Here is a 288,358-nt window from a genome sequence, read left to right as displayed (position 1 = left end):
ACTGCCTAGGCTCCCCCAAAGCCAGTACGTGCAGTAGGATCAAAAACCCACTGCGATTGTTCTTGAGTTCTCAGTATTCCTCATTGTCCTCTATGTTCAGCTAGTCCGGATTTATCCCATGCTTTTTCAGACCCAGGCCAGCTGGCCTTGGTGAGTTCCCGATACGACATCCCCATTGTCTCATTGTGTGGGTGCACCCCTCGTTGTCCTGAGTTCCTTGCTCGTGCTCCGTCTCCTTCTGCTCCTGATTTGGACCTTGAGATTTCTGTCCCGTGCTCCTCTGTCTCTGTCTCCTTTCATCACCTGATGAAGGTTAATATTCATGAGGAAGCCTATGTGTTTGTCTTTGGGTTCACCTTCTTATTTAGCTTCTCTAGGAACATGCATTATAAGCTCAATGTTTTATTTATTTATTTTATTTATTTATTATTTTATTTTATTTATTTATTAAATTATTTTATTTATTTATTTATTTTATTTATTATTTTATTTTATTTATTTATTAAATTATTTTATTTATTTATGGCTAGAAACCAAATATGAGTGAGTACATCCCGTGTTCCTCTTTTTGGGTCTGGCTTACCTCGCTCAGGATAGTGCTTTCTATTTCCATCCATTTGTATGCAAAATTCAAGAAGTCCTTGTTTTTTACTGCTGAGTAATACTCTAATATGTATATATTCCATACTTTCTTCACCCATTCTTCCGTTGAAGGGCATCTAGGTTGTTTCCAGGTTCTGGCTATTACAAACAATGCTGCCATGAACATAGTTGAGTATATACTTTTGTTGTATGATAGGGCCTCTCTTGGGTATATTCCCAAAAGTGGTATTGCTGGATCCAGGGGTAATGGCCAAAAGACACTTAAGGTCATGCTCAACTTCCCTAGTGATCAGGGAAATGCAAATCAAGACAACTTTAAGATACCATCTTATACCTTTCAGAATGGCTAAAATAAAAAACACCAATGATAGCCTTTGCTGGAGAGGATGTGGAGAAAGGGGTACACTCATCCATTGCTGGTGGGAATGCAAACTTGTGCAACCACTCTGGAAAGCAGTGTTTCGGTTTCTCAGGAAATTCGGAATCAACCTACCCCTGGATCCAGCGATACTTAGGTCTTTAAAGGTCAGATCAGCACCAGTGGATGAATGTATCTTGCATACAATGAATATTGAGACAGTTGACTATAGTACTGAAGCTTGGGTAGGAGAAGCAATTTCCAATGGTATGAGGAGACATCAAATACCAAATCTTTAATTGTGGTAGAAAAGGACATCTGAGAAGGGATTATAGACAAGGAATTCCTAAAAATAATGTGTCCTCTAGGAATGGCAAGAATAGGAGAACTCAGCCTTTAGGTATATGTAGGAAGTATGGCAAACACTAACATACAGGGCAACCTGATACCATTGGGAAACTCCTTGGGGTCCTCTTGCAGGTCCCCATGATCCAATCATTCTCAGTTACTGTGGAGAATGTGTCTCACCAGGAAAATTTAAAAATCCAGTGCCTACTGTAAAAAACCATATTGTCTAGATGATGGAATAGATGTGGAGGATGAATCAAAAACTACAGTAAGACGTAGGAAATTTATATTCTGGCAGACTTCTATAAATGATCAAAGACCAAAGCTAAGAGCATTATCGAAGGCTTACTTAAGACATGGGTGTGGATGAAAGTATGATTACTACAGAATCTTGGCATCCAAATTAGCCTCTTCCGGAGGTAGATGTTCAGTTCCTAGGAATTGGAACCCTATCTCAAGTGAAACAAAGCACTAATGGATTGAATGCATAGGGCCAGAAGTACAGAGAGGAAGGCTTTTTGTAGCTAATATTGCAGTGAAATTGTGGGGTCATGACCTATTGCAGCAATGGAATACCCAGATTAATATGCCTACAGCCCCAAAAACTTATGTTTCTGGGAAAGATATTATAGACAATGGTCACCAGCCATTAAGGCTCTACAAGAACACAAAGCAATTACAAACCTTGAGATGCACTAATGGCCCAGCCTTTAAAATGGTTAATTGAGAAACCAATATGGGTTAAACAGTGGCCTCTAACAGAAGAAAAGCTGCAGGCTTTAGAACAGCTGGTACAAGAAATAGATGCTCACCATTTAGAAGAATCAACCAATCCTTTCAATTCTCCTATATTTGTTCTTAAAAAGAAATCTGTACCCCTCGTGGTCCTGACTTCCTTGCTCATGTTCTCCCTCCTTCTGCTCCTCATTGGGACCTTAGGAGCTCAGTCTGGTGCTCCAGTGTGGGTCTCTGTCTCTATCTCCATCCATCACCAGATGAAGGTTCTATGGTGATATGCAAGATATTCATCAGTATTTGTAACAGCGTAAACGAATGCAGACAGATTGTAAAAATATATATATAGCTTTAATGGAGAAATAGACTTACAGAACCACCGTTCCTGCGGAGACCAGGAAAGCAGAAGCAGCTGCTGGGAGCACACTTGCCAAATTTATAGGCAAACATTAGCGAACACGCCCCCTTAGGGGCGGGACTTATCCCTACAAGTATTGCTATAGGATAGGGTCATTTCAGGTTCCCTATCCTCAGCTGCCCAAGGAACTAACTGGGGACGTAGCCTTGGGCTCCTGGGAGCCACTCTAGGTTCAAGTCTCATGCCAACCCTAAGGTGGCTCCCTTAACTAAGATTTGTGCTTCCCTGCTCCCCTATCCAACCTTCCTTTATCCCAATCATCCTGTTTCCCCAAGTTCCCCCCATCTTCCCCTTCTCATTTTTCTCTCCCCATCTCCCCTTACCCCCATCTCCATCCCCACACCCACTGAGATAGTGGGGCTGATCTCTTGGGAGCTCACCAAGGCCAGCTGGACTGTGACTGAAAAAGCATGGGATAAAACCGGTCTCTCTGAACGTGGTGAACAATGAGGGATGATGAGAAGCCAAGGACAATGGCATGGGGGTTTTGATCCTATTTCATGTGCTGGCTTTGTGGGAGCCTAGCCAGTTTGGATGTCCACCTTCCTAGACATGGATGGAGGGGGGAGGACCTTGTATTTTCCACAGGGCAGGGAACCCTGACTGTTCTTTGGTCTGGAGAGGGAGGGGGAGAGGAGTGGGGGGAAGGGGAGAAGGGTGGGAGGAGGGGGGGAAATGGGAGTCTGGGAAGAGGCAGAAACTTTTTTTCCTTTTCTCAATAAAAAATTTAAAAAAAATAAAAAAATAAAAAGAAATCTGTAAAATGGAGAATGGTGACAGTTCTTAGAGCCATCAACAAGGTTATTCAACCTATGGGACCTCTACAATCTGCAATTCCTCTGCCTTCTAAGTGAACAAAGTGTTGGCCTCCATAGTTATTGATTTAAAGGCTTTTTCTTCATTATACCTTTACAAGAAAATGATAGAGAAAAATTTGCCTTCACTGTGCCTACTAGGAGATATCAATGGACCATCTTTCCACAGGGAATGCTCACTAGCCATACTATGTGCCAACACTTTGTCAGTCAACCATTGGAAATAATACGTAAGCAATTTCCTAAGTTTATTATCTATCATTACATGGATGATATTTTGTTATCTGATTCAAATGCAGATACTTTAGAAAGAATGTTTGAAGAAGTAAAGAAAGTTTTGCCTAAATGCGGATTACAAATTGTTACTGAAAAGATTCAAAGAGGAGATTGTGTTAATTATCTACGTTACAGAATAGGTTTACAGAAAATTAGAACACAAAGGGCACACATTAGGAGAGACTGGTGCAGACTCGTAATGACTTTCAAAATGTTAGGAGACATTTCCAGTTATGACCAGCTGTTGGGATAACACCTGGTCTAATAATTCATTTTAACAAAACCTTAGATGGTGACAAAGACTTATATGGTCCCAGAGAATTAATAGTTGAAGCAGAAAAGGAATTGACAATTGTTGAGGAGAAATTACAGGAGGCACATGTGGATAGGATGAATACAAATCTTAATTGTATTCTAGTCATATTGCCTTCTAGAATTTCTTCTATAGGAATATTAATGCAGAAAGATGACATTATTTTAGAATGGATCTTTTTTACCACATAAACCAAGTAAAAAATTAAAAACTTATGTGGAAAAGTCTCTGAATTAAATATAAAATTTAAATCAAGACTCTGTCAACTAGCAGGTATAAACCCAGCAGAGATTATAGCGCCTTTTACTACTGATGAAATTTTAATAAAAAAAAGTTATGGGAAGACAATAAACCATGGCAAAGAGCTTGTGCTAATTTTTTGGGAGAAATTAATAGCAATTGTCCCAAAAGCAATAGACTTAACCTTATAAAGAAAACTTGAATTCTTCCCTGAATTGTGTGTGATGCTCCAATAACTGAAGCCCGTATCTTTTATACTGATGCAAATAAATCAGGGAAGGCAGGTTACAAGTCAGAAGAAGTAAGTAAGGTGGAACAAAGCCCTTATAATTCTGTCCAGAAGGTAGAATTATATGCTATTCTTATGGTACTAAGGGATTTTAAAGAACCTCTCAATATAGTTACTGATTCACAGTATGCAGAAAGAGTTGTCTTACATATTGAAACCACTGAATTTATATCAGATGATACAAATTTGACTTTATTATTCATTCAGGTGCAATACATAATCAGTAATAGGCTTTGTCCTATATACATAAAACACATCAGATTCCAAATGGGTCTGCCAGGTCCTCTGGCACAAGGTAATGCAGAAATTGATTAATTATTGATTGGAAGTATGTTGCAGGCCTCAGAAATTCATGGAAAACATCATGTCAATGACAAAGGTTTAAAAAAAGAGTTTCCTATTACATGGCAACAAGCTAAGGAGATTATAAAGAGATCTCCTACTTGCTCTTTCTATAACCAAACACCATTTCCTGCAAGGAGTAACCCAAAGGGTACTCAAAGGAATGAGATATGGCAGATTGATGTGTTCCACTTTACAAAATTTTGAAAATTAAAATATGTGCACCACACCATGGACATTTATTCAGGTTTTCCATGGGCAACTGCCTTGAGCTTGGAAAAAGCTGACTCAGTAATCATGCATTTATTAGAAGTTATGGCCATCATGAGTATTTCTGCACGAATAAAATCAGACAATTGTCCAGCATATATATCTAAGAAAATGAAACAGTTTTTTTCTTATTATAATATAAAGCATATTACAGGTATACCAAATAATCCTACAGGTCAGGAAGTTATAGAAAGGTCAAATAGAATTATAAACAAACAGAAAGGGTTGGAAAATACCCCCAGAAATAGATTGCATAATGCTTTTTTAACCTTGAATTTTCTTAACACTAATGAGAAAGGAATGATGGCAGCAGAAAGACATTGGAAAATGAAAAAAAAAATCTCTGAATTTAATCAACCAGTGTATTTCAAGGATGTGTTGACCTCACAATGGAAAACAGGAGATATGCTATGCTGGAAAAGGCGTTTTGCTCTTGTTTCCACAGAATAAGAAAAACTATGAATACCATCAAAATTAATAAAGATTCACTTTGAAAAGGAGAAACCTCTTGAAAAAGAGAAATGACAGCTTATCTACAATGGTGGCAACCATACAGGTGGTAAGGAAAGCATATAGGGTTGGGGCATTGTTCTGTTCTTGTCTTTGCAGGAAAATACTTATCTTCAAAAATTCAAGAGACCCTGCATGGTTGGATGTTGAAAGAAGGAAAAATAACTATCCAATAAGGATCATCACAAAAAAGGATATGACTTATGAGGACAGGTGATCAAAACATATACATTTATATATATGAATATTTAGAGTTGGCTTTGGAGTTGGACAATGGCTCTGTCCTTCTCTAAATCCAAGTTTGTTGTTAAAAGGAACATTCAGAGTTTCTGTTTCAGGCCAGGAGCCATCTGGTATGGCAGAAGGAAGACTTTCGGAAAAATTTTACTTTCTCCATGCCTATTTTGTCTATATCTTATTCTTCATTGAATGTCTGTCTACATGAATAATGTTTAAGTTTTCTATGATGAACAATAGAGTTTCCTACAGATCCTTTTCCTGCAGTAATCTTTTCAGTATCGAGGAAGAAGACGGGCCCCACAGCAACAATTCCACCTGGTTGAGATGACATCATGATGCTGATAGCGTTACTACAAGATTGGTTTTGGGTACCAGCTGCTGAAATGGTGCGCCTTTTCATGACATTCTGGCCAGAACTCCAAATAAGAACTTTGGAAAAAGCCTTGTCTATTGCTTGGAAATCGTTTGCAAATATACTTGACAGTAATGTTGAAACTTAACCATCATTTTACTTTCACAGGATCCCATAAAAAGAACATTGCCCTCATGACAGCTGGAAGTAATTCTAGAAGACAAGGGCCCCTTTCTCAACAAAGTTTGTCCTTAGGGTTGGGGACACCTTTAGGGGTTGTTGATTATTACTTGTATAAGGTAGAGGGTTGGGGTGGAAACTATGTGGGCTCAAAAAAAAGAAAAAAGAGAAAAATCAAATGAGATAATAGATAATTTAGTTTGAGCTTATTCACACTAATAATAATAGTGGGCAATAGAGTAAATACTTGTGAGCTATTATTTATGGATAATTTATATTGGTATAGTTTTTGTATATTGATATATTATATTTGTTATTTCTGTTTACAATATTTGTACACCTATGTAAAGTTATTCTGTCAGATTGTATACATGCATGTTTCTACCTCTGTTTAGAACATTTTGTATATTGACACAACTTTTAGGATATATTTTCATATTACATTATATGTTATTCTTACCTCTGTTCAAGATACTTACATATTGTTTACATTTTGAGATCATTGTCCTCATTTACGGCACATTTACAGATTATTTAATATTCTGACATGAAGTCTTTAAGTTATACAGGTATTAAATATTATAGGTCAATAGTTGTTCATGTTTGTTATAGATAAATTCAGATCAATTAGGTTCTTTAGATATGTAGAGATTGCCTAGATAGGTAGTCTTCAACCACTTCAAGGATCTGTGGAACATGGCATTTAAATAACTTAGGGTTTTGTTGACATGAGACATGATTGCTCCTGACAGCACCAATCTATTCCTGAGAGAATGTTGAGAACCAAGACACTCCACTCAGAGTTTGTTTTATTCTTGGCACAACCGATATTTGGGCAAGGAATTGCCCATGCCTCAACCACGGACAAAGTACATGGTATCCAGAAATGGATAAGCAGGACTATGAAATCTTGCCAAGAAGGGGTAAGACCATTCTGAAAAATTCCCTCTCTTTGAAAATGGTCTGTCAGTTATGCTAGCTCTTAGCCAAAGTTGGTTGCTTCAACATTGCACATGATACTTTGGGTGATTGCTCAGGTAGCCAATTGTCTCTATCATATATTGCTTGCTTTGGAAGCTGCTTGATTGCACTTGCTGCCTGTTCAATTATCTCCCTTCTCAGGCTTTTGATGTGGTTGAAGATTAGATACTCATAGTTATCATCCTCTTATGGTTTAGCCAAGACTATTCCTGATGCAAGACTTAGACTCTTTGGAATAGAATGTCTATTAAAACATTTATCATGTGTTCCTTGCTTAATATTGCTTATGTTGGTTGTAATTTTATACTTGATATCTGTTCCTATTGTATGTAGTTTTGTATTGGGTTTGGATTGCTCTTATTTAGACAAAAGAGGGAGGCCATGGGGAATCTTTGCCAACCAATTATCTTTAAGAGGTGGGACCAAGTCAGGGTGTGACTTTCTGGGACCAAGAGAAAAGGGGCTAGTGGCTCCGGTTTCATGAGTGTTCCCCTTATAATAAATAAAAATATAATTGTTTTATCTTTTAGCTAGCCTGTTTATTTCCAGAATCGAGCTAACTTCTACAACCTCACACTGTCCAGCTGTAGGTCTCAGTATCAGTTCCAGTCTATAGCAGGAGGAAGCTTCTCTGATGATGGCTGAGTGAGACTCTGATGTGCGGGTGTAGCAGAACTTTGTTAGGAGTCGTTTTATTGAAATCGCAGTGTCAAGTATTGGAACGGTTTTGCTCATTTCTTTTCGTTTTGTTTCTGAGACAGGATTTCTAGCTGTCCTTGTACTCACTGTGTAGAGCGGGCTGGCCTTAAACTCACAGAAATCCATTTGCCACTGCCTCCCAAGCTCTGGGATTAAAGGTGTGTGCCATTATGCTGGGGGCGGAGGGGGGCAGGGTCACCAAGTTTTCAACAACAAACATCTTTTTCGTGGTTGGATGGATGCATTGTGGTTGATGGATTTTCACTTTTCTTAAGAGAATTTTAAAGAGGCACAGGACACAGGTGACAGTGGGAAATCAACACTGTTACACGGAGAGGCGTCTGCACATGACCTGGTGACAATCCTGAAATTAAAATGGGAACAGATTTTCATTTCAGTGACGTTTGGTCATTTTCAGAGAGAATCTTCTCTAGAAGTAACAGATCTTTGTAGTCAGTTGAGAAAATGAAAGAAAACTAAAAGTAGCAAGATTTAAAAAGCATCTTCTTTGAAAGATGTTCTGTTTTCAAAATGAAGGTTCGAGTGAGGGAAAGTCAATTCTACCTCTTTGCTCCAATGCAGTTGTGATTGGGGACCAGGCGCCATCGTGTGGCGCTGACGAGAAATGACTCTGTTAAACCAATCGTCTCATTTGTGTTCTTGCTGTCGGGACTCTTGAGGTAACTCAGCGCGGATTCTCTTGTTCAACCCCATTTCAATACAAGACACAGATGCAATAGTTTTCTTTTGCAACACCTGAAACTTTCTGGAACGATCTAGGATGACTCTAAACTAGTGAGAATTTAGGTTCGTTTTACCTGAACTGTGAGCGCAGTGCCCTCTGGTGGTAGTTCTGTTACTTTGCTAAGAGAATGACAAATTTCTGGAATCCTGATTTTAGTTGGGAAAACCTAGATCAAAGTGTCCTAGACTATTATTTATGGCTAGAAACCAATTGTGAGTGAGTACATCCCATGTTCATCTTTTTGGGTCTGGGTTACCGCACTCAGGATAGTGTTTTCTATTTGCATCCATTTGCATGCAAAATTTGAGAAGTCATTGTTTTTTTTTTTTTATCACAGCATAGTACACTAATGTGTATATATTCCACACTTTCTTCATCCATTCTTCCATTGAAGGACATCTAGGTTGTTTCCAGGTTCTGGCTATTACAAATAATGCTGCTATGAACATAGTTGAACAAATGCTTTTGTGATATGATAGGGCATCTCTTGGGTATATTCCCAAGAGTGGTATTGCTGGGTCCAGGGGTAGGTTGATCTCGAATTTCCTGAGAAACCGCCACACTGATTTCCAAAGTGGTTGCATGTCGTGGCCCGTGAGGGTCCAACATAAATTCCCTAATTCCTTCAACAGGCTGGAACGGAGTCACGAGGAAAAGAACCGACACAGCTTACACCGTCATCATGGAAATGGCCCCATCGCCGTTTATTCTCCTAACATTTTATATACCCACACCAAATTGAGCGGGGAAGGGGGAAAACACATTACGCCATTCCTTAGGCAGCCAAGTGCCTGGACTCAAATCACATCAGCATCTAGCAGTCAGGTAGGCCCTGAATTAGCATCTCTATAAGACATCCTTCCAAATTACAAAAGGAAAGAAGCACCAAATATCTGAACTCTTAAATCACCAGCTTCAGTCAAACATCTCTTCTCAGGTAATCCACATCTTAACAAAAGAAGCTAGGAGCAGGCATCCTGGCCTTTGTTAGGGGCAGAGACAGCTTGTCTGCAAAGCTATGTGGTCAGCTCAGACCGGGCTAATGGCTTTTGTGCCATATCGAAATATGGGCCCACAGTTGCACAAGTTTGCATTCCCACCAGCAATGGATGAGGGAACCCCTTCCTCCACAACCTCTCCAGCAAAGGCTATCATTGGTGTTTTTGATTTTAGCCATTCTGACAGGTGTAAGATGATATCTCAAAGTTGTTTTGATTTGCATTTCCCTGATTGCCAAGGAGGTTGAGCATGATCTTAAGTGTCTTTTGGCCATTTGAACTTCTTCTGTTGAGAATTCTCTGTTCAGTTCAGTGCCCCATTTTTTAATTGGGTTAATTAGCATTTTAAAGTCTAGTTTCTTGAGTTCTTTATATATATTGGAGATCAGACCTTTGTCTGTTGCGGGGTTGGTGAAGATCTTCTCCCAGTCAGTAGGTTGCCTTTTTGTCTTAGTGACAGTGTCCTTTGCTTTACAGAAGCTTCTCAGTTTCAGTAGGTCCCATTTATTCAATATTGCCCTTAATGTCTGTGCTGCTGCGGTTATACATAGGAAGCGATCTCCTGTGCCCATCTGTTGTAGGGTATTTCCCACTTTCTCTTCTATCAGGTTCAGTGTGTTCGGACTGATATTGAGGTCTTTGATCCATTTGGACTTGAGTTTTGTGCATGGTGATAGATATGGGTCTATTTTCATTCTTCTACAGGTTGACATCCAGTTGTACCAGCACCATTTGTTGAAGATGCTTTCTTTCTTCCATTGTATACTATTAGCTCCTTTATCGAAAATGAGGTGTTCATAGGTTTGTCGGTTAAAATCAGGGTCTTCTATTTGATTCCATTGGTCGACTTCTCTGTTTTTATGCCAGTACCACACTATTTTCATTACTCTAGCTCTGTAATAGAGTTTGAAGTCAGGGATGATAATGCCTCCAGAAGATCCTTTATTGTATAAGATTGTTTTGGCTATTTTGGGTCTTGTGTTTTTCCATATAAAGTTGATTATTGTCCTCTCAATATCTCAATATTTGATGGGACCTTGATGGGGATTTCATTGAATCTATAAATTGCCTTTGGTAGAATTGCCATTTTTAGTATGTTGATCCTCCCAATCCAAGAGCAAGGGAGGTCCTTCCATTTTCTGGTATCCTCTTTAATTTCTTTCTTCAATGCCTTAAAGTTCTTGTCAAATAGATCTTTCACTTCCTTGGTTAGAGTTACCCCAAGATATTTTATGCTGTTTGTGGCTATCGTGAAAGGTGAAGCTTCTCTGATTTCCCTCTCTGCTTCCAGAGTCTATAATTGGTGATCCTAAAGAAGCTAAATAAGAAGGTGAACCTAAAGAAAAACATATAGTTATCCCCCTGCTATGGGAAGTAGACAAAATTGCCAGAGAAAAAAAATGGGATCTTGGGGGTAGGATGGGATGGGGGTAAGGGGAGATGGGGAGAGAAAAGTGAGAAGGGGAGGATGGGGGGAACTTGGGGAAACAGGATGATTGGGATAAAGGAAGGTTGGATAGGGGAGCAGGGAAGCACAAATCTTAGTTAAGGGAGCCATCTTAGGGTTGGCATGAGACTTGAACCTAGAGTGGCTCCCAGGAGCCCAAGGTGATGTCCCCAGTTAGTTCCTTGGGCAGCTGAGGATAGGGAACCTGAAATGGCCCTATCCTATAGCAATACTGACGAATATCTTGCATATCACCATAGAACCTTCATCTGGTGATGGATGGAGATAGAGACAGAGACCCACACTGGAGCACCGGACTGAGCTCCCAAGGTCCCAATGAGGAGCAGAAGGAGGGAGAAGATGAGCAAGGAAGTCAGGACCACGAGGGGTGCTCCCACCCACTGAGACAATGGAGCTGATCTATTGGGAGCTCACCAAGGCCAGCTGGACTGTGACTGAAAAAGCATGGGATAAAACCGGACTCTCTGAACATTGCGAACAATGAGGGCTGATGAGAAGCCAAGGACAATGGCACGGGGTTTTGATCCTATTTCATGTTCTGGCTTTGTGGGAGCCTAGCCAGTTTGGATGTTCACCTTTCTAGATATGGTCGTAGGGGGGAGGACCTTGGATTTTCCACAGGACAGGGAACCCTGACTGCTCTTTGGTCTGGAGAGGGAGGGGGAGAAGAGTGGGAGGAGGGGAACAAAGGTGGGAGGAGGGGGAGGGAAATGGGAGTCTGGGAGGAGGCGGAAACTTTTTTTTTCTTTTTCTCAATAAAATTTTTTTTTTTAAAAAAAGTGTCCTAGACTATAGTGAAAGAAGGAACAAGGATTTCTGTGTGAGATTGCAAAATAGGGAAAATTAAGATACACTGCACATCTTTAAAAAATAGGAAAGGATTCGGGACGTTCCATTATAAATTCTAAAATAATCTTTGCGAGTGATACACCTTACCTGAGTTAATACAGGTGTGACATAAATCAAAAGTCACATGATACCACATTACTTTTACTTTTTATATTTTATGTATCACCTAAAATATATGTAGCATATAAAAAGGCATAAGCACTGATTTATGGTTGGGTGAGTATTTGAGGACCTGTGGACTCTCAAATGACATACACGAGGGTTAATACTGTCTGCTTGACAAGATCTCAGATCACTGAAGAGACAAGCATCCAAGTGTGTTTGGGAGGGTTAACTAGATTAAGTGAACTGAACTGGTAAGAATCACCCTCAGTGTGTGTGGCACCCTCTTACTAGGCTAGTAAGGGGTTCACATGGAGGGGGGAAGTCAACTGAGCACTCTCTCTCTCTCTCTCTCTCTCTCTCTCTCTCTCTCTCTCTCTCTGTCTCTCTCCTTCCTGACCTGGAATGCAATACGAGCAACTTCCTCAATCTCTTGCCTGTCATGATGGCCTGTATCTTCAAACTGTGAGACAAAGCAATCCTTTCTCTCTGTAGGTTACTTTTATAAGATATTTTGTCCCAGAAATATGCAAAGCAGTCAATATACCATACTAATCTAGTTTAATTTTAATATCTATCCATCTATTATTTATTTATTTCATTAGTCAAACTGGCATTGTAGCCAGGTCTGAACTTGATCCCTTTTGGTCCAACCTTCCAGTCCTATGATCACAGGAGTACACCACCGTCCATAGTTCACTGAAATTTATATTTCTTGTCTTAGTTAGGGTATCTATTGTCGTAAAGAGATACCATGACCATGAGAACTTTTATAAAAGAAAACATCTAATTGGGGTTGGCTTACAGTTTCAGAGGTTTAATCCATTATCATCATGGTGGGAAGTATGGTGGTATGTAGGCAGATATGGTGCTGGAGGAGTTGAGAGTTGTACATTCTAATCTGCAAGCTTGAGGATGGAAGACTGAGAACCACAGTGGGCACAACTTGAGCTTCTGAGACCTCAAAGGCTGCCCCCACAGTGACACACTTCCTCAAATAAGGCCACACCTACTCTAACAAGGCCACACCTCTTGATAGTGCCACTCCCTATGGGCCTATGGGGGCCATTGTATTCAACCATCACATTTTCTGATATTATTTCATGAGAAAAAAAAAGAAATTTCATCTTACTTACTATAGGCTTTTAAAGGAAATTTTGTGTAAACCTTTATTGGCTACTTTTATGACAACTTGACAAGCTAAAGTCGTCAGAGAGGAGGGAACCTCAATTAAGAAAATGCCTTCATAAGATAAGGCTGCAGGCAAGACTGTAGGGCATTTCCTTAATTAGTGATCAATGGGTGAGGGTTCAGCCCATTGTGGATAGTGCCACCCTGAACAGGTCATTCTAGGTTTTTTAAGAAAGCAGGCTGGGTAGGCCACGGAATAAGCCAGTAAGCAGCACCCCTCCATGGCCTCTGCATCAGCTCCTGCCTCCAGGTTTCTGCCGTGTCTGAGTTCCTGTCCTTACTTCAGTGATGAACAATGCTATGGAAGTGTCAGCCAAATAAACTCTTCCCTCACCAACTTGCTTTTTGGTCATGGTGTTTCAGCACAGCAGTAGAAACTCCAATAAGACAAAGACATTGACTTTGAAACTAAGTATGTTTCTTTCAAGTGTTTCTGGGACATTAGTGGAATCACTTCAAAATAATGACATGGTAGGTGACTCTAATCAGAGAAGCAAGCATCACTGAAACCTCCCAAATGTGTTATCAGTTACCGTTTTCAAAACATACTGTTAAATATGATACTTCCATCTTAATCAGTCAGACCTTAGCAGACATCCAAGCAAAAAACAATCGCATCATCATTTGTTAATTAATAAGTAGGAGATCCACATTATGTTATCTTTCTGCTGCAGTTCAGATATGGCTATTTTCATGACATAGGCAGGTGAGTGAGTAAAAACCCTGTGAATTGTGTTTTTAGTGTTTTAAGTGAATTTGGAGAGTGTGTAATTAAGATAAAGCCCTCATTTACTATGGGTGGTTTGAGTGATAAGGTAACCAAGTTCAGTTTGATTTTCAGAAAGTAGATTGATCAATAACCATATTTTAATTTCATTTTCCTCAGAAGAAATACAGTTTTATGGTCAGTTTTCTTGTGTGCTTTTTAAACTTTCTAAAATAAAGAGAGATTTGACAAAAGTTTAATTTGGCACAAAGTTCCTACATAGTATGGCCTTTTAAGGCCTGTTCCTGCCTTCAGAATAGTGACAGGAAGTAGAGCTGTGGGACCACAGGCATCCAGATACATAAGGCTTCTTCTTCATGTCATGATCTTCCATGACATGATGGTAGTGAATGTCTTAACATGAAATAGGTGTCGTTCATTGCCAACATCTCTAGAGGCTAGTCATCCTACAGCTTTCTGGGACTGCTTAGGACTGGGACATTAGCACTAAGGACTGGATTCTATTCCTTTAGGACTTTGCTACCTCATCTCAGAATGTGCAGAATGTACTTAGAATTATATTTATTCATTTTTTTAAAGGTGCCTCTTCCATAATACAAGTCCAAATAGAGCATTTCTTCACAGACTTTCCTCTTTGGGACGTGAAGGGTTTCACACGTCAATTGTCCCCTACCTTCATCTGCTTTTCAGCATTGCTTTCCAAGATTCTTTCCACACTGAGTGCCCATCACTCTTTTCTGTGATCAGCATAGTTTTGGGAGATTAAAAAAACATCAGGGTGAGGGGAAGAAACCTATAGTCTGCTTTCCCAAATTTAGAATGATCAAAAAAAATCTTCAAGAGAAACTATATGTAATAGCAGATAATGACAAGCAACCTGTAACAACCTGGGACACTTGAGGATACAAATGAGGGCAGCCTCAGAGTTAGACCTCTTCCCTAAGCCACAAAGGTATGCACAAAATGCCAAATGTTAAAGGTATATAGTGTCAAAGTCTAGGTGAATGACTGAAGATAATAGTAAAGATTGTAACAACATAACATAATCATAACAAGATGGTGGAACTGCTCAAGGTGCCCCCGCTACACTAGGTAGCAGTACTGCAAAGAGGTGACTCCCTGTTGTTCTGTAGAGCAGAATCTGATGTTTAAGATTAAATACTTCTGTGTGTCATTTACAGTTACTGTTTGTCACTTAGCAATGATAACATCCTTAGGAAAATGAGTCACTAGGCTATTTTATACTTGTGTGAATGTCAAAGTGTGGATTTATATAAACCTAGATTCGTGGCCTCTTGAGGCACCTCAGACATAGTAAACAAAATAGATAACACTGCTGGCAGCTGACAGTTTTTGATAAAATAGCTATAAAATACAGTAAATATGTACACTGGCACATGTTCATTGATATGAGACAGTATTATGTCCTATACTTCTTTGTATATATTACACTTACCATATAATGTAATATATTATATATAATGTAATATATTATATATAATGTAATATATTATCATTAATATAGCTCTGATGTTGCTTGATGATGACAGGTTTTCAAGCCCATTATAGTTTTAGGAGAGTACCATTATGCACCTGGGCCTTGATAGAAACATTGGGGAACATGACAGTGTTTTCTCTTTATCTCCTGCTAATGTATAAAAGCTTCACAGTGAGGGGTTAAATTCAGTTCAGCGGGGTTTTATATCCCTCCTCTGGTCTCTCTGCTAGAATGTATGTGCATCTGGACTCTAAGGACTGTAATTTTGCCGTTACTGTGCCCTTTCCAAGATGCCTTTTCCGAGATCATGAGTGATTATGCCAAGGAGATTTCAACCTGAGAAGTGCTTGGCCCTGAAGCACAGAAATGATTTTTGCTTGTTTTAATTACAGATATTCAAAGTACAAATAATTGGAGTAACGGAAATTGTAACCATTTTAATGCAAACTAAATGTTTATAATATGCTAGGAAATTTACTAAATGTTTAACACATTGCACACAATTTAGAATTCACAAAAAATAACTGGAGGGGTGAGCTATTATTGGCCGAATGTTTTGGGTGACAAAATGGAAGCTCGGCGGTTAGTAACTTTTCCGGGAGAAACTGCCTGCGGGCCATCAATCTCCACTTAGCTAAGGTAGATTTAGTTCATGCCAATACCTGCGTGATTTTGTACTTTGAGCCCGTTGGGTAGGAAACAGCATGAGATGAGTTTGCGGGGAGTGGACATTGATAAGTGCTGGCTTAGTTTCTCTTCTGTTGCTATGATAAGATATTCTGACAAAAGCAACTTCATAGAGAAAAGGTCACAGGTCAAGGCTCTCGTCCATCCATGTGCACGATACTTGGAATACCTTGTCACATTGCATTCCCAGTCAGACAGCAGAGAGTGATGACAGTCTTCATGTTCAGCTCACTTTCTCTATTCTATACAGTCCAGGAATCTCTCCCAGGTAGTGGCTGGCTCTGACCGGAGCTAAGTTGGCTCTTCTCACAATCAAGGTAACTCCTTCTGAAATACTCAGAGGTCCCTCTGTCAGGTGATTCTCAGTTTGCCGAGAGGAAAATTAACAAAAACTATCCCAAGAGTGCTTATAATAAGAAAACATTGTGTTATTGTCAGAGTGTCAAATTAGAATTTTTAATTTCTTCTCGGGAAGTAGTCTGATTTTCGACAGGTCATAAGACAAAACCTCTACAGGCGCATGGCCTTGGCAGGTGGGAAGACTATCACAGGCCTGCCCAGGAAGACAGTCACAGGTTCACCCAGCGCCCCAGAGCCCAGTAGGCAGGCACCGCTAAGATGAACAGGTATACAGTAGAGAAATGGGAGAGGAGAAGTAGAGTGGGCTGCACACTGTGGAGAGAAGTAGAACCAAATGAAGCAATGGTGGTGAGGAGCAAGCGGATATGGGTGGTGTGTGCTGCCACCTGAGGCCATGCTGACATCCAGGCCTGAGTGACAGCTGAGGGCCGTGTCTGAGTGGGTGGCCCTACCACCTACAGTCAGAATCTGTGATAATGTCTATGTTCAGTTATCACTGAAAGCCATAGGATGCCCATGGTCTGGGCCACCACCTGAGGCCATACAGATCTGATTGGTTTATGCTGGTGTTGATGTCTATGATCCGTGTTGGCTGTGGTGGCCTGGGCACCAGAGAACTGACCCAGCCATTCATTTGCTTCAGCAGAAGAGCTGTCCCCTACCCCGGAGAACTGTCCCCAGTGGCGTGGGCGTGGAAAGATGGCTTAGGGAGAACTATCCCCCTACACCCACCACAACGAGAGAGCTGGCCTGCACGTAGGAGAACTGGCTCTCTCATGGGAGAGTTAGCCCTGACTCTTGCCTAAGAAGGGTGTTCCTAGTGGAAGCCCAGACTAACCAACCCAGCTACGACCCAGGACCTCATCCAGGGCTTTGAGTTGGTCTACACTATCATCTACTCCACCTATGACCTGCTAGAACATGTGAAGGGACTGGTCAGGCAGAACCATAGCCTCAGGATTTCCATGACTCAGGGCAGCAGCAGGACATCTGAAAGGAGTTTCAGGGAGGGTCCAGGATGGATGGTGAACCAGAAGCCAGAGGCCTTGAACCTGACCAACAACTCCTTGCAATGAACATTTATAAGTACTTGGGAAAAGGGGTATACTGTGTAACACACTGTAGCTCCCAAAGCCACTACAACAAAAAGAATATATGATGGAGATGCAGACAATGGACTGCTGAAATGTTTTCCTTTTCTATTATCTTTCGGGGGAGGGAGGGAGGCTACAAGAGTGGAGGGCAGACATGGAAGGATTTGAAAATGAGTGGGGTTAGGGTGCATGATGTGAAATTCCCTAAAGATTATGTTTAAAAACATACTTGAAAAAAAAGGCCTCATGTTGTAAATAAGATGATAGAGCAAATAAGGATAGCCAATCCCACTCCTCTTCTTTGCACAACACTGGCCACCAAGCACGGCTCCCTTGTGCTCCGGCCCAGTGTCCTGCTTCTGAGGATGTAGAATCTTGTTGTGAAGGATCCAGAGACAGTAAAACCTGGACAGAGGAACACGAGGGTGGCTCTGAGGATGACAGGCCATACATTTTTTTCTGGTTTGCCTCTCTGTCAAGAACAGGAATAGAAAATAATTCATGCCACAACATTAGCTGTTCCAGTATTGAGGCTATTTCTAGTATACTAAGAGAATAATACAATAAAATTATAGGATAAAAGATTGTTTTCTTATTTTACAAAAGTTTAGGAAAAAAAACCAAATAGCTGGTCATATTGCTATAGTTCAGATCTGGAGTCTTTCCAAGAACCATTGTTCAAGGCTTGGCTCTTAAAGTGGCACTGTTGGAAGGTAGCAGCGGCCTTAATGAGGTGGGGACCCTGCGAGAAGTATTGCCATAGAGCAGGGAGGTAGGACTTCCTTTGAAGGAAGTAGGAACAAACCACCTCTTATTTTTGTGTTCTGGCTATAGAGTGAGCTATTTTGCCCTGTTATACACTTCTATGGTATACTACCTTGCCATAAACCAAAAGCAATGGTCTACCCAGTCAGGTACCAGGATCTCTAAACTTCTGAGACAAAATTGACCCCCATTCCTCATTAAGATTACCAACCCAAGTATTTTGATATCACAGTGGAAAACTGATTATTATGGGAAATCGGTGCCTGTCAGTGAGACCATTGACTATATGTCTGACAGGATAGAGATTTCCTTTGAAACAAAGACAAGGTGGAAAATAGTTAGAAAACGTCCAGAATGCTATTGTTGAATGGGCATGTCTGATGGAGGATTGGAATGCTGGAATACTGGTAGAAATCTGGGTAGTAAAGGTTCTGCTGATTAAGCTTCAGATGGGAACAAAGGCTTATGAACATGATGGGAAAGAATATTACTGTGTTTTGTGTGAAACTTTATTGGAGGTTTCAGAGGGCAACAATTTGTTTGCATGGAAGAGGAAAGTTAGGCAGGACAGTTCTCAGGTTGCAGCATGGTTATTACCAGCAGCCTTCTGCCAACATTACAGTGAGTACAGGAAGCCCACATAAGGGGCCACTCAAGGAGCCTGTTGCTGCTGACTCTGGTAAAGGTTCTGAGCAATTGGCAAAACATACAGTTAAGAAAGAACAAATCTTAAGGTTCTCCCAATATATCCCCATCTGATATAATGACCAAGTACTGCCAATAAACATATCTTTAGGAAACAATACTGTATGGATTCTGTTTGAAAGCATTTGGATAAGTACAATTTGTACTTAGGTATAAATGAGTAGTTCATGTTTTAATAGTCTGCTAATGTATTCAAATAGACGAAAACTTTTTGGTCAGTAGCCCTCCCTGTAGAATTAGTCACCACTAAACACTATGTAAACATCAGGTAGATGGTGACAGTGTCCTGCATGGTTAGAACACTGTCCAGGAGGTGACAGAACTCCCTTCCTATCTTTGTTTTTCCAGCTGTAGTGACATGTCACTTTTAGGAGGAGATCCACATATCCAGTGTTCTCAGACCCTGTGATTTTGGAAAGCCAACACACCAGGGATTTTTTTGTTTAACTTTAAAAATTGCATGCTAATCTTGGTCCCAAACTTGACATCCCCGCCAGCCCCTCTGATGTTCAAGGAGCATCCTGGAAGATGAGGTGGAAGGACTATGGGGACCGACAAGGGGAGGAAAGCATTGTGACACTGCCCTGGAGACAGCATGGACTTGGGAATCATGAGCACACGCAGCTGCCACTGCTGCCTGGGGCCTGAGAAAAGAACTGGGAGGCCATGAAAGTAGGGGGGGGGAGAAGAAGAAAGGAGTGGGCTAGAGTGGGAAGGGGGGACAGAGGGTAGTGGGGAGTGAAGGCAATCCAAGTACATTGTGTACAAGTGTGAGATTACAAAAGAGTAACAATACCCTTAATTACACACAAAGAAACTGTGTTCCGTAGAGAAACTACCAGCCTCTCCTGACCTCCTTTCTCTTTTCCAAACAATCTACATCTCTGCAGGAAAGAGAGTGATTGTGCACATGTGTGTGGGGGTGTGTGGATATGCACATGTGCATGTTTTCACGCAAATGAAAGCTATTTCCACTAATACTCAGAAGAAAAACCTTGACATTTCACCTGTAGGAGCCTTCAGAAATACCAGCGTGGTGTAATATCTTAGAATCACAGTTTCTGCCAAGCTCTACAAGTCCACAGAGGTTCTCTATTGGCGACCCCTACCCTATTCCACGTGATCGTCAATGAACCACTGAGCATGGGCAGCTAGACCCTAGTCTTGGAAGGGTTAAAAACGAAAAAGGGCTGAGTAAGGACAGCAGACAGTCAGCTGTGTTTACCCACCCTGAGCCAATAAGCAAGGGGTAGGAACAAGTTCCCACTGGGGTGCAGAGCCAGCTGCACCGGGGATAAAGGACCAACTCACTGACACAGGAAGAAGACAGGCCAGTGTTTGCTCTTGATATCTGGCTGCTAACACAATTTACGCAAATCACACAGGGCCGAGTAAAGGAGGCCAACGGCCAGAGGTGTAGCCTGTGAGGGAGACGTCTCAAGCGAAGGAGGGAGAGTTTTCACATCCTGTTCAGCTTAAGGCTCGAGTTATTTTCTGCAGTAAGTCTATGGAAAATACTGGAAGGTTTGGGCAGGCAGTTCGAAAACAAAACAAAAAAAAAATTGTGCTGCTTGTAGCTGGACATCCGCCTCCTTGCCAGAGTCTGTGGAAGGGAGGCAGGCCAGGGTCACTCCCCGTGTTTTAATGCCCGTTTGGAATGACTGATTCTTAAAGGTCACCCAGCTGCCCGCCAGAACATTTTTAGGGGCAGAATCCAGCTTTCTGTTTTGACGCGAGTCAGATGCGTATGTGGCACCTGAGGAAGAAGGAGGAGACCTGGACGAATCTCAGTCTCATTTGGCTCCACCATCCTCAACATGGAAACACACGTCTGGGAGCCTTATTTGACCTAGATACTTTCAATCCTAGCAAAATATCCCAAGACATTTTAATAATATTTCCTTTACCACAGTCTCAAATTTTAATATTGATTTCCCCCCTCCTATTCTCTCCCTCCCCTCTCCTTCTAGTTCTAATCCCTTTCTCAAGCCCTTTCTAGACTCTCACTCTCGATGTCAGGCATTTTGCCGCTGTTGGGCATCAGAAAAGGTAGAGCAAACAGCGTCGGGGCGGCTGTGCTTAGACTCATAGAAAATAATGACAAACAACACAACCATGCAAAGGCCAAGGAAGGGCTCATGTACAGAGTGCCGTGTATCCTGGGCAATGACCTACCAGGCTTGAAAGATACACTGTAAATGCTACAATAATAAAATTGCTCTTCATATCAGTCGATCTACCTGCTTATCAGGTTTTACTTTATTGTTATTTTATTCCTAAAATCTTTATTTGTTCTTACAAAGCTCATTTGACTTATCCAGTTCAACTAGTTTGTCTTGAATGCTGATCACACATTAGGTGAACACTAGGATGTGGGGGTTGCAAAATTGAATTAGAAAGTCACCGGAGTAAAAAGCACATGGCATTGTAGATTAGAGAATTGAATTGCTTTTATATTTATTTGTTCATTTATGGGAGCACATTCATGTGCTTGCATGAAGTGGTCAGAGGATAATTTGTGGGGGATCAATTCTCTTCTTCCGCCATGTAATTCTAGGGGTGAAATTCAGGCTGTGGGTCTTGATGTCAAGAGTCCTTGTCATCTTACCAGTCTCGTGAGACAGAGCTCTGAATCAACATTATCATTCAAGTGGTAAGTTCCAGAAGTTTGGAGGATGTAGCACAGAAACAGCGAACATGAAAAACTTTTATTCCACTGGTGGATTTTCTGGGAGACGGATGATCAGTGAGATCACCAAGTGGAGGAGAGAGGTTTGTGTTAATGTTGAAAACAGTTAAGTAAGACTTCACAAGTAACAATGTTTATTCCAGATTATATTGGGTTAGGTACAATAAGATAGGACCTTATAAATATAAGTTGTATCTACTTAGCATTTCCCATTGGTGCTCTAAGGTTTTGGCTTGCCCTGACGATTTTGGCCACACTACTCAATCCTCTCTCTCTTTAGCCTTCTCTTACTTTACCCTGTGTCTCCATTTTCCTGACCCATGACCTTAGGTTTCCTTAAACTCCATTGACTTCTCAGCCACTTTTTATGTCCATAGACTCTATGAATTTGTACCATCCAACAAAAATCTGTTACTGAGATCTTTGAAAATTTAGTCAGTTTTTTTATGCAACCAAATATACATTGTTCTATTATTAATTTTGAATATCTTAATTATTTAAAACCTGTGGAAGTCACCAGTCAATTTCAGCTTTAATAATGTTTACTATTGAAAGTCCCCATGAATCACTCATGACTGTTGACTGCATATTATTCTAGGTATTCACTTCTTGCTATTTTTTTAACTTGTCCCCATAACATACCTCCAATGTTACACCAACCACTCCTACTAGAGAGACTGTATGTTAGCATTTCACTGCTGAATGTCCAATGTTTCAAATCAGAGTGACCCTCAAAAGATTAGCTGAGTCTTTGTGGCTCTCAACACTAGTTTGAACTATGAGAAATATAATAGCCAGTCATGGTATAGCATCTGTGGAATTCTAGCACTTGAAGGCCAACTTAGGAGAATCATGGATTATAAATTCCAGGCCAGCCTGGGTTATATTGCAAGTCTCTGAGAGGAGAGAAGAGAGAGAGAGATGACTGACCAAGTATGGGTTAAACACCAAACAAGATGGTGAATAGCAGAGATGTAATGGTTGGTGACCTATGGTCTATGTTTGACAGTTTATAACACTTAAATTATGGAGTTATAGCTATGAATTCCTCTGGGGCTTTTGTTGTTTAGTCTGCTGCAAATACACTGGACTAAAGAAAGTTGCATACAAATTCTGAGAAGCAAATTAAATACATTTTTTAGGGACTCTGCGTTTTCTGACCTTTTCCTTAAATTGTCTCTTTGATGGTAAGGGCATATTGGCTTCTGAGAAAAGGTATGTTCTTGGAACAACTGTATAAAACTAAAAATAGTGGTAACTGAACCTAAGAATGCCTAAGGCAGGAAAGTCAAACTGTAGATTCTGGTTACTATATTTAACAAAAACCACTTTCACAGGGCAGAGAACAAAATCCTAATCCAATTGGTCTAATTCAAAAAGCAGCTGTCTTTTATGATGCAGAGGTTGTTTCCCTTAAAGTACCATTTCATTTCATTAATTTTTTTTTTTTTTAGTTCTCAGAAATTCAGTTCAATTGGCTTTAAGTATTGGGCATTATTGCTGAATACCTAAATTTAGTTTTATAATCATGAAGTAAAAGTCATAACATACCATTGCAAACTGTGGTATAATCATCTGCACAGTTTTTTAAGAATCCAAGTTTCTTCTCTGTCTAAATGTCATTCTCGTCATAGGGTACTGGAAGCTTCAGGTGAGAAAGTTATTTAACCCCTGCAAACAACTAACGATCCATCTAAATCCAGTGGTGTGCTGCCTTGGGATTCACTATTTGGATATCAAGGAGACATAACTTATTTTATAATCCTCTTGGACAACATCTGTGCAGCCATTGTTGTAAAGATGAATGCCTGAAGGTATTTTTAAGATCTTACATCTAAACTCAGTCTTTTATTACAATAATTGACATTTGATAGGTGTCTGCTTTCAAATACCCATCTAACTCATCGGTTGACATATTTTAGCGGGGATGGCTGGCGAATTGGTGATTCTAGTTTGGTTTTTTAAGAGCTTCTGAGCCTACTCAAACAGGTTTGTGTGTGTGTGTGTGTGTGTGTGTGTGTGTGTGTGTGTGGTAACAAGTAGGTTCCAAAGGTTCATGGAAATGGAGCATGATATTTGACCTAGAATTTCAAAATTCTTGGCACATGCTTTTGGCGATGGACTTGTCATCTGTATGACTGACAGATGCACTTTTTAGTAACCCATCAGTCTTTATCCATGCTTTAATCTTCTCTCACATCTGCCCAGTGATTGGAGGTTACCTACTTTTGAAAATCATATATTATTTGTGTATTGGGTAGTGTTCTGAAGCTGATACTAAACACAATATCAATTAGCCTGAGCCACTGGTGCAGCCCGGTGAGAGACTCTGGGCTTCTGTGGGTTAATAAAGCACATTGAAGCTGAAAGCTCTGATAAAGTGTAGAGAATATTGTAAAGTAGCCAAAGTGGCAACTCATGGGGTTGTGGAAACTCTAAGTGTGCCATCATACCCAGAATGAGCTCATTAGGAAAAGTCTCCAAGTGCTGTGGCTATATTGTCAAAAAAATAATTGTTTCCTTGAGAAATTTCAGTGTTGATGGTAGAACATATTTTTAAAAAATGTTTTGTGGATTGTAGTGGGCTGTGGGCAGGCCTGTTTTTCTGTCCTGCCTGGCTCCCGCATGGCTAGCTTATGCCCCAAAATAACAACACACAAATTATATTAATTCAAACACTGCCTGGCCCATTAGTTCTAGCCTCTTCTTGGCTAATTCTCATATCTTGCTTAACTCATTTCTAATAATCTGTGTAGCACCACGAGGTGGTGGTTTACAGGGAAAGATTCAGCATGTCTGACCTGGCGCCTGGCTCCATTGCGTCTGACCTCACTTCCCTTCTTCCCAGCATTCTATTCTGTCTACTCCACCCACCTAAGGGCTGGCCTATCAAATGGCCAAGACAGTTTCTTTATTAACCAATGAAATCAACACAAAACAGAAGACCCTCCCACATCAGTGGATACTCTTTGCTCATGGAACACACCCATTAAAATATTCTTTCTCCTGTGATCTTAAATAAGTAGCAGTAATTCATCTGAGCAGACAGAATTCTTATCTGATGTTTACTTCATTCCTGAGAAAGAGGCAGATGACATACCCAGTTACCCCATATTTATTAAAATATTACCATAATTAGTTTATTGAATATCTGTTAATCGAATGCATAGAAGATATCAGAAAGATTCCCAAGGGAAATGGAGGGCCTGCTTTAAGAGGAGATGTGTGTAATGGAAGGTCATAAGCTGGTACCAGAATGCATATGGTAGAATTCACAGAAATATCTATACTGAGCCACATATTTTTGAAATATTGATATGGTTGAAGCAGAAATATTTCCCCTATATCTGCATATTTAAGGAATTTATGAAAATTTGGCATTGGGAAGAATTTAGCCTGGTGGAAGACACTGTCTTTAGTTCCCATCTCATCTACCATTTCATTCATTTTTGTCTGATGGCAATGCAGAAGACAGAAAGTGAGGCACTGCCAGAACTGACAGTTCCCTGCATGGGAGAGCTGGTAGAGACAGGAATAAGGAGAACTGAAGGATGACCCCAAACTCTTCACCCTCCGTGTTACATTTCTGACATTATGTTCCAATAAGTTGCTATATACTTTTGTATTATATCTTGTTTTGTGTTATGCAACAAAGAGAAATTATCCAGGTGATCTAATTTAACCACACAACCTTCTCTATAAAACTAGCTGTTTATGGCTAGGAGAAGGCCAATAATTCATATTTGTAGGATTGGAATTATTCACCATAACCATGTGAATACCTTGACATCACTGGTTGAAGATGGAGAGGCTAAACTGAGGAGTTTCCTGAAAGTTGGAAAAGACACCTGACCAACTTCCAGCAAGAAGACAGTGGTGACCTTGGTCCTCCAAATGCAAGAAACTGAGTACAGACTAATCTGAGTGTGATTGAAGTACGGTTCTCGCCTAAGCCCAACCTAGCCAGCATCTTGCTTCCAACATGCTGAACAGAGAAAGCTTGTCTGGAAGTCAGAGCTGAAGAACTGTATAAATAGGTGGTGTCACTTTAAGACACAAAGTAACCTCCACCAACTGTAGTAGAAAGAACTATCTAAGTAGGAAAATCACTGGTCAATTCCAGGTGACTACAAGCATGCAAGTATCTTTAAGGAGAATAGTGAAAATTTTTTTAAAAAATCAGATTTAAAAAGAAATGGGCGAATTTAGCTTATGGCTAGGCTTCTTGAGTAATTCATCCACTTACACGGGGGTCAAACAGCATTTAACAGATATATACCCCATGCTAGGCATTGGGTTTATATTGAAAACATTGATAAAACTGACCTAGATGCAGTGGCTGGTAGATAGTGAACAATCAACACATGTTGAATTCAGTTGAATTTTATTAAATATTTGTAAGAGGCCTCAGTCTTGTGTGTTAACATTTTTAAGCTATAAAGAGAATAAATACTATGTCTTCAGAGTCTCCCATCCCACGTGATCATAATCTGACTCAGTTTCTTATTCTCCTTGTGTGTTTCCTATGTACAAGCATTTACCTTATTTACTTCTGACACAAACATATCAATGATAATTGCTCCACAATTTGAATAATGTATAATGTGTGCTTAGAAGCTCGCAGACAGCATTTTCAGCACCCACCATTAAATTGATGGACTGGCATGACTGGCGCCTCCATCTGCAGGCCATTCTTCTACTTGAAATCCACAGCAGATGCTTGGCATGGACTGTGTCCACTGACTTCCACCGTGATCTACCAGCCAGGAACAGTGTTTGTCAGGAGACGGTCCTAACGTCACCCTTGACCTATTTACTTCTCATACTTTTTACCAGACCTGTCCTGGACATCTAGTTCAGTTTTGATGGATACATATATTTTTTTGTGACAGTGAGTGAATTCTAGAGATTCTAGACTACACATGCTTTCTGTTTTTGAGTCATAAATTTTCCTTTAAGCATTTTTTCCTAGCCAAATATAATAGTCATAGCCTTTTAAAATTCTTGGGGGGAAAGGGCGTGTTCATTGCTCCTAACTTGCGTGATCTGATTGCCATCCTCTTGCTGCTTTTAAATTGCTTTTGTATGAATGTTTTCATTAGATAGTTTTGAGATGAATGGGATTCCTTAAAAGGGCAAAAGGAAAATTTTCATTTCTAAATTTTTTCCTAGAATTATAGCTAGAAGAGGATATAATGGGATTTTTAAATATCAGCCACAATTTTGCTATTAAAATGCCATTATAAGTAGGTTTAAAAGTACTAATAATCAGCAATAAGTCTTAAAGTCTATGCAGACGCTTATAATTAATTGTAGTAATTAGATATAAAGATTTTAGAAATTGATAATACTATTAAATATTAATTAATTTTGAATATACATGTATATGTCTAGTTCTTATGGTAGTGGAGGTTTCATCATTCGTCATTAAGATACTTTTAAAAGAGCAACTTAAAAGGAAGGATTTCTTTTGACTCAGTTTTGGTGGTCTCTGCCAATGCTAAGTTTACTTCATTGTTTGGGGGCCCGGGTTAGGGAGAATATTACCACAGGGAATGCATGTAGTGCTTGCCTTAAAGCAGAAAGGAAGGAGAGAAGGAGACAGCTAGGCATCCGTTACATCCTTCAGGGTACACTTTCAATATTTCAATAGCCTAACTTCCTCCTGCTAACTCCTGCCCCCTAATGGTGCCACCACCTCCCAAGACTACCATAGACCAACAATCGGTTTTTAGTTCAGGGACCTCTGGGTACACTGAAGATCCAAACTATTATAAATAACCTTACACTCATTACAGAGAACTATCAAGAAAAAAAGAAAGGCTTTCTAGGAACACGTTTACAGCTTTTTCTCTTTATCTACCTCTCCAGGAAAGCTTCCCCAGTTAGTCCGAGAAAAGTGTGGATGTCTTTCTTTGTCCCTGTGTCCTAAGTCCTACCTTTCATTGGATTTCCCATTTTATGTTCCCTGTGAGTTTTCAAAAGCTGAAAAGATCACATTATGTCTGATGAAGTAGTGTTTTCTGTCTATGCTCACTAATTCCCAAGGAAATTTGTACTCATCAAAGAGGTTCTTTCTAACTCACAGCAGTATCAACAGTAACCAGTACCTAAACACCTGGCTCTAATAACTATATGCTGACAGATGAACTTGCTGATCAGATATGATGACTTTGTAATAAACAGAAAGAAAAAGTGTTAAAAACTAGGAATAAAAAGCACTAAGATATGTACTTTACTTTCTCTTTTTAAGGATGGTAAAAAAAAGGTAATTAATTTGTATTATTTATAATTAATTTAGTTTATTTATTCTTCCACTCACCCATCATTCCACCCATATAATCATCCATCAATTGACAAAGAATGCATTTAATACCAATTATGTGTAGACACTTTTTTCTTTTTACTTATGGGCAATATGACTTTATAAAGCAGAACCTTCCTGAAACATGATTTAGTTTTGTGAAGTAATAGCAGTGATCCTCCTCTATTTAATGCATAAAATCTGAATGGCATACTTCCTGTAAAGTAACTTAAAAATTGTGAGGTGTTCTATAACACTGAGATGTTGTCATTACAAACAACATAATTATCATGAGAAATGATTATATTTATGGAAGAATATTCATCCCCCAAATTCTTAAGAAATCTTAAGGGCTGAAGTCATACTTCTATGTACTATTCTCAAAGCTCTCTTTTTAAAAATAACTGCTTAGGGAATGTGATTTAACATAAACCTATGTTTTCTCAAATTAACACAAGTCAAATTATCTAAATATTTTACTATCATTAATCATTTGAACAACTCTTTGGTTATTATCTTGTTCCCACTGTCAATCCAGGTTCAATTTTCTCTAAGCTGACAAAGCCGAACTCTTGTCTCGACCTGTGAGTATTATGTTATACGAAGAGGAGTGTGTGCTGCCAACTGGATGTGCTAGAAACAACCATTCTCTTTTGAGGCTCAGTACGTCAAGTGGTGTCTGCATCCAACTCATAGAGACATATAAGAACCAGCATCTTTTATGTATAGGAACTGTCTGTGTTATTTTATTTTCACATCTCATCTTTGGAAAGGATCAGTTACCTGGAAAAAGTAACCATGGTTTCAAAAATCTGGGAAATTCTTCCAAGCCTGTCAAGCCTAAGCCCGAAGCAATCCCATCTTTGACATCAGACAGCTATGGATGTCCCAGCATGTCTACCTCAGTTGTGATCAGCAGGAGGGATTTGGACCATTCATACCACATGTTGCAGAAGCGTGCATTCCAGATGGCAGTGAGTCTTTCTCATGTCATACCGTTAAAGCTCAGACCGAACCACATAAAGATGGTAAGAATCCAAATGAGATTTTCATTTATACCAAGGAAAATATGTTAGCTCGGTATGATAAAAATCAGATGTGATCTTTTTTTTTTCCTGTCCACACAATTAGAGTTTCCATTGACATACATGACGGAGAAGATTTGACCAGATAATGGTTATGGAGAAGACTTGCATTGTTGGAGCTGCCAAGAAGATTACACACGAAGCGTCTTATTCTGAGCCTGCTCCAGGCATTTCTTGTGCACTCTAGAAGAGCTACAAGCAAGGAGTAATATACGAGTTCAATACTCACATCACCGATGTTTAGACTTTCAATTTGCTGAAGTCTGCTCCTGTGACCTACAAGAAATCCAAAAGTAACCCTCGTCAGTTTATTAACAGGGCTGCCTGCAAGAACTAGACAAAATTATCCGACTGGCCTACCAGCACTATTTCCTTTTATGTAGAACCCTGTACACTAATACAACCTAAAGCCATGTCTAAACATAGAAGAGGGTTCTTACCATTGTTGCCTTGTCTATCTTAACTGGCATAATTTCAATGAGGGTTTGGAAATTTTCTTCTAAACAAAAAAAAAAAAAACATCATTTTCTTTACAGTCGATTATTCCATTTTTTCACCACTGCCTCCATGTTTTTCACTATCTGTTCATGTCCCTTCAGTCTTGAACTCAATCTAATTTCTGTAATGAGCCTTCAAATTCTCTATAATGCCTTTATTTTGCTTCTAGGGCACCTTATATACCTTTCAGGCTACTGAATCTCTGGAAGCAAAGACGATTCTGGGAGGTACAGTGATTACAGGAGAGGGTATGATCATGTACCCCGACTACTAGTGATGTGTGAAGAAGGAAGCCATTGCACAGGAAAGCACCTTTTCCTGTGCTCCTGGTGATGTGGGAGAAAAGAGTTCAGAGAGCACATCAACAACGAGTTCTACCCCTAATGTCGTTACCCCTGAATGAGAAAGGCTGATTTAACTGGCAAAGAAGCAATTGCATGAGGGATCCTCTTGAAGAGCAGCCTTTTAAGAAGTTTCTTGTCCATCGCCACTAGGTGGCATGAAGAGCCCATTGAGCTTGGTTGTCCTGCACCAAACAGGAGCCAAGGCAGAATAATGGGTAAACTGCCCCTGGGGAGGTGGAATAGAGAAGAGAAGCAGGGGGGCTGGGTAGGAGGGGGCAGGAAGTAGAAGTGTTTACAAGTAAGGGATTATGGAAAGTGACTTTAGTAGCTTTCCTTAGAGACCAGTTCCCCTCTCTCTTCCAGGTGCGTCTCTTCACACCTTTTGCCTCTCTTTTAATCTATACCAACCCCGCTTTCTCTTTCTGAACTTGCCTCAGTGACCAGTTTTCTCTTCAGAAGTATCATCACCCCTCCTCAGTACCTACTCTCTTAGCCCATGACGTGCTTAATAAGTTCCTGACTATTCTAGAATGCAAGCTTCCCCAGTGCTGAAATAAATGCCCAGGAATCCATCCCATCTAATTACCACTGCTGAGCACAGTACATCCACATCCCTCCCTCCTTGAGTTGGAAGACTATGGAAAAGTGGACTGATATCAAAAGGGTATTCCGTTAGCTTCAGCTTCTTGAAAGAACATGCCTGTCAGTGTTTGAACATTTTCCATTTGGCCTGTCAACACAGGTTGCCCGAGCTGGGCAACGTTGGTGGAAACCAACCTGGAAAACCCCCTGCAGGGTACCGGTTTGCCTTTCCCCAAAGAAAGGTCTGGGTATGAAAGGAAAGCCTTGCTGTTCTTACTGAGAGTCACATTCTTTGGAGACATTGGTTTTTCTACTGGCTTGCAGATCTGAGACTTAACAGCCCAAAAAGACACTCCGAAAACTTTATTTTCCCAGTAAACATTATCTACTCCCAGGACAAGTTCTGCTCTATAAGACTGTCATTAATCAGCAATGTCCTTCCAGAAGAAGCTTATGAGTAACCATGTGAAGGAACTTTCTAATACATTAACATGTGCTTCTTTCAATCCAAAGCTGGTTTCTGGTTCCTCCTCAGGGGTTGTTGATGCCTGGACAGAGCCTGTAGGTCTTGCTCTCTACAGAGCCGCTGTTCTCTACCAAGATGAGTCAGTATCCCCGTGACTGAAGTTGCAGGTCCATCCACACCCAAGAAAAGAAAAGTAGACAGCATTCCCCCTGCTACTTTAAAGAGAATTTAGGTTCCTTTTGGAAAAGGTCGTGACAGGAAGCAGAAATACAAATAATCACAAGTATTTAGCACAGGTTGCAACTCTATTTCAAGGAGAGGAGCCTTGACCCCAGGGTTGCTATGGTAGCAATGATAAAAGCCAACCTTCATTGAGGCTATAGTTGTTATCCATGGTTCTTAATTTTCCCAGTGGCTTCATGAATTGTCTTGTGTTACCTCCATTTTATAGCTGAAACAACCATAGCCCAAAACTGTTAAACAAGTTGCCTAAAATGATATAGCTTCTGAGTGACTGAGCGAGGACTTACTTGCAAAAAAGGGAGACCAGGTTACAAGCCCAGAACATTCTTTCTATCATAACATTACACAAGTTCTGATTTTCTAATCTCTATATAAACTATTGTTCAGGCACAAATGAAACCAACTTATTACTTCAGCGCCTTATCTTTAGGGACCTTCCATTTGAAAACTTATAGATTTGGAAAACAATTTTGAATTGGAAAGAAAAAAATAACTTGAACAGCTAAATAGACCCTAATCAAGGCTCTAAGGCAGAGCTGGCCCTTAGTATTGATATATTTCCTATAACTACCTACGTATTATGTGTGTCTATTGTTACTGCAACAAATACCTTATCCATTGTCGTTGCAAATACAGTTTCCAAACCCAAAGAATTCAAATTTCCTGTCATTGACATCAACATTTAGAGTAGGAATGAAACAGGAAAAAGGGCCCATCTTAATAGACTCTAGAATCATCATAGCTTTGCACATAGCTCAGTGTGCCAAAGAAACAGATCCAGAGGATCATCACACTATACCCCATAAAATATGTAATTATTTGTTCCTAATTTCAAAAGGCATATCAAACTTTGTTTAACTGCTATTTGAGATGAAAACGTAAGATGATATGTAAAAGGGAAGATGGAGTTTGGTTCAAATTAGTTAATATATTTTGAAAACAAAAATTATAATATTTTTACTTTTAAAAGAAAACAAGACGCCTGAAACGAAGGTCCTGGATCACACACCCATGACTAGGTAGAAAAGATGTTTCCCGAACACAGAACTCCATCCCACAGGGTTGGAGATGGGAGCGGGAAGGATCACACAAAGTAGGTACATGTGTGAGGGAGGGCCAGCAGGGAATGGTGTTTCTGCAAAATTTCAAAATATCTCATTTTATCAGAACAGTAAACAAAAACAGTATTAAGTATGACTCATATATTAGGAGTCAGTGGCATAAAAATTGTTGTTGTTGTTGTTACTGTTATGGCTTGGTCTAGGTCTGTCTTGTAAATACCCAGGGATTTTTTAAGTTATGAGTTGGAGCCCCACAAGATGGCTCCACAGAGGAAGAACCTTGCTATCTGAGCCTGATGACATTGAATACAATCTCTGACGCTCACCTGGCAGAATGGGAGAAGTTACTCCTACAGATCATTTGCTGACTTGAATGAATGTGTGCATATGTAGTCTGCTTGCATGTACATGCGTGTAAACACACACAAATAAATAAATACACGAAAACATGAAGAGTTATAAATGGCTTTAAAGCCTATGACACGAACCCATGGTAACTTTCCCTTTGTTACATCAAAAATAATCTCCTTTCCATAGAACTGATGGTTTTAGTACTTTATCTGTTATAAGATACAAAGCAAAAAGAGAATGAGGGAGAAAAAGAGAAGCCTGGGGCTAGACAGCAAGGCAGCCGCCAGCCAGCCATACATGCAGTAGGACATAAAGAATGAAAGGTAAAAAGCCCTAAGGCAAAACACAGACTGAGAGAAATGTTAATTTAAGTTTTAAGAGCTAACGAAACAAGCATAAGATAAGGCTGAGCACTCATAACTAATAATAAGTCATGATTTCGGAACTGGTTGGTGGCCCAAAAGAAAAAGCCTGTTGCACTGCCCTATGCCAGAAGACTCACTACTGAAGGTAAGAGAAAGGTGGCAGCACATTGTGAGGATTTAAATCTTCAATGCCTTCCCTGCCACCCAGCACTCATGTGTTGAAGACATGGTCCTCAAGTAGTAGTGAGCTCTGAGAATGGACTAAATCCACTAGAATTCATATGTGAGTAGTGGTGGAAACCAAGATGGGGGGGACTAATTTGAATGAATAGATGAAAGAAGGCAAACGCCATATTCTGTCCCCAGCCTTTTCCTCTCTCTCCTGTTCTCTACTTCCTAGAGGCAAGCAATGAACAGCTTTGTCCACCATGTGCCCCCTTTAGGATGCTCTGCATCACCATCAGCCCAGATGGAGTGGAACCAAGTGACTAAAACCCTAGAAGGGTGACCAAAAGAACCCATTCCTCCTTGAGCGTGATTTCTCGAGAGTTGACAGATGCAGATCTCAAGGAACTCTGGATTTATCAAAGAGGTAGCCACAAAACCAATAAATTATATCTGGAATGCTACACAAGGATTCTGGGGCCAGGAAAGATGGGATGCTCATGTTCAGGGGAAGCAAGGGGTTCTCCAGCAGAAAAGAGGCAGGAAGGGAGAGAAGGGTCTGGTGATTTGGAAGGGACATACAGCAGCTAAACTCTCTATGTTTAGTCAGACTTGAAGAGCGACCCTATTCTGATTTCAGTGAGCTTGGGCGAGTTACTATCTTCTGTGCATCCTTCCTGCAGGAGTAAGAACAGACAGCTCTTCCCCACTTGGGTTGCTTTGAGGATTTTCATGAGATCATGCATGGAAAATAGTAGCTCGGTGCCAGCCAAGAGTTAGCTGCCTTTACTAAATGCTAGTCAAAACTAAAGAAAAAGGTGGGTTGGAGGATGCTTTTATCTGTAGATGCTTCCATCTCTTCAGAGTCCTGGGTTTGGTAGAAGCAGTGAAGTGCCAAGATATCATTTGTTGGAAACATCAAGTAATGAAAGCAGCGATAAATCAGTAACAGTTACCAAGGCACGAAAGACTTTGATGTGCTAAGTAACTGAAATGAATTATCCCTAAGTCTTACACATGCTCAATGATTTCATCTGTAGTTTCACAGTTTCAGTAACAAAGATTGAAAATCAGTCAAAAAACAGGAACAAAAACAATGCAAACCATCAGAAAAACCCAAAATCTAACTATGGGACAGTAATTAGGATGAGGCTCCTCCCATTCCAAAATGTAGGGATTTTTGCTAAAAATACACTCCCTTACTGTGACCACACATTGTCTCTCTCAGACCACCCAAAGACTTTCCTGGGTTTTCGTCCTTTCTTCTTTACACAAGCTTGTGTGTGTATGCTTGAGCCTGGGTCGGGGTATTGAGACCAAGAGTGGGAGTCTCCCTCAACCATTTCCCATCTTTATTCTTTGAGGCAGGGTCTCACAGCTGAATACAGAGTTTAAAGATAGGGTTAGTCTAGGGAACTAGTTTGCCCAGGCAGCCACTGTCTTTGTCACTTGAGGCTGGAATTCCAGGCAGCCCCGCACACTCACTGGGCATTGACAGGGCTTGTGGGAATCGCTCCTCGGGTTCTGCAGCAAGTCCTTAATCCATTGGACCACTCCTCTACCCCAAGGCCCTTTCTTCTGTCGACATCAATAAAGTACTACTTATAATCATCCTTGACCTCACTGAGAATCTGGACACACTCCCCTGTTGTCTGTCAAACGACCGTACCACCCTGTGGGAATACTCTTAGGCCTTGGATTTTCTAATGAAAGTCAATGATCAGATATAAAACTACTGACAGTTGTCTGTGCAATACTAACTAACATCATTGTATAATGCAGTAATTGTTTTAGTGACAGAAGCCTTGGGGCCCAGGCAAACCATAGCAACTGCAAAACATTAAGTCACATAAATAGATTTTATCTTTCAAATGGCCAACAGGAAGACAAATGCTAATTGGGCTATTAAAATTCAGAGCAACAAGAAGGGTATTCTTAATCTTCAAATTAATACAATGAAGTCACTACTTTCTTCACAAAGTATCCTATGATTCCATCGAAGTCTTTAAGGAAGACTTTAATGACTTTAAGGAAGAACATATGGATTACAAGGATTTAATACTTTGTATTTCTATTATGAGAAAATTTTATTCATTTAAGAATATTAGTGACAAATAAGGTCTCACTTATAGAAACTGCCATGACTAATTAACTCTTATTTTTCTCTGATTCAGGCACACAAGTATGCTTTTACCATCCATTAAATGGTGGCAGGAAGAATTAACTTGCAAGCAGGGTCTAGATCTGCTATGGTTGTTGTTTTCTTCACTTGAGTAGTAAGTTATCCAAGTAGGCAGAGACATGCAGAGGTTTCTTCATTGGCATTAAAGCCTTCTTCCCCTTCCTTGCCTTGTACTTCTTTGTTCTTTTTCAGTATATAGCATTGAACGCAGGGTCTTGGGAATGCCATCCAAGAGTGCTACCTCGGAACTGTAACCCCATTCATCTCTTTACTTTTTAAGTTGTGAGACAGCATCTAAGTTGCCCAAGTGGGCCTTGAACTCACTCTAGCGCTTGAACTTGCAATCTTTCTTCCTCAGTCACATAGGTAGTTTTGATGGCTTACCTGACAACGGGCCTTCGTTCCCCTGTTTTTCTTTGAACCCCTGTTCCTACTTACTTTCTTTACTTTCTTACTACTTACTTTGCCCCCAAAGTCCCTCCTAGTTTTCACAGTAGTCTTCAATGCCCCTGCCTAAATATTTCTAAAGTAAAAGATATGGACAAGTCTCATGGTAGGCTCACTCTTGCTTTGGCTTCCCCAGGAAGGTGATGCTCTCAGCACAAATTTAATGGGGGTGGTAGTAAATTTCTCACAAATTATCTTCACACACAATTTTTCCATCTTAGCTCCCAATAGCCCCAGATATCATACCAAACTCCAACCTTAGCAAACTCCGTGTTCATCAGATTTTCAATGCCCATCTATATTCCTGTCTTTACCTATGTTGGGACACCTACCACACACCCACATGGTCTAGGCTGGTAGAACTGATCTGTCAGTGAGGACTCAACAGAAACTCTCTCCTCTAGCAAAAATGCTCCTGACAACTCATTCCCCCATCTGACTTAATTATCGCTTCTTTCTGTTGCTCCTTAAGAATCTTTCCAAAATTTGTATTTGTAGTATTGTATTGTGTTTCTTTCTTTACCCACCTGTCATCTCTGTGAAGAAAGAAAGTCGTCTCTTCTAGCCTTGCATCATCTGTGTGTCACACGGTGCCCTAGAAATTGTAGAAGGCATTCTTTTTTTTCTCAGATGAATAACTGAGTGAGGTAGAAGTTCTTTCTGGAAAGAGACCTACATTCGAGTCTGAAATATGAGCCTCTTGGCGAGGTTACCTTCTGAATGTACAGACTGTGGATTGATTGTTCACTACCTGCTATTTATTATAACCACTGATCCATCCACATACAACACGATTATAAAATATCAATGAATTAGCCATTCAATAATTCCTGGGGCTCTGTTGACACAGCTGGTCTTGGTTGATGTTACTGATTTTGTGCCAGCCGTTTGCACACCGTCAAAACAGTGATCGCAACAACTCTGCACGAATGGCTCCAAGTTTAATTGTGAAAACAGGATCTCCCTGAGTTACACTTGAGGGCAACCCGAGACTGCATCTGGGAAACGTAGGAGAAAAACGACCCAGTTCTACTCCAGTTTCATTCCAGAGAAGTGCCCCCTGTCAGAAAGTGGGAGTACCCTGGTTCTTTCCTGGTGGTTTTACACACAAGCCTTCCCTTCCTCCCCATGGGGTACTCTGCACTCCCATGGAGGCAAATCAAAGGGGCAGAGGTCTACCTTCTCTGAGGCAGGAATGCCAAGGGAGGAAAGACAAGAACTAGAAACTGGGGAGAGTTATAGCCTTGGGTCCCAGAGGAACAATATACTCCCCACTGCCCGAGTCTCTCTCCTGTTTCTATTTTCATAGCCTCGCAGTTTCAGTTCACTGGTAGCTCTGGGAACCAGGGCCAAATGCAAAGGTATGACTTGGGAAAGGACTGAGGAAAGGGACTGCTTGAGCTCACTGGTTTCACCCAAGTGACAACTTCGCTCACCTCCCAAGTCCAGATTACTCCAGGTATCATCCCACAGGCCCACCCTACCTGGCCATCTTTAAGCCTGCGTGCCAGCAGGAACCTGGGATTAGCCAATGTCACCTCATCAAAGAGCAAAGAAAGAGGCTGGCAGCAGGCACTGAACAGAAGGAAATCCAACCAGGGTTCCTACCTGAAACCAAAGGCCTGTTTTCCAGAGCACAGTGGACATGGGGACAGAGACTTTGCTCTTTGAGGCGGCTTTGAAGCCACCCTTTGGTAAACATGTTTCTTGTCCAAGCTCTCTGCACACAAACTGCAACTGCCACCCACAATTCTCCCTCTACCACCCAGTAGAAACCCCCAGTGGGTGACTTTCCCTCCCACCAAACATGGAGAGGAGGCCCCGTGGGGATGCCCATGACCTCCCAGTATTGGGCCGCGGGGACTGCAGGGCTGTTTTCCCATCACCGCAGAGCTGTGTTGGAAGGGTCTGCACTGAGTTTGAACTGGGCATATTTGAAAAGTCTTTTTTTTTCCTTCAAATAAAATATTTATGGCAGGAAATCAGGTTAGACATTCCTGAAACTAGCAAGGGTTTAGGAACACACTGTCCTGCTTTCGCCTGACATGTAACACAGTCAACTTTTGAAGGAAGACTCTTTACATTTAACCTGAGCCCTTGGAGGAATGCAAACACCCATCTGGAGCCAGGCCTGTGGTAAAGGATTACCATATGCGAGCCACACAAGGAAATTCCTCTTGGAAGCCAGAATTTATACTGCCCAGTGAGCTATGAATAGAAAGTTTGTGCCTGGTTATGAATATGGATAAAATACATCACTCGTGGTCCGGGGAATGGCAAGCCAAATTGAAAACACATATTTTGGATCACAGACTATTTTCAAAAATATATTTCAAAGAAAATAAACAGACTGTGTGTTCATTTACTGCTTGAAGTACTTTTGCACGGCAGGGAGACATGAACAGTCTTTCTCTGCAAATCGTTTGCTCTTCCTCATACTCCTTAGGCCAGAGGCAGACCCCCTGGGAAAGAGCATGGTCTCTTAGAGTGCAGCCTAAGTGGTTTCACTGGCAAGTATCCCACCCTCTTCCTGTGAAAGACAAGGACCGGAGTCGTTGAGTAGGTTCAGAGAGGACCTTGTGGCTTGGGAAGATCTGCTCTGCTCATTCCTCTTAGGCTGTGTTTGCTTCCCCGTCAACCCAAAAACAATTCTGCTGGCTTCTGCATTTTATGCTTTTGATCTTTTTCCTTGCTAGGTAATTCACAAACATCGTAGCTACATCTACACTGTTAAACATCAAGTTGAAAACTGGAGGTCTTCCATCTTGTCTCATTCCGAGGTCTGCCTGCCACAGAGGGAGATGTGAGTTTGCACCCATTCTGTTTGATAGTCCTTCCCGCCTCATTTATGAGCTCGGATCTCCTTGGTTATTGTTGTGTCCCAAGAACTTATTCACCCACATACTTCCCAAATGTTTCCTTTCTAGGCTGGATAGTTTGTCACTCTGTCACTGTCTCTCTCTCCTTCATGTCAACTAAACTTACCTGTTGACCTCATTGCCAGGAGTCACTGAACATCAGTAAAAATGGCTCATTGATTTGACACACAACAAAGTCCATGTCATAGGGACACTCAGATTTTGTCTGCTCTCCTACTCACTCTTCATTCTGAGAGACTTTCCATGTAGCATTTAACTCAAGCAACAGAAGCAAAAACACACTGTGATAGTGGATTGGCTCCTGCACGAATGTGTGACCTAAACAAGAATCCAAAATTTAACCAGAACTCTGTGCCATCATCTCATATAAGATGCACGGATTTATGTCTGGTTTGTCCTTAGGAATTCTATAAAGGAAACCCGCTGAGTGTCCCCATCTGAACTGAGGGGTCAGAAAGTGAGAGATGTGTAGCGGTGACAAGGTGGCTTTGACTGCCCAGGTCTTAGATTTGGCTCACACACATCTTCTCTATCCATTGTTCTCTGGCTTCGATGATCTCTGCCCATGACCCATCCTGGACACCAAACATTTGGGGTTTAGTACTTTAATCCCAGGATTAAAGGAATCTGCCTTGTTGGGGCCAAACTCTAGCTCAGCCACAACAGAAGGTATCAAGGAATGACCAGAATTCTGAGAATAACTGGACAGAGTGAAATAATACATGGCAACTCTGAATAAAAGTTTGCCCATGACCCTACATGATCTATATATCAGCTTCCTGTCACTTCTATAATTATAGCACCACACATTGTATTGCCAATTGTTAATTATTATGAATTAACATGTATAACATACATTTTTACACATGCATATATGTACATGCCCAACTAGAAAGATCCTTACATTGTTTTATAAATGAATTGTTGCATATGTTAACCGTGCTATTGTATAGTAGAGTGAACTCTAATTTGCATAAGCATTAGCTGTCTTTCTGCACATCAGATGTCCCTTTGTTGACTTGTGTCGGGTCTCATGCTTTCCAGATAGCCTCCTGTACACAGACATTGCCTTCTAGTTCCTTTTGTGTCTTATGTGGCTAGCAGGTATACATAGAGACCACTTGAAAGTAGTCACACCAATGCTAAGTGTGAGGTGTCGTGAGGACTACTGGCAAGTTTGAAGTGGGAGACGTGTCCCCTGTAGTTGTGGCACAGCACTGCCCAAGGGGCTATCTGTTTATTTCCCGTCTCCCTACTAGAAAGTAAGATTGATTGGAACAGAAGTTTGTTACTGCCAAATCCCGAATTCCGGGAACAGCATCTTTCATGTAGTAGACACTTAATAAATATTTGTTGAATGAATGACCCTTAAAGATTAAAAAAGGGGAAGGAAGAGGGTAAAAAAAAAACTTTGAATAGGAAGTAATTTATTCATTTATCCTCGCATATCCGTGTTTGGTCTGCTGCAAACAGAGCGCTTTTCTTTCTGCTGGCCCCGATCTACTCTTTCTTGCCATTAGTCTGTGACTGCTACCCAGACTTTAATGAATGGTTGACCTACTTGGTACAATATTATTTTTTTGATAATGTGGTATTTTTGGAAGTCTTACATACCTGATAATATTTCTTATCCCTGACACTGATGTGGTAACTAAAAAAATACACCCCAAATATATGCTCTTGTTGCTGAGGAATTTGCCAGTGTTTGAATAGGAAGCAAAGGAGGATGTTTTGATAGATTTAGGAGAGACAGCAAAATAAACCATCCCTGCTCGTCTCTGCTCTGCCATCTTCTCATAGTTGTTATGAGAACTATGCACATGTGTACGTATGTACACATCCTATTCAGTGTGTATAAATAGGCACATAACCATGGAAAACTATGCCATGTGCCTTGGCTTATGAAGGTTAATGTTTCCACCAAACTTACAGGAAAATTAATTAAAGGGTAAGCATCTTCCAGATTGCCTCAGGGTTCCATGGAAAATAACCCCTATATGAAAAATGGCTTTACTCTGAATTCAGGTCAGTCTTCCATGAGCTTTGTCTTCACGGGAGAGGGAAACCAGGCAAGTGGTATTCTATGGATGGTTTTCATTTCTGGTTTACTGTTACTTCTACCTGAAAGAACATTTTGTGAGAAATGTTTTCAAAAAGTTTGCAAATGCTACTCACTTTGTAGCAGTTCCAGAAAAGTCATGGATACATTCAAGATCAGAATGAAAATCCAAACAGCCTTGTTAAACACCATTGTTCTCCACTGTTGCTTGAGGAAGCTCTTGAAAGTTGGAGCCCTGCTAGTCTGAGGAAGGAAAACTCAGTAGGCAGTCATTGTCATCTAAATTCACCATTTCCCTTGCTCTACAGCTGATGCATAGGTGCTCTATATCACCAGTAAATATGATTTTGATATTTTTATTGTTCAATAATTCTATATATTATATAGAATTTATGCAGATAGTCCATCTTCCATTCAGCCCTCTTCAACTTTTCTTCCACAATCATTTTCTCCCACCTTCAGATGTGCTTTTGGTTTTGATTTTTTTTTGCAATACTCAGCGAGTCCACTTTGCACTGCCTGTTTGCACATGAATGTAGGGCCACCTCCTGAATCATGGATAGCCCTTCAGATACCACATCCTTGGAGAAAGCTGGCTCCACCACTCCCAGAAGCCATCGGTTGCCAATAGTTTCTCTGCCAGAGGTGGAGATTTTCTTCACCTCCTCTCTCCCTGCTAGGATTCTGTCTGGTGTTGATCTTGTATGTATTTTGTGCTTGTTGACACAAGTACTATAAGTTCACATGTACACATGCCCTGTTGTGTCCTGAAAAACAGTGTCGTGTGGTCAATCATCACCTCTGGAAATGATCCCTAAGCCTTGAGGGTTTGGGGAGTGATTGTGATATAGATGTCCAATATAAGGCTGAGCACTCTTCAATCTCTTGTTCTCTGCATGTGGGCCAGTTGTGGGTCTCTGCACTAAGCATCATTATGCTAACCAAAGAAATAAATACTCAAAGCAGTTCCATTATAATCAAGAGCCAGCCAACTATACACACTCTCTGCATTCTTGTTTACTGCAGTGTTGAAGTTTTAGCTAGAACAGTAAGGTAAGTGAAGAAGATACGAGCGATACAAATAGAAAAAGGAGACAATAAAACATCCCTATTTGAAAATGCTTTTTTATAGCATAAATTGCCTCGGCTGTGGCAGTGAATACTAGTCACCATGTGGCTTGATCGATGTCTTTTCACATCAAAAGGTATCAATATTTTATCAGTTATGAGAAGTTTTAAATGCTATGTGGACAGTGTATTTAGAAAGAAAATAGAACTTTCTTTTAAAAAGATAGAACTTAAAATATCCAGTCCAAAATGTGTATCATGGAGGAAACACAGAGTACAGGACTCTGACATGGGAACTTGATCATTTCATGAACTATACTTTTTAGTTACAGAAGAAATGACCACTTGCCAGATAACTCAGACCATCTAAGCCCAATCATTGAACTAACCATATTGTAGCCATCCCTCTCCTGTCGGGAGCATAGATATCCCGGAAGGAGGCACTCATGCCCCTCCATTCAGCTATCATACAATCGAGATGATGGACTCCAAGGAACTGAACTTCCTCTGGGATTCTCATGCAGCTGGAGGCAAGACCAGAATTCTGGTGCCAAGAGGGACCTTGCCTCTGGGGGAGAGATTCCACACAGTTCTGATCATTTTCATCACGTTCTTGGTGAGCAGTTTGGAGAGGAAATAATGATGGGTCATTGAGGAATGGAACCATATCTTAACCAAGACTGCCTAGGTATCAGTGTCTTTTGACCTCTATTTAACTCCAACCCCATCAGAATCCCAAACATGGACTTGGGATCGCTGGGCCTCTTTGTCTGTTCCTCTTTTCAATGTTACCACACTGGATAAATCTCTTTTCTTTTTCATTCATAATACTTATCTTTCTTGGTGTATTAAAGGTGTGGAGAGAGCATAGTTTACTGTGGCCACCAGGGCCCAGGCTATGACTCTAACAACTCCAGTAACCGTATTACTTTTCTTTTATCCTCTCTTTTTCTTCCATGAAATTCTGTCCTAGGCTCATAAATATTAGGTCATCAAACTACTATGAAAATTTGAAAGGGATATTTTAAAAAGAATTTACCATTTTATAAATGCAAAATTAATAAAATGGTATTTTAGAGGTTTTCATGGAACAAAATCAAGACCTACTCTATAACCATTAGGCATAAACATCAAAGCAGCAGGAACAATGGGAATGTTGTTTGTCACGGAGTATCTAGGGCTCCACACAATGCCTGGCAGGCAGGAGTTGCATGACAAATGTATATTGATAGGTTGGAACAGAAGGAATATGTTCCAACAGAAAAGTTAGTTCAGGGAGGCACCGTAGCCATGAGGCATGCCAAACACAAGCAGTGCTAACTAGGCACAGCTCCCTCAGAGAAGAGAGGGAATGCACAAGCACAATCTGAAGATATAAACCCAGTCCAGAATTCTAGAAGTATATTAGATGTCGACACTATTTAATGATGCTTACAAATTAGAAGTCGGTACCCTGAATCAAACCAGAGCCCGGATGGCTATTTTGAGCCTTTTAAATGTACAAAACACAATTTTCCTCTTCAGGATCTAGGGCAGACCTGAAGAATCTGCTTCATCTCAGGGGCTGTTTTTATGCAATGCTCTTAGGTAACAGTAGAGGAAAGAGCATCCGCAAGCAGGACAACACACTCACACCCAAATGTAACATACTTATTACAAATGCAGCAAGCACTTACACAAATACGGCAAGCTTATTCGCAAATGCAGAAAGCCCTTTCACAAATACAGCAATCTCTTAAAACAAATGCCACAAGTTCATGTGCAAATTAAAGAACAGAAACTTATACTGGTACAAAAGGGAACAATTTTGGAGTTTTCTTAGTTAGGATGATTGTTGCTGGGATGAAACATGAGACCAAAAGCAACTTGGGGTAAAACAGGGTTATTTTGCTTTTACTTCTACATCACCGGAAGCAAGTCAGAGAGGAAACTCAAACCTGGCAGAAACTTGGAGGCAGGAACCAATGCAGAGGCCATGGAGGGGTACTGCTTACTGGCTTACCTCTCATGGTTTTTTAAGTCTTATTTCCACGGCAACCAGGACCACCAGGCCTGGGGGTGATCCTAATGCTTTTGTATACTGAAAAGATTTGTTATTTTTATTGGTTTAATAAAATGCTGATTGGCCAGGAGCCAGGCCAGAAGTATAGGCGGGATAAGCAGACTAGGAGAATTCTGGGGAAAGGAAAGACACAGTCATCAGCCAGGCACAGAGGAAGCAAGATGAGAAATACTTTACTATGAAAAAGTACCAAGTTACGTGGCTAAGCATAGACAAGAATTATGGGTTAATTTAAGTTGTAAGAGCTAGTTAATAATAAGCCTGAGCTAATAGGCCAAACAGTTTATAATTAATATAAACCTCTGTGTGATTCTTTGGGACTGAATGGCTGTGGAACCAGGTGAGACAGAAACTTCCATCTTCAAGGCTGGGCTTTCCCCCATCAATTAAGAAAATGCCCTGCAGGCCTGACTGGAGCCCAATCACATAGAGGCATTTTCTCATTTGAGGTTCCCTCTCGGCAGACTACTCTAGCTTGTGTCAAGTTGACACAAAACTAGCCAGCACAGGAATCAATGCCCTTCAATCGTAATTAGAATTGCTCTACCTTTTTAATAATTAAAAAGTCATCTTAGGACTAAAGAGATAGCTCAGCATTCAAGAGCACTGACTACTTTTCCAGGACCCACAAGGCTCTCACAGCCATCTGTAACTTCAGTCCCAGGGGACCCAACACCTTCCTCTGGACACTAAGGGCACTGCTCTCACATGGTGCCCAGCCATACAAGGAGGCAAAACACCCATGCACATAAAAGAAAAATAAATGTTTTTCTTTTTAAGTTGTTGTTTAATGCAAACCAGATGTAGGTTTCAAAGTGAGAGCAAACTGATGAACTAGGGAATACAGAATGTTCTCTTTGGACACACTGAAAAAGCTGAACTTTGATTTTCATACAATGTTGATTTTTTTTTGTTGGTTATAAGCAATCAATTGCCGCATGTCACACCGTCGTGTCTGTGCTTTGTGTGCTGGGACCCAGTTCACGACCTTCGGGCAAGGGGGCTGGAGGTTAAAATACACAGACACACACAAACAGAGAGACAGCGACACGGGTCATCCTTAAATTCTCCAAAAATGCCCCCTTTATTGTGTTCAGGGGCAGATTATATAGAGATAGCCACGCCCCAGCCAAACCCACCAGAAACCACTCTCCTGCCACCAGGAACTCCTGAAGGTCTCGTGCTCAGAGCAGCTATAGGCACTCAGATCAGGGGATTACCAGAAATTCAGGATCTGGGGTCTCATTGCTCCCAACAATCAATGGATAGGAAGAGGTGAATTTGGGGGATTTCAGAGAGAGAGAGAGAGAGAGAGAGAGAGAGAGAGAGAGAGAGAGAGAGAGAATTAACTATTACCTAAAAGGACCTATGAGAGCTCTATCAGAATACCTCTCCTCCTTCTCTTCCTGGGAGAGCTGCATTGCACCTATGTCTAATGTTGCTTGAGTCAGAGCAGGGGCTTGTGAGGACCCAAATCAATATAGTTTGCAGGGATGATGTGATACCACTTCAGAAGCTAATTCATCAGACGAGGCAAAGTCTCCACCTGGCTTATCTTCTGTGGATACTTGCACTCAGAACCCAGCCTCTCTCTAAGGCAATGTGAATAGGCCACATGTCCTTATGATAGCTGAAAACTTCTAAGCCATGGGCAGAAGCCAGTACTCTATTTTATTTAATGTGAGTGACAGTGGCACCAGATTGCTTCATATCACAGCCTTTTGTCTTTCAAGTGAAGGTCCCAGAAGCATGAAAAGGGTCCTTCCTGCCTCTGTAAATTCAGGGCCAAGAGAGACTGAGAGAGACAATAAATACTGTCATGATTTAAATCAGTGGTTCTCAGTCTGTGGGTTGTGACCTTTTTGGCAAATCTTTATCTCCAAAAATATTTTCATTGCTATTTATAACAATAGCAAAATTGAAGTTATGAAGTAGCAACAAAAATAATTTTATAGTTGGGGTGACCACAACATGAGAGCTGTTGGGTTGCAGCATTAAAAAGGTTGAGAAGTAAGTACTGCTTTAAATCATGCCCTACTGCAAGTTTTTTCATAAAACATTGGGAATTGGTGTATTAGTTTGTCATTTGTGTCTCTCACTTCATAATATATTATTTAGATTTTCATGCTTCTAAACTTTCTATGAATGAAATCATGTTTGACCTTTACATCTGAAATATATATTTTATTTATGTTTTCATTTGTGAGATCTTCACATTGTTAATAAGTTGAATTGATTTATTTTCACAGTTAAATAGCAGTTTCTAGTTGGAGAGAAAAGAAAAACTTTCCTTTCAACAATGTGAATTATTCTTTATGTGTTTTATGACATAGTACAATAACTTTTCTCTTAATAGTGTTGCTCAAACAGACCCCTGCTGACTTCAGTCCTGTTATTAGCCATGGAAAGGGATGCTCTTACATCCCTGCCCTTTGAAAAATCATCACTTTTCATCAAACTTCTGCCATTTCTTGGAAAACATTGGTGAAATTAAGTTTGAAATTAACATATCTTCTTTATTAATTGATTCGTCTATTCTTATTAAATAAATATCCTTAGATCCATATTGTCTGATATACTAATGTAGCTTCCATAGGTTTAGTATTTTCCAATATGTATTTTCTTTTCTTGTGAGTTTTTAGACATATAATATTCTCACACATACACATATATATTACAGCTGTAGTTGGTATATACACTTAGATTCACTTATATGAAAATTTTGTGTCCATATTGGAATGTTACTTAATTTTAATCTACATTATACCTTTCAATTATTTCTACTTTCTTATTTATATTTTATACCTGTTCAAAGTAAAGCACATCTTTTTTTCTCCTTTTCTAAAATCTAAAATATTTTTTATAAATGTTTTATGTAGCGAAACACTTTATAACAATTTTTAATTTATTCTTGTCTGTATGTATCTCTTTGTGTTTACATACAGGCTCATGTGCCACAGCATGTATGTCAAGGTCAGAGGATGGCCTGCAGGTTTCTGCCATCTTCTGGGCTTGAACTCAGATGGCAGATCTCTTTGCCCTCCGATACATCACACTGCCTTGAATGTACATTTCCTTTAAAACTGCAAATGTAATTTCCTTAAGCTTTTAATTATTAATTTTCTTTGGTGCTTACATTGGAATCATTTTCCTTTTGTCTAAATTACATATTATGACTTCCAAAGGTGGTGCCTCAAGTAGATTAATTTTTCAGGGCTTAAAAATTGTTTTGCAGTGTCTCTGTAGCTGGTCATGAACTCATTATACATACCAGGTTTGGGTTCTAGCTCAGCATCTTCCCTCTATATGTCTAGGGTACAAGGAGATTAAAGACCTGTGTCATCACGCCGAGCTATTGTTTCCTTACATTGCTCCCGAAGGTTTTGTGAGTTTATTCTGATACTTATTTTCTTACACACCTGTTTTATTTTGTTTCTCTCTCTTCCAGACTCCAATTTTACCTAAATTACCTCTAGAGGAGCGGGCATTTGGTTGTGTACAGGTGATTTGTAAAGAATTCAAAACGGCTGGATACATATCAAGAAAGCATAGCCATGCCCATTGCTGGATGGAAAGCTAGTGCTGCCAGCCTTTGCTCCTGGGTTTTCAGAACAGTAAGCTCATGAGAGTCATGAATACCAATGAATCAGTATTTGGAGGATTGCAAAGAGCATCATGAAGCTGCTGAAGTTTCCTGAAAAAAAAAATGTGATTGTCATGCTACCATATCAACTCCCCTGATGCTGATGACTAAGAAAGCCTCATTTGTTTGATAGACATTATCACTTGAGACTTCCAAAGTGGTGTGTGTGTGTGTGTGTTTAGCATTTTCTTTCTTAAATTTTTAAGTGAATCCTTAATGGACGAGAGGTGATTTAGGGACTGTATCACTGAGAGTAGAGGGTTGTTCATCCGCAGACCTGGGATGAGCCTGTGTGGCTTGCATTTTCAATTTCCCACAGTGTTATGGAAACACAAATTAGCCTTTGCCTAGAAAAATGGCTCTCTGTCATTCTCTGGACCTGTGCATCTTCCGGACCTGGGCAGCACAAACAGGCATCATCAGATTCCTTTCCATCTCCCATGGAAGAGTGGCCTCATTGAGGGTGGCTCTCAAAGGATGAGAAAGGCTTCATTCACCCATCACTGCCTCTGCCCTCCCCTAAGGCCTTGACTCCTTGCTTTGACCTTGCAGGGGCTGCAGACAATCAGCAAAGGAATGTGTTTATAAACATGACTTTTCAGACAGTCCTTCACTGGTGAAAAATGAGGACAGCCTGCACTCTTCCTCTGGCTCAAGAGAGTTGGGGAAGTGGCATTTAAAATGTCACCTGCTGTTTCATATGGCTTTCATAGACCTACTTATATAAAGCATACATATTCAACCTAAGGTGCACATTAGTATGAGTTCAAATATGTCTTTTAAATAAGAGAGCTTGCAATGTTAAGAGCTGAGAACGATCTCAGAGATTAATTGATACAACCTTTCTTTCCATACAAAACATGCTTTGCTTAAGTTCCTAGGTTGCCTAAAACAGAATATTTACCATGTGAAACTACTTGAATATTTTCATAAATATAAATGTTTACCATTTTCCAACTCCCCTGAAAATATTTACTTTAAAGAGCAATGAGTCAAAATGATCTATTAGTTATTATAATGAGAAATCTATGCTAAAGTATATAGAACGTGAGTGAAATCAGTAGTTAGGGAACTAAAAGTATCTTATTAAATGTATGGTGAATGTTAAAACTTGATTTATTTAGAGTATATAATATGTGAGGTAGTACAATCTCAACAAGAAAAGAGCTGCATGTTCTCCCTTATTTGTGTTTGTGTAAATAATGTGTGTGGGTATGTATGCATGTGTGTCTGTGTGTGTGCAAATAAATGTAATGTGCATGTGTGTGCAATATAATGTAGAAAACAGAACAAAAAGGCTGACTTTTAGGAGATGAGGAAGGACTGAATGCAGCTTATAGACATGAGTTCTGAACAGGGTATAAAGCTAATTGCTCTTCTAGTTCTAGCTCTGTCTTATATTTTTTCATTTTGCGTGGCTTCATCAGGACAACTATAAAATTTATATGAAGCTCCACAGCTTCTATTCCAAATCTCTGCTCGAACTGTCTAGGAGTTCACTGAGATTAATAGACTTTGGGTCTGATTAATTTTAGACCCAAATTAATTTTTTATTTGCAACTTTTAAAACTTAAAATATTACTAAAATATTAAATATATGATTAAACATATAAGGATAATTAAATATAGCATAGGTATACCATAAAACATTGTATACTAAATATACTATAAATACAATATGTATATTATATTTTGACTGTGTTATCTTTTCACATTTACAAGCTAAAAGCTGACATGTTGCATGGCCTGTAAGGTTTGGAGCTTCAAACTTGCTATCTTGAAGGACAGGAGGGAAGGGACTCATGGAAATGTGATGGTGTTGTGTGCAGTCTCAGTTAGAGGACTGGTCGCCACATAATAGATTTATTTTTATTATTAAATTGCTTTATTTTCAATTTATGTGAATATGCATACATGTACATTTGTGCACATGTGTGTCTGTGTCTCTGCATGTGCTTGTGAATTCAGAAAAGGGCGTCAGATTTTCAGGAGTTGAAGTTACAGGTGGTTGTAAGCTATCTGACATTCTGGGAAATGAACTCAGGCCCTCAACAGGAAGAGTAAACTCACAGAGCAAAAGGAGTTACTTCAGTAGCCTCCACAGCATTTAAAGGACAGTAATGACTGCCCAGTTAGGGAAAAGCAGAGCTAAAACTGAGCTACACATGTGAAATCATGTAGAAGCTAACACACTGGTCACTCAACCTAACAGGTTTTCACACTTGTTCTATGAGTGGCTTATTCTAGAAAATCGCATCCAACATTCTTTATGAGGTGAAAGTTACATAACTTACTGAAATTATGACTAATTTTATACTAACACATACTTGCATATATAAATAGCATATTTATTTATAGAACACATAAATGCATGCTTTAAAATAGCGCATAAATCTGAAACACACATACATACACAGACATCACCATCATATAAATCTATTTGTAGCATAACAGAAGTATATGACTTAAGCATCTCTTTTAAAGATATTTTTGTGATAGAATTCTTCATTAAAGCAAACACCTTTTATAAATTGACTACTGTTTCAAGGTTTAGAAGAAGTCTCTAATTTACCTCAGAAGGGAGTTATACAATGTTTAACCATCACTGTGTGGCTCCTGGAATGCACATGACTTTCACAACATGCCTGTGGACGACAATGCAGATGAACATCAATCAGGAGAACATGAATCTGCTTGTGCAGCCCTCGTAAGGGTCTTTAATTATCTATGTTAATATGAAAGAGATATGTGTTAAGGTTTTTTTTTCAAGCAATTACTTCACAACTTCAAAAGTTTATTTTGATTATTTTTAATTACGTGTGTGTGTGTGTATGTGTGTGTGTGTGTGTGTGTGAATACATGAGTGTAATGCCTGGAGAGGCCAGGGGTGGCAGACCCTCAGAGATCTGGAGTTACAGGTGGTTTTGAGCCGCCAGATAGGGGTACTGGGAACTGAACTCCTGTCCTCTGGAAAAAGCACCCCATGTTCTTAAGCACTGAGCCATCTTCCCAGCCTCTCTTTCCAAGTTTCAACACAAGTAACTGAAACACACACAGTTTACAGTTCAGAGGAGAATTTTGGTATAGAGTGTTGTTTTCCTGGGGATGGAGAATAACAATCCCATGTTTACAAGAAGTCTGCGGACTTGTTTCTCCTTAATCAATGACCTAATTGAGGAAGGAACTGTGTCTGGGAGCAGCCCCATTACTGAGTTCCAACTTAGGATCAGATCTTGCCAGATGAACATTTTCACTTCAGGGAATAGTTGAGTCACTTGGCACTAGAACTTCAAATTATTTCATCACTAACCGTTTTGAAAAGGATTTACAGAAACTGCAAGAATTATGGTTCAATAATTCTTGCTTACTGCCCCAAAATACACGTTCATAATAAGACATGATGTAAAAAAAAAGTTCTCCAATTCTAAAATTGCAAGGAATATTTCAGCATTTTGAATTATGCACTTTGAGGGTTTAAAATATTTAAAAGAGTGACATGCCAAGTGTGTGATTAATTCAAATATTTGTGGGCGTGAGCAAAGACATGACTATTACCTTTCAAGAGTTACGCATTTTAATTTTCTTTTGTTCTTTTGAAATAAAGATGGCTCAGTAGTTAAGAACACTACCTGTTCTTCCAAAGGTCCTGAGATCATTTCCCAGCAACCACAAGGAGGCTCATAGTCATCTGTAATGAGATCTGGCGCCCTCTACAGGAAGAGATCTGGTCAGTCATCCTTATCTACTTAGACCATAAAACCCAATATGGACAAGTGTGTGGTACCATGTCCAGCTTAATTTATTTTTTTGTATTTTTAAATAAATGGCCTAAGGGAACATTTAACCTCCCTCTAGACTTTTCAAAGCTTTTAAAAGATTTTATATAAAATTTGCCATTTGGAATTAGATGTAGATGGTAAGTCCTTCTAAGAGAATGGCTAGTTATTGGGCATACAGCTCAAAGGAAGAAACCAAGGCATTTCTGAAAGGTGCTTTCATGGAGAGCGCACACTAGGTGAAACAGACTTTTATTATGCTGATTTCTTTCAAGGAAAAAATATCATAGAATAGAAATGATTTTCAGTTCTATAATGTCCTTTTTTTGGACACTCCATTGAACATAAGGTAAATACTTTTTCTTTTGTTTCATCACAACTAAGAAATAAATGAGAGAGACTACAACACACATCTGCTTACATGAAATTTACATTATGTCTCCTGGTCCCAACATCCGGGCCTGCCCTTTGCCCTTATTTGTTCCCTTTATCAGCAGTCCTTACTTAAAACTGCTATTTGGGTTGGCTTAGCTCACAGTCATATTACATTCCAGAGTGATTTGTTAAATAGTTCTGTGAAATTGTCAGCTGTTCTGTTAGAAGAGGCAACTCATTACTCACTTTACAGATTGCCTCAGAATGTGTCAGTTAGCACATGAGCGTGTTGAACTTTATGAGAATGTCAAGGTATCAGGCTAAGGCTGCACCCTCAAAAAGAGTGGGCCAGACATTGTCATGTATTCTGTTCATAGGAAAGAAGGATTATTGAAGAGTTCAGCCCCCAAACCTTTCCAGAGGTCAGAGGTCAAACAAGATGGAGTGTCTACACATAAAAAAATGCAGTTGGGAATTCCCTTTACATATATGGAATAATATGATGTCATGATCACGCTGCCTGTTAAGAAATTAAAAAAGCCATGGTCTGACATAAGCCCTTGTCACTAGTAGAGATCAAAGACCTGCATTACAGTTGGATTTTTCTTCTATTGGTTCTGGAATAACCTGTCCTTGAGGTTATTCTCTCATACCATAGAATGAACTAACTTTCACATATGACCAATCTCAGACAAAAAATTCTTACATGCCTCGCTTTGATAAAATCCAATCTGTTTAATCAAGCATTGATGGAGGAAGGTCATTGGTTAAGTAATAAAGAAACTGCTTTGCCTCATAGGTTAAAGCATAGGTGGGAGGAGTAAACAGAACAGAATGCTGAGAGGAAGAGGAAGTGAGCTCAGAGACGCCATGCTCCCCGCTCCCAGGCGGACACACATGATGAAGCTCCAACCCAGGATGGATGTAGGCTAGAATCTCCCTGGTAAGCCACCTCGTGGGCTACACAGATTACTAGAAATGGGCTAAATTAATATGTGAAATTAGCCTAGAAGAGGCTGGATAGAAATGGGCCAAGCAGTGTTTAATTGAATACAGTTTGTGTGCTGTTCGGGGCATAAGGGGCATAAGCTAGCCAGGCGGCTGGGGTGCTGGGGACGCAGCCCAGCCACTCCTATTACAACAAAGCATGTTCACTAGAACCCTTGTTCTTATTGGAAGTGTGAAAATCACCGAGTAGTCTGGAACTTTCTTAGTATCGGTACATTGGATTTGCTAGTAATCTAGTGACTAAACATATGGATGAGGCAATTGGCAGAAATATCAGGCTATTTGGCTTTGCATTAGCCGATGGTTTTATATGATTAAGCCAAAGTGAGGTGAATTCCCGTAAAATCAGATACCTCGTACCCAATGCAGGGTTCATGAGAAGATGGCACTCAGACACAATCACATTATATTTTGTATTCAGTGAAATTTTAACAAGGCTGTGTACACAAAAAAACAAAATAAAATGAAACAAAAAAAATTAGAGATCCAGTTAGCCTTTAAAAAGTTATAATAAATGAGAACAAATGAACTCTTCCTGCTCTATACCCCTGTGCAGAAATCTGTTACATATAATGAATCGCTTCTTTAAAACATGCTCCAGTGGGCTTATAATTGTATCAAGCAGGGAAAGCAAGTTCCTAATGAAGTCCTTAAAACCTGTTGTGTTAAGAATCTCAGTAACTAGTGAAAACAGTTGATGAATATACAGGCCTGATTCTTCCATTTTTTCCAGCCCAAGGGAATTAAAGTCTCACATAACACAGGTTGCTCCTGGGGCTTGCCACTACAACAGTTTTCTTTGTAAGACCTCTGCAAGTAGAATGCCACAGGGGAAGGGAACTGGTTTTCCAAAGTCTGTTGTTTTTCTCCCTAGATGGTTCAAATATATTAACTTGGGTTTCAAGTCGTCTTTCCCACAGAAAAAGCAGGGGCAAGTACTTGTTTTCTTCTGGCCTGGCCTGCAATGTTTTCTTTCAGTTACAGAGACGTCCAGAGGGCATGTGTCTGGGTCAGAGACAGATCTCAGCTGTGTTTTCAGTGTGCAGGTAGGTGGTCCCAGTCTTCTGGGCAACACAGCCTTATAATAAAATGACTCCAGGGACAAAGTGCCTTTGTCAACCTGCCACCACAAGCTGTAGTGCTTCCTCCACGGATCTGTCAGACTTATCTTAAATGTTACCAACCTTCAGGAAACCCCAAACTCTGTTCAGTCATTCCAAATGAATCCCTCTTTGAAATGTAAAGTAAAAATCCTCAAGACACGCACGGACCACATTAGTTGTGCATGGACCACATTTGAATCACATAAATACCTTGTGAACAGCCTGAGAACCACATCAGTGACCCTTGGCCACCGTGGACAGCTGGTAAGAGACTCACTAGCCAACCACATAAAATACATATAAATCCCAAGAAACACGTGGGCTGTGCTGACTTATACAACTGATAGTAAGTTGTGCCAGTGAAACCATAGCAACCACGTGGTCAGTTAAAAGAAGGTAGGCCATCCTTCTTTGAAGAAATCTTTTAGTTTACATTAGCTCTATTCTTTAAGACTGTTATCTTTATCTTATTGCTCTTTCCCTATGTACTGACATAGGAAGACTGCAGATTTTGCAGTCGGTGGTCATGGATGCACTAGGGATTCCATGAATGTACCTGGGAGACTTAGAAAGTTCGGTGTGAAATAACAATTTATTAGTGTATGTGAATGATAACAGGCATTATTAATGATGACTATTCAGCTCCACCCCATTGCGCTCTTCATGAAGAGTAAAAAGAAGCAGGAAGCAAATCAGATTCTGAACACTCAATTCTTTAGAAGCTATGTGCTCACCAAAAGCATAAAGGAAATGACTGGAAATCTGAGATTCATATATAAGATGGAAATTCCAATCTTGAAAATTTAGGATGGAAGAGGTATTGAAAATGTCATAGGATGGTGCTTAGCATTTAGGTGGATGTATGTTTACTATGTATATTTCTCATGAAGACATCTGTATTCTGATTAATAAAAGCACTCACACCAACTAGAAGTTACTTGGCTAAGAAATGCTAAGAGCATAGATGATTCACTATTCAAGGTGAGCAAGCATATCACACAGCATCACTCTCATAAATATCTTTAGAGTGTGTTTTTACTTCTACAATCTGCTTTCATTTCAACCATTTTGTGACAAAGCTTGGTTCTTTCAGTCACTCAAATTAAATACACCTCAGATGTTCCTAGTGTTACTATCTACATGTACTTGCTTCTTCAATTTCAACTTGGTTTAACAGGTCATGGCATGAACAGAATGAACTTGATGCATAGGTTGCTAGTTTAATCCCGGAGCAATCTGATTAACTTTCCATCCTTCCAAGGTCAAATGAAGCAGTCAGTCTAAGCCCATTGCCCACAATAGAGTAGACAGAGAATAAAAGTACAGATTACCGATACTGAGCATGCCACTTGGGGTCTGGAGACAGCGGGTTATTTAAAGGAACATTTTCTTTACATTTCAATAACTATTTAAAGTATGATGGATCAGAGAAACTAAGGTAAAACCATATTACAGACTGAAGAAAAGCAGCTTTAGATAGCAAATGAAAAGACTGTATTATGTGGGTCTCGTAGAGTCTAAGCATTTGGAGATAAAGTGGGTTTTTGCCCCATCTCAATGCTCTATGTAATTGCTGTTTCTACTGTTCAGTGTTTGGTATGTTTTTCAAAAGTTCCTGCAGTGAGAGTCCCCTTTGCTTCTCTTGAAGGGAATTCCTTAATCTGAAAGGTCTCATCAATAGGAAGTTCATCCGTATGTGGTTCTTGTGTTTTTCACCAGACATTTTTGAGGTCTTGATGTAGTCCAACTATTTCTGTGTGGACCACATAAATTTTATGCGAGTCATTCCATTTATTTTTATTTAGGGAGGAACCTGTCAGGAATTTGTTTTACCACAGAACAGACACTTTTTGTGATTATTATTTGTTCTTTGTAGAGGACCGGTGGGGTTTTTGAAGTGTTAGATGTCCAACAGAGCTGAGAATTTAAAGGTCATACTTATGGAAGAGAAAGCAGTTTCTATCTTGGCAAATGATAAAATGAAAAATTAAAAGCATGAGTTTGGGTTTCTGCTATTTACACAGCTACTTCAATTATTTCAAGTCTATTGTTGAATTTTGTTTTAAAAAAAATTAAGCCAGTCACTGAGATTATTCATAGCAGTGACTTCATCTTGTGGAGATGAAACAATCATTTGGGTGACTTTTATTTAGCTATTTATCATTGTCTTTGACATAATAGAGATAAGGTTTAGTCTACGATGGAGAGAAAATGCCAAATCTAAAAGGAAAAATTCCTGCCTGTGTTCTGAGTGCAGGAGCACAAACGTTCACATCGTAGGGCAGGAAATGTCACTGGTGGCTTACTGTACAAGATTCTGCGTTATTCCTTTCATTTCTTCATGAGGGGAGACAAGAAAGGGGCACCGTTTCAGAATCAGTTTCTCTCATCACACTTTTGTCTGTCTTTACAGAATTTGTGCTTTTCCCAGCCCTTCTTGCAGATCTGCAAATGTCATGTTTGTTTTCCTTTCTCTCCTCCGGGTTCTTGTTTGTTTGTCTTGGTCCTCTCCCTTTTCTTTTTTTGTAAGTTACCATCTAACTATCTTTTAATGTCTCATTCTCTGTGACCCTTTCCGTGATAACCAACCCACCCTTATCTGAACCCTCATTTTTGATTTGTTTCTCTTGAGTGTCCAATTAGATTGCAAGTATTTCATGAACCAGGACCTTAGCTATTTCACCACTGACTATTTCTCAAGAGGCTTTCAAATAATGTTGCTCTAACTAATATGCAAAGGGAGACAGCAAGGACATACCAACAAGGGAACGACAGAGATGAGAAAAGTTCCGCTGGAGCGTAGATGCTAATCCTGAGAGCACACAAAACTAGAGTAGAAATGTGGCTGTCCAGAAAGCAATAAGCATGCGTGAGACATTGCAAGTAAAAGGGGACTCAGAAGGTATAATCCAAAAGAAAACCCCATAAAGTATTAAATTAAAATTTAAAAACAGAAGGCAAACACCCTCTTTAATATCGAGGTATCTTAAAATTCCAAAGAATAAAAATGAATAGTTCTCAATTGTCCTGTTTTGATTTTCTGTTTCTAACCTGTGGCCAAAAGCAACTTGAGGAGGAAAGGATTTATTCTATTTCACACTTTCAGGTCATGGTTCCTAACTGAGGGAAGTGAGAACAGGAGCATAACTGGAAACAGAGGCCGGAACTACAGAGAAAATCTGCTTACTGACTGATTTGCTCTCTTATTTGTTCATTGTCTGTTTTCTAGTACAGCCCAAGCCAATCTGCCTAAGGACTGTGCTGCCCATAATGGACTGGGCCCTTCTACATCAATCATCAATCAATCAATCAATCAATCAATCAATCAATCAATCAAGTTTCCTACAGACATCTGATAGAGGCAATTCCTCAAGTGACGTTTCCTGTTCCCAGGTGACCCCAGTTTGTGTCAAGTTGATGATAAAAATCCAACCAGTACATTCATACACACACACACTAACACTGCATACTGCATATTATATATGATGGTATAAATATAATATTTTTCCTATATATATATTATAGTATATATCATCTTGTGAAGACTAAACAAAATAAGAGCAAAGCAGGGCAGTTTCTAGATGTACAGAGTCTCCATTACATACTGATTTCTATACCTCCTTTGGTGACTGTCATTTAGGGACATTCCTAAAATTATCTTAAGAACCACACTTAGGATGTATTATTCTTTTTAAGACTTACATTGGAAAATGGGCCTAATGTCAGAAAACAGACTGTCTCTGGACCTCATGTCAACAAAATATGAATAATTATTCATAGAAAACCTAGGGTTTCATTTATGCTTTCCAAAGCTTTTGTTTCTATTTCTTTTAAAACATAAGCCTTTATACTAATTGTAAAAAGTACCTAATTTGTAAAGTTATTTGCATAGATATAATAATGTATAGATCAGTCAGCAAACCTTATAAAATCTGTATATTTCTGGCTGTACTCAGTTATGCAAAGATGTGCTAGGTTCTTTATATATGAAAGACAGATGGGTATTATGTTTAGATAAGGTTTGTAATGCTTCTGATTATTTTACAAAGTAGAAGAGAGTGGCAGAAGAAAATATAAATATTAAGTTATCTAACACAATCCTCCTGACTACCTTTTATTTAATTACTTATTAAAAATTTCCACCTCCTCCCCTCCTCCCATTTCCCTCACACTCCTCCCCTTTCCCCTTCCCCCTCCCTCTCCAGTCCTAAGAGAATTCAGGGTGCCCTATTTTGTGGCCCTCTCCCCTCCATCCAGGTCTAGGAAGGTGTGCATCAAAACAGACTAGGCTCCCAAAAAGCCAGTACATGCAGTAGAATCAAAACCCAGCGCTATTTTCATGGGCTCTCAGTCATCCCTCATTGTCAGCCACATTCAGAGAGTCCGGTCTGATCACATGCTCATTCAGTCCCAGTCCAGCTGGCCCTGGTGAGGTCCCATTATATCAGTCACATCATCTCAATGGGTGGATGCACCCCTCGCGGTCCTGGCTTCCTTGCTCATGTTCTCCCTCCTTCTTCTCTTCATCTGGACCTTGGGAGCGCAGTCCAGTACTCCAATGTGGGTCTCTGTCTCTATCTCCATCCATTGCCAGATGAAGGTTCTATGGTGATATGCAAGATATTCATCAGTGTGGCTATAGGAGAAGGCCAGTTCAGGCACCCTCTCCTCTGCTACCCAAGGACCTAGCTGGGGGGACATCCCCTTGGACACCTGGGAACCCCTCTATAGCAAGTCTCTTGCCAACCCTAAAATGGCTCCCTTAATTAAGATATCTACTTTCCTGCTCCCATATCCACCCTTCATCTTCCTCAACCATCCCATTTCCCCAAGCTCTCTCCCCCCAATCCTCCCCTTCTCCCTTCTCTCTCCCCATTGCCCCTTCCCCCACCCCACCCCCACCCCAATGCTCACAACTTTTGCCTTGCTATCTTGTCTATTTCCAATATCCAGGAGGATAAATATATGTTTTTCTTTGGGTTCACCTTCTTATTTAGCATCTCTAGGATCACGAACTATAGGCTCCCTCCTGACTACCTTTAACAGTTACCTCCAAGAGTATCAAAGCACAGGAGGCGTGATTTGGATTGTGTATGTGTGTTGGCGGATATATGCATGTTTGTGTATGTACACATGTTTGTCATTGCTTCAGTAGATATGTATGTATCATAAATGTGAAGGGCAGACGTCTATTTGGGGTATTACCTTGCTTTTTGAAACAGTGCCTCTCACTGGGACCTGGGGCTCACTGATTAGGTAGGGCTAACTGCCAGCAAGTTAACAGACTATGTCTAACTCTGAGACCCAGCAATAAGTAAACAAGGGCTAACAGCATCCCTGTTTTTTTCATGAGTGGTGGAGATCAAAGGCCAGTTCTCCTGCTTGCATGGCAGGTACTTTATCCACTGATCTGTCTCCCTGGAATTGAATTCAAGTCCTCAGGGACAAGCACTTTACCTATTGAATTTTCACCCTGCTCCACCCCCATCACAGCTCCCAATTCGGACTTTTAACATTATGTCCAAGCCTAAATAAACTAGCCCTATAACCCACTTCCATGCAGAATGTTTCTCGTCCTTCAGGGTTCTCTGAGCAAAGGAATTTTCAATCCAGTGCTCTGGGTTTGGCCCTGAGAAGAGCTGTTTAGCAACGTTCTCATTTCTCAGAATAGCACAGCTTTGTGGTCAAGAATAAGGTGAAGTGAACAATTGTATCTCAAGCCCCTTGAGTCTTCATAAGCCATCTATCAATCAACTAGAGAAATATACGAATCTCATTTATTTATATTATTATTATTATTTATTTTGTCATCCTCTTTCCCCTCTGACATGAAGGCTGAACATCACTGAACAATCTCACTTAAAGAATTAGTTCTTCCATCAGTTTCCTTGACCCGTGAGAATAACTTGCTGTGTGGCTTTGAGACAGGGAGTGGGATGTGGGTAAAGGGGAGAAAATTGCTTCGGCTCCCAAGCAAGTGAAATATTTTATTTATCACTATCTGTTTGTTTAAAAAAACAATTGTGGAATGGATCATTACTCACCTTTGGCACGAGAAACTCATTAAACTTTGGCCAAGATCAAAAACACTGATGACAGGAGGGCTGCTTGTTGGTTTCTGGCTACCTGGCTAGCCTAGACCCGAAATAATCACACAGAAACTGTATTAATTAAATCACTGCTTGGCCCATTAGTTCTAGTTTTTTATTGGCTAACTCTTATATTAATTTAACCCATTTCTATTAATCTGTCTATCACCACGTGGCTGTGGCTTACTTGGTAAAGTTCCCAGTGACTGTCTCCAGTGGTTCCATGGCCTCTCTCTAAGTCCACCTTGTTGTTCTTTTGGTCCCTGCCCTAGCCACGCCCACTCCTTTTAACTCCTGACCCCGCCCTGACATCGCTCTCTTTCTGCTTTTCCTCTCACACGGGGCTTTTGCCTCTCTCTCTCCTCTCTCTCTCTCTCCCCCCTTCTCTCTCTCTCTCTCTCTCTCTCTCTCTCTCTCTCTCTCTCTCTCCTCTCTCTCTCTTCCTCTCTCTCTCTCTCTCTTTCCCTTTATTTCTTTCTCTCCTTGTTAATAAATTCTTATATAGCTATTTTCTGTGTTTATATGTCTGACCCGCCGCCACCGCCACTGCCGCCACCGCCGGGACCCGCCGGAATTTGCTGCCGGGTGGGGGGACCCCAGAGATTTAATTAATTAACAACACACCTTCTTCCTCCGATGCTAAAAGCCAAACCAGTTTTTTTTTATTAATTAACCAATCATATTCACAGTATACAAAAGGGAATCCCACGTCGCTGGAAAGGATGTGGGGTAAAAGGAACACTCCTCCACTGATGGTGGAAGTGCAAATTGGTACAGGCATTTTGAATTTCAGTATGGTGATTTCTCAGAAAATTAGGAAGCAACTCACCTCAAGACCGAGCAATAATTCTAAGGATGCCCTGTTCCTGCTTCCTGAATGCTACTGATGCAATTATAAGCAGGAAGGCAGGCATGCCACGTAGCATTTATGTGAGTGCTGGGCATCACAACATTGATGCTTACCTTTGCACAGCAAATGAGCTACCAACTTAAGCTATCTTTTCAACTTCAGGGATATTATTCCTGGCTAAAAGTGGAGTGAACTGGAAGATAGGATGCTGGGGAAGGCATGAGATGTATCAACACATTGCAGAATCCATTTCACCTTCTCTGTCCCTGACCACCTACTTGCCCAATTTCAGCAAAGGTCTCTTATCTTTCCTTTCTCTCTTGCCCTTTTCCAGTTCAGCGGTTTCTTTTCCTGTTTCTGTTGCTATACAAAAATATCACTTCCTTGTTCTTTTTTTCACTGAAGTGAGAAAACAAACTTTCTTGTAACTTAGCACTCATCAATCATTCTATTCTTCGTTAATTTTTTTCTTGCCCTTAATGGAAACAAAGTGTTATAATTAACTGGGAGAGATATAAGTTGAGAAGAATACGGCTGTTTTTAAATGTTGTTATTTGACAACACTTCAGAGAAAAAACTGGGTTTTAGAAATGGATTAATTAATGGGGTACAGACTAATTAAATGGATTAATTAAAAATGGGGTATAGACCTAAACAGATTTCTCAAAGGAGACAACTAAAAGAAATGTTCACTACCCTTAGTTACCAGGGAAATGTAGATCAAAAATACTTCAAAATTCCATCTTATACCTGTCAGAATGACGAAGATCAGTTAATACAAGTGACAGCTCATGTGGGTGAGGGAACACTCATCCATTGCTGATGGGAATGCAAACACTTAACAGCCACTGGGGAAATCAATATGGTGGTTTCTCAGGAAAGTGCAAATTAACCTAAGATGCAGCCTATGATTCTTGGGCATATATCCAAAAAATGCCCAGTCCTGCCACAGAGATACTTGATCAACCATGTTCATTGCTGCTTTCTCCATAGCAGTCAGAAAAGGAAACAAACTAAAAGTCCATCAATAGATGAATCGATAAAAAACTTTGTGGTACATTTATACAATGGAATCATGAAATGTACAAATAAATAGATGGAATTAGAAAGAAAATCATCCCAAGTGAGATATCCCAGATCCAGAAAGACAAATACAGTGTGTATTCACTTATACCTGGTTGAATCTATAGAACCACAGAGGCTAGGTAGGGTAAGGGCATGGGAGGGCAGATAGATCATGGTAGGAAAGGGAAATAGAGTAGATATTATGGATGGGAAAAATGATTAATATTGAAATGAGGGGATCAAGAAAGGAAAGAAGGGCAGAGGAGGATAAAAGATGAAATACAGGAAGAAACAGTTAAAGATAAGGGCCATTTGAGGGGTAGTTTGAAAACTTAATATAGTAGAAGCTTCTTAAAATATATACATATATGAATGTGATATAAATAAAAATCACCAAGTAACTGAGGAGACAGAGCCCCTACTGGATATCTCTTGCCAGCAAATGAAGCTTCCAGCACCAGGAATGAGTAACATCTCTTTGAGTTGTTGGCCAAAGGAGTTCCATGGAAATCCCTAGACAACCCAGGCTTTTGCCAGGGTTTCTCTCCATAAACTGATAACAAGGTCCTATTGTTGAAGACAACACCTACACAACGCATTGAACATGGAGAAGTTGACCTGGTGCCTACCTAGTGCTCTCATCCCTACTGGTTGGTGTTCTTGGTACTAGAAGGAGTTCTGCACATGACCAAAAGAAGAAAGATAAATACACCAACCCAGATACAAACTCTTAGATATGCAATAGTGGCACAAAACTTGTGCCAACAATATCTGATTTGACTTAAGGCTCGCTGTACCAGTTGGAACTGATACTTGACATTGCTTGGGTAATCAAGAACCTGAAACTAGATAGCTCAGGGTAAAATGAAATACTGTTGTTCTACTAAAGTAAGGTAGCAATAAAATGACTCCTGATAGCATTCTGCTATACTGATTGATCAGCAATTTATTCAGCCACCATCAACAAAGCTTCCTTCTGTAGTAGATGGTAACAAACACAGATAATCACAGTCAGATAATGGGAAGAGAGTGAGAGACCTTGAAACTTTCAACCCTAAACAGGATGTCTTTATCAGAAATACAGAAAGATGAGACCACTGAGTACAGTGGATCATGTCTGTAACACCAGCATTCGGGAGGCTGAGAAACGAGGATTACTGTAAGTTCAAAGTCTGCCTGGACTGCATAGTGTGTTTCAGGACAGCCTGGGCTACCTAATGAAATGCCTAGAAAACACAAACCAAAGCAAGCACCAGGAGATGGGACAATTGTGTAAGAAAAAAAAAACTCAACAACTAAACCTTATTTTATTGAGTAGTAATTCTGTCATGCATTCTTTTCTCATGAAGTCCAATCATCTCATCCTTAAGTAAAACAGAATAATAACATATTGCTTCAGAAAGGGTTTCTTCCCTGGGTGAAGGGAGGTAACCTTTAAAGGATACAACACAAAACTGATAATCCATATCCTAAATGCATATAGACAGATAAATTATAATACAAAGATAACATGCTTTGTCATATATTGGGGAAAGCATGTAAGTAGTTATGTTGGCCCCAAACCTATTCTGTACCCTACTTTTATAGGAAATGCTTGGGCATGAGTTTGTTGTATGAAACACTGAGCTTTGAAAAGAAGCACAGTAAGTTGAGATTTCATTCCTTACAGAATACTTCAGGGAAATCACTTTGTGGAAACCATGTAAGGCTACCATCTATGAGGCTCCTCATTCACACTAAGGAAACAGAAGAGGAGGTAAATAGGTTTGCAAGTTATGAGTGACAGGTAAGAGTTGGGAAATGAAATGAAGTTCCTCTTGAAGCCTGTGCCTGAAAATCCCCTGAGCCTCTTCCTTGGTGACTCCTCTAGATGTGCTTTTTCTGGTCCCCTACTTGTTTTGTAAAAATTCTTGACTATTACATCTTTTGGGTTCCTTGGCTCAACTTGTTCTACATGACATCTGACTCCTGTAAAACTTTCCTAGTTGTATATTTTCAGTTTAAACGTGTTCTTGACAGTTTTACTGTCATGAAATGAACTTGTTTGTGGTAACATCTGCCTATTAACAGATGTCTTATTTATAGCCCATTGGAAAGCGTTATTTTTTCATTTAGAAAACAGGTCATGAGTCTTTGCAGTCTTGATATTCTCCTTATTCATAAAAGTTATGAGAATAGCACTGATCCAAGACTGCTCAACCTTTGATTAATGAAAATCAAAATAATGGAATCAATTGAACGTTTGAAAACTAAGTTCTTGCTTCCTTGTCTGTCTCCCCTTTTCCTTCTTTTATTTTCTTCCTTCCTCCCCACTTCCCTTCCATCTTTTCTCCTCTCCCTTTCTCTCCTCAACCCCTGCTAGGTATTGAGCCCAGGGCCTCAACACATGCTAAGGATACTACCACTGGGCTGTACTTCTAGACACATATTTATTTCTTAATCCTTCATGTATTCTGTACCTCTGGTGCCCAAGTGGTTTATGCAATACATGCTGCCTTATACTTTACTGAAATACATCCCATCTACCTGCTTTTATTATAAGATGACCATATATAGCTTAACAGGCAAGGAGTTCTAGGTAGAGCAATCAGAAATTAAAGTTTAGTCACATAAGAAACATACCAGTAATTCAGTGGTTTACTTATTGCCCATAGTCTCCAGGACACTTCAGAAGGCACAAGTCAGATATGATCTTTGCCATCATTAAGACAGTCACAGACAGGAATAAGAAGCCCTAATATGATAAGTGGTACTTTAGGATAAGATACTCTACAGGGAATATCTACACCAGGCTGTGACATCCAGAAAGAAATATGTGAAAACAAGAGTAGAGTGAAGCCTTCAAAATGAAGAGATGGAAAATTTGGGTTCTACTTAGCCATTCTGCTTGAGAAATGAGTCTCAAGCTTCGTGATAAAGTAACCATTGTATTGGATCCGAAAGAGGTATGGGTCAGGAATTTGGACAAGACTTGGTTGTGACAGATTTCTGCTCCATTAGACTTGTACATGATGGTATTCTAAGTTGTGCACCTTCCATTTGACACGATGTTAGCTATCATGAGTTGTGATTTCTATGACTGCCCCTACATATCTTAGGTTAATTGTCCTTTCACAGTCTCCTAACATACAATAAACTAATAAAAGTGCGAGAGTGGTATGTGGGGCTTTATAACTTAGGCTCTAATGGCAAGTGCTCTAGAAATGTATCTGATGATCTTGATATTAAAGTAAGAGAAAATAGATTCAATGTGCTTGACCACCTTGGTATTTGATGTGGGATTCCCCTCTATATTCTGTGAATACTATTGGTTAATTAATAAAAAACTGACCTGGACTGATAGGATAGAACAGAACTAATCAGGGAAAACTAAACTGAATGCTGGGAGAAAGGAGGTGGAGTCAATGAGAAGCCCTGAAGCCGCTGCTGGAGACAGACATATTGAAACTTGGCTGGTAAGCCACAACCTTGTGGTGATGCACAGATTAATAGAGATGGGTTAAAATAAAATTTAATAGTTAGCCAATAAGAAGCTAGAGCTAATGAGCTAAGCAGTGATTTAATTAATATAGTTTCTGTGTGGTTATTTTGGGTCTGAGCTGCTGGGTTGTCAGGAAACACAAAAGCAACCTCCTTACAACAAATTGGCATGCCAACATGGTCAACTAAACCCACATAAAACCCAAGGAAGCTTAAAAAGGAATCCTAGATACAAAAGAACAGAGTTAATCTTGGTTTGGTAGCGGAATTTTCTTGGGTGGGCTCTGTTTGCTAGAAGCAAGCAGAGGCATGGCTCCTTTAAGAGAGGTTTCCTGATTCAGTGGTCACAGAAAAAAAAACCATACTGTTTTGAAATGGCTGCACCTTCTTGGGCCGTGCTGCCAGTATGAACCTAACAAGGTTTGTCTACAGAGCATTTAAATGGTTTTTTTTTTTTTTAGTAGAGTGCTGCAACTTGCTTAATGACAACATAGACCAGCTGTGTGCCAAAAAATGGGTCAATGTACGTGGCTGTCAGAGATAACAAACATCTCCACCATGCTGGACTGGGCAGGGCAAGCAGGTAGTGCTGTATTTCCTCTAGCAATGCCACTGCTTAAGTTCATAAGAAAGGCTTAGCATTTTAAGAAGCATCTCTGGTTAGAAAAGGGTTACAGATATGCAATAAAGACAAATCCAGATAAGAAAGACCTCTAAATGGGTTAGAGTGTTGGATAAATGTACGTAGGCTTGAGAGAGAGAAGAAAAAGAGCATAGAAAGTTGGAAAAGAAAAATAAAGAAAAAACAAAAAACAAACAAAACAAAACAAAAAGTTGGAAATGAAGTAAATCATTTAAAAAATTAAAATAAAATCTTTAAAGAGACAGAGTACAGAAAGTCATACATTAAAAGAAGTAAAGAAAAATAAACCACGTAAAAATGGAATATATACAGAGAGTCTAGATTATTATTATATATTATATTATAGTGTTTTCTTTGAAATTTTTGACTGTGAAGGAGCTAAGTAACCAACATATATAGTTTAAAGGTATCTTTATTTCAAAATATGGGTTTAAGGATATGTTGTTTTGGAAAAGAGATTCTTCTTTTGTTTCCACAGAAGATGAGAACCTATGGATTCCTTCCAGACTAATGTGCTTTTATGGACCAAGACCCACTGAAAGGTCACCCAACAAAAAGCAAGAAGTGGTATGGAGAGAACTATGACCATATTCCCAAATATTGCTTATAAATGTTTGTTTATATTTAAAGGGGATATGATATAGATATGAATAATTTGCATTGGTACAAATTTAAAGTCAATTTTTATATGTATATTTCTACTCCTGAAGAAATATAGGTTAATAGATAATCATCTATAATAGTCAAGCTTCTAGTCATATTAGTTAGGTTTTCTAGATATATAGAGATATATTTCAAATAGATAGGTATTCTTCAAACCTTTCAAAGGCATATGGAATATGGCATTTAAATGTTTTAAGAAGTTAGCACCTTTCATGACAGTGAAACACATCTGCTGCTGCCAGCACCAATTACTTTAAGAGGAAGAAGGGCATCGAAGAGGCTCTTCATGGAGTTTGTTAGTCATTTGGGCAAGAAACTTTTTTCTTGGATTGCTTAATGGTATGCTGTATGAATTGAACATGCAGGACCCACAGAAAAATGACTGCTGAATTTGCCTAAAGGTGAGAAAATCCTTTAGGATTCCTGCTTCATGAAAAATTCTGCTAGACATTCCATTCTACAGAACACAGAAGAAAGTGACTGTCAAACTGCCAATATAGGCAGAATGCTCTTTGAAATTTTCTGCTTTATGGAAAAGTCTGCCAGACACTATTGGTCTGTAGGCTGAAGATAGATGCTCCAATGATACAGAAGAATTTTGGGTGACTGTCCAGGTAGCGAGGTGTCTCTGCATATTCTACAGTTTTGGAAGTTGCTTTCAATGCACTTCCTGTTTACTTAGGTAATATTATATTCTTCTGGAGTCTTTGATAGAGTTGAAGAATATATAGTGATAATTACAGCTTTCTTTAGTTATGATAAAAGATAGATATAAATATTGTTAACTATAATTTGTTGTAGATGGAACAGCAGGCTGTTCCTGCCACCCAGCTAGCTTATGCCTGAAATAATCACAGGGAGATCTGTATTAATTAAATTGCTGCCTGGCCCATTATCTCCAGCCCCTTACCAGCTAACTCTCACATATTGATCTAACCCATTTCTAATAATCTGTATTGCCACTTGACTGTGGCTTACCAGCATGAGTCTAACCAGTGTCCGTCTTGAAGAGGAGAGCTATGGCATCTGCCTCACTGCCTTCTTCCTCCCAGTATTCTGTTCTGTTTACTCTACCCACCTAAGGGCTAGCCTATCAAAAGGCTGAGGCAGCTTCTTTATTTAACCAATGAAAGTACACATAGACAGGAGATCCTTCTACAGCAATAATTCTTGCTTGATAGTTGTTTTGCTACATATAAATTTACTATGTTAAAGTTAAAATCATCCTTTTTATTTAAAGAGAAAAGGAAAGGTGATGTGAGATTCCCTTCTGTGTGCTGTGAATAAGATTGGTTAATTTAATAAAGAAACTGGCTTGGCCTGATAGGGTAGAACAGAGCTAGATGGGAAAACCTTAACTGAATGCTGGGAGAAAGGAGGCAGAGTCAGAGAGAAGCCATGGAGCTGCTTCTGAAAGAGATGTGCTGAAACTTTGCTGGTAGGCCACAACCTCATGGTGATGTACTGATTAATGGAAATCAGTTAAATTAATATGTAAAAGTTAGCCAATAAGAGGATAGAGCTAATGGGCCAAGCAGTGATTTAATTAATATAGTTTCTGTGTGCTTATTTTGGTCTGAGCTGCTGGGAGGTAGGAAAACACACAAGTGGCCTCCTTACAACAGATATTAGCTTAAGAGAAAAACAGATTCAATCTGACTTGGATGAAGTCACCTTTGAGCTGACCACTATATATTTCTTACTTCTAAGCAAAATCATGAAGATCTAAGAGTTCTCTTACTACTGAGGACTCTGCTTCCATCAGTATATCCCCATTACCTCAACTACCTGTCTGTTGCTATGACAAAATATCATGACCAAGGTAACTTATGAAAGAAAATCCCACAATTCCGGAAGGTTAGAGCCAATACCCTTTATGTCAGGAAGAATGGCAGCAAGCAGGCATGGAACTAGGGCAGTATCTGAGAGATTACATCTGATCCACAGGCATGAGATGAGGCAGAGTTATAACTGGAAAATGGCTTGGGCTTTTGAAACCTCAAAGCCCAACCCAAGTGACACATCTCCTTCACCTAGGCCTACTAATCCTTCCCAAATAGTTCCACTAACTGGGGACCAAGTATTCATAAATATTAGCCTATAAGGGGCCATTCTCATTAAAACCAACACATTCCATTCCCTGACCTTCATAAGCTTGTGGTCATATCACAATGAAAACTGAATTTCATTCTACTTCAATTGTCCCCATAGATCTTCATAGTCTCAATCTAGTATAAAAATTTCAAGCTCTCTTCTGTGATTCATAGCTGTAATGTCCTGGAAGATAAAAAAGAATTGTATGCTTACAAAGTACAATGGCACTGAATATGCATTGCCATCCCACAAGAGAGGAATGGGGGACATAGTGAGAAAATACTGGACCAAAGCAAGACTAAAAAACTCTGTGGGGTAGACTCTAAATCCCACAACTCCACATCTCATGTCAAAGGGTTTAGATCGCTCCATCTTTCCATTTCCATCTACAGATCTTCCTAGCATACACCCCATGATTCCTCCAATATCTTTGGATCTTCAATATAATAAAAGTTTCATTTTCACAGCTTCAAACAATGCTTTTTTGGGGCCCCCAAGCAGGGACTCATCTGGCACAAGTCTGGCCTCAGTAGCGCTCAACCTCAGAGGAAGTTTCCACAACCTTTCACTCTTGTATTCTTCAAGTCTCCAGTGGTGGTTGCTGCCAAGCTGCTCATTTGAGATGAAGCACCAATCACTTTCAATTATACTTGAATAGATTTTGACCAGCTGTTGCTTTTTATGAACAGATTTTTCTTTAGGACTTTCCTATCATAAGTTGGAGACCTAGCTGGATGTGGTCTTTTTAAATGCATCACCCCATTTATTCCATTTTATAACAGACCTCTCCTTATCTCTTTCAGAACAAACCTGGAGCCCAACATTAAATTTCTTGGTGCTCTTTCTCTCCTCAAACTGTGAATTTTGTGTTTCTTTTTGCCCCACTTATTCTTTTTCATTATAGACCTGCCTAAGAGTGAGCAGTGATGATAACATAACAATGCCAGTACAAGGCTGTGTTGACGTCTTCTCTGCCAATGAAATAATCCAAAACCTTTAAGTTTATCCTCAAGCAGATTCTTAGCACATGGGCAAAACCCAGCCATTATTTGCCAAAACTGGTTTCTAGCCCAGTTGCTAGTATTGTTCCCTTCTGAAATCTTTTGGTTAGGCCCCCATAGTATACACTACTCTCTCAGCACTACTCTCTTCCAAGATTCTACTAGAATGGCCTCTTAATCCCTACTTACAACGTTTCACCACTTTCATTGTATAAAGCCACAATGTGTTCTATATTCTACAAAACAAAAACATAAAAACAAACAAACAAGGCATGATTAAGTCTATTATAACTATACTTCTTGGGACCAAGTTCTGTCATAGTTTCTTCTCTATTGCTGTGACAAAACACCAGGACCAAGGTAACTTATGAAAGAAAACATTTAGTGTGGGGCTCATGGTTGGAGTCCAAGACCTTCATGGCAGGAGGATGGCAGCAAACAGGCAGGCATGGTCCTGAACAGAAGCTGGGAGTTCACATGTGATCCATAAGCACAATGGTTTGACAGTGCTAACTGGGAAATACCTTGGAATTTTGAATCCTCAAAATCAATTCTCCAAATAACACACCTCTTCCAACTAGGCAACAACTTCTAATATTTTCCAAATAGTCCCACCAACTGAGGACCAGGTATTCCAACATATGAAACATATGCAGGGGCATTCTCATTCAAACCACCACACCCATCAATCAAATGCTGTGCTATCCTGGATCTGTCTGCATCTTTCTTTGTTCTCGTGGTGCATTGGAACCAAATCCCATACGGTGGGACAGAGATGCTCTGTAACATTATTCTCTTCATAGAAGCCCAAGGCTTTCAAATAAGAAGCAACAGAAATCTCTTATTTTTAGGTCACAGCTTCAGAATTCTTGTATTTTTATGTGAGACATGAGGGGAAATCCAGATTCAAAGGTAGAAGCGTCAGAGACTGTAAGAAAAGGGGACAGTGTTCTTGGTGAGCCATTTATGAACACTAGCTATGCCACCAGGAAACTGAACAGGAGAAAGCATCTCTTTAGTATTAAGGTTTAGGGGAAGGGTTCCTGGTGATGGAATGCACAGGTTTCCCTCCTTTTCTACTTACCCAAAAAGACTCCTGCTCATCCTTGGGCAGTGGCTCTTGAGGCTTTTCTGTATGCACGAAGCCACCTTCCTCTTAAGAACCCTGCACATCTTAGAGTTTTCCACATAGAGGAAGAAACTATGGAAATCAATGGCCATGATCTGATGCCATCTGGCCCCTGTCCTAGTACCTCAAGATGCCTTTTATTTCTCACACTTAGTATTTCAAGCCAACTTTAGCCTATAGATTAAACACTTCATCCTATGCCACACAAAGGTTCACACAGTCACTTTGTGACTCCCTTGCCAACACAAGGAGCTAATATTAACTGGTGTTTGTTATCATTGCACACCACGTTACCTTTGTAAAGTCTTGCTTTTAGCTTTGGGCAAGCCTCCAATCTTCGCCATTCATTCTGCTGATTAATCTCCTGTTTATTTGCCCCAGCAATCAGGGCCAAGAGAAATTTGGCCAAAGATCTGAGACAGCTCAAGGGGGTGGGGAGTGGAGATATCCCAAATATTACAACTGAAATTTTTAATCAAACCTAATAAGGAATAATTTATGTGAGATCACCTACTTTGACTGCCAATGAAAGTGAGTGTTGCTTTCCTTTTTAATATTCTAAAGTAAAAGTCTGGGTAAAAAAAGAGGTCCCTTTGCAACAGATTTTAGGCCTAAAGGACAAGCAACTTCTAGGCTACAAACAAAATTATAGTCAATTGTTAGTGAACATTAATAGCTTCATAGAAAACAATGATTTTTTTTCTGCCTTTCTAGACTGGGTAGACTTCAGCTGGGAGTTGGTTATACATTAAACACACGTAAACATGCACAAACACACATAGATTTTGTATAAGGGCTTATATAAGAAACACCTTTCCTTTTGTTTGTTGATTCTTTAAAAGCTTAACTATGGATGGCGTTATTTTTAATCCCACTGTGTTCTGAGTCCTCAGAGAAGTGTTCTCGTAAAACCGTGTCTCTGAATTGAACAGAAATGTCCTCTTCTCAACCAGAATGGGAAATAGTTTATAATTCCTGTCTTAAAGGGGCACCTTATTTGGTAGAGACCTTTGGTGTGAGTGTAAGGGTCACAGAAGGACTTTGTGAGTTCTCAATGGAAGACAAGCAGAAGAGCCCAACTGCCCGAGTGGCTCTAACCTACATTTCTCTCCTTTTCTTCCGTTCCTTTCAATCCTTAGTTATATCTACTTCATTCACAAGTTTCAGGGTTGAAAAGGCCTTCTTGATGAATTTTAATGTTTGGTTATTCACTGTAATTTGTGTTCTGCCTTATATCAGAATGGGCACCATTTGGTGGTGATTAACAATAGACTGAGTTTTAGAACTGGGCTGTTCTATCAGAGCATAGCCATATTATATGATTGCAAAAATTCAGACACAAATAGTTTTGAGATTGTGCAAGTTCAGGGAATAAATGCCAAAACCAGGGGACGGATTCTGCACTTTTAAAGTCATGAATTAATGTACAGATTCATCTTTCTAAGATAATAGTGGGGAAGGGAACTTCTAGGCACCTTTTAAAGTCAAAATAAGAATGCATAACATCACAGAAAATTGGAAAATTCTGAAACCCTCCAAAGGATATTGTTCTTATGACAAAATATTGACAAGTATATGATTTATAGTCTTATCTAGAGGCTAAGAAAAAGAAATAAAGGTGGGAAAAAGGAAAAGGAAAGGAGAAAGGAAAGAAGGAAAAATGGAGGGAAGGAGAAAGAAGGAAGGAAGAAGAAAAGGAATACTCAATAAAACTAGCCCACTTTACAAAGATTGTACCAGATATTGAAACAGGTCCCCAGACCTCAGTAGGCCCCCAAACCTTAGCATCACTGATTCCATGATAAAAGTACCATTCAAGCTGTAAGACTTAGCACATAGACAGCACCACCTGCCAAAACTAAAACAAAGACTTAATCCATCAAAGTACACAGTACTAGGAAAGTCTCTAAATGTACTAACCTTGCTTTGGGCTTCTATAGTTCCTCTTCTGGCTAACTGCTCTTGTCAAATGAAGTATGTCAACCCAGGGCATGTGCTTAAACACACTGTGGGAAAGGGTTGGGGCTGCACTAGAATCCTAAACCCTCAGTGTAGTCACTGGTTGATAAAGATTTTTTTATTGGCTTAAATCAGCATCTAAGCAGTTCTCTCTGGTGAATGCCCCACAACAAAATCATTCTATGGGTTATTAATTAATTCACTTAGCAAGTGATTTGATAGTTAATCCTGTTGTTAAATGAATTTGGTAATTAATCAATGCACTTGGCAAATGATATTATAATTAGAGCAGTGATGGACATCTTTCTTAGGTGGAAATGGTTCCTGTGTCATGGTCATCTTTGTTAGGTACAAATTTGTCATAAGTCTTTAATGGCTCAATATTCTTTTACTTGTAGTTATCAAAATGAAATGCTTAGTAGATACTTTTTAATATATATTTCCTTTAAAAACCATTAACAAGATACTTTGTTAACTATTAAATTGCATATTAAGGCAACCTTGTCTTCCTTCTGTAAAAAAAGAAAGCTTCATGGAATTTTGAATTTGCATTCAAACCATATATATAGAGCAAGGCAAGACTGTCTACTTTCTATATCTATTAAATATAGTACTTAAAGTTATAGTTAGAACAATAAGACAACAAAAGGAGATCAAGTAGATACAAATTAAAAAGGAAGAAGTCAAACCTTCATTATTTGCAGATGATATAGTAGTATACATAAGCGACAAAGATATCTCGACCTAGCGTGTGATTACTTTGTGTTTGGGATATTAAGATGGTAATCACTTTGCTTGTTCCTTGAATCATGAAAACATGTCTTTTGTTTTCTTCTTCTTCTCTTTTGGACTGGGATATTTAATGATCATAAGAAATAAATATGGGTGGGTTCAATATTTACAGGATTCAATATTCACTGGATTGCCCTCCTGATTCTATTCTGTGTCTCTGTATTTTCTTTTGTATCTTTGTTCCTTCTGCCTCAAATTTTTAATTCACATGCCCCTATCCTAGAACCTGCAATCCCCGTTGAAGCTGGACATCCACAGATGTCAACCCAATATGGGGACCCAACATCAAAGACCTCAACATAAATCCAACCACACTGAACCTTGTATAAGAGAAAGTAGGAAGTAGCTTTAAACATATCAGTGTAGAGTACCACTTCCTGAATACCAATAGCACAGACACTGAGATCAACAATTAATAAATGGAACCTCCTGAAACTGAGAAACTTCTGTAAGCAAAGGACAAAGTCAACAATGTTGTAGGGTACCACAAATTAGTACCCAGCTTCTCAGCCCAAAATAATCACACAGAAACCATATTATTTGCAAGACTGTTTGGCTAATAGCTTAAGCATATTTCTGGCTAACTCATATCTTAAATTAACCCATCGCTTTTAAGCTGTGGATTGCCATGTGGCTGTGATTTACTGGGTAAAGTTCCATCTGGCAGTTGTCTCTGGTGGGGTTACGTGGCTTCTCCCTGACCCCACCCTCTTTCTCCCGTCATTCAGTTTAGTTTTCCCCACTTACCTCTATTCTGTCCTGTGCAGGCCTAAGACAGTTTCTTTATTAACCAATGGTATTCACAGTATACAGAGAGGAATCCCACATCACAATAAGACAAAACAGTAGCCTACAAAATGGGAAATAAATCTTTACCAACCCCACATCTGATCTCCAAAGTATACAAAGAACTCAAGAAACTAGACATCAAAATGCCAAATACTCCAATTTAAAAATGTGGTACAGATATAAACATAAAATTCTCAACAGAGGATCTCAAATTGCCAAAAGGCACTTAAGGAATTGCTCAACATTTTTAGCCATCAGGAAAATGCAAATCAAAACAACTCTGAAATGGTAATCTTACATCTATCAGAATGGCTAAGATAAAAAATAGTAATGAAAACTTATCCTGGAGAAGATGTGGGGTAAGAGGAACATTCCTCCAATGCTGGTGTAAGTGCAAACTTGTACAGCCACGTTGAAAATCAATATGGCAGTTTCTCAGAAAATTGAAAATCCATCTACCTCAAGATCCAGCAATACCACTCTTGGGCATATACACAAAAGATGTACACTCATACCACAAGGACATTCTGTCAGCTATGTTCATAGCATCACTATTTGTAATAGCAAGAACCTGGAAACAACCTAGATGGCCCTCAACCAAAGAATGGATAAAGAAAAGGTTGTACATTTACACAATGGAGTACTACTCAGGGGTAAGACACAATAACATCTGAAATTTGCAGGCAAATCAATGTGACTAGAAAAAAAACATCTTAAGTGAGGCAACCTAGACACAGAAAGACAAACATGGGATATACTCATTCATAATTGACTATTAGACATAAAGCAAAGGATAATCATTCTAAAGTCCATAACCCCAGAGAAGCCAGAAAACAAGGAACACTCTAAGACATACATGGATCCCCCTGGAAAGATTAAATAGACAAGATCTCCTGAGTAATTTGGAAGTGTGGGAAAGGGTGGACTGTGGAAGAGGAGCAGGGAAAGGAGAAGGGGAAGGAGAATGTGAAGGATTAGGAAGGTTGAGTTAGAGGAAGGACATAGAGGGAGAGCAAGGAAAAAGATATTTTGATTGAGGGAGCCATTATGGGGCTAGCAAGAAAACTGGCACTAGGGAAATTCCCAGGAATCCACAAGAATGACCCCAGCTAAGACCCTAAGCAACAGTGGAGAGGGTGCTTTAACTGCCCTTCCCCTGTAATCAGATTGATGACCACCTTAATTGTCATCATAGAACTTACATCTAGTAACTGATAGAAATAGATACAGAGATCCATGGCTAAGCACTGGGCTGAGCTCCTGGAGTTTAGTCATAGAGAGAGAGGAGTGATAATATGAGCAAAGGGGTCAAGGACATGATGTAAAAACCCACAGGAAAAAAAACTGTCAATTATATTTTAAATAAATGCTGATTGGCCAGTAGCCAGGCAGGAAGAATAGGCAAGACAACCAAACAAGAAGTAGAGGCAGGTCAGGGAGAACAGGAGAATTTTGGGAAGAGGACACAGTCCTGGCCCAGCCACAGAAGAAGCAAGATGTGACTTCCCTGCCAAATAAGATACTGAGCCATGTGGCTAACACAGATAAGAATAATGGGCTAATATAAGTTGCAAGAGTTAATAAGAAGCCTGAGATACTAGACCAATCAGTTTATCATTAATGTAGACCTTTGTGTGATTTCTTTGGGACTTAACAACTGTGGGAACTGGGAAGGACAGAAAAACTTCAGACAACAGGTGAAGGGTTTCTCTGTCATATGCTTGGATGTGTGTGCATATGCATTTCACACGTATGTGAGTACATACATGTCTACAGTTTCTTGTGTACAAGTATGCATATGTGTGTGGAGATGCTAGAGAACAACATTGCTTATCATTCCCCAGAGTCCATGCGCATTGTTTTTTGCAAGGTCTTTCACTGATCTTGGACTGCTAGTTAGGCTAGACAGTCTGTCCCGCAAGCCCCACATATTTCATGCCCTCTCCTCTTTTCTTCAGCTCCAGCATTATGTGCATGCCACCGTACATGAACTTTTACCTGTGTTTTGGGGATCAAACTCAGGTTTGCATGCTTGCAAGCACTTTACTTAGCAAGCCATCCCTTCAGCCCATATTATATTCCTATGAGGATATATTTGGCACTCAGATCTCAAGAAAGTCCTTTCTTTGACATAAAGATAAAACAAGTATTTATAAAACTTAACTAATTCATACTCTAGTGTAGGAGGTACTTCTTTCTATATGTTGCTTGTATTGGTTAATGAATAAAGAAACTAACTGCCTTGGCCTGATAGGGCAGAACTTAGGTAGGCGGGGAAGACGAAACTGAATTCTGGGAGGAAGAAAGCAGAGTCAGAGAGAGACGCCATGGATCTACTGGAAACAGATGCTGGGAATTTTACCCAGTAAGCCACTGCCACATGGCTATACACAGATTAATAGAAATGGGTTAAATTAAGATGCAATAATTAGCCAATAAAAAAACTAGAGCTAACAGGCCAAGCAGTGATTTAATTAATACAGTTTCTGTGTGATTATTTCGGGGCTAAGCTAACCAGGCAGCCAGAACAAACAAGCGCCTCCCTGCAACAATACTCTACATCATGAACCAAAACTGATTCTCTGGAATACAGATATTGGGCTGTGCTATGGAGATAATCATTGCCTTTCATTTTTGTCCTAGGGTTTTTACTGCCATGAAAAAACACCATGACCAGGGTAACTCTTATAAAGTAAAACATTTAATTTGGGGTTATATAGCTTCAGAGGTTCAGTGCATTATCATCATGACAGGGAGCATGGCATTGTTCAGGCAGACATGGTGCTGGAGCTGAGAGTTCTCTATCTTGTAGGCATCAGAAAGTTGACTATCTCACTGAAGAAAGCTTGAGCAAAAGAGAAATTAAAGCCCACCCCCAAAGTGACACACTTCCTCCAGCAAGGCCACACCTCCCAACTGTGCCACTCTCGTTGTGTGTCATTTTTTTTAAAGCACCACACCCTGTTCCAGTGAGATCTATTTAGAATCATACTGACTCATGGAGATTTGTAGACAATGTTGTCTTTTCATACGTTTTAAAGTAGGCATCAATATTTTCTCTTATTGTTAAATCTTTCTTCTTCCTTCTTTATTTTAAATTTTGTTTTATATGTATCGGTGTTTTACCTGAATGTATGCCTGAGCAACGCCTGTCACCTAAGGAGTATACGATCTCCTGGGACTGAATTTAAGGATGATTGTTTGCTGCCACGTGGGTGCTGAAAATCGCATCCAGGTTCCTCTGGGAGAGCACCCAGTACTCTTCAGCATGGAGCACTCTCTCCAGCTCCAGTTTTCATCATTTTCTAGGACACAGTGAAAAATGGCATGAAATAAAATCTCAGAACAGTCATCTGCGTGAATATTTTAATGAATCTAGAATTACAAGTGAGAGAACTTTACCATCACAGGTATTATACAGAGTTGAGTTTTTCAGTTCTAGTTATTTTCTTTATTTCGAACTCACATTGTTGCTGTTTTCCCCCCACACCCTTTATTTCAAATGTTTTTTTAAATATTTATTTATTTATTATGTATACAATATTCTGTCTACATGTATGCCTGCAGGCCAGAAGAGGGCGCCAGACCTCATTACAGATGGTTGTGAGCCACCATGTGGTTGTTGGGAATTGAACTCAGGACCTTTGGAAGAGCAGGCAATGCTCTTAACCTCTGAGCCATCTCTCCAGCCCATCCTTTTCACACTTGAAAGCTGTGATGATTAATCTCAGTTGTCAATTTGTTGAGATCTGAAGTGACTTGAGAGATGAGTTCTTGGTTCTGAGAAATAAAATTATCTTTCTTATAAGTCAGGCTTGTGATATTTTATTATAACAACTTGACCAGACAATGTCAAGAACATTACAGCTGATCCCCAGCTTACAGTGCTTAGAGACTCTAAGTTTAAATTTATGATGGTACAAAAGTAACAGCATTTATTGAAAGAATACTTTTCTTGGATCAACAATAGTCAGTATGGTTCCCCTTTGAGCTGGTGAGTACAAACAGCTGCTGAGCATTCAGAGACAAATATTTAATCTTCATGATGACCCTGGGAACCATTTTGATATTCATCATGGTGTCAAGGCAGTTGAAGGTACAGAGAGGTTAATACACTAACAAAAGGCCACACAGTAAGGAAATATTAAAGTTAAGACTCAACCTAGACAGCTTAAGACCTGAGGCAACATATTTAATCATTACCATATGTGTTTAAAATAAAAAAATTAAATCAAAAGCCATGTTAGAACAGCAGAGTGGGAAGCTTTCATGAACCAGAACTGTGGGAAAAGCTTGAAAGTTGGAAAGCAAATAGAAATGGAGAAGTATTAGGTAAACAGTGGGAATGGGAGATGGAGATGATGTGGGCGGGGAGGAGACAGCAGCCACAGAAACGCTTAGGGCAATTGACTGGATACAGTAGCCAGAGATGGGAAGAATGCTGACTCTTGCTACATTGCTTCTTGGCCAGTCAGGAAGTCTGCATCCTGGAGGCCCCAGTAAGGGAGAGCTTGGGTCAAAGACTAAGAGGCTTGAGTGGTTGGCAAAATCCAAACGTGGCTCGGGCTCTCATTCTGAAGACCAGCTGTGGCTGTGAGCCATCCAGAGGAGACTCATGCCTCTCCCAGGACAAGTCTGCAGACACGTCTCTGCACACACTACAGGAAATCGCCACAGGCCTTAGACCTTGTCTAGGTGACAGGTAACTAAATGGGAGTTTCAGGCTAGTACTGAGATGAAAGGGAAGCCTCGTCAGATATTTAAGACCACAGTCAAAGGGAGCTCATTTAAATAAAATTACACCGGACAAACTTAGGGACACTAGAGATGAGCCTCATCCTACTAAAAACAATTTAACAGAAGATGAAAATTAAGACTCAGTTAATTAAAGCAAAATTGGTCATGTATTAATAATTTCCGAGGATAATTTGATGATCATTTGGGATCATTACAATTTTTCCTTCTATCTTACTATATTTAGTCTTCTGTCACCTTCTCACATGTAGGTGTGATGGCGAATCTTGGTTGTCATTGGATTAGTGTTGGATTTGGCTAAGAAACATGCCTCTGGCAAAGCCCGAGAGTATTTCTTAGAAGAGAGGAAGATCTTACCGTAGTGTGGATGTACTTTCCCCGGCAGTCAATGTATGAAGAGAGATAAAGGGAGAGCTGGGCAGGTTTCGTCTGTGTGTCTTCACTCCCTGCTGATGAGCGCGTCTATCACACTGCCACTGTTGCTGCTTCCATCTTTCCCTGGTATTAGAATCCTTCCTGTCAGCTTTCCAACATTAACTGTAGACTAGGGACTCGGTAGGAATCCTTCCCTTCGTGAGCACTATAATCATTTGGGACTGCTGGGTATATCATCTAGTCTTGGGAACTGAATATCTACTGGATTCTTAGCCTCCTAAACACGCACATAGCCACTACTAGAATATCCAACTCACATCATGTAAGTCATTCTAATACATTCCCCTTAAAATATAGTTATATCTATTGGCTCTGTTCCTCTGGAGAACCCTGATATCTTAGTTACTATTGTATTGCTGTGGTAAAGTACAGTGAAAAAATCAACTCTTTCTTTTTCTTTTAAATTTATTTATTTATTTTTTCATTGAGAAAAGAAGGAAAAAAAACAAGTTTCCACCTCCTCCCAGCCTCCCATTTCCCTCCCCCTCCTCCCACCCTTCTCCCCCTCCTCCCACCCTTCTCCCCCTCCTCCCACCCTTCTCCCCCTCCTCCCACTCCTCTCCCCCTCCCTCTCTAGTCCAAAGAGCAGTCAGGGTTCTCTGCCTTGTGGTAAGTCCTAGGTCCTCCCCCTCTGTCCATATCTAGGAAGGTGAACATCCAAACTGGCTAGGCTCCCACAAAGCCAGCACATTGCGTAGGATCAAAACCCCGTGCCATTGTCCTTGGCTTCTCATCAGCCCTCATTGTTCACCATGTTCAGAGAGTCCAGTTTTAACCCATGCTTTTTCAGTCACAGTCCAGCTGGCCTTGGTGAGCTCCCAGTAGATCAGCTCCACTGTCTCAGTGGGTGGGTGCACCCCTCGTGGTCCCGACTTCTTTGCTCATGTTCTCCCTCCTTCTGCTCCTCATTGGGACCTTGGGAGCTCAGTCCGGTGCTCCAGTGCGGGTCTCTGTCTCTATCTCCATCCATCACCAGATGAACTCTTTCTTATAGAAGAAAGAATTTATTGGAGTCTCATAGTTTCAGGGGAGGAGTCCATAACCATCAAGGCAGCAGGAATGCAGACATGGCCCTGGAGCACGGCACTGGAGCAGTATCTAAGGTTGATATGCTTATCTGTCAGTAGGAGGCAGAGAGAAAGAGCTAACTGGGTGTGGGTTGAAATTGTGAAACATAAAATATGACCTCCATTGACACACCTCCTCCTGCAAGATCATACCTCCTAATCCTTCCCAAACAGCTCATCGACTAGGGATCTTTACATGAGCCTATATGGGACATTCTCATTCAAACCAGCACACTTAATATAGTAGGTTACACAACGGCTGCACAAGATTAAGAAACCTGCAGCAGAATTCAAGGAGCTCCAAAGAGGCCTGGCAGAGAGGCAGATGAGGGAAGCTGATAGGGATGCAAAGAGTCTCTGTGCAAAAGTAGGACAGGGATAAGATAATAAATCCTGCTGGAGTCTCCTTGGAGTCAACCTGCACGGCCACAGGGTTGAGTCAAGCTGCTGAAAGGAAGTGTGAAGATGCAGAAGTCGGGTATGGAACTGTGGATGCAGGACCAGTCGCTATGGGTGAATCAGCAGATGGACTGAAGGCAATTCCAGTAGGCCATGTCAACAGTGGGGACATAACTGAACTGAAGCCTACATAGCAAGTGGTCAATTGACAGGCCATGGTTGTTGTCATTCTGTGTTTACCTGCCCGACTAAGGGTGTTATAACCTTTTCGGGGTCTGATGTAGTCAGTAAATTGAAGGGCCTGTTTTCTTGGTGAGTTTCTAAAGTGCCAGTGTGCTCATGTAGTCCAAATTTACACAGATAAATTGATGGAGTGGTCTTCTTTTTGCTTTTAGGAAAAAGATATTTATCAGTTTGTGCCTTATAATTGATGGTGGGCAGACGGTGTTTATGTGCCCAGTAAGGTGCAAGTCATCCTGTCTCTGTGTTTGTGGTACAAATGGTGCTAAAAGATGCTTGGAAAATGGAGTCTCTAAGGGCACAGCCTGAAAAAACACCTGCTTCCCTTAGTATGGAGTAACTTAGAGCAGGGCACATCCTGGTCAGTGTTTCAGCAATAAACGTGTAGGGGTTATATACATCAGCACCTCTGGGCAAAGTGGTTGTAGGTATAAGAAATTTCATAGGATTCCAATTTAAGAAAATGTATGTATTCTTGTTTGTTGAGGAACTGACAAACCATATATGTATGTATGTGCGTGTGTGCATATATTTATACGTATATGCATGTTCTGTAATTGGGGAAAACATTTGTATTGCTGTTTTAAGATAGACATTTTATTTTACTTATTTATTTTGTGTGTTCGGGGTGGGCACACGTCACAATGCCTTAGTTGGTCAGAAACCAACTGTGAGAACTACTCTTTCTCTAGTTCATAGGCCTGGGGATTGAACTCAGGAGACCATGTTCAGTAACAAGTGGCTTTATCCATCTTTCTGGCCCATGTGTTGTTTCTTCTTCTTCTTCTTCTTCTTCTTCTTCTTCTTCTTCTTCTTCTTCTTCTTCTTCTTCTTCTTCTTCTTCTTCTTCTTCTTCTTCTTCTTCTTCTTCTTCTTCTTCTTCAAAGCTAATTTTGGAGAAGATTTTTAAAAGGGCTCTTCATCATCTCATTTGAGCATTTTGTTTTCTTCTTTTCTGGGCATGCTGAAGAAATTAAAGAGCCTGCTTTCTTTCCAAAGCCAAGCATCATTGCCTTAGGGACGATTGTGGGACTGGGAGTTAGTTCTGCTGTGTCACAGTGAGAGCATGCAGGGTAAACAAGCCCGCCACCTACTCCCTCCCTGAGCAGATGACTACAGCATTCCTTCACAGCTGCCATGCCTGAGGCTGACCAGCCCGGATTCCCTGATAGCCAATCTCTAACCTTGGAAACAATGAAGTCACTTCGCCCTTAACACACTGCCTACCGACTGCAGTTTCTTCCTTGTATGGTCCTTCAGAGGTTAAGACTGCAAAATCCAGAAACAGTGGGAGATTAGAATGGTCAATCAGATCATGCTTTAAACCTATGAATATGTGTTCACTTTTTACTATTGTCATGAAAATGAGGGCTGATGATGTAATTCATTGATTGAATGATTGCCTACTACATAGGAGTCTTTGGGCTTGATCTCTGCTACATACAAGGCATGTATATAGCAGGCCTAGTGGTGCAAGCTGTCATTCCAGAACTAGGATGCTGGAATCGGGACAATCAGAAATGTAAGGGCATATTCACTACAGAGAGAGTTTAAGGCCAGTGAGGGTCACAGACCCTATCTGAAAAAGTAAATAAAGAAAACAAAAGTCTCTAAACTAATACCATCTGTAAAGTCAATATTTTCTAATAGGGAAAAATACATATCAAAAAGTTTCAAATTAGTGAGTTGCTTAATTGGGCATGTTTGACTGAAGACTCATTCGCAGAATGGGAATTTTATTAACATTGCTTAATGTTAATGATGCAATGTGAAGATGATGCAGACTTTGTTTATAATGTACTAAAACAACCAAAACACAAATAAAAGTTCAACTTCAACTGTTTAAATCTCCTTTGATAGGCACCCTCTGTTTGTAAGAAAAGAATTTTTTTTTATAAATTTATTTATTTATTAAAGATTTCTGTCTCTTCCCCGCCACCGCCTCCCATTTCCCTCCCCCTCCCTCAATTAAGTCCCCCCCCCCCAGCAATCAGGGTTCCCTGTCCTGTGGGAGGTCCAAGGAACCCCCACCTCCATCCAGGTCTAGTAAATTGAGCATCCAAACTGCCTAGGCTCCCACAAAGCCAGTGCATGCAGTAGGATCAGAAACCCATTGCCATTTAATTAGCAAGTCTTGTTTGGGGAATAGAGCAAGTGAAGCTGGAATATGAAACAAGCATGGGACACATACTTCTTTCGAATGCTTCTCTCCCAAGACAAAGAAATTAGAATGTGGAAGCATCATTTTATTTGAGGTATTTCCAGTTTTGCAGGGATGAAAGGGGTTGTATGTGAATCAAGGTTCCCTTCTAAATGACTTCAAAGAATAGATGGATAGTAGTAAATAGCTTTAGAAGATCCTCATCTCCATTCTGGGACCCTGATCTCATAATCTGGACCTTTCAGGGTTAGTGTTTTGAACTCTAACATAGTTGAGCAACTATGGGACAGGTAGGCTAGTAAACTTGGGTAGTTTAACCATCATGGTTTTATGATGTCATTTTAAAAATCAACTTTGTCTTTAACTTTTGAGTGTTAAAGGTGTCTAGTCTTAGGAAAGTATGTCTAGAAATGTTCATATATAAATCTTTCACACATTTGCATATATGTATATCAAGCGTCATCTATGGTCCTTTTGACAGAAGAAAGAGAAAAAAAATCAAGTTTGAATGTGACTACGGCTCTAAAGCCTAGTCGCAATTAATAAGAAATAAAGAGAATGAAGTCCATGTGAGCTGACATTATGGGGATGCAGCCAGCGAACCTCAGACAATTAGAACTTTTATTGGGTAGAGAATTTTGTTTTTTAGACACATAAAAGTAGTAATAGAGAGACACTTTAATGAAAAAAACAGCTAACAGACACAGTGACCCAGTAGTGACCTTGGCTTTAGAAGTGCAGGGCTTGTGCTTGTGTGTCACGTGTGAAATATGAACAGTAATTGGTAAGGTGGAAAGACTGAATACTGGCATACAGAAAAACAGAGTTGTCCGCACAGTGATGGCTGTTCTCATAGGCTTATTAGTTCCTATAAATAGAACTTTCCACACACGATGACTGCTCTAATGTGCTTCTTAGTTCCCATAAACAATTTCCTTAACATTGGTGTATACTTGAAAATGTCTGTAATAAGAAGTTGCACAAACTCATCGAATGGTAAACTGGGATTTTTAGGAGGCCCGGAAGTGTGTTTATTTTCTTTATATCTCTATCTCCACATGGAATAGTAAAGGGTTTAAGGTGGGGGGGGGGGGGTCACAGAAATATTTGAAGAATTTACTTGTACATTCTCAAGTTGTTCTGTGAAAAGATGTTACCTGTGTAGGAAAGTAACTCTTAGACTCTTTGAAGCATGAGGCTCCTTGTTTCTTAACAAAGGTCTTTAAATACAAACTCAGACTCAGAGCTGTGAAGATGACTCAGAGCTGGTGAAGCTCCTGCCTCTAGGAATGAGGACCTACATCTAAAAGTCTAGCAGCCAAGAAAATAGCCAGATACCAGTTGCCCATGTCTGTCATTCTAGCAGAAGAAAAGTTTTCAGAGACGGACAGATCCTCATAACTCATAGCACTGTACCAATCTGTGGTGCCTGATGCACTGAGACAGCTTATCTCAAAAGATAAGGGACATGCCAATAGAGGAAGACCCAAGGAATCTCTCTCTTCCATATGTACAATGAACCATGTACCCATATTACATGCACACATGTAAGCATGTGCTCACACACACGTACACGTGAATGTACATACACTGCACTACACATGGAGAGAGGTAATAAACTTAGTATCCTAATGGTGTTAATTTTATTTATGTTCCAGCTATACCTTGATTTAAACGACACATTCAATCTTGGTCTATGACTTATACATCACTCTTAATGACTCTTCAACATCTCAGAGTAATCCTAAAGTTATATCAACACATTTTGGCAATTTTATTTTAAACTTATCTGGAGCTTTTATGTAGATGTTCCCAACTCTCAACAACTTAATTGAATAAGCTTTGTTTAAAAATTCATTGCGAATGACACTATGGCATCTGCTGATATTATAACAAATCTTTGATCTTCAAGAAACCAATCTCTATGAGTTAGGGGGAAAGTTCAATCAGGCCAGTGCTTGCCACAAAAGCAGAAGGACATAATACTTGATACCCCGGATCCATGTGAAAAAACAGGCATGGTGGTATATGCCTATAATTACAGCGCTGGGCAGGAAGCCACAGGTGGAACCCTGGGATATTTACTGGCCAGGCAGCCTAGCCTAATCAACAAGCCAAGATGCTGTCTCAAAACAACAAGGAAGGTTCCTGAAGAATGACAGCTCAGGTTGTCCTCTGTGCCCCACACACGTGTGCATGTAAACACGGGCAGCCCACACAAAGCAGTAAAGCACTACAGTGGACAGGAGGTCATTCCTTTTATAGTCAACCACGCTCTCATACTGGTTCTGCTTATGAATTGGTTTTCCCACCTTATGTTATTGTCTTAAACACAGAGAGATTAAAGTGCTATGGGATAATTGACCGGCCATGTCTGTGGCTTCATTAATAATACATGACCCCAAGGCAGACTATCTCATATGTATAAAGGTTTTTTTTTTGTTTTTTTTTTTTTGTTTGTTTTTTTCTGAGACAGGGTTTCTCTGAAGCTTTGGAGCCTGTCCTGAAACTAGCTCTTGTAGACCAGGCTGGTCTCGAACTCACAGAGATCCGCCTGCCTCTGCTTCCCAAGTGCTGGGATTAAAGGCGTGTGCCACCACCGCCCGGCTGTATAAAGGTTTTATACTAGACATCATTCTGACTTTGGCTTGTCCCTTCATTAAATACTCAGTTTGCTGATAGGCAGTGAGTCCTGTTATTGGCAGACCTCCAGAGTACCGGGTACTAGATGAATTCCCTGGTTGGTTTTATCTATCAGGTTGACACCAGCTCGAGCCATCAGAGAAGAAGGAGCCTCCGTTGGAGAAATGCCTCCATGCGATGCAATTTTAAGGCCTTTCCTTAATTAGTGATCAATGGGGTAAGGCCCAGTACATTGTGAGTGGTGCCATCTCTTGCCTGGTGGTCCTGGGTTCAGAAGAAAGCTGTCTAGAAGCTGCAATAGAAACCCTAAGACAGTGTACACTGTCACTTCAGTATCTTCGCCATTGGTTTTGCTCTTAATTTACATGTGACTTAATTTACATGTGTCTTAGGCAGATTCCAAACCAGGCTAGACTTCTGACTAATCATTTGGAAAATAACCTTCATTTTGTCAAAGATTTAGTCTGAGTTCTTGTTACATTATTATTACCAACATTTTTCTAGAATCCATCTTTTTAAAAAAAATTTAATTTACAACATAGCAATTACCCTTGAAATATTAAAAAGGGGAAAAATCCAAAACCCAAGAATGTGATTATGAGCTGTTCTAGCCATGAGAATTCATGATTCCCACCCACACACAAGACAAACTTTTATGAGTGTACAGTTTGTACTGTATGCTCCTGCATTTCAGTCTGTCATGCTCCAAAAATGTACTTTTTAAACTCGGAGAAGTAATTAGAAATCTCCCAATGACTAAGGCTGTGTTGTGTCGGATTTCCACTGGGTGACTGCACAGCTTCTGGAAACATGTGACCCAGACCACGTAAGGGCAGAAGCTTACCAGCTGTCGATGCTGCCACAGAACCTTGGGTGTTCGAACTCCATCTGCTGCTGGACATCGTTCTTACTTGAAGTGTCTATTCTTCATTATAGTTTACAACACTTTATTTTTACATATATTTGGGTGTTTTTTGACAGTGGTAGTTTGATAAGACTTTTAAATGACATCACTAACTTAATATATTACAAATAAATATACATAACGGTACAATGGGCATCTAGATGCTCAGAACCATGCCCAGTGAGGAGGTCCAGTTAGTACAAAATTGGGTGCTCTGCTCATTTAAGAATTTGTGACAGGGACTGGGAGATGACTGTGGGTTCAAGTGCCTGTTGCATATGCATAAGGACTTGATTTCAGACCCTCAGCTCCAGTAGAAATGCTGGGCATGGTGGTAGGTGCTTGTAATTCTAGTGCTGAGTAAGCGGAGGCAGGCAGATACCAGGGCATCATGGGCCACACAGTCTGGGTAAAATAGCCAGTCCCAGGTTCATCCAGAGGCCCAGTCTCAAATATAAATACAATGTAAGTAAATAAAGAAATGAAGAGTGATATAAAAAGCTACCTAGTGCCGACCATTGCTCTCTACACATGCACACACACACACACACACACACACACACACACAGAGAGAGAGAGAGAAAGAGAGAGAGAGAGAAAGAGAGAGAGAGAGAGAGAGAGAGAGAGAGAGAGAGAGAGAATTTGCCACCAGAGACAATTTCTTCCTCATTCCTAGACAATGCATCCAAGACAGTGAGTTTGAACACATCTGCACAGAATAGACTCTTTGGGCGCCATATCAAAACAGAATTCAATGGGAAAGCATGTCACCAAACAGCCTATTCTCTTGATTATATTTATGAGTAGGAGTTAGGCAATATTGTTGTGTTTCTATTTTCGTCTTGCTAAAAGGATTTAAGTGAAATATCTTGGTGTATGTAAAGAACTGGCAACCCATAAGCCTTGGACATACGTGGCTGAAGGTTACCAGTCTTCTCAGGGGAAGCTGTAGAATAGAAGAATCCTTGTTATGACAGATTGTCTAGATTTTACTAGAATTCATCTTATAAATTTTCTGGAGGCTTATTTTCCATGAGTTTTTTTACTATGCCAGTGTATGGACAGCAATTGCCATCTTCTGCGTCAAGTGTGAAGCATAAAACAAAATTCAGTGGCAGAAGCAATGCCAGTACCAGGCACCTATGATTAAGCAGAACTGTTTGTCAGCCGTCTAGGCCTACTGAGACCAACTTCCTTTTTCTATGCTGGAAATGAATCATGATCCCTGGATAGGTTCTGTTAACTCTCTTTCAAGGATCAGTTTTTTTCCTAGCAAATTTAAAAATATATTTTACATTTAATCTCATTTTCTAAGCATGCACTTTCATTTATGAAACAATAGAATTTTAAAAATGGATTTAGATTATAATACTCTAGCCTCCACGGCAGGTTTAACACAACATGAGAATTATAGCTCTCAAGGGAATATAACAACATGAAAAACAGAATGCTGACTTAATAATGACAAAAAATGTTTACTAAGATTCATTTTAAAATTGATTGTTATTTGATTAACTTTACATTAGTCCAAGTTCAAGCTTCAATTTAAAATAACCTGGCATAAGGCATCATAGTGAAGCCTAGCACTTTTGCAATTACTGTTAGCTGAAGTGATCCTTGATAATCTTTGACCAATCATACTGATGCCCAAGAAAAAAGGTACAGGACATTGCTTCGGCAGCTTCATGGGCTGGACTTTGTTGGTAGCCCCCAAAGGGCACTAAGAGTATTCCAGTAATCTGTAGTCACTGACAATCCAATCCCCAGGGACTCTTCATTCAGGTGTTTTGACTCTGCTCACCCTCCCCCGTGTAAACAATGCCCTGTGACAGGGAATTTTCATAGGTAAATCGTTACCAAGTTCCCCCTTCACTCTGGAAAGACTATATTGATAGACATTGCATTAGGTTCTATTCATAGAGACATTGTCATGTGGGTCAAAAGCCCAGTACACTGTGACAATAAAACACATTTACACTATAGAGACTGGAGTTCTAAAACTCCTTAGGACAATGTAGACATTCTTTGGAGTGTAAACTCAAAAGTAAGAAATATTTTATTATATTTTATACAATTATGGTAGTTTGAATGCCATTGGCCCCGTAAGCTTGTAGGGAGTGGCTTTGTTGGAATAGTTGTGGCCTTATTAAAGAAAATGTGTCATTGTAAGGGTGGACTTTAAGGTTTCCTATGCTTAAGACATGCCTGGTGTCTCAGAACACTTCCTGATGCCTGGAGGTCAAGATATAAGAACTCCCAGCTCCCTCTCCTGGACCATGTCTATCTGTATGATGATAATGAACTGAACCTCTGAACATTAAGCTGCCACCTCAATTATAAGAGTTACCATGGTCCTGGTGTCTCTTCGCAGAATTAGAAACCCTAAGACAATAATCTACTGTATTTCAATATCCTTCAGGGTTATATAGTAAGCAATTACCACATAGGATCAAAATGAGCAGCAAGTAGCATGTAACATGATTATTTATCCAAGAAACATCTGTGTGTCAATTACTGCTGTAGTTGGAGATTACAAGACAATGGTCTTGTCAAATTGGAGACTGGCAAACCCAATAGTCTTATGGTGTGGAAACCTTTTACGTTATATAAAATAGTTGTTGTCTGACTGAACTCAGTAGTCAAATGGAGATATCTGCGAATAATTGCCCAGCCAGCTACTATTGAGGATATTAGAAAGAAGCAAAATAAAAAAAAATCTCTCAAAACAGGAACATGTTGGATGTGCAGAAAGAGGAAAAGAAAAAGAAGAGTATGATGGTTTGTGAGAGACTAATAGTTAATGTTGGTGACTGAAACATTTTATTAACACATTTATTTTTCATATGCTTAAAATATTATAATGGTCAAGTTTCTAAATAAATTGTCATTTGTAAATCTTGTTTTACATGAATAGGTTGATAAATGTAGTTGATAAATCTTTGCTTTTCAAGTAAAACATTTAGGTTTTAGCATATATAATATCAGTATATTATATTCTTTCAAATACTAAATAATTGAAGATAAAGAGGGATTGGGGATGTAGCTAAGTTGGTAGACTGCTTCTCTTGCTTGTGTGAAGTTGTGGGATTGACCCTTATCCTCAAAGCAAAGTATGGTGGCACATGCCCATAATTCCGACTGGTTGAGGCGGGAAAGACCAGGAGGTATAGGTCATCACTGAGTGCAAGGGGAGTTCAAGACCAGCCTTGGCCACCAGGGTCTTTTGTCTTGAAAATAAAATTTAAAGGAACCCAACATACTTGTGTAACTTGAACAACATGGTGTTATTTTCATTTCTACCTTGTATAACTTCTACCATTATCACTTCCGCATTGAGATTTCCTTCTATAATATTCCATCTGTAGTTCTTAGAGTTAGTTGTCATGCTATGTAAGTGGACTCTTTGGTATTATAGATTAAGGGACAAAATTATAGAAAGTTTAGTAAATATGTTTGCAAAAGTTATTTTTGTACCCATTGTGGTCGTGCAAACCTTTAATCCTATCATTCAAGAGGGAGAGACAGGAAAATCTTTGTGAGCCCAAGACCAGTTTGGTCTACATAGCGTGTGCCAGGCTGGCCAGAGCTATATAGTGGGACACTATCCCAAAAATGAAAAAGATTTTTGTGACTTTGTTCATACTAAAAGAAAATTATGATACAATATAAATTTCAGACTGGTAGAAAATGGATGCGTATATTGTGATTAATAGAATATATATCTAAAAATAGTCATAAATAAAATATGAATATTTATGAAAATGTTAAAATTATAAATTTGCAATTAATATGATTTAATTGTGTTAATATAAGCACACACTGAAAAACAGATTATTAGGTTTTTATATATTTTGATTTTTTTCTTTTGATTTTCTACTTACCTGTGCTTTCTACATGTGGAGTCCAACACTTTTACAAACAGAAAAAAATATAAAAATGAGAAGTGCATTTTGAAATGCCATATTTTGGGGAATATATAGGTAGATTGTTTCTAATCTCCTAAATCTACCCTTCTGATGCCTAGAGTTAAAGGATTTACTTGGATTAAAGGACTTGCAGACTGTGTACAATGGTAAAACCCATAGCTCCTGTTCGATGTAAGACTTGTATTTAAAGTGAATCATCTTGCCATGTCTTTCCCCTGGCTCACTCCAGATGCCTCCTCATTTGGTCTGTGTGGTAAGTCAGAGGACAGTATGTACTGTACCTGAACTGGACAATTTTATTATTTGTCAGAATTTTTCCTAGTACTAGGTCATTTTGGGCAGGAATTCCTTGCCAGCTAGAGCAAGACAGAAGGAAAAGAAGAAATAATGTCCCCTACAAAGGGTGGCATTTGCATGTTACACATGACTGTGTTATTTTAAATCAGAGAGAGCAGGCTTTGGTGGTGGCAGCCACATCTAGCCTTGGAGTGTGTCGCTGGAGAGAACCAGGTATTACAGAAGCCGCAAGCAGACTGTGCAATTAGGGTTAGGCAAAGGGATTAAGTAATCCAGCAACAGTCACTCTTATATAACAGGCAGATGCTGGCCAGGGAGGGGAGCCGTAACTGAATACTATAGCGGGAACTGCAAGCGTGGCTGCAGCCAAGGGTCACTGGCTGTTCCCATTAGAAGATTAGTCTGTAGCCAGTTTACAACCCAGACAGTTTAATTCACATCAGGCTGGTATTCAAATCAGGAGCCTAGAGGCACCTTTTCTTTTTTCAGTGATAGACTAAATTGAGTTAGAAAAAGCTAGAGATGTCAAGTCTCACTTGGATTAAACTAAGATTCAGGTATACAGAGCAAGTGAGACATATAGAATACCATATAATTATATAGAAGTACCAGAACTGGATTTCCTGATCTCCAGATTTAAGGAGGAGGAGGGGAAGGAGGAGGGGGAAGGAAGGGAAGGAGGAGAGGAGAAGAATTAGAACTAGAGGAAGAAGAGGAAGAAGAGGAGGAAGAGGAGGAAAAGTAGTAGTAGTCGTAGTAGTAGTAGTAGAAGAAGAACAAGAACAAGAAGAAGATCTTAAAAACTTATTGAACTTGGTTTTAATGTATAGACAAGCAAGGAGACTACAAGAAGCATTGGCACAGAAAACCACTTCCTAAATATAACCCCAGTAGCACAGACACTGAGAGAAACAATTAATAATGGAACCTCCTGAAACTGAAAAGCTTCTGTAAAGCAAAGGACACAGTCAACAACAACAACAACAACAAAAAAAAAATGACAGCCTACAGAATGGGAAAAGATCTTTACTAACCCCACATCAGACAGAGGTCTAATCTCCAAAATATACAAAGAACTCAAGAAATTGATCATCAAAAGAACAAATAATCCAATAAAAAAAATAGAGTACAGACCTAAACAAAGAACTCTCAACAAAAAAATCTAAAATGGCTGAAAGACACTTAGGGAAATGCTCAACATCCTTAGTTATCAGAGAAATGCAAATCAAAACAACTCTGAGATTTCATCTTACACCTGTAAGAATGGCCAAGATCAAAACGCTGATGACAACATTTGCTGGAGATGTTGTGGGGTAAAGGGAACACTTCTGCATTGCTGGTGGGAATACAAGCTGGTACAACCCCTTTGGATGTCAGTGTGTCGATTTCTCAGAAAATTAGGAAACAACCTTCCTTAAGACCCAGTAATACCACTTTTGGGTATATATCCAAAGGATGCTCAATAGTGCCACAAGGACATGTGCTCAGCTGTGTTCATAGAAGCTTTGTTTGTCATAGCCAGAACCTGGAAACAACCTAAATGCCCCTCGACTGAGGAATGGATAAGGAAAATGTGGTACATTTACACAATGGAGTACTACACAGCAGAAAAAATGATGACATCTTGAATTTTGCAGGCAAATGGATGGAGCTAGAAAACATCATTTTGACTGAGGTAACCCGGACCCAGAAAGACAATTATCACATGTACTCACTCACAAGTGGTTTTTAAACATAAAGCAAAGAACACCAGCCCACAAATCACAAACCCAGAGAACCTAGACAACAATGAGGACCCTAAGAGAGACATACATAGATCCAATCTACATTGGAAGTAGAAAAAAAACAAGATCTTCTGAATAAATTGGGAACATGGGGACCTTGGGAGAGGGATGTAAGGAACAGAGAGGCAGGGAGGGCAGTAGAGAAAAGTTTAGAGTTCAATAAAAATCAATTTAAAAAAGCTCCAGTACGAAGAAGAAAGAAGAAGACAAAGAAGAAGGAGAAGGAGAAGGAGAAGGAGAAGGAGAAGGAGAAGGAGAAGGAGAAGAAGAAGAAGAAGAAGAAGAAGAAGAAGAAGAAGAAGAAGAAGAAGAAGAAGAAGAAGAAGAAGAAAAGTCTTTACTTACCACCAGAGATCCCTCTTAACACTGAAGAGACTTACCCAGGGAAGTATTTAATATTAAGTGGCACTGAAGGCACTAAGGTACCAGGTTTATTTGTGTGGCTGTTTTGGGTTTTAACTTTCCTTTCCCCTCTTGCCTATCAGCTGTTCATCCAGTGAGTTCATTCATGACCCCAATGGGGATTTATGGCTAAAACACTGACACAGGGGGCTTGAGCCTATTACTTTCTCATGGCTTTAAAGTGAATCATAAACCAAATTGGAAAAGGAAGAAGACTTTCAAAGCCAGGATCAAGCCTCTATAAAACCACAACTGGTTGAAAAGTGAGTTCAGTCAGTAAACCAACTACACTTTTATCACCTTAATATCTGAGGAAATGTATTTTGCTTACTTCTTAGTTACTTAAAACTAATGGCTATTTTGTCAATATTTAATAAAGTGAGAATTTTTAAATAGATGAAATTGATGGCATTTCTTGAACTATGTATTACACCTAGTTGGCAGCAAGCCTAAATCATATCATTTCACGTACAGATAGTTTTCCTGAAACTCAACCATAGATCGAAGTTTCAGTCCTGCCTGGTCCTGCAGCCATTCAGTCTCAAAGAAACACAAAGAGGCTTATATTAATTATAAACTGTTTGGCCTCTTATCTCAAGTTTATTATTAACTATGTTTTACAACTTAAATTAACCCATTACTATTATCTATGTTTAGCCATGTGGCTTGGTACCTTTTCTCAGTAAGACATTCTCATCTTTCTTCTTCTACTTCTGGCTGATGACTGCCTTTCCTCTTCCCAGAATTCTCCTAGTTTGGTCACCCCACCTATATTTCCTACCTGTCTACTGGCCATTTTTTAATAAAACTAATGCAAATGACAAATCTTTACAGGGCACAAGAACATTATTCTACAATATTCAACATAGAAGAATATTCTGCATTGGTTATACCATGGTTCATGTGTTTCAAAGTGGGCTGCTCTCCTGAATCTGAAAGAATAGCCCATTCTGAATGAAAAACAAAATTTGTAAACAGTTCATTACATTTTTTAAAAACACAGCATTCAAAGTTTGAGATTTAGTTCTCTGCCAGTTCTATTTCCACTTGTGAATATCTAGGTTTATTTCTTTTGAAAGGGTCTTTTGCTCAACTGAGAGGTAAACTCCTCTGAGTATCATGACACACGTTGCTTCTTGAATGCAGTCTTCTATGTAGTACTAAGAAGCAGTGTTTCTCTTATGCTTTACATATAGTAGCAGTGAATTCATTTTTAGTGTTGTTTATTAGAGCTATGCTTGTATTGAGCACAGTACTGTATTAACTGCTTTCTCCTACAGGATATATTGATGCCAAGAATCTGGGCTAATTTAAGACTGGAGAGAGAAGAATATCCAGGGGATCCTCAGACAGTGATCTTTGTTTACAGGAATCCAGAAAAGATTTGAAACAAATATATTAGAATCCCTGAGGTAGCATTTAAGGGAGATGCAAACAAGAACACTCATCTCTTGTTTCTCAAGCATTCCCAGGCCTTCTCTACTGTTTTAATCTTCCTCTTTGAACTTAAATATTAATACTACCATTGCATCTTGTTTACACTTACTGTTTATGGTCATTATTATTCTATAAGTTCATGATATGAACATACTGAAATTCCTATAAACCACAAACTCCATGTTGGAGAGGCGAGTGGCAATTGGCAAAGAAAAGCATAATAAGGAGAAAATTAGTCAAATGCTGTTGTAATAACTTGGCTTCACTTGGACATTCATTTGTTTTGCAGTTCTTGTCCAGTGTATTATAATATTATTGGAGATGACTTCATAGGTCAAGTGTCACTAAGAAACCTCATATTTTTATTTAGCATGAAGAGATCCAAACTTGCCAGAAAGTCAATATTTATCAGGGTCACCTCCTTTAATATTTTTTTCTCCATAACCTAATCCCCTTTTGGGGGAGTCTAAATGTTGGCTTATCCTGATTCTGTAAGGAACAGAATGTGACTCCAATCTAACCTCTGGTCCCTATGAATGAGACTAAGATGGAAGTGCTTTCCTCACACTCTTTATGGCTGAAGACATAAGAACCAGTCTTGGCATTTGGGGGATGTGTCTGTGGTGTTGGGGGTAATATTTTAAGAGTCTTTGGATTACCAATTAAGCATTTGCACTTCTTTGAAGCATGTGTCTTTAAGGCAAAACCATGTGCAAACACCCAAGTTTCATAACAACAAAAATCCAGAAGCATTCCAGGGAGTTTGACATGCAAAGGAAAAGTATACTACTCAGTTTCAAAACCACAGAAAAGCGACTTTGGGTTGAGATGAATCCTTGTAAATCTGAACTCACATCAACCATTGAAGACATTGGAAAATCTGAGCTAGCATGCTTCCCAAATGACCATTATCTGTCTCCTGTCTACTACATCCTACTCCCAAGGCATTGCTTCTCTGTAATCATGGAAGTCAAAACACAGGGGAAACCCTGTGTTCACCCAATTCCAGCCTGTATGGAATTCCACCTTGTGATTTCTCATAACCTTTATGATGTACAAATATGTCTTATGAAAGGGAAATTAAGCTTAATGATATTACATAGTATAACTCTTCACCCATCTAATATGAAGTTTTGAACATACATATTTATATGTATACTGTGAATGTATTTGCTTGGATTTTCTGTTCAAATGTTTAGAACCCTCAACTGTATATTGCATTCCATTGTTTTACTATTTCATGGATACACATTACATATCTAAAACTGTAGCCTGTGTGTAGAGCATAATAATACATACTTTAATATTGAAACCACTGCCACTTGCATCATCTAAAATTCACCTCTTCGCCTTTTTCCTTCTAATTCTGAGACTTGGAAGAGAGCTATGAGTATGTGTGTGGTGTGCTCACTCATGTGCACATGTGGGGGTCTGGCGTTGACATAAATCACTTTCCCATCTTAATTTTTGAGACAGAGTTTCTCACTGAGCTGGAGTTTGCTCTTTCAGAAATATTGCCTGGTCCAGGGATCTGTCATATTCAGCCCCCAGCGCTGAGGTTACAAGTGTGTGGCCAGGCCTAGCTTTTATGTGGGTTCTGGGCATGTACACTCTGGTCCTCAGGCCTGCACTGCAAGTACTTTAAGCACTGAGCCATCACTCTGGCCCCGGAAATTATCAAAGAACTTCCTTTTTCAGATCAACTACTAGATCTTCTGCCCTAGCTGCTCCCCATTTTAGCCCCTCTATGAATAAGTTCATGTTCACGATACTGCCTTTAAAGTGTTCTTAATTTTAGCCTGGAGACAGCTCAGCAGTTAAGAACATGAGGTGCTCTTACAGAGGACCCAGGTTCTAGTACCAGTACCTACACTACAGCTCACAGCTGTATGTTTCCAGGGTGTCTGTCACCTTCTTCTGGTGGCCATTGGCACTAAGCATGTACATAGTACACAGGCATACACACATGCAGACAAGCATTCATCTCCATAAAACAAAAGCAAATCTTTGAAAACATATATTTTTATATCTAGAAGTAACTTTTTAATTACAAGTAACATTTTTTGTCTTTGACTATTCTTTTCTTTGCAGTAGCATCCTTCTGTTTTATTGATTAAAAATCATCTCTGGAATCTTACAGAAGATGATTGTTTTAGATTGACTTTTGATGAGAATTGGCTTCTATGCGACCAGATGCCAATCTTCATCTTTGTGCCTTCTGGTTTTCTCCAATTCTGGGTGAAATAACCCATCAGTTATTTATGTATAAGAATAGGGGATGAGAGTGAGGAGTAATGATAAGAAAATCCTATGTGGGTTTCACCCTTGCCTAAGTTCACTCCTCCCAGCAGACTCTTCATTCATAGCAAACTGCCTGACAGAGGAAGAGGCCTGACACAGAATTAGGAGAGCAGTAAAAGTAAGTGTCAGTGTGACCTCTCAGATGGATTGACTTTGATTCTGCACCACTTCTAGAATTTATATTAAGGAAATGATCAAGGTTATGTATTAGGATTATGTTCAAGAATGTTCACCTTGACCATAACAAAACAAGAATGAGTGGAAAATTGGAATTGCTGTGAAGAATAAATAAAGCATAAAAATTCAGATAACAAAAAGTTCTGCAGTCTTTAGAAGTTATGTCTTTTTAAGTTCCTTTAAAGATATACTTATTTTATTTTATATGTATAAGGGCTTTGCCTACACATATGTATATACACTACATGCATGTCTGTTGCCCGTGGAAGACAGAAAGGAGTTTCAGATCTTCTGGAAGTGGAGTTAACAGACAGTCTTAAATTACTATGTTAGCAGTGGGGACCAAGATCATGTTCTCTGTGAGAATAGTAAGTGTTCTTAACCACCGAGCCATCTCTCAAGTCCTCAAAGTTATGTCAGAATGTAGTCTTCATTGGTGAGATGCTCGCATTATCATACCAGTAGAAAAAAGAAAATCCCTCATAAGTCAAAAGGTATGAGCCTATTTAGAAAAAGTAAAATAATGGAACTGTATAAGTGTATTTGGCATGTATATGTAATAAAAAAACAACAAAATTTAGTTTTTAATTTAAATTTAATATAAGTGTAACATAGGCAATGCATGCATGAGTTTGGAATCATCAAAAGAAAATAATTAAGCATTTCCAGATTTATTTATTTATTTATTTTCTCATTCTTTTGTTTCATTTATATGTGTGTTGTGTTGGGGCGGGACTATGTACACATGAGCGTAGTGACTGGGGAGTCCAGAAAAGGGCAGCAGATCCCTTGGAGCTGGACTTACAGGCGGTTGTGCAGAGCCAAATGCGGGTGATGGGAACTGAATTCTGGCCCTTTGCCAGAGCAGCAAGCCATCTCTCTAGCTCTGTTTCCAGACATACTAACTTTTGAGCTGCCTGTTGTTTTATGTATGTATATCGCTATTTCACCGTCTGCTGTGCAAAGGGAGCCGGTATTGTGAATAGTGGGCCTTATTGTTCCTTGTTGTTTTTCAATTTCCCAAATATATTGCTCAACAGGTACACTTGTGTTTTTCTTGTTTTGTATCAGGAAATTGACACACATCGCATGATGTTTTTTTTTGCAGAACTTCCCACCCTCTGATGTACATACAATTGAAGACGTCATCATTTTTATTGCTATATAATATCCCAGAGGGCAGCTATGCCCTTGCCCTTCTTACTGTATTTTCTGGCCACAGCCATTTCCCTTCAGATGTTTTTGTCATTGCTGTTTTTTTCATTAGACAGGCAAAGATGTTGCAAAAATTCCCGGACCTGTTTCAAGATCCAGAGAACATGTGAGGTTTCCCTAGATGCCAACCTGGAATGATACGGCAGGAACATGTGACCTGTGCAAGCTGCCTGTCACAGGCCCCACAGCGCTAAGTTGTTCTCCAACCAGCTGTCCTGCCACTAGTTCATATGACTTTCTAAACCTCACATCTTCCTCAACAAGCCGTTTTCATAGTTAAGGTTTGCCCATCTAGAGATCATAAAACAATCTGTCAGACCATTAAACTGTATCCCCCTCATTGCTAACGCCTTAAGAATATTCCCTGTATACGGTCCCCCTCTGTTATGTAAAATATGTCTAATGTATGCATTTTATCACTTTTCCCCCATCAGGTCATTGGTCTTACAGGTCTTGCATTGCTGTCATTTCTGCGTGGTAACTTGGATTTTTAAGGATATGACTTTTCGGTTTCATGGAAGGCTGATAAGTTCTAATTTTTGACTATTTGCTATTGGTATTTGTTGTGGTGTCTTCTAAGGGGCAGTAACTCTTTATTGCAATTAGTAGAAGTTGTCAGATGTGTGTTCTTAGCTTGTACTTTTTGTCTTGTTGAAGACAATTTATCTTAGCCCCAAGATTACAGAGAAACCCCATTTTTCCTAACCTATAATAACCTCCCTTTCCAAACACTGAGGACGGGATGACTGGAGTTTGTGTATGAGAGTCAGGTGAGGTAGAGACCTACTACCACAGTTTTCAAAATGAACAACCCGTCTCATGAACATTGTTGGGCTGCATCCCCACTTTTCATTGGTTTGTCTTCTACTTGCCAAGCATTTTTCCTTTTCTCTTGTCAGTATCCTGTTTGTTCATGAGCCAACACTACTGCCATCATCCAGGCTTTGTCTAGTGAGGAAAATTCCTTCACATAATCACCTCACTTGTTTTCACTGATCTTGGGTCTTTTATTTCCTTCATGTATTCTGGAGTGAGATTCTCAAGCTTCCTGTATCTAGATCCCACTGAATTCAGACTGAACTTTCAGCTAGGCAACTTGAGGATTATGACTTATTTGGGAGGTTTCCCCATTCCCTGAAGGTGTGACTTGGATGAAGTTCCTATTCTGATGTTGTTCATGTTAAATAAAGATGGTGGGATTGGAAGACGATCCTGGAGGAAGCAGGTTGGCACAATCTAATCATAACCATTGTAGCAGCAGAGACTGTGCTCTGATATGGAGACCCAGAGAGAAGGCCTATGATGACTCAATTGACCACAGTGGGCTTTGAAGATGGAAGCAGAAGAAATGACCCGAGAAAGGTGGGCAACCCTTAAAGACAAGGAGGGGAAGTTGTCTTGCTGATTTCAATCTTAGCCTGGTGAGATAAGTGTCAGACTTCGGAACTCTAGAACTGTATGTGACATAATAATTGTGCTATTAGCTTTATAAAATGCCTGTTTTTGATACAGTCTCACGTCTCCTACACTGGCCTCTCTAACTTGCTTAGAAACTGAGGCTATCCTTCATCTTCAGTTCCTTCTGCCCACACTTTCTGAGGGCTGGGATGACAAACATGTGCCTTCATGATTGGTTTATAACATACTAGAGACTAAACACAGGGTCTTCAGTGAGCTAGGCAAGCCCTGTGCCAACTGAACTACATTCTTAAATATCTGTAGCGCAGACAAAAAAAGCTTTATCTTCTTAACCTGCTGGAAAGAACATTCTCTGTCTCTGGAGTTCTAAAGCTTCAGTGGGTAGGGTTACATAATGACCGACTTATTGCTATTTTATTGATAAGCTTCTCTTACTCATTTATAGTTGTTAAATTATGCATTCTGGAAAGGTTTCATTATCACCTTTTCAAAAATCAGGTCTACTCATGAAACTTTCACATAGTAGTTTCTGTTCTTTGTTAATGGGTAAACCCAAGCTTCTGTTTGCAAACAGATATACCAGACACTTCTTTTTTTAGATCCCTTAAAAACTGCTTTGTAGGAACTAGAGAGATGGCTCAACAGTTAGGAACACTGACTACTCTTCTGGAGGACTCAAGTTCGAATCCCAGCACCCACATGGAAGCTCACAGTTGTCTGTAACTCCAGTCCCAGGAAATCTGAAGTCTATTCTGCCCCCTGAGAGCACCAGGCACACACATGGTTCATAGGCATAAATGCATGTAGGCAAAACATTTGTACACATAAAGTTTCTTTAATGGGTTTAGAAATTTTAATTTTCCTTTTCAGTTGCATTTTAATTAAAATGTTTCTTCGTTTGTATTTAGCCTGTGTGGGCTTATGTGTGCCAGGGACCAAGGGTATGGTGATCAGGGAACAACTTGAGGGGTTAGTTCTTTCCTTTCAGCCTGAGAGTCACAGAGATAGACCTTGGATTGCCAGGCTGGCAAGGGATCATTTTTACCTGCAGAAACATTTTAATGTCCCTTTTTTGCATTTTTGTTGTTGTTTATATAATTAAGATTTTGACTGACTTACTGTCATTTTGATTTAGGTTAATCTTATTATCCACTAAATTATTAATTTTAAAGTTTATAATTTCGTTACTGAAAGTTGTATTTCATTGAAGTTTGCCTGGCATTTATTAAAACATTTTATACACATGTTCAGTATCACATAATTGCGATGTCTATATCCCTTTGAATCTATGACTAACATTTATTGATTTGATTAACCTACCAAACGGAGTAGGTGTTATTAGTTTGATCTTCAATTGGATTATATGTGACTGATGAAGGACGCCAAAATCCTAAGAGTCTGACTATCCTCCAGGAAGGATTAATACAAATATAAGATATTTTCTTGTTAAGAAGAAATGAGTAGAAACAAATAAATGATACCATGTAGCAATGACCCAGAATTTTGCTAAAATATTGTGTTTTGGAGGTATGTTAAATTGTGATCATATAGTATAGGTTACATTGCTTAATATAAAGCGAATTCTATAGAAGGTTTACCAAGTGTTCATGATGTGTTTATGATGCTAGCAGTTCAAATTATTCTCAGTGAAGTTTTAAGATAATCAGTGGAATCTTGGGAAAGGTTAATTATTATAAGAATGGTGGTTAGCCACAATTTCAAAAAATGGATACAATTGCAAACATATGGATATGGTTTTATGAGATCCAATCACAAAACTCTTTTTTTAAAAGAAGAAAAAATGGTCATGTATTTAAAATCACAAGTGGGAAGACTTTGACATCTTTTAATTTTTCAGAAAACCTTTTATTCTTCTTTTTGAATAAGCTTAGACAGAAACTTAGATTTCATGATGGAATAATGCAGACCAAGTATACCTTCAATTCCAAGGAAACAAACATGCAACTCTATGCTGGCCTTAGTTTTCTCTTCAACTTCTTTCAAACAAAGACTCTGTCACTTAGAAACAGTGGCATCGGCTCCATGCCATTATATGTAAGGCATTTTATTAAACACTTAGGTGCATTCAATGCTTCTTTCAGCTAACTTGCCCGAGAACAATGACATTAACACTCTGATGCCAGCATGGTAGTTTAACTCTGGAAACTCAGCACTTGGGAGGCAGACTCAGATGAGGCCAGTTTGATCTGTGTAGGGATTTCTGCATTAGCTCTGGCTACAAAGGGAATGCCTGTCTCAAATCAAAAGAAGCAAACTTGAAAAAGTAAAACAGGAAATGAAAACATGTGTGAGAGGCCCATGATGTATTTTCTTCTATGACAGGAAGTAAGACATTTCTGGTATGACTGTTTGATATACTAATTTTAACATTTCCTAATATAACAAACTTGAAAAACTGTGTTCATAATTTTAACATTTTCTAATAGAAAAAAAAACTTGGGAAAATTTGTTCAAATTAAGCAAATCCGTTTTTCCTTCTACCAAAGGGAAATTATCCAGAGGAAGTAATAGTCATAGGAAGATCATGCCACAGGGATCATTGGTTTTTAGTAGAAGTGCTCACTCACCTCGAAGGAAGGGACAAAGTGTTTCCAAGTACCTCTAAGTATATCTGTAGTATATTCATGTATATATCCATGTATACTGTTCAAGGAAGAAGTAACCAATGGACTCCACATATTCTGACCCATCTTGGGAGCAAAGGCACTGACTATCTCATCCAGCCTCCTTCATTCAGGGATTCTAAATAGAAATAAACAAGTGGGAGATGATGTTTCCCACTAGAACAAAAATCTGGCATGCCTGCTGCCTATTGTCATAAAGGTACTGTCTCCCTTCAGGGGAAGGGACTAAAAGGAGGGATATAGTTATTTTTCAGTTTAAGATGTACATTCCCCACATGAAGAGATCTTCTAGAAGACAGACTGCCCTGTCTTTGTCATTTCCTCAAGGTTTGGGGGCAAAGGAAATGGTCAGAAGGAAGTTGAATGTCCTTCGTCCTCACCATGCTATAATAAAGTCATTTATCTTCACGTAGACATTTCATGTCATACGTTACATCAACAAAACTGTAGACTAGACGTTTAGCCTGCATGAGAGCCAGTCTTGGTTGTCGACTTGTCAAACCTGGGAAGAAGAAACTCAACTACCCATCATATTGTTCTGTGGGCATGTTTGTGTGATATTTTCTTGATTGTGCATTGATATAAGAGAGTCCACCCCATTGTGGGCAGTGATTTCCCTAGGCAGGTGGCCCTGGGTTGAATTTGAGAAAGTGGCAAGAATGCCAGAATCGGCTAGAGAATGCCCAACAAGAGACTGCCACAGTTCCTCCCAGGAATGAGGATTTGGAAGGTGAGTAGTGAGAGCTGTGACTAACGCAATCTTCCTGGATGTTGTATGGTTACTCTTCACCCTCTTTCTGTGAGGATGGATGAGTGGCTGTTACCATGGCAACAGGGGAACAAGTTTTCAGGCCCTAGCTAAAAAAAAAAAAAAAAAAAAAAGCTATGGCTAGTTAATCAAAGTCTCCAAAACTGAAATTTAATAATGGCTCCATGATCATTATGGGAGTCTTGCTATTCGACACAGTGTTTGAAGTAAGCCAAGATCATGAGACATTCTTTGTTTTGGAATGTGAACTAACACTTGTTCAAATCCTATACAAACTGAGCGCAATGTACTGCTTATCCTTGGAGGCCCGCTTACTTTTCATAGCCTCGGATTGCCATTTTCTCACTGCAATTGCTGGACTGAGAGACCTTCCTGTCCTCCAAAGAGACCACTGGTCACATGCACCAGATTCCTTATGATGAGGAAGCTGTTGGTTGTGAGTGTTGAAGCCAACATCTTATTGAGTCTGGTAGTTTCGAAAGACATTACACTTTAGTGAAATTGATTTGAACTGTATTGATAACAGGGAAGGCAATGCAAAACTGATGGGCTGACCAATTTGGACAAGTTCCAGCAAGCCTCTTGTGGCGGCTGTGTCCGAATGGATTCCCTCACCTCAGTAGTGCCAGGCTGAGAAATGCTAATGGAACCCATGCACTCAAGCTTAGATTTCAGTCCATTGATGACAGAGGCAACCTTGGGCTTATCACCTCTCTCAAGAGGCTAAGACACAAGCTTTGCAAAGGATAGATTCTGAAAGTTAGTTTATTGCCAAGCCTGCTGGCATAGATCTGTATTCCAAATGCAAGGTGGGGCAGGAGAGAAGTAGGATGTTGACAAGTTCAAAGTCGAAGAAGGCAACAGAGACCCGATGACAAGACAAGAAACAAAAAGATAGAAAGAAGGCTGTGGATAATATAGCTCAATGGTAGAGAGTACACTTGATATTGCAGTCAAAGTGCTGAAAAGGAGATTAGAAAGTTGAGAATCTCATCCGTGAAATACTCAAGACACTGTCACCTGACTCCTCTGGGACCCGATGACTAGTAGAATAAGAGGGACCCATGAGCCTCCTAAACAGCCGTCATTTATTGACCAACACCATACATCCAAATTGGAAAAGCAGTGTGCTCTCTTAAGGCTCCTTTGAGACAAACCCCTTATTCTCCTCCCTCAAGACTTCAAATTCCTACCCACAGGATTATGAGCCCTAGATTCCCCCATATGGATGCTGCAACTTATACTGCTTTCAGTATTTATGGTTATACAGAAAGCAAGCTGCTGAAAATAACATAAAATTTAGCATGCATAACCATGTGTGTGGAGTTACATAAGAGTCTGGCAATGGACTCCCTCCCTCAGCAAAGGACCTGGACGTCTGCAGTGAAAGAAGGTTTACTTTCACTGCGATATAAAGAGCCTCTCATTTAGGTGAGCAGATACTATCTCTGAGTTCTGAGAATTCACAGATTTGCTGATTTATTGTCTGTCGCTTGTCTTGTACTGTTTCTGCAGTGAACCTGTATCCAGTCCAAAGAACTGTTAAAAACTAGAAACGAACAAACGAAAAGAATTTTTTTTGAAAAGTATCATCCAGAAAAAAGTACAGAAGATAGCCTACATTTTCCCTGTAATCTAGAAAAGAATTTAAAATCCTCATACTAAATAGGAAGAAGCAATCCTGCAGGCAAACCCGGGGCTGCCTTTAGAATAAAAATGGGAGTTTAGAATAACAAGGAATTAAAACCTTGACTGAAAAAAAACAAATACATGTGGTTGAAAATTATGCATAGAAACTTTTGGATTATATAATTAAGCAAAAGCAAAGTACTGCCTAGCTTTGTTATTTATTGTTCATGCCTTCTGAAACATAACATAACCAATGGCATATGACAGAAACACTGTTGTAACAAGCCGATTTCCCTTCCATTTGTGGGGTGTCAGGAATTGATTCTCTTAGTATCCCTTCCAGAGCAGCTCCATCATCACCACACCACATAGGCAGACAGATCTCTCGGAAGGTTTGGGTTGACCCTTTGACTGTAATAGGACTTGGGAGAATCTGAGATTGTCAGCTCAGCAATCACTGTCATTGTGCATCTTCCAGACAGTGGAGAATGGGTTTGGGAGCAGCAGATTGAAGTTCATCTTCTTGGGTACTATGAAAATATCATTTGCTTTTGTAGGGTGAATCCACTACATGATGAAATGAGAAGCCCTCACATCTCTGAACTGCAGTTATTTTCTATCGGTATTCTACTCATATCAATATAAATTTTATATTAATAAGCATTAATATAAAAAACACACTCAGTTTACGTAACTCTAAAAATAGGTATATCTTTCTTATTTTCTTTCTTTTGTTCTATTTTTAAGTAGCAGCTTTAAAACCTGTTTCTCATCCTTGGGGTAGTTGCTAATGGCAACAGAAGGAATGCACTGGGGTGTCATAATAATCCCCCATTAAATCTCTAGTGTTTAAATTTTAATGCTATAATTCAAGAGCTGACAAAAGCCCATTGAGTGTGGCTATGGGGGAGGAAAATAGGCTGCCCATTTTCTCAGGAGTGATGCTATAGCAACACGAAATGAATTTAGGGTCAAGCAACAAGCAGTCTCAGAGCTTTGTTTGCATTTCCTGGCTAAAAGTAGAATTTAACGTTATAAATTTTCTGCAAATACACAGTTCTTTTGAGAATCAGGAAGATAGCACACCTTGTGCCACTGTGCTTTAGAACAAAAACAGAGAACTGGAAGAAAGACACAATGATGAGTAAACTAGGAAATGATTTTCTGAGTACCCACATAAGAAACATCTACAATTTCCCATTCCTTCCTTGACACCCAACACTTCTTGCCTGGGCAAATGGTGCTTTAGAACATGGAGAAGTATTACAATCTGCAAGATGCCTTTCTGAAAAGAGACAAAGGAGGGCTGATGGGCAGTCCCCAAGTGTGACCTCCTTATAGTCATGCAAGACATGGCAGAGTAGAGTGGTGTTGATTTTGTCTAGCTCTTTAGAATGACACTTTTGTTTCTATGGAAGGATTTTTTTTCTACCAGAATAAACAAATACACCTGAATCACAATTGCCTATTGTGTGCCAGAAAGAAAAGGGGAAAGCAAAAGAAAAGAAAACTCTATTCCAAGAAGTTGTACTGCCAACCTTTCTCTTTCCAGGCATCTGTGTTTTCACTTTGGGTTTTGGTGACAAACATTTTCATATTGAATCAGTGCTTAATAATATAAAATAGTATGTTGCATGGTTAGCCAATAAAATGTCTAGTTAAAGACCATATTTATACTAATATGCTAAATGTCTCAAGAGCAAGCCACAGATGTAAACATCTGTAAACAATGCAGCTCAGCAGCTGTCAGAGCTACTCCTTTCGGCCTCCTCTTTTTGGTCCTCACTGATTCACTTCTTCAATTAAAACTCCCCACCTTCCCAGTTGTCTCAGCTCTTGTACCACCCACTCCCACAATTCATCCTGAACACAATGGCAACCGTAGCTGTCTTCCAAAAGCATATAATATTTTCTCTCTTCAAAAATCTATAATGTCTAAAGAACCAAATTCATATTTCTATAAATTGGCTTTGATATTACTCAGAATCCACAATGTGTAACGTCTCATTTTACTATATTCTGATCCCTTCCTCAGACTTTATCTAGTCAATAGGTCCTGACTAAAAGTTTTCATTATTCTTTTCGGTGTACTTTAAATAGTACTCTTTCCATGGAAGTCTTTCACATTACTTCTTCCAGATATATTTCATTTTTATTGCTATTGTATGCATTTATTTATTAATTAATTCACTTAATTAGTTCTGTGTAAGTTTGTCATCAAAATTGCAAATGAGATCAACATACACATGTAGAAAAATACCATAAGGAAACCCACTCATTTATAAATCAATATTACTAATAAGAACAGAAAAGTAAAATTCTATTATAGAACATCATGTAAAAATAGCAAATGAGATAACATTTGTGTGTAATTGAGGTGTTAAAAAATAAGATGGTGAGGGTAGAAAAAAATATTTGAGGAAATATAACTGGAGCATTTCAGAGTTTTATCTACACATTTTTAAAAGACTCAAACCAAACAAAAGGAAGGGGCAGGGTTCATTACATTAAGCTTCTGAAAACTAAAGTTGAATAGAAAGCAAGTGAAATAAAAGAAAGTTATATTAATTATTACCAGCAATGAAAAGAAAGGTAGACCTCTTAACAGAAATATTGAAAATGAGAAAGTAGTGGAACAACATCTTTAAACCATTGAAAGAAAAATAATTGGTCACTATCAAAAAGTATTAATGATCATATATATACTACAAGAAGAACTATAGTTTTTCCCTGCTGGGGAAAATGACACCTGATGGAAATCTAGTTGTGCAATAAAGAATGAGGGCTGGCCAAAGAGCTTAGCTGGTAAAAGAGCAATCTGTGAAAACCTGATGCTGTGAGTTTGATCTCCAGACCCCAGAGTGCAAATAGACAAGCAGTTCTCAAAAGTTGTTCTCTGATTTCTACACCCCTGCCATAGAAAGTGTGCCCCACACCCACCACACCACACCATGCCACATCTCTCTCTCACATACACACCACATATACAAGACACACACACAAGACACACACACACACCACACATATTACATCTCTCTCTCACACATACACATCATACATACAAGACACACACACAAGACACATACACACACCACACATATTACATCTCTCTCTCACACATACACATCATACATACAAGACACACACACACACCACACATATTACATCTCTCTCTCACACATACACATCATACATACAAGACACACACACAAGACACACACACACCACACCACACCACACATATTACATCTCTCTCACACATACACACCACACATACAAGACACACACACACACCAGACCACACCACACATATCACATCTCTCTCTCACACACATAATCTCCATATATACAATAAAAATGATTAATAAAAATAAAGAAGAAATATTAAACACTGTAAAAAATTTTAGTGAAAATAAATTTAAAAATTATATTAAAAGGATAAACTTTAATTTGATAAAATGAACTAAGTTTACAAAATGAAAGAAGAAATTGAGGTATTATCAATTTAAAAAAATTATCATTAAAAGCCTTCTCCAAAGGAAATTTCTTGGACCAGTATTTTACTAGTAGATTATAATATGTACTAAATTAGAATTTATTCCCATTATTCTTGTTTTGGTTGTGATTTATCATTTTTCCACTAGAATTTCCATTTAAGGGTATTAAGTTTATTGTTTAGTGGGAAAAGGTTTTATCTTAGGTATGGCCAATAATTTCTTTTTATTTTTATTCTATTTTTTACTGTTTTATTGAGCTATACATTTTTCACCACTCCCTTCCTTCCCTTCACTCTCTCCGATGACTCCCATGCTCCCAGTTTACTCAGGAGATCTTTGTAGATCAATGTATGTCTTAGTGTCTTCTTTGGTGTCTAGTTTCTCTGGGCTTGTGGCCTGTAGCCTGGTTTTTCTTTGTTTTATGTTTAAAAGCCACTTATGAACAAATACATGTTATATTTGTCTTTCTGGGTCTGTGTTGCCTCACTCAGTAGAGCTTTTTCTAGATCCTTCCATTTGCCTGCAAATTTCAAGATGTCATTATATTTTACCACTATGTAGTGCTCCATTGTGTAAATGTATGACACTTTCTTTATCCATTCTTTAGTTGAGGGACAATAGTGTCAATGACGGTGTGTAACTATTGGTGAAGGTTCTCCATTTGTGGTTCAGTTAGCACTTGACATTGGCCATAAACACTTCAACTACTTTCATTCACGACATAAGCCGATATAAAAAAAAAAGAGAAATGAAAGAACATAAAATCCATACTCTAATAGCTCAAATAACTCAAAGCTGTAGTCCTCCTAAATATGGCTGACAACCACACTGGCATGCACAAAGCCAACGTGCCTGAAAGGAAGAGAAATTAAAGAAGCCATGATGTGTTTGAGCCAACTTAAATCAGAACTAATTTATGTAAACATGCTTTGAATCAAGTATGTGGTGGACTAATTCCTTTTATCCATTTTTATCATCAGGTACTTCATAAAGATAAAAGAAGAAACATGAAATGACAGTCTTGCTTGTTTTCCTCCCTATTTCTAACAGTTGCTGCTCTGGTTTAATCACAGGACCCTTGAGGCAGAGTGGAGAATAAAAAGATCGATGTGTCCATGAACAATTATCTGAAAGACAAGATACAGCTAGCACTTGGGATGACTCACCTGGTGGGATGACATCACTACTACCCGAATCCCAGGACCTCGACACCTTCTCTCTCAGACTGTGGTTACTGTTTATTAATTTATCATCAAAGTTGGGCAAGGAAGTACCAAGAGCTATCTAAATGTAAATGTGTTGTTCTCTCTCCTTGATATGCGAATAGCTATTCTTCTGGGAATCAGAGCAATTGCTTCTATTAATATGGTGTCCCCTCATTGTCCACTGAGTCTTTTGATGATTGGACTCTGAAGTTCACAGACAGAAATCATAGCTTCTATTTCCCTGAAGGATAGCTTTCATTTCTAGAAGCACACAGACATTAGAACTGATGTAGAAAGCCCTTCTGTACATGTGTTGCTTCTATTGGTTAATGAATAAAGCTGTTTTCAACCAATGGCTTCACAAGTAAAGCCAGGTGAAAATCCAAACAGGGGTGTAGAGAGAGAGTAGGCAGAGTCAGGGAGAAGCCAAGTAGCCACCGCAGGAGAGAGATGCCTCTGCTGGAGCCTGCCAAAAATTTGTTAGTAGGCTAAAACCTTGTGGTAATGCAATTATTAATGGACATGGATTAGTTTAAAATATAAGAGCTTGCTAGAAATATACTTAAGCTATTAGCCAAGTAGTGTTTTAAATAATATTGTTTCTGTGTGATTATTTCGGGTCTAGGCAGCCAGGAATGATCAAGCAGCCTCTGCCTACACAGAACTTCATAAAAATAAAAAAATTAAAAACTCCTTATGAATCATCTCCCAACTCCTGGTAATTGGTATACTTTACTAACTAATTAGCACCATGTGTTTTGATTGATAGGCACAGCACAAAACTATGGCCATTGATTTGAGTATATATAGCATTATGAAAGATTATTTCACCTAGTATTTATGTTTCTGTTGTAAAATATCCCCTTCAAGCTCACATTTGTGTCTCCTAGGTTCCTAGCCAATGGCAATGCTGTGCAAAGCTGTGAAACTTTTAAGGGGTGGAGTCTAGCTTGCAGTATAGAGTTGGAGCAGTGTGGCCATTCTAGTTCTAACCTAAACTCTTACTTTTTGATGCACTGACATGTTGTCACCACCATGGACAAGGCCCCAGATGCCTTGATACCTTGCCTTCCCTACCATCAAACTGAGCCAAAACAAGTCTTTCCTGAAGTTGTTTCTTGTCAGGTATTTAGAGACAGCAATGAGGAAAGGAAAGCAGCTAGAAGCATTCTTAAACTTGTGTTTCCCCTGTGCCTACATAGCTGTTCTATTGCTCTTTAGTGTTGACCATTTGAGGATGGTGAGGGATGTCACAGGACCAGTAGCCTACTATTGTACTGTTTTTATAAAGTGAGTCTTCTATACACCAAAAGAAATAATCAACAGAGTGGAGGTAACCTATATTGTGAAATAAAATGTTGTGGATTTTATAACTAATAAAGAGTTAATTTTCAAAGTACTCAGCAATGCAATCAGTAACAAGAAAAATAATATAATAATATGATTTTTTTTAGTAAAGGCCTAGAATGAACACTTTTGAAAAAATATGTACAAATAGCCAACAGGTGGTTGAAAAATTGTATAAACATAATCACTAATAATTATGGAACTGCAACTGGAAACCATAATGATATATCAGTTAATACCTGTTATGGCAGACATTATCCCAAAGTCAAGGGACATGTGTTGACAAGGTTTTGGAGAATAAGGAACCCTTGGGAATTTTTTTGTGGGAATGAAAATTAGTGTGGACTTGTAGAAAACAGTGAAGAGATACCTCATATCTTAGAGTTTTAAAATAGTGAGATATTGATGTTTCCGGCCGGATACTTAGTAAGAAAGTCTGACTTCGGTATTGGAAGATGCTTAGCAACAACCCTGGCCTCTAGCCACTAGATGTCAGTAGCATCCTCCTATGGTCTGGGAAATAGTCTAGGGTTCTGTGGTCCCTGATTAAGAACCTTGGCCTTATTCTAATGCAATGCTATGGGTTCTATGGTGGTGGCACGAACTCTTTTTAATCCCATAGATGATAGTACAGTCTGAGTTTCTTAGGCCAGGAAAAGTAAATCCATGTCTTGAATATTTGCCAATTCAAATTTAACTCAAATTCAGTCACTGTCCCTTGAATGGCAGATGGAGACCAACATGCTCCCAGTTTGCTACCAGGTGGCTGGTTGGTGTCTTGAAGGAATAACACTGTATTTGGAGCTCAGCGTCAGTGTCTGTTGCTGTCCTGGATGTGTGACAGTAATAGAAATTATACCAGCCTGGGTAAATGGAAGCTTGTGTGGTTGGGCCCCTGCAAAACCTCCATCCCCCACACATGGCCACTCTGTTCATTTGCCCATTCAAACATTGGAGTCTCTGATGTCAGAGGATGGCTGACCCTGACTGCTTGACTTGTCTACTCTAAATGACTTCTTGTTTAGTGACTGTCCGGGGTTGATGCTCTCCTTTGGACATTAACATGAAACACAAACAACTTCATACCTTATTCCAGCTCCCATTTTTTTCATCCACATCTCATGATTTCAGAATTTCTGGCCCCTAATCTTTCCCTCTATCTCTTACCTAGCTATTTGTCACTTCATGGATTTGAATATATTATAACCTTGGATCATTTTTTTTCTAAAAGAGAGCAGGGGAGAGACAAACAAGTTGTGTTGTCCAAAGAGAGATTCCCTCGTAGAGGTCACCATAGAGAGAGCTCATAGTTGAATCCTGTCCACTTTCAGCTTGTACTACATACTGAAGGGAAAGCTTGCAATTCATGCTTTGTTTGTTTTCCTCTTCATGCAACAGATACAGGGGTAGTTATATAGCCTTGCACAAATGTTGAAGAGATTCTGCTTAGTAAGTCACGGTGGGTGACATAACAGTCTGGGCCACCAGGGTGTGTTGTTTACTTGAGCCCTAGTAAGGCTTTTGCTCACCTGAGCATGCATGCAAATTGAATCTAAATACTTGGATTCAAATATATATATATCGGCTCTTCACTCTTATTTTTATTATTTCTAAAATGAGAATTGGATAAAATCTCTTCTATTTCTACAAAATAATTTTATAATTTGAGCAATGCATTGAGCAGTCATTGACTGCTGCTCCTTGCTGTATCCTTGCTTTACAAATCAATAGATTCGTCCAATAGCTTTTGTTGTAATGAGGCCGCTTGTTGGTTCCTGGCTGCTCAGCCCAGAAATAATAAAACAGAAACTCTATTAATTAAATCACTGCTTGGCCAATTACTTAAGCGTATTGCTAGCTAGCTCTTATATCTATAATTAACCCATCTCCATTAATCTGTGTATCGCCTGAGGCTGTGGCTTACCGGGGGTAAAGTTCCAGCATCTGTGTCCAGCAGGGCTACATGGCTTCTCTTCAACTCTGCCTCCTTTCTCCCAGCATTCAGTTTAGTTTTCCCCACCTACCTCAATTCTTCCCTGTGCAGGCCCAAGACAGTTTCTTTATCAACCAATGGTATTCACAGCATACAGAGGGGAATACCATATCAAGCCTTATGTGTGTATGCCCAAGAGACCTTTTATTACTATCGTGAACCAATGAGTCATCATTACACCAGAGTTTTCAAAGCCATATAAACCCTTCTGTACACACAATAGCAACATTTTGAGGTGTGCTGTGTTTAGCTTATTGTATCAACTAGTATTATACATATACCAAATGTATAGCTGTTATATGTAGACTATAGGACATGGGATTTCCACTAGAGTATACTGCTAATGAATCACCTGAGCTTTCTAGCCAAGCTGACAAAGAGAAACTCAAGGACGTCAATACCACTTCCATGGGCCACACTTGAAAACCTTAGGGCCTGGTGTTATCTGGTGTGGTTAAGTCTACAAGAAAAGAGAATCATGAATGGTTTTTCCTTAAGGAAGATTCTAGAGCCAACTTTTCTGTCTTTGACATCTGACTAACTAAGGAATTGAAGAACTATATCAAGATATATTTACCCATGCTATGAAGGCAACTTAAGGTATTTAAAATCTTTGAACAGGAGGTGCTATATTTACCTCTATAGTTGTCCTCATGGCTATGGATCTAAAAACATGATTATTTGCAAGATTACTGAAAAATATTTCAACAACATAAATTTTTCACAAAACATTTTCTTTCCTTCAGTTTCCAGTGTTCTTAAGGTTAGTGTTATTAATCTGCCATATTGCCTTTCAATTTTCAGTAGAAAAGTACGAAAGTAAATGTTTGTCGAAGCTTCACTCTCGTATAATGGAGAGGTGTGTGCAATAAACAGGAAAGACAAACTCTCCTCATATAAAAACACAGAATTCCATGCTGAAAACTGTCTTCTGTCTGTCATCTAATTCACCTCATGGTTCATAAATCATCGATAACTGTTGCATTTCATGATATAAAGCTGGAACAGGGATAGATTGCATGTCAAATGGAAAGGTTGTGGCTCTCCATTGGGTTCATTTACTTGAACATGAATTGGTTCTAAAATGACTTAAGGCATCTATAAATCCCCTCATTATTTCTAGGCTGCTTGCAGTTTACAGTTTACTGACTGAGCCATCCTTTCAGACCAAGAGGGTTTATAATTTTAGGTTTAGTATCAAATTTCCTTCTAAGCAATATTTTCTTAATATGACTCAACCATATAAGAAGTTTCCAACTGAAAATGCATTAAATACCATAGTACTACAACTAAGCAATTATTACCTTTTTAAAAGACAAGATTTCATTATAATAGAATCTACACTATCTTTAAAAGGTCTGTGTATGTAGCCCAGGATAGATTAAGATTCACAGTCATCCTTCCTGGGCCTCTCAAGTCCTACAATTACAGGCCCAAGTCACCACACCTGCTTTAAACTAGTAGGTTTTTATAGGTTCACTGCAATTTCATATATTGGTAATCATGTAATATATAAATATAGTTTACTTTTCCTTATGATATATGTGACTTTTATTTCCATTTCTTCCTATATTGCACTAGCAAGGACTTTCAGCATGATTTCAGTAAAACTTGGAAGAGCTCACGTACCCGACACATGTCTGATGTGAGTGGAAAAAATTCCATCATCTGGTACTAAGTACAATGTCAGCTGTGATGTTGTTTAAGTTAAAGAAGATCCCTTCCAGGCCCAGATTTTAGAGAGATTTGATTTTCAATGGATGTTGGTGTTTGACATCTGCCATGTCTGCGTCAAGTGGTGATCACGTGACTGTTCTTTTTCAGGCTGTTCATATGGCAGATTTCCCTGACAGGTTTTCTAATACTGAATTAGATTGCTTCCCTGAAATAAATCCTGCTCAGCCATGGTTCATAGTTCCCTGTATGGCTTGCTAAATTCTATTTGTTAGTACTCCAATGGAGATTTACACCTGTATTCATGAGAGGTATTTGTCTGCATTTTGTCTCTTTCACCCTACTCCCAACCCCAGTATCTGATATCTGAGTAGTGTTTGCTTCATAAGATTAACAGGAAAATAATGTCTTCTCTTTTATTTCCTGTAGAAGATTACATGGATATAATGCTAATTCATTGCATATTTGCCTAAGTCAGTGGTTCTCAGCCTACCTACTACTGCAACCCATTAATCCAGTCCCTCATATTGTGGTGACTCCCAACCATGAAATTATTTTTGTTGCAACTTCTCTTAACTGACTTGTGACAGCCTGTTTGTTCTCTACTTTCAGAAAATCTGCCATTTTAGCTTCTGACCATCAGTGAGAGAATAAAGCATTTATCTTTCTGCATCTGGCTCCTTTCACTTAGTTCTTCAGTTCCACCCAAGAAGCAAGATTTTATTTATGTGTTGATTTTAGACAGGATCTCATTGTATAGCCCAGGCTAGACTGGAGCATGTGATCTTCGGCCTCCTAAATGCTGCATTTATAAGCACATGCCATCATTTCTGTTATGAGATCGTTCAATAATATTTCATTGTGTATGATGTATCCTCATACTTTATATATATGTGTGTGTGTGTGTGTGTATAAATCAATAAATTAATGGACCTTTAATTGATGCCATAGAGTGGCAGCTCTAGATAGCAGTAATAATCATGAGGGGCAGAGCTTGTCGTATAGCTTGGTGAGGGAATACTTTCCTCCTATGTACAAAGCCTTCGGTTGGATTACCAACATTGTGGAAACAAAGCACAGAAGTTCAGGCATTCCCTCGGCATACTAATTCTCTTTCCTTTGTTATTATCCAGTGCTGGAACCTCTAGGACATGGGGTGGTTCTACTCACATTTCCTTACTGATTTCCCTCACAGCTGTGCTGCTTTATGTCTCCAGAAGCTATACATGAACTCCTTTTTCTTCTGTTCAGGTATCATTTCAAACTGTCAACACTTGTGGAAACGAGCCATCATTTTGCATCCTAGTAAGCTAAAATAATAAAATAAAATACAAAGAATTGAACAATTTTATGGATTTATCGATTTGTTAATTGCCTTGTCTCGCTTCGCTCCACTCATCTGGCAACAGCACCTCAGCTTCCTCATGCCCCAAGGGGCCCAGCTCTCCGTACATGCTAGCTCAGCCAGCGAATGTCTGGAACAGAATGTAAAAGTGCAAGATGCATAAAACAGTATTTGTCTCTGTTGGTCATCCTTATTCAGCCTGTCTGAATCAAGAGATGCAGTGATGCTCTAGAGCAGTGGTCCTCAAGATTCCTCATGCTGCAACCCTTTAGTACAGTTCCTCATGTTGTGTTGACCCTTAACTATAACATTCTTTTTGTTACTATTTCATGACTGTAATCTTGCTACTGTTATGAATCGTAATGTAAATGTCTGATAATGAAATGGTTTTAGACGATCTTGTGATAGGGTTATTTGATACTCAAAGGGGTTGGGAGTCACAGTTTGATAACCACTTCCCTAAAGCCTTTCAAGAGTACAAGTTTCAATTTGGCCCATATTTAAATGTATAGATTCTAATATCTGTAAAATTTCATCTGCCTGAAAAATGACTTTCCCCTCAAAACATTTGCCCAGAGCACTCAAGACAATCATCCTTTGCAACAGTAAGCATAATGGATATGCCTTAAGTGTCATGGGTTGGAGTTCTATCATGAACCACTGTTTGAGCATTCCATGGAACAATTTAAACAGGCCATTCGTGAGACTTGAGTATAGCTTATCTCATACTAAAGGGTGATGTTACCAGTCTCTTATAGGCTGCTGCATAACATGTTTCAAAAAGCATCTAAGAAATTATACCCACACAAAATACAAAATATTACTTGGAGGTATCAGCCTTTGATTCTAGGGAAACTATTTCTGTTGAAGAAACGGAAATAGAATGATGCGGGATTTCCTTCTGTATGCTGTGATTACTATTAATGAATAAAGGAACTGCTTTGGTTCTATAGCAGAGCTATAGGGGACAGAGCTTGGCAGGAAAAACTAAACTAAGCTGGGAAAAAGAAGGGTGGAGTCAGAAAGAAGCCATGGAACTGCCAGCGGAGACAGATGTGCTAAAACTTTGCTGGTAGACCACGACCTCGTGGTGATGTAAAAATTAATGGAGATGGGTTAAATTAAGATGTAAGAGTTAGCCAATAAGAATCAGAGCTAATGGGCCAAGCAGTGATTTAAATAATACAGTTTTTGTTTAATTATTTCAGGGCCAAGTAGCTGGGAACCAACAAGTGGCCTCCTTACTACAATAGAATGATTGCAGCTTCTCAACGTTGAAAGTGCTTTCACAGTCTGGGCAGAACCTAGAAAGAAGCAGTTGAAATGCCTGTAGGAGACACCCAGGATGACTATTCTGGAAATTATCCTTTTTGAATATTAGGACTAGAATTGTGTATGATCAAAACTGGGTTGAGAGAAAATACTTAGGGTGAAGAATACAGTTCCTGTAGTACTGTCTACCACAAGTTGGGTTGTAAAACGATACACAGCAGTTATGGAGGAATAGACTGTATGAAAGAAGGTATAGGAAGAAAGCCACAAAGGGTGACCTCCAAGCTACACTTGCTTTTGTTGTTTGCTTACTTGCACATACTGGTGCTCGCTTGTTCTGTACATTCAAAGGACCCTTCTGTCACCTCCTGCTAGATTTGCCCGCTTGGAGGTGTCCAAGGCAAGTGTTTCTATCTGACATGAAACTTCAATGTGTAACATGTGATATGTGACACCCTCCAACACAGACAAGTATCTAAGTAGCCACCCAAGCCCAACAGCATCAAAGAGTGCATTTTTCTTTGAGTTACCAAATAAGGCATGAACGAGCTCTACCCTTGAGGTACGGCAATTTTTAAACCATAAACATTCAAACATCAGTGCTTTGCCAAAGGTAAAAAGAGAACCCAGGTCTCTGTAAATTAGTTCTCCAAACATACTACCTTCAAAAACATGTATATAAAATCAACAAGCTTGTATTCCTCAAGCAAGATGATAATAGTGAATGGACAGTTTGATGGTATGTATTTACCTCATTTTTCTACTCTCTTTTAAAATAAATCAAAATTATACTGATGGGGCATCATATAATGTGAGAGCCTTCTTCCCACTGACATCATCACAAACATAGCTCACACTCTAACTTTTTCTAACAGGCATGGGTGACATGTCATTGAATAAGATGTCCAAGACCTTATCAATATTTATTATTTTTGGTCTAATTCTAGAGTTGATTCCTCCATGCCTCAACAGTCTGTACTGGTACCTGGAAACAAATTTTTAAGGTGGTCCTCTGTGACTTTTGGAATGTAGTGTTCACTCTCGCTGAACTCTACCACAGTCAAATGTGAACATGCAGAGAGACTGCTAATCAGGGGAAGAAGACAGACCCATAACAGTGAAATTCTCAGAGCCTGGCAATAAGTCTTGGGTACTCGGGGACTATTTTGTTCAAATACCAGATTTTGGAAAGTCTTGTGCTTGTTTTTGCTGTTTGTTTTGATACAGTAAAGTTGGATTGGATTTTGCTTTTATTTTTGTTTTGTTTTGTTGAGACAGGATTTATCTATGTGGTCCTGGCTGTCCAGGACTTACTCTGTAGACCAGGCTGACCTTGAACTCATATATATATCCATCTACCTCTGCCTTCCAAATTCTGGAATTAAAGGCATGCACCACCACTGGGTAAGATTTGAGAAAGTCTTTAGGTTCCTGGTTTCATGGACCGGTTTGTTCCTGACTCTCTTCCCTTATATAGAGAAGTTGCTGCACAAGCCAAATTTTCAGAAGAAATGAGGGCAAAACTGAAGTCAAATCAAATTCTATGTTTCTGTCTAGCCTAAATTATTTCTCAAATGTAGGTAAAAGCAAACCAAACAGAATTCCCACACAGGGCAAGAGAGCTTGGAATGTAAGTTCTCATAGGGCAAAGGGAACAGACACCAGAGAATTCAACCTTAAAACATGTCAATCAAAAAGAAGCATAAACACACTAGTAGAAATAACACACATACACACTCACATGCACACACGTACACACATGCATACACACGAACACACATACCCACATGTGTATAGGCACACATGCACATACATACACACATACAAACACATATACACACATGTGTATACACACACGAATACACATATGCACAGGTGTATAGACACAAACACACATAAACACCTCTGCTCTTTTCTCAAAAATTTTTATCAGTGTGACTTAAACAAGGTCAATTCATAGTCTAGAAAAAGCATATGGAATGTTATATTTTTGAAGATTTCTGCTGAAATTCTTAGTCTTACAAATATTGAAAATATTCTATTAAAATGACAAAATTATAGAGGTTTTGATAAATTGAATAGGCCAGAAACAACAGAGAAACATTGAAAATAAATGAACCATTCATCAGATCTTTCTCTCAAGTAAGTGTTAAAGTGTAAGAGTTTCTATTTTGGGTTTTGTTTTTCTTTACTGTTTTGTCTTATATTCTCATGTATACAGAGGGAATGATGGTTTTACACTGTAGAAAAGGTTAGGGATAAAGATATCATGAGATAATCTTTTTCTTGGGTGAAAACAATTAAATTTAAAGCAAGAAATAAAAGTACAATGGTTTGATGTGGATTGTATCTCTGAACTTGGCACAAAATGTGTTAAATCTCTGGCTATATATAAATTTATAATGTTAGCAATTTGCCTGGGCGATGGTGGCACATGTCATTAATCCCAGCACTCAGGAGGCAGAGGCAGGTGGATCTCTGTGAGTTCAAAGCCAGCCTGGTCTACAAGAACTAGTTCCAGGATAGACTCCAAACTTACAGAGAAACTCTGTCTCACAAAACAAACAAACAAACAAAAATGTTAGCAATTCATTCACGTTTTTGCAATTTTTCAAATAATTAAATATTTCCCTGTGTTATGCAGCCTTCATAAGAAAATCTACATAGCAAAGAAATTCATTACTTTGAGTGACTAGTAATTTATTTCGTATATTCCTATATTTCTGGAGTGGTTTGTAGCTTCTGAGATTTTATGCAAACAAATTATGTGACCAGCACTGTTCTTTTCTTCCTACTTCCTTTTACACATTATGTGCCTAGTTAGTTTCAGGACTTTGTGGATGCTTAGATTGGCATAAACTCAAATATTGCTTTTAACAATACAACATATTATTTCAAAGATTATTCAATATTTTTATTTCTAAAATTATGAGAGAATGTGGTTATTTCAGACAAAATCATCCAAAATACTAAATTAATTTAGTAAAATAACAAATCTTTACATTATTTGTCAGAAACAAAAGTCAGGAATAGCTTTTTATTTTCTGTTTTAGGTCTAATTATTATCACTTATCTGTAAAAGTGTTTTAATTGCACGTGCGGGAGCCTCGTGTGCTCCTGATGACCACAGACACCAAAAGAGGTGTCAGATCCTCTGAAGCTGGAGTTACAAAGGTGTGTAAACATTATGTGGGGACTAGGAACTAAACCCTGGTCCTCTGCTAGAGCAGCAAGTGCTCTTAGCCTCTCGGACATCTTTCCACCCCTATGAAGATCTTGAGCAGCAGAAATTACAGGAAAGTATCAATCCAAAAAGTAGACAAGTTTCAAAGCTACTATGTGTACTAACGGCATTGTGTCCACTTGATGTCCCATAACTACATTGACAAAGCTTGGAGCAAACTTGGAGTCTGTGTAAGCCAAGAGACAGGGTCAACAAAAAATTCCATCAAGGTGACATCTTTAGTGAATGAACAGGAAGGGACATCCTTAAGGTGATAAGCGATAGAAGCAAATAAAAAATGAGAGCGCAGCAAAGTCCAGCTGGCTGCTAAAGCTCAAACATTGCAGACTTGGAAAAGACATGCATCTATGAAATAAATTCCAGCCACTTTCAAAGAAAGTAAGAGACTAGTAAGATGAAGGACAGGAGACTTTTCAGAAATTACCAGGTATATTTGAAAAAAAAAAAAACAACAACAAAATATAACTAAATAATGAATCTGAAAACAAAAGTGTTATCCAGAATGCAGAGAAGATAACTGAGATTTCAAACAAAAAAGAGGAAAGAATAAATTAGAAGAAATAGTCCAAGAATTTGGGGATCATGAGATGGCTCAGCAGATAAAGGTATTTTGCCAGCAAACCTAATGACTTGAGTTTGATCTAGGGTCTGCCTGGTGAAATGAGAGAACCCCCTCTCACAACTTGTCTTCTGACCTCCACAACAACAAACAAGACACAGATATATTGACGATAGATGATAGATAGATAGATAGATAGATAGATAGATAGATAGATAGATAGATAGGTGGATAGATGGGTGGATAAATGGATAGATAAGTAAATAAATAATTTAAAAAGTAAATATAAAACATGAATAATTTTGAATTTTCTAGTATTGGTAGGTATTGTTTCAAAAACAACAGGAATAATTTAAAATATCAAATGAAGTAAACAGATTGCTATTTACTTGCTAGTTAGGTTGTAAAGAAACTGCAGAACAGCACAGAGAAAAGGTAGGTCTTGAAGAGAGACTAAAAATTACCTTCAATTAAAATTACCAATTAAAAATTAGAGTGAAGCAGTCTTCCTAGTAATGTCGTTGGAAGCTGGAACGTCTTCAAAGCCTAGGAAGTTTTGTAGTGAGCACAAATATCCTCCAAGTGATGAGATAAAGACATTTTACAAGCTCATAGGGAAGGAGGCTAAAGTTATAGAATATTAATTGGTTCTTAGATATGAACCAAGAGGTTCCTAGTGCGTTTGAACGTTTATAATTTAGAGCTTACGTTTGGATTCCTTTCCTCGGGTAAACCATATTAATGTGTGTGTTTAGTGTTCTAAAGATAGAAAACAATTTAACTCAGTATTTGTTTGGTGAAAATTTGTTTCGTTTGTTTTCTATTCTGTTTCTGGTCTTTTTAGACGGGGTTTTATGTAGTCCAGGCTAGCCTGGTACTCACAATGTAACCTACACTGGACTTGACCTCATGACAATCCTGCAGCTTCATTATTCCAAGTACTGAAGATATGAGTGTATACCATGCCCAGTTAAAAAGCTGTTGAAAAATGGTGGGGGACATACAATAAGATCATCTGACGTTGAAAACATTGAAAAACATGTAGGTTCCCAGATGTTCAGACAAAAACACTGATAGCATCTTCCTGTGAGCATATGTGCATTTTCACAACTAACTTTTCTCATTAAAAGTAGATCATAATCAGTGTTTTTCCTTACTCCATTTTAATAGAGAAAAGGCTTGTTATATTAATGATGGTTAACAATTAACTCACTTCTTAGATAGTTCAGCAGCTTGTGTTATTATATAGAAAATATTTATTGCCAGCACTTCTAACTGTGAAAGGCTTTCTAAGTCTGCTAATGTTGAACTTGGCCATAGAACTTATCTGGCTAATGGAAGGTTCCAGATTGCTTATCCTAATTAGTTTGGCTCTAATGCTCTGACTACTCTTAGACAGCTGTTGTCCTTTCAGCACATGAGGACGAGGTACTGACTTGAACCCAGGTTACACTTTCCTGCCAAGCCCCATCAATGCAGAGCTGCCCAGCTGTGTTCATCTGGATCAGCCCATCAGTTGACCTGCAGACTTGGGTGCTAATTTAATAAAATATGTGCTCGTTTTAGTAAACTATGGTATTTGAAGACAGGTTTTTGTAGTGTAAATTTTATACGCAATAGCTGATGAATACAACTGGCATCAGACACAGAGGCTGTTTTCCATTCTTGTTATGCTTTAGCTAGCATGCTACCATAGTTCTATAAAGACGACTAATACAAGATCTGGGCTAATACTGTCACACACTGTGGACATGCTTAACAAAAAAGGATTTTTTTAAAAAATTGCAATTGGGCAAAGTGTAGAATAAGTGTCAGTGATGCTCAGCTACAAATGGACATGTTACCCACTTCATTCCCCCAAGACTCAAGTACCATTGCAGAAAGGAAGGCAGAAAGCTTGTGAGAGCTCGAGGCTAGGCAGGGCCACAGAGAAAGAGCATCTACTGGACATGACAGGACTGCGAACTCATGGACTCACCGCAGCTGTGGTTGCCCACACAAGACCAAGCCAGGCAACTTCTTGCAATAGGGGAGGAGGATCATGAGCTCCCAAACCCTAAGCAGGGAGTTACTGATGGACAGTTGATGACTTCTGAAAGAGGGACAGACCCTTCTTTTTAAAATATGTGGCCCCTAGCAGGATGACCACACTCCATTGAATTGTGTCTGTCTTAGTTTTGTTTCCTATTACTGTGAGAAAATGCCATGAATAACTTGGGTTGAAAGGGGTTTATTCCACTTACTCTTCCATATCAAAGTTCTGATGTAGTTGGGTCATCTGTCTATCTGTTGCTTTCATTGGTTAATTAATAAAAAAAACTGCTTGGCCTGATAGGGCAGAAAATTAGGTGGGCAGAGTAGACAGAACAGAATGCTGGGAAGAAGGGAAGTGAGGCAGATGCCATAGCTCTCCTCTCCAAGATGGATGCAGGTTAAGGTCTTCCCAGTAAGCCACCACCCCATGGTGTTACACACATTAATAGAAATGGGTTAATCAAGATATGAGAGTTATCCAAGAAGAGGCTGGATATAATGGGCCAGGCAGTGTTTAAAAGACTACAATTTGTGTGTTGTTATTTTGGGTAAAAAGCTAGCCGTGTGGGAGCAGGGTGGGAACACAGCCCACCGCTCCTTCTACAAAGTTCATCATCAAAGACAATAAGGGTAGGAACTCAAACAATGTAAAAATCTGTAGACCTAATTCAGACTTCATGGAGGAATGATGATTGCTTGCTTGCTCCTTATTGCTTGTTCAGTCTTCTTTCTTATAGTGCCCAGGACCACCAGCCTGGGGTAGTATCACCCACAGTGGTCCGAGACCTCCCTATTGATCAATAATTAAGAAAATGTCCTCAGGCTTGTCTATAGCCTAGCCTTATAGAAGCATGTTTTCAACTGAAATTCCTTTTTCTAAGATGACTCTAGCTTGTGCCAAGTTGACATAAAACTGACCAGCACAGTGCCACATTCGGGAGTATATGTGCAGCAAAAACTGGACTCTGAATTATTGTTCAAAACAAACAAGCTGAAAAGACCGTAAAGTTAGAGATAGGGAGATAAGAGTGGACCTGGGAGGACTTAGGTAGAGGAGTTGGGGTGAATATGATCCAAATACCTTTTATAAAACATCCAAAGAACCAATAAAATGTTACATAAAAATAAAGAAAACATTATATAGGAAAGCATGAAGTTGGAACGAAGGTGATGGAGGCTCTTGGGAAGAGCTGAGAGGGAAAAGTGGGGGATGGGTATGACCAGCATACATTATATAAGTGTTTGAAATTCCCAAGGAAGTAAAACCTTTTAAAATAGTGTCACATAATGTCACAGCTATTAAATAATAAAATTATAATATCAGTCTGTTTAATACCAGGCTCCATGTTCTTGTTAAAAGGCTACACGGATTACCAATGGAACGCGTATACTCTTTACAGTAAATTGTAAACCTCTTGTTCTATAATTGCATAGAATGATTTTGATGGGAAATATACATATTTTTACTGCATTTAGCCTCATTTCCCTGGCCATGTAAATGTTGAGCTGAAGTCATGTTGCATGTGATACTAATTTGGCCTCATCTGTTATTTAAATCAAACTTACTTGGGTATAACTTTTTTTTTCCAAAACAGACATTGAACCCAAATATAGTTTGTCATGTATGAAAATGTATAACTTGCTAAAACTTGCATCTCTTGCTTCTTTTTAAAAATAAGTATCTTCCGTGCAATCTCATTGTGTATGATAGTGAGACAGTACTTGGAAGAGAGTGACAGTATTTTAAAGCCTAGCATTTTTTATTAGGAACCAATAATGTATCATATATTATATGAAACTAATTCATATCATTCATGTTGGATGGGAATCATAGTATGTGTCATTAGAAGTGGCTATCACCCAAATCAATAGCTCCAAATGAACTCCACACTCTATGTTTGGCTGATAAATTAAATATGTTGATGTTGAAATGGTTTCCTAAGAAGTATTAGTTTGCCAATAAGCCAGGAGAATACAATGAATTGTATTACCTTCATTGAGTAGCATACAAAGTTCTAGGGTTTTTTTTTTTTTTTGTATTTTCATGTGCAGGTACAAATATCGAGGTCAAACGGTGATGTCTAATAGGTTCTGTCATTGTCCACCTTCTCTTTGTGAGACAGGCTCTTTTCCCTGAGACTGGAGCTCTCTTCCTTCAGATAGATTTCCTTCCAGCAAGCTCCTGCTGCCCTCTCATCTCCACGCCTTCAGTTCTGAGGTTATGGATGTGTGTGTGCTGGGGTTCCAAACTTTGGTACTCATGATGCAGATGTAAGAATTAATATAGGGAAACGAAGAGGGCATTGTGTTTATGATCTGGTGGATGTCGAGGGAAGTGGAACTGTACCTTTCCATACAATGCTTGAAGAAGTGTTATCATGCAGTCTTATGAATGAAGGTATGACTTTTTGTTTTTTTTATTAATTATTTATTAAAGATTTCTGCCTCGTCCCTGCCACCACCTCCCATTTCCCTCCCCCTCCCCCGGTAAAGTCCCCCTCCCTCGTTAGCCCAAAGAGCAATCAGGGTTCCCTGCCCTGTGGGAAGTCCAAGGACCACCCACCTCCATTCAGGTCTAGTAAGGTGAGCATCCAAACTGCCTCGGCTCCCACAAAGCCAGTACATGCAGTAGGATCAAAAACCCATTGCCATTGTTCTTGAGTTCTCAGTAGTCCTCATTGTCCGCTATGTTCAGCGAGTCCGGTTTTATCCCATGCTTTTTCAGACCCGGGCCAGCTGGCCTTGATGAGTTCCCGATAGAACATCCCCATTGTCTCAGTGTGTGGGTGCACCCCTCGTGGTCCTGAGTTTTTTGCTCGTGCTCTCTCTCCATCTGCTTCTGATTTGGACCTTGAGATTTCAGACGGGTGTTCCAATGTGGGTCTCTGTCTCAGTCTCCTTTCATCGTCTGATGAAGGTTAATATTCAGGAGAAAGGGCATGACTTTTTCTGACCGTATCCCTTTAGTCCACAGTAAGGTTGCACTCAGTCCTCATGAATGACACTAACTACATTAATGAGCCAGATACTAGAGTCTTACCTTCAGACCCCCCACGACAGTAGAAAGTTCAGTTGAGAAGCCACTCCTATCATTGTACTCTGGTTTTCTCCACATGTGGGGCCCATATAGGATTTGTCCATTTATCCTGCTCCCCTCAGAAGCAGCTCCAACTGAAGGGTGTCAACATGGGTCATGAACCAACCATTTCTCAGTCCCCAAGAACTACTCCAGAAGTCATTTTCCTCTTTGACTCCTTCAGACCGTGGATGCTTGTGGCATTTCCCATCATGCCAAGGAGTCTCAGCTCTTCTTGTTCCGCAGATTCTTCATCTGTAATGTGTCACCCTGAAGGCACTGAGGAAGTACTGCCAGCCATTGCTCATTAACGAATCATAACCCTGGCAAACACTTCTGTGTGTCATTTTTGAGTAGTCTCTATTAACCAGATGCAAAATTAATCCACTGAAGTCAGCTAATTCTGAGATGACTCTGCTTCCACTTAGCTGGTCATAATTATTTCCTGCTGGGAGAGCATTATTTTCACTAAATATGAAACTCTTCTTGGGATTTCCTATACTGGTAATCATGTCTTGTTATATAAAGCACAACATTGATGTGATCTAAATTTAAAGTATTAATGAGCGTCCTCCAAATTCTGACTCTTTCTCTCTCTCCTGTTGTTTATTTGGAAATAGTCAAATATTTCAGTGTTTACAAAATGGTATTTGGTTTCTAAACTATCATCCAAATAAGTTGTTCTCATGAACAACCTAATGTAGCTAAAAACCACATGACTAATCTTATCCGACATGATTTCACGGATAGATGATGGGTGAGAAAAAGTTCACTCCTAACAGCCAGAGATTGTGTCCCCCACTGCCAGATCCCTCCTCTCCTTCTGTGAAGATATACCCTCCTTTCATCAACGCAGTAATAACAGTAAGATTGTTATATCTTAGTGCATGACACTGAGCTACTGTGACAGAGTATCTTAGACAGGAGGCGATTACAGCAAAATACATCCATTTCTCACAGTTCTAAAGACGGAGAAGTGAAGACTGGATGAACTGGTAAGGGCATCTCCCCACCTCACAGATGTCCTCCTTGCTCAGATATTCTCTAGGATGGCCAAACAGGGCTTTCCCTCGACTCACTCTCTCTCTCTCTCTCTCTCTCTCTCTCTCTCTCTCTCTCTCTCTCTCTCTCTCTTCTTTTTTCTTTTTCTTTTTTTTTTTGTTGATTTTCGACACAGGGTTTCTTCATAGCTTTTGGTTCCTGTCCTGGAACTAGCTCTTCTAGACCAGGCTGGCCTCGAACTCACAGAGATCCGCCTGCCTCTGCCTCCTGAGTGCTGGGATTAATGGCGTGCGCCACCACAGCCCGGCTTTGATTCTCTTTTATATTCCCATTAAAGAGGCCTTCTCTCCCCAATGTTCCCACCGCCTAAAACCATCACTCATGTGGAATATTAGAATTTCCACATGTATTTCCTTTTGTGAGGACAAGCATTGAGGGGAGCACCTTAGACATGCTAGGCAGGTGCTCTAACATTGAATAATAAACCAGTCTGAGAATATCAGCATAGGAACAAGGACAGGGTGTGGTGCTGAGAACAAAGCAAGGGCATGCATCTGAGCAAAGAAAGAACAGGGTGCAGGCTGGAAGACTGCAGAAGAGGAAGCATGGAAATGGGGTAGAAGAAAGAACCAGCAGTTATTAAAAATATCACCCCTGCACTTGAATTGCACATTCATGTCATTTTCCATACTACACATTTGGATATAAATAAAGGAATTTACCAGAACTATTTTGCCAAAGCCATGGAGCCACAAGCTGGAACACAAAGCCTAGCCTGATTGTTGCCAGAGTTCTGAGTTCCTAATACCTATATTACTAAGTCCTTGGAATCCTGGGTCTTGGGGCGGGGGGAGGCTTTCCTTTTTTTGAGGGTGGAATGAAGTCGAATGTGTTGCAGAGTAAGGGAGAGCTATGCTTAAGCAAGACCCTTTGATCCTGGATTGCCCAGGAACAGGAAAGCTGAGAACTGACTTGAGGTAGTTTTCTGTGGTTGCTTCCATTATGTTCCAAGTTGTCCTGACGGTTAACTCCTGAAAGGAAGAAAATGGCATTCAAGAAAGTTCTGTGTAGAATCGAGATTCTCATTGGCCTCTTAGGAACTGAAGTGTTTTTAATGTGGGAGTAGAAGGGTATAGAGTTGTCAAGCATTGAGAATTGTTGATTTAACAAGTCACTTTCGATATTTGGCACTTAGAATGATTTGGTAAACACAGATAGCTTTACTCATGGTCTGGTTAATACTTCCTGTTATAGAGCCCCAAAGATCTGTCCAAAGATCTTTCTTAGGTAAAGAATTGTACTTCTCTATCTTTCACTATGTGTGAATACCCACCCCATGCCCTCCTCTGACATGAATATATCATTTATATCCCCATCTTCCTATCCCTTCTCTCAGTTACATATCTAAATCATATCTAAATATTATTTATGTCTGTGTGTTCTTTAGTTTGAGTGTGTGCTCTCACTGCATAGCACAGGCTGGCCTGGAACTTGCCATCTTCTTCCCCTGGCCTTCTTAACGTAAATGTCACAGGTGTGCACTACCATGTCTGACTCTAAAGTTGTGTTTTGCTTGTTGTGGATTGCAGTGGTTATAGAATTAAAGGATGAAAAAGGTAGATTTTAAGGTACTCTTCCTTTGATGCAGATCCATTTTAAAAAAATAAATAAATTGTTCAGAACATACATTGGACCCCATTCTCAGCCACTTCATCAGGTAAGGCATTAATAAACATTGTGATGTCCCTGAGTAAGTTAGTACAGAAATAACCACCTTGAGCATAGCCATCAGAAACTGTAACTCCAGCTGCACAATCACTAGGATTCTATTGTATCTAGAGGAATCATAAACCCGATGAGTTTAGCAATAGTGACAAAGAAACGTATAAATAAAGAGAAGGAAGGTGTTTTGTTTTTTTTTTTCCCAGTTGCTGAGCTACCACAAAGTAAGCTCAGGTCTATCTTTAACCTTAAGCTGTTGATAAATGCACCCACCAATGTTCCCATTTCCATAGAATTCCTGGCCTAGACCTAGAATAAATGCAGTTTACTACTTTCACTCTTAGACAGAGACTGAAGACCATTGTAGACAAACTTCTCAGATAGCATTGTCCATGGTACTCAATAAGACCTTGTTCTGATGCAAGTTTCAATCCAGTATACCTGAATGGATCCCCAGGTCCTATGTTTTTAAAGCATTCCCAGAGGTTGCTGCTTCAGCTGTTGTCTCCTGGTACATCTTTTGAGAAGTTCAGTTCTCAAGGATGGCAGAAGTATGCTATGGAGGTCATCTTTGGAACATTCTTGTAAATTTTTAGGGGCATGTTTCTTCATAGTGGCCTCATCCCAATGTTTGAAACAGATGTTAGGGTATTTTGATGACAGGCTAAATTTTTAATGTTCAATATTGTGCCAAGCAATCCAAATTTAAGGAAGAAGCCAAACTATGGTAGCAACAATCAATTAGTTACCATAGCCATATGTTTCTTGCTACATTTTCTAGAGTTCTTCAGTAGAATCAGACTACAGTTTTTTAATGATATATATATAATAGCTTTTTATCCCAAGTAGATAAGAACACATGAAAAATACTAGAAATTTGAAAAACATTCCATCCTTAATATCAGTGTTTTCAAGATATATTTAATTAAAGCAAATAGAAAAGTTTTTTTCCTTTCTCTTAATCCAGTTTGATAAGTGGCCATGGACATTTCTCACTGCAATCATAATAAAGTACAACACATATCCCCAGTAGATTTTATGAATCCATACAAATAATCTCGGTCATTCTCTATGCTCCATAGTTGTGTTAGTACACACACATGCACACTCAAGCACACACACACTCATGTTCATATGTATGTATTCATACATATGAAATACATATGAAGCACACATATTCGAGCACACTCCAGGTATTTGCTATATAAGGATTTCAGCATCAATACTTTTTAAATGTGTGGTTCTTTAGACTTTTTATTTTTAAACATTTCAGTTTTTAGACTTTCACTAGCACACTGATGATTAGGTTTTGATAAGCTACAAGTTAAGGTCTTCCTAGAACTTCCTGTCTGACTCTAATATGATCCCAGTATACTGAGAGAAAGTTGTTCCAACTAGAATGTGCTGAAGGGATGGAGGCTGCTTCCATGCAGGGCATATTTCAGCTGTTTTCCAAATAACATTCTTGTGGAGATTAGAGGATAATCTGGCAGCCAGACTCAGCCAATTAAAACAGTAATTGAAATGGTCAAAAATGTTTTTCTTGGCAAAATTTTGTTAGTTCCTTCATTTGGGTTCCGTTGAGTCACAAAAACTAGGGTCAGTCACAAGACGCCTAATTTATTTGGTTGGTTATCTTTTCTCATCAAACAGAAAAGCACTGCTGTGGAGCTGAAATGAACTGAAAGCTGCGGTGGGAGGCGGCATGAAGGCAGGCATGAGAGAACAAAGCGATTTACAAGCCAACACAAGTACACATGGTATGAACCCAGGACGTGTGAGGGCTTCTGGGTTGAGTGCTGAGGACAAAATGGGGAAGGAGAAGTTAAAAAATAGAAACAAATCCACAGAAGACACAGTCTTAATTTTTCCACATATGCCTGTACATTTATGTGCATTTATACATTCTTGTGTGCTTTCATGTTTAAGAACATGTGAGGGTACACATGGACATACATGGAGAGGCCTGAGGTTGTTGTTGGGTGTCTTTATCTCTCTTCACTTGATTTACTGAGGCAGGGTCTCTCACTGAATCCAGAGTTCCCCTTTCTGTAGTCTAGGTGGCTGGCCATCTCTGAAGATTCCCACACACTAGGATTACCAACAGCCCCCAGATCTGCATGGCTTTAAATGAGTTCTTGGAATTCAAACTCTTGTCCCTCAAGATTTTGCAGCAAGGGTTGGTCCATCTTTCCAGCTCATAGTCTTATAAAAAGTAAATTTAACTGTCCTTAGAATAATAGGCACTTGGAAGTTAAAACATGATTTAAAAATATCTAACATATATTACTGAAAGGGGTAATATATGTATTACAATTTTCTTTCACTGAAACAAATTGTGTGACAATGAATAAGTGTTTAATAATTACCTGTACCATAAGATAGAATCCAATCTTTGACATTTGCCAGTTTCTTTGGTGTAAACATTTCCATCATGGCTAATCTTAATCTATCACCTTACATTGCTGATGGGTACAATTAGTTTTCAAGCCATTGTGAGCTGCTTCTGTACATAAATAAATCCTGCCACAATTTTACAGAAGGAGAAGGAAAAAGAAAGAAGTAGTCTAGGTTGATATCAAGTAAAAATACTCATAGCCTGTATGCAAAAATGAACATATCACAAATTAAACAATCTAACTTTTACCGAGATGAACGGCAACACTTCAGAAACCCCCAGTTATATAATGAATTTTAAAATGAACACTCTTCTATTTCAATCTGTGCTTCTTTCCTTCCGAACTTTATTTTAAACCTCCACTTCTCATGAAGTTCACTTTTTAAAAAATTGAGATTAGTTGATGTATGTATCCCCTTGGAATTGAGACAATTTCAAAATATCATATATCCATAAGTCTAACTCCTTTCTTTAGACTCACTTGGAAGCTTCCAGATATTTAAGTATTAATTTCTCTTGCCCTAGACTGAGTAAATTAGAAGGTTTGGGATGAAGGCTTACATTGAAGATTTTATAAAGCTGATCTCTAACTAGTGTCAAAAACAAATCTTTGTAAGTATTATTTGTTTATATTTTCATTGAAAGCACTCTGAAGGGTGGCAATGCTTTCATCCTATTAAGTTACAAACATGGGGCAGATCCCATACATACGACTTCTTTCTTCCTTTATTTCTTTGCCATACCCATACTTCTGGCAAAATAGTCAATAAATAAACACTTCCCCATTATTTTAAGTGGACTAGAAATAAGATGCTTTTTCAGAGACCATAAATTGGATTCACATTTTCCTATTTGTTTTTTTTTTATCTGAAGGTTTCAAACCAAGATGGATCAAAATCACCAGTAGCCATGTGCTACCGTTATGCTCAACTATTCCAGAAGAATCCAAACAGAACAATTCCCCCCTCACTTAGCATGGGAGCTAATGCTTCAGTTACCCTCTTGCTGCTCTGACGAAAATGGTATGAAAAGACAACCGAGAGGAGAAAGGGGTTCGTGTTGATGTGCAGTTCTAAAGGGATAGAGTTTGTATCATTGGTACAATTATTGCAGAAGGTGTAGGAAGCAGAGAGGTCACACGTGTGTACACACTGGAAACAGAAGGGGAGAAGAGGAAATGGAGTGAGGCTAGAGACTCTCAAAGCCTGACCCCATTGACCAATTTCTGCCAAAAAAGCTCTGCCACCCAAAGGTTTGGAAACCTCCCCAAACAATAATACTAACTAGAGACCCAGTGTTCAAATACATGAATCTGTGGAGTATATTTCTTATTGAAACCACAACACTATTTACAAATCTGATTTAATGAATTATTAATTCATGAGACTTATCTCCACTAGGCTGTTATGAATATTATTAAGCAAAGCAGAAAACGTAAGTTGATATCTATGTATATGAATAATGTAAAAGTATGTAGTAGTGTGGGCAAGGTTTAAACTTTTTCCTGGAATAACATAATACAAAATGGTATATCATACAATTTATTGTGATTAATTTACTTGCATAATTCTTACTCTAAGAAATGTCAAGATATTAACAAGTAATTCAGGCGTACTTTTCAAATACACAGCCATCATCATTAATAGCTGCGTTGATCAACCTTCTGTCTGCAAGTCTTGGAACACCACGTTTGGTGTGCGGAAATCTATGCCACCCTCAGGCAGTGCAACAGAGCCAAGAATATCAAGAAGCACAACAAATAGCAGCTGAGGCTTCCTGCATGTGTGGTACCACTTAGGCTAATACCCAGGATATAATATCGTTTGTTCAAAGGGTGCAGCTGCACCAGCTGGATGACTTTTGAAGGCAGCAAAGATGTAAGAAGCAGAAACTGACAGCATTCCTTACCTTCCTCCACAGCCACACAAGTTCTGGAAAGCCCTTCTCTAGGTCATGTTCACCGGGAGCCATAGCCAGCATTTGGGTAAAATTTATGGATCATGGTCAACTGAAGAGAAGGAAGATTCAATGCCTTGGCATGTCACTGTGAAAGCTACAGAGTGTGACTGTTAATCTTATTGTCAGATTGAATAGATTTTAGGAGAAACAGCAGTAGTCAGTCTTTCTTGTTAGACTTTCTTTGAACAAACAACCCCCAGATAATGATGCAGAGCTATCTTGTTAATTGTGAATACTCGGCCATAGCTTAGGTTTATTCACAACCAGCTCTTATAGCTTAAATTAACCCATTTATATCCATCTATATTCTGTCACTTGGCTCTCCTCCATACTATATATCCAACTCCTCCATGTCTCACTGGCTTAACCCCATGCACCTCAGCTTCTTCCTGAGTTCCCTGGAAGTTCTGCCTATTCTCTCCTCCCTAGCTATTAGCCATTCAGCTCTTTACGAAAACAATCAGAAGGTGCTCTTTACGAAAACAATCAAAGACACATCTTCACAGTTCACAAAAAGACTATCAAACACCATACAGGCAACTGCAACTATGAGGGCATTTTCCTAGTGTTTTAACTGAGGAAAGAGCCACCCTGGATGTGAGCAGAACCTCCCCCATGGATTCAGGTACTGGATTTAATAAAGGGGAGAAGATGAGCTGAGCATCAACAGTATCTCTCTCAGTATCCTGAATGGATACAATGTGACCAGCTGTCCCACTATCTCATTTCCATGCCTTTTCTCTGGTCCTGTATCTCTTCTTATACCCTGAGATCAAACAAATCCCCTCTCTTTAGCTGCCCTCTTCAGATATCTTGTCATAGTAATGAGAAAAGGAAGTAGTACAACAGGTCCAACAGATACAGGGCATATTCATTATTGCTACAATACAAGTAACTGCCACAGTGAAACTTAGGATCTCAAACAGCAACCACTTAGTCTCACTTGTGCGGGAAGGATGAGTTTGAGCTCAGTAGGAAGAGCATGCTTCTCATTGCCACTCTGCAAGCTGATCTTAGCAGTTATAGCTTGGGCACATTCATTTGATAGCTTAGGAAAAGGGGTCTGGAACAACTTGAAAGAGCCCTTCCCACAGAGGTAGCAGAGGTACCAGGTACGAGCAGAAATGAACACAGCTTAAGGTTAATAATTCTGGTACATTATTATTGTCCAAAACAAATTCCAAGGCCAAGTTCAAATTACATCAGGAAAGAATCACATTCTTCATATGTCAAAGTACAGAGGCAGAGAAAAAGAAATTCAACATAACAATCAGTCACACACACATACATATTTTTTCCAGAAGAGGGCAATGGCATCATGCTGATGCTGATGACCACAGTAACAACAGTAGCTCTTGTTATGAATTTATATGGCTTAGACATTGTTCCTAAGGGGGAGAAAAATGAGAAGAGAAATAAGAGGGGAGACTATACTTCTTTTTTTCCCCAGTTGGCTTATAAGATTAATAACATTACATATTCCATTTATAGATGCTGTAGCTAAGACAGAGGCTCATAAGCAAATTATGTGTGAACATTACTTACTTAATTAATTAGTTGGTTTTTTGAGACAGAGTTTCTCTATAGTTTTGGAGCCTGTCCTGGAACTAGCTCTTGCAGACTGGACTGGCCTTGATCTCATAGAGATCTGCCTGCCTCTGCTTCCTGAGTGTTGGGATTTTAGAGGTGTGCACCAACACTGCCCTGCATGAGTACTAATTTAGAAGAACAGCTATGTAAAAGAACAGCTATGGCTGACTTTTGAACAGCTGTATATGTACACTATATGTATTGGGTTTCAGGTGGAGGCACAAAGAGGCCAAAGGTCAGCGAGTTTGGGACTTGTTTCTAGTTCATTCAAAGTTATTGTGCTTCTACCTCAAACAAAGGTCCCACTTAGTTATTACCCAGAGAGTTCTTCTCTCTCAAGGCTAATATCAACAGGTGTGGCTAGTTGCCAGAACTCTTTCTCCTCGAATAGGGAAATAGTTGCTTCCTATCTATTACAAGAGTCTAAGGATCCAACTTAATTCCAGTTCCCTTTATGGAAATAACTTGGGATTCCACCCAGGGAGTGGTTTGCCTACAGTGTTTGGTCTAGGGTGTGAGTCTAGGGCATGAGCGTGATGGATGTAGCCCATGATTTTCAATTGGTATGTTAATGCAGTCTTTTGTCTTACTACCTTTTGCAATCAGGGGTATAATAAGCAGTTGGAAATCAAACACGGGCAGATTTTCAGTACTCACTGAGAAATTCCCTCCCAATACTATTTTATATGTTTCTGCATTTTATTATCTTCATTTGCATCTTTATATTCTTTACTATATTTCTAAATTCTTATGCCTCCACTTTGGAGAAATGTATTTTTGTAGAGGCTGGCTCCTTCCAGCTTCAAAATGTTAAAGGCACCTACTATAATATTTTTAGTTCTGGTAGGCATTACCGATTATCTATATCATCACGTCATGCTCAACAACATAAATGCCTCACTAGGCTTTCTCTCAAGAATGAACACATAAGTAGAACTCAATAGAAGGAACCCTTCGAAACAAACTAACTTAATGCCATTTATTCCAGAATTCCAAAAATTGTGATGGGTTAATGTAGGGATAAGTCCCGCCCCTTAGGGGGCGTGTTCGCCTCGGGCTAATGTCTGCCTATAAATTTGGCGAGCGTGCTCCGAGCGGTCTCTTCTACTTTCCTGGTCTCCGCTGGAACGGTGGTTCTGTAAGTCTATTTCTACATTAAAACTATATATATCTTTACAAACTGTCTGCATTCGTTTACGCCGCTACATTTTGGCGCCCAACGTGGGGCCATTTTGCCCTCGACTCAAGCGGGTAGCCCGCTAGCTAACACAGCACCCTCCTGGGTGCTGTTTTTCAGTTCGTGACTCCGGCCCTAGTGCCGAGTCCGAGACATACTCGGCCACACCAGACCTTGGAGCAGGCGACCCGGCCGTTCAGGCACTGGCAGGTGTTACAGTCATCATCCCATTTGGCCCCGTCAAGTATCACTCTCCCCATGGTGATGCAAGATCTCCCTGAAACTTCATGGCATTTGGCACCACTATGTCCTGGAGGGCAGATGCACAGAATCTCCCTTCTGAATCTTTTCAGGAGCGATTTGCAATCCCCATTTAGGTAAAAGTATCTTTATTTCTTCAAACAGTCTGTTCAAGGTATCCATGTTTGAATCGGATAACAAGATGTCGTCCATGTAATGGTATACTATAGATTTGGGAAATTTCTTGCGTATTATTTGCAATGGTTGGTTCACAAAATATTGGCACAGGGAGGGGCTATTTAACATACCCTGGGGGAGAACGGTCCAGTGGTACCTCCTCGAAGGTTGAGAATTGTTATAAGTAGGCACTGTGAAGGCAAATTTTTCTCTATCTTCTTTTTGCAAAGGTATAGTGAAAAAACAATCCTTTAAATCAATAACTATGAGAGGCCATCCTTTTGGTAATAAAGAGGGCAAAGGAATTCCTATACCTCAGCCACTGACACAGATACAGAACGTGCATCAATGGACAAAACAGGACTGTCATATCCTGCCAAGACAGGGTAAGATAGTTTTGAAAAGTTCCTTGCCTTTAATAATGGTATGTCAGTTATGTTAGGCCTTAGCCAAAATTGGTTGACTCAACATTGCAAACGAGACTTTGGGTGATTGCCCAGGTAGTCAGTTGTCTCTGTCAATTGTTGCACATTTTGGATATATCTCGTTTGTTAAGTAATATTTATTCCCTTCTGAGATCTTTGATGGAGTTGAAGATTATATAATTGTAGTTACTCTCTACATTATTTAGGCTCCTTGAGATAGAATGTTTAGCAAAGCTTTTGTTCTCAATATTGTTTGTTATATTTATTATTTGTTGTTATTGTATGTAGTTGTATTTGGTTTAGTTCTGTCTTATTTAGACAAAAAGGGGAGATGTAGGGATAAGTCCCGCCCCTTAGGGGGCGTGTTCGCCTCGGGCTAATGTCTGCCTATAAATTTGGCGAGCGTGCTCCGAGCGGTCTCTTCTACTTTCCTGGTCTCCGCTGGAACGGTGGTTCTGTAAGTCTATTTCTACATTAAAACTATATATATCTTTACAAACTGTCTGCATTCGTTTACGCCGCTACAGGTTAAATAAAATATTACACTGACACTGTGATATGTCATTTTAATGGTCTCCTCTTCCTCTTGTTTTTTCTAGAGTTGAGGCTTAGAGAATTCGGCAGATAACTTCTGTGGCATGATAGTTGAAGTCCTTTACCACTTATATTTCAGAATGCACTGGAGTGGTAAATTCTAAGGCTCCTGCTGCTGTGTTGCAGTGGAGGTGGGGCACCTGGTAACTGCCACTGAAGCAGAGACAGGGTTCACAGCAGCCTTAGCAATCCCCAGTAAATGCCCTGGCCTGTCTTCTTGCTGTTGCTGAGGTCATGAACACAACAAGGTACATTCCTGGGATATCGACAATTCCATGAGCTCCTTGAAGGTCACAGTGGCTTTCTATGACCCATAATCCTCCAAGGGACTGTGTCCATGCCTAATTATTTGTTTGCAAGTCCTTCTATTTGAAGTACTATTGCCCTTTTCTAGATAATTTAACCCACATCAGACAATCAGTGTTGGATACTTGTAAATTGGGATAATTTTCAATAATTATGGTAAATCTTCCAAGGGGAGTATTTATGTTACTATATCTTTAGATGTCAAAAACCTTAGAAGGAAATGACATACTAGTAAATTAGATTTTAAGATGCCTTTAACCAATTAAAATATTTGACTAAGTAAATGAGTTGCCAGGTAGTTTAAGAAAATGTATAGTTTACTTTGCAATAGTGAAAGCCACTCATTTACACAACCATTTGATTGAGGAATAATTTACATTACCAAAGTATACAAGGCTGGCATGATGGCACATGTCTGCATAGGAGAAGTGGCAGCAGGAGGACCAGAAGTTTGGCCTTGGCTACATAATGAGTTAGAGGCTAGCCCAGGCTGTGGGAGCAAGACAAGAGCAAAGACAGCTTCATGTATTTGCTGTGAACAACCTAAGTTAAAAATAATTATGTATGTACAAAACCATGGCTGCAATAAACAGCATAACCCTACCACTTGCAATGGCTTATGCATCATCCACCTAGGGTGATGATGATCAGGATTACTATGAGATGTACATTAACACAAGATCTATTCTTGTAGCAGGCTTTTACAGATACAATTCAGTATTATTAACTCTATGCTTAAACAGTGAATGACTATTGCAAATATGCTTTTCACCTTGACCAATCCTTCCCTTAACCTCCTAGCTCCTGTCAACTACTATTCCATTTTCTGCTACTGTGAGTTTGACTTTTGGTTTTCTATATAACTTAAGGTATGTACCTTTTTATGTCTGACTTATTTCACTTAACACAAAATTCTGCATCTTTTATTTCTGTTTTTAGTGGCAGGATGTCTTTCTTTATAAGGCTATGTCATTGTGGGTCACATTTCTTTACCCATTTGTCATTATTGTAAAAAGTGTTTCACTGAATGGGAGCTACAGATGTCTCTGCAAGAGGATCCTGGCTTCCTTTGGATATTGTCTTCATTACTTTTCTGCTGCTAAGATAAAAATACCCTGACAAAAGCAGCTTACAGGAAAGAGGGTCTGTTTGGGTTTTGGTATGGGACAATTGTCTATATTCTGTCAATTATGTTTTAAATAAATGCTGATTGACCAGTATCCAGGAAGGAAGTATAGGCGGGACAACCAGACAGGAAGTAGAGGCAGGTCAATGAGAACAGGAGAATTCTGGGAAGAGGGAAGTTCCCTCTGCAGTCCTGTCCAGACGGAGAAGAAGCAAGATGTGACTATGCCACTGAAAAAGGTACTGAGCCATGTGGCTAATACAGATAAGAATAATGGGCTAATATAAGTTGTGAGAGTTAATAGGAAGCTTGAGCTAATGGGCCAATCAGTTTATGATTAATGTAGACCTCTGTGTTATTTCTTTGGGACTTAATGACCGTGGGAACCGGGCAGGACAGAAACCCCCCTGACAGCAGGGTTTGGAGTTTGTTATGTGATAAGTCTTTTCTTGGAGAGATGCAACAGTCTCATCTACTAACCTTTGATAGGGAACCCATGATAGACCAAAGTACAGATAACAGCAAAGCACAATTTGGTGAACTAATGAAGTATATTGGGGGTTACTTACAGGCATATCAGTGCAAGGCTACTTACAGGAGCAGAAATGAATCAAAGACACTGGCATTACCAAAGACCACCTCAGTGTGAATGACAGGTCACAAAAGCTGGGAAACCTGGAACACACTATGCAAATGTAGGCCACTAAACAGGTTGGAGAGTATTCGTTCCAGGTGCCCCAGTTGGTCTAAACCTCTTCCCGGAAGTTCAGATGGTTCCCTCTTCTTCCGGGCTGCTGATCTGGCCTCAGAGTCTTTGTTGTAGCTTTTTCCTCTAAAAGTTTTTTTATTTGCAGCTCTGTCCCACTAATCTTGGATCGGGATCTAAGCTTTTACTACTTATTATTAGAGGGAGGGGCCTAGTGAGTCTGATCAGTTTCAGGGACTTCCTGAGGCAAATTTGAGTTGCTTAGCTTCCTGCTTGAGGAGTTTTTTTGCATTAATCTTGGATCGGGATCTAAGCTTTTACTACTTATTATTGGAGGGAGGGGCCTAGTGAGTCTGATCAGTTTCAGGGACTTCCTGAGGCAAATTTGAGTTGCTTAACTTCCTGCTTGAGGAGTTTTTTTGCAGTATAAAATGGTTCACTCTAGGAGAAAACTACTGTACAACACAGTTCCAGAAACTATAGTTCACCATGGAAGACAAGACATGGCAACAGGCAGAGAAGACATGATGTCCGGAGCATGGCTGGCCTGTCACAATATATCTGCACCCAGGAAAATGAGTGAACAGAAAGTAGGGGTAATCTACAAAGCCTCCCAGTGATTCAGCTCCTCTAATGAGGCTCCATCTCCTAAGAGATCTACAACCTTCTTAAACAGTGCCACAACTTGGGGACCAAGTGTTCAAACATAGGAACTCAAGAGCACATTTTACATTAATCATAACACATATGTGCCCAAGAGTCAGATTGCAAGATCATATAACATTTTTATTACTTGCTTTGTGCTAGACACCCAAACTGCTTCCTGTAGCCTTTAAATGATTTATATTGCCAGTGAAAGTTTACAGGGGCTTCCCTTTCTACACATCTGTACCAGTTCTTACTTTAATAGCAGCACTCTAACAACTCCTATTTTAATTTTTATATTTACATCTTTCTGGTCACAGGTGATGTTGAGCATTTTTATATGCCCCTTGGCCATCTGTAGAAAACATATTCTTGAGTATTTTTACAATCTGTATTGATGAAAATACAGAAAAACTTGAAATACAGAAAATTTGAAAAAAATAATAACCATTAATAAGCTCATAAGTTAGATGTGTTTGTCTCATTTTTTTTAAAAAAATGATAATCAAGCATAGTGAACTTAAAAAAAAATCCCTCCCTCACTTTTCTCAGCAATTATTCCAGGCCAGGCAGTGCTTAGGTGTTAAGGAAAAGGAATGAGCAAAACAAACACCCTCTTGTTCTTGCAGGGCCTAGCCCCAGACAACAAAGATGTTCTGTGCACACATGCAACAACTTTAAAGGAAGAGATTTCATGATCTTAAAACAGACACACAATTCCGAAGGTTAAGTCTGAAATTTAAATAGCTTGGCCATGGCAGTTCTGTTAAAAAAAAAAAGTGGTGGGTAAATTCAGACTTAAGATGGGCATGAAGTAAGATATGCATGCAGATAATAAGGCAAGATTAACCCAAACATCAGAAATTGTTTTTGCAGAGAACTTACACTAAAGATGTGCCTGATGTATTCCAAGAAAGAAGAGGAAAATGCTTGCTTGGGAACTCAGTATTTGTGAAAAGAAAAAGAAAAGAGATGAAAATAAAGTTAACCGTATAGCAACTGAGAAGATGAGTGTGTCCAACTGCTTGACTCTTCTGTCTGTATTGATTTATTTTACGAATTAGTTAGCTGGGCACACAGATAGATAAGCAGGCGGCTAGTTTTGAGAATGTAAAATGTGCATGCAATATATCAAGATCTGTACAGTTCAAAGGCATGTATATGTTAGGAGAAATAAGCCTTTAAGGTACCCTGGCATAGTATCAATGCCCTCACCCCAGATGAAACAATGTCCCCAGGTCTTCTATGTATCTTTCCAGAGACATTCCATGACTACTAATATGTTCTCCCAGGTGAGGTAATTCGGAAAAGCAAAGTGAGTCTTTGAGACCTGGACAAAGTTTGCTTTCACAGATGCAAGTTCATCCTTGTCCTGTAATTATAGCCACCAAAAGAGCAGCCTAAATCAAACTAATCCCAGATGGGTGGAGTAGGGCCTATCTTGTGATGTCACCAAGTCACCCCATGAAGAAGCTACCTGTGTGTGGTCACTGGTCACTTTTTTTTTTCCTGAGAGCTATTTCTGTTCTCACATCCAGGGGATGATTCCATGGCTTTCAGTCATTTTCTTCCAAGGATAAAGAGTGACTTCAACAAGTCCTTGAAAACAGGTGTAATATAGTGAAAACACAAACTCTGGGCAACATCAACAAACAAATCAAATAACACTAAAGGAAAAAATAAGTGGAAATCTCCGTGTTTCACCAATTGACCCAAAAGAGGAAACAGCAGGTTCTTTGTGTGATAAAAGTGAAAGATGAAAGTTTGTCGTCTCAATGCAGTCAACCTGTTTATAACATACCCTAGGTTCCCAGCTAAACCCTTAAGCCACAAGACCTTCTTTGGTTCTTGATGTGGGACTCCCCTTTCTATACTGTGAATATGTTTTATTATCTTTGGTTAGTAAAGAAACTGCTTTGGCCTGTGGCAAGGCAAAATAGAGCTAGGTAGGAAAACTAAATTGAATGCTGGGAGAAAGAAGGCAGAGTCAGAGAGACACAATATAGTTGCTAAAGGAGAAGTACATGTTGGCTAGAACTTTACCAGCAAGTCACAGCCTTGTAGTGATACCCAGATTAATAGAAATGGGTTAGTTTAAGATAAAAGAACTATCTATAAATATGCATCAACCATTGGCCAAACAGTATGGGAACTAATATAGCTTTTGTGTGATTACTCAGGTTTGGGTGGCCAGGAAACAAAGTGCTGTCTCTGTTTGTAGGTTCTTTGATATGACAGGTAGTCCTGTATTTTATTAAGGTCCGAACACCTAGAATCTGCCCCGTGAGATGTCCTGAATAATTTTCTGCTAGAATCAGGACAGATGTTATAAAGTTGTAACTCCTACTTCTCAATCTTACATTAAAATTAAGGTGTTTCCCCCATCCCATCCTTGGAAAGACTGCTTGGACCTTAGTTTTGTCATCACCCAACTTTCTCACTCTGAATGATTTCATAAACTGCTAAGTTGTCATCATCAGCACCATCACCATCATCATCATCTTTAACATGTAAGCATAACACAAGTTTAATTCAAAAGCTGGGTTAAACCACCTCCACAGGCTAAGCTCTGCCATTGGTTCCAACATTCCAGCTAAAGAGACGAGTATGGATGAAAAGTAGAGAAAGGAGATTTCATTAAATGCAGTAGGATGTTGAATAAATGAAAGAGTCTGGTGACCCCATGTTTATCTTCATGGTATTGATATGAACGGTGGTTTCTTTTAGCCTATAATCCCAGCACTTAGAAGGCTGAGCTAATTAGAGCTCCACGAATTTAAGCCTCGACTCTACAATGAACCCCAGCCTAACTAGGATTTTAGAGTCAGAATAAAACTAAGTTATTAACTAAACAGAGGAGGGATTGAAGCAGAAGATTAAGGCATGCGTGTTTAAGCAGTTCTGGTGAGGACATATGTGTGGGTCTCTGTGACCACTAGGGCTGCCAAGTAACAATCCATGTAAGGCAAGAAGGAAATCTAGTTCAACACATCTCAGTAGCCAGTGTTGGTTTAAACCTCTAGAGTCGAACACCAGGCAGTTTATTGCAAACATATTTAAGCACAGTACAATATGGAGAAAGGCTTCCCAATGTAATACAAACCCTCTGCACAAGGAGGCATAATTACATTGACACTCTTCTCAGAGTTCTCAATACTTCTTAGTGGAAAAGCAGGTTATACACCTCTCCCTTTGAAAAGACAAGCTTGGATGCTTAACATTCCTGGTTTCCTTAGTGATTATCTGTGAGCTCAAGGACCTTAGTCACGGTCATTGCTTCAGCACTGGGTCTGCCAGGTGGTCTGATAAAATTTCAATCTGCTAGTTGACATCACGCTTGAAGGTACAGATCTGGTTCTTACAAGATGTTCTATTCTAGGGTGTAGCATCTCCATCATGGACAATTGTTATCATCATGAAGACAGTCTGTCCTCTCTTTGAAGTCTTGCTCGTAGAATCCATGGTGACACCATGCATGCATGCAATGACTCTGTACCTTCAGCCTTAAAAGGAAATGAGATGTGTGATGTGTCACATTTGCCTAAGCAGGTAATCTCTCCTTGGGAGACTAGCAAGCCTTATGCGCATAGGCAAACAAGAGGCCCAAATAAGGAGATAAATACAAAATGGAGACATCGGTGCCAGGTTTCCTCTTGTTTTTAGTTACCTTGTAGCCCCAGTGAAATAAGTCCTGTTTTGTGACGACAGTTTCGAAGAGCCTGTAAAAGCCTATGAGACAAACGACAGAATCTGAGTTTGTACTGTGCTTGACACATATGTGGTAAGTCAGTCTGTACCAGATTCCCTAGGCCACGATAGCCACACATTGAGTCAGATGTTATACTCAATGTTTCAAAGTGAAAAATGAGTGTTTCAATCAGTTCATTTTGACTTAGCAGACTATGCTTCATGGTGTGTCTAGAGGTCATTCAGACAGATGAAGGTCTCGAAGCAAATAGACCTACTCCCCAAGCAAAATGGAACTCTGGCAGCCTATCAGATTGGCAGCTTATAACCGAATTTAATTTTTAATTCTTTCCTGGACTCCAGACTAAGGAAGAATTGAAACAAAGGGAAATCTGAGGAGAAGGACAGGGGAAAGGAGCCTCTCATCCCAGAGTCTCACTAAAGGCCTTGATAGCTAAGCAAACGTTTCAGCACAGTCAACATTTCCTTTAAAGGCTACTGAAATAAGTTTGATATTCTGTTCATAGATAGATTTATTTTTATGTTAAAGAAGCAAAGACCTGGGCTTAAGAACTGAATATGTATGACCTTGGCTAGGTCCTCATTCCTTCTCCCAGTCAGCTCCTGAGAATCTTAGACAAGCTGTTGAAGCTGGTTAACTAACTTACCATCCGCTTAGGTGCCTCTCCAGCAGGACCCAGGGATCTCATTCACATTCTGTTTGTTTGATTGTTGAAACAGGGTTTCTCTGTGTAGCCCTGGCTGTTCTTTTTTTTTTATTTTAATTAATTAATTTATTTATTAACGATTTCTGCCTCCTCCCCACCACAGCCTCCCATTTCCCTCCCCCTCCTCCGATCAAGTCCCCCTCCCTCATCAGCCCGAAGAGCAATCAGGGTTCCCTGACCTGTGGGAAGTCCAAGGACCACCCACCTCCATCCAGGTCTAGTAAGGTGAGCATCCAAACTGCCTAGGCTCCCCCAAAGCCAGTACGTGCAGTAGGATCAAAAGCCCATTGCCATTGTTCTTGAGTTCTCAGTAGTCCTCATAAAGGACTATAATTCGCGATCCTAGAGAAGATAAATAAGAAGGTGAACCCAAAGAAAAACATATAGGCATCCTCCTGAATATTAACCTTCATCAGGCGATGAAAGGAGACAGAGACTGAGACCCACATTGGAGCACCGGACTGAAATCTCAAGGTCCAAATCAGGAGCAGAAGGAGAGAGAGCACGAGCAAGGAACTCAGGACCACGAGGGGTGCACCCACACACTGAAACAATGGGGATGTTCTATCGGGAACTCACCAAAGCCAGCTGGCCTGGGTCTGAAAAAGCATGGGATAAAGCCCTGGCTGTTCTAAAACTCAAGCTGTAGACCAGGCTGGTCTTAAACTCATAGAGATTCTCCTGCCTCTGTCTCCTGAGTGCTGGGATAAAAGGGGTGTGCCACCACTTCCCTGATCCCATTTACATTTCTTATCATGGCTTTAAAATGGGAACTCCTCAAAATTCTGTACTTGACTAGTGTCAAAACATGGTCACATGACTCCTGAGAAGCCCAAAGCTGCTCTCTGGGGTGAGTCTTTCATTCCTCTGATTTTCCCCCCCTCTCTTAACCCTGTGCTTAAGCCTATGCTAGGGTTCCTTTATTAAAGCCTAACTCTGTTTATGAGCTGACTACTACTGAAATTATTTTCTTCATTAAAGCCATGAATCCTGGTTTCTTTTGCATTGTGGTCCCTAAAAGTCTAGGGGGAATTTGTTAGTCTGCTGAAGGGAGACAGTGGGAAACTGCCCCAACCCCAACTGGCCTAGCTTGCAGTTTTTGGAGTTGCCAAGTTACTATAACCATCTGAACTAATTTCCTAAAAGTCCCTCTTCCCTTCCTCTCCTCACTTTCTACACACACACACACACACACACACACACACCACCTCCCAGTGGTTCTCAGAAATTACTTTTTTGGAGAGGTATAAACAACAGGATGCCCTGTATCTTCCACATCTTGCATGCATTCCTAATTCATTCATTCCATTATAAATGTTGAGTGCCAGCCCACTAGGGTTTTGCCTTTAGATTTGTTTACTTATTCTAATGCGCATTTATTCTAGAAGGGTTTTCCTTCTTTAACTTAACTTCATAGCTTACACCTAGGGCTTCTAACTTTTAATGTTCAATTCTAACCAACTAGGGATGATGCAGACCTTTTGAGAACAAAATAAATCAGCAAGAGTGCTGGAGAAGGAAGTAATGAACATACAGCCCCCCAAAAAGAAGGGAAGAGTAGCTGTGCTCCAGCAATAGTCTCCTTTGGCACCCTGTCTCTTACGCTTGTGCGAACCCCCACTCCTTGTCAATCACATTTCTTCCCCTAGTCTAATCTAGCTGGATGGTTTCAGATTGCTAGCGAAATGCTGCTTTTTTTTTGTCCCATGTTGTGGTCCTGGAAGTAAGCTATTGTGTTTACTGGTACTAACATGTTATAACTGGGTACTTAGACACCTACTGGCAGAATTTTCTACAGAAAAATACTTCTTAGCCTGAACAATAGGATACATTAATGAGAATTCCAGTTCTCAGATTAGAAGTAATATTTGGGGTTAAGATGACTTTTGGAGCCAAGCAAAATTCATTATGAAAAAGACCATTTATGCTATATGGGATTAGTTTATTGAGACTATATGAAGTGTTCTCTGATATGGTTATGTTATACATAGAGGAGAAATAGCTTTAAAAACATGGGCATGAAGAGAAATGTGATGATATTATTATCAGTTTTAGGGGAGGATTTTTATCACTTGGTGTAGTTATTTTATTTCCCACAATAAATGCTGAATCCCTAAAACCAAAAAGTTGGGAAGAGGAAGTCCTTTAAATACAACATGCATGGCAAAGGCAGAGCAGCCCAACTGTTGCCTGTGAAAAATGGACAGATTACCCTGCAAACTGAGAAAGGAGAAGGCTGAGCATGGTGACAGAGGTCCGACGCCTTAGCATTTGTGAAGTTGGGCATCAGGACCGCAAAGTCCAGATCTCTGTGGATCACACAGTGAAACTGTCTTGAAGAACAAACAAGAAAAAGAAAATGACAAATGGGGGCAGAGCTCAAAAAAATTTTCACCTGAAATGAGCTACCGCTACCCATGTCAGGAGTCATGAGACACAAAGAAGTTATAATTGCATACAAAATTGTCTTTGCAGTTTTGAAACACGAAATAGAGCTTTCTCGAAGAGAAGTAAAAAGCTAAGATTTCCTATCAGAAAAGCTCCTGCAGGGTGGAGATTTGTGTGACGCTGCTATGCAGCCTCCGGGGCCAGACTGAGAAAAAGGAGAACTTGCCAGATCTCAAATGTAACCTCTTCTGCGAGTAGACAATGAGCTCACGTCACTAGCATTTCCTCCTTACTCTTTGTCTAAGCTATTCTTTTAAACTGATCTTTAGCCACACCAGTCCCCAGGGATTGTCATATTTCTGTCTCAGTACTGCTCCGCTTAGTAAACAAAATTCTTACAAAAGCATTTCTAGAATTCAGTCGGTAGGGACACGGGCAAGTAGGAGTGGGGCTTGTCACTAACAGGTTTAGAGGCCGTGCAAGCCCGGGTGGAGAAAGCACAGAGAACGGGGAGCCTTGGTTGTGTGCATTCTAGCCTCAGCAACTGTTCAGTCTTCAGTAACCTGTCTGTGCCATTATGTGTTCCTGGTTAAAGCGAGAGACATGGGATAAAGCCCTCCCCAGTTAGTGTCCAACAAGGCAAAACTGACTTTGTCATGTAGAAATAGTCAGGATTCTCCAGACAATGGGCAATATCATGTGTGTATGTGTATGTGTGTTCATGCGGATGGGCTCATGTGTAATGAGGTGAGTGTGCACATGAATGGAGGGCGGAGGACCATCTCAGGTGTTCCTCAGGTACAGTAATTTAGTTATTGTATTTGAGAAATAGTCTCTCACTGGCCTGGAATTTATCAGGTATATTAAGCTAATCTGGCTTTCCAGTCAGCTTTAGGAATCTACCCACCTCAGTCTCTGTGTCGTTGGCAAGTGCATAGCATTTTTTGTCTTTATAGCCCAGCCAAATGTTCCCTTCCCTCCCCTCTTCCCAGTGCCTGCCCATGTCTCTCCTCATCCCACCCTACCCCTGCCTCCTTCACTGTTTCTCTTCTGACACAGGTGGGCATCCTATGGATGTGAGCCAGCCATGATACATCAAGCTGCAGGGAACTAGGCACCTCCTCTCCTATGAAGGCTGGTTGCAGCAATCTGGTAGGAAGATTGGGTTCCAAAAGCAGGCAACAGAGTCAGAGACATCCCTTGATCTCACTGTCAGGAATCTCACACAAAGATTAAGTTACATGACTGTAGCATATATGCAGAGGGCTTAGGATGAGCAAGAAGCCTAGAACAATGGAAATTCCCAAGAATTTATGAGGGTGACCCCTAGCTAAGACCCCTAGCAAAGGGGGACTGGAGTCTGAACCATATGGCCATTTCTGGTAACCAGGCAAGACTTCCAGGAGAGGGACTGGGACATCAACCCAGCCACAGGTCTTTGTCCTACAATTTGTCGTGTCTATAAGACGTGTTGGGGTAAAGCTGGCATAGAAAGTGTGGGAGTGACCAAGTAACGACTGGCAGAGCTGGAGACCCATACCCTGAGGGAGAGCTCTCCCCTGAGGACCAGCACCCAGAGACTTGGCCTGGCATGTTTTTGTTTGCTTCATTCCATTTCACTTGCCATGACCCCTGACGATCGAATTCAGGTCCTCATGATTCTGAGACAAGCACTCTGCCAAGAGCTCCCCCCCCCCCCTCCAGCCAATGGACAGCAATGCTACCTTCAGTGAGTAATGTACACTTACTCTCTTGAGGACTTCTTTAGAGTCTCAAGTCTTGAAGAAAATCCAGCTTTGTTGGGATCTCAGGACTGCATCTGAATCACTTGGGTAAGCATTTCTAAGGTCAGCTCAAAGCCTCATCTCATAAGGCTATTTCATAATATCTTTTCGTATTCTGATGCCATCAACTATTCCTTGATATCTAGCCTGGATCTCCCTATTTGTGTTTTCAAAGTATTTTCCTTTATTGTTCTCTCAGCCTACATGGAGGGTGAGTTGGGCAGAACAGCTAAATGCTGTCTTCTATTAAGCTGGTCAATGTGTTTGTACTGAAGTTTCTGTGGTTTTATATTTCATTCCAGTAAGATGATAGACCCTGATCCCCAGGTGGAATGTTCTCCTTCAGGTCTAGCGTACCTGCACGATAAAGGCTGACTTGCTGGCAGGAATACTGAGTTCTCGATGGTGGACACAGGGGACGACATTGTTTCTCTTACAGGCCTGTCCCCTCACATCCTAGCTTGATTCTTGACAGTGCTGAGTTTAGAATTCTTAAGCTAATTCTTCTAAACTGAAACACGGGCTTGAGGAATTGTGCCTAAAATATCTGATATCCCAGTAGTGCCTAATAGGATCACTGACACACGGCTGGTCTTCCTCAGCCATCAACTTTCTCTGTGGATTCACCAACTCTGAATTGGAAATATTAGCAAGCAGGACATCTTTTACTTGGCATGACTCCGTAAAATGTATCAGATAGCAACTGTTTACATAGAATCTACATTGTATCAGATGCTATGAGAGATCTAGAGCTATTCAAAATATAATAGTGTAGACATGTTATATGCAAATATCCCATAAAATATTCCATGAGAAATGAGTGTCCCATGCATTTCCTGATACATGAAAAGTCTTAACACCAATTTCTTGCAGACACAGTGAGAAGGCAGTCATGAAATCATATAGCTGGACCCTCTTTTTTCCCAAGGTGCATTCCTTTTAGACTCATTTTCCTCGATAAGGAAGTAGAGAAACTAAACAGCAACGTTTTAACATTAAATACCCTATGAGCGAAGGGTTAACAAGATGAACTTGGTTTCTATTTGTCTCCGAAGGAGCAGACAGGGTTTTGAAAACTCAAGCACTCAAAAATGCACGATAGAGATCTCCCTGTTCACTTTGACCTCTCCTTGGAGGCACAGCTGTCCAGTGAAAGACATGAAAGGGAAAAAAGGAGTGAGGCCAGAGATGGGCTTCCCCAGCCTCCTCCGGAATGATGGGTCCGTCCAGGTTTGTGAATCGGTGTCAGAACTGGGCAGGGCAGGGCTCCCTTCTGTAAGCTGTGATTATGAAGGCATCCATCTGTCAACAGAGGTTCTCTGCTGCGTTTCCAACCAGCTTCCTCCCCACTGACTCACTCGGTGATGCCCCATCTAATGTTTATGACCTAACGGTTGATCACCATGGAACTAACACAAACCGGAGACTGTTGAGCAAAACCAGCAGAGAGACTCTGGGCGCTGCAGGGAAAAAGAAAAAGACCCGTATTCATGGAGACCACAGGTGAAGACAGAACATCCCATTCCTCCTGTGGACACTTCCACCAGTTGCTAAAACAGATCCTTGGACACTTTCAAGCTTCTTGAAGAATCCAAATAAGGACTTAGGGTGAGCAAGGACAAACAAATACCACAGCGTTTAGAAACGAAGACCAAGGAATGGGAGGAAATGTGTATGTAGCAATTTAATAAAGTTTGGATCACAAATTCAGCTTCCTTTCTTTTCTGCCAGCATGGGGCCAAGGATGAAAAGAGAAAAGGCACTTAGTGTCCTGAGAAAGAAGAAAATCCCTCCCCAAACTAAACCTCGGGAACTACTCTCCAACTGGCAGGGTCCGGAACAACGGAGAGCCCATGCCTCCCTATGAAAAAGAAGGCCAGTGGAAAGAAAGAAGTGCTTTTCAGTAAAGACCTTCACAGCGAATGCTGTGAGTGGCAGCAGGCTTTGGCACAGTCACGAGAACCAGCTGAGGACTCCGGTGGCATGGTCAAGGTGAAGTGTGTCTGACTTCCTGGCCCGCCCTCTCCAGACTAATAATCAGGAGGGGCCGCTCTGGAGCCCTAAGGAGCCTGTATGAAGGCAGTGTCTCCTGGAGTGCTTGCGGCTTGCAAGTAATGGGGAGAGTCTTTTTATAACCATTGCGGCTTCATTTAAAAGGAAGTTCAGGATTGGTGGTAAAGGGAGGGGAACCTTGTGAGCTGCAGACCATCTGAAAGGGGGAAATCATAAATACCAGAGTGTCTGATTATGTGAACGTCTCTTCGAGTCGAATAATGAACCTTCTTCATCTTTGGCTTCGCTGGACTTGGCTCCTTCTGACAACTTTGCAGGCATCAGGGTCTGTCTGGAATTCATTCCAAGTTGGAGTGATATTTTTTCCCTTGACATTTGCAGCTGAGGCGGCCCCAAGGAGGAAGCTGAGGAGCGTAACATTACCAAATATGTCCTTTCTCCTTGCTTGTATGTTTTATTTCCACAGGAAAAGAAGGCCAAGGGGAGCTGGCCAATGAGAATGTGGCCACAGCAGGCAGCTTCTGGCAATGGAGGCCTTGATCGGACGCCATGGTTCTCAAGAAAGGGAATTGTTGATGCCCCACGAGTGGAAATCTGTGCTTCGTTACAGGACAAAGTCTGACAATTTGTGTGTGTGTGTGTGTTACCAGCTATTTCAGAGGAATTGTCCTTGTGTCTGTCTCCCGCTCTTGAAAGCACTTGAATTGGATTTAAAACCACTGTGTTCCTTTAACTAGTCCGTTATAGTCTCCAACTGGGAAGGCCAGGGTACAGTGGCTTCAAAAGTTTCCTCTATAAAATGCAGGTGCAGGTTGCCCAAGTCGCTTTAGGTTCCCAAGACTGGGTTCCCTGCTGTTGTTTGATCATGCGCTTCATGCTCTCAAATTAGAGCAGCCTTCCAAATATGTTTATGTTCTAGTTCAGAATTACTACATTTTAATTTTATTTTAAAATTGTAAAATTTATGTGCACGAAATTGGGGACAGTGAGACGGTCAGCAAGTAAAGAAGCCTGCTTCTTGGTCCAAGCACTCAAGTGTGACCCCTCCCCTCCGCAGAGCTCCCATGGTGTAGAGGAAAGACTTTCACAAGTTCTGCTGACATCCACACATATGCTGTGGTGTGAACATGCCCATGTACAGACACGCACAAACTAAAAATTAAATACGAATGATTTTTTAAGAAATAAAGGAGAGGATACGAGGGGCTAGGGATATAGTTTGCTTGGTAGATCACTTGCCTACTACATATGAAGCCTTGGGCCCCATCTGTGATAGGGTATGAGACAGACACAGGGGGTACACACACCTGTTATCCTAACAGGAGGCAAGAGGATTAGAATTTCAAGGTCATCCTGGATTTCATAGTGAGTGTGATGCCTGCCTGGGACATATGAGGATATCTAATAAATAAATAATTAATTCTCATGTTCTTCTTTTTAAGCATGAGTAGTTCATATTAGTACTGTTGTTATTGTAGTTATTATCACACTTGATACATGGTCTTCCTCTATTGCCCAGGCTGGCCTAGACCCCACTATGCAGATCAGACAGGTCTCTAAGTCTCCATCTCTCTGTCTCATCTACTCCAGCTTTGGGCTAGAGGCACATGTCACCCAGCACAGCTGAAGAGCTTACCTTTAAGTACTTCTTGTGGCAACCCTGTCCACCTTGGAAGTTAGTTCTCTAAGGTCTTTTCAGCCCTTCATTGTTTTTGTTTGCTTGCCTGCTTTCTTAAGCCTGTGAGTGCTTCAGGTGAGTGCCTGGCATATGCCAAGCACATGTTGTGCTTTTGAGTTTCATCCACAGCCCAGCTCTGCTTTTCTCTATGGTAGAAGATGTTCATCTCAAACTAGCGTGTCTGTACCCGTGAGGGCTCATGAGGAATGCACCAGAGAAGAGGCTGCAGATGGAACCTCCACACTCACATGTGAAATGCATAAGAAAACTCCCTTTTAAAGACATAATCCCCTCGGTTAATCATTTGTGATATCACTTTTAAAAGAGAACAGTTACAGAAAAAAACGTTATTTGTGTGTGTGTGTGTGTGTGTGTGTGTGTGTGTACATATAGAGATCAATGTCTGGTGTCCTCCTCTGTTACTCTCCATTTTATTTTTAATGCACGGGCCCCACTAAATGAGAAGCTCCTAGACAGGACAGTAAGTTCCCAGGATCCTTTCATCTCTGTCTGCCCAGCATTAAGACTATAGGAGGGCACCATTCCATCCGACTTTTTATGTATATTCTAAGTCAGGTCCTCAGGCCTGCACAGAGAACACTTTGACAAATGAACCATCTAGGTTCATTAGGTTATATCTCAGTCCCACGAGATAAAAACTAACTGTTACTCTTAGAGACTTTGATTGACATTTCAGCTTGACTCACGAAGCATTGAGCCCTAGCAAGGATTAAGGTGACCCAATGCACCTTGGCCCACAGGAGGGCAAACGTTTCTCTCTGCTGGCTGCTGCAACTGGGAACAGAGCTGTAGTGCTACCCAATGTGATTTCTCAGGAGAATGGGGATAGCAAATTGTTAATACCAAATTCAGCTAATATTACAAGTTCTGACACACAAATATTAACACCAGGTATTGAAGCCAAGCAGATAGCACTGCTGGCCATGTCCAGCCTGTGGATGGCCCTGGATCTGACGCTCTGCTGAGTTAGCAAGGTCGGTGTTGTTAGGTTTGTGACCTTGGCTCTTTGCATCAGACATTCAAGCTTGTGGGGTGATTATGTGTGTAATGTTTTCCTTAGCTTTATGACTCAACACTTATTTCATCAGTCTGCTAGGGATCCTTCAAAGTACTCAAGACATGACCTCCTATGTAAACTTAATGAGAGAGAGAACGTGGTGGAATTTCTTTTCCTAGTGTTCTTAATAACATGATTTCATGGTCTTCTGGCTCACATGTATCTCATCACCCTCTTTGACTAATGCTAAGATGAGGATAGTGGAATGTAAACGAAGAGCCTCCCAGGGCTGGTTTGCCAAGTATGACATGATTAGTAGTGGATAATGATTAAAACAGCTGAGATAGTTGGGTGGTCAAACAAATTGATTCGCTTGACAACAATAACCATGTCATGGGTAGAGGCGTATTGATCACCACTGATAAAAGGGATGAAAATAGAAGGAATTGAGATGTGAACTTGGGGGAAGAGCCCAAGAATCAAACACATAAAAGAAACCATGTGGATTTTTATTGGCTAAAGAAATGAGAGTTTTTTCTCTGAAATAAATACCCAGATTTTAATTGGGGAAAACTTCAGTAGATTGACAAAGAAAATCATGGTAAAAAGAAATATGTGTGCATATGAGTGCTAAAAAACAAAGGACTGCATGTGATAGCCCAAGAGAAATAGGAAACAGGACACTTGATTATGACCTTCCCAGCCTCTGAACTACAAAATTAACTTTTATCATTTATCAACTATCCTCTGTATGATGTGTTATAGTGGCCCAAATGAGTTGAGATTAATATTACAACGATCCCAGATTTGACTTTGGACAAGGTTTCATGTGACATAGCTTAACTTCTATCTCAATGTGTACTCCAAAAATGACCTTGAACTTCTAGTTCTACCTCCTGAGTGCTGGGGTTTCAGGCATGCATCACCCTGCCCAGTTTATACAGGGCCAGAACCCAGAGCGAAGGCTGTGTTTATGTGAGGCACTCTGTCAACTGAGCTGTATTTCTAGCTATTGACTGCAACTTTATGCAAAAAGAACAGCGATGAGTAATTACTTTTAAAGATCATTTAAGCTTATAGAACAGAGCTTTTATGTTTCTGGGGAGATTTTATTTTTATTTTATATGTATGAGTGTTTTGCTTGCATATATGAAAGTGCACCATTTGAGTGTAGTTCCCACGACAAGGTAGAAGAGGACATCTATTGACAGACATTTCTGTCCTGCCAGTTCCCACAGCCATTCAGTACCAAGGAAACACACAGAGGCCTACATCAATTATAATCTGGTTGACCTATTAGCTCAGGCTTCTTATTAACTCTAACATCATAACTCATAATTCTTGTCTGTGTTAGCCCCGTGGCTTGGTACTTTTGTCAGTGAGACATTCTCATCTTGTTTCCTCTGCATCTGGGTGATGATTGTAAACTGAGCCTTTCCTCTTCCCAGAATTTTCCTATTTTGGTCACCCTGCCTATACTTCCTGCCTGTCGGCCTTCCTATATTTCCTGCCTGGCTATTTGCTAATCAATGTTTCATTAAACCAATACAAGTGTCAAATCTTTACAAGGAACAAGACCATTGTCCCACAGCAGGCATCTGATCCCCTGGAAAAAGAGTTACAGATGTTTGTGAGCCACAATGTGGGTGCTGAGAACTGAACTTGGGTACTCTGCAAGGACAGCAAGTCATGTTTTTAATCACTGAGCCACTTCTCCAGCTCTAGGATGTAGTTATTAAACCAAAGTATTTTAAAAAATAAAAAAGTAAGAAAACAATAATGAGGCCAAGAGATAGTTTTCTCTGTTATGCAGATGGTGCTGTCTTGGACATTCTAGTCTGGTTTTACAACACTTGTGGAAAAATTATCCGTAATTATCTCTTGATGATGTTAATGTCTGCCAATGTTTTGTTAAAATAAAACTAAGTTAAATCTACTTTTCATAACCATTATGAATATGAGTAACTGGAATATTAAGTCTATCAAAAGTCCCACTTCATCATGTAACTAACACTACGTTTTACTGTTGCGGGAGGTCCTCCCACTCCTCCAACCTATCGCCGCTGAGATACCAGCCCCTTGGGGCGTGGTCTCTCTCCCTTTAAAAAAGCGGCCACTTCCCTCTCCTCTCTCTCTTCACTTCCTGCTCCGCCGGCGACTAGACTCCTGGTCGCGTAGAGGGCTGTTGCCTGGGACAGTGATCTGTAAGTTTTTCCCCTTTAAATAAATATCACCCTATTAATCATAATCCCAAATTGGGGTGGCATTGTTTGTGACTTACGCCTTCATTTGGCGCCCAACGTGGGGCTCGAACCCACGACCCTGAGATTAAGAGTCTCATGCTCTACCGACTGAGCTAGCCGGGCAGACGGCTTGGGGTGTTGGGGACGCAGCCCCGCCGCAGCGCCCATATTACTACATTTTACTTATACTTTTGAAGATTGGGCACAATTTCAAAGTCAAAAGTTACATTCTTTCTTAAAGTTTAGATATTATTATCCAGATGATTTATCCAAAGTCATCTAAGCATATTAGGAATGAGCAAAGAGTCCACAGCAGTAGCATCTCCAAGTGACGATTGAAGGGCCAAATTGATCCAATTTATGCAGAAAGCACTCTTTGAATCCTTAACTTTTCCTTAGAAGAAAAGACATAGTCTCCTTTTCAAGACAAGCTGAGATGTAGCTAAAATAAGAGTGAGAAGTGGGGTAGCTACAGAGAATCTTGTATGTCAGGGAGCCTGAGTTGGATACCCTTAGTGGAGATGCCATAACATAACCCCTGGACAACTCATTCCCAGATCTTATGATCTCATGAGCAAAAGGAGAAATAGCGAGAGTCAGGAACTCACAACCTTGGCAGCTGGACCCTCCTCAGTGGGAAGTACTGTCTTTGTCATTTGCTTTTGGGGACAAGGCGTCATATCCTCCCTACTAAAGGGAAGGCAAGTTGCCTAGAAGTATAAATGACTTAAGATTACAAGGAAAAAGTATCTAGGTACAAATACCAGCACCCAACACAGGCTTAACATTTTTTCTTCCTTTTCACCTTAGTTTCCTTATGAATATAATTTTATTATAAATGTATATATTTAATTATACACGTGTATGTCATATGCATGAGTAAGGCTTGCTTCACACCCTATTTTCTTATACCCAAATGCAACTCATAAAACAGTAAAGCAACATTTCTGGAGATTACTGCTCAGAGAGTCGTGGAGTTAGTACTAAAAATGACATATGATAATGAGTGACGTTTAAAATATGATCATTTCTTTTGAATCTTTTGCTCTCCAAGGCAGGATATTCTGCTATCTATTCTGCACAGTAATAAAATTGTTAGAGACAGACCACAGAAATGACTGTGTTTTCCAAGAAACTGGTCTTTTTTCAGAAAGGAAACCACATCATCGGGGCACATGGCATTTGAGCAGTGCTTTATGGGTGAGGAAGTAAAACACTGTCAGGTTAGGAGAACACCATTTATTTTCCTGCCGAATCCTAGTCCTAGTGACCTAAGTTACTAAATACTGGAGACTTGGACAGAACCATCTTGTGCAGGGGATGGGCCAGAGAATTAGCGCTGCACAGCTCAATAAAAAGAGTTAATTTGAGGTCAGTATATCATATATATTACTCTTTAAACTTAAAATTATCCTAGCACCCCATAAAAATGCATATTTTATTTTCTTACCTTGGCATACATACATTCAAAATGAAAAAATAGATACACATAAATCTATAGGTTTCATAGGATTTCATGCCAGCAAACTATGCAGACAGGTACATTCATTTTTATAATATCCGAATGTTCCATTCAAGGCATATGACATTTGGGTGACTAACAGTCAAAGAGACAAGAATTAAGAGTAATATAATTTTTAATATGCAGAATGCTCTATAGTCACCATGACAACTGTTGTGCTATCTCAATAGTTTTGGATGACCATCCTGAAATCCTAAGAAAGAAGTTCTCTGAATGCTGAAAAGAAACACTATCTTATTATTAGGAAAGAATGTGTTATATTTATAGTATCTGAGAAGAGGAATCTGAAGTCACTGGACACATTTTTTTCTTCTCTTCCCTAAGGCTGGTCGAATCCTGTCTCCACTCTAAAGCAGTTTGTCTCTTCAATAGCAGCAGTGATGCAGACACATTGCTTTTCTTTCTGGGGCACAGGGTATGTGACAGACATTACCCTGAAGCTTGAACAGGACTGGTCTAAGAAGAGTTGGTGCTGAATATTAAATCCATAGGGAGGGGGACCCACAAGTTCTTCAGTGTGATTATTTGTCATGTATTTTTAATATGCCCAGTCAATGGCTGTCACTGTTCTTCCTTTCATGTAAAGTCGGATCAAGGTCTACATTATTTCTTAAGTGTTGTCATAAATGTGCAAAATCCAAAAGGCTAAAGGCATGAGCAAGCCTCTATGGGAAAAAAAGTGCTTTTATGGTGCTCAGAAGACTGAGAACTGTTGCATAACTCTATATATTATCTTTCCTATCAAGGTAGGTATAGATGCATGAGAATATAGTCGTGTTTGCCCTCCACCAATATTTTCTGTTTCTTGGATATGATCAAGACTATGGCTGTTGTAGGGAGGCGGCTTGTTTGTTTCCTGGCTGCCCAGACTCCAGAAATAATACCATATTATTTAAATTACTACTTGGGCCATTAGCTCTAGGCTCTTATTGGCTAGCTCTTACATCTTAATTTAACCCATCTCTATTAATCTGTGCATCACCACAAGATCATGGCCTACCAGCAAAGTTTCAGCATGTCTGTCTCCAGTGGCGGCTCCATGGCTTCTTCTTGACTCTGCCTTCTTCCTCCCAGTACTCAGTTTAGTTTTCCCCACCTAGCTAAGTTCTGCCCTGTTATAGGCCCAAAGCAGTTTCTTTATTCATTAATGGTAATCATAGAATACAGAGGGAAATCCCACATTGCATGGCAGGAGAAATTTTCTTCAGTGTTGTTTTGTTTTCTTATGAGAGTTTCTGATCCAATTGAATGTGGCACCTCCTTGATATTGACCCATTTCCCTGCTCTCAGTCCTCTCTGTCTTTTCAACACGCCCCCCCAAACATCCTGTCACCCCTGGTTTACTTCAGTTTAATTACAAGCATTTTCCTTTTCTGATCCATCAAGAACAGTCTTTGCTAAGCACGTACTGCCCAGTCCAGACGCATAACACTTTACAGGCATTGAACAATGGCTATCTGTTCTCTCCTGTGAAGCTTCCAGAAACAAGCTTTAGCGAGCTGCCATGTGTTTATCTTTCTTAACACTCCAACAGGCACCCCTCCGTGACTCACACACACAGAAAGCCAGAGGCCTTGAGTGGTTGTTTATTCTCCCCAGCTGGATAACCCTGCACCCCTGCACGTGGCTCTCAGCAAGGGCCAGGATTAGACAAGCTTGGGGGAGGTGCTCACATCGTCCTGTAGATCCAAGTATAAACAAAACCTCGGGAGTTTGCCTTTTCCCAGATCCTTTAAGCAAGTGTAGGGTTGACCAGGAAACCCAGCTCAGCTTGCCATCTTTACTTTTCCTCATTAAGACTCAAAGGGGAGAGGCGGGGTGAGCTTAGATGGCACAGATACAAAGAAGGTTGTTGTCATTTTCAAGAGCTTAGAACACAGTCTTTAGCCTGGAGAAGTGACCCATGGTGGCTATTAACAGAAGACTGTTGAAGGCAGGGCTACACTAGCTGGCTGTGCTTGCTTTGGAGACTCAAGGATGAACCACAACGAATTGTATGTGAGCTCCAAGAGTTGACCAGCTTGCAGCTGCCCTGCCATCTGCTTGTTCTCTACCCACTCTTGTGGGGTTTTCCTCTACACGACTTAATATTCAGAAGCAGCTCAAAGGATCCCTTGTAAAAAGACTAAGGTCCTTCTGTCAAATCACTATCCTTCCTCTCCAGATATCTGTCTCCCTGAACTGCAGTCTCCATTTCTTTTGCTCTGCGAGGTCTATTTGTGTTCTTGCTCCATGCATGATGCTTAAGTCAGTTCCTTTAGGTAACAAGCAAGAATGTTCACAGAGCTCACAGAAATAGACCGCCTGAGTGGTGTCCCTGTCTAAGCTTCAGTCTAGCCGTCTGGTAGGATTGTGTGACACTATTTCTGGGGAAACATCAACAAAAAACCTACTCATCCCAGATAGGGAACAAACAACAGACCAAGTATAGATACCACTAGACCCTTGGTAAGGCAATGAATTTTATCTATTTTATCTTGTTGTTGTTGTTGTTGCTGGTAAGACTCAACTAGCTTCTCTTTTCCCTAGACATCATCTCAAAAATGCATTGAAGTGATTCTATTATTTCACGAACAACAGCTAAAGCTTTGGGTAGCAGTGATAAAATTAAAGAGAAAGTGAAATTATGATGAAAGTAAACAAAGCTCCCATCTTGAGACATTGCTAGACTTAGTAAAATTTTAAAACATCATTTTTGCTTGTGTTCTTTTAAAAGTTTATAATTTAAACATAACATTTGCAATGTTTACCAAGATGAGTGAAGGTAATATGTTTACTTTTACTATATATACATCTAAATTGTATATTTTACATAAATTTTTGAAACTATGTTCATTTCTCAAAAGGAATGGACAATATGCAATCACCTCTTCAATTTTGTGTGAACAGTAGGTAGTGTATTAAAATAAATTTATCATAATATTAACCTAAGAAAATAATGCAAGTTATTGGAAGTCAATTAATATTCTATTTGCATGTTTTATTTTGAGCTTATATACATTAAAAATATAATGTGATTGCAAATTATTGAAGCATGATTCACAACTAGGGATTCATGGTATAATTCTGTGATTTAGCAGGTTCTTTGAAGCTTGCAATTACTGACTCCAGCAAATCTTTTTTTCTGTGTGGTTCAAGTAGACTGGATAGTTATATATCTATCTTCAAGCTTCTGAAAGGAGATTTTTACTTCCTGAATAAGTGTGCTTCCCATGGAAGGAAGAAACCCAAGATTGCCTGTTTCAGATTAGTGACACCCATCACAATCACTAGAAAATCAAGATAGCTAGAATGTGACAAACAGCTTGGTCCTTTCTCCTACACAGTAGAAGGACAGTGGTGAGGGAGAATTGTCTGTATTCTGGCCAATCAGCATTTATTTAAAACAAGTTTATAATCTTATGGAGACCTCTGTGTGATTTTCTTTGGGGCTAAATGGCTGCGGGAACTGGGCAGGATAGAAACCCCGACAAGCAGCCCCTCATGTTACAGGACACCTTTACTGACTTAACCTTCTTGTGTTTTAGGCTTTCCTGCAAGCTTACTCTTCAGAAGTATCTGTGCTTTGTCTCTTTGCAGACTACTTTGCTTTTGGATTTAACAGTTCCTCTCCCCCACCACAATTCTTCTCTGTGGGAAAAAAATTCCAGGCTCTTTTGGATATCTGATAAGAGTGATACTAAAATCCAAAGAACAAAATTCTTACTGTTTGACAGAATGACTGAGAACAAAGAAGCACATTTCCAAAGAATTTTAAAATATATGTATGCATTTTCAGAGGAATGAGGTTCTCTTAGATAAAGCCTTCTCATTTTCATTCATTTAATTTCTGAAACAGTGGCTAAAATACCTCAAGAAGATTCTCAAGAATGTTATCTTTTACTCTCAGCTGGAGTATTCATTCCAGTTAAAACCTCCTTTTGACCAGGGTGGTCCAAGAGATTCTCAAAACAACATAGCCTATGGCTGTTGCCTCCCTGGGGTTAAAGGTAAGTGTTTTATTGAAGACATCACTAATGTTGGACTTGGGAGATGTGAGTTCGAACTGTCTCTAAAACTCCCTCCCTAAAAGCTAGCTTTTCTAGTACTTGGAACAGGTATGTAAGCTGCTAAAGGAGGAAAGCAACCTCCACGCCTACCCAACTGTGATGCCCGTGAACCACAACAATGACCAAAATGGCAAGATCTCCTTGAAGGTGCAATAGTGCTGCTTACATCTTGGCAGTAACCACCAACTGTCTAATTGGATTCAAGGCCCATTTAACAGGAAAGAAGTCATTCATGCTGTTATCAACCAAGCCTACTACATGTAGCTAATGAGGTTATGTATTGATCATACAGTTGGACCTCCTTTTGCCACCTTCCTAAACCAGTATAACTGCAGTCTAAATACTTGTCTTCTTGCCTACAGATTAAGCACAGCTTTCACTTCTCATCAAAAAAACTTTTTTAAATTTTTACCTTTTTCAGCAGCAATTACAGAAGTCCTAAATAGTCAAAATGCAAAAAAAAAAAAAAAAGCCTAACTGTGGGATGTTCAGCCTTAGTGAATATACATACAAGACAACTTCTGCACCTAAGTTTCAGGGAATGTGGAAGAGGGAGTACAGAGGAGTAATTTTAAGGTCAAGAGAAACGGCAAGTCTGCAGTGAGATCGCACCTTCTAGCTATGACATGAGAGCTACCCCAATGAAATCACAGCAGTGTGGCTGCCTAAACAAAATCTACTTAATTCTTGCATCAGTTGACATTGCAAAGTCAATGGGGAAAATCTCACAGGGCTTCATCCTCCAATAAACAGCTATGAACAATTAGCAGCTACCTAGAGGGGGAGAATTAGTCCTCCCCAGAGATGAGGCTTTCTGATTGGTTATTCAATACCAAGTGGCCAGCCCTTGTTTCTAGCCCTTCTACGTCTCTAAAATACACATGAGGGTGACAAAGAACAGACTCAGTCAGTTATACTTATATATGTATTCTTATACACATATGTAACAACAGCAGTAAAAGAAGAAGAGATCATGAATTTGGGAGGGATCACGGAAGAGATAGGACAGAGGAGAAGGAATGATATAACTATATTTTAATTAATTAAAATATTAAAACTCACATGGCTTATTTTACAAAATTAAAACCATCACTTAATAAGTAGTTATTTAACCACTTAGTCCTTGTGTATTTTTTCTAATCTTCCTTGCATTTTTTATATGCGCTAGAATCATGGACTCAACAAAGGAAATACCTTTCAATGAATGGCCTTTTTACTTTTGATTTTTGTTCTGATTCTTTCCCATAGATCTTTGATATTATCAGAACCAACAAAAATCTCACCACACTCTGATGCTTTATCAGATCACCAAATCAGAAACCAATTGGTTTCAAGGTAGCACTTGCACCTATCAGCAGGAAATCCTTTGGGCCTCAGCTCTTTCTCTCTCCCCAGCTGAATGACCCCAGGCAGAAAGACTGAAGAGCTGCACTCACTCCAGCATTCCACAGCATCTCAACTTCATCTGTCAACTCTTGGCTTCAGCTTCATGGGGAATTCTGACATGGGGAAATACTTCAAAGCAATTGTATTGCCCCTTGCAAAAAGCCCAACTCTAGCTGTTTTCAAGATAAGAAGAAAGCTTCCCACCAGTTCTGTTATCATATCGTCATTAAACATTTTTTTTTGTATTCTGTGCAGGGTTCTGGCTGGACTCTGAGAATATAAATATGACTCATACAAACAAGAGAGTCTCTTATCTCATGTGTGTCTTTCTCACAAGCCGAGACACAGTGAAGATAATTGCCTAGGCTGTGACATTATGTGTTCATGGAGTCAGCTACATCAGGCACTGTGTTGACCATGCTAATACAGGGAACTCAGATGAAAGGCCATTAGCCCCTCTGGAACTTTAGAGATGTCTTTTGGAAGAAATAACACTGATATTATTATTATAGTGATGAGCACTGAGTGAGGACATACTGAAAAGCTGAAAGGATATGGCTGTGAGAAGTGGCAGGGACAACACCAGTACCTACAAACTAAAAGTGGTAAACTTTTAGTACCTAAGATACCAGGACTGGAGAACTGGCAGGGAAAGTTGGAGTTCTATGAAGGAGACAGAGTTTTATGGAAAGGATTAGCCAGTATCCATTTTCCTCTAGAGTCGCTGGCTGAAGGGACTTGGGCAGCCTTCTCTAGAAAAGTGCCGTAAACTCATCAGACTACTTTTTAACAACAGTATAGCATTTGGGCAAAAGATTCCTATCATGTTCAAGTAAATGAAGGAGGTTTGACTCATGAGATGGAAATAAAACACAAGTTTAGCCTGATTGAAGACTGGAGTTTTATTTTCAGAGATATAACACATACAGTTTAGTATAGCAATTTATCCGCACAGTATTAACTGAAACATGTCCTGACTATCCAGTATATCTAAGGTCATAGTCTCCATTATGATTAACTTGAAAATGAGGATGATTTTTATCAACCAAATGTAACTTCTGTTCACTTCGGTTCCCTGTATCTCTCTTGGTTTCTGACTTTTAAAGACCAAAGCACCATGACTAGTGCTGAGGAGGTTACAGTGCTCACATTGTCCTAACCCCTTTCTAGCTCCATGGAACTGAAGAAACGCCTGCTCGCTGGTGTGCGCTGCATACAAACTATTCATTGTCGACCACATCCGCTGGGCAAACCTCACTTACCAGTCCTAAGGAATGTACAAACTCAGGCTCCAGAACACAGCCCAACTGATCAGTCTGGCTGTCTAAATTGGGAACTAATTAAAGGTTTTAACTGGAAGTCTCTCCTCATTTAAGCAGAACAGCCATTCCGAAGCAAACATTCCAATGCAGCACTTTTTTTTTTTAGGAGAATCCAGTCAGACAACAAGAAACAGTTGCTTCTTGCTATGTTGCAATGTGTTGCTTCCTCAGTGTATACGCACAGATGGACACAGAATATTCGTTATGTCCTTACGCTGATAGACATGACCCCACAGAAAGAATCAAATCACATTTTCTTTGATTCTACGTAGTCAACAAGAGTTTTCCCTCCCCTCTATGTAGGATTTCAGTTCAGCCCACCAGCACGGATAAAATATTGTATTTATAGCCTGCATGATTTGGAGAGACACTTAAGCACGTCGATGCCATTTAGATGTGGGAAGAGTATGAGACTAAGTTGATCATTTTATTTGCATTCAAAAGTACACTAACTACTAAGGCAGAGAGGCCTGTGATGCTGTCACTTAGAGGATGAGGCAGGAAGGAAGTGGGTGAGTGTAAGACCAGCCTAGGTTCTATAGCAAGACTCTATCTAAAAAGAAACACATTGCTTCATGTGGCCAGAAAGATGACTTCACGGTTAAAAGCATTTGCTGCTCTTCCAGAGGACCCCGGGTTGAATTCTCAGCATCCATACTTGGCAGCTCACAATCACCCGTAACTCCAGCTCCTGAGACTCTGACACCCTGTTCTGACTTCCATAGGCACCCACACTCATGTTCATACACTCACATGGGCACACAGACATGAACTGCTTAAAGTATCTCCTCCGCATACACAAATATTCAAAGCCACATAGCTAATGAAGAGCTTCTGCTTGTACCAACAGCCTATACTACTTTGGAAGGGCAGCCGACTTAGGCTGGGTTATGTGGATCTAAGATGAAAAGTCCATGAGAAGACTGAAAAGAAGGAGTCATTTCCAAAGGAGAAAATTCCATCTGGGCTTCAGAAGCCCAGGGACGTTAGTATAACATCATTCTTTTTTTTTTTCTTATTTTTTTTTCTTTTATTTTTTTCCACTTCCTCCGAGCCTCCCATTTCCCTCCCCCTCCTCCCACTCTTCTCCCCCTCCTCCCACCCTTCTCCCCCTCCCCCCACTCCTCTCCCCCTCCCTCTCCTGTCCAAAGAGCAGTCAGGGTTCCCTGCCCAGTGGTAAGTCCTAGGTCCTCCCCCCTCCGCCCATATCAAGGAAGGTGACTACTGGGAGCTCACCAAGGCCAGCTGGACTGTTACCGAAATGGCATGGGATAAAACTGGACTCTCTGAACATGGCGAACAATGAGGGCTGATGAGACGCCAAGGACAATCGCACGGGGTTTTGATCCTACTTAATGTGCTGGCTTGGTGGGAGCCTAGCCAGTTTGGATAACATCATTCTTGAAACAAGATTGGAAACAACTCCCTCAAACAGACAAAGCTGACCTCGAGGGGTCAGTAACTGGGGAAAGAGCCATTTAGCTTGAAGGCTGCTGTCAGTGATGAGTGATTTGAATATTTTGCATAAATGAGAGAATATGCAGCATGGTTTGAAAAAGCATTGAGAGAGTGAGGTCAATTCCAAGGTGGAGATGAGGGGCAGAGAAGTTATCCTAAGGGTAGAAACTCAGATTCTGCAAGGAAAGAAGAACTAAATCATATATTTTTCATATGATTGATTACATATTTTCACAGTGCTAGGGGCTGGACACTCTCATAAGGGAATTGGATGAGGGTCCCAAGAAGAGGGCTGACAGTCACAGCAATGAGTGTACAACTGTCTGATAAGCTATTTGGTCGTGACAGGATGCATACTGAAACAGAAGGGTTTGTAAGCAATGAGAAGAGGTCAGTCAAGGGACAAAAATAGCATTATTTTTAGTGAAAAACAAATTTAGCTTGTAGATCAAAAAGTATAATTTCTGAATGCTCACAAGCTGTGCATCAGTATATTATGATTGCAACTATCTGAACATCCAAGAAACATACAAATAGAAGTAAAATAAATGCTCATGCTGCCTACAAATTTTAGAGGTAGTTCAGCAGTTACGAGCACTTATAGCTATTGCAGAGGGCTTGGGTTTGGTTTCTGGAATTCACAACCACAGGAACTGCAGTCTCGGGAGATCAGATACCATTGATGCCAAATACTCATATAGTATCACACACATACACCTTTTTCTTTTGTTTTTAAAAAAAATCTTTTTAAAAAATTGAACTTTTTTCCAATTTCTATCCCCTTGATCTCCTTCTGTTGACTTATTGCTCTAGCTAGGACCTCAAGAACTATATTGAGTAGATATGGAGAGAGTGGACAACTTTGTCTTGTTCCTGATTTCATTGGGATCGCTGTGAGTTTCTCTCCATTTAGTTTGATGTTGGCTGTTGGCTTGCTGTATATTGCCTTCATTATTTTAGGTATGTTCCTTGTATCCCTGCTCTCTCCAAGACCTTTATCATGAAGGGATGTTGTATTTTGTCAAAAGCTTTTTCAGCATCTAATGAGATGATCATGGGGCTTTTATTTTTCAGTTTCAGATTTTCATATGTTGAACCATCCCTTTGGATATCAGTGTGATGATTTCTTAGAAAATTAGGAAACGACCTTCCTCAAGACCCAGAAATACCGTCTTCTGGTATATATCCAAAAGATGCTCAACTATGCCACAAGGACGTGTGCTCAATTATGTTCATAACAGCACTGTTTGTCATAGCCAGAACCTGGAAACAACCTAAATGCCCCTCGAACAAAGAATGGGTCAGGAAAATGTGGTACATTTACACAATGGAGTACTACACAGTAGAAAAAATAACAACACCTTGAAATTTGCAGGCAAATGGATAGAGCTAGAAAACATCATTTTGAGTGAAGTAACCCAGACCTAGAAAGACAATTATTGCATGTACTCACTCATAAGTGGTTTTTAAACATAAAGCAAAAGAAAACTAGCCTACAAATCACAATTCCAGAGAACCTACACAACAATGAGGACTCTAAGAGAAACTTACTTGGATCTAATCTACATGGGGAGTAGAAAAAGACAAGATCTCCTGAGTAAATTGGGAACATGGCGACCTTGGGAGAGGGCTGAAGGGGAGCAGAGAGTCAGGGAGGGGAGTAGAGAAAAATGTAGAGCTTAATAAAAATCAAAAAGAAAAGTTGGACTTTTTTCTTTGACAATAGAAGGCCACTGAATTATTTTGACAAAACATAAATGCAGGGAATACAGATAAGCAAAGAGATCCACAAAGGATCTAGATCCCAACACTGAAGTTTATATGGAAATCATAAAGCATAAAGGATTGTTATAAACACTTTGGAAAATGAGACAAGTGAATAAAGAGTATTTATATATCAGCTATTAAGACTTTTTGTAAAAATAATAACATAATCATGCCTAACCAAACCAAGCCAGTATAGTATGTATGTATCACATATACAAGGACTCATTAGTTTTAATAAGAGGGGCACTATGCTTCAGGGGCTGATATGCCATCTCTCCCCAAATAGTAAGGGTCACCAGTGCATGCATGTGGGAAGAATGACACTTGACGTCTACTTCCCACCACAAACACAAATTGATTCTCTTTCTGTTGCAGTGGTCAACTTGAAAAGTAGATCATGGAGCTTCTAAAGGGTCACATAAGCAAAGGGCTTCATGACTTCCAGCAAACAGCAATCTCTTTTTAAAAATGTGTATGTGTGTGTGATTGTGTGAGTCTATATTAAGTGTGTGGGGGTACCCACAAAGGTGAGAAGAGAGGATTGGATCCCTTGGAGCTGAGCTACAGGCAGTTGTGAGTCACCATACATGGTGCTGGAAACCCAAATAGGGTTCTCCATGCAAGAAGTAGTGACCTTGCACTGCTGAGTAATTTCCTCAGTCCCTAAAGCACCAGTCTCAAAGGAAACACTGAGAAATTAATTTATGAAATTAACTAACTACTTAATCAACTTACCAACAAGTGAAATGTCTGTCCATATGCAGACTAGTAAGAGAACACAGAGTGTGTGAATAAATGTTTATGTCTGTATCTCTATTAGTGAATATCATCCCTCATTCCTACAATAGTCATTAGTCTGTGTAAAGAACTCACACAAATCAAAGAAAAAGGCAGCTAACCCGAATTTTTGAATAAGTACGACATAAAAATGGGTACCTTAATATCCAAGAAACATAAATACTCAATTGCCTCATGAAAAATAAACCTGTTATGAAACAGCATTAAACTCCCCCAGATCAGGAAAACCTAGAATGTCTTTGTATCTCATAGTCCCACACTGGCAATGCCCACCTGTAGAAAAGTGACTACATAAAGCACAGTGCCTTCAAACAGCAAACAAATTCAAATAATAAACCAACTACCAATAAGAGTGTGCATTCTATACAAAATACCTGCCAGCATTTCAAACACATATTATAAGGGAACAAAGCTAGACCAAAAAAGGACATTCAATGATATGCCATTTCCACCAAATACAGAAGTAGGCCAAGTTAGTCTACAGTGTTAGAAATAGGAATAATAATTACCCTTGGATCAGTCAATAACTACAAGTTTGAAAAAATGGGGCATTATGGTTGCTGATATTATTCTGCTTTCCATTTAAGTGGTTATACAGGTACACTTAGCTAAGAAACATCTACATCTGGGTTCCTCGTGTACATTCTGACATACTTCAACAGCAGGATCTAAAAATACAGAAGAACTAGAGAGCTAATCCAGCAGGTAAAGTGTTTGTCACAAAAGCCTGATGACTTGAGTATGTGTGTACACTCACATTCAAACACACAAACTATGTGAATGCACATGTGCGTGTGCATACTCATTAGAAATAATAATAAATTTTTTTTTAAAACTCTCAATGAGTCAGACAAATGAAGATACAAAGTGAACCACTTTTACTGGGGTTCTTCAGAGCATCTTAGATGTTTTAGAATAATCTTTCAAAATACATGAACTATTGGCATGTTCAGTGGTATTGTTGAATCTAATATGTTAAACAGTAGTTACGTAGAATTACTGTGTAGATCCCAAAAAATGTAAGCTCAGCTATAGTACTCAAAGGTATTTTGAAGGGGCTGAGGAGATGACAATACAGTTTGTACACTCACACACAAACACACACCATCATACATTACACTCACACCATCATACTTATACATGCAACTATACTCATTTTAACATGGTCTCACAGTATCACACTCACAACCACCAATATACACATACCCACATACCTACCAACACACTTCCTAAAACACTCAACACACACTTATACAAATCCACACTCACACTCATGTAAGAACTTCCATTCGCTCTCACAGTCATGTGCTCACACACTGACACGCTCACAGACACACATACACAGTCACACTTCCTTTTAAATGCATTTACTTTTTATGTATGAGGGCATATGTGTGTATATTTTAATATTTTATGCTCAAACCCCAGTAACAGTGGCCCACTTTATTTTCTCACTAGGCTGACTTATCAACAGTTTTAAATTTTTGTTTTACTTATTATTATTACTGTTATGTGAATTATTAAATTTATTTATTTGTGTATTTTTTTGATGTATGAGTGCTCTGTCTTCACCTACATTCCAACAGGGGTCATCAGATTTCTCTACAGATGGTTGTGAGCTGCCATGTGGGTGCTAAGAATCGAACTCAGGACCTCTGAAAGGGCAGCCAGTGCTCTTAACCACTGAACCATCTCTCCAGCCCCTGTCACACTTTCTCTCACATGCACTCAAACATGGGCACTCATACACACACATGCTCTCTCTCTCTCTCTCTCTCTCTCTCTCTCTCTCTCTCTCTCTCTCTCACACACACACACACACACACACACACACACACGCACACACTCTCACACACCCTGATATTTACACTTACATCTTTATACTTGTACAAATGCTTTCATATTCCTTCACAGTCTTACACTGACCCACATATTCTTACACACTTCAACACTCATGCTCTTGAATATTCACACATATTCACGCTGTCTCTCATTCTTGCTCATTTGCACTTTTACATACACAGCTTACAGACTCATTTGCACACTCTTGGCCCCCACAGACACAAGGGCAGTGAAGAATTCTGAGATACCAATAAGGGTTTATTGAAGGGGTGCATGACCTGAGATTTTATGCTTTGTGATATTTAGTTAGACAATATAGTTACAATTTATGTGTTTTCTGACTTAAAAGTCATATTTTAAAAACCATGCTGATAGAGAGTTGGTAAAGGATGTAATATCACCATTTTGAATTGAGACAAAAACTAAAAGTAGGAAATTGGCAGAAGGGAACGGCAGGCTAACACATCCAGAAAGGTTGCCACAACTCCAGTTCACCAGGATTACAGCTGACTGCAAAAGTTCATCTGTAAGGGGAGACTGCCCATTCTTTTTCCAGATGCCCAGACCAAAATAATTGCACAGAAACTATATTAATTACAACACTGCTTGGCCAATGACTCGGGTGTACTTCTAACTAGCTCTTACATCTTGAATTAACTGATTTCTACTTTTCTGTGTATTGCCATGAGGCTGTGGTTTACCTGAGTAAGGTTCTGGCATCTGTCCACTTCTTCAGCTACATGGCATCTCCCTGACTCTGCCTACTCTCTATATCTCTGTTTGGATTTCCTGCCTGGCCTTATTCTGCACTGTCATAGACTGAAGTAGCATCTTTATTAACCAATAGTAATAAAACATATTCACAGCATGCAGAGGGGAATCCCATATAATTTCCCCTTTTCTATCTAAATAAAAAGGTTTTAACTTTAACATAGCAAAAACACATCTAACAAAGCAGGTATCAAACAAGAATTATAGTTACAATATTTTTCTGAGTCTAAAGTGTAATATCTAACTTATCTTTTATCATAACTAAGGAAAACTATAATTATTTGTCTTCAATTCCATCAAAGACTCCAGAAGGATATAATATTACCTAAGTAAACAGGAAGTGCATTGTAAGCAACTTCCAAAACTCTAGAATTGACAGTGACATCTCATTTCCTGGACAGTCACCCAAAGTTCTTCTATAATGTTGGGGCATCCATCTATCTTCAGCCTTCAGGCCCATAGTATTGAGCAGACTTTTCCATGAAGCAGGAAATCTAAAAGGCTGTTTGGCAGTTTGGCAGTCACTTTCTGTTGTGTCCTGTAGAATGTCTGGTAGACTCTTTCATGAAGCAGGAACCCTGAAGGACTGTCTTACCTTCTTTAGGCAAGTTCAGCAGTCGTTTTTCTATGGGTCCTGTATGTCCAGTTTATACAGCATATCATCAAGCAGTCCAGGCAAGAGCAGTTTCTTGCCCAAATGGCTAGCTTTGTCACATTGAAGGCAAATTCCCTAACAAGTTTCAATACCCATCAACCTCTCTGAAATACTTGGTGCTTCTAGAAGCAGACATGTCTCAGTGATGAGAAGAGTCTAAGTTCTTAAAACATTTTAAATACCATATTCTGTAGGGCTTTGAAAGGTTGAAATTATCTATCTAACTGAAATACATCTCTATATATCTAGAAAACCTAACTAACCTGACTAAAAGTCTGATTATTATAATTGACTATCTATTAACTTGTATTTCTTAATTATACATTTTTAAATGATCTGCGTAAACAGCAATACCTTAAACAAGAGTAGAAATACACATAAAGCAAAAGTGGCTTTAAATTTGTATCAAAAAAGCAAAATTTATACCAGTGTCAAGTATTTATTTCTATATCATATCCCCCTTGTTTTTTTTTTTTTTTTTTAGAAATTGACTGTGACCATTAAACATTTATAACAAACCCTACTAAAATGAAAATCAACATTTGTAAAAAATTATTTTAGGAATTTGAGCATTGTTTTCTCCAAACTACTTCCTGCGTTTTTGTTGGACAAAGCATAATAGGGTTCTTTATTAACCAATGGTGAGAAAACATATTTGCAGGATACAGAGGAGAATCCCACATCTACATAGGCTTGCTGAGCATGAGCACAGCATAAGGCAGCATATTCAAGGATACAGAGTGTCATGCAGGCGCATCGCTCAGAAGCAAAGTCCTGATTCTCAAAGACCCTTTTTTTGAGAATTATTCATGCACAAGAAAGAAGACCGTCTCAGACTCTCACATTTGGGATTTGCTTCCAGGTATTTGTAATCGACTTCAAAACTGCAAATGTCGGTTTGTATCCACATAATTTTGTTTTCTAGCTGGACTTTCCTCTTCAGAATTAGCTGTATAAACATGGGTAAGGTTACCAGTGCAGCCAAGGCAGGTTGTCCTGTGACTATGGTCTGGGAGTCTGAAGCAGAATATATTTACAACCTGGTTCAGCTCATTCTTATTTATTTTTTTAATTTAATATTTTCCATATCTATTTGTTGTTTCCTGTAAGGGAGTGTGGCAACTTGCCTCTGAAGAAGCTGCTCCTTTAAGGATTCTCCCTTCTGAGGGTAATGAACAGGATTCTGTTGTCTTTCAGTGGTCTGCAGGATGGCCGAGCATCTTAAAGCATTACTATCCAAACCCTCAAGAACGTGCTTTGCTTTGCTTGGGTGTAGGGTATGCCAGTGTATGAGCTATTCTGTCATAAGCTGAATACTGGATTTTCCTTGGTCCCTAATAACATTGGCAGCATCAGTTTCTTTAAACCTTCTAAGGGAGAGAGGAAATGAGCTGGTCTAAGGGGCAGCTCTTCTTGGGTTGGTGCATGCTGAGTGAACCGAAACAACCCAGTCAGGAGTGGTATTGGTGAAGAAAAAGGAAGTTGCTAAGTGTCAACTTTAGGAACAGACTTGTTTACCCACCAGAGCCACCACCAAGCCCCAAACATCACTTGAAATGACAGACCCACACCAAGGGCTTGAAACAGGAATCTGTGCTTGTTTAAAGAGTTGCCACTGTGGTCTAACTCTCTCCTTCAGTGCTGGCCTTGGTTCCCTGCTATTGTCTCTTTCCCTAAACCCAGAACTGAAGACACTGAGGGTGCAGCCTTGGGCACTGTTTCCTTTGCTTCTCAGGAATGTTTACTGAGGTGTGGTGTTTTGCAAAACCTTTAATAGGTAGTACGCCATGTTCTCCGAATCTCTATTTTTCTAAATATGTGGCAAGGACACTGTTTCTTGCTCTTTTGCCAGCCTTCCAGAACATTCCTACCACTGGGAATTCAATGCCATCTTCTGAAAGTAGATGTGACCAGAGCTTTGTACTGAAGTATTATATTCACATTTTCAAAATAAGAGGGACCTGATTTCATAGACAGACAATCCCAGAGTAAAGTCCATCAAGATTTAGCAGAAATGTTTTTCTAAAAGGCAATGTATATAGAGGGAATGTCATTCATGCTTGTATTCAGTATATTATGAGGTAAAAATGGCAAATAAAACTTCTTTAATATCTTCGTCAAGTCCTTTTGATCCATTCTGCGATTAGTTATCATAATGCACTCAGACCAAAAGTACGGTAGTTAAATAATGTCAATATCTGCTTCTGTACGTGAACACAGGATTCGCTCTCATTTGCCACCATGGGCCAACATGGACAGAACCCATTTCTCCTTGCAGTCTGACTACATTAGCTGCTTTTTCTTTCTTATGCCTGAGAAAATGTGGAAGAGATTTGCATTCAGTTGTCAAATAGACTCAAGGGACAGACTCACTAAGGAAAACCATTATTTTTGTCCCTTTCAGTGGAGAGATGGAGGTTTACCAAGAATGCACATGGAAGACATTTCCACCTAACCAGAGACCAGTTTTTAGACTTACCAGAATGCTTGCCAACCATGAAGGATGTGACCAATTCGAACTCCATGAACTGGCGGTGCCCCTGTTTGAGGAAGGATTTGCTTAGGTTTCTTTCTTTAGTAGTGTTATTTCTTTTCAAAGTACACTGCAGTTACTTAATGCGTCATTTTCCAGAGTGCATCATCATGGCACCTGTGATTTACTGTACTGCAGGGGTGAGAGCATCATTATTCAGCAAGATGCTCTGGAAACTGAAGACTTGGACTGAATATTTGAAAGGAGTGATCTGATGGAAAAGGAGGCAATGAGCAACAAACTAAAGGAATTGCCTTGGAAGATGAAGTTCTTAACTTTAACCTTGAGATATCAAATAAAAAATAAGAGAATCTTCTATGAAGATATATCATAGACATTTTTTCACAAATTAAGAAATTATAAGTGATAGAAAATTTAGGGGAGCACATGGTGACAAAAGAAGTCCTTGCATGTATTGGAAAGACAATTCATTTTTAAAAGTGTGTTTTAAGGAGTTTTAAAGCACACTCTTCTATTAAAATCATCTGCAGCTCTTAAGAGGTTCTGCCACGAAACATTTAAATGGTGTTGATAAAAGCTGACTGAATGCTTGTTTGTTTTCATCTGTAGCCGGAAAAAAGTTGTGCTGTTTTAAAATGCTGGCTTTCTGGGCTGTCCTGCCAGGGCAAACTCTGACTGTTTGAGTCAGGAGGGCCGACTACAGAGAGGGGACTTGAGTGTTGTCTGTGGACATAATGCTGTAACTTACTTGCTTGCAGGGTCCTTGAAATGCCATAGAGTTGTGGCAGTAAACATGGCTACAGCCAGTACCTCAGCCATGAGGCTGGAAAGCTAAGGAATGTGCTGGATGCAGCTGTCAAAGCCACGGCTTTAGTCCTACTGATATTGCTTGGTAAATTAAAGACTCGTGGTCAAAAAAAGAGACATACACAGTAAAAGAAAGATTTAAAGAAAAAAGAAAACTTTTAAATGATTTACAGTGTGTTAAAAATATGTCCAGGCTAAAAGTTGAAGTTCTTAAAGTAAAAAACAAAAAAAAAAAAGGAAGAGAGTTGTTGTGTTGTGTGGTAGTACACACCTTTAATCCTAACACTTGGGAGGCAGAGGGAAATTGACCTCTGTGACTTCTAGGTGTGGTAGCACACACCTTTAATCCCAATGCCTGGAAGGCAGAGACAGGCAGATCTCTGAGAGTTCAAGGACAGCCTGGTCTACAGAGTTATTCCAGGACAAAGATACAGAGAACCTGTCTCAAAAAGCAAAAAATAAAAGTAAAAATAAGCAAAATAGAGGTTAAAATAAAGCACACAAAGATGGAAAATACACAGAGAATTTTGATACTGTATGCTATTATGCTCTGTTTGAATTGTTTGAATGCTGAGAAAGGAGCAACAGCTGCTAAAAGATATTTGTTTATAAATGCTGCTGAACTAATCCAACATAGATATTTTGAAAATGCCTTGACTTTGAAATTTGGATCTAAGGACATGATGCTTTGGAAAGGAGTTTCTTATTTTGTTTTCACAGAGGGTGAGAGTCTGTGGATTGCTTCTATCCCAATATGGTATGATGGACCACCCCCTTCTGAAGGGTTGCTGTGAACACCTTCCAAAAATTGCTTCACTCAACTGCCAACTGAGATGAAACTAGCACACAGGTTATACCATGAAAGACCTAATTAATGACGCCCCCATTCAGCAGGAAGCAGTTTGGAGAGAAATAACTGCACCCATATTCCCAAATATTGTTTATAAATGTTCTTTTACATTTAAAGCAGGATATGATATAGATATGAATAATTTACATTGATATGGATTTTGCTTTAGTGATTTAAATTTAAGGTCAATTTTGTTATATATATATATATATATATATATATATATATATATATATTTCCGATATTGATTAGGGTATTGTGATTGTGTAGTTCATATAAAATGTAATGTATATAGATTGTTAATGAATAATCATTGATAATAGTCAAGCTTGTAGTTATGTTAGATTTTCTAGATGTACATAGATATATTTTAGATAGACATTCTTTTTTTTTAGGCTAGGCTAGGGAAGAAAGGTGGGGTGGGGGGAGACGCATGTGTGTGTGTGTGTGTGTGTGTGTGTGTGAGAGAGAGAGAGAGAGAGAGAGAGAGAGAGAGAGAGAGAGAGAGAGAGAGAGAGAGGAGAGAAAAGGAGAAAGGGAGGGAGCAAGGAAGAAGGGGAGAGGTGGGGGAGGGGCTAGATAGACATTCTTCATATCTTTCAAAGACTAAAGAATAGGACATTTAATGTTTTAATAACTTAGGACTTTTCATGACAATGAGACACTCTGCTCCTGGCAGCACCAATCTACTTCAAGAGGAAGATGGGCATCGAAGAGGCTCGTTATGGAGTTTGATAGCCATTTGGGCAAGAAACTGCTCTTGCCTGGACTATTGCATAAACTGGACACAGAGAACCCACAGAGAGAGGACTACTGAACTTGCCTAAGGTGAGATGATCTTTCGGGTTCCTGATTCACGAAAGAGTCTGTGAGACATTCTGGAGGACACAACAGATAGTGACTGAACTGACTTTGAAATTTCCTGCTTTGTGAAAATGTCTGCTGCAAACTATGGGCCTGAAGGCTGAAGATGGATGCCCCAGAGGTACAAAAGAACTTTGGGTGACTGTCCAGGCAGTGAGATGTCTCTGTCATTTCTAGAGTTTGGAAGTTGCTTATTTCTTGTTTAATTAGGTAATATTGTATCTTTCTGGAGTCTTTGATGGAGTTAAGAATATTTAGTTATAGTTTTCCTTAGTTATGACAAAGATTATTGTAATTTTTACTTGATAACTGTTTTGTTATATGTAATTTTGCTATGTTAAAGTTAAAGCCTTCCTTTTTTTTTTGTTTAAACAGAAGAAGGGGAAATGATGAAGGAAGGTCATTGGTTAAAAAATAAAGAAACTGCCTTGGCCCATTTTATTGGTTATAACATAGGTGGGAGGAGTAAACAGAACAGAATGCTGGGAGGAAGAGGAAGTGAGCTCAGACTCGACAGCTCTGCTCTCTGGAGCAGAGGCCATGCTCCCCTCTCCTGGGCAGACACACGCAATGAAGCAAGCCGCCAGGTCAGACATGCTGAATCTTTCCCAGTAAGACTGGTGCTACACAGTTTATTAGAGATGGGTTGATCGGGATATCAGAATTAGCCAGTAAGGGCTAGAGCTAGTGAGCCAAGCAGTGTTTAAATGAATACAATTTGTGTGTTGTTATTTCTGGTGTAAAGCTAGCTGTGTGGGAGCCGGGCGGTGGGAAGAGGCCCGCAGCTCCCACTACAATCATCAAGGCCTCTTTACCCAGTAGTCTTTAGGGAACAGTGCCAATGAACTGTGAAATTTTTTTTTTGAGATCTACAAAAATTTTTAAACCATGAAAAAAAGAGAGAGATTGTTGTAAACCACAAAATAAAGGTTCAAAATGGAAATCAATAAATGCTTAACTGAAAATGTTGGAAAGTAACATTGTATCAGCTATTCAGCTGCAACTCTTCCCTCACAATTTTGCCATATATTATATTTCATGTGCATTAAGGGTAGATATTTAGTTTGTTTGATATTTAGTTGTGTGGCCAAAGCTTAAGAGTGCAAAGTCCCAAGAACTTCCTTAATAAGAACAATAGAATCAATATAGAAATCTGTGTTGTCCTAGAGTCATTGGAAATTAGACAATGGAAAAGTGAGAATCAGGAAGGGCAATGTTAAACACCAAAACATCAGGCTGGGAGAAGATAACCACCCCACCTCCGAAAAGCAAGCAATACTGGAGGAAACTTACCCTCATTCTTCGGGATTGGGATCTGCGAGATAATATTGACCTTTTGTTTGTTTTTAAGAGCAAGTTTATTTTAGCTAGATAAATATGGCAGTAACATCTAATTCTGGATCTGGTTATGACCCTTATGTATACCCCCTGGATGGTGGCATCTGGTGAGAGTTTGGGTGTGGAGGCAACAGGAGTGAATTTTAAACGAGAAGGAAGACCTGGGTCAGAGCAAGCCCAGTATTTGGAAGACTAGAACATGAATGACTAGATAAAGAAGTTCAGGTGAGGACCTGGCTTAGATTCAACTACCATGGCCAAATGCCCCTAATTAATGGGAATTATCTATTCCTCCTATTCATTTCTCAGTCAACAAATAAAGCAATAGAGAAGATGGTACCCTATTCATAGTGTAATCTCTATTCTATGGGTTTGATGGAGAAAGCCTCAAATGTTTTTCTGAAGACTATTTTTTGTGTTCTCTCTCTCTCTCTCTTTCTCTTTCTCTCTCTTTCTCTCTCTCTCTCTCTCTCTCTCTCTCTCTCTCTCTGTCTCTCTCTGTCTCTCTCTCTGTCTCTCTCTGTCTCTCTCTCTCTATCTCTCTCTCACTCACTCACTCTCTCACACACATAATATTCCCAAAATAATTATGTTAACTAATTATGTCAATTTGTGATAAGAATCTAGACAAACAACGTTCCAGCTCCTAACGAAGACATATGTGATTGGCAGCATGTAATACTATACAAATTGTCAGGGAACAAATAACTTTTAGGCTTTTATTCATTATTGATGAGACTACTTTTGAACCTCTTACCCAGAAGGGTAAAAATAACATCAGGCCAGGAGGTAAATTAGGAGAGAAGGAAACTGAGCATACAAAGCAGAAGTAAGGGGAAATAGAGAAGGAAGTTATTAAATTAATTTAACAAAACGGAGATTGACTCTCAATAACTTCTTGTTTAACTTTATATATAACTTCCCTAACTTGCAAATTCTGTTGATTTGAAGTACAGTCAAAACTGAGGTGGACAGGCAAGTTCAGTTCTTTTTCATTTTTTGCCTGTTTGGTTTCTTGGTCTGGTCTTTCCCATATCCTATGTTTTTCAAAATCAACTGCATCAGCCACCATTTTTATTCCTGCTTTCAGCTCTCTGAGACAGGTTTTCACTATGTAGCCCAGGCTAGATTTGAGTTTTACAGTAGTCTTCCCACCTCAGCTTCCAGAATACTCGGATTACAGATGAAAGACATCTCACCTGGCTGGGACATTAGTTTAAGAACAGTTATTCTCTCTGGATGAATGAAACCTTGTGCTTTTTTTTCTTTACTGAGAAGATACTAAATATATTATTTTTCTTGTGTATTCATTTTTAAAATCTAATTTCCAAGAAATGTATATACCTATTGTAGATGCCTGAATAATACCTAAGGGAAATTACTCTCCTGGATAACTTTCTCATCCTTTCTCACCTCACCTGCTAGAGATGAATACAATTGCTTCTATGTTCTGAAGCTTGTTTTCTGTTGTTAAGGCAGTAAGAGTGACTTCCACTCTAACAAAGGTCAACAGAGCCACAACCTGAGCACAGAGCCCTCTTTTCTCTTGACTCAATTCTTCTCTTCTGAGCTGAGTTTTCTCAGGATGCAGAAGAGCATCCTATAATATGCAATGCTTGTCTCTATATAATGTAACCATCTTGATGACTTCACAACTGGGAATCTTTCCCATAAGGCTTCTCAAGCTGTGAAAGACATGTGTGAGACAACGCATCACTGTCTGAAACACAAATGCTGGAAAAAAACTTTGAATGTCCTGTACACAGAGACAAGGTGAAGCTAAAATAAAGAATCATCGACAGGATGTAACTCATTTATATATGTAGACATGGAAATATGTTTAGCAACAAAAACAAGGAAAATGTGATCTAATAAATGCCTAGACAAATACTTATTATGTATAACATGATATATGTATTCACAAATAAACTTATTTCATTATTGGTAACTTTCAAACTTTTTGTGCATTGCATACATATGTCATATAAGTGCAATATAGCTATAAAATAAATTCTGGAGAATGACTTCAATGTATTTAATACAGAAATATAAATAGGTACACATTCTTGATGAATTCAAAGCTGGCCTTTACCTTCTAGGATTCATGAAACACTTTTTAAAATTATTCATACACTCATTTAATTTTGTATGTATGTGTGCATGTGAGTGCACGTGGCTGAGCAAGGTGGTCATCAAGGCCCCAGAATGTGCCTGCCTTCCAATGACTAGGTTTAGAGAGATGTGTCTTACGTTGAAGAGCACTGCTAATATTGGCAACCACAACAAAAAGTGGTTCAGAGAAGCAGATTGTTTAGGGCTCAGAGTGAGTTCATTGGGAAAGCAGGCAGGAGACCCTGGGCTCATCAGCAGCACCCAAAGCTGAACAGATAAGCAGGATCCTTATTCTTGGAAATGGTGATACATGGCTGTCCTTGTTCTTGTGTGAAGAGCATGCACTTGAGTTATAACTGAAGTGTTCAAAGCTTACAATGGCTTAAGCAAAACATACATGGAAAGGGTCAAAGTAGATATGAGTTAGACTCACCATAAAGTTTTTCCTTTTTCCCTTCATGATTAGTGACTTATGACTGAAACAGTTATCTATGCACAGATTCGAATGGCCCTGGAAGGACATGCTGTGTTCCCTACAAATTACTGTCCCCTGTAAATAACCTACCTGAAAAAGTAGAAATCTCTCTATGTGTGATCCTAGGACTCATTTTAGTCACTTAATTCACTTTTACTTACTGTCATGCATTTCTTTGAAATCACGATTTTTTGTTTCTGATAAGACTACAGGAAAAGATCTATGCATCATCCAATAACTACATGTAATGTTGGAGAATAAAGAACTTACATGCCAGGCAGTGGTGGCACATGCCTTTAATCCCAGCACTTGGGAGGCAGAGGCAGGTTGATCTTGGTGAGTTTGAGGCCAGTCTGGTCTGCAAAGCAAGTTCCAGGAGAGTCAGGATTGTTGCACAGAAAAACTCTGTCTCCAAATAATAATAATAATAATAATGATGATGATGATGATGATGATGATGATGATGTCTACCTCTCCTTCTGTATCCTTCTGCTACTCATGGTTATAGAACATATTTGAAAACTAAAGAACTGCTCTGTATTAAGTTTGGAAATCTTATTATTAGTCTAAGCTGACACTTGCCTGGAGTACTTCCAACTTACTCCTGTCGTCTTGGCATGATGCTGAACAGAAAACCATTTCAAATCTACCCAGGTTGGAAAATTAGTTAGACACCTACCATCTACTGAGGGGAAATATCTACAATTGTCCCAATTTCCTATTTATTCTCTTCTTCTTCACTTTATACCACAGTCACAGACACCAAAGCTAAAGGATGCTGATTGCATGTTCATTGAAAAGGTATTGACCCCCCCCCCAGGCTCACACCACAGCACTGCACAACGCACACCCATTGGACTCTAAGGAGCTCTCAGCAGTACATGGCTAAAATTCACAGCTCTGTGAAGATGAAGCTTTGTGAGAAGAGAGAGAAGCAGCTTATGGAGCACCTCTCTGTCTCACCTCTATTAATTCCCCTGGCATTTTCACAAGGACGTTGATGACCTACTCCATACTATCCTTATGGATGGAATAAAATTCCAACGCAACACAAATGATTTGGTTAGCTAGCTGTCAACCTGCCCATCAAAAACAACAACAAATCTTGCTCAGTACCTTGGTAAGCTTAGGGAAGTTTACAAAGAAAACATTACTCATTCCGATGTGTTTTCTGAGCTTATCACTCTATTCTTTCTCAACATTAAATGATTTTTCTTGCATGACATTCTTGAAAATGCTTTTAGCTGTCCAAGGATATTATTTTTTAATTATAATATCATTCTAGTTCAGGTATTTTACACTGGACGTTTACCATCCACCACAGTTTAATTAGATTGGAGGCCAATGTGTTTTTAAAAAGGAGATAACTGAGTGAGCCCCCTAAGTCAGTTCAGCAGTTTTGAAAAAAAAATGGCAGAAGCATGTTTACTTTTCTTGCTGTTTGTCTTTCATTTTGATCATTATCATAGCTCTGATTTGACGAGGTGTGTTAGAAAACAGCCTCTTTTCTCTCAGAAGCATTTAGTCAGCAGTTGACATTGCTACGAAAACACTTGAACTAAACATTCTTGAGTGTGTGTGTGTGTTATATGTGGTACATGTATGTATGTACCCATGAGTGTGTGTACACAGAGGACAGGGAAGACATTGGATATCCTTCTCTAACACCGCTCATCTCATTACTTTAAAACAGACCCTCAACAAGAGTGGAACAAAGATGGCAGCTAGTAAAAGCCAGCAACCATCCTGTGTCTGCCCCATAGAGCACTGGGATTACAGTCACGCATGCATGTGGCCACACCCAGATTTCTCTTTTAACAGGAGAGCTGGGGATCTGAATTAAAGTGTTCATGCTAATGCAACCAGAGTCACACATACTGAAGCCATCTCTCTAGCTTAAAATGCAACATTTTTTTCATTATAATGGCATTGGTCAATTGAATACACTTATTAAATGTCTATTTAGATATTTTTAAGATCTAACCCTTACTAGAAGGATAAACCCTTGCTTTGTCTTCTCAGATGTTGTACACCTTACTTTGTTATAATTCTGACTTCAAAGAGACTGAATTCTCTTCCTGCCTTTTTTTCTTATTGTCTATCATGAGCATCTTGCTTTTTCAGCCTTCATAAGACCAGCATTGCAAATCTCACAGTACAACAAGCCTAGCTGCTGGTCATCTGGACCCATGTCTTGTGTGGTTCTTTACTTCAGCCTCTTTCTGCTCACTTTACCCCAAACTCCTAGGTAAATTTAACTGTGTCCTCTAAGATGCTGTAACAAAGTACCTAATACAAGCCGCCTTGAGTAAGAATACCTTGTTTTAATGTGTATCTTCTCTGAATACTTCTATACTTGCCCGATAAACCACATGACAAAAAGCACCCTGAAAGAGTGTAAGAGACACTGGCTTTTTGGAAGCTGGATTCAGAACTCAACTGTTTGGCCTTGCCTACTAAGTCTGGTTTTGAGACACAGACCCCAGGACTCTGCCTTCATTCTGGTGCTACTGACTTCTTTTTACATCAGTGTGAAACTGTACCAGAAAGCTTGAACGTATCCTCAAAGTCCAATAAAACAAACATTTCTTGTTTTGAGATCAGTCTCCATTTTGGTCCCAACATTCTCGAAGTGTCCTTATACTACCGAACTTCTCAGTTATTCTATTTAAAACAGTTCCTATAGATAGCAATTGTCAGTGATGTCCTAAAACACAGACATGGAAAAAGTGGGGTAACAATGATGCCCTAGTTATCATTACTTCTTTCTCTGCTTCATAAATAATTTTTGATGGTTTTTCAATAAACCATAAGGCAATTGCTTTCTTTGATATAGAAAGCTACTTTACAATCATTTCCAGCCAACTTTCACCTTCATTGTCAGAGACCATCACCTTTTAATCATCCCCATGTCTATACACCCCACATCTCAAACAGAATAGGCAAAACAGTTCCCCCAACTGACTTTGAATTATGCTATTATTATTTCTTTTTCATTTCCCTGAAATACTTTTCTATATTTTTCAGGATGGATTCTGGTCGTATTCTAGAGCCACTGGATTATTTCCCACTTAAAACAGCTTTCACCATCCCCCATAAAATAAAATCTGTTTATTTCTCTCCTCACTGCTCCTCCATTGTTAGTGCTCTCATGACTCTCAAAGATTTGTTACTTGAGAGATGATGAACACCTCGAGAGTCATTTCTATCTGCAGAAGCAGAAGCAGCATGAGCAGAACCCTGTCTTTAAGCAGTCACAGGTTATTTGGGTGTTAGCTATTATGTCATCTTTCTGGAGGCCTTTGCTGAAAGGCCAAGACTCCACACCAGAGAAGGCATTTAGCGTGAAAGAGCTCTTTATGACTATTAGAGTTTAATAAGGGTAACTAGCCTTGGACTTTCTTTTAAACCCCAATATCACATATCCAATTTTTTTCTACTTCCATCAAGAAAACTGATAATAGGCCAGAGCCTCTATTCCTTGGGATTTTGCTCATATGAATCATATATTCTTTTTACTTTCTCCATGAATATTGCTTTTCTTATAAATACTTTGAATTTTTTATATCTTTATCTTAAAACATTTTTAAATGTAATGCCCATGAAGACAATATAAAGAATATATGATTTATACTGCCAGTCCAAAGTGCATGAGGATGTCAATTATTGACAAATACCAACCAGATATTTAGAGAAAAATATGTCATGTTGAGAAATAAAAATACTCAGAAGATGGAAAAAATTCCTAAATGAATTTGTTAAATAAGTCAACTCTAAACAAAATCCCAGCATCCTTCCTGAAATCTGCCGCTTAAATTTTATTAGAAAAATATCTCATGTTATGGTTAGTAAAACAGCTCAAAAGATCATCGAAATTAAAATGCAAGAGAATCTGTATTATAATGAACCCAGGAAACAATGCCAAGAGGAAAGGTGAAGATTGCATGTTGGGGTGTGCAGTATGGTTGTTCCTCCTGGGGCTTCATTTCCAATAGTTCCAGCTTTCTTTGGTTAACTATGAGAGAAAATATCAAGTGGAAAATTCCAGAAATAAACAATTCGTGCATTTCACCCCCCTCTCTTCTGAGGCATGAGTCACCCTTCCGTCTGGCTTGTCCACAATGTCTAGCACACCTGTCTGTAAGTCACTTCATGGCTCACTTGGCTACCAGATGGACTTTCCATGTCACAGGACGGTGTTCAAGCCGTGTGTAAACTTAGTCACCATATCACAGTGTCTACATCACTCACATTTCATAACACTGGTTTTGACCATCTCATGTACAAGAAAGGTAAATAGTGGAAGGTTCATTGGGAAAGCACATTTTATAATGTTTATCACATTGTATTGTTGCAATTATAATTTTATTATCTTTGGTAATAATCTCTTTCTACATTTGATTTATAACTTAAAATTTATTCAGATACAAACAGGAAAAAAGAGTGTGTGTGTGTGTGTGTGTGTGTGTGTGTGTGTGTGGTTCTACCACAGGGTTAAGATCCAGTTATGGTATTAGACTCTGTACTGTCCACAAATGAAAAATTTTATTTTTAGCTGTGTGAGGTACCTCCTTGAGGCTTTCCCAATGGCTTTTATAAATTTGTTTTTCCACCATCAGTAAACAAGGGTTCCTTTTTCTCCCATACACTTGCAATCACTAGTGTTTCACTACAAGCCTTTTTAACAGGCGTAGGGCCATAATACATTATGGTATTCATTTTCATTTCCCGATACTTGATGATATTGAGCATATTTTCTTCTGTCCATTGACCATTTGTATATTCTTTTAAGAAATGTCTATGTAGGTCATTTGATCTCATTTACATCAAATTATCATGTTTGCTAGCTGTAAAATTGGGTTCCTTATATATTTTTATTCTAGTCCTGTATTGAAGATATAGTTTGCATATATTTTTCTCCTATCCATATATTTCTATTCATTGTTTTTCAGTGTTTCTTTTATTGTATGAAAACTTTTACACATAAAATCTATTTTGTGTGGGGATATGCAGTTTCCCCTGAACCAGTTATTGAAAAGACTGCCCTTTTCTGTGAACTGAGATGTTTGGGTTTATTTTGGGACTATTTATATTGTTCTTTTATTTGATACTTCTTTTCTGTTCTGCTGTCATCCTGTATTGATTAGTATAGCTTTGTTACATATTCTGAAATTAGTTACCACCATGTTTACAACTTTGTTCTTAGTACAAATTTCCTCTGCTATCTGTGATCTTCTGTAGTGCCAGAGAAGTGTTAAGATTTTTTTCTATATCTGTGAATATTGACATTGGAATTTGATAAGCAACTGCATGAATTATATAGATACTTTTGGAATTATGGAAATTTAAAAGCAGCAAATCAGCTTCAGAGATCTACCTCGGTTGGTAGAGTGGTCGCATAGCACACATCCTGAGTCTGTTCCCCAGCACTGAGTACACCAGGCATGGTTGCATAGCACACATCCTGAGTCTGTTCCCCAGCACTGAGTACACCAGGCATGGTTGCATAGCACACATCCTGAGTCTGTTCCCCAGCACTGAGTACACCAGGCATGGTTGCATAGCACACATCCTGAGTCTGTTCCCCAGCACTGAGTACACCAGGCATGGTTGCATAGCACACATCCTGAGTCTGTTCCCCAGCACTGAGTACACCAGGCATGGTTGCATAGCACACATCCTGAGTCTGTTCCCCAGCACTGAGTACACCAGGCGTGGTTGCACACCTGCAATGCCTTCACTCAGGAGATGGAGACAGAGGAGCAAAAGCTCAAAAATATCCTTAGCTACATAGCTAGAACACCTAAGATCAACTTCAAAACCAATTAATTAATTAATGAAAAGATGATAATTTTATCTAATACCTGGACACAATAAATCATCTATTCTGTGTTATTGTAATGTGTTTAATAAGGGTTGAAAGTGTTCAAAATCCAGATCTTTCATCTACTTGGTAAAATTTATTCTTAAATTTGTTTTGTTATTATAAAATAAAATATTTTTATAAAGTCTTTTTTTCTACAAATCACCACATTCAGGGATCCTTCCCCAACCTATATGTTTTGGATGGTGCAATTCTGCCAATAGCAACACATTTCCATGCTTAAATAAGATGAAGATTTTCTTACATGATACATAGAACATGGTTTACAGTGTGTATCTGAAGTTCTTTCTGAGATTAAGGTATATTTTTGCTTTTCCCAGTGTTCTAGTTTGAATGTAATTGACCCCCATAAACTCAAAGGAAGTGGCACTATTAGGAAGTGTGGCCTTGTTGGAGGAAGTGAATTTGAGGTGAACTTTGAGGTCTTCTCTGCTCAAGCTACATTCAATGTGGCAAAAGGTCCACTTCCTGTTGCCTGCAGATCAAGATATAGAACTCTCAGCTCCTTCTCTACCACCATGTCTGCCTTCATTTTTCCATGTCCCATGATGGTAATGGACTAAACCTCTGAAAATGTAAGTCACCAAACTAAATATTTTTCTTTATTGGAATTGGCATGATCATGGTGTCTCTTCACAGTGATAGAAACCCTAAAACACTTAACTATACTCAATTCATACCCAAAGAGAATGACACCCAAAGACAATGACTTTTCAAATAATACTCATTTGCTAATTTTGTGAGTCAGATCTATCAATTTTGCCTATCTAGCAGTGGAGAAAGATAACTTTAAATTTGAAGTGTAATTCATACTTTAAAAGGCTTTTGAGAAACAAAGTAGCAATGTCTTAGAAGGAAAATACCCTACGGAGATATCCATAGAGGTGATGTAAGGATTTTCACAGCCTTGTACTTTGCAGGTATTTATAAAGGGGGAACTTACTCCACTCTCTTAGGCATTTTTAGAATGTCTCCATCCCTGCACTATTTGGGTACAGATAAGACCTATCTGCTGGCAATGGGAACTTATAGAGGCTGGCCAGACAGTCCATGAAAATAATCAATGTGGGAAAAAAACATGGCACTGTCAGCTTCTTTTTTTTTGTATGATATTTTTTTAAATTTATTTATTTATTAAGGATTTCTGCCTCCTTCCTGCCACGGCCTCCCATTTCCCTCCTCCTCCCCCTATCAAGTCCCCCTCCCTCATCAGCTCAAAGAGCAATCAAGGTTCCCTGACCTGTGGGAAGCCCAAGGACCGCCCACCTCTATCCAGGTCTAGTAAGGTGAGCATCCAAACTGCCTAGGCTCCCCCAAAGCCAGTACGTGCAGTAGGATCAAAAGCCCACTGCCATTGTTCTTGAGTTCTCAGTAGTCCTCATTGTCCGCTATGTTCAGCTAGTCCGGTTTTATCCCAGGCTTTTTCAGACCCAGGCCAGCTGGCCTTGGTGAGTTCCCGATAGAACATCCCCATTGTCTCAGTGTGTGGGTGTACCCCTTGCGGTCCTGAGTTCCTTGCTCGTGCTCCCTCTCCTTCTGCTCCTGATTTGGACCTTGAGATTTCAGTCCGATGCTCCAATGTGGGTCTCTGTCTCTGTCTCCTTTCATCGCCTGATGAAGGTTAATATTCAGAATGGGAAGCTGTCTCACAGTTAAACACTAAGCCATAGACTAAATAGAAATTTCCTGTACTGAAGGAGAACTATACATAGAATTCTTAGTGAGTGATATCCATTTAACTTTATATAATATTGTCATGACTAGCAAACGTAAGCTGTTTTCCTTGTAGAAATATTGTTTTCTCATTGAAGTAGGGCTGCCTCTGGATGAATGGGAAAGCATCTCTGAGGGGCGACAAAGCCCCTGATACTAAAGCTGTACATGGTATTAATCCTAAACAAACAGCATACTAGCTCAGAAATGAATATTTATTTTGTAAAAGTACCTAGGCTTTTTAACTCATTTGACATTTACTCTAACAAACTGTGGCCTAAACACCAAAGTCTCTACTGTCTTAAAATAGGATATAAGAAAAGGTTATCTTTAAAAAATAATTTTCATTGTATAAATTTATCATATTATTTAAGATGATATGGTGGTTTGAAACAATATCACCCCCCAAAGAAGTGGCACTTCTAGGAGGTGTGGCTCTGTTGCAGTAGGTGTGGCCTTGGAGGAGGAAGTATGTCATAGTGGGGAATGGGCTTTGAGTTCTCCTTGCTCAAGCTTCACCCAGTGACACAGACCATTTCCTGTCATCCACAGTCAAATGGATATCACTCACCAAGAATTCTATGTACACATCTCTTCTATGTAGCCCTCTCAGCTCTTTCTCCAGCATCGTGATGATAATGGACTAAACCTCAGGAAAATGAAAACACCCCAATTAAATGTTTCTCCTTTATAAGAGTTACCATGGTCATGGTGTGTCTTCACAGCAACAGAAACCGTAAGACAGATAATAAAGAGTACATTTTGTCATTGTTCTGTATGTATGCATCCAGGCTTCTTGATCAGTTTTGAGTTTAAGGGACCAAAGATAGATGAATTGTCCTTATAGACTCGGTGTCCACATAAAATGTGGAAGAAAATGACAAGAAGGGAAGTGACAGAATGGAGTCAGAAAAACTGTCAAGCACTTCTGCAGTGTGAGGCCCAGTGAATATGTTCCATGCTCTCAGTCAATAAGCTACTGATTTCTTGAAGGGACAACCATGATGGAAAGATGCTCAGACAATCTATTGCAAGCCCACACCTCGAAAACTTCCTTGAAAAATCTCCTGGTCTGGAAATGAGGTCTAGTCAAGCAACTCATGATAACCTTGGAGTCATTTTACTACCCATTAACTTCTTCTGCTTTTCTGGAAAATGGAATATATTACTCTTAAAGGTGAAATTTCAGTTGTATATACATAATGATGTTTATGTGTGTTGTTATAGTTTGAACCTAAAATGTCCCTACAGACTTTAAATATTTGTTCCCCATTCTGTGACACTGTTGTAGAAGACTGTAGGAGGAGATGCTTGTTTATCCTGGCTGCCAAGAACCAAAAAACATCACACAGAAAACTGTATTAATTAAATCACTGCTTGGACCATTAGCTCTAACTTCTTATTGGCTAACTCTTATATATTAATATAAACCATCTCCATTAATATGTGTATCACCACAAGGTTGTAGCCTACCAGCAAAGTTTCAGCACATCTAACTCTGGCAGTGGATTCATGGTCTGTCTATGACTCTGCCTTTCTTTCTCCCAGCATTTAGTTTAGTTTTCCCCACCTACCTAAGTTCTGCCCTATCAACAGGCCAAGGCAGTTTCTTTATTCATTTATGGTAATCACAGCACACAGAGGGAAGGCCCACATCAGAAGACACTGTGTATTAGTCACCATTTTCATTGCTGTTGTAAAGCACGTGAGTGAGAGAACTTATGGAAGGGTTGATTTATTTCGGTTCATGTTTCCAGAGGGATGAGTCCATCACCCGTAGAGTGGTGTCATGCAGCAGCAGGCAAGAATAGCAACTGGAGCAGCAAGTGGAGAGCTCATATCTGAAACTTCAAGCTGAAAGCTGAGGGAATGACCTGGGAATGATGTGTGGCTTGTAAAACCTCAAAGCCCTCTTCCTTCAACAAGGCCACACCCCCAAACTTTCCCAAACAGTACCACTAACTGGGAGCCCAGCATCCAAATGCTGAGACTATGGGAAACATCTCATTTAAATGACCACACTATGGAAAGTTGAGGAGTTTTATCACTAAAAGCGGGATTTGGAGACTCATGCCAACCTCAAATGCCTGTGTTGCTCCATGGATTTTGGTGTTCTCTGATGTGAGCAGTCTCTTCCATAGGCTGCTGCCTCAGAATGAGCTGTTCTGGTATTTTTCTTGTTGTAGTGTGCTGAAGTCCTCTGCTACTGTGATCCAGATGCAACTTACCTCACTTAAATCACCAGGCATTATAGTCATAGGGGCAAAAAAAAGGAGCTAATACACATTTTTGAATATTTGAGAGTTCTTGAATACATGTAAATTTCATTTAATTTTCATTTGATTCACACAGTGTAGAACTCACCCATTGAAATAATTTCATCAAATTTCTTTTAGCATTTTCAGAGTTGTGCTTCCATTACCATAATCAGTCACAACATAGCACAATTTCCCTGTAGTTTGAATTATAGTTTTCTTTTAAATAAACAATGCTAGATCTTTAAAAGAAGGCTCTTTAGGAGAACCACAGAATTTCAGAGCCAGAATCAATCTCACCTATACAGTACAGAAATAAAATTTCTCCATATGTTTTACAACCGGAGCAGATTCCTGACTCTAGGCCTTCAGACCAACACCAAAGATAATAGTCTTTCACATGCATAACTGGCAGTCTGTTGGTAATAGCTCTATTCATAAAGAACATAGAATCATTTAAGTCTTCCAAGATCTTCATTACAAAAAACAAAGGTCCCAATGTGGGGGAATGGCTTAGTCTGTGAAGTACTTGATTCAGGATCGAAAACGTAAGTTCAGATTCTCAGAACCTATGTAAAAAGTCAGATGTGGTATGGTGCTTATCATCCCAGGGATGATGGTGAGATGGAAGGCAGAAGAGGCAAGTCCTGGCTTTCTCTGGCCAGCCAGTCTAGCCTGTCTAGCAAAGTTTAGGCCAATCAGAAACACTGCCTCCAACTAGAGGTAAAAGGTCTCTGAAGAATGGCATGTGAAATTGTTCTTTGACCTTCACACATTCATACAACTGTACCCACAAGTACAACACACACACACACACACACACACACACACACAGAGAGAGAGAGAGAGAGAGAGAGAGAGAGAGAGAGAGAGAGAGTAAAGGTTTAATCAGCTTAACATGTGACTAGTGAAATATAAAGTCATGTGTTAAGTGTTTTGTTGGCACAATGACAAAAATCAGTGTTATTTCAGATAATAGAATCCAATGATCAAAAATATGCATTTTAGATTTGTATAGGTCTTTTAAAGAATTATCTTTTCACTTTTAAATATGGGAGCAATAATATTTACAACTCTTATAGAGGAGAGAGGATCCTGGAGATAATCAATGCATATCGTGGAGTCAATGTCAAGGTAATGTAATACATCATGTAATACATGAGGCAATGTGCCATCTGAAGAGTACATTTGCTCCTTATACATTTGAACACTCTCAGTTTTAACCCTTTTGAGTATCCTCAACTTAATGATTTGCTTTTTCGCTTGCTTTCTGTGTAGCTGCAGTAAGCGTGGTACTCATTGTATAGTCCAAGCTACATTGGAAACTCAGTGCCCTACCCCTGTTGCTGGAATTACAGGAATGTATTGCCATACCTGGGTCAAAGTTCACATTTAATTTTCTAAAGTAATATCTAGTTCTCTGATATTTGGAAGTCCATCAAAGCACATTCATGTGTATTATTTCACTTGAACTACTCTAAAAAATCTAACATGAGCACTGAGAAGCATCTGTAGTTTGATGGAGATTTTTTCTTTCTTCACTATGAAGATGCTTGCTATGTCAATGACCTGAAAAATGAAAATAGGGCAAAGACTCTGAAGCCTCAACTTTATAACCAGCTGAAACAAATCCAGTGGCAAACAGCTTCTATTGTAGAGATGATGCTTTGCTAGGGTTAAATTAAAGAAAAGTCCCTTTCTCTTGAGCCTGGTATAGACACTGTTAGTTATTGATGTGTGACACCTTCCATACCAGTGTGCTGTCACCCCAAGAGCTGCAGGGAAATGACTTCTTCTAAAGGAGAGCTCAAAATGTCAATGTAAGCAAACACTTTTACAGAAAGAAAAACGGATATTCTTTATATTCTATTTCACCAAGTTCTAGGTTTGTAAAGACAGGCTACACACGTCACACCAATTCTCACAGCATCAAATACTTACAAAATTCAAGGAAAACATCTCAACACTAGGAAAAATAATTGGAGCCAATTTGTTGAAGGAATGGCTTCTCTACTCTACCATCTAGCCTACACCAATGTCTTTGCCTAGTTTACAAAGCAGCACTATCTTTCTTTTAAGCTGAATTGACCTTTTCTTCAATGTACCAGTGGGCCATTAAACGATCTAGGCCCTAGTCCTCTCTAGCTGCTACAGAAAACCTGGATCCAACAGATGTAAGAACCAATGGATGGTTCCACTCCACCAAGCCCAGGCAGACATTTCATTTGTCATCTTTTGTTTTGATTAACATTTCTCAATGGAAATTCGCCTTGGGAAGGCAAAGGTAACTAACTATTCTGAGGCTATTGTAAATAACTAAGATATCAGACAAGGTCATTTCATACTGTATCATGGATCTTTCTCCTCCAAAAGAAGAGCTGAAGCTGTAGACTTTGCTCTCTTGGGGTGTTTTTATTGAGGTTGAGTCCTGCTTCGAGGCCTAGGCTGGCTTTGAACTCAAGGCAATCTCATGCTTTAGACTTCTGAGTGCTGCAATTATAGTATGCCTTTGTGTTCTGATCCCAGCCATGTTAACAAGCCCAAAGTTATGTGTGCACTCCCCTTCAGTCTTTGTACAACCCGTGCAGTCTATCAGCACTCACACAGGGCTCAGACCCCATTATGCCCAGTGACGTTTTCTGAAGTCACAGTGGTTAAGAGCTGAGAGACAGCACTGGAGAACATTCAGAGTCCCTCACACACTTTTCTGCTGTCCCACAGCGTGCTTCTAGCTCTGTTTACTCTCGGATCACTGAACTAACCCTTACAGAGTTCACCGGCAGCTCAAGAAAGACCGTCTTTTTCCCTTCACCATGTATGGTTTCTGTCTCACTGCGTCCATTTCTATGTCACATGCTGTTCCTGAGATAGATTCTCCCAGGCTTGCCCCAGGCTCACCTCTGCCCCAAAAGGGAACAGATGCTTGCTGGGAAGAGGCACGTAGAAATTCTACCCAATCGCTTGTAGCTTCGATTCTTCATACAGCGCTGAAAGGTTGAATATCTCATCGGGTTGTTATAAATAGGTTCTGATGTCTGTCCCTGTAGCTCACTGGGAAAGAATGCAAACAGTCCCAGGAATGAATACTCAGGAAGGCTTTTGCTGCCTGGTAAGAGTTATTTTACTTTACATGACAACATCATCTTCCAGACACGGAGGCCTTACATTTTTAGCTTGTGAGTTTCTTACCCTTAGGAATGATGTTTCACACGATAGAGAGACGGTGGGTGGGGGACAGGAAGGAGTAAAGAAATGTGCTGAACAATGCCTTTCTTCCTCAGTTGGCCTTTAAAGAAACACTTCAGTTTTTAACCAAATCTGTCCATCTGGCTACAGTTTCTAACAGCAAATATCACTCATGTAAAGTCCTATTGAGAAAGATGTGCAGGATGTCAACAGTGCAAACCAAGATAATACAAAAGGCACAGCACTGAGTCCAAAGAATCAAGAGACTTTCAGAGTGTAAACTTGTTTTTCTTCTTTCATGCAAAGAAGTGAAGAAGTGAAGAGTGGTCTATGTGATTATAACATCCACTACTTTAAATTGAAACCAGACAACTTTACATATAAAGACGGTGGCAACTGGAACATTTCCCAGCTTCCATAAGCTGTCGGTACACACGGAAGGGATTTTGAGATTTTGATTTCAGAACCCCCAAATATTTCTCTTTCTTACTTGATCAAGCATTGGCTCTCAATCTGTGGGTCACAACCCCCTTCGGCTGTAAATATCTGTTATCCTGAATAAGGGTAGCAAAGCTGCAGTTATGAAGTAGCAATGAAAACAATTTCATGGTTTGAGGACATCACAATATGAGGAACTGTGTTAAAGGGCCATAACATTAGGAAAGTTGCCAATCACTGTTCTACAGGGATCCAGTAGTGTTAAAGTAGTGATACCTTGCTTTCCATTATGATCTCTCCATCACTGATACAATTCCTTGTGACTGTGACCTCGGCTTTTTGTGACTCCGGTTCATTTATTTAACTGAAGTCCTAGTGCTGGAGATAGAATGTTTGATGCTGTGTGTAATTCTGAATTAACAATTTTAATAATTCTGAATTCTTCAAAGAATAATGAACTGCATAGAGAGATGACAATCTAAAGGCTAGGGAAGTGGCTCCATGGATAAAATGTCTGTCATGTATCTATGAGGACCTGAGTTCAGATCTCCATCATCCGTCTAAAACTCCAGATGTGGTAGCACCTGTTGCTGGGGCCAGGGTGGGGAGACGTAGATGCGGTGTTCGCTGACCTGACAATCTTGGCAAAATTGCAAGTTCCACATTCAGAGAGGGGCTCTGCCTCAGAATAGGAAGTAGAGGGTGATTGAGGAAGACATCTGACATCAATTTCTGTCTTGATACTCATATCTACAGGCAAGTGTACACACAGAGAGAGAGAGATAAAAATCTACAGCAATGTCTAGACATACAAAAATGTCATTAGATGCTCTCTGATTTGGGACAGTATGGTGGAGAGCTTTGAATTCTAGTCTGATCCATATTTACAGTAAGAACAAGAGTTCTAACAATACCACAATGATACTTTTATAAAACTATAGATAAGAAATGCTTGGAACACAGTACAGTTCTGGAGTTATAAAATGTTCTGGAGTTATAAAGTGTTTTCACCAGCTTAATCATTGGCTGTGTCAATCAAACCATAGCTACTACATTTATTTAAGGTCCCTAGGGTATCTAAATGTATTTATTTTAGACTGAATCTTCTAAGCAACTTTCTCTTTCTGGTTCATGAGAATGTCATACTAATTCTCAGCTCTGTTAAAGTTTAAACGATGTCCAAAGCTCAGGTAAAATACCTTTTCAGCTGGCCTCACTCCTATAAGAAAAATGTGTTCATGACTAACTATAAATATTTAATCTATATTTGAAAAACTATAGTTTTCAAAGAATTCAGGACAGATTTATTTTAACCTGTTGACATTTCCTATGACGCTTATTAGTTCATCCTGTCACCTTTCTCCTGGTTAATATCAATCAATCAGTCAATCATCAGTCATTGAGGCTATGTCATCTACTAGAGACTTTTTTTCATAATTCTGGAGTTTGAACTAGGGGTTTGTTCTCAACAGACAAATTCTGTATCACTGCACTATATACCTCATCCCTTCGGACAGAATTATGATAATGATGTAAGTATCATGGCATTCATGATCCTAACTCATACGCATATCAAGACTAAACATCAAGAGAATTTAAAATCAAATAATCTCAACCTATTCTCTTTGAAAAAGAACAAAGACAGCTCAAATTGCAAAGAGTTAAAAAAAAAACCCATAGCCCTGAAGTTGGAGTTTGAAGTGACCCAAAACCACACTTGGAGTTTAAGCTACCTTCTGTCATGCTTCGAAAAAATACAGAAATATTTTAAATGCAGGTTTTCTTGTCACAGATAAGCAAGGATCACTCAAAACTTAAACAATGACTCTTCTAAATTTCTAAATCAAAGAACTAAATATCCTCAAGATGGCACTTTCCTGGGAGATGATAAGTGTGATATATCATATCAGAAGGGCACATGGGGTCTCAACAGTACACTGAATGCTAACAATTGCCAGTGAGCACGGAGATGTATTGTAGCTAAGCAGATGGGTCCCAGTGCTAATAACTATGCTACCAAGCTAAAAGAAGTTGTGAAAACATGCTTTCCTCTACAGATACAGACTTCTCAAGTCACAGAACTGCAAACAGAGACATGTGCCAATAAAAAGTGGTCAAAAATTAGAAAATTGTCTTATAATTAGAGTAATTCCGGCAGCTCAACTTACTTCATATTTGAAAATGATGAGCTTTGATCTTAGCATCAGTTAAAAACCACCCTCCCAGGTACTATTTCCTTTTCTTCTATAATTTAAGACTTAAGAAAAAAATCCATGTCAGCAATTTCACATCCTCCCTTTGCACCTGGCAAATTGCTGCTTCAGACTCACAAGTCTCCCTGAGCTCTTGGCTCATGCCAGCTCTTGGTTCTCTGTGAACATTACAACAAACCATCTCAATGATGAAGATTATCTTCAGCACACCTCTTGTTTATACGTTTCATTGGACTTAAGTCGCCCCAAGATATTAGAACTGGGAAGGTCTCAACCTAAAGACTCGTCTTCACATGTTGAGTCGGGAAAGCAACAAAAGACAGTTTCAAAAGAGCCATCGATGACATGGGCAGAATGCAGAATACGATTCCACACGGGAAAGAAAGGGAGCCTCCAGACAACTCTGAATGTCATTCAATAAAGACATAGTTTTAAGATTCTGACAGATCATAAAGGAATTTTGACAGAACAATTTAACTTTTGAAATCCCTAAATAAGAGGAAATGATGTGTAAAGTATTAATAAAGGAGTCGGTGAAACATTAAGCATTCACCTCTATTTGGCAAGCATGTGAGTCTTTTTCATATCCTTAGCATTTTATTTGCTATTTCAGACCATTTCAAAGCATTGAAAAGATTGTTTCTCTGGGAAAATTTGTATTTCGGAAGAAATTAATGGGCCCAGAGAAATAAATGAAATAAATTTGTGATAGTGTGCTAGCTTCCTCCCCATAAAATCCTGAGACAAATAATAGCAGACAGTTAAGAGTTGTCGGGGAGCCATTGTGATGGGGGGGGCGGATTGGGAGAGGGAGGGATCACCGTGAGCCACTGGGAAGGAGAAGGGAGGGATCCGATAAAGAGGGTTGAGATGAGTTTCACCCAATGCAAGAAGGTGACTGGGATACTGGATCTCCGGAGCAAGGCTGCATGATGGGAAAGACAAGGACAGATCGGCCCGACTGGAGTTCTACACAGCCAAGCAGTCTCATGAACAGTAAGCACACATGCTACATAGTGAAGGCCACTGTGCTTTCTTGAATCAAATTAAACAATGAATAAGAGAAAAAACTTTTTGAGTTTTTTTTTGTGGGATTCTTAAAAATAATACTGAAATTTGCTCCTTAATTCTAAAGACAAATGGTGCAGTTTTTACCTGATCTGGTATCAGAGCCCAATAACATACGTAATGCCACTAATATTGTATTAATGTGATATTAACAAGTGTTCCATAAAATCTATATGATGATTATTGTAGACGTGTTTCAGTAAAGGTTGCAGTTATTGGCTCAACAATGCACCTCTTCCTTTGCCTGCCCATGTTTTCTGAGCACTCTTTTTATGCCAAATACTCTACTGGACACTCAGGATACCATGAGTGAAGAAATGGTCCATGACTTCTTGGGACCAGTGGTAGACAAACATATGAACAGAGCTTAAAATCTGGCTGTGGCAGAAGCGCAAGCAATGTCTCTCTTAATAAGAAGGGTGGTTTGTTTTCAGGAACTTCTCATTAGAAGTCAAGGTGATACAAGATGCACTGATATTCCAGGATGAGGCAAGAGCTGCGTCTCCACAAATTTGTCTCCATGTTTATCTGGATCTCACGTTGGATGGCAGTGCAGGTGGTTCAACCTTCTTGATCAGAAAGCCTCTGCCCAGGCAGTGAGAGTGGACAGATTGTTAGGAGAGAACAAACACACCAACCTGTTGCCGTCTTGGAGCATCATACTAGTAAGAAGAATACAGGCTTTTCCAGATGTTCCCAGAATGGAAGAACAGTTACTGCAACAACTAATGGATTGTTGAGAAATTGATTTAAAATATGCAGAAAAAACTAAGCAGCAATCCTCCTTTGAGCTCTCTCTCTCTCTCTCTCTCTCTCTCTCTCTCTCTCTCTCTCTCTTTCTCTCTCCCTTCTTCACTCCCTCCCTCCCTATGTATCTTTCTGTCTTTTTCCTTTTCCCTTCCACATCTGTCTCCTCCCTCCTCCCTCTGTGTATGTTACTGTCTGTCTCTCTCCCCTTCCATCCTCTCCTCTCCACATCTCTGAGTGGGTGTGCCTGTCTGTCTGTGTTCTCTGGATAGGTCTGTGTGTGTGTGTGTGTGTGTGTGTGTGTGTGTGTGTGTGTGTCCACTCTCCATTCATTACATGAAGCAACATAAGAATATGCAAAACTGTCTTAAGGGCCTCCTGCCTTCACTCTACCTTAAAGCATAGTTACTAAGCAATGACATTTTGGTGACATTAAATCCTTCCATTAGAGATTTAGTGAAGTGTCTGAGTGAAGATAATTGCTCAGACAACTGAGTAGAAGTAAAATTCATTCTCACTGACTTAAAGTGGAAGCACCAACCATAATAGAAAATGGGCTATCAAAGTATCTTCTGTTTACAAAACAGGGGCAAAGTTTTGAAGAGAAATGTAAATACTGTTAAGCACCGAAGAACACTGCACACGTGGAAAGGTACTGTTCAGAGCTGTGCACTGTAGGCAAGCCTTCCAGGTGGGGCCAATCACATCGTGTGGCAGAAATCAACCTCATTGTGCCTGGTTGTACACACTTGTGCACTGCCTTTTTCCAGAGGAAGTGTTTTTAAGATTCTTTACAGGTAATGAACAGCATAAATAAGCCAGTTGGAAAGCTCAAGAAGGTTCAAACTTGGGCTCAAACACCAGTCCATCCTCTCTTAGAGTAAAGGCTTTTTAGGCTGGAACCATACCACTATGCACTTAAGTTCTCACCTGGAGTGAGAGGATACAGTATCATGTATGTGACTCTTGAAAGAGACAATATAGTAAGAACTCATGCCTAGAAAGTTCTAAGTTTCTATCTGTCAAAATTATTTTGCATAGGACCGAAAACATTGCACAAAGTCACTGACTTGAGCTAGCTGAGACAAGATTGGGCATGTTGAGATAAAAAAGAGACACTCCACCAGATAATTACTCATTGTTAATCAATGTCTTAGGTTGTCCAAAGTTCTCTTATTAAAACTACTATGCATCTGTGTATCATTTTACGGAATGCAGTTTTTAAATGTTTATTTCTTTTTTAATATCTTAAATGATCATTTGGGAACCTAGAAAGTATGGGAAGATATGAGGAAGAGATAAAAGAAATAAATCCAGTTCATATGTGATATTCTTATTGCAAATAGGATGGAGGATGGCAATAATTAGGCAAAAATAACATGATAGAAAAAACTCAAAAAATACTGTTTGCAAGCTAATGCTTTTAATCAATCCTTCTAATATCCCCCCAAGGAAAAGCTTTGAGTATCTACTACAATTTGGATGCTGTTACCCAATTCCTGGTGGAATTGTGCAGGTGTGCAGTATCTTTCTTTGGCCACATAAACATTCCTGGACACTTTTCATCAGTCATTCCAAAATACAAAAACGGACTAGTTTAATTACAGAGAAGTTAATTCATGCGCATCATGTTGGCAGTGCCATGGGCTAAAAACGTAATCTCTCCCTATGGAAACCAAATACAACAAGGAAAGTCTAATTCAGTCACATGTGGTAAATGGATATGAGCCGCAGTGCCTTGAAGTGGGCTTTTGTTTTTTCATTATTTGGTGTGAATAAGGTGTTGCATCACAGTGACGTTCTAAAGACATTTTTCTTTTCTAATTAACTATATTGTATTATTCAAAAAAGTAAATTTTATTTCTATAAATAAAAGTAATTTATCACAAAACTACATGATCTTTTGGCAAACGTGTTGATATGAACACAGAGTTTCAAGCATGTCTTCTTCAGGAATTTGAAGCCCCCCATTCTATCATTGAAGGAATATTATTAAAGAAATTATTATTATTAAAGAATTATTATTTAAAAAACATAGAGTTTTTTTTAAGTCAAAATAAGTGAGAAAATGTTATAGACTGCAGTAATTCAGATTTTTTTAAAAAGCCTTAGTACAACCCATGACTCCATTAAATATTCATGCCTACTACATCAGTAAATCTTGTTAGCCTATGCACACACATTAATTTGTAAATACATGCATTTGTATATGTAATATGGATATACAAAACGTAACCATTGTCCACCCTCCCAAAGCTGCCTTCAGTCACCACCAGCACCATCAACTGCCTAGACAGCTGCACAGTCTCTTCTGTGGTCGTGCTCAGCCCAAGCACAGCCACTGCATTGCATCTTTTAACAGTATCCATTCCTAAAATTGTTAGTCTAGTTGAAGTTCTTCATTGCTCTTACTCAGAAAGGCCTCACTTTCACAATGGTCCACAGTACAGAATCACGTCCGGTCCCCGCTTTTCATCCTGTTTGTATCTTGCCCGCTTGTCCCTGCAGCTCTCTTTAGGCTACTGACTGCATCCCTGTGTGGGTGTTAGTTAACTTCCTGCATCTGGATATGCTAGCTCCTGTCTAGACCACTCCTTACCTCCAAAAGTATACAACACAAGTGCTATAATTTCATTTCTGCCTTGACAACCCTTCTAACATATCTAGAGTGAAGCCTCACTCTGTACATCCCTTCTTCCCATGAGCACATTAGTTCTTTTCCATCACATTTATCAGAATATGCATATTCTTTACCATGTGTAATCGGTTCCTTATAGAAGATACTGTTATGGTGCTCCTTAAATTGCCATTGTGTATGTGAAACTTAAATTTAACTGGTATTACCGCTAGATAATTTTATTTGTTAAATCTTACAATCTTGATACAAAACATTTATCAGATGGCTTAATAAGAATTTTAGAAGCTGCAAACCCCAAATAGTGATAACCAATTTAGAACATTTAGCTTTAACAAATTAAATATTAACTATCAGCATACCTGGGATGTAAAAGATAGCTAAGGAAGTCAGAAGGGGTGGGGGAGCTGATCCCTGATACAGAACATGGAAACTCTAATAACACTGGGTACCCCTGCTGTAGGGTAGGGGTGAGGGCACAAAAATGCAAGGGTATGTGAACAGGGAAGCTGAAAACAATAGGGTTAGTACAGGTCTTAAAAGAAATAGACACTGAAAGCAATCCACACGGCCACATGGCACATGGTTGTCCCACTGATGATGAACTTCATGCAAGATTAAAATGTTGTCTATTAGAGGAAATGAACAATAATAAGAATCATCATTCTATTTGTTTAAAATACAAAAGCAAGCAAGACTATTCCAGAAGGATAATAGCCAGTTGAGTGAAAGACTGGATCAGGAAATGCTGTTTGGGAAATAGGAGGAAATCACAGGGCTGACAATGTGCTTGACGATGATTTAATCAGAAGTAATATGCACATGTTTAATGTGTGGTGACTTGCTGAGCTGTGTACTTATAATGAATTCTTTCTCTGTGTATATGTTATATTAAGTAAATATTTTCCAAATGGAAAGGCATTGCTGGCCAGTGTCTGAGAAGAAAGGAGAATTACAGTTCAGTGGGAGAGAGATGAGAACAAAATTAAAACTGCCCTGAGGACATTGGCTCATTCCAGGGATGTGGAAGCAACTGAGTTTTCACTTGAAGATGGACCTGTAAGGTGCTAGATACAGGGGAGATGCCTGAGCTCGATGCTGGATCCTTCCCAGCAAGCTGCAGGGGAAGATGGCTGGATAATAGTTACTTCCACCTTTTGGAAAAGAGACACATGTTGAAAACCTTAGTCTTAGCTTGGGAGAAAGATGTTCCAAGTACAGGTTTAGGTTCACATTTAAAGCTACCTGTGGGATATAAGAATGCTGAAATTGAGGGATAAAGGTGTTACTAGAAGCATCTCAGGATGCTATTAAAGCAAACAGGATGACGTGGAGAAAAGCACTCCCAGATCAGGGCTCATTATCATCATGGGCTGAGGACTGAGGGTGAGCTCAGAATACAGCAGTCACACAAAACAGCAAGGACCTCACAACGCACTGCCCTTCTACTGAGATAAACTTAACGGGGGAGAAAAATATTCTAAACTCGATGGTTAAATTCTAATTCCTGATAAATCTTTAGTCAGTGTGGGCGACCAGTTCTCTGTCCTGTGTTAGTGCATGTATTAGTTCCTTTTCTGCTGCTATGATCAAGCACTGTGACTGAGGCACTTAGGGAAAAAAGAGGTTTTGTACATACAGTTCCAAAGGATTAGAGTCCATGATGATGGTGACATCATAGCAGCAGGTGGCAACCATGGCTGCTAAAGCAACAAGTTTGTTTTTTCTTAATTTTTTAAATTCCTTTTACATACCAACCACAGTTCCCCCTTCTTCCCCTCTTTACCCTCCCCTGTTATTTCTCTTTCCCACCCCCATCCACTCCTCAGAGAGGGTAAGGCCTCCCATGGGGAGTTAAGAAACTTTGGCACACCAAGTTGAGGCAAGACCAAGCCTTCCGCTCCCCCAATCAAGGCTGAGTATGATATCCCACCATAGGGAATGGGTTCCAAGCCAGTTTATGTACCAGGGAAAAATCTTGGTCCCACTGCCAGGGTCCCCATCAAAAGCCACACAACACAACTGTCACCCACATTCAGAGGGCCTAGCTGCATCCCATGCATGCTTCCGGCTGTCAGTCCAGAGTCCATGAGTCCCACTAGTTCATGTCAGCTGCCTCTGTGGGTTTGCCCATCATAATCTTGACTCATCTTACTCATATCTCTCCCCCCTCTCTTTTGCTGGACTCCAGGAACTCATAACCCCTGAAATCTCTCTTTAGTCAAGCAACAAATTTAGACTTCACATCCAAACCATAAGGTTAAATGGGGAGAGACAGCACTGATTTGGGCCTATAGCAGAGCTATAGGGGAACAGAGCTGGAGGGGGCAGGAGAAACTAAGCTGAATGCTGGGAGAAAGAAAGGCAGAGTCAGAGAGAAGCCATGTAGCCCTGCTGGAGCCAGGCAGAACTTCATCTGGTAAGCTACCGCCTTGCGACAATACACAGATTACTAGAAATGGGTTAAATTCAGATGTAAGAGTTAGCCAATAAGAAACTAGAGCTAATGGGCCAAGGAATTGTTTAGTTAATACAGTATCTGTGTGGTTATTTCAGGCTAAGCAGCCAGGAACCAACAAGCTGCCTCCTGCTTACTACAGTTTTCTCCATCAAGGCCACATTGTCTAGACTTCCCTAAATAGTGCTACCAACAAAGTGTTCAAATGCCTGAGACTATGCGGGACATTTCTTATTTACCATTTCTCAAAACACCATTGTGCGATACTTTGGGAACTGATCTATTCTCAGCACTAAAAATGAGAAAGATGAATCAAATAAAGAGGCAGAAACCATAACTGAAATTTTCCAATAATATCAATTGTTTCTATTAAGGTGGTAGAGTTTGGGAAAACTTCTTTTTTTGTTTTCTTTTGAGACAGGGTTTCTTTGTGTAACCTTACCTGTGCTCCCTCTGCAGGGCAGGCTGGCCTCGAACTCATAAAGACCCACCTGCCTCTGCTTCCAGAGTGCTGGGATTAAAGGCATGTGCTACCACCACCCAGGAAAACTTCTAGGTGTTATAAAATTATGACAAGGTCTGGGAAGACAAATAAATGGCCAAAGGAAAAGTCAAGTTCATTAGACTAGAAACCACCCAATAAAGCCTACAAGCATACATTCTTAGTCTTACTTGCTCTATCTTGATAAAATAAAATAAAAATCCACCCCACAAGCCGAACAGGTAGCCGTGAAGGAGTGTGTAGTGCTTCTAGACGATATGGATGCCCACTCTGCGCTTCCCTGCCTTCCAACCCAGACGACCTTGCTGACATCCGAGCTAAGAGAAAATGGGGAAAAAATAGTCCTGGTGAAGTTGCTTAGATGCTGGGAATAAACATTCATAAACTGTTCCCTCTTCATCGTGAATAACCATAGATACGCACAATGCAACATCAGGCTAAAAACGTGCATTGCAAAGATAGTAAGATTTATTAAAAGTACAAACAGCTGTGAAGTCAAGTCCACAGCCGCCGGGTCAGGGCTGTTTGAACCTGTGAGGTCCTTGTGTTTTCATCCTGTTGCTAATGATCTGAGCTTTGCCTGGTCTATGTTTACAACTAGCATTATCTTAATTACATATACATGTAACTACAAAAATGTCGCTTGAAATAAAACAAATTATTTTTTTTCTTATTTTCCAAGGATGAAGATATATGGTGATAAAACTTTCCACTGAAGACTGAGTTTCTATCTTAAGTCAGAATTACACTGCAGCATTCTGAAATCTCTTAGTCTCAATTTTTAAAAAGTTTTTCCATGTCTTTAAATCTGTTCCAAAATATTTTACATAGGAAAACTAAACATACTTTTAAAAAGTGGTATGTAGTGCAATTAAAATTAGGCTGAATAAATCTCTCTTAAAAACCTCAAGTCATTCAAAACTTGAGATAAAGAACACAGGTTTGGGAACTGTCAAACCCAGAATTTGTATAATATTTTGAGTCATCTGCATATTAAAACAAAGTCTGCCTTACTAAGCACTAGATTGAGATTATTAGATTTTTGGATCAGGTGAGCCCTACCAGTATTGTAGCCAGTGCTTTGCAAATTAATATTAATTTCATTATAATGGAAGTGGCCAAGTCACAGTGGTTAAGGTCCCAGAGTATTGTCCCAGACAAATGTCTTGCAGAGACAGCAGGCCTCACTCCGTTTCTTCACCTCAATGAGTCTAGCACCGCTGTACCCGTGCTTCGATGCTTGTGGTCCATCTTCAAATATTTTCCTTAGTTCAACACTGTTTGTAGCAACATCACAAGACCACGTCAAGCTGCTCCATCATCAGTGTCTGCTGGTTATATTTAATAGTCCCAGGAATGTTCGCGTGTTTCTGTCTTCTTGAGTCAACCTCAGGTGAGTTTTTCTGTTTTATTTTTCAGGAGTTTTCCCATTGCATTTAGATTTCATATTTCCTACATCAGGCTTCTCATGGTGACTTCCTGTGTTGATGTCAACTTCTGTGTCATCTGTATATTCTTATTACAGTTCTGTGCCCCACCCCCTCTCCTTTTGGCTGATTTCATTACAATTCCTTTAGTTTTAGTCTTGTTTTCAAAACTGTCTACAGCTCATCAGCAATTCAGTCATCCAGGCTTGGGCAGTGGTGAAAGCAGCTGGATATTCAGTCATTGGGCATACCTTCTTGTGTTTATGATTATACATTTGGTGCCTAAAGCAATGTAAACCCTTGAACAATGTTCAATTTCTTAACAGTGTAGAAAAGTCCATTTTAATATGATTTAATGTTTGGTATAATACAAAACATTTGGTCTAAGTGTCCAAACTTGTCACCATATCATCTTTAAGAAATCACTGTATGTTTGCTCAAAATTATGTTAAGAAATAAAATAAGACATCATCCCTAGCTACCTCCCAAACCTTTGTCCCTGCTAATGGACAGGAAACAACAGTGTTGAATTCTCTTTTATAATACATAACTTAATATAACATACATTGCTAATCTTTATTAATTATTTCTTAAAAGATAGAGTTATGTCTTCAAATATATATTCCTTCATATTTATTATATATATGTGTGTGTGTGTGTGTCTTGTATGTATGTATGTATAGTCCTAATCTTCCTTCTGATTTCATTTATATCTGTGGCTATTTGATAAATTGTCAAGCACAAATAATTATAACAAAATTAAGAAATGAAATCATCTCTCTTAAAAGTCACAAAATCAATAACTCAGCTTTCAGACTCTCTTGTTACTAAAAGTTACTAATAATCAGATTTGCCACAAGAAGGCTTCTACTAATTCACCCTTCATGGTATATAATTCAGATCATCTTGTCATGAAGCATAAGGTTAAAAAAATATTCAGCTTTTGGGCCTGGAGAGACAGCTCCATGGTTAAGAGCTCTTGTCACTCTTGCAGAGGATGTGATTTCAGTTTTGAGCACCCACAGAGTGTCTCACGGCAATCCACAACTCCGGTTCCCAAGGATCAGATCTCTTTTCTGGCCTTCATAGGCACCAGACACATAAAGGTGCAAAAACACACAGACAGGCAAACACTCACGCACATGACATAAAAAATGTCTTTTTAAAATATTCAGTTTTTCCTGAGGGAGAAGATAAAAATACATAACAGACTCTAGGACTTACATATCTTCTCTGTCCAAATCTCATTCCCAAATCTTTCCATCCTTTAGTTGTTAATAGACTACTAAATATTCATGTGTGGAGAGGAACCCTAAGATGAGAACCCGTGTAGGGGACCAATGATTCTAAAGACTTCAACAACAATTAATCAACTGATGAAGATACTTGGGGTTTTTTTTGTACTTTCTCCTCTTCAACATGAAACTAAAATTTAAACATATAATCATAACATCTACTTATTTTGTTCATAATAAACTTCAGTGTATTAAGTGGTAATAACATTTTGGTGGACCTTTTCCTACTGGGTATATTATAGACTGTTTTCTTAAGTGCCAAGAATCATGTCTAGAGGGCAGAGACACATCCAGATCACCCATGAAGAAAAGAATGTAATACTCACTTTGGATCTAATAATAATCTAATAATCTAATTGAATGAGATGTATACTTTCCAACAATGTCAATTATGGCTCCTGTCAAAGATGATCAATGCAAATAAAGCATGACTGGAGTTTGGTTCTCTTTCCAAGTCTGCATCAAGGCTTCACGGGTGCTGAAATAACTCCATCCAATCTCATGTTTCACCAAATATAGGCTTCGTGGAAAAGAACTATAAAAATGGTTTCCCCCAAAACATTTATGTGTTTTGGTGCTTACATAAAAAATGTCTTAGTAATAAGGAAAACTGTACATGAAAATAACACGAGACAAAAAGAAACATGAGTCTGAAACAGACAGGTCCACATGGGCTATAAATCACAAAGCTATGGAAACAGTCAAATGACTGAGCAGCCGCTAAGGTAGCCATGAACTCAGCATCTTATGTCAACTTGACACAAACTGGAGTTATCTGAAAGCAGGGAAGCTCACCTGAGAAAATGCCTCCATAAGACCCTGCCATAGGGCATCTTCTTAATTAGTGATTGATGGGGAGGCAGCCATTGTAGGCGGGGCCATCTCTGGCCTGTGGTCCTGGGTTCTATAAGAAAGCAGACTGAGCAAGTCAGTAGGAAGCACCCTGCCATGGCCACTGCATCAGTCCATGCTTTCAGGTTTCTGCCCTGTGTGATTTCCTGTCCTGGCTTTCTTTAGTGACAAACTATAATGTGGAAGTGAAAGCCCAATCAAGCCTTTCCTCCCTAAGTTGCATGTTGGTGTTTCATTGCAGCAATAGACACCCTAAGACAAGTGTGATGCATGTTGAACCTTGAAAACAGCAGTGGGTACTGCTTATTCCTCTATAATTTACCCATGTTTCCATTCCTATTTTGAATGCAGAACTATACAAAAATGAAAAATCTTCAGAATTCTACATATACTTACTCATACTTGGTGTTTCTGACTTTGTTTTTGTTTATTTATTTGTTAGTTTTGTTGTTGTTTTTGTCATTGTTGTGGTTTGGGGGTCTTCTTTGTTTGTTTGTTTTGTTTTTTTGAGATGGAGTTTGTCTGTCATTTTGGAGCCTGTCTTGAAACTAGCTCTTGCAGACCAGGCTGGCCTCAAACTCATAGAGATCCTCCTGCCTCTGCCTCCCAAGTGTAAAACACATTTATATGGTTTAAATAATATTAGTAAAATGTAAGAAAAAATATCTTAAATTAGAAAACATTCAACAAACTACTTCTAAAGTTGAACTAGCCAACATGGGAAGCAATAGTTTACAAAGCCAGAGTTTTAAACTTAACAGTGCTTTGAGCCAGGCTACTGATATTTTTATTAATTTTTACAGTGTTCTTTTCACAGTCTTCCATGGATCACCTGCCTATTACTGAAGACCTGCCAATTAAATGTGATCTAGCCTAATGTCCCTTCTGAATTCAGTAAAATCCCTAAGCATGACAGCAACTGCTACTCACCTGCTGCCTCCATCTTAGCGGTCTGACCCTTGACGTGGCCTCTCATGGAATTTGAACATATGGTCTAATTTGGTGCTTTGGCCATTCCCTTTCCCACGTAAAATCAACTTTCTCGTAGACCATACCCTTCCTCCAAGGACTAGTATAGATTTGAAAGTTGCAGAACTTATATCTTGATCTCTGCCCCCAGCTCTTAAAAACCAAGCCTGAAGTAATCGTTATCTCAAAACTCTCATGGCCCTTTGTTCTCATTTCTATTTTGCTGCACTTGGGTTTTCAGATAAAGAATTGATTTTATCAGCAGGCACAGCAGCTCGGACAGGATGTGCAAGAACATGACAGTAAATCTTACATCTCCCGCACAACAACGAATGCTTTCGCTGCACACTCTGCAGGCCTCTCCTTCACTATGTGTAGACTCATGCTGACTGACAGGATTATTATTATTATTATCATCATCATCATTATTATTACAAATTTTCACCTCCTCCCCTCCTCCCATTCCCCCTCCCCCTACTCCACCTCCCCCTCCCTCTCCAGTCCAAAGAGCACTCAGGGTTCCCTGCCCTATGGGAAGTCCAACGTCATCCCCCCTCTATCCAGGTCTAGAAAGGTGAGCATCCAAACAGACTAGGTTCCCACAAAGCCAGTACATGGAGTAGAATCAAAACCCAGTGCCATTGTCCTTGGCTTCTCAGTCAGCCCTCCTTGTCAGCCACATTCAGAGAGTCCGGTTTGATCACATGCTCCATCAGTCCCAGTCCAGCTGGCCTTGGTGAGTTCCCATTAGATTGGCCCCACCCTCACAGTGTATGGGCTCACCCCTCGCGGCCCTGACTTCCTTGCTCATGTTCTCTCTCCTTCTGTTCCTCATTTGGACCTTGGGACCTTAGTCTGGTGCTCCAATGTGGGTCTCTGTCTCTTCTCCATCCATGGCCAGATGAAGGTTTTATGGTGATATGCAAGATATTCATCAGTATGGCTATAGGATAAGGCCAGTTCAGGCACCCTCTCCTCAGATGCTCAGGAACAAGCTGGGGACATCTTTTTGGACACCTAGGAACCCCTCTAGAGTCCAGTCTCTTGCCAACCCTCAAATGGCTCCCTTAATTAAGATATATTCTTCCCTGCTTCCATATCCACTCCTCCTCCATCCCAACTGTCCCATTCCCCCAAGCTCTCCCCATCCTCCCCTTCTTACTTCTCTCTCCCCATCTCCCCTTACCCCCTGATGGGATTTTAAAAGGAAGTCTACAGCCCCTGTCACAACAGCTAACCAGGTTCTGTCTTGTGTTTCTCCACTAGAATCGCTGTGACAAGAACAGTAACATGAATTTCCGCTTCTCTTTCTAAAGGTCAGTTCTGGGGAAACAAGGAGAAATGGTGATGGTGGTGATAGGGACCTCTGCCATCATTTTTATATCTGTCTTCATCATTCACCCCACCCTTTGCCACTCTCCAAACACTGTGGGGGACTTCCCTTGGGGACCTCTGTATTCTCTACAGCTTCCTCACATTCTCCTCCTGGTCCCTGCACTTCCAAAGACCATTCCTCTGATGTGTTTGCTCATCCAATGAGGTAACTTTTGGTGAACTTCTGGTGAATATTTATCAAACATGAAGCCATGTTTCATTCATTCACAGGCGCATAGTATGCCTGCTTCCAAGGCTTGACTTGCTGTGTAGGCTTTAAATCACAGCAAAACACACAGTTTTAGGCCTGCATTTTCATGCAACAACTTGATGTATAGTTTGTATAATTTAGTCACCTTAAAAGAAAAAGATCTTATACTGGGCAGTGGTGGAACATGCCTTTAATCCCAGTTCTCAAGAGGCAGATGCAGGTGGATCTCCATGAGTTCGAGGCCAGTCTTGTCTACATGTGTGATTACCAGGACAGTCATGGTAGTTATTCAGAACTTTAGTTTCTCAGTGTCTTAAGAAACTAAAATAGAAAAAAAAGAAAGAAGAATGGAAGGAAGGAAGGAAAAAGAAAATAGCATAGAAAGAGCAATCGCTGTCAATAGTGCCTGTCAGGCAGGGGTGTGAGGTATAGAAGAAGACCTGTTGAAGCTCCTCCTTCTCAAGGTCTGAGATGAAAACTAGATGCAGACAGAATGGTTCCCAAAGATGTAATAATGCTTAGAGAAAGGAACAAATAAGTGTGGTAAACTGTTAAATCCCCAATCAATACATTCTAAACACTTTAAAATCTGTAAAGCGCACAACTAGTGAAGAATTCATTTCCAAAGGATTGTAGAATAATTAAGGACAATCAGGAACTGATTACCTATGACGAAAGAACTTTATCACCGATATATTTAGCTTGCTTTCATAGTGGAAACATCCAAGACCTTCCATGAACTGTCATGTTTAAAAAAACCAACATCCAAATTGTTCTGATTGCATTTTCCCATAAACTTCTATTTTCTTTTTGTCCTCAGTCTTGCTATCCAGAGTTTTATATAGCACAGTTCTTTCCACAAGCACACCACACAAGGTTTATGTACAATGACTCTGTCTCCAGGCAGGTTTCTATCTGAGCCCCAGCAGATCAAACACATAGCTACAAGAAATCTAGGATTGCTTCTAAACGTTTTTTTGGAAGAAAAAAAACACTTGCTCACAGTTAGCACATGGTGACTAAACCTACTGCTACACGGCCTGGCTTATGGCGAAATTATAAACTCTTGCCTCTAACTTCCTCAAATGTGCTTTCTGCTGGTTTCTCTACAGAAGGGTTCCCTATAACACCAGGAGAGCAGGAGAGTATTAACTCATTTTTCTGATGGACATATAATATGACTTTTAGCTGTTATTTTTAAATAATGTGTATGAAAAATATCAGTGGCATCACATTTCTTTCAGATAGGTCAAAAATATTTTTGTGTGGCTTAGCTAGAGGATTTACTGATCAGTTTTCAAGCAAAGGTGGTGAGAAAGGAAATGTGCCTGTCCGATGCCATCCAGGGCCAAGTACATAATATATCTTAGTTCTTTTCATCTTTGGAATAACACCAGTTATTACATTCAATACACAAGAAATCTAAGCCTCAAAGAACTTAAGTGTCTTAGATGATCCCCGCAATGTTTGGAGGAAATGAGACTTCAACCTAAGTCTATCTTCCTGTAGCCTCATTGTCTTCCCTTTAAATCTTCATGCCTTTCTCCAGGGTGGTCTCTGGCAAATTCTGCCCAAATTTAATCTAAGCTCATCGTTATTTAAAGGTCAAAGCCTGTCTCTGTTCAGGCAGTAAATCCCAGACAAAGCCCATGCGTGTCCAGGGCTAGATGCCTGTTTAACCTGGAGACTCGCTACAATAACAGCCCCTCTGGAGGCTAGCCAAGTCTTTAGCCTGCCTGGCATCCTGTGCAGTGACTCAGGTCGCACTCCAGCAGCTCCAATCAAACCCTTCTAAACAGGACCTCAAGAATGTCAGCAGTGGCTAAAGTGCTATTGTTCTCGGATGACCTTGTTTGGGGTCCGAGACCACTGACGTTCATTTAAGAAAAAGAAGCGGGAGCAGTGCAAGATGGGAAAGTTATTTGGACAGGCTTCACTGTTTTCGGGATTTAAAAATAAAGGTTTTTTTTTAAAAAAATTGTTTTTTGTTTGTTTTTATAGCCTTATCAGCTGTCTCTGGGATAATGTGATGAATGGAAGTACTCCTTCAAATCTTGTTTCTTCCTCTTCTGAAGGAAAATAAAAGCTCAGCCTTCAGTGAAGTTGCCCTCTCAAGGCCAACGGGAAGTGTTTGTTTTGTCTTACGTGTAAAATCTGAGGTAGCATCCCAAAGAACTTGATGTCCCCATGAAAAATGAAAAAGATCATGGCAAACAGCTGGCAAGAGCTGATAGCATGTCGCCCTGTGTGCGTTCCTCACAGGCCCCTTGCATTGCTCACTTCAGAAGGAGAAAACATTTCCTGCCTCCCTGCTCAGTGGAGGAAGACAGCTCATCTGGAATGAACTCAGAAGGCCCCGGCAGTTTTCCAAAGGCCTTAAGCAGAGTTTTCCCAAGGCTTCCCTTCAGCGAGCCCTTGCACTATGGTGTGGAGCGCTTCTGCATTCAAGAAGAAGAGTGATTTGTTGTGAGAAAGCAAGTGTTTCTCAAACCGTGAGACCCTTTGGGGCTGAACAACCACTTCACTGGGTCACCTACAACCATCAGAAAACATAGATACTTATATGGCAATTTGTCACAGTAGCAAAATTACTGTTATGAAGTAGCAAGAAAAATGATTTCATGGTTGGAGGTGGTCACTACAACATGAGGAACTGTATTAAAGGATCACAACTTTAGGAAGGTTGAGAACCACTGCCATAAATGTTCTCTGTAAGGCACTTTTACAACCACTGGAAACATCTTCACCAGTGATGAGGACAAAAAAGATGTCAGAATTTCTGGTATGTTTCTCTAATCTTCTTCACTCCTATCCAATTATAATTTTTTGAAGGCAGACAGTAATTTACTAATTTCCATAATCCTATAGAATTTAATGTAGCCTTTGATTGAATGAACAATAGTAGATAAAATTATTCAAGCATTGGAGATACCAAGGCAATTGGTCCAGAGATGTTTTTGAACATCTCTGTCCCTAAACTCACAATGGAGAATATATGAAATACACAGCCAATCCCCCTTTATGGCGCTGTTTGTCCATTCCTTATTCTATGAACCAGAAGTATCAGGGAAATTTTAACAGAGATCACAGATCAGACCCTCCTCCCCGCCACACCAGTGTTCCTTAAAGTTGCCTGATTTTGAGGTAGATGTGCACAATCCAATTCAGAATTACAAGAGGGTGTGATAAATTATGGGGAAAATAAGAGATATTTTTGAAGGACACACAAGGGACATGCTACCAAGACTTCAGAGTGAATGGTATCTTTTAAATGAGAGTTTATAAATTATTCTAAGAAACAAAAGTGGATTCTGGGTAAAATGGGTATGGCATTCTGGGTAAAATGGGTATGGCATTCAGAAGTAGAGGGGCTATTTCTGAAGCCAGTCAGTGGTGGTTCTTTCATTTAACTGAACCTGCTTGAGGTTCAAAGCTCAAGGAACAGAACGTATCTCTCTGGAGACTGGGTAAGAGAATACCACAGGAAGAAAATATTCTCCTCTAGCTGAGTGGTGGGAAAATTTACTCTTGAAACAAAGTTTTTTTGGGGGGGGGGGGGATTTACAAGATCAATTGTGATATTCATTGTTCTTTTGTCTTTTGTTGGTTTGTTTCATTTGTTCATTTAAATGAGTGCCTAAGTGTTTCCTAAGGAAGGGTAAGGAGAGGGAAGTCACAAAATAATGAGGAAAGTAGAAAAGGAAGAAAGTACCCAGGTAGAGAAAGTAACCACGAAATACATGTCCAATGACACAATCACCAAAGCCCAAACGGGGCTAGTCTCCTGTAGTTCAGGAAAGAAAAGAAGTCAGGGAAAGAACACCCAGGGGCATCCCCCCAAATCCAGCCTTTTTATAAAGTTTTGCTTTCTGGCAGCAAACATGGAGTTACTTTTGTCAGTCTCCAACAAAATCAGCCCATGGCACTTTGACCTAGGCCTGACATAGTCCCTGTTCTGGTCTCTGGATTCTATTTTCTACATGGAAACGCATATTTTTTATCTTTAGTTAGTTTTTATTTCTTCAATGTTTAATATTAGGAGTGACTGAAATAAAAATATTACTGAGTCCCATCATTATTGCCACTATGGAAATGGCTTTAAAATAAAAGTGGTCAGATGAATATTACTGCCTCCCACTTCTCAACTGATAAATAATTGCCATTGATAAAACAGACAAAGCCAGAAAATCTGTCCAGAATATTCAAGATACAGTTTATTATACAGTATGTCTGTTCTCAGGGAGAACACCTAAGACATAACTGTGTGTACTTCTTGATCTCGTCATATAAGACAAGCACAAAGGCACCGGAACACTGAACCATGCACCCTTGACAAAAGTCTTGCATCCTTCATCACTAGCAATCTTCCTCCAGCAGTCAGTCAAGCCTGTATACATGATATCAACCCTTTCCATCCTGACTGCATCATCATACAACGGCGAACCATGTCAAAGGGATAGGAAGTCAGGCCAGCGACAGCAGTGACAGACTGTGCCATCATCCAGATGATGAAGATGTGAGTGTTCTTGGGATCTGGAAGTGTCACAGATACCAAAGCAGGCAGCTCGGTAGAAGCTAATGCCCTGGAATGATACTTTAAAGCCTTGGTACAGGCCCCCAAGGCCATCAGATTTGTAGATCTTAACCAGGCAGTCACCAAGGGCTTTGAATTCCTTTTCAGCTCCAGCTTTGCCCACATCAGCTGCTAAACCATACGGGCAAAATTAAGAAGGTACCCAAAGGACACACAGCATCTATCATGTTGATAGGAAAGGAAAAGGCAGATAAGCATAGGAAAGGACTGGGGTGACAACCAGCTTTGACTCTTGGGCTCGAGGGGAAATGCAATCTTTTGGTTTTACTGTCAGGGCACAAACAGACACACACACATGCAAGCACGCATGCATGGACACACACGCACACACCTACACATTTTGTAGATCCTTAAGCAACGATATAAAAATTCCCTCAAATTACATAATCTCTTAATTCCTGGGGAGAGGACCAATATTTGATCTTCCAAAGCTATTGGTCATTATTCTAAATTTGTACCTAGCTTTCTTGGCCTATTCCATTAAAGTCAGTCACTTGCAACTTTCCCCATCCCAAACCCTGAAACCTGACTGATATTGAAGACACTTAAGGCTTTGTTCCCATGAAAAGGGGAAAGCTCTGGAGGTGTGGAGGAATAATTTGAGCTTTGTGCACCAGGCTGCAATGGAAAAAGGAACTGAGTCAATCCTAAAACTGACTTGAAAGCATTCTGTCCACTTACTTACCTGATAAGGCAAGAAAGGATCACATGTTTTTTCTGGGAACTGATGGCAATTTGAACTTTTTTTCAGACTGTCCTATAATTGCCTCCCAGTTTTCATAAATTCTGAAACATGTTTTTGTTATTTATAACCCATTTTCCCCCACTATTTATAAACCAGTGGGGAACAAAACAGTCCTTACAAATAAGTGAAAACTCAAGTACAGTAGCCACTTGTTTGACTCAATATTTTGATTTGATTTAAAAATCAATAATTTATTTTAACTAAATGACAGACATTTCATTCTTATGTACAAAGAACTCAAAAATTCCCCCTTCCCTCCCACACCCCTTTTGGTCCCAAAGATAATGGCTGCATTGACAAGACTATTCCCAGTTCCTGTCAAGAGTCATTTCGGAAAGACAGTTCGGGAAAAGCCTCACACTATTATTTTAATTTAAAACATTTGAAAATAAATAAGTAGCTGTTGGCCTCAAGGGTCCTCTTGTTTTTGCAAATGGAATCCTTGGGAGGAGGTGGTTTATGCCGGCAAAGCATCAACTAGGTCAGATTAAGAAGGACCAAGGAGAAAAATCTCAAACCTAAAGTCTAAGTCTTCTGGAACTCCGAGCTAGATGGCAGTTCTGGTATCATTTGGTTTACCTTCCTCAAATGTCTACAGTGTATGTAAAGTTCCTTACACTGACATTGGTTGTGTCTGCAATTGGTGGTGCACACCACACAGAAATGGATGACGACTTCCTCTTGGGTGGAGTGGCACCATGGGAGAGAGGCCATGGCAAGTGCTTTTGAACCACACTTGACTTTGAATTCTAACTCTGACATAGGCAGTGGCTTGATCTTCCTGAATTGTTTCCTTATTGATATTGTAAATGCCATGCCTCTTGTTGTCAGTGTTAAGTAATGCTACAACAGAGGGGTGCACATACAGCAGGTCTACTAAAAATACATTCCAGTTCCCACAGCACACTTCATCCATATACCTAGTATTTTCATTCACTGGATTAATTAAATCCAACCAATATTGTCTGCATTCGTGACAAGCTATCACTTTGCAAGACCCATTAAGTACATTAACTTTTGAGAAGATATGTCCCTTCTTACCTCCTTCTCCTAAGAGCCTGGGAGTGCAAATTTACACCCTCCACACACACTTGTGGGTCATTCACTGTGGCCCTAGGTAGTTATGTGTAAGCAGAGCCAGGCACTATCAGTTCGAGCACAGCTTTGTCTAGAGCAGTGGTTTTCAACCCTCCTAATGCTACAACCCTTAAACACAGTTTTGGTGACCCCTCCCAACCATAAAATTATTGCATTACTACTTCATAGCTGTAATTTTGTTACTGTTGTGAAACCCTAATGTAAATCTCTGATATGCAGAATATCTGACTGGCCACCCCTGTGGTCTAGAGCTTCCCAGTTCCCAGACAACTAAGTGTTATGTTTTGTGCTTTAACCGCCAATGAAAAAGCTACAAAGCCATTTTCAGTATTGCAGTTTTCCAGAGAGCAGGATAAACAGAAAGAAGCCCTGATCTGGTGTGTAGTCCCAAACTCACTGCAACATTCTTCTGAGGCCAAAGACTGTACAAGACACACAACAGGAAGCTGATAATAATGAGATCAAAGAAAAGAAGTACCACAGTGTTTAGCTCAATACAGCAGAATTTCCAAATTTCAAAGGCCATTTTAGGCTCATTCTATAGACTATTCATCTTCTAGACTCTGTATATGAAAAATATAAATTCCTTCATATTATGTGACAGACTTCATGATAATCCAAGGAAAGCTACAAATTAAAATAAAAGTAAGAAAATTTAAATAATTCAACCTATGTAGCCCTTAAATACAGTACACTAACCTACTGTTAAATTGGGGATTATAGCAGGACTTTTAGGTTCCAATACCTTCAAATATGTGCATCTTCTTGTGTTGTCAGGTAATTACCTTTATTTATTAACTTTAGTTTTCATACTCTACTAAGAAATTTGTAGGAAGAGTTCCTACACACACACACACACACACACACACACACAACTTACTAGTACTTCTACAGCAGAACACTATAAACAGGTAGATGTGTCCTGTTTTACGAGGCAGGGCCACCAAGTTAATGATGTCAAGTCCTTCCTTGCTCTTTCATGCAATGCTGGTGAAGACTTGAGATGGAAATCCTGAGATCATAGGTGAAACATTTACAAGGTGGAAACACTGTGAGGTAAAAGTTTCATGTGTCTCAATGAAGAAATGTTTCAACATGGTTCATATTTTCCATTTGAAACATTTTGGTCTCGATTTCTCTAAGGTTCTACTCTAGATGCTAAAAAGTTGTGTCTATCAGAAAGCTACTTTACTTTTTCATCCCTTTCCATTTCACTATCGGAACAGAGAATTTATAGAAGAGGCATATCAAAGGATTTCAAAAGTACTGATGCTTCTGAGGCTGGCCTTGAACTCTGTGGCACGGTGCAAATCTTAAGTAAATTAGCACATATATTCAACAGCTCGGAGGTCATTAAACCAGGCACTATATTCACCAATGGAAGTTTGGCTCAGGTCACAGTCATTGTTATAAAGAACAAGGACCAAAGATTCAGTCTCCCTTAGAAATGACAAAGCTCACCCAAAAACAAAGTCAAAAATGTTGAGAAGGAAAGGAACATAGACCTGTAGGTATCATGATTTCCTGTGCTAAAAATAATTGGAGAGAAAAATAATTTGTCTGACAGTTTAAAGTTGTCAGACTGCCTGCAAAAAAAAAAAATTAGATGAGTGCCTCCAAGTATTAGAGCTGCTTTAGAAATTCAATCTTGGTGCACTCTTCCAAAACATAAGAGGGAGAGTTTCATTTGTTGGTCTATTTAAAGATTGTCACAGTCTCTTGTTTCACAAGGAAACACTCAACTTTTTTTCATATGTTTAACCAAGTTTGTTTAATTCGTAAATTTACATGAAGCAATGGGACCTGGATTCAGCTGGACAGAGAAAGAATTACTCAGGTACTTGCAGTCAGTTCCTGGGTTGGCCAGATATGAAGAACAACTTCTCTCCAAGAGATGCCCACAGCTACCTTACATGACAGGAGGAAGGAAGATTGGAGTTGGAGTTATGGTGTACATTGTCTTATTTTAAAAGTAAGATCACCATAAATTATTGGAGTGATCCAATGTAATCTTAAAGGTCCATAGAATGTAAAGGGGTACAGAAGAAAAGCTCGGGGAAGGTTCTACCAGAAGGATTCCCAGTCCTGCTACTGTTTTAAAGAGAAGTGGCTGCAGACAGTCTATAGAAGCTAGCAAAGGTTCAGAAAAGGATTCTCCTCCAGGCCTCCCAAAACAAACATTGACTTTGATCCATGAGATCTGTACTGAACTTTTGATGACAAAGTGGTATTGGGTTAAATTATAAATTTGTTATAGTCTATTATAGCAAAATATAAGACCTATACATCTCATTTTCATAATTTTTAATAGGTAGGTTTACAAGTTTAAACAAGGAAGACCAGCAAGATCACTTAGTAAGTAAAGGCACTTGCCACCACACCTTTACTTTACTCCCCAAGACTTACATGGTAGAAGGTGAGGCCTGAGCCTGTAAGTGGTCCTCTGGCTCTCATATACATGACACAAGACATTAGTACCCACCCAATACACATAAAAATAAATGAATATAATAAAATTAATTATAGTATAAAGGTTATCAGGTTATCTGAAACAGCATTGCTACAGAGTAATATGACAGGGACCACAAATATTATATAGTATACACATTCACACACATGCATATTCACATCTATATCTATATAAATCTCAACATTAATAAAAGTCAAAAAAGCCCACTATTGATGGAGGAAGGTCATTGGCTAATAAAGGAACTGCCTTGGCCCATATTATTGGTTAGGACATAGGTAGGTGGAGTAAACAGAACAGAATGCTGGGAGGAAGAGGAAGTGAGGTCAGACTCCACATCTCTCCTCTCTGGAGCAGACGCCACATCAGAGACGCCATGCCCCGCTCCCGGGCAGACACACGCGATGAAGCTCTGATATAGAATCTTCCCGGTAAGACCGGTGCTCATAGATTATTAGAGATGGGTTGATCAGTATATCAGAATTAGCCAGTAAGGGCTAGAGCTAGAGGGCCAAGCAGTGATTAAAAGAATACAGTGTCCGTGCAATTATTTCGGGGCATAAGCTAGCCGGGCAGGCGGCTGGGGTGTTGGGGACGCAGCCCCACCACGCCCATATTACTACACACTATAGCTGCACACAGGAGGCCAAGATAGAAAGATCAAGAGGTCGTGGTCAGCTGAGCAACATTTCAAGATTCTATTCTCCATCCTGCAAAGATGAATATGTAAAATAAAATCAAAAAGGGAATACATTTTAAGCATCCATTTTTTTTGGTTCAATATATCCAAGTATTGGTGTTGTACTATTTAAATGGAAAAATATTAGTGACAAATTTTACAGCCATTTTTCACTAAAATGTTTGCTGTAAATTTCATGCTTAGAATATCTCAGTCTCTAGAGGCTCTTTCAGAGTGTCGAGTCGTCAGAGTGGGTAGTGGTTAGCTTATATCAAAAGATTCCCAGGAAAGCCCTGGTACAATTGTAAGATGATAGCATCCTGTCCATAATGCCCCTTATCTAGTTTCCCTCCGTTGAGGAAACCACCTACTTTCCTGCTTTTCCCTTCACAGCCCACATGAAAATCCATTCTGATCAGACAGCCCAGCACTGGAGTTCCCAAAGTGGCACTTAGCAGAGCCTGCGGCATCATTTCTTCTGAGCCTCAGACTCCTTTTTGTTACCTCCCTTTCAAGTCAGCATTGAGTCTTTGTACACTTCAAATGCAACAACATGTTAAGGCATTGTGCAATGCTCGGTTTGGTAAAGACATCATTTAAAGCATTTGCTTTAAAAGCTAAAATTCTTTTGCTTTTGAAAGTCATGTATGCCAGGGAAAAGGAGTGTTCCATATTTAAAACAAGTTGTTTGTAGATTTCCAAACACTGGTTGTCAACGGTATATGTTCTGTCTGAAAAGAATGAATGAGGTGTGCAAAAAGACAGGGGAAAATTGAGGCAGACAGACTGTGAGAAATTCCTTTCAATTCCTATCATCTTCTTTTTTGGGGGGGTGGGTGGAGACATGGTTTCTCTGTAGCTTTGGAGCCTATCCTGGAACTAGCTCTTGTAGACATGGTTGGCTTCAAACTCACAGAGATCTACCTGCCTCTGACTCCCATGTGCTGGGATTAAAAGTATGCGCCACCACCACCCGGCTCTAGCATCATCTCCTTAAGCATGATAAAAAAGATTTAAAAAATAATATTTTGAGCCAGACGGTGATGGCGCACACCTTTAATCCCAGCACTCGGGAGGCAGAGGCAGGCGGATCTCTGTGAGTTCAAGGCCAGCCTGGTCTACAAGAGCTAGTTTCAGGACAGGAACCAAAAAGCTATGGAGAAACCCTGTCTCGAAAAATCAAATAATAATAATAATATTTTGAATTTCTAATAAAGATAATGGATGGGTAGTTTTATTCTGAGAACCTTGAGTGAAAACCATATTTTGATTAACTTCTATATTTTGTTTATATCTTCTTTTAAAGCCAAGAAGTATCGTGATTTCCTGAAGTTGGGCGGACTACAGTCAAAACTAAACATGGAAATGAAAATCAGTATAAAAGGAAAAATTCCAGGGTAATTGATTGATGTTGTAAGGCCTGATAGTTTTTCCTATCACGGCAGACAAATGTAAATACAGTTACCTGATACCATAATAGCTCATACTCACTTAGTGAATCACTGCCTTCCCAAAGGAACAAAAATATACAATTATTAGCTTCCCAGAAACTGGATATAATGTTGGCAAATCCGATAAAATGTTACTTTGTAAGGGTGTTACTTGATATTTCAAATACAGAAGCAATTGTAAACATTGTCTTTGGCCTTCCGTCCACAAGGCTGGGTATCACCTAAGCTTCTGGCAAATTAAGTGAGAAACAGCAATGGTTGGGGTTGTGGAGTGGGCTCATGGGCCACTTGGGTGCCTGGTCAGACCCTGGAATATTGAAATTACTTGCTCTATGGGTCTCTGAAGATTGCTACAATGAAGTACCACAGACCTTAAAATGACAGAAATGTACTGCCTTGGGTCTTTAGGCTTGGAAGCTCAATACCATGGCTTGAAATAAGACTATGTTCCCTATAAAGCCTACAGGGGAGAGTTTTTTGCTTTTTCCTGGCTTCTAGATGCTTATGGTGACATAACCTCAGTGTGTCTTCCTTGCACCTCAAGTGGCTTTCTCCTCTTGCTTCTGCATCTACAAATGGCCATCTTCTTTTAAGGACTTTAGCTACATGGAATGAGAAACCATTCAATGCTCAACATCTTTATTGAGTGTTGCCTCTACCTGATGAAGTACATCTACAAGAACCTTATTTCCACATTCATTCTGGGGATTCAGATTTTACATTTCTGGTAGCACTGGTAGCAGGGGTTAGTATGAGGATTGAATAAAATAGTTATGAGCAAGGTTGTACAGTGGTTAGAGAAATGGATTCTTAATTTTCATTATCCTTGATGAAGCCAGATATATATAAATCCTGCCTTCACTCCTGAGCTGTGATAAAAGCTCCTTCTCTCCCTGTCTCCATTTTGTTTCTGTCTAATGGACATAACAGTAAGTTACCTTAGGAGATCTATGGCAAGGGAGTGAAATTCCTAAACAATACTTACCCACATTAGAGCTCTAAAGAAGTGCTTGCTATTCTGGGAATTATCTATTTTACCATAAACAAAAATGTATTATCTCATATAAAATTATTTATTTCACTTTTAAAGATGAGAGAACAAAAATTCTCTTATTTTAGAGCCTACACTTTAAGACTAGTTTTAATGGGTTATATCACTCAGATGGGGGGAAATTAGGTCACAGTATTCTTTTGAAAAATAAGTTTGTTAGGTAGTTTTTGTTTTTTTTTTATCCTAATAGCTCTTTCCTTTCAAATATGAAGCCTTGTTTCTCACAGAGAGAGAGTGTGCTGTCTTTCTAGCTATTTCGTTGTTTGTTGTTATTGTTGTTGTTATTTTCACTCTTTATGGTATCGTTCTTTTTCTTTCAAACCTGACTCTTGCCATGTTGTTTAAGAAATACAAACAGACATGTGTGGAGACATCTTGTCACGCCTATTATATGACCAGAGTTGTCACTTGTCTCGTGGCTACAACAAAATAACTGGCAGGAATAGCCTTGAGGAGGGCTTTGTTTTGGCTCATGGTTGGGGACAAGTTCCATTGTAGCAAAGAGGGGAAGGGAACTGGAGCATGAGGCAGTTGGTGGTCACAGTAAACCCACAGAAAAGGAGCAGAGAGCATGGAGTGGTGGTGAGGAGCTTGTCTCTCCTCTTTACTTGGCCCGAGATGCATCCTTGGAATGGTATGTCCATCCTTAGCCTGCCTACATCAACTGACTATAGATAACTCCTCACAGACATGCCTACAGGTGTGCCTTCTAGGTGTTTCTAGATCCCATAAAAGTGACAATCAACATAAAAACTCTGGTGTCTTTCAAAAACGTTAAGCAATATATATTGACCTGGTTATTTCATTTATTTTTAAATATTCTAAGTATATAAATCAAATGAAAGATTTTGCTATGATGATTTTTAAGTATCATAATCATGTCCATAATAAACTAGGAAACATTATTTTGACAGAAAGTTTTTAAAAATCGTGATAGATTAATACGATCAAGTATGTACTCAAACTCCAAAAATAGCATGCAAGGTGATCTTTGGCAATAACATAAAAGCATCATTAGCAGGTAACATGCGGAGAAAAAACTACAACTACGGAGTATTCTACAACCTAATGCAGTGATCCAAATGCTCTACATATGGCGTGCAGTACGGTAGCGCTACCCATCAACGACAACCACCCAACGTGAAATAAGGGCCACCAGAGGAGCTTAATCTTAAAAGGCATTTCATTTTTCACTAGTTAAGATCATCCTATGTGGCTCATGGCTTCCATAAAGAACAGTGAAGGTCTGCAGTATCTCCTATTATTCCTCTGTCCCTTCTTTCTTCTCAGGCCTCCCTCTGCCCTTGTCATCCCTCAGAACTCGCGTCACGTGTAATAGCCCTTCTTCTGTTCTTTTATTCTCTACTCGCTGTGATCCTCTCTCAGGATATAGCCAACCTAATGAGTGGCCCCTTCATTACGTGGTGAGATCTACGGTGCTGCGGGCTGAGGACTTTGAATACTCCTCATCCAAAATGCTTGGCAGCAGAAATCTTTGGGACTTCAGGCATTTCTCAGATTTGGGGATATTTACATATATATAATGAAGATATCTTGAGTTAAGGCTCAATGCAAAATTCCCACAGGTCAGGGAACCGTGATTGCTCTTCGAGCAGATGAGGGAGGGTGACTTGATCGGGGGAGGGGGAGGGAAATGGGAGGCGGTGGCGGGGAGGAGGCAGAAATCCTTAATAAATAAATAAATTTTAAAAAAATAAAATAAAATAAAAAAAGATTGACTTAGTTTCGTGCGAAACTTATTCACATAGCTTAAGGATAATTTCTAGTATATCTGTATTTCCACAGTGGCCTGCCACGTGAGAGGAGTTGTGAAATTTCCCAATTGTGGCATGACATTGTTGTTTAAAATGTTTTAGATTCTGAAACACTTCAAGATTTGTGTGTGTGTGTGTGTTATACAAATGTGTGTACAAGTGTTGTTACACAAAGGCCAGAAGACATCAAGTGTCCTGTTCTATAACTGCCTTATTCCTTTGAGACTGGGTCTCTCACTGAACCTGGAGCCGAGCTGGTGGCCAGAAATCCCCAAATGACACTGCCTCCCTACAGTGCTGGGGTTCAAGATATGCATGTGACTACTCCAGGCCTTCTATGTGGGTTCGGGGATCAAAATGAGGTCCTTATACTTGCTGGGTAAGAGCTTTGGTGAACTGTGCCATCACTCCAGTCTCCAAATGTGTGTTTTTCCAGGTTAGGAATGTTTAACTAGTCCTCATTCATAAGTATTAGGAATTTTGTTGGTGGAGTTTTTCAGTGTCTCTCGGAAGCCACTCCCAAATAACCAGACAGAGATTTATTATTAATTATAAATGCTCAGCCAATAGCTTAGGCTTGTCTCTAGCCAGCACTTACAACTAAATTAACCCATTTCTATTCATCTATGTGCTGCCCTGAGGCTCGTTTACCTCATTTATGAACTTCCCTATTGCTGCTTCCACATCTGGTTCAAGACTCCGCAGACTCCACCTTTCTTCTTCCCAGCATTCTCTCTGCTCCAAAAGTCCCGCCTAGCGGCTGACCAATCAGCTTTTTATTAACAATGAAAGCAACACATTTTCTGAGTGTATAGAAGGACTGTTCCACAGCAGCATTTTACCAAAATTTGAGGTATTATTAAAGTTTCATTAGAATTTTAATATGTTGATGTGACTATGAGAGCACCGAATTAAACGATTTTTGTACCAGGCTATAGGAGACCTTCCATACACACATCTGACAACACTGAGGATTGCTTTGAGCACAAGCCCTTTAAGTGAGGCCAGTGAAGTACTACAAACTGCAGCATTGGACTAAGGGTCTTAACTGGTTCCAGTACTTCTACTGTTGATTCTTGAGGAATTTTGATAGGATGACACACTGTTTGACTTCTGCCTCCCAAGTTGAATATCTTTATTCCTTTTTTTCTCTAATTGCTCCACATAAAATTCCCGAAGCCTAGCCAATGGGAGAGAGAGAGCGCCTTTTCTATCCAGGACTTCTAATGAGAAAAGTTTTAAGTCCTTCACTACTAAGGGCAAGACACACAGATTTGCCAAAAGACTGCAACGTGGTCATCTTTACAAGATGCTGCTTGGCTAGCTCATCGTTTTTCAACACTAAATGCCAGTCCTTATGCCGAGAAAGTTCTCTCATAGCCATATTTTATTCGGAGAGCTTTTTATAATAAAAGAGTGTTGGACCGGGTCAAGCTGAATTACTTCCAGGTCATTAGCTGCTGCTAACAGCAACTAGCATTGAGCTTTGCACAGTCAATAGTTTAATGAGTGTTTGCTGAGTTAAACATACCCGGAAACAACAAACCCTAAAAATCTAGAATCACATATCAAGACACATTCTTTGAATAAATTACCCTTCGATATTTATTTTTGAAAGAGTTGGCTTTCCCTCCCCACCTTCCACACAAGCCATAGAATTCATAAAATAATATAAATAATCAGCTACATTAAATAAAATTTAAATTTGGAAAAGACCGACCCTGACACCTGGTGCTGTTAGTAAATATAGTTGTCTAAGAACATTCCTGAACTTTAACTGGCTTCATCAAAGGGAAGACTGGGAACACAAAACCCCTGTCTGAGACCTTCTGTATGGGAGATCTGTTGCCTCGTTAGCAGCCCAGGCCAAATATAAAAGGTTCCTCGACAGCTTGATATTGAATTTGAAGATCACAGGGAGTCCTCTAATTAGCTCACTTGATCTATGCTTTTGAAGTCTATCAACAGAAGAGAAACATTCTGCAGAGGGGCTCTGTGGTTCCAACAGAGGTCTATATTTTCCCTCCTGAGTACATCTGTGGTATTTCTTGCCAGGTCTGATGGCCCCAGGTACGCTGTTTTCCTTTCGGGCATCTTAATTGGACTTTGCTGATGAAAAAAAAAGTCTACAAGGAACACGCAGTACAAAATAATATTTGTCTCTGATGTGGTAGAAATAGAAAATTACACAAACAATTTGGGAATTATAGGTTCATCCCCACTGGGGTGAAGAGTTATGGACCGTTTCTCACCCTCAATTATCTACTGGTTCCCAGCTGTGCAGGAGCCAAATACTTGGTTTCTGTGCATGTTTCTCTGACTTCTCCTGCCCAGGACTGAATGCTCAAGAATGCCAGCCGGGAACAACACTGGCCAGGTTTGTGGTGAATACCTTTGAGGGCAATATTATATGTTTACATGTAACTCATAATTAATCGCTAAACTTCCTTTTTGAAAATAAAAACATATTTCAGGGTATATTTTACTGTCTGGGGGGCAAGAAATGACAGGAAAAGAAGGGAAGGGAGGCAAGCAAATGTGTGTGTTGGGGGGGGTGATTGAAAACATTTGACTTGGCTTGAAATAAAAGTACATATTTCACACATATTTTTAAAACAACCCCAGAAGACTGCTTGACTTCGAACACACTGAACAGGAAGGTATTTACCGTTGGAATGCTTGCTGAGCCCTTCCAAAACACACATTCTTAATACCCCCAGGCTATCAAAAAAGAGTGGGGGTGAAAATATTTAATTTATATGCTCAATCGTGCTTCCTGCTTCAACCCCCCAGCCCCACGCACACACTGCCAACTGTGTTTTTCAAACGTCCTGAAAAAGGATAGGAAATGGTTTCATCCCCCTGACCCCCTTTGTTGACCCAGCTGTACATTTTACCTCAATTTATAGCTCACCTGGCTTGAAGACCAAAGGAGGAAGAAAAGGTAAAGATGGATGTTAAACACTCGTGGTGGCTGTGGCTAGAAAAGAATCTGGGTGGAGGAATGTTGGCTGTGGTGTGTATATCAAGGGCACAAGGGTGTGGAGCAGGCCTTGCCTTAGCCTTCAAAATGTGTGCATTCAGTAGCAGGTATTCAAAACAGGTCCTAGGGGGCCTCGCAAGGAAGAGTTTTCTCAGTATCAGATGAGGGGCTGAAAACACCTGAATCTTATAAAATTTCCAAAGAACACTGCTAGTTCTTTCAAGAGGAACTTTAAAGCATTTTGAGGGGGAGGAATAAAAAAGATTGAAATAATTTAGATTCTAATCCAAGCAAAAGTTTCCCTCCACACACACTTTAACTATACTGGAGTGCTTCATAACTTGTTTTGATATGCAAGGTATATCTTCCAGACGAATTGAGTTCCAGGTAGGGGTGCTTTCCATAGCATATATGCTTCCTCCCTGGTATATTTTAATTTCTGTAGAATGCTGAGTCAATGAGCAATAAACCATTTGAAAGAGAATCTGAAGCCAAATGGAAATCCAGCAGGTTTGAAGTTCAGATTTTAAAACTCTTGAATCCAATCTAATGTTGCCAGAAAGTTGACCACACCCTCTGGAAATCCATCTCAAGAAAGGCTTTGTAATTGAGTGGTTTGTTTTAAATACCGAAGGATAAAATCTGTAAAGACCTCGACTCCAATAAGTATTTCACCATTGTGCCTCCAGCTACAAAGCTGTAGTTCAAGTTTCCTTCCACAGCAGAACAACACCCCAGCACAACACCATCCTCGGGCATTCTCTCTCTGCCAACAAGGGCTTTAAAGTCCTTTAATGTCTGGGAAACTAGTCCACATTAAACTTAACACAGGACAATATGCCACTTTGACCGTGCTGTGCAAGCACCCCACGTGCTCAGGGATATGGTGCTTGTGTCTTTTGTCAAACTAGCTCTCAGAGATTAGGAATGAGAAATGGGATAACATCAATTTTTACATTTTAGTTTGAAAAATCTTCAAATGCTGCTCAGACATAGTTGGACCATGTTGATGCTGGGCAATCTTGCAGGAGTCCACATTATTAATTTTTATCTTTATAACACACAATCACTAGAGATTCTTTTAAGAGAGGTCAAGAGAAAGAAGATTGCTGATATGGTTAAGGATTCAGTTGAGGAAATCATAAGCTCTGCAACGCATTCCCAGCTTTACTCTGGCCATCCGCAATTAAGATTAAGACTGTTGCTTGTCTGGCTCTTTTCAGCAGTGAGATAAATATGGCGTCATGATCCAACATCCCAGCCTAATGCGATGCTGGCACCATCTTCTTTTACTTCCGCTGCCTTCAAATAAATGAACAAGACAAATGAATTATTCTATAAACCATAAAGAAATGATTGTTACAAAATGTACAGGAACAATTCCCTGTCTAAGTTTACATCTCCTAATACTACAGCATTGCAGTATTGGATCCAGCCACTTGTGCGTTATGTCAACCAGTGTGCTTGTAAAGAAGTAAGTGTCAGTGGAGAAACATGTAGTCTTTTCTAATTTCTATTATATAGCCGCCCCAATTTTGGTCAACCTCAAGTTAGCATGTTGAACATTGATATGAAATGAACCCAGCACGTACCTCAAACCAACTTACCACAGTCCCAGCAGCATGTAAAGAGGGATATCCCTCCATCTCAAGTGTACCTTCACTGTTGAAGATTTGTGTCCTATACTGAGTGAGGAGCAAGCCAAAGAAGCCTGAGGCCTGAAACCCGAGGCCCTGGGATCGACTGTGGACAAGCACCTACACCTTGGACGCCTCATTGACCTTTCTGCCCTTCCTCTTCCTGTTCCTCCTTCTGGATCTCCTCTGCCCAGACTTCACACAGCAAAGTGTGTGTCTCCCTGGGCTGGCTTCATAGACCCTGCTGCCTTCTTTCCTTTTAGTGTTTGTGTTTTTCCCTCCAGCTCCCTTTTCTCTAGGCCTAACCCCTTTCCAGTAAGGACTCATACTACACCTCACTCAGACTGTGTCTGCCACAGATGGCCTCCCCAGTTCAGTCCCCAGCTCTCATCCTCTGCCACGCCCCTCTCACCTAAGGTCATCAGTTACTCATTCATGTTGGGCATTTTAGTTATACTCCATGCATTTTGTTGAGGTAAAAATCTCTTTACCGGGATAGAAAAATTTATAGCTTGTCCTTTTTCCATTTCCTCTTTCTTCTAAGCTTAGAGCCCTTTGCCTTACTGCAGTATATGCTGGTAGAAAATAGCAGGCTCTTTACCTAAAATGTTTACTTCTGATATTTTTAAATATGAAGATCACTTTAAAGCTAAGAAAGTACTCAAGCCCTTCCATACACAAGCATACTTCTAATGTCCTTACTATTGGATAACTAAAACTACCCTATTTTGGAGAATTGTTGATATGATTTGTGTTTTTTGGATCACAGCCTCTTGCACATCTGAAAATGACTCTATGCATGGCTGAATTAGTGGCATGTGTGACAGCTAGTTTGTTGTCAGTACATATAAGGACAGAGTATGGTCAGCTATGGTTATTGGATGTTGGTCTTACTCCAAACAGTTAGCTCATAGCCACTAAGTGATCTTCATTCAACCAGACCCTTACAACACAGCAATGGGAGGGATTGCTCTGAAGCCCACATTTGATCAGTTTGTAGATATAAATTGACTTAAGCTGTCTACTATTTCCCCACCAATACAAATAGAATGCCAACTTGATTGCCTAAGACTTCAAAGGCCTGTATGAGCTAACCCCTACATGACTTGTTGGCTCTTCTTCTGGCCCTAAGATATTCTAGACTCCAGAAGATTCCTTGTTCTCTTCCACCAGCAAGTGACTAACCTTTTATCAGTCATTACTCTTAATTTTATATAACTCTGCTTCAAAGAGTCCTTCTGTAATAAGTAGGTTTAAACAGTCATCCAGGTACTTTGTTTAATTTACTCTATTTTTTCCACATAGCAATTGTATGCTTTCATATATTTATATATTTAATTTTAATATTTTAATTAGTTTAATTTTAATATAAATAATAACATAAAGATTATTTTAAATAATAAGTACAATACTATATTGATATAATAATAAGTATGTGATCTTTTTTATTTTACAGGGGATTACAGTTAAGAGTTTGAATCTCAGAAGAGACTTGGAACTTTATGTTTTTAATAAGTTTGAGACTGTTATAGACTATGGGGACTTTTGAAGTTGGATTGAGTGTATTTTGGCATTATGATATGGCTACAAGTTTTTGGAGGCCAGGGAGTGAAATGTGGTGGTTTGGAAGAAAAGGACCCCCAAAAGAAGTGACACTAACGGAGAGTATGAATATATTGTAGTGGGTGTGGCTTTATCGGAGGAAGTCTGTCACTGTGGAGGTGGGCTTTGAGGTCTCATATATACTCAAATAATGACCAGGGAGATAGAAAATTCCCTGTTACCTGCAAGACATAGAACTCTCAGCTCCTCTCCAGCACCATCTGCCTGCTTGCGGCTGCATTCCACCTCTGGAAACTAAACCTCTGAAACTATAAGCCACCCAATTAAATAATTTCCTTTGTAAGAGCTACTGTGGTCATGGTGTCTCTTCACAGCAATAGAAACCCTATCTAAGACAGAGAAAGCATGCATAAATATATAAATAATATTGATTTAAATAGTAAAATAAGTAAGTATAATTAATTACATAATAAATAATAATTAATAAATTAAAATATAACTTATTTTCTTCGTATATTTTAGGTAATTCTTTATTTATTTATGTACTTTTTAATATATTTATATTTTATATATGCACTTATATATATGACCTCATGAAAGCATAAACATTTATCCTATCTTTTTCATCATTGGATGCTTATAGCACCTGATTTGCAAAATACTTACTTTAGTCTCTATAGAAACAAAGCAATGATGTATGTGTTGTTGTTTGTTCCTTTCAACACACCTTTGAAATTCATCCCATCTATAGCACACTACATTAAATGGTATTTCCTCTGAAACCTAACAAATCATTATCCCCACCCGACAATTTGAAACCCATAAGAATAGTTTCTACATTGCAAAGACTGCCTGGTGGTTTCTATGGCCAGTTACTATTTCCCCACTACTAATGGTCACATAATCTACCTTCTGAGGCTCGAGTCCTGACGCCAGCAGGATTCACAAATCAAGCACCTCATTCTGAAGTGATAAGGTACTTACCGTCAAATCCACTGGCTGGAGCCTGGAATTGTAGCATCTGCAGTACCCATATCACAGCATATGGACTGATTCCTATCCAGTTGCTATAGTAAACAAATGTCAGGAGAAAGAACAAGAATTACTTTATATTAATGTGTTACAGTGGTAAGACAGTGAGGGCTCACTCAACCTAGAAGAATTGAGATCAAAGTTATGGAAGCTCTTGGATAAGAAACATTCCATGTCTAGTCAGGTGCCGAGGAGATGATCATTTACTAAAACGCCTGCTACACAAGCATGAGGCCCTGAGTTTGGATACCCAGCAACTACACAAAAGCCTAGCACAGGCTTCTTAAAACAGCCTTATCAGGAGCCAGGCACAGGCAGGTCCTCGAAGCTTATTGGCCAACCACCCTAGCCAAATAAATGAGCTCCAAGTTCAGCGAGAAACCATGTCTTAAGAAATAGAGTGGAGAGGCCTGGAGAGTCAGCTCAGTGGTTAAGAGCACTGTCTGTTCTTCCAGAGAACCTGTGTTCCCAGCACCTAGATGCCAGCTCACAACTGTCTGTAACTCCAGTTCCAGGGGATCCAACACCCTCACACAGAGTATATACCTGCAACACTAGCGCACACTAAATAAATGAATGGATGGATGAAATAGAATGGAGAGTAATCAAAAAGGATGCCCTGTGTTGACCTCTGGGTCTTCACCTGCATATGCACAAGCGAGTACACATGCACATACCCACACATCTAAATGCATAGAACACCCACATTCACACTTACACAAATATGCACACATATAAAAGAATGTCTACTCATTCCACTGACTTGCCTTTGATGAAACAACTTTGGGAAGAAGGCAAGTTCCTCTCTAGCGCTCATTGTATCACTGGCAAAAAAACTAAGAATAAATCATATCATAAAATGTGTTTCATAATAAATGTGAACTGTCCGACTGGTCTGGCTACTACAGACATCAAACAGCTGCCAAACCGTGACAATAGAGACTAAGAATTTGGCAATAGCAACCAATCCATGTGAACTGACAAGAGAGAACATTAACGGAAATGAGAAGAAAGAAAAGACACAAAAAGAAAAAGAGCATCACGAAGCAACACTTTGGGTGCTATTTCATTGACTGCGCATTTCCCCAAAACACGGGACCAACTGTAACTTTAGTTATGGCTTTTCTCTTACTCAGCTTGGTTGGGGGAGCAGAAGTCTGTGCATGCCACCGTGTCCCTGTGGGAAAAAGAGGACAGCTTGCAGAAATTAGCTGATTCTTTCCATCATGTGGGTCCTGTGGATCAAACTCAAGCCACCAGGGCTGCGACTGTACCCACTGAGCCACCTTGCCAGCCCACAGTCATCTCCTTGTTTGTAGTCTCCGTATGTAGGGATGCTGTGTTTGGAACTGAAGAGCCAGAGGTTGCTCAGCCTTTTAGGAGATGGGGTCAGGTGGAAGGAAGTGAAGCCACTAGGGCCAATCCCATAATAGGTAAATTCTGTTCCCGCACCTCTTCTCTTTCTCTTGTTCCCACTGCCTACTTCTCAGCTGCCATAAGTAAACAGCTTGGTCCATCTCAAGTCCCCGCCATGATGTTCTGCTTCACGGCAGCTCCAAAACAACAAGGAACCAAGTTGTGACCACGTGACCCACAGGCTAAAGGTAGATTTTTGGAGGTGGAGCATTTAATCACAGCACAGGATTCTAATGGCAAAATAACTGGAATCATTTGACAAATTGCTAGAGAACTGAATACATACAACCCATTCCGTATGTGTGTGACTCTTACCCAGGCGTTTCATTCTCAGAAACTGAAGAGTGCACCTGCTGAAAGTATTGAAAGGGGTCGTCTGACTCCAACGAGATGCAGTCTGCATTTTAAGGCACTTATGCTGTGAAATATAATTCCCACTCCGTCGAAGTAGACAACCTTAAATTGCTATGGCCACTGTGAGACACACAGACAGAGAAAAGCGGGGAGCATTTTGTGCTCGTTCCAGCATTAAGAGTGCTGGCTTAAAACCACATTTAAGTTGATACTCACATTCTTCCCCAAGCTACTGCGTGTGCTGTTCAGAAAGTCACCTCCACGTGCCCAGAGACCCCCTCATTTTATGCATCTCAAGGCTTGAGGAACATCGTATGAATAGCATCACCACAGGAAGTGAAACTGTTACATCTTTGCCTGTGATCTATTAGGAGGAAAGGAGGACTATAGGATTTGACGCCTTCTTCCTATAAGAAACTATGATCTATTACAAAACTCAGAGTATGATATCTCAAGAAGCCTTTCTAGAATAACCTCTCTTTCTGTTCATGTCTTAATAGCCGGAACTGGAACGCAGAACCAGACGCTGAGGGTGAAATTTTGACTTCCTGACTGTGCAGGAGGGGCAAGCAGAGGAAAGGGAGGCTAGAAACAGTCTAAGACTTTTTCCACCTTAATTTCTGGCACAAATCAAAGTAGTCTGAGTTGTGAAGAAACATGGGAATGTAAAGTTACAGAAGCAAAATCATGGATATGGAAGGACAATACATGCTTCATAAGCAGTGTGATACATACTTCCAAAATAAGAGGACGTCTTTATATACCTAACATATTACAGAGAAAGGTCCCTAAGTATATAAGGGAGAAAAAGTGTCTTTGCTTGCCTTCTACTACTATGATAAACACAATGACCAAAAGTAACTGGGATTGAAAGAGTTTATTTCAATTTATTCTTCCATATCACAGTCCATCACTGAGAGAAGTCAGGGCAAGAGCTCAAGGAGAAACATGGAGGCAGGAACTGAGGCAGGAATGCTGTCTACTAGCTTGCTTTTCCTGACTGGCTCATTTTGTTTCATTTTGCTTGTTTGGTTGACTGGATGTTTTCTGTGTGTGTTTGGGGAAGGGGCTTGTTTGTTTACTTGTGAGTGTGTTTTTTGTTTGTTTGCTCATTTGTTTGTTTGTTTGTTGTTTGTTTGTTTGAGATGTGAACTCTTTATGTAGCCTTGCCTGGTGTGGAACTTGCTATGTAGACCGGGCTGGTCCCAAATCCCAGACATTGACATTTCTCTGCCTTTCAAGGGCTAAGATTAAGAGGTGTGTTCCCCACCTTCCACATCAATCATCAATCAAGAAAATGTCCCACTGGCTTACCTATGGGCCAGTCTGATGGAGCACTTAGCTGCATTGCCTTCTTCTCAGATGACTTTAGCTTGCATTGATTTTTTAAAAAAGTCTTAATTAATAAATACTTTATAAAGATGGTTTTCCAACCTGGTGTGGTGGTACGTGACTGTGACCCCAGTCCCTGGGAGGCAGAGGTAGGAAACTCGTGAGTTTGAAGACAGCTTGGATTATATAGTGAGACTCTATCCTCAAAATACCTAGAGGAAAAAAAAAGAAAGATCATATTATATTAGTCTTTATCTCAAATCACTGCCAGTGCATACTGCAAATAAACTAGAACTTAACAAAAAAAAAATGGGGGTGAGGAGATTGACATCATTTGACTTCCTGCACATAAAAGCTATAGAAAATAGTGTAGAGAAAAAGACCAGCAGATATAGCTTTCAGAAGCAAGCGCATGGACCATAAAGAGCACCCTCTAATTTATTTTTTTTAATTTAAGGAAAATAGCTGCCCAAAATATGACACATCACAAGTTGGCATCCCAATATGCCAAGAATTTCTACAAAGGAAAAGCAATAAATGGACAATTTACCAAGGGAAAAGAAGCATATAAAATATATTTTAAAAGAATTTCTTTTTTTTACTGTTTCTTTTTTGCTTTTTTTTAAATTTATTTATTTATTAAAGATTTCTGTCTCCTCCCCGCCACCGCTTCCCATTTCCTTCCCCCAATCAAGTCCCCCTCCCTCGTCAGTCCGAAGAGCAATCAGGGTTCTAAAATAGTATTCCAAGAAATGCTAACTGAAGTTCAGATTTATTGTGATTTTGTTATAAAATGTATTAAATAATTATTCCAAGGGCTATGAATAGCACCGTGAAGTAGGTAAGGCCATAGACTGAAACCAGAAAGGGAAATCTTACACTCTTTCCACAATGTCATTTAATCTTACACTAACTTCTTTTGACTCTGTAAGTCCACTCCTAAGGAAACAGTCTGGTAGATAAAACATTCACAGGGCTGAGGGTATCACTAAGTTGCTGAGGGTGTAACTAGATATCTTAGGATGAGCAAAATCCAGAGTTCAGACTCCAGTGTCGGTGGATATGAACAGTGTATGCCTTATTGATAAAAATAAAAACCAGCCTACCATTACATGAGTAATGCATAATGCTAATAATGCCCAGTGGTTATTTTGCAAAAGGTGGTGTTCTAAACGGATTAATGAATGGACATCAACACATATTACCTTTAGAACAATTCTATCAACTTGATTTTCAACCTCAATTTAGCAGTGACGTACAGAGAGATTGAGGAAAAACAAAGAGTTAGAAAAGCATTCACACTGGCTAGCCACAGAGCCCAATTTAAGCTCTAGCGGTCTGAATCTGTGCCCTTGAGCTGTACCTCGGCTTGATGCTTCTAACAAGCAAAATGCAGATGAATAGAAAAAATCAGTAGGATATAATGCAAAGGGTAAAATGGTTTTCACTGTCTAATAGAATGCTAAGTTTTTGTTTTCTTTTTCATACTTCTATGAACTTTATAAAGTTCTAATGGCACCGTCACTTTTACAATCAGAAAGTTTTAAAAGATAATTAAAATAAGAGTAAAATATTTTGTAGCTATATGTAGCTAGATTGAAAATTCCAGAGGTATTTCCCTGCCCTGTGGAAAGTCCCAGGTCCTCCCCCCTCCGTCCATATCTAGGAAGGTGAACATCCAAACTGGCTAGGCTCCCACAAAGCCAGAACATGAAGTAGGATCAAAACCCCGTGCCATTGTCCTTGGCTTCTCATCAGCCCTCATTGTTCGCCATGTTCAGAGAGTCCGGTTTTATCCCATGCTTTTTCAGTCATAGTCCAGCTGGCCTTGGTGAACTCCCAATAGATCAGCCCCACTGTCTCAGTGGGTGGGTGCACCCCTCGCGGTCCTGACTTCCTTGCTCATCTTCTCCCTCCTTCAGCTCCTCATTGGGACCTTGGGAGCTCAGTCCAGTGCTCCAGTGTGGGTCTCTGTTTCTATCTCCATCCATTACCAGATGAAGGTTCTATGGTGATATGCAAGATATTCATCAGTATTGCTATAGGATAGTTTCTTAAAATGTCTTTGTAGACCAGGAATAAAGTTCTGACTTTAAATCACACCATCCTCTGCGTAACAGGATGTGTTTTCAGGGAAAAGAGGAATGGATAGTATTTCAATCCAAGAAATGATAGTTTCCAGGGCTGCTTGTGGTTAACAGTCTATCCTATAGTGGCCTGGCCAGGCCAAGATACTATCACTAGATGGCAGCGAGACAGAGCCCACTGTATGCTGTTAGCTGAGGTGCAGGCAAGTATCCCTTACATAGAAGTAAATTTTCTAAGTGCTAATGGGCCCTTTCTTCCAGCGAGTGTATCCAAAAGGAGGGAATATGTGTTCATCTCATTAAAAGGAGTAATGAAACAAGGGCTCCAGTGGGCTTCTGGGGAGCTGCAGTGACCCCTCATTTGACCTCCTGCCAGGTCATATCAGGGGAAATCACAGGCAGTTCTTTGCATCCTTGTTATTCAGTCTATCAATAGATTGGTCTGAAATTATAAAGAATGAACTTGAGAAGTCAGTGTTCAAACTCAGGCCCTCCTGATTGCCTTACTTCACTTAGCTTTTTCTGTTAAAAATGCACCCGAAATTTCAGTACAACCTAAATGTGCTCTCTTAGGTTCAGAAAACAACTCAATGGCATTTCAATAGAACCTGAAGAGACTCTGCAAAACAAAGAGCCAGGAAGAGCGAGCTCAGGAGCGTCTCACCTCCCAGATCTTCTTGTGATGGTGAGGAGTTCATTTTCTCCATTAGCTCCAAAATTAGACAAAGGACAATTCAGTCCTCAGAAACTATTTTCTTCGTTCAATCTGAGAAGGCCTCTACGTTTCAAAGCCGGGTTCTGCAACCATGGAAAAAGCCTTCCTCCACTAGGTCAGGCAATAAGCAGCAAGAACAGCCAAATTCTGTAAAAGGAATAATATCCTTCTATATTAGCTACTGGGCTCACGATCCAACTGTAGCTGGCTGCAAAAGCCAGGAGCTGTCGCCTGAGCCTTTTCCGTACTTGGGGAGGAGCCAATGAGAAAAGCTCTGCCAGCATCAGCAATGCCTCCTGGGAACCACATTGACATGCCAGTGATAGCATTAAGAGGATATAACAGAAAATGGAGAAGAAAGGAAAAAAAAAATAATGACAGTTCCGAAAACACCACGAATTCCAAGATACTCATTGAAACTGCCTTTTTAAAGAACAGATCTCGTTGCTTTGGACATACTTTGGACCCTTAGTCACTTATGTCCCTGAAATGAGGTCTCAAAAGGAGCATTATGTTTACAGGGCACAGGGGAGACCTCAATTAAGTTTCTACTGTGTCCCCAAATGTGAAGTCCAAAGTCCCCATCCTGTTTTTACCACTAACCTCCTTTTTATGTAGCGAGAGAAATAACAACAAAATGCCTTCCTTGGTATTATTATGGCATGTTTCTCTGACTTATGCCCATCCTTCAAGTCTCAAATGCTAAGGAACTCCGGCCTCAAAGGTGCTAATCTGTTGCCTTAGATACTGTTTCTTTCGGAGGCGATGGGGTGGCAGAGGGCATGTCTTTGCTGCATACCTTGGCAACCGTGAATTGCTGAATGCCGCTTTCATGAATGCAAGCCTTTCACCACCATCTGGACATGCCCACAGGTAAAAACATTTTTTTTTTCTTGAGGAGAACCAGGGAATACACATTGCATCAATAAACCTCTTGAATGACAAACAAAGCTGTCCTAGATGCTGGGACAACTCTGGTCTATGAGTGTTGATAAAACATGCATCTGTCTTAGAGAGGCTCAATTTGTGTATCCTTCAGCTTCCTCGGACAGATGCTTGAATGAGGTTGCTGAGAGAGGCCTGCAGGAGTGAGGGGTGGGGAGGATGGGCAGAGGACATCATCCAGTGGGAGACCACTGAGTCTGACCCCGGAATAAACGGTTTGCTTTCATGGGGAAGGAGAGTCTATTCATTGCTCGGCAGCGTTTCCTTAGTGAAACCCGGGTACGGATTCTTTCCCTTGGTTGGAAAACTGGCACTCTTGCTACTCAAAGGCATTTTTATGTTCTTCATAGACAAACATTACAGATGAAATTCTTAACATATTTACAAGAACGCAGACTTTGTACTTGACGGGTGCTGCAGAGGGGAGGATATGACAAGGGCTTTACTGTGTTTTCCTGTAAACAAAGTTGCTATGAACTTGGAAATCGGTCATCTCCAGCTTTGAACTCAGTCTCACAATACAGTTATTACTCTTTCATAGAGAAGGTATCATACTCTGTTATAAAATACCTTAAATGTAAGAAAGTTTCTTAAGTCTTTCCATATCTCTACATCATGTTCATTCCTAAACAAAGAGATAGAAATAATATGAAGAAATTTGAGATTACATAAACCAGACAAAAAACTTCTCCCATGAGCCAAGATTTCTCACAGGAAGAGATGAAGGGAGAGAAATCTTGGGTGGAAAAACAGGTGATGGCGTTAACAGACACCAGTGTGTCTCAGTGTGACAGACGCAGGCGGCAGGTGTGAAAGAACAGAGGGTTGCTAGGGATGTGCAGGTGTCAAAATTTTCCTGGTTTTAACAATGGAAAAAAAAACAAGTCTTTAAAAGAAATCTAGATAGAGAATTAAAGGACTAAGAAGATGGCCAGGTAAAGTTGTAAAAAAGTCTATCACCCTTAAAACCCTTCCTGCAGTCACTCGATTGATCTGGTCTGGATTCCAGATGTCACATGGGCTGGAACTGGAATGTTTTAAACAATGTGTCTTCCTTCCATAACAAGAAGTGATTTTCCTCCCTCTTCTTCTTCAATGACAAATATTTCAGTTCAGTAAAATTCTTCATTTACCAGTTATAGAATGTTCATTTTCAAGCAGTTCAGTCGGCCCCCGGACTTCCTTTCCCACTTGAGCCTACACCTTTTGCCATTAAAAGTTCAGGATGTCTCAAACAGTAACTGTTACATTCTGTCTAGCAAGCCTGGACTGAGGAGAGTGATCTAACCTCTTGGAAAAAAACATGGAGTGCACCCAAAAAACTGAGAGAGACATTCTCTCGTCCCAGCCGCCAGCTCATAGGTTTCAAAGTCCTGGGACACACATCATGAACAGCCTCGGGCTCTAGCATGTAAATGGGCAGTGCCAACTCAAACACAGAAAGCACTTCAGCAGGTATAAACAGCAGACTAGGCCCAGGAGGCGGGCAGCGAGGGGGCAGCCAGCCAGCCAGCCAGCCAGCCCGCCAGCCCCTGCCTGCGTCACTCTCCCGCAGGCCTCTTCACAGGGAAAAAAAAGGAACTCCGCAGTCAGATTGCGAACTCCAGAGACTCAGAGAAAATGAACATAGAAGTATCTTTTCCTTAAAAGGGAGAAAGGTCTTGCTAATAGGTGTCTGTGTTACTAATGGGAACAAACACTCACACACCTTGGCGGCAGCATCATCAATACTCATTTTGATTTTCCTTCAAGCAGCAAACTTGGCCTTATTTTGGATACGTGCAACAGAAAGTTGCTCACTCCTTCCCTAGAGATCTGGTCATGTTCTATGAGTTGTCTCGGTGTGCACCACCTCCTAAGTGTATGTTACAGTCTTAAATACACTGGACTTCCAATGTAGTAATGTCTATTGCTGGCCTCCACACTCAGCAAGGACATAGACACTCATGCATATGGTTCCAGATCCTATGCAGCGGTGGGGGGATGTGAAAGACTGTCTCTACTACTGAGAGAGGAGAAACCTGAGCTTTCCACACTTAAAGATGATTAATTTTGCTGGCATTTTCTCTGCCCATGGAGTATTTTTTAAAGGTCTGATTTATTTATATTTTTCTTATCTTTTTATTCAGAATTTTTTATTACAGTCTTTTCTCATTTTACATAGCTCTCCCCATTCCCACTCCCCCCTCCCACTCCATCGTTTCTCCCATTCCTCAAAAGGGTAAGGCTGCCCATGGGGAGTCAACAAAGTCTTGATGTGAGAGGGTCTTCTATCTATCTGTTGCTTTCATTGGTTAATTAATAAAGAAAACTACTTGGCCTGATAAAGCAGAATTTAGATAGGCAGAGTAGACCAAACAGAATGCTGGGAGGAAGAAGGCAAGGCAGATGCTATAGCTCTCCTGTCCAAGTTGGATGCAGGTTAAGAATCTTCCCGGTAAGCCACCACCTTGTGGTGCTACACAGATTATTAGAAATGGGTTAATCAAGATGTGAGAATTAGCCAATAAGAGGCTAGAGCTAATGGACCAAGCAGTGTTTAAAAGAATACAGTTTCCGTATAATTGTTTTGGGACATAAGCTAGCCAGGCAGCCGGGAGCCGGGGCGGCAGGAACGAAGCCTGCCACTCCTACTACAAAGTCTGGCACTTCATTTGTACCTTGGTACAGCCCTTCCCCCTGTATCTAGGCTGAGCAAGGTATTCTTCCATAGGGAATGGGCTCTTAGAAGCCAATTCAAGCAGTAGGGATAAATCCTGGTCCCCCTACCAATGGCCCTACAAACTACCCAAGACTCAATGTCCCCCACATTCAATGGGCCTATTTGGTTCTATGCAGGTTCCCCAGCTATCAGTTCAGAAACAATGAGCTCTCCCTAGCTCAGGTCAGCTGTTTCTGTGGGTATCATGGTCTTGACCCCTTTCCTCACATTATCGCTCCTCTCTCTCTTGCACTGATCTCAGGTAGCTTGGCCCAGTGCTTTGCTGTAGATCTCTCTACCTGCTTCTGTCAGTTGCAGGTTGAAGGTTCTATGATGACAATTAAGGTAGTCATCAATCTGATTACAGTGGAAGGCCAGTTCAGTCATGCTCTCCACTGTTGCTTAGGATATTAGACATAAAGCGAAGGATAACCAGCCTAAAGTCCATGATCCCAGAGAAGCTATGTAACAGAAGAACCCTAAGAGAGACATACATGGATCCCCTGGGAAGAGGGAGCAGACAAGATTTATTGAGAAAATTAGGAGAGGAAGAGAGAGAAGGATGGAAGAGGAGGGGGACGGTAGGGAAAATGAAGAGGGAGGAAGAGAACATGAGGGAACTGAATACTCAAGAAGGGGGAAGGACAGTGTGGGAGAGAAAGGAAAGAGATATCTTGATTGAGGGAGTCATTAAAAGGCTAGCAAGAAACATGGCACTAGGGAAATTCCCAGGAATCTCCAAGGAAAACCCCAGCTAAGCCCACTGAGTATTGAAAGCAATCCTTCATGACACAGTAAGAGGACTCTCTCCCCCACTAAGAGTGTGTTAGTTAATGCATCTTACTACAAAGATAATTTTTAAATTTTAGTTTTATATTTTCACTTATTTATTAAGCTAAAGTTCACTTAGTAAACTTGTCAAATTATGATTTCTTTTTGTTAATCCCTCAGCTGTCATTTCATGAGAAGCATTAAATGTATCATGCTGACATTTGAGAAACAAGTATTTCCCTATGGTCAAGGAATACATCACCTACTTGGAAAACCATAGATTTTGAAATTATAAAGTTTATTCACACTGAGTCCCTAAACAAGTATAATATTAGTTTCTCTAACTGCACTAAAATACTTATAAAAGTGTGCCTCATGGTCAGAAACTCCTACAGAACGTGTGGGAACGTAATCTATACAACACATGGTCGCTTTTATAAAGGTTCCCCGAAGGGTAGACTAAAAGATTCTTCACATTTGAACTAATAAGCATCTGAATAGACAAATTATCATAAAAGACACAAGCTGACAATGTCACCTGAGCATTCAACACACCCAACGGCCCTGTGTATGCATTGTCTCTGGCCAACTCACAACTGAATAGGAAAGACCCAAACAAATGCGAAAAATCTTGTGGTGCTATCCAAATCCAGTTTGACATTAACTTTGATAGTAGCTCACCAGAAGAAATTGTGTTTTTCAAGTAAGTGACTCTTTGAGTTTTCTAAGTTATAAAAATCCAGACATTTAAGTCTTTTTATAATAGATTCATTGGCTTCCATGTTCAGTCTATTATGTTACTTATAACCTGACCTGTTATTTCACTATTAAACCATGTTGCTAAGGAAAGTGACCTTTATAATTTTGAATGGCTAAAATCTAGATGAAGTCATTTGTCCTTGAAAACAGAAGGCTTAATGCAAAGAGATTCCTCTCCAGATCACTACACATAATCAATTTATAAAACAGGTATTTTTTCTTTATTTTTAAGTTAAGAATATTTCAAGCTTAATGGAGTCACAGACTTGATATACTCATTATTTAGTTATTCTTTGGATCAAACTTTAGAGTACCCACATGTGCCATCTTCATGAAATTGAATACATTATGAAACTAGTTTTAATCAAAGAGTTACTGAGCTCTTAGTTATAACATAATTGAATACACTATGAAACTATGTATTATATAGCAGCTGCTGTGTTTTCAGTTAAGAGTGACAGGACAGTGGAAGTGCAACGGTTTCCTGATGTTTTCTCTCTGCTCTTATAGCCCAAGTCCTCTGTGATCCTGGGCTTGATCTGGGTTTGCTGACACCGCAAGCCAGTCTATAAAGCCACTAGCACATACTGCCATCTAAACAACCTTGTTTTTTTGTGTGTTAATTTTCTATTTCAGGTGCACAAAAATTTCAGCACCACAGAGGTAAAGTATCGTTCTGAAGTCACACTGCCAGTGTTAAATGATGGAATCAGGATTTTCTCTTGGCTATTCCAAGATTTGGGATCTTTATAATATAATATGATCAATTCTTTGCCATAAACATTTATAAACCCAATATAGAATACCTATTTAAAATATTACATTAATGACTTTATGTAGATAGACAGATTAGATAGGTAGGTAGGTAGGTAGGTAGGTAGGTAGGTAGGTAGGTGGGGGGATTTTTATCAACCTACATGCTAGTCACAGTTTTGTTTCCACAACAAAATATGAGAGATAATCAACTCATACGGAACTAAGAATTGTTTGGGCTCTGCAGGTTCCAGCTTAGGATTGGCTAACCCTACTGCTTTTAGGCTTGTGGCTGTAAAGGGCATCTTGGTAACAGCATATGGCAAAACAAAGAGGAAAGGCAAAGCCAAGGGGGTCCCACAACCCTCTCTGAGCGCAGGCACCAATGACAAAAGCTCTCACTAGGCTGTTCTAGGTGGAGGTTCTGCTACCTCCCAGCAGTGCGGGCGACTTGGGAACCTTTAAAGGACATTACAAACCCCAATCATAGAGGCCAACAACAACAAAAGCCTTACCATGTCAGAGGGTGAAATATTAGAGACCTTCCCACTGAATACGGGAAAAAGACAGACAAATATTATCAGCCGCATTACTCAACATTAGTCAGGAGATTCAGATGAGAGACAGTAACAAAAGAAGAGCAAGCCGACATAAGGAAGGAAAACACCAACTATTTTCATATTGTCTGTGTACATCAAGAAAATGTCCTTGGCGTTGACAATTGCAAGGGGTTTTGATCCTACGTAATGTGCTGGCTTTGTGGGAGCCTAGCCAGTTTGGATGTTCACCTTCCTAGATATAGACGGAGGGGGGAGGACCTAGGATTTACCACAGGGCAGGGAACCCTGACTGCTCTTTGGACTGGAGAGGGAGGGGGAAAGGAGTGGGGGGAGGGGGAGAAGGGTGGGAGGAGGGGGAGAAGGGTGGGAGGAGGGGGAGGGAAATGGGAGGCTGGGAGGAGGTGGAAACTTGTTTTCTTTTTTCTCATTTTCTCAATAAAAAAAAGATTAAAAAAAAAGAAAATGTGCAAGACTTGATTACTGATTATCAAAAGCTATTCATGTTTAAGATCACTATGTTTGAATATAATTTATTTCTTTTACTACCAGCAATAGCTGGCTACTTGACACTATAAGCTGAAAATTTTATACTCTCAAAATAATTTGACTATAACACAGTCATTATGAAAAAATAAAATACTAATGAATCTCACAAAAAGAACTGAATAAATGGAGGTGCCTTATTCTTGGATAAAACACCATGAATTTGCCTCCTGTTAATCAATGAATTCAACAAGATTATAAATTATATTTGGAGGCAGAGGCAGGCTGATCTCATTCATGAGTTCAAAGTTAGCCTGGGAGTAAGGTCTAGGGATAGAAATCCTCTATTGAAAAACAAAACAACAAAATACAAATAAAAAAGTATATTTAGAGAATGCTTTTAAAGAAAATTGTTTTTATGCTCACATAAATGAGAATAGTACAACATCACCACAGATGAAGAATGGAACAGAGAACATAAATAGAGCCACATAAAGGTCACAGGATAGATGACAAAAAGGATGTTTCAGCTCAGCAAAGAAGCGAGGAAAAAGCTGTGGCAACACATAGGGAAGAATATCGCCTCTGTGTATCTAATATAAAAATGGGGGCTATGATTTGTAAATCATATATAGTATAAGATAAAAAGGAACTAAACAAATTATTAGAATAGCCTTGACGTTGGCATATAAAAGACTTTGCAGGTCAAAAATTTCATGGAAACTCAAACAGAATAAAATTACAAAAGTAAAATCTGTTTATAACCTTGGGGTAAGAAAGTCTTCTCACATAACATATGCTAAAATGCAAAAAAGGAAGACTAGTCAATCTGACTTTATCAACCATAAAACTTCTGTAGTACAAAACAGTATACAATGATTAAAAAAGACTGGGCAGCATGAGGGGAACAATTTCAGGCATTTGCTTCGCATATAAAATATTAGATTTCAAAATGCCATTAACATAGTCTCTGCACTAAAATAATTTGACCCAAAGACAAAAGTAGATGAGTATAATTTTTTTTAACTGGATTGTAACATGACTAAATGAATAAGTAAAAACTACATAGTGTAACTAAAAACAAATAGTTTGAGGGGCAAATATGTGAAGAATAATCATCTTCACCATATAAGAAGACAAGAAAACATTTCTTATTTCCTCATAGCATAAATTTGAAATGCCTTTGTGTATAATAATCTTCTAGAAGCTTTAGAATTCAAATAAGAAATAAGTTCAATAAAAGGACAGGTCACAAAATCAACATGCTTCCTGCCCTGCTTGAGTTCCTGCCTTGGCTTCCCTCAAGGATAGACTGTGATTTGGATGTACAGCCCAATAGACACCCCTCCGTCCCCACGATGAGGATGCTTTTCACCATGGTGATTTTATCACAGCAATAGAAAGCAAAACTAGGACAGTTACTAAATGACACTAAGAAAAGTTATTGAAAATAGACATTAGAGAAAGGACAGCCACTACAGCAAATGCCAGGGAAATCGAAAGACTAGAACTTGATTCTTCTTTATTATCATGTATGCAAAACCAAGATGGTTGAAAGACTGAATTTAAGGCAAGAAACCTCTAGAAAAATACAGGTAAATGACTTTAAGTCATTGCTATTGGTGTTGATTTTCTGTGATACCCTCTCCCCGCCCCCAAAAGCACAGAAAACCAAAGCCCAAAGGCCCACTGCTTTTATATCAATTCAGGAAGATCCTTTATACCTAAGGAACTGAAGAAAGAGCAGAGAGACACCCTACACAGCAGAAGACTTTATTTCCCAACCATTCATCACATCCAAAATATATGCAGATTACCATCACTGTACCTTCTATGTATGGAAAGCATGAGTGTCAAATATTACCTGAATTATAATTACTCCATACCTACAATTATCTCTAATTGAAAACCCCAAACTCTCTCCATTGACATAAATCTGCTCAGGAATTCACACTCAACCCATAGAAGGTGCTGAGGGGCTGGAGTCACACTGATCCAAGATGACCGGTAGTGTGTAACTCATGATGACAGTGTGCTAATTTTTTAACCTGAAAATTAGCAAATGACTAAGAAAGAATAATATTAGGCTGGGGAGATTGCTCGGTGGATAAAGTTATTGTGGTAAAAATGTAAATAATGGAGTTTGGGTTTCCAGAAAGCACATATATCTTGACAATCTGACATCTAAATCTGTTTACATTTTTAGCCAACTGTTAAAGATACAAAGATGTTCTTTAAACTATTTTCTCTTATCATCAGCCAACACCATCTACATTGTGTACAATACTGAATGGTTTAGTAATTCTTTTTTTTTTTTAAGACAGGGTTTCTCTGTAGTTTTGGAGCCTGTCCTGGAGCTAGTTCTGTAGACCAGGCTGGCTTCAAATTTACAGAGATTTGCCTGCCTCTGCCTTCCAAGTGCTGGGATTAAAGGCATGAGCCACCACTGCTCAGCTTTACAAAAAAACAATGTCTATATTTCTTGCCTCTTAGCATTACTAAATGGAAAGTTTATCCTGTGGAATCTGAAAGTAACAACTTTATAAAACAAGTATAAAAACCATTCATGGCAGCAGAACTTGCTGAATGTCAACATCCAAGCATGTGATATATTGAGTTGAACATCTTTGGGGGACCTAAGTTTTTAAAAAAGGAACATATATGGACTTCTGACAGAACTGGTTTTTAACCTTGCCTAACTAGAAGAGAATGCTTTGAAGATCTGGATTTCAAAATTATGTGGTCTCAACTTCAAGATGTAAACATGGTATTTATGTGTACACAAAGGGATTTTAGGGATTCTGTGGCCAAAAGAAATACATTTCAACCCAAAATGTTTAATGTCTATCCTTTTCTTGTTCTCCTTCATTATTTCCTTTCGATAAACAACTTATGCAGGAGATAGATTGTCTGACCAAAAAGGTCAGAAGCCTCTGGCAAGAAGGAGAAAAAAAAAAGAAGAAAAATGGAAACAAAAAAAACAACTGACGGACTTGAACTGTGGGCATCCAAAGCCTGGCATCAGATCTGGCAACAGGTTAATTGTCTTTGGAGGGTATTAATATTGTACGTCGAAGCTATTAAAATCAGTCTTCCTGTTTCAGCTCTGGAAGACACAATGTGCAGGTCTCTTGTTCCAGCTTTCCCTGGAGACTGAATTTTATCCAAGTCCTTTCCCTGCACTGGCTTGTATTTTAAGTCCAAAATCTACTGGAAAGACCATTCATTTAGCTTTGCCACGTACTGTGCGGAAGTCTGTGTCACTGTTAATCTGGTTTTCCCACTAAATGGGTAAAACCTCAGTTCCCCCAAATGTCATACAATCCTTTTAGATCTTAGGAAATGTTCGACACCCTTCCTCCTCGCAATTCATCTGGAAGCAGACTAATTAGCATTCGCTCATTTTTTTTCCTCACTCCTTCCAGATGTCTGAGTCCAAGAATCCACTGCTTGTGCTGGAACCATCACTTCCCCCAGTATGTACATTCTGTCCCTCTCCTTTGAAGGACTCAATTATACCTTTCCCGTTCTTCTTAAATGTCATTTCCTCCTGTATCCTCTGCCACTGATCTCATTCAAAGACATATTTGACCCACTTTATGCCTATTCTTCCATGTGTGCCCCAGTTCCCATTCCTTCTTTTCCAAATCCTCATTCTTACACTCTCTAGCATTGCCCCAACCTGCTTAATAGAACTATATAATAGGTATAGTTCAAAATCAAACATACTTTCTATTTTTGAAAGTAATTTTTTAGTACTTCTCTATGCAGGAACTGTGTTTTTTTTCTTTTTCTCTTGCCTCTATTCATGCTCCTATTCTCTCTCCATCTTGCTTCAGAGACTCCTGCTGCCACTCCAAGGAAACTCTTAGGAAAGAGCACCATGACTCCCTGCATAGCTAAATCTACTGGTACTTTTAATCCCCACTTAATCAGCTAGCTATCAGAACAAGGATCATCCTTAAAACAGGTTTCTTACCCAGCATAGCTATAAGATGGGGTCCCTTTCACCTTTCTGTTCCCTTATTTTTAGTTTCTTCTTACTCTTCTTTTCTGGTTCCATCTCACCCCTCCCCACAAGAAGCAATTGCCTGAGACTCAGTCCATGATCCCTTCTTTGAGTTGACTCACTCTCTGATTATCTCATCCAAGCTTAGATTTTTTTTAATGTTGTCTCTTTGATTAGCTCTCCCAGATGTCTGTGTCTGGTCTGACCTGTTTCCTAAAAGCCAGCCTTAGTTATCTGGTTACATATTTGACCCCTCGAGTGGGATGTCTAAAGTGTCACAAATTTAACTACATGAACTACCTCAAACTGTTCCTCAGTAGTCTTTCTTACTGCACTAAATGTTGGTTCCATCTGTCCACTGGCCCAGGACAATGCATCCTGGTGACTTCCATTGGTCCTCTCTTCCCTTCACTCCCCTCCCCCACTCCATTCTGAGTTCATTAGAAAGCCCTGATAGCTCCAGTATGAAATAGGCCCAGACTCTTATCAGTGTTTATCTCTTCCAGTGACGTTAGCCTGATTCACTCAAGTTTCCCTTTCATTTGCATTCATAAAGGGAATCCTTGTTTGAATCCTGTTACTTTGAGAAAACACTGACCAAACCAAGTTGGGGTGGAAAGGGTTTATCCATCCTTGAGGGAGGACAGGGCAAAAGCTCAAGGCAAAACCCTGGAGGCAGGAGCTGAAACAGAACCCACAAGGAAACCCTGCTTAGCAACTTGCTTCCACGCTGCCATCTATGTTCCTTTCCAATACAACACCACCTGCCCACAGTGGCACTAGACCCCCCTCCACGAATTAATCATCAAGAAATGTCCCACAGACATACCCATAAGTGAATTGAGGAGGGAACTTCCTTCATTTGAGGTTCCATATTCCCAGATATCTGTAGTTTGTGTCAAGTTAATTAAAATCAGATACTATACTATAGCAAATACCTTTATTTTGGCCATCATCTTCTTCACTTAATGTAGCATAAACATAATTGATAGAACAATCCTATCTGAAACACGACAGCTCCTTTACCCAGTTTTCAAATGTCATTCAAAGTGGATGGAAAGTCCTTACCCCAGTCTCCAAGAACCTCACTAGCATTCCTTCCTTGGTGTTCAGGTCCCATCTTATCTCCTTTCCTACTGTTACCCTCTGAGGAAAAGGGCCTACCTGATGGTTTTAGAATGATGCAGACCTATTAATAGCTCCTTCAAGATCATCTCTTGCCTGAGGTAAAACCCTCCAAATCCCCTTATTGTTGCATCTTGGACTTCTCCATAAGAGTTATCATCACAGAATAGAATTTGTCATTTATATTATAATATAAACAATGTCAAGTTCCATGTAGACAGGAGTTTTGTCCATTGCTGTTCACTGTTGTTTCCTCAGCACTTGAATAGAACCTAAAATACTTATCGCTCAATAAATAATTCAAAGGAATGCATGTGACCTGGAAGTGTGTTGATTGCTCTAATCAGTACTATTTCACTGTTTTATTCCTCCAAGTTCTTGTTTCTCTGATGTCATTATTTTCCATTTTCATGGCATTGGAGAACATATTATTTCTAGAAAATATAGTAGATGCAACCTATTCTTCAGATCACCTTATGGCTGACACTGTTGTGTCCTACCAGAATTCCCCTCCTGCTGCTATTGAGAACACAGATGTTCAGTAGAGAATATTGCCATTCCCCCTTGTAATCGGATGTGGGTCTACAACAGGATTCTTCCTGTGTCCTTTTATTCTATGGTGCAAGCTATGAGAAGCCTCTATCTTAAGAAACCTTTTATAAGAGTCTATGTTATTCTTTACTCTCTGGCTGGATATGGATAAGATGTAAAAGCTGTGGTTCCTGATGAACACAAAGCAATGCTAATACACCAGGAACAGCTATTTGTGCTCTGAGACAAATTAGAAATACAGCTTTGTTCTCTGAGTCCTTTGGAATGTACTATAGTAATTACTGTTGTACATCTTTTATGAAGAAGAACCAGAAAATATGGCCCTAGGGGTAACTGGTACATAATCCTACCAACGAAATAGCCTGCAATTATCCCACATTAGTGTATATAAAATACATACAACAAGAAGTGATGCCTTTTCTCTGTTGTGCTCAGTAGCTACCACAGCATGGTGGAGGTAAATGAAATCTTCCCAGAGCTCGCAAACAAGAATCAAAATTGCCTGGAAGGCAATTGTTTATTGAATAATAACATTTTCCTCTCCAAAGCAAAGTTAAGCTGTATTTTCCATTTTTACTCTGAATGGTAATAAATCTAATAAATATTTCAGAGCTTTTCTTCAATCAAAAAGATCTTTCAGAGCTCTCTGATATCACTATCATGAGGATATATTTCCTCTGTAAACCATAAAAAAAAACCATTTATACATACCTTTGAATGTCCACGATAGCCAAAGCAGAAATTAAAATCCTGCGGTGGAAGAAAGGGAAAATATTAGGCACATACTGCTACTCCTGAAAGTAACATTCATAATTCAAACAATGTTTTTCATATTGAGACATGTGCGTCTGTGCTGCTCAAGAAAGACAGGTTAGCTGATTGTAATGACATATGCCTGTCATCCCAGAAACCAGGAGGCTAAGGCAGGGGTGTCAGGAGTTCACAGTCATCCTTAGCTTCAAAGCAAGTTCAGGGCCAGCCTGAATTATATGAGACCCTCTCTCCCAGACAACAGCAGCAAAAGAAACGAAAAGATTTGGTAATGAAGACCATGTAGATGAGATAGAAAAGGAATAATGGAAGTATAGACACAGAAGCAGCTAATGAAGAAGATGAGATTATCTAGTAAGAATCCTGCCCCACCCCCAACCCTGGCTTTGAGCTACAGAAGCTACCTACAGTCGTGCAAATATTGCCTGGTTCTATAGTTCAAAGCATTCCAGAACATTTCTAGATATGTATTACCTGTATCTACAGTTGTTGAATTACACTCCAACCTGGGAGTTTCTTGGATCAAGACTGAGCTTTAGGTCTGAGATCTAAAAAGAAGTTTAAGTTTCAAAAATAGCCCCCCACTGTACCCTAGCAATGGCCTAGACTGGGCTATGGCTTGTGAAAGAATGAGACCCAGGTGCTCTCAGAATACTGCGCTAAAGTCCAACCTCTTACTACTTTATAGCTAGCACAGTGTCTGAAACTGGAGGCTTGCATCCTGCACTGCAATGGGTAGGCTCTGGCTGTTTACATGTTACAGCATAGCTTTGGAATCTCTGTTCTCTTCCGCTCTGAAACGGAAAGAGTTATGATTCCAGCCATAGAGCATGGCTGGCACTTCCGGGTTCCAGAGCCACGGAGGTGCTGACAAGCATTCAGAGAAAATACTTAGCGGCCCCGGGGACTTTAAAAAGCCCTGTGTGACCTACCTGCAGCATGGTTGCATCATCTACGTATGACACAAGCTATGTAAGCCCTTGCATGTATGTGTGAGTTGCGTCATCTGCATATGACGTAGCTATGGATCATCAACCTGTGTGTATATACTAGGCAGCCTTTAAGAGCTAGACTGGACTTCTTCAGCCTTCTCTTTCTGCATACCGACTTCCCCAGGTCTGTACATGTGCTCTAATAAACTCTTAAGTGGGTTTGTTGTGTGCTTCATGCTTCATTCTCATTCACGCTAGGCAATTTCAGGAAGGACAAAGACGTATTTCATGGAACTGTTATGATAAGAACTGAACTGATAAACGTAGAGGGCTCAGCACTGGACACATTCTGAGCATTCATAAAAGGTAGCTGTTTTATTATCTCAAAGCTTCCTACGCATGGTATGCAAGGATCAAAGAGAAAATCTTTTTGAAATGATTGGTTAGATGAAGTCATGCTTTTGACCACACTGCCCTCAAACTCATGGGTTTAAGAGATACTCCCACCTCAACTCCCTGAGTTATCAAACACCAGGTATACTTCCCCTTTCAGGTTATTAGAAGTTTCTCAGAGTACAAAGTCCGTAAGATTACTCCCCATAGCTCTACATGTACGTGAATTGGGGAGAAAGCATAAAACTTATATTCCATTCAATTGTTTGTGTGCAAAATAAAACCTTTATGAGTCATATATGTCAAATAAATGTTAGTAAACATTAAATAAAAACTGCCTTCAAAAAGATGCCTAGTGTTCCTATACTCTGTAGCAGACAGCTACATTTTAGATGTTCTAAATAAAACCAAGATGGCAGCCTCCTGTCAATCAAATTTCAGGTTAAAAAAAAAAGTACTATTGGATCTTTGATGAGCTATTTTTATTCTCCAAGAGCTTCCTTTCTTCTTCTCACAAGTGAAAGCATAAGAAGCAGTTTTTGGAGTTCTTCCCAGATGTGATGCTGGGACTCTTTCTTGAAGCAGATATTTCATTTAGTAGTGAATATTAATAGCTTCCAAGGTAATCTAATCAAACTGTCTTATGCTAGAAGCCCTATACTGTTGTAAGGAGGCCGCTAGTGTTCCCAGCCACCCTCTGCTTATTTGTTTCCTGGCCACTCAGAATTCCGAAATAACCACATAGAAGCTGTATTAACTAAATCACTGTTTGGCCCATTAGCTCTAGCTTCTTATTGGCTAACTCTTACATGATGTGGGGTTTTCCTCTGTATGCTGTGAGTATCATTAATGAATAAAGAAACTGTCTTGGGCCTGCACAGGGAATAGAGGTAGGTGGGGAAAACTAAACTGAATGCTGGGAGAAAGGAGGCAGAGTCAGGGAGAAGCCATGTAGCCCCACCAGAGCCAGACACCATAACTTTACCCAGTAAGCCACAGCCACGTGGTAATACATAGATTACTAGAAATGAGTTAAATTAAGATATAAATGTTAGCCAGTGAGAAGCTAGAGCTAATGAGTCAAGCAGTGATTTAATTAATATAGTTTCTGTGTGATTATTTGGGGTCTGAGCTGCCAAATGGCCAGAAAAACCAAGTGGCTTTCTTATAACACTACATATTGATTTAACCCATCTCCATTAATCTGTGCATCACCATGAGGTTGTGGCCTACCAGCAAAGTTTCAACACACCTGTCTCTATCGGCAGCTCCATGGCTTCTTTCTGACTCTGCCTCCTTTCTCCCAGCATTCAGTTTAGTTTCCCCTTCCTAGCTCTACTCTACCCTATCAAGTCAAGCCAGTTTCTTTATTAACCAATGGTATTCACAGCATACAGAGGGGAATCTCACATCCTCTGAGCATCCTCTGAGCCATCTTTATTGACTGAAACTGAGGATTTATGTGGTGTGGGGTATGTGTGTATCTCATGTGATCACCAAGACTAAGAAATCCCACAGTCTAGTATCTACAAGCGAGAGCCTCAGCATAGCTGAGGGTGAAAGTTACAGTCCAAGGACTGGAGTTGATATGATGCTCACCAAAGAGAAAGCAGGCAAAAAGCTAGACGGACAAATTCTACCTCACTCAAATATTTCCATATAGACCATGAAAAAGCAATACTTTATGTAATATACTCCACTTCATAAGGATTTAAGTGTTGAATTTAACAACTTGTATCAAGCATTGAATGTCAATAAGAAATATGACTTTGATATGTAGCTTGTAAATGAGTTACAAGGATCTGAAACTCATTCTCTAAGCTTATATCACACATTCTATATTGAGCCTCATCTCAATGTATATAATGACAACCATCTAGATGTTCCAAAGTATATTCTCATCTATTACATTCTGTTTCTTCAAGTGGATCGTGGGTAGATATGTTGCATTCTGTCTTAAACTGTGGTATTGGGAACAAAACCCAAACATTCTAAGCAGATAACCTGAGCCCATCCTTATACCCCAAATATACATCAGTTCAGTAGAAGTTACATGGCATATATGCATATGATGTTCAAATATTCAGAAAGGATCAGCAGACTTATTCAAACAAACATTACTACTTGGAAATTCTTTCTAATGCCTCTGAAATTTCAAGACAGTTTAGCTGTGAGAACTCTTACAAATGAGGAATCAAGCTAGCAAGTTACAACCAGCTCATCTTTCCATTCCCAAGACTACAGCCATTCAGAACACTCTAAAATGTTGGGATCCATATTCCCCTTCATTTTAATGAGAAACTCATCAATTTTCTAGGAATCTAGAGTGCACTGGTTCCTTCTACGCTTTCCAATTATCTTCAAATCATAATTTATAATAAAGTCTGACAACAGAAGGTCAGTTACTGAGTACTTCTGAGAAAGTACATGGAGTGAGCATGGTAGCATGCATAACTAGAAACATAACTCTGGTTGTCTGTAAAGGAAGGACTTGCACCTGAAAGCCTGGATGGTACTGGGAATTAAGATCAAATTATGGTGTTTTAGAATAATCTTCCTTTGTAACTAAATCAAAAAAATTGAAAGTGTGTATGAGTTCCTATCAGGGAAAAACAGCAAAATAAACTCCATTGTTGAACACTGTGTTTCAGTTTTATCATTTGTAAAATAAAAGTGACCCCACTTAACTTTCCTTTTGTTAGTTAGAGTGATTGTGACCACCAAGGGAAAGAGATATGAAAGAATACTAAAGTCCCTACAGAGGCGAGCATGTTGGAAAAACTACCGGCTCCTCTCCATGTTCACGTAGGTTTGGGTTTTTGTGCGATTCACCTGTCTGACTCTTACACTTAAAAAACACCAGCTAGGATGTTTTTGAGGACACAAAGTTTCTCAAGACATGTTAGAATTTCTTGCTTACTTGCTCCTGGCTCAAAGTACTGCAAAAACATCAACTCTTGTAATTCTTCACACCTCTGTTTCCAATCCTGGCCAGACTCTCAAAAACAAAAAAAGAAGTGTGAAGATAGTCAGGGGAAAAGTTCAACCGCTGCTCCTGAACTTCCAGAACAAATTTTCAAAAAAAATCAAGTGTTACTTTGTCAGCTTTCCTGCTGACATGGATTCTGGGCTGATTTCTAGAACCTGAAGAAATATTCTAATTGCTTATGATCTCTCTCTTACATTACTAATCGTGGTTTTCAAACCTAAAGGGCTGGACTGACAAGATTTACTGAGTAGATCCTCTTCTACCTAGGCCTCACCACCTATGTTCAGTCTCCAGATCCCACAAAGTAGTGGAACAGACCTGCTCATGAGAGGTATTCTCTGAGCTTAGCATGTGTGAACCTGAACACACACACACAGACACATCATATAAAAGAAAATAAGGATCCATGTGTTCTAACAGAATGGTCCCTGTCAAATGTTCTCTCTCCAGTTTGTATCTCCCTCTTGAGAGGGTGAAGCACTTGATAGTAATGTTCCCCAACAGAGAAAGAGGGGCTTTCTAAAGCATACACAGGATACGATGGAGAATGATGTTAGGAAAAATAAAATAATTCTTACAGTGGAAAAACCCCACGATCAAAATAGAAACTAATATTCCAGCAGGCTCACTTTCAGGTGTTCAGCTGGTGGTGTCATTCACTTATGGGCCATGAGAAGTTACCAAGCTTTTTAAAAGAAAAGATTAAAAGGGCTTAGGGTAGCCATCCTCCCACAATTTCCAGGAAACGCAAAGCATGTGCCCACCATAGTAGGTTTTTAAGAGTCTAATTGGAAGAAGAAAGCTTTAATGCTTTCCTAGTTGTGAGAGCCAGGACTCCTGTACTCTTTTTTTTTTAACCTAAAAGAAGAAAAACAACAGCAAAACTGAAACCATCAAGTTCAATTCAGTGGGCCGAACCCTGAAAATAGATCAGACTCGAGTTTCTTAAGGAAAGAAATACAAGGTAAGAAAAAGAATTAAAAAAAATAGATTTGAACTTCTCAAAGTTGTCTGAATTGATTGCCAAGTCTCCAGGGTGGTCGGATTTTTGGGGGGTGGGGGTGGGAGGAGGGTCTTTTGAAGCTGTGTCAAACTTGGCTTGGTCACCTGCAGCTGAGCATACTATCCTAGGTTGTGAAAGGAAAAACAGTTCTTGAAAACCAGACAGGCTTAGTTCCTTATGCTATCACTTAACATGGAAATTCAGGGACTAGAGAAGCCTGTCTGGGTAACACATTAGAGTGCTATGTGTTTTGTCCATGTGCTCACACAGAAAATAGTGGAATAGACCTGTAACAGTTCATACTCTGCATTGGGGTATGTTCCGTAGGCATCTGTTCATGTATCACACGTGTATTTGTGGACCACATGCACAGATACAAAATGGAAAACATTTTCAGATTAGAATTCAAACCTTTTCTCATTTTCACTTTCATTATTCATAAATGCCCTCTTTGGTCTAGACCAGTGGTTCTCAATCTATGGGTCCTGACCCCTTTGAGGGTAGAATAACCCTTCCACAAAGTTCTCCTCAGACTATCAGAAAACACAGATATTTATATTATGATACATAACAGTTAGTAAAATTACTTGGAGTAATTATCCATCCAAAGTGATAAAACCTTTGGGACCACCCGTCCTGCATCATGTTCCCGGTTACTCCAACTATCAGGAGATACTCCACCAGGCACAATCAAAGAAAGCACTTCAAAGTGCAGGAAAACTACATAAGAGAGGGCTCAGTGAAGGTCATGATGCTCGATGCAGGAGGTCTATCATGAAGCTATTCATCCTGAAGCAGCCAGAAAACAATGGCTTACAGGTAGTGCTGGGCCTATCTCTGATCTGCACAAAATAGAAATGTTGACATTGTTCTACTTTCTTTCTTTGGTTGAACACAAAATATATAAAAGTGGAAAAATAACTTTGAGTTGTCTTCTGTATCAAAATGTAAAAACCAGATTTTGCTATGAGTTCCAACTTGCAAGCCAAGAATCAGAACCTCAACATGTCCAGGTATAAGAAAGTATCACAAGTACAGAGCTTGACTCTGTTTTTAGAGTATGTTTATGTTGACATTGACCCATGACTAGCCACAACAGCTGATGAAGCTTAACACAATTACACACATCCTGTGTTTTTCCTTAAGTACATTATAATAACTCCTTGGTTAAGTAACTTGTACATTTCTTTCAAGTCTTACTAAAGTCTAAATTTGATGAGGGAAGGGCTTTAGTCTGAATTATAAAATACTCATTATTTAGTGGAGGCTAGGTAAATACCAGAGAGGCTTTTTATACAAAGCAAACCATGAAAGAAAATGCTCTTAAGCCTTCAGAGCTACTGTCCCAAGGAACAGAAAGAAGGATCCAGTGAGTCAGTGTTCGGGTATGGACCCTGTCGCTGGTGAAGTATGAGTCACGATCAGGCCCTTGATTGCTGAGCTAGGACCATCTTAGCTCCTAAGCTTGCCTGGCTTCACGGCCCACTCAAGATCCAGGTGCCAAAGGCAACAATGATTTAAGACATCAGTGACTGAAAACTTACTCATCTCTCCCACTCAAACCCAAAGTTCTTTTTTTTTTTAGGCCAAACAGCTTTTATTATTAACCAATGGGAGTAATATATATTGACAACATACAGCAGGATCATCCCACAGCACCTTATAGATTCTGTAGAGAAGAGGAGAGTGCTGGACATGGCAGCATTAGCTTGTATTGTTTTGTTTTGATTAAGCTATCATTTTCCCCACTCCCCTTCTTCCCTTCCCTCACTGCTTCCACCCTCCCCTTGCCCCCAACACTCACAATTTACTTAGGACATACTGTCTTTTTCTCCTTTCTTTTCTCCTTTCTAAGTAGACCCATGTCTCTCTTAGGGTCATTTTTATTATCTAGGTTCTCTGGGGTTGTGGACTGTAGACTGATTAACCTTTGCTTTATGTCTAATATCCAGTTATGAGTGAGTACATATTATATTTGTCTTTCTGGGTCTGGGTTACCTCATTCAGGGTGTTTTTTTCTAGTTCCATTCATTTGCTTGTAAGTGTCAAGATATCATATTTTTTTCCACTGAGTAGTACTCATTGTGTAAATGTACCACATTTTCCTTATTCATTCTTCGGTTGAATAGCATCTGTTTTCTTTCCTTGTTCTCACTATTACAAATAATGCTTCTATGAACATAATTGAGCAAATGTCCTTGTGGAATAGCAAATATCCTTTGGGTATATGCCTAATTATCTGAGAAACCATCATACTAATTTCTGAAGCAGTTGTACAAGTTTGTACTCCCAAAGGTCTTTTTCAAAGGGAGAAAATAAGGAGTTACATAAAATGCATGATTGCTAAAAAAATCTAGCACAACAAATTGCAGATGAATCTATTATACTTCAGAATGGCATTTATAAATTAATGGTGTCATTTCACTGTTTATTTTAACTATACTTTATAATTGCATAAAGCTATGTGCTGCAAAATTACTTTCTGATATGAATACAATATAAAATAAATAAAAAGCTAGATAGTATATCTGTTACCAGTTTGGAGCAGTTTTCTAATACTCACTGTGTATTAGAACACACAATACCATATCTTCAAAATAGGAGCTCGTAGACTAGATGTTTATTGCATACTTTTTCTCTCTGAAAGTTTTTATAACTGTTTTTAAAAGAATCTATGTAGAGGACTGGAGAAATGGCTCAGAGGTTAAGAGCACTGATTGTTCTTCCAGAAGACCTGGGTTCAATTCTCAGCATGTACATAACAGGTGATCACTGTGTGTAACATCAGTCCTTGGGGATCCAACACACATAGTGGTATACAGACACACAGATAGACAGAACACTTCTTCACATAAAATAAAAATAAAGATTAAAAAACATTTTTTAAAACTGAAAAAGTAGAAGAATTGTATATGAATCGCTAATATCAATGTTTGGACAGAAGGTACTTAACATGCATATAGACATATACACACATACACATACATGTACATACATTTTCATTCATGCATATTGCAGGCACATATATATTTTTAGACCCTGAAGTAAATCTCTAACAAATCACACAGCCAATGATACCTGTCCTAGTCAGCTTCATCAACTTGACAGAACCCAGAGTCATCTGAGAAGGGAGTCTCAGTAAGGAATTGTTTGCCCAGATCAGATAGGCAATGGGCATGTCTGTGAGGGGTTGCCTTGACTGTTAGCTAATGCTGAACAGCCCAACTCACTGTGGCAGCACCATTTCTTAGGCAAGGATTTTTGACTGTATGAGAAATCCAGTTAAGCAGGGGATTACAAGTGAGTCAGCCAGCAAGCAGCATCCTCATAGCTCTTTCCATACCTCCTTGGCTGTGATGTAAGTTCAGAGATAATTTGATATAAGTTCAGAGATAATGTCATGTGAGGTGAGAGATAATGATATCTGGAATAGCAAGAAAGTACCTTCAAGTTCCAGATTAGGTCTTTGCCCCAACTCTCCTCAACAGTGGTCTGTGACCTATAAGCTGAAATAAATCGTCTCCTTCCCTAGGATGGCTTTTGTCGTGGCATTTGTCACAGCAACAGAATAAAACTAGAACAATATAATAATTATATATATATATATATATATATATATATATATATATATATGTCAAAATAATGTAAGAAAGCTAAAAAGTAGGGGAGCTTTGACAAGCAATAAAATAACAGCTTTTGTAGCAGGAAGGATATCTTCTTGCCTTTTTTCTAGCTGAGGCATACTTATTGACTAAATGTGTATTTGAAGCCCTAACTAAAGCAATAGTTAATAATGATAATAGTTACATAGCAGATATCCTTCTGAACTAGCAGATTCATTTTAGTACTTTATTTTAGCCATGTGTGCCCACAGAGTCCAGAAACATTGGATCTTCTGCAGCTGAGGACACAAACAGTTGCTGGGGTTGAAGTTAGGTCCACTGAAGAGCGGTGTAAGCTGTCATCTGCTGGGCCATCTGTCCACCCCACAGAATTAGCATATTCTTAAAGCAGCAGTGCTTTCAAAGGTCAGATTTGTGTTAAAAATATACTAAATACTAATAGTAACATATATAAAGCATTTGTGGTGAAGTGAGTTTTACTTCAGCTTTATGTAAAGTACCTTGCCTTTCGTAGTGGAATTGCTAGCCAGGAAGGAAAGGGACATATGGGATAAAATCAATGCTCCAGCCATCTGCAGACCAAGGAAAGAAAGTGACATGCATGTTTTCTAGCATTTCCTCACTGGTCTCTGCTACTTACTGGCAGTGAACTTTGGTGTTCTAATGCATCCGTTTCTCTAAAAGGGTGATGGCAACATTGAAAACTGAAAGCGGTGGGCTTAGCAGAGAAGACACCATGACTCCATTCGCATGGTCAATACACCAGCTAGCATCTGAGCAGAGTGCAAAGTCCTGAACCTTCAGACTTACACATTCAGAATCTCCATTGCTAGGAGACCCTGATTGGTTTCTATGCATGTTAGACAGAGGACCACTGGAATAGATGATTAGTTCAAGAAAGCACAAAATCCTTTGCTGTCCTTTGCTATGAAATAATCCTTTAGTACACTGTGAAGATGTCACTCACATTGGTTTAATAAAAAGCTGATTGGCTCGTAGCCAGGCAGGAAGTACAGGTGGAACAACCAAACAAAGAATACCGGGATGGAGGAAGGCTGAGCCTGGAGTTGCCAGTCAGACACAGAGGGAGCAGGAGATGAATATGCCATGTTAATAAAAGTATTGCCATGTGGCCAAGCATAAATAAGGACTACAGATTAACTTAAAATGTAAGAGCTAGTTAATAATAAATCTGAGCTTTTGGCTGAGCATTTATAATTAATATAAGCCTCAGTGTGTTTGAGAACAGCTGTGAGATAGGAAAACTCTGCCTATAGTCCTTCAAGTCCTAAAATTCCTTTCATATGAATGATGAGAAAAGCTTAAAGAGATGGTTTATCTTTCTTTTTAGTCATTATTATAAATATAGAATTATTATATTTTTCTATTCCCTTTTTCCTTTTTTTTTTTTGAGACAAGGTTTCTTTGTATAGCCCTGACCATCCTGGTACTCACTCTGTAGACCAGGCCTGCCTTAAACTCGGAGATTTGCCTGATTCTGCGTCCTAAGAGCTGGAGCTAAGAGCATGTGTCGGTGCCACCTAGTCATATATGTTTTCGTAAACTGAGAAAACCTGGAGTTTCCCTTGGATGGAAAAGGCAAAACCATACAGTAGACATCAATTAGGAAAAAGAGCTGGGAGACATTGTGGCAAATGCTTATAAGCATCACAAAGTCAGACATGTTTGGAGTAATTGGCAGCTAGCCTCCCTTTTTCCTCCCTCCATGAAATCTCTCAGAAGCCTGTCAGATTTCTTGTCTCCACTTCCTCTGAATTTTTCTTTTTTTACCAAGATAAGCATCATCTGCTTCTAGACTAGAGAATTGATCTCCCAATGGTCTCCTTGCCTCCGTCCAGTCCTCCTCCGGTGATAGTCTGGGGGACCTATGATAAATCTAACTACCGCCTGCATCAGTTGATGGTCTTCCTTACTCCCATAAAAAAGCTGAGAGGACTCTGCAAGAACAGACCCCCACCTCCCAGCCTTTATGTCCCATAGCTAACTCTTTCCTGCCTTTGGGTCCCCCTGTCTTTCCTTTTCCTCCCTCAGTACATGAACTCTGGTTTCTCATGCCTCCTGGCTCATCTTCATCCTTACATCTTCTCTAAACAGCATCCCCTCCTAATACCCTAGCCATTCTCTCTGCCTGTAGTCACTGAAAATAATTTCATAAGAATCTTTTCAAAAGAGGGCACATTCATGTTACTCTTACACCAATGGGATTATCTTTAGGAGAGTCATTTCTGTAGCTTGCAGAGTTCACCGCTGGGTAAAACTGTTAATGGCTTTTCTCCACCCACAGCCTAGAAAGCACCTTCCAGCACTACAAAGCCCCAGCAGGGAGAATGCTTCCCAATCCGCAGCCACACGATTTCTCCATGTCCTATGAACCAAAGTGTATGTTGTCTTCTGCAATACGGTGGGACCATCATGTCTTAGTAGGAAAACAAGCACAACAGCAAAAGCCTACATTGTTTAGGGAGAGCCTCTTCTGGGACGCCCCTAGCCAAGAATTTTCTTTAGCAGTGTGACCCATGGTAGGCTGCCCATGCTTTGGCAGATGACGCCCTACGGCCATGTGCACACAGGTAGATTCCATATGTCCTAGAAAAAGGAGAAAGAGGTTGAAGAGGCATAAAGTTGGCTACGAAGAGTTGAGGGAGTGAGCCAGTGGTGGGTATGATCTAAATATTTTGTACTCAGTTGCTACAGAGATGGCTCAGCAGTTAAGAGCATTGGCTTCTCTTCCAGATGACCCACATGGCAGCTCACAGCTACCTGCAACTCCAGTCCCAGGGGATCCTGTCCTGACTGCCATGGATATTGCATACAGGTGGGACACAGACATATACACAGATAAAATATTTATACATATAAAAAAATAAAATTTTGAAATGTTAACATATATTGTGTTTATTAATGGAATTATCAAAGAAAAAAAACTTTTTAAAAAAGAAGAGGAAGGAGCAAGCAACGGTCTCCTACTCCTAACTGCAGATATGAGGCATATTGAAAGCGCCTGTCATGGCACAGACTGAAGCCAAGATGGTGGTTTTTAATAAAACAGAAAGGGTGGGTTGCTTTCCCACTGAAATTGTGGAAACAGATACTCTCCAACCTTAGAAATGTAAAATTGTTCATGTTTTTGATCTTGGGACCAAAGGAAAAACTACAAATTCCACTGTTTGGAACACGTTCTGGAAGAGATCAAGGAAACCATTATTATAATCGTGGTACCCACTAGCACTGGGAGACTCCAGGCTCTGTCAACATTTGCTTTATAAATTCCCTGCTAGGACTTTCTCACTCATCCGGTATTATTCAGCTAAACCGTCTGAAATGTCAGATCTTTAAGTGTGACTGATATTTTTCCAAGAACTGAAGGGGAAAGGGAGTAGCAGGCGACGCCACACAATAGAAAAATGTTTGCTTTAAGCACTATTTGAACAGGTATAGCTGCCTCTTACTCCGTTTTTTTCTTACTTCGGATGAAGGCTTTAGGGAGCGGTGGGGGCTGACCTGATATAAAAGGTTGTTTGATCACTCAACTATGAGCAAAACTGTTAAAGTTTATTAGTATATAATATATAGAGTTGGATAAACTACTAAAAACTTTCTCCACTTTTGAGTCTGTTCAAATGCCTGGAAACTCATGAAGAGATCGTTTAAAAGAATTCTGGCACTTTGGTTTTAGTCTAAACCATAAACCCCCAGAGGGGCAGCCATTTCTAACTCTGTCCAGGACACTCCTGCTACATGGAAGCAAGGGGACACAAAATGAAAGAGGCATCGCATCCCCTCAGAGCTTCAACAAATACTGGCATCAATACCTTTCACAGGAAGCCTTAAACCTAAGGGGTTGAGCCTCTTCTGAATTTACTTCCATTATCTCTACACTCTGCACCCCTACGGTAATCTTTTCTCCCATCTTCCTCCCTTAAGGTAACTTACCTTTGCCACAAAAGCAGAAATGAAAAAAAATAATTATAGCAGATAGTATCTGATGAAGGAAAGCGAACTGTGCTTATTTAACAATACAATCTTGGGTTCTATGTGGCCTACATTGCTGTTTATCATGAGAATCATGACAAGTAGCAATGATACTTAATTTAAATCAGAAGACAACCAAAGAAAGCTGGGCAAGGTGATGCATGCCTCTTATTTTAATTGTGAAGTTAAAGCAGGAGAATCTCATGTTTGAGGTCAGTCTGAGCTACACTGCAAAACTCAGGAGGGAAGTAAAAACATAAAAGGAAACAACTTACTATGGCAAATCTATACAACAATAAAATATAAAGATTGCCAAGGAAAATAATACCAGAATGAATTGTCCAGGACTACCCTACTGGCTTAGAATCATACGTCGCCTTTCCTGGCTTCTTGTCCTAATATGATTAGATTCCCACCTTGATGCATCTAAAAATAGAAGATATAATATATATGAGTGTCTATGCATACACTCCCTTCACCTCATAGAATCTAAAAACCTACTGGATGGTTATTAAAACACAAAGAAGTTTAGGTTTACGTTCTAGGGGCACTTCGCATTTCCCAACAAGTTTGGCTTTTAGAGTTATTTTTAAATAGTGATCTTTCATCAAGAATTCCCTCAATGAGTAGAGCCTCATAATCAGTGGGCCGGTATCCAATAACTAAGTCAACTCATGGGACTATAAGTTCACCAGCTCAGACACTATTAAAATTTACACAATTTTCCTAATTCAACTTTTTAGTACATCACAATACTAAGTAAAAATGGCTCGGTAGCTAAGGTATTTTATGAGTCAGCTTAATCTAAATATGACTGGCATTTTCTTCTAAGCAGAAATTGTGCTAGAATTCTGAAGTTAGGTTTACTGGAAGAAGCCAAAAATTCAGACACTCAACCAAAGTTGATCCAAACCGCTCAGGTTGAAAAATATAACAAAGTGGCTTTTTCCAAGATATGACCAATTTTTTCTGCTTTTACCTAAGATGGAAATGAAATATGAACAATACTTCTTGTGGCATGTCACTGCTTCTACTTTTGGTTTGAAAACACCAACAAGTGACTATGCATGACGAATCAAAAGAAAAAAGTTGGAGTACAGAGGTGTTCTGAGCTAAGACAGGGAGTTAATGGGAACAGAATTTCCTAACCTGACCACTGGTTAACCATAGCTCGGATGCCCAATGGCCTGTGAGTCATTAACTACTTGTTCCAAAATAACACAAGAACATTTTGGGTTAGAAAGATCATTGCTGAGTATATTATTAATAATATTTCCAGAAAAATGGGCAGAAATAGTTAGTGTATAAAGCAGTAGACATGGACAGCCCTTTACAGAGAATAACCTGGAAATGAGATAGCACACACAATTCGCTCTGCAGGTAGTCTCTGATGATTCTCACCACATTCATTTAGAAACTGCAGACAAAATTCAGAGCTCACTTCAACACAGTTGATAACTCTTGAAAAAAAAAACCAGGGAATTGCTAAAGGAAGAATACACACTGAATCTTCAAATACTTTCTTAAACTCTGAAAAGAGTTTCTAAAACTTTGTGAAAGGCCATATAATGGTGTCTCCAACATAATTTCTTAAAAGAGAGTCTTTTTTAAAGAAAGGTTTTGTACTAATAGTTGAACCCTGGTCCTTACACATATCAGTCAAAGTCACTACCACTGATGTTTGTTTACTTTTTAAGTTTTGTTTGGGTTCTATCTAAGGGGGGGCTCCTCATATTTGCCAGATTAGCCTTGAACTTGGGGTCCTCCTGCCTTAGACTCCCAAGTACCTGAAACGACAGGCATTGTGGTGGTTTGAATGAGAATGACTCTCATAGACTTATATGTTTAAATGCCTGGTCACTGATTGGCAACGTTGGTTGGAAATGCTTAGGAGATGTGGCCTTGCTAAAGGAAGCATGTCACTAGGGGTGAGCTTTGGGGTTTCCAAAGCCACACACCATTCCGGGTTTACTGTTTCCTGCCTGTAGCTCATGATGTAGGTTCTCAGCATAGCCAGGCCTGGTATCTCTGCTCCACCAGTGTGGACTCTAACCCTTTCATGCTGGCAGAGATGGGAGATGAAGAACAAGCCTGATCTGCACTGGAATAAAGGGAAAGGAGCCTTCGGAGCCAGGACCTCCAACTTGAACAGGAAGAGGCCTAAGGTGTGTTCTACTCCTACAAAGCAACAATAATAATCACTGCTGCCAATGTGACTTGAGGGGACAAGGATCTATCCCAAGATAGCCTCAGAATTGGGCAGTGTCTTTCAACTAGGAAAGATACAGAGAGGAATAAAGGGGTTGTGAATCTTTTCCCAAAGTTTCAGAGAGCCTCCAAGGCCAAGTATATGGCAGATTCCTGAACAGAAAACCTGAGAGGCCACTGAAAAAAGGCTGTGGAAATAAAACCTGGGTGTTGGAGACCCCAAATATGGAGAAGCCAGAGCTTTGGGATATCTGCCAAGGAAAGATGTATACAGAAAGTGGAACCAGCCCAGGAGAGAGATGTACATTACAGGCAGCAGAGTATCTGGAAGGGCAGAGCCCCTGCATCCTTTGACACTGAACACAGAACAAGATTTGCATTTGCATTGCTTGGTTTCACTCTTGTTTTAGGCCAGTATTTCCTCACATTTTGGGGGGATGATAATGTCTATGCTGTAACCATCATATGGGGGAAGTATGTAATTTGCATTTTGATTTTAAGGATGGCTATAATTAAGAGATCACCTCATGTCTCAGAAGAAAATTCGAGCTTCCGACTTGTAAACAGAATTGAGGGTGGAAGAATATGGGGACATTTGGAGTTGGACTAAATAAAGTTTCAGTATGATAAGGCCACAAGTCTGTAGGGCTAGGAACTGTAGTGTTGTAGTTGGAATGAGAATGTTCTCCATCATCTCAGCTCTCTGAATACTTGGTCCCCAGATGGCAGCTTGCGTATGCTCAGGAGGTATGGTTTTGCTGGAGAAAGTATGTCACTGGAGGCGGGCTTTGGGGTTTCAAAAGGCACACACCATTCACACTTTGTTCTCTTTGCTTGCAGTTCAAGATGTGAGTTCTCAACCTTCTGTTCCGGTAGCCATGCTGACAGTCTCTTCTCCGTCATCATAGACTCTAACACTCTGGAATTGTAAGATCAAATAAACTATTTCCTCTATAAGTTGTCTTCATCATAGCATTTTATTACAGAAAGACAAAAGTAACTATTATAGTCATGCACCATGGAGTATGGCAAAAACTTTTTAGCTGATGAGTTCAAACCACTAACATTCTATTATATTGCTAATGCTTTGTGAGATCTCTATAAAATTGGTTTCTGTATATTAAATTCAGAAAGAAAACCTAGGAAGGGATGTTCATTTCTATTTGACTCTCCTATAAAATAATAACTGGTTACAAAATCCTACGTGTCATTAATGTGGCAATATAGGAATGTCCTCTTCCATAACCTGAAAATATAACTTGTCCCCTAATACATAAATCTCAATGACAAAGCACACCAGGCTATTCCTAAAACGAGAAATTAGAGACTAGGGGAGAAAGCAAATGCTCAGGATTTGTATTCAAGTACAATTTTATAGTTTAATGTAAATAGTCATTCCTCAGTACAATTGTGGATTGGTTCTGCATCTCCCACTGATACCAGAGACCAGGAATACTCAAGTCCCTTGTAAAAGCAGTCACCACAGATATACTTTAAATCATCTCTGTATTATGTATACTACCCAATATGGAGTGAGGACTGAGGCAAACAGTTATACTACTGTACAGGAAATAGTGATTTGTTTTTAAGTCTGAACTTTGTTCAGTACAGACACTGTTTTTTCTGTTGTTTTCAGTCAAGTAGTTAAGAGACCTCTTTTTTATCAGACACTGTTTTTTCTGTTGTTTGCAGTCAAGAGGTTAAGAGACCTCTTTTTCAGCAGACAAGTAATCAAAACCAAAGTAACAAAGGCTGGGGCAAGCAGAACTTACAAACAAAAGGTTGCTTCTAGTCTCTGGTCATGTGAGTTTTTTTTGTATTATTTTATTTTATTGTTTTGTTTTGTTTTTTGTTTTCTCTGTGTAGCTTTGGAGTTTGTCCTAGAACTCTCTCTGTATATTAGGCTGGGCTCGAACTCACAGAGATCCACCTGCCTCTTCCTCCAAAGTGCTGGGACAAAAGGTGTGCACCACCACTGCCTGACCAGTGAAGTGAGTCTTGGTCTATGTTTCTCTTCCCCTTGCCCACCACTGGGTCATCTGGCGAGCATCTTCTTCCTGGAATAGACCAAGATTTTCTTAGAAGCCATCCTCACCCACAGTTCAGTCTGATAGAACTGGGTGCATTAGGTGAACTGAGTGGTGAACCTATAAAATTGAGAGGCTTTCTAGGGAAAAGCAATGGTTTCCTGCATGCAGTTTTTTTCTCTTCCATATTTTCTTGCAGTTATTGGTTGAGTCTGGCTGCAGAATCCATGGGAACGGAAGGTCAACTGTGTGGTGATGCAAAGAATCTGTATGAGTTGTTGAAAAGAGGAGTGAAAAGGAATGAGAGGATGAAATGAGATAGCAGGACTAAGACAAGATCTAGGTATCACTGATCTCCTGAGTCATCACTGTGGATTCCTGCTAGCCAAGGAGCCAGCGAAACTGACTGATGATCTTTCTGAAGGCCCAGAAACTTGATGGTTGATACAGTGAGCTAAAGGAGTAGGTGTGTGTGTCACTCAGAATTGAGTCACCAAGATCTTGATGGTTATCATTCTAGGATAACAGAGAAATGTCAAGATGACAAACAAAAAACAATTATGAAAAAGCCTTGACCTTAATAGGAGTAATGCTAGAATGTGCTGAGGGAGGGTGGAGTGAATGAGGAGCTGCCTTCCAGGCTAACTTATTCTGATGTAGTCCTTCCCTGGTGTTCTGACCACTGCCTTTTTACCACGGTTCTCACTTATCCTCTAGGTTTATACCCCTAATACTCTATATGAATGCTGCTTGTACATTGTTCTTGGGGACTGGGGAATGCTTAATACGAAAACATTAATCAAGCGCAAATATATCCCTTATTATTTCTTTTTTGTAAGTGGCTTCAAAATTTAGTTAATGGATCTTAAAAAATAATACTGCAGCTGTTGTTTGGTGGCAATCAAGCTTCCTTCCTGGAGCCAGGCGGTTGGCAGACTGAAAAAGGCATGTGAATTCTGTTGGGATCATATTCAATCGATGGAAAAGCCTGGAATAGCCTTGCTGAACTTGAATCTCACAAACTATGTCTATGAGTTTGTCAAACCTTGAATGTGTGGCAAAAAGACTGTTGGGTCTCTTGATGAAGATTTGCCTACTGAGGCAATCTTTGGACAAGATTCAAATTACTCCCAAGAAAAATAAGTGCACGAAGAGCCAAATAAGTACATAAAGAACTCTCCAAATCCATCAATTACAGAACAATGAGCCCCTTAGAATGAGTTATTTCCCAGGGGCAAACCATGCCTTTTTCATTTTTATTTCCAGAGTCCAGGCAAAGTGCCTGGTGTATGTTGGGCGTTCTATAAACACTCATTGAACTGAGCTGACCTGCACTGCTTCATGTCCCCTGCGCTGATTGGTCCCTTTCATCAGGTCAACAGCCACACTTAACCTTGGCTGCCATGATTGCACAGAGTGTCTCCAACCTCCCCAGCCTCATTCACCCTCCCCCCTCATTCTATTCTATTGCACACTCACCTTCTCAGTTCCACACCAGCCGAGGTTCATACACATAGAGCTCGTTGATATAAACAGTACAAACCGTAAACAATAAATTCCAAGAAGGAAAGGACTATGGCCTTTTGTTTTTCAGTCATGCAGCGAATGTTGTTTTTGTTGGCTCTTGGTAAATATTTGTTAAAAATACTGAACCAGGAACCCATAATTTCCACGGTTTCCTCTCATGCTAATAATATTCAGAAGGCTTTAAATAATATGAAATAAATTATCCTTCACATGCTCACATAATAATGGGAACTGGAAAAGCAATGTTTTGCAACACAAGCTATCCAGCCAGGAAGAATTCTGATGAGGAAACAATACACACACACACACACACACACACACACACACACACACACACACACAAGCCCAAAGTTACTCTTCATTCTGGAAAGCACAATGGAAATGTTTGTGGGAGAGTATATTCATTTGTAGGCATTTGCAATGTTGTCTTTAAAAATAACAAACAACCCCTTAAGTTTAACTTGAAGAAGGACTTTTTTAAACATATGGTTAAAAATTCTCAGTATCATCAACTTCATTAGGCTTGACCTAATCATTCAGCCATATGTAAGCAGTTTTTCCATGGAGTGGCTTTCTGCAGCTCAAGAATGAGAGAAGAAAGAACCCTCTTCTAATCTGAGCTACAGTACTAAAGACTATGGGCTGTGGTAAATAAGGAGGCTCTTTTCTGGTTACAGAGAAAGAGCAGAAACTGAAACTGGTCACATTTAATCTAATACAGGAACATTTATAGTAAGCCAGAATACAGTATCCAGTTATTCCAGTCAACAACTTAATAAGCAAAATTCCAGGGCAATGATTAAAGCGAGAAGGAACATCCAAGCGGGCTCTTGCTTTCTTTCATTTGGCCTTGTTTACGAAGTAACCACCTTGTTAAGCAGCAGACACAGCACAAAAACAATAGGAAGAGAGCCAGGAACAGTCCCTGCTAGCAACAACATGCAATTAGGGATCCCCAGACTAGCACGGCACCCCTCCCCTCCTGCCCCTCTTTTTCCTATCTGTCTCCAAGGTCAATACCAGACATGGGCAAGGCAATAGGGACTTCTCACCTTGTCCAAAAGGGAATCACTTTTCTTCATAACTAGGATTCATGGGGACCTTACTCTCTATCAAGTTAAGTATCAATAAACAGTCCTGAAAGAACAAATTAATAAATGCTCCGTTGCCACAAGGGTGAACCAGAATGGTGGCTTGGGCTACAACACCAATGGCTTTGGCTATAATACTAACAGTTTGGGCTCCAACACCGATGGCTTAGGTACATTTAATCCAATTTAATCCTGCAACCCCAAAGAAAAACTACAAACACAAACAACAAATGAACAGGAAGTAGTTCACTGACTGGTCCCTGGAAAGCTAGCATTCTGAGGTTGAGGAAGGAGGACCACTATAAGTCTGAGGCATCAAAAGGAGCTCTTTATCAGCCTGAGCTATAGAGGGCGTTCCCATCCTAATAAAATAAAACAAATGCACAACCAAAAGATCCGCATTCATTTTAAGGCATACGACACATCCATCCGATGCCCGTGGCTCTTAGAAAATGACAGAGTTTCAGTCCCGTCAATTTGTGACTTTGGAAGAATGACCTACTCAAGCTAAAACATTAGCAGGCATACAGAGATTCTACAGTGATCACATGAGGTAATTCACGAAAAGTGCTTGGCCTGGTATCTACAGTAAGAGCTCAGTCAATATATTTTTGCATCACCAATATTATTATATTACTTCTTGTATTATTATCACCCCTGTGTGCTTTTTGTTAAGTAAAATGAAAGTTCTAGTAAGGGTGAAGATTTTAGGTGTAAGAAAAGACCAAGAACTTATATTCTACTGACACTACAACTATTTGTTGAACTTCTGCAATGTCCCTGGGCTGGGCACCTCCCTGATTCATGCAGGTGAGTTTCTGAGAGCTTCCAATGGAGAAGGCAGAACCATAGAAGAATGGGCAAAGTTCCTATGAACCGGACAGAACTAGGATCTAAGCCCTAAGGAAATGAAATTGAAACATCTGCAGGGGGTCAGTCACTGAAATGAACATCAGGGTCAGAGTCACATTTAACTTTATTAGTCTGACAGTAAAAATCTGGAGAACATTGTTATAGAAGCCGGAGACTTCCTCAACCCTAAGGCTACAGAAAATTCTACAGTCATTGATAAGCATGCATTACACTAAAGACATTTTTTTCTTTTTGTTGTTATTGGCTCATCATAATGAAAAACATAGCATACAGAAAGGAGGGGTTTACCTTGCCCTTATGCAACATGAACTGGAGGTTGGTTCAGAAAGAATAATTTAGCAGTAGACTAACAGTCAAATTCCAGCTTAGTGGGACATAGTGAAGCTAACTTCCAACTGTGCTGAGCAACATACTAGATGCAAAGGCAGTCAGTGCCTCAGTCTGAAAACCTGGATCCCAGGTTGTCCATCACTGCTCATAAACAGACTGACATCAATAGTGGAGGTGTCAGCAGAGTGGTCTAAAAGTCTGCAAATTATCTGCGTATCATTTCCTGACAACTTTGGCCAATTATCTACATGGTTTCCACAGGCAGTGTTCTGTGTGACTGTCAGGATCATCCTGCCAAAAGACTGCACCAGTGTCTTCTGATTCTATTTATCTATGTATTCACATATTTACGTAAAGCTAGAATATGGTAGCCAAACATGGTGGTTCTCACGTCTTTAATCCCAGCATGTGGAAGGCAGAGGCAGGTGCATCTCTTTTGAGTTCATGGACAGCTTAATCTACATAAAAAGTTCCAACCCATTTAGGGCTGCCTAGTGAAACCCTGCCTCAAATAACAAACAAAAAAGCTAGAGGGTTCCCTATGGTCCGTCAGGAATTCTTAAGGCCAGTTTCAATCCAATATTTAACATGGCATACTTCTACAGATGCTCAAAGAAGATTAAATCTCCCTGAATTGGCCATAGCTGACCTTATTACCCTCAGCAGCAGCAGTGATATCAAGATCTTGTTGCATTGGTCGTTGGATCCCTGATTGTCACAGGGCATCATTACAAAAGGGTCAGGCAGCATCCACACACACACAGGAAGTATGATGGGAGAGGAAACTCCAGCACACGGAATATGAGTCTTTTCTGGTATGTAGTGGACATTCCTCTCAGCTGCTCTATAAGCAGATCTTATCTTCCGATGCTGTCTGATGTTCATACATTCTTGATTTTTGTGTTTTTTTTTTTATTTGAGACAGGGTTACTCTGTATAGTCCTGCCTGGCCTGTCACTCACTAAGTAGACCACGGTGGCCTCAAACTCACAGAAATCTACCTGCATCTGCCTCTTAAGTGCTGGGATCAAAGGCATGCACACCACATCCAGATGCACACACATTTCTGAAATGATGGAATGTAGTAGAATCACTTCCTCTGTTCCAAAGACACGTAGAAAGGAGGGAAACCCATGAAGAATCCCCTGGCATCATGACCCCACAACAGCATTATATGCTTGGCATCATGTCGGTAGGCAGTTTAAATGTCTTTAGTACAGGAGGTCATCTATCGGGGAAAAAAATATTGCACAGTTTTGGGAATAGTTCCTACAAACTACCACACTAGTGTGTCCCTTCCTCTTTTATAAGATCCACATCAGCTTTCAAAACCTTCAACTTTCTCTATTTACCATAAGATTTGGGGATTCACACCATAAAAGGCTTCTGCAATCCAGACACTCTCTCTTCTACTAGCACCAAAATAGTCCTCCAAACTATGTTCCATAACTGTTACTGATTTAAAATAGTCATACTCTTGCTCTCCGGGCCTAGCTCTCCTGTGGCCCATGAGCTGTATGCATCCCAGGATAGCTATGATTGAGAGCCAGCACATTGGTAGATGATAGCATTATGTCGCAATTTACACAACTAAGGTAAAATATGAATACATGACGATAATGATGTTACTTGTGCCCCTCCCCACAGCCAGGCCACCCAAGCCTCCTAAGTGAGCTGTATAATTCTGAATAGTATCAGACACATTAGTCTGGCTTTAAAGCAGTCTAGCTGTTGCCTTAAAGGGATCGCTTCTCTTTCTTCCACCTTACTTTCCTCCTTGTGAAATGCGGATAACAGTATTTATTCTCCCTCCCATCATTTTGGAGTTCAACAATACAACATCTGCAAAGTGTGTCACAGTCAAGCAAAGGTCTTTAAGTGCTTCTATCGAGTCATTAGTGTGAGCTGAAGTCAAGTGTGTCTGTAGGGAGAGCAAGGGCTGCTGGGCTTCATCTTTTCCTAGCCTCAGAAACTGGGGCTCCACTTGACTGAGCAGAGTTGAGGTGATAAGTTTGCAGGCCAGGAGAAACTCCCTTATCATCAGGGACCTAAGGAAGGTTGTGGGGTGCAGGAGAAAGGGAAGAAATGCGAAGTTACTTCTAGGCTGTGACTAACTTCTGAATATGTCCAGTAGCTGAGCTTTTAGGACATAAGCAGTCAGTTTTAGTTAAACCTAGAGTTGAAAAATGGGTGATTAGGAAAGATAGAAAATACAAGGTCAATTTTTCATTGTCCTTCTTTGTTTTGTATTTTACTGTTGTGTGGGTGACAGAAAAGCAATTTAAGAGAGAGAATATTTATTTTAGCTCATGATTTCATGTTACAGTCCATGACAGGGAAATCAGCTTGGCAGGAACCTAAGATAACTAGTCACATGACATCCACAGTCAAAAGTAGAGCACAATGAGTAGACTAGAGCTTACTCCTTAGCACACTCCCTGGCCTATTCTATACGCAGGACCTAGACCCAGAGAACAGAGCTACTCATGATGGGTTCTATCCTCCTGCTTCAATCAGATACTCTAGATAATTCCCTTACAGACATGTTCATAAGTGACAATCTTGCTCCCAGACTCTCTTCCCAAGTAAATCTAGACTGATAATTAAAACTAACAATTCTATCTTCATAAGTTGGCTGCCACATTTCTAACTTTCCCTTAAGACCCCATAAGACTGTTGTCACAGTATATATCCTTCCTTCTTCCCCCAAAAGCATTAGGGTGGGCCTACAGGCAGTGTATAAAAATGCCATGAAAAGTAATTTAAGATCCATGAAAAGATGAGTGACAGCTGGTAAATCAGTCCTCATGCTTCAAATTACAAACAAACTGGATTTTAAAAATCTGATTTCTTCCTAACTTTCCAGCATTTGAAAATCTCATGGACTTTTAAGATACTGGGATGGTGGGAATGAAGTTGATAGCTTCAGTCAATCAAAATAGGAAGGAAAATGAAGGGGGAAAAAAAGAAGAGAAAGTGTAATGAGTAGGGGTCTGCCACTAGGCCAAACAGCTTTGAAATGAAAACAAGAGGAGGCAAAGAAAAAGAATTAAACCATGGAAGTGTTTGGTGTCTCAGAAGTCTGTATCATTTCCTCTAGGAAGAGAACTTGACCCAGGATGTTCCTGCTTCCAGAATTCTGCATCCTGTTCTCAGTTCTCTCTTCAGATGTCATCAAGTTTGAGTGAAGATAATACTGAAGGAAAGCATATCTCCCATTAAATTGAGAGTTTCAAACATACCAAAAAAAAAAAAAAAACCCTCCCATCCTCCCAAATTCCCTGGAAAACACAAATTTTGAATCAGTGCAGGGGCTGAATATGTCTGTGACTGTCGTCAGTGTATCATACGGTCTGGAAGGAAGTGACTCAATGGTGCAAATATGGTCTTTCTTTCCAGAGCACTGTGCGTTCAGAGGTCATTTGATATACCGTGTGCCTAGGTGCTTGATGCTATTTACCATTCTGTTTCTCTATTTTGTTTTGACTTGGCTTATAGGCCAAAAGTTCTGGATTCTAATGAACTCACCCACCTGTTCAAGATGTTCAAGATGTTGAATCTTAAGAAATCTAGTTCAATTACAGAATACCCATTTTATTATTTCAATGCTCTGAAGTTCATAATCTTATGTATTTTTCTGTTATTTTCTCTCTCTTCTTAATTGTAGACATTTTTGAGTCTTTATATAAAAGTTATATATAAAAATATCTATGTCATCTATGGGTTGGTTTTCTTTTTAAATCAAGGATTCCAGTCATCTTTTCCTGTTTTATAGCATACCTTGAATTTTTAAATTTATTACTGGATAATATGGGAGAGAGGTTATGAGGTTACGAATGAAGTCTTCCTCGAAAATGGGGGTCACGTTTTCTTCTGACAGTCAGAAAATAAACACTTGTGACAACCTCTCAGTTCCCATCAGCCTAGGACATACTCCCTGCTCCTAGAACTTGCAAGCATGGTCTGCACTGACAGCCTGCAGTTATGCACCAATGCTCTGCACATTGGCAGCACCATGTGACTGCAAGCATCTCAGATGAGCCACTTGACAATCCAGATAATAGTCTATGTTCTGCACTGGATTTCTTGGAGGTGACTGACCTGAGAAGTCTGCCTACGTGCACAGCCTCTTGCTAATAAAAGTAGAGAAGGGAGGACGGAACCTGGGGAGTCAAAGGCTAGATTACAATTCCTTATTAGGGAAGATAGAAGACGCAATCAGAAGATGAGACATAGCAGAGTGCATTATTCAGCAACTGCTTCATCCATTTTCTGTCTGCATGTATGTCTTTGCACAACGCCTATGTTTCTGAGGGAGCCAGTTTCCTCACACAGACAAAGATACTATGCACAGTTCCCAAGGCAGAGCTCCAGCTGCCCTTGTTGGGTAGTGATTGCAACCCCAACCCTCCCTTTCAACAACCACAGCAGTGACTCTCAGTTCTTGTGCAAGATGGCATCTGTTCAGTAGGTATCATTGCTAGTTATTGAGAAAGCATGTGAGACCCTAAAGACATTCTTCAGATCTTGGTATCTTTGTTCCTACACCTATAATTTAACTAGATGAACTATCAACATTTATAATCAGGCCCCCAAATAAGATGGCATTTATGATGCTTAATTTGGGGAAGATGTTCTACTGTGTACTTCCAGTCCTTCATCATGCATCTAGTGAATCTATATCTAAAACTTATTTACTAGGAGTGAATGAGGATTTTTTTTTTTTTTAGAACCAGGCCCACACTAGAAGAACTTCTCACTCTGCTTAACAGGTTTTTTTTTTTTTGGTGTAATTTCCAATTTGATAACTAAACTGTGAATTAACCCGGTCTGTTGGGGATTATGCTCAGTGACACTGCTAACTTCTTGCTTCTCTCCTATGGTCTTTGACTTAGCAGTGCCTACGAGAGGTCACTGGCTCACTGTGCTGCCCTTTCTAAGAGGTGAATTTTGAGGATTCATTCATTCATTCATTCATTTTAGCATCCGCAAGAGATCAGGCTCCAGAGTCCAGGCGTGAATCCTGAGTTGAGAAAGTCAGTGTCCACCAGGCTAACTACCATGGTGGAAAATGTGACCAAGTAAGAAGCTGACAACTTCCTAATCACACAATACTATCAGAATCCAACCTGTTCTCTTCGATTTATTTCCATTTGATTCATAGGCTAAATCTCTGTGATAACTAAAACAAGAGCATGTAAAAGAAACTAAAGAAACAAGAAAGGGAAGGACAGGGAAGAAAAAGGAATATGAGAAGGAAGAAAGGAAACAAAGATGGCGAAGGGAAGGAGAAAAGGAAAAGCAACCAGAGAGGACAGGAGAGTGGTTAAGAGGAAAGAGTGCAGAAAATCAAATAAAAGCAGCAGAGCAAACATCAAGAGAGCCACAGTCAGAGCCAGCTCTGTCTTGACTCCTACAAGGCTTCCCATACATCTTAAATACAGACTCTGAGACTGAGAAGAAAAAGAAACTCTAGTTTTTCTCCATAAAAACTCAAAAGGGCTTTGAAAATGCTGCCAATTGCATTGTCAGCTACCAGATACTAACATCCAAGCTTTAACTGATATTTTTATAATACTGTCCTAAGCTGAGGCTTTTTAAGAGAGAGACAGAGAGACAGAGAGCAAGAGCATTGCAAGGAAGTTTAGAGCAGGTTTCCTTACAGAAGGCTTTTCCTGTAGATAGGAGCGGGACTGCCAGTGTTTCCCATATTAGCCCCCTCCTTCCTTGCAGATAGAACACAGCAAATAATGTGCAAAGGCCAAATTTAGAAGATACGATGCTTAGAGCTGCCAGCCAGATCAGCAGTGACTGACTGTGCCTGCCTTAATCGCAGAATTCCAGAAGCTGCGGGGAGGGGGCTGCATATTCAAAGACAACCTTGGCTATGTAGCAAGTCCTCAAAAGCAGTAAACTGTTCCAAGAATCCTCGGGTATGCATTCTCTCTCTCTCTCTCTCTCTCTCTCTCTCTCTCTCTCTCTCTCTCTCTCTCTCTCTCACACACACACACACACACACACACATTCAGGTCATTTAATTTGATCAATTTTATAGGATTCACATCCAATAAACATTAGTGGAAATAATGAAATGGCAGGAGGATCTGATCAGCCTGAGAGGAGAGTTCGCAAATTTTTACAAGTGTATACTCTCTCTCTCTCTCTCTCTCTCTCTCTCTCTCTCTCTGTGTGTGTGTGTGTGTGTGTGTGTGTGTGTGTGTGTGTGTGTTTGCTTGTGTACAGGTTCCCCACGCATGTGCATGTGAAGGCCAGAGGCTTATGTCTAGTGTACTCCTCAATCACTTCTCTACCGTATTTTTGAGACAGGGTTCTCACTGGACCTGGAGCTCGCCCCCTTAGCTAGAATTGCTGGCCAGAAAACCCCAAGAATCTTCATGTCCCTGCCTCCCATGGGTTGCAAATCTGCCCCACCAAACCTGGCTTTTAAACAGTGTGCTAAGACTCCGAACCCAGGTCTCCACACTTGAGCGGGAAAGCCTGTTACCTCCTAAGCCATCTGCCCAGCCCTGTTCTTTCTGCTCAGGTTTTCCCTTTATCAGAGCACAAAGTCATACATCATCAACTTCTTTTTCATTATTCCTCCTGAAACCCAAGTTCACAATGTTACTTTCAGAATTAAAAAGAAAGTTCTCAACAACATAAATACTTCTAAGTTTTCTTGAGAGGAGAAGTGCAAGTTAGACTTTACATTTTTTAATTGTTGTTTTAAAATAAGTTTCAAATACTAGTCCACAAAACAAATGAGTGCGCAATCAAAAGGAAAACTTTCAGTAAATGTTCAGTTTGGTTTGCTTTCCATTTAATGTCCCCCAAGTCTTTGAGCATTTGATATGTGTCCACTAAGCTCTAACTATGTATTGTTTAACCCACTCATCTTCTAGTTCAATTCTTTTCTTGTTTGATGACAATGACACACCTTCATGACACTGGACACTAACAGGATTCTCTCTTACAATACGCTCAATGAAAGGGACTCTACTGATTTCATGTATGTATAAACATGTAAATAAAAAGCAAACTACTGGGGCCTCGACTGTGCAGTATGTCAGAAAAAAATGAGAGACCTTGCCTCAAAAACAAGGCAGAGAAGGAGAACCAGCTCTGGAAAATTTGTCCTTTGACTTTCATACACACTCCTTGGCAATTATACACACATCCCAACTAAAGATGATGATGGTGGTGATGATGATGGTGGTGGTGGTGATGATGGTGGTGGTGCTGGTAGTAATGATGATGGTGATAAAAAAAAATTTTAACTACAAAAAGCAACTACTTACTTAAATGATTCTGCTAACTCTAAGAGTTACATGGTTCAGAGTCTTTCCTTACAAGATGAGAGAATCTGACAAAGGTTGCTTCAATCAAAAGTAAGACACAGTTCTGTGCTGACAGAGGTTTCTGTCCTGCCCAGTCCTGCAGTCGTTCAGTCCCAAAGGAAAACACAGAGGTCTACATTAATTATGAACTGATTGGCCTATTAGCTCAGGCTTCTTATTAACTCTTATAACTTATATTAGCCCATAATTCTTGTCTGTGTTAGCCACGTGGCTTGGTACCTTTATCAGTGAGGCAAGTCACATCTGGGTGACGAATGAAGACTGAATCCTCTTCCCAGAATTCTCCTGTTCTTGTCGCACAGCCTATACTTCCTGACTGGTTGCCCCACCTATACTTCCTGCCTGGTTACTGGCCAATCAGCGTTTTATTAAAATACAATTGACAGGGTACAAACTATTGTCCCACAGCAATTCTGTGTGTTAGAGAAAATAAACTTTATATCTCTTCAAGATAAATTCAATATGTGTTAACTCAGGCTACTATTCAAAGCATAAGGTGGGGACATGGAGAAAGTAAAGATACCTCGCTGGGCCAAGGAAGTTCTAGGGATGATGAATACCTCATAATATCTCTTGAGACAAAAGTGCCGCATGTGCTGATTCACCAGTTTCCCATGTCAGTTTTATATTTAACTCTGTTTCAGATAGCATTCTGGGCATGCGGTGATGTCATTGCTACCACATAACTAACTAGGGCATGCCAATTGCCTCTGGTCACCACTCGGCTCACAATTGCTACTTTACCTTATATGTAAATCGGGGATATTCTGAGAAGCTTTGGAGGAGACTGAAAATTCATAATCAAGTAAATAAGAATATTGTTACAGCTTGTATTCTGCTTCTTATGAACAATATTACTAAGAGCTGTGTGTGTGTGTGTGTGTGTGTGTGTGTGTGTGTGTGTGTAGTACATGCACTTTAGTGTGTGGATGCATGCTGTCTGTGTGCACAGGACCCAGAAGAAAACATCCCGTGTCTTCCTCTGTCACTCTCTGCCTCATTACTTTAAGACAATGTCTCTCCCTAAACTAAAAGGCTGTCCTTTGGGTAAGCTGACTGCCCACCAAGCTCTTGAGATCCACCTGTCTCTGTCTCCCCATTCTGAGCTGACAGGGTCATACAGCCTTACCTGGGTGCTGGGGATTTGAACTCAGGTCCTTGGGCTTATGAAGAAAACTCTCCTACTGGGTCTAACCTCATGTTTTCAAAACAGTTATTTTTTTTAATGAATCAGTTCCTATTTCAAGTTTAAGGACAATTTATTTATTTGATCTATCATTTATTTGCTCATGGAGTATCAAAATGTTTTGCTTGTTGAGTATTTAAACAGTCAGTTCACTATTATCTTAAACTTATAATGAGCACCATGCTCTCATTAATATGAATACTCTAATTTTAATTTTAAATCTAGAGGTCTGCTGTAAAAATACCAATATAGTAACATTGATATGGGTTTGAAGAAAGAATTGTATGTATTATAAATGACTGTAATTCCTTTCAAATAAGCTTAACCATGAAAAATGTGATTTTATTATATAGTCAAACAAAATGTATGGTCTACTGTCCAACAATTACTCCTGAGTTTAGCCTTTCTGCTTTATATGTTCAGGAAATTGTAATTAACTATAAATAATAATAAATCTCTTATGACAAGGTGACAAATTGTTTTGTTTATTTGTTCAAAGAAGCATGTGCTCATTCAAATATTGGTTTACCAAGAACACTAAGTAGGTATGTGAATTTTCAAAAAAAATGTTTTTTTTCTTACCTTGACATATGCATTGCCTAACAAATCAAACAATCGCCACTTTCTTATTACTTTATAGAAGGTGTCATAATGTCTGGGAAGCCTACAAAATGGGGGCATGTACAGGTCAAGCAAGAGCCCTTGTGTCACCACAAATCTTCTGTGTGAAATTCTCTCCACAATTCAAAACCCCAGACTTGGGAAAGGGAACTGACCTTGTGAGGTTGGGTAAAGCAGTGCAGACAGAACCTATACAACCACTCTTGCATGGGTCACCTGTGAGTGGCAGTCACTACAGGCAGAATATCCCTTTTGTCCAAAATTCAGAAAGGTTTCCAATTTGGGAACTTTTGAATTTTAGAATGATTCCACCTCCCTTTTTATATGCACAGTTGACTAACTGCCTCACAGTAACCTTAAACGGTGTTCTCGATAACATTGTGCATGGTTGGCTTCATGGCATGGAATTTTCCATTGGTTACTATTATGTCAGGGCTTCAAAATTTCAGTTTTGGCAGCACTCTGGATTTGACATTTTCAGATCACAGATGCTCAACCTGCATTATCTTTCACGCATATGAAGACTACCCTTGTAGGTTGTGGTGGGGCCTATCTTGTGACCCTTTCCTTCTTCCCTTAAAATGGATGGTTAAAGGGAAACATGAGCAGAGGAGCCAGCCACCAAGTGGGAGCAGCTGCTTCCTGAAGCTGACTAAGCTACTAGCAAAACTGTGGGAGGAGGGGAAAGACTGGTACGTGAAAGAAGGACTCTTACAAGTTTGCAGCACTCAGACACCCCCCCCCCCACTGACATGTACACTCTAGAGTGAGTGCCTTCATCTATTCAATTGGTATTTGCACTGAGTGATCTCTGAGGTCCCTGCAGGCTGCTGTCTTCACATATAATGTATATTGCAACGGTTTCTGTAAAACGAAACACTCACTAGAGAGCAAAAATCTGCCATTAAAAAATGTAAGTACTCACCACAATAAGAATCGTTTATAAATGATAATATGAAGTCTGATAGATTCTCCCGCACATTTCTTTTGTTTTCATTTTTTCCTTCCTTTTAAGTCATCTTTTGCCTCAAGCTGATATAATTCTCAGTGGGTTTTTCACTTAGTTTTCTGAGCACAACATTCAAATGCCTAATAGTCCCTTCAAATCCACATGCACCATCATTGATAATGCATTTGCTCTACCAACACCCAGAACACGCTCATCAGTGGCACCAAGACACACAGTACTGAGGTTGTTTCAAGGCTAGTGAGAAAGGAGCAGCTCAATTCTGCTCTTGTAGGGTGAGACATAAAGACAGACGTCATTTGTAAATGAAAAGCTGTGAAAGGATCGCTCTGGAAAGTCACACAGAAAGTGCATAACAGCTCGAGAATGGGTGAGGGTAGCCAACTTGAACAGCAGCAGAAAGACGAGAGATTTCTGTAGAAATCACCATTAGATGTGATAGCCTTCATATAAGGACATTAGTTGATGCACCTTTTATTGAGTGAAAGAATGAGCAGAGGAATGTATGGGGCAACTTGGTCCAGCAATGACTTTAGTCATATTTGTTCCTCTTCGATATGACAATATTCAAGAATTATGTTTGCTCATGTAGACATACCATACCACCTGAAAAACATAAATGTGTCACTACGTTCTCATTACTTAATAAAAGGTGTCATTGTGACTGGGAAACCTTTGAATTGGGAATGTGGGAAGAGCTGGGAAGAACCCTGTGTCACCACTGATCTGTTCTTACAATGTTATCCTCAGAACCCATAACACCTGCATTTGGAGAAGAATATTTTCAATACTTTATAGTTGTTGGATGTGTACTAAATGCAAAATATCAACAACAGAAGTGGCAAAAAATCATAAAGAATATGGTATCTTCCTTCAAAGAATATTAGCTCAATACATATTTATTATGCTTTGTGTTACTTTCCCATACACATCAAATTTTGTAAAGTATGGTAAAAAAAAAATAGGTATTGTTTGCTGAAACAATAAGAGAAATAAAAAAGAATTATTAGCCTGCCCCCTAAATTTGTCGTTCATCTCTGAATGAAAACTATTATGAAGTTACACACACACTCACACACACACACACACACACTCATCTAAGCATACATATGTTGGTAATAGAATACATTATATCCTAAAAGGACTAGAGATGAAAGTGATAGATTAGACATATGAGTTGATGATAGAGAACAAAAAGCAGAATTAGCTTTGTGGCTCCTGTATTACAGTCTCCTCTTCACCATTTCCAGCTTGTCCCCATGTTGCCTTAGGTCTAAGCCATCCATCTTCTCTCTTCCATATATGCCACATCATTCCCAACGTTTTCCATTCATCACATCTGTAATGCCTGTTCTGCTTCTCTCTTTCTATTCTTTTCACTATACCCATGAGAAAACCCAGGCTAGCTCTTTGTACATTGGTTGCTTCCCTTCTTCACTCATAGGAGACTTACCTCCTTTCTGTGACCACCCACCATCAGCCCATACACTCAGATAGGTGAGCAAGAAATCCTATGCTTTGAGCACATAGCTACATCATAGTCAGTGCCTCAGATTCTACAATAGCTCCATGTTCACTCTCATGACACAAGCTATTGCTCTGATACTGCAGAATTTTCAGTGTTTTATGCTCCCAACTCACACAACTGTGAAAGTCATCGATTTAGTCTCCGTATATATTTTTGGCTTCTGCAACCAGATCAGAATCTTCTTGCAAGCAAGGACCTGGTACCTGTTCACATTCCACCATATTTTAACACAATTTGTTAAGTTGTTAAATGAAATGAAATGCACAAAATATTGTGAATTATCTTTTTTATTCAGACGTAAATAAAAATAAATTACTAGCTTTTTAAATGGTTTTCTTTTTTTAATTAATTAATTTATTTATTAAAGATTTCTGCCTCCTCCCCGCCACCGCCTCCCATTTCTCTCGCCCCCCCCAATCAAGTCCCCCTCCCTCGTCAGCCCAAAGAGCAATCAGGGTTCCCTGCCCTGTGGGAAGTCCAAGGACCACCCACCTCCATCCAGGTCTAGTAATGTGAGCATCCAAATGGCCTAGGCTCCCACAAAGCCAGTACATGCAGTAGGATCAAAACCCAGTGCAATTGTTCTTGAGTTCTCAGTAGTCCTCATTGTCTGCTATGTTAAGGGAGTCCGGTTTTATCCCATGCTTTTTCAGACCCGGACCAGCTGGCCTTGGTGAATTCCCGATAGTACAACAAAAGTATATGCTGAACTATGTTCATAGCAGCATTGTTTGTAATAGCCAGAACCTGGAAACAACCTAGATGCCCTTCAATGGAAGAATGGATGAGGAAAGTATGGAATATACACATATTAGAGTACTACTCAGCTGTAAAAAACAATGACTTCTTGAATTTTGCATGCAAATGGACAGAAATAGAAAACACTATCCTGAGTGAGGTAAGCCAGACCCAAAAAGAGGAACATGGGATGTACTCACTCATAATTGGTTTCTAGCCATAAATAAAGGACATTGAGCCTATAATTTGTGATCCTAGAGAAGCTAAATAAGAAGGTGAACCCAAAGAAAAACATATAGGCATCCTTTTGTATATTAACCTTCATCAGGCGATGAAAAGAGACAGAGACAGAGACCCACATTGTAGCACCGGACTGAAATCCCAAGGTCCAAATCAGTAGCAGAAGGAGAGAGAGCACGAGCAAGGAACTCAGGACCGTGAGGGGTGCACCCACACACTGAGACAGTGGGGATGTTCTATAGGGAAATTACTAGCTTTTATACAAGTGCTTTGGAAAGGAATACTCATTCTGTGAGAATTTCACACTGAAATTTTTTTTATTGATTTTATTGAGCTATATATTTTCTCTGTCCCTCCACCCCTACTTTGATCCCCAGGGACCCAATTTACTCAGGAGATCTTGTCTTTTTTTAACTTCCCACGTAGATCAAATCCATTTATGTCTCTCTTATGGTCCTTTGTGTTGTCTAGACAACAAAGAAAAGCTGAAATATTTTTATACATAAAGTTTGAAGACTTTGACAACTATTTACATTTTCAATTCATCGGTGGCCAGTCAGCAACTTTCCCTAAACGTGTACTAGTGACATTATCTGACTTAGAAGTTGTTTTTTTAGAGAATAATGGTTTGAGTTACATAGGCACTGAATTCTCTAGTGTTTTGAGAAGCATAAACTTACCAGGCATGAACATAAAACTCTCAGAAGTTTTATTTATGTTATCAATAAACACAAAATACTTACCTAGAGGCTGATATAAATATGTAGTATTATAAAGCATCATAGTTCCTAAGACCTTAGTAAGCATGTGATCTTAGCTAAATATGGACTTATTTATAGAATATTTTACAGTTCAAGCTATTTCCCAAACTTTATATAAGGAACCCACTCCATGGTTGATTTTTTTATACTCAATGCTATGTAAGAAGTTATTCATAAGTTCTCAGAAATCAGCTTCTGAGAAATACCTTAAATTACTAACTTTTTCAAAAGGCAACATTTTCCCTGGGAGCTCCCTATGGTCTTTGATATCCTGAAACCAAAGGAATTCTTCTACCTGCTTCCCTCCAAAACTTCAAAATTTTCAAAAAAATGTTTGTCTCATGATCAAATATCATAAAATAATGTCATTTTGGTTTTGGCTCTTTGGTTGTTTTTTTTTTTTTTGGTTTTCTGAGACAGGGTCTGAGACAGGGTTTCTCTGTAGCTTTGGAGCCTGTCCTAGAACTAGCTCTTGTAGACCAGGCTAGCCAAGGTCCTCCTGCCTCCGCTTCCTAAGTGCTGGGACTAAAGGTGAGCTCCACAACCGCCGAATTCAGGTAGTATTATCTTCTATATAGCCTACCATGCTTAAAAAAATAAAAGGTTATGAGGTCTTGTTTCATCCTAATGCAATGCAGGAATTTTTCAAATGCTACAAGTATTACACCAGAAAATATTCATGCAAATATGAAATAGTATGTCTATGACATAGGCAAATTCCACCTCTCACAGGGTCATTTGTAGTACAATAACCAGACATTATTTTTTTACAGATGGTAGAGTATTTGAAAATGTCACACACACACACACACACACACACACACACACACACACACACAAGTAGTACTGTCCAGCCACTAAAAAGAACTAGATTCTGCCATTTGAAAAAAAAATGGATGGAGATCATGATATTAGGCTAAATAAGTCAGACTTACACAAATACTGTGATTTTTTTCTCTCATATGCAGACTCTCTCTCATGGGGGGACTACTTACAAAGAGAAGGGATCATTAAGAGATGGAGGGGTGACACGATTTTTGATTTTGTGGTGCTGGGGTTTGAATCCAAGATTTTATGCAAGCTAGATGTCTTAGTTATTGATGTGATAACATACTATGAGTAAGGCAACCTGCAGTAAAAGGCTGTTCATTCTTTTCCCGGCCACCCAGACTCCCAAAATGATCACATAAAACCTGTATTAATTAGATCACTGCTTGGTCTATTATCTCTAGCTTCTTATTGGATAGCTCTTACATCTTGAATTAACCCATTTCTATTATTTTATACTTTACAACGAGGCTCATGGTTTACTGGCAAGATTCCGGCTCATCTGTCCCTGGCAGTTTCTCCATGCCTTCTCTTGACTCCACCTTCTTTCTCTCAGCATTCAGTCTAGTTTTTCCCCACCTACCTCTATTCTGCCCTGTGCAGGCCCAAGACAGTTTTTTTTTTATTAACCAATGGTATTCACAGAATACAGAGGGGAATCCTACACCAGCAATCTACAGAAAGAAGAGTTTATGAGGGCTTATATCTTCAGAGAGTGAGTCCATGAACCTCATGACAGGAAGCATGGCAAAAGGCAAGCAGCGATGGTGCTGGAGCAGTAGCTAAGAGCTTACATCTTGACATGGACACCATGAGGCAGAGAACTGAGGGAGACACTGGGAATGGTGTAAATTTTTAATACTTCTCCTCCATAAGGGCCACACCTCCTAATGCTCCCAAACATTTCCATCAACTGGAAACCAAGGTTCAAATATATTAGCCTATCGGAGCCATTCTCATCCACCACACTAGATGAGTACTGTACCACTGAGTTATATCCCCAGCCAATGGGAAACATTAAAAGTGATAAGGTAAAGGTGCATTACACATGCACATATGCTATCATCATGAAGCCCATACTTCTGTAAAAATTAACATAGATTAAATTAACATATATTAACAAAAATAACTAAAATACGCACACATAAACACACATACGTATATACATTAAAAGATCTATGCATCACATTCTTTCCTGTTAAGAGCACAAATGAACTTAGAATGGCACTTCTGCTCACAATGCAGAGAACAAGGAACCATCAACAAAACAACAGTTGAAGAATACAACTAAGGATAAAAGATTAGGAGCTACCCATATCAAAGACTGGCTGAAGGAAATGAGTGCACAAAGGAACTAAAGAGAATCATCAGAGATATGGTGAAATCTGGTGAAATACCATCACAGTAAGATCAAGTTATCAAAGATATGGAAGGTTTGCATTGGGTGTGGCAATGGAGAGGTAATTTGGAGGCAATTGGCAGGGTTGGGATCAGTCCCATTGTGATGGCTTGATTATTTGGAGACAGTAAATATAAGGTGTCTCTGAGTACTTATATATGTGGGTACCTTGGTGATGCATGCATTTTAGAAGTATCTAAAACAGTCTTTATCAACCTATGGGTCTTGATCCCCAAATGACCGTCAGAAAAGCACAGATAGATATTTACAATTCATAACAGTGACAAAAACACAGTTATCAAGTAGCAATGAAAAAAATTTTATGTCACCACAACATGAAGAGCTATATTAAAGGATTACAGCATTAGGAAAGTTGAGAACCAATTCTTTAAAGGAATGTAAAGAGAAAGAAGAAGATGGCTTTGTTGGAGAATGAGGAGTCTCTTGTATGTGAGAGACCATTCATATGTCCCTGGGTCAAGAAGAAGCAGGAAAGAAAGAAAGATAAATTGAAAGACATGAGAAAAAAAAGGAAAGAGCATGGTTTTATAGGAGACAGAAGAATGTCTGCTCTAAAGTACAAGAGTTTTATTTAAACTCTGTCCAGCAAACTCCCTCCATCGACAGAAAGTTTCTCCAAAGTTCAAGTAGGGTACTTAATAGACCTATGCGGCCAGTGGGCATATATAATATAACTGAGGAAAGGAACTTTTCATTTTGATTTCTTAAAGTGCATTTATTTCCTTATCAAGACAGGATTTCACTGGGCAGCACAGGCTACCCTGGAAGTTGGTATGTACAAGAGGCTGGCCTCAAAGTCAAAGAGGTCTGCCTGCTCTTACCCCTGATGCTGCCTCTGCAGTATTAAACTGGTATGCCATCATGACTGAGTGATTTACATTGCAATACTCATGTGTGGACACAGCTACAAAGTGTAGGAAGGAGGGAATTGAGGTTGAAGATCCCTCTCTCCATCCCAGCATCAAAGCTAGAGCTGTCCCCACCACCTGGTCTCCTACAGGAATGAACACATCGCTAAAGCAAGAGGATTGGTTGAAAAAAATAAATGTTGGGAGGCTAAATACCAAAGTGGCTAATAAGAGACAGCTGGCAAAAAAAAAATACTAAGTGGTAGAGAAGGAACTAAAACCATGTGTTCAAGTGTAAGGGAAGAAGCAAGAGATCAAAGTCTCAATTCAATCCAAGAGCTGACAGGATGGGTAAGTGAGCAGGACCAGAATTGGAGGATAGGTGACCGAGGACGAAGAGGGACAGAGCAGTTCTGGCTGGCTTAGTAGGCGCGGGCAACAGGAACCTGGCAGGGAGTTTGAATAACTGTTATTTGTGGTTTCAGGGTAAGAGAAGATGGCAGCCAAAATCCGGATGTGAGAAACAGAAGCAGAAAGAGACTGACATGATCCATGTTGACTGCTGTGGGAAGTCTCCAGATCTACCAGCTTCTTGCTGGAGGGGTGGTGATGCAGCTTTAAGGCCTGAAAGCCAGACAGCCATGATACAGCTTCCAGATTGGGTCTGAAGGCATGGAAATGAGCCCAAAGCACCACACTGTAACTCCCCCGTCAGCAGAGGAAGGGAAAACACAGCTTCCTTGCCTTCAGATTCCTCATTGGATTACAGGGTTCCCAACCACACAGGAATGAGCCTACTGTTTTA

The sequence above is a fragment of the Microtus pennsylvanicus genome, chromosome 1 (genome assembly GCF_037038515.1).
Source record: "Microtus pennsylvanicus isolate mMicPen1 chromosome 1, mMicPen1.hap1, whole genome shotgun sequence".
NCBI lineage: Eukaryota > Metazoa > Chordata > Mammalia > Rodentia > Cricetidae > Microtus > Microtus pennsylvanicus.
The sequence above is the reverse complement of the archived record's forward strand: the minus strand, read 5'-3'. Positions refer to the sequence as shown.